The sequence below is a fragment of the Bombina bombina genome, chromosome 2, assembly GCF_027579735.1.
Source record: "Bombina bombina isolate aBomBom1 chromosome 2, aBomBom1.pri, whole genome shotgun sequence".
Taxonomy (NCBI): Eukaryota; Metazoa; Chordata; class Amphibia; order Anura; family Bombinatoridae; genus Bombina; species Bombina bombina.
Window position 1 is genome coordinate 1,183,789,730 of NC_069500.1, and position 288,358 is coordinate 1,184,078,087.

Here is a 288,358-nt window from a genome sequence, read left to right on the forward strand (position 1 = left end):
CTTCCTCCAAGCGGCAGCAAAGTCTTCTTCCTTCCGGCAGCATCTTCCATGAATCGGATTGAACTTGAATCTGATTGGCTGATTCAATCAGCCAATCAGATTTTTCTAACTTAATTCCGATTGGCTGATAGAATCCTATCAGCCAATCGGAATTCGGCGGACGCCATCTTGGATGACGTCATTTAAAGGTACCTCATTCGTCGTTCAGTCGTCGGCCGGGATGGATGCTCCGCGGTGGCGGAGCGAAGAAAGAAGATTGAAGATGCCGCTTCATGGAAGATGCTGCCGGAAGGAAGAAGACTTTGCTGCCGCTTGGAGGAAGACGTCGCCGGAGGAAGAATTCTTCTTTGCCGCTTGGAGGAAGTCGTCGCCGGAGGAAGAATTCTTCTTTGCCGCTTGGAGGAAGACATCGCTCGAATCGGATGAGGAGTTCGGCCCGGTGTGGTGAAGACAAGGTAGGGAGATCTTCAGGGGGGTAGTGTTAGGCTTTTTTAAGGGGGGTTTGGGTGGGTTTAGAATAGGGGTATGTGGGTGGTGGGTTGTAATGGGGGGGGGGGTATTGTATATGTTTTTAAATGCAAAAGAGCTGAATTCTTTGGGGCATGCCCCACAAAAGGCCCTTTTAAGGGCTGGTAAGGTAAAGAGCTTTGAACTTTTTTTAATTTAGAATAGGGCAGGGAATTTTTTTATTTTGGGGGGCTTTATTATTTTATTAGGGGGCTTAGAATAGGTGTAATTAGCTTAAACATCTTGTAATCTTTTTTTTATTTTTTGTAATTTAGTGTTTGTTTGTTTTTGTAATTTAGTTTAGTTTATTTAATTGTATTTTTAGATAGATATTTGTAGTTTATTTAATTTATTGATAGTGTAGGTGTATTTGTAACTTAGGTTAGGATTTATTTTACAGGTAATTGGGTAATTATTATAACTAGGTAGATATTAAATAGGTAATAACTATTTAATAGCTATTAGACCTAGTTAAAATAATTAACAATTTACCTGTAAAATAAATATAAACCCTAACATAGCTATAATGTAATTATTAATTATATTGTAGCTATCTTAGGGTTTATTTTATAGGCAAGTATTTAGATTTAAATAGGAATATTTTAATTAATAATATTAATATTAGATTTATTTTAATAAGAGTTTAGTTAGGATGTTAGAGTTAGATAGGGTTATTATACTTAATATATATATAATATAATAACGATATTAACTATATGAACCCTAATATAATTAGGGTTAATATAGTTAATATATATAATATAATAACTATATTAACTATATTAACCCTAATATAATTATGGTTAATATAGTTAATATAGCTGGCGGCGGTGTAGGGGGATTAGATTAGGGGTTAATACATTTATTATAGGTGGCCGCGGTGTAGGGGGATGTAGATTGTAGGCAAAAGAGCAGTTTACTTTGTGACAAAGCCCCGCCAAAAGCCCTTTTAAGGGCTGGCAAAAGAGCTGTTACTTTGGGGCATGCCCCGCAAAAAGCCCTTTTAAGGGCTGGCAAAAGAGCTGTTACTTTGGGGCAATGCCACGCAAAAAGCCCTTTTCAGGGCTATTTGTAGGGTTAGACTTAGGTTTAGTGGTAGGGATAGTTTAGTATTTTAGGGGTTGAATAATTTAATATAGATGGCGGCGGGGTAGGGGGATTAGATTAGGGGTTAATAATTTTAAAATAGATAGCGGCGGGGTAGGGGCTCACTTTAGGGGGTAGGTAAGGTAGATGGCGGCGGTGTTAGGGGCTCACTTTAGGGGGTTATAGATTTAATATAGCTGGCGCCGGTTTAGGGGTTAATAACTTTATTAGGTAGCGGCGGTTAAGGGGTTAATACATTTTTTATTGTTAGGCTAGTGAGGGGGGATAGCGGATAGAGGGTTAGACGTGTCGGGCTATGTTAGGGAGGCGTGTTAGACGTGTCGGGCTATGTTAGGGAGGCGTGTTAGACAGTGCGGGTGATTTAGACTTTAGTCAGGTTTTGTAGGCGCCGGCAGTTTCTAACGTGCCGCAAGTCACTGGCGACGCCAGAAATTTGTACTTGCGCAGATTTCTGGACATCGCTAGTTTGTCAGACTTACGGCACGTTAGCATCTGACGGCGACATATATGGGATAGCTCGAGTTGCGAGCTGAAACTGCGGGCGACGCTGGTTCCCTCGCTTGCGCCGCAAACTGCGATCTATATCGGATCGCGCCCATGATGTATAGAACTAGTAAAGACAAGTCCTCTGTCATTAAGATTGAGATGCTCCACAAAATGGTTAGCGGAAATTTACACATGTAAATGTAACAGGTTTGCCATATTTTTTTATTTTATATGTTACTTTTGGACAGAATGATCCTTACTGTGCTCTCTGATAATCTGTTTTTCAATAAAGTCTTCGTTGTTCATACATTGTACTTTAATAATCATTGCAACTATCAAAATATGTTGTTTAATATTTTAAAAAAAGTTTTAGAACATCCTAAACCATTTCTAGCTTGGCTAGTTTGTTTAAAATGTAAAAACTTGAAAATATATGCAATGGACATTTATACATTTGTTAAACCAAATATTTTCAATGTTTAAAATGTTTCCTCATTTTCCTGAACAAACATGTTAATGACGAATGTCAAAGGTGTGTGTGTATAAAAAGAGAGGGAAGAGAAAGCAAAAGAGAGGGGGGAGAGCAAAAGAGAGGGGGGAGAGAGAGCAAAAGAGAGGGGGTAGAGAGAGCGAAAGAGAAGGGTAGAGAGAGCAACAAAGAGGGGGGAGAGATAGCAAAAGAGAGGGGAGAGAGAGCAAAGAAGAGGGGGGAGAGAGAGCAAAAGAGAGGGGGAGAGAGAGAGCAAGGGGTGGGACCGCTGTACACGGGCTTTATGACTAGTATATACAGTATATATATATATATATATATATATATATATATATATATATATATATATATTGGAAGTATACTTTGCAAACAAATAGCAAGTGCAAATAATTATAAATACACATGCAGAATGGCTAAGAAAACTATCCGCATATTACTATGTATATAATAAAAAAGCCATAGTCTGGTTCCGATCCATCCTGGGTTAAAGAGTAAGTGTCCATGTTAAAGAAAAATTTCTCAACTTTCACCTTTCCTCTTATCAATAGTACTCTGTAATTTTGTGTTGATATTATAGAAATGTTTCTCAGCTCTCAAGATGGTTTCTGATTGCAGTAAAAGAGCAGGAAGACTGGAAATTCCATACTGTAATAAGAGAGAAAGAAAAAAAATCAAACTTAGCCACATGAAAATACTGGTCAGTCTATTTTACTGAGAGGTGCACATGATTTTAAAGGGACAGTCTACTCCAGAAATGTTATTGTTTAAAAAGATAGATAATCCCTTTATTACCCGTTCCCTAGTTTTGCATAACCAACATGGTTATATTAATATACTTTTTACCTTTGTGATTACCTTATATCTAAGCCTCTGCAGACTGCCCCTTATTTCAGTTCTTTTGACAGACTTGCATTTTAGCCAATCAGTGCTGACTCCTAGGTACTTCTACGTGCATGAGCAAGTTATCTATATGGCACACATGAACTAGCGCTGTCTAGCTGTGAAAAACTGTCAAAATGCACTAGGATAAGAGGCGGCCTTCAAGGGTTTAGAAATTAGCATATGAGCCTACCTAGGTTTGGCTTTCAACAAAGAATACCAAGAGAACAAAGTAAATTTGATGATAAAAAAAATTGCATGCCCTATCTGAATCATGGAAGTTTAATTTTTACTAGACTGTCATTTTAATCAGTTTTTATTATGCATATAGAATAAGTTCTGTAAATTAGTAAGAATGACATAAGAATCAACCTGTGTATTTTTACTACAGACTGACATACTGTGCATGTATTCTAATATTTTCCAGTTCTCATCAATGATAATTTGGACATACTATTTGCAATGAATAAAAATGTAAATGCTAGACCACAATGAGGCTAAATAGACATTAGCAGTGAGGCAATGGTGCAAACACGTACTGTTTCTTTTGACTCAGGGTTTTCAAGCTTGTGCTTCAAATAACTTCCTTGTAGCTGCTGAAGGTTGGTTAGGAACTCTCTTGCTTTCTGTAAAGAGGACTTTTTTTCCAGAAGCTCTGAATATTCTTTCTGAAGCTGTTTAAGTTTTGGTTCATTCCTGGAAAGGATGTAGAAATGGGTTTTCTTAATGATCATCGTTCTATAAAAATACACTTTTTGTGTCAAGACTTCCGTTTAATATGCTGCTTAATCATTTTTCAAGGGATATGGAGATATGGTTTTAATAGCAATACTGTTAACTTTCACTGAAACATTTTTAACATTTAAAATGATTCATAAAAACTGTGGTTAAGCCAAAAAACAAAACAAAAAGGGCAATCTGTTTCCGAGGTTTACTTACATTTGTTCTGAATGCAACGCGTTCTATCTTACCCACTGAGTGATGTCTGCAATCAACTGGTGTTTATTAAAAAGAGCAATTATATATAGGAAGTGCTTGGTATAATGAATCTGAAAAATCTGTAGGAACTTAGGTATTTCAAGTTTTGAAAAATATATGTTATAATATTGTCACTTAGAAATAATGACAACGAGAGCAATGTTCACAGAAAAAGCTGCCAGCCGGGTGGGGGAAGTGTAATATTATATAATTTTCTGCTGTGCAAAGCATAAATTAATTGCATGATTTAACAAATGTATTTAATAATAATTTGTGCAATAAAAATTAAACATTTTTAATATTAGCAATGTTAAGCTTAGTACTGGCTAAAATTTTAGCTGGGTGGTCAGTAAAATCCCGGTGAACCCGCTAAAAATGTGCTGTGGAGAACACTGGTGAGTAATAAGCAGTTTAAATAAATTTTTATTGAAGAGTTTCAGTATTACAGAAATAAAAAATGTACGTCCCAGTAACGGGTTCAACATTACTACAATTCAGTAATATAAGTTTTTGATAGTACAATCTTTACAGAGTTGATACATAACTTTTCAAATAATCCTTACCAAACGTGTCATATGGACACATAAAAGAAAGGTTGTTGCCTATCCCGCTCCCACAAGCTTTCCTCCTACAGTTCCAAAACCTTCTTGAGGAATATATATGGCAGGGAACTAGACCGAGGATTAATAGGCAGACTATGTATAAACCCAGAGAGGGGGGCGGACTAGCCCTCCCAGACATAAAGCTTTACAGAAAAGCCGTGATTCTACAGAGAGTGGTTGAGTGGTGCCAGGGAAACCCACAAAAAGACTGGATTTCTATGGACAGAGCGATCCTTCAGGTCAGTGACCTGAGGCCTTTGTTGTGGATCAATGGTAAATACAGACCCTCGCAGATAGAGGGGTTCCCCCTCTTGGAGGAGCTATTCACCACATGGGATACCACATTGCGCACTGACTCCCACATTTCCACCCCAGTCTCACCTCTTACGCCCATTTTTGGCAACCCAGACCTACCTCTGCAGTTCAGGGCGCCAGCGGAACGGAGCACCCCCTTTATTAATCGGGTGTCTAGCCTAGTCCATGGGGGGCGACTAAAATCAAACAACAATATAATGCTGGACTCCCCGGACCTCCCCCTGACATAGTTCTCTTACTTACAGATAGGCCACTTTATCAACACCCACAAACACAAACAGCAGTTGTTGAGGGACCCCTCCCCTTTTGAGTCTTTATGTATTCAAGGTAATGTGGCTGGGCATCTGGTCTCCCTCATCTATACTCTACTCCTACAGCCGAAAGATAGCCCACTTCCAAACTACACAAGAGCATGGCACAAGGAGCTGGGCTCCGAGCTTTCTAATGAGGATTGGCAACGGATTTTCCGAGCCGTAAAATCATTGTCGGTCTCTGCCCGTATGCAGGAGTCACATTATAAATTCTTGAGCCGGTGGTACCTTACGCCGACTAGGCTTAAGACAATTTATCCAAGAGTCTCTGAGAAGTGCTGGAGGGGGTGCGGTGGCACGGGCTCGGTACTACACATTTGGTGGGACTGCCTGCTCCTACTGGACTTTTGGTCTTCTGTTTGGCAGGAGATTCAGAAGTTGTTGGATATTGACATTCTGAAACTCCCAGAGACTCTGCTTTTCCATTTCCCCACCAAGGTGGAGAATAAGGCGAAAAAGAACCTTCTAATGCTGATGTTGTCGGGGGCTAAGAACCTGATACCTCAGCGTTGGAAATCCCCCCAAATACCTACCATTGCGGACTGGAGACAAAATGTGCAGAGTATCCTTCTTCTGGAGAAATATCACTATGTTAAGACTGCGACAATGGGAGCATACACAGAAATGCTATTGCTGTGGGAAGGTGTCGGGACAGAGAGAGGTTAGCAGGTCCTGTGGCTTATAATAGTAGACCGTCCTGGAGTGTTGTACGCCCTATGCCTTTAAATGTATTTATTTATTTAAATTTTTTTTTTTTTTTCTTCTCCTGATTTCGCACTCCCTTCCCTCTTTTCTCCGGATATCCTTCTCTTTCCCTCTTTTCTCTTGCTTGCCCCCTTTTTACCCATCTATACCCTACTCTCCCTGGCCTCCCTGAATGTGTATATGCTGAGAGGTTAGGGAAACTGGAACACAGGCACTGAGCGGCAAGCCGGGTAATATTTAATATTTAATATGTCTGTATATCTTAGACTTGTATTGTCTATGTCTGTTTTAGTCATCTAAGCATCATGTCTTTGCTGTAAAAGACATGTCATTAGTTGTTGGAAAATTTTTGAAAAATGTAAGTGAAGAGCTAATCATTACTCCTGATCTTAAAGGACATTCAATTGCTGGTGGATTGCTGTATTCATCTACCCCCAGCTTGGGGACCCCGAGTTATTGTAGTCTCGCAGACTGTTAAGCATATCTACTGTCAGAATTGTACTTATTGATTTTCTGTAAATTTCTTTTTCTCAATAAAGCTCTTTTGAAAAAAAAAAAAAGAAAGGTTGTATCAACCATATCTGTTCCATCGCATATGAATTCAAACCTTTAAGAGATAGGTCTCATATTTTAGTAAAATAGATGAATATATATATACACACGCATTTTTAAAATATAGCTTCCCACTGTGAAAAAGAGATGTTTCACTTTAACCAATTATAATGTGGCAGGAAGGAAATAGAGTTTGAATCAAGTTATATTATATATTGGAAACATATATGTACAAATATTATAAAAGAAGCGGTATGTTTCGAGGGAAACCATGCAGAGAGTCTCTGGTCATAATCAGAAAATACCAGAGTACGCTATCAGAGGAGGGAAGGAGACTATCCATTTAATAAAGCTAAAGTGCTCTTATAAGACCTGTTAGCAGAGAAGGGTTACTAGTGTGTTTATTATGGTTAGAATCCATATTCTATGGATTTGTTGTTATATGGAGCATGTGAGTCCAACAGCATATGTAAGGAGTATATAGTCATGAAGTACAGTTTTATAATGTAATCTATGCAGTGATCTGCTATTGGATCAAATAAAATGTTAAAAAGAGTGTGGTTTTTCTCTATCTCATGTGATTAAACCCTGCTGACCGGGTATGGGCCCTATACCCATCAGCAGGTGGATCGCATCAAAAATTAGTTATCTGTTTTTAAGAGAGAGAGAGTAAAAAAAATAACTGCAAAATTAAGAAAAAGGTTGAGTGTGCAAGTTCGTATCTTACATATGATACACATTTTCTTAGAGCGTACAGATAGATAGCCACCATCTAAATAATGATAAGTTAGAGCTATATACATGAAAATGGTAGGCATATTATACATTTTACTTGCCTATATTAGCATAATTAGTGATCAAATCATAGAAAAGTACCCTCATGACGATATTATTCAAAACCCAAAGGAGTCAGGACTCTTAAGTGGTAGATATTTTAGGACTAAAGCTAGCCTATATATCTAAGTCTCCAAATCTGAGAGTAGCTTCAGAGATCCGGTCGTTACTGGGTTGGCCACATATGTGCTTAATATAAAGTCAAGAGAGGCATGGAATCACCAGGGAATAGGACAATGAGTGATAAGTAACAGATTATAAACGTATGCTAATATTCTGGCGATGACCAAGTGGATGGTACACTCAGCATTCAAGCGTGCATATAGAGGTAATAGTATTTAACTTTCACATCAATTTCTACACTTGTGTAGATCCCTATTGTATCACCTATTCTAATGCACCGTCAATGTTTTTAATATAAAAATAACCATTGGGATAATCCACAACAAGGACACATGACTGAATGTCTAGGTAATGGAATATATAAACATATAGACTATCCAATGTTGTAGCCCCTTAAGTATGTTAGTATAGAGATACAGCACAATATGCAAAATTTCCATTGGATGTCACTTAGAGTCAAAATGTGAAAGGTATAAGATGTAAAATAAAAGCACATCCACAAAGATAACCTGACATCCTGCTATAACAGGGAGCTAATCAAGAGGTCTAGCTGTGTGATATAACATTAATATAAATTCCTAGGTATAATAAGAATTGAGTTGAGGCAATCAGATAATATATATGCCTATTGAAACCCTCTAAAAAGTTAAACAAGTAAATTATTAAGGCAGCAAGCAACAAAATGATATAATAACAATTATTAAAGTAAGAAAAGGTGAAAGGTCTACTCAAGATTCCACTTAAATATTTTACCAAGAGACTTCCGGTTGACGGCGTGTTAAGATGGCTCCAAGTATAATCTCTAATTTTTAGCACAATTGTGGCTACATCTTTTGCCATCCATCTCTCCATTGGCAGTTTAGGTGCCCAGGAACTTTTGTGGATCAGGACATTTCATCTTCTGGCCACCGAGGAGTCAGATAAGAATTTTAAAGCCGTTAGGCATTTACTCTGCAACGCATCATAAAGACAAGATGGCGAATATTACCAATGCCATTTCTGTGCTTCTCTTACCATTGTTTGATAATTTACTATTATCACTGGAAAGCATATTACAAGACTCTCAGACCAATAGAAGACCAGTATCTAGCTCAGAAGTTGTGGAGCTGACACAGAATCTACCAGTTCTATACAAAGCCGATTATTTCAAAGAGATCAGCGGTAAACATCAAGATCTCATATGTATGGGCATCTCTGCGATAGTTTCTTCTGAAGCTCCCCAAGCTGACAATCCGACCACAGCTAAATCAAAGAATGCCCCCCAGGATTATATGCAGGACCCCGGGCTGAGAATCGTAACCGCACAGTATTACCCTTCGCCAATGGGCAAAACTTTTAAGGGTGTTCTTGCAGGTAATGGAGTGAAGATTCTGGATGACTATTTCGTGGGAAGGAAGGGAGGTCCGTCTCCTATACTGATTAAGCCGGACTCAAGAAATATGGGGCCAAAACAGTGTTTAACTCCTCAAGAGTACACCGGGGACTGCACTATTAGCATCAATTTGCCTACTTCCCACAAAGCCATACTTCTTAATAGCGTCACTAAGACTATGGAAGTCAAACAGAATACGGCTCTGTGTATAGAACTCCTTCAGTTCATGGATCCTTGCTTATTGTTACTGAACTGTCATTGGCGAAACCTGTGTGTAACATCAGCTATGGACTTTGTCCTATTGCTTCCGAGACTGCACCCGACGTATTTATTCCTACACAAATTAATGTTACTGATATGTCTATACCCAGTTGGGCTTGCACTTCACACATTACTACTTAAAAAAATGCCAAGCTTTCCTGAGCTCTGCTTGCGCATAATCCGCATAGGGGTTGGTTAAGTTATGTGTGCAGTTCTTTCCTAACGTATTTGTACTTTAAGGCATGGTGAGTTGGATAATGTTTATATATTTTATAATAATAACTAATCATCATTGTAGTCCTGTGTGCTGCTTGATCACATTTAAATGTTACACAATATAAATAGATTGGTGCCATTTGTAGCACACATTCTCAGAAGGTGGATCACGTTGAGCTCATGCTTTCTCCTAATGCGACCAGATGCCTTTTTACTCTGGCTTACAAGCACTGCCTCTGACATTAGCTTACGGCTTGAAGTCAGCACACACCGACAGATTTTGCATAGTGTGGTAATATTTGGGACACAGTTAGTTTTAGGTCACCCCATTAGATTTACTTAAAAATAGGAGACATGAATGGGTCACATTTAAACATCCCACATCTTGCTATTTTGGTGGGTTTACACTGCTATTGACTTGATGTTCCTTTTAAATCTCCTCATTCTGCTGATACCCTCACATGTTCATCTTACACATATTAGTTGGTTATGCTCAGTGGTTCTGCCTCTCTTCACTCTATAATATGTGCTTTATAAGTGGGATAACATTTTGTCCTTTGATGGAAGAATATTCTAACTCAGCCCCATTTCTGCAAAACTGCTAACATCTTGTACGAGAATCACACTTTGAACAGGTTTTTGTTGTTCTGTTTGTTTTGTGTTATTTTGTTTGTTTGCTGTTTTATGTTATAAAAATGAGACACAATGGCTCTTCCCCCATGGCTTAGAAACGACTTATTATATCCATTCCTAATGTTGTATACATAGACAGAATTTATCTATATGGATTCAGGCTTAATTTTAGAAGAATCATACAGAGGACATCTGGTATTGGTATATTCTCACAGGTGTAATGTGTGTATCCTTATGCCATCTAATTTTTCTTATGTTGCTCCTGTGATCTGCGAATCACATCAGTGTATTGTAGATCTTTATGGGGGAATTAAGTGTATAACTGTATATTGCATTTATCTCATGTCTCTCAATAAAAAGAAATTTAAAAAAAAAAATATTTTACCAAGTTATTATAAAGTAGTATCATCACACAAGTCTCAGGTTAGTTGAACCACCATTTTTCAAGCCTTAGGGCTATCATGTTAAAACAGGACAAAAGTCTTGTGTGAGGAGCAGAAGATGAGGTCATCAACCCACACCAAATCTTGGAAACGTCTCACCAGAAGCCACCATCTGATGCGTACTCGAGATTAGCATAGCCACAAAGATTTCACAGCAGTGAGCTGTAGAGGAGAAATAGGTGGTCCTTAATTGTCCCTGAGGTTGATCCACTAAACTACATCCAGCAGTGACAGCAAAAGATGCAGTCTCAGGGTCAGGACATATCTTATAGGTAAGCAGGTAATCGTAATGCTGAGTCCCTCCAGGCAAGTCCATAGGGGAGTTAACAATCATTTCTGGTCCCGTCGTTAGTGCCCTTGCTGCTGCGGTAGTAGCAGCTGTAAGATCATCCTTCCGATCATATAAATAGCATAGGTCCTGCTCCTGGGGTTTAGTCGCATTCTCCACAGCACTGGCACTGCGAAGCAGAGGGAGAACTTTCAAGACATGGCAGATATCTGTGGTTGTTATGCGCGCTGTGTCCAAAGTTAGGTTTGGTAGTGAGCTATGATCTCTCATGGGACATGTTGGCTCGTTAGGCAACCTTAATACAGGGTTCATAGCAGGACTAACCTTTACTTCTTTTTCTATAGGTTTGCATGTATCGCAGATTAGCCTCTCTCTACAGTGATAGATAGTAGCGTCCACTTGTTGGAGGGAGCTAAAATGGTGGAACAAAGTCCAGGAAGCTGGTGTATCGATGTAGTTGCCCTGGTAAATGGTAGTGTCAGTATTTTTCAGATTAAAAAGCGATATACCGATTAGCCGCTCGTGCAGGCTTGTCATCTCTTGCCGCCGTTTCCTCACAACACTCACATAGTGCCAGCGCTAGGTTGGAGAAGTGATTGTGAAGGAGCTGCACCACAGCCAACCCCCAGTCATCAAAGGCCTCCATCATGGCTATACTTCTGACACACAGATCCAGGAATGTCCACTCGAGAGCTCCCAAGGTCTCCAGTATTTCTATGTATTATAAGGATCCCCTTGTAATGTTTATAGGTTTTTTCTAAATACAAATAAACATTTTTGTATCATGTTAGAGCCAGGAGCTCTTCACACGCACGTCTGATTCCTTTGGCAGTTGGCTCCGCCTCCAAATAAGCAGTTTTTATTCACCTCTCTGTCCCCTTTTAGGTTTACTCAATTTAAACAATGTTTTTTTATGAAAATCATGATAGGCTAAACAAAATCTATACATATTTATTCAGTTGTGTGTTTGTTACCATGACAGTATTTCTCAGACTTTTTTGGATCAATACCACTACTAGGTAATAAAATATAACCATATCCACAGATTATGTTTTATTTTATTATCACACTTCCTATGCTTGTGAAATATCCTATTTCTAGACTGTGGCACACATAGCATGATATTAGCCACATGACATCATAAGTCATAATGCTGAATAGCTTTAATATGGAACACAGCAGTAAAGTGCAATTCTACTACACAAATCCATGTACTGTGCCCATGTGCAAAATGTGAAATATTAAAGGGACATGAAACCCAAATTTTTTCTTTTCTGATTTAAAAAGAGTATGCCATTTTAAACAACTTTCTAATTTACTTCTATTATCTCATTTGCTTAATTCTCTTGACATACTTTGCTGAAAATATCTAGATAGGCTCAGTAGCTGCTGATTGGTTGCTGCACATAGATGCCTTGTGTGATTGGCTCCCCCATGTGCATTGCTATTTCTTCAATAAAGGATATCTAAAGAATGAAGCAAATTATATAATAGAAGTAAATTGGAATGTTGTTTAAAATTGTATTCTCTACTTGAATCATGAAATAAAATATTTGGGTTTAGTGTCCCTTTAAGCACAAGAAACATTTAAAGAGACATGATACACAAATGACATGCTACATGCTCTAATTTGCTAGAACATGTAACTGCTGCATTACAGACCCACCAAAGGGGTTAAACAAATAGTCAAAGTTCTCCTCAGTAGTCACACACATTGCAGCTCCCAAGCCGTAAACCACCAGTGAGCCAATTAGAAGCAGCAGCCACACACACCAGCCAGGGACCAGCAGTTTCCATCTCAGAAGTAGCAATGCTGGGGGGGTGACCACATATCTAGAATTAGTAATACAAACACGCTCTACTGAATTACAGCATGTCATTTTTCCCATCAGAATGTCATTTTAAAATAACATCTTTCTGTATAATCTACATTAGCACAAGTATAACACCACACAGAACATAAACACAAACGTACTCTATTATTTCATCTCTCACTTCAATCAAATGTTTTCTCTTCTTTCCAATTTCCAGCTGCATCTGTAAATAGAATGTCAAAAAATACATAACACAGTTATAACAAACACTATTCACATCCCTTTGCCTTTACTAATTCCCCCCTCACACAACCCTCGCTGATAGATCTCTGTGCCACTGTTATCACTAGTTACCAAAGCACTTTTAAAGACACAAAAGGTTGACATCTTTAATGGCAACACTGAAAAGGGGTAATGGGCTGAGAATGAGGTTTCTGTTGGTTAACTCTTTAAATCTAACAGACACACCCGACATTGATAAAACATAATTTATGCTTACCTGATAAATTCCTTTCTTCTGTAGTGTGATCAGTCCACGGGTCATCATTACTTCTGGGATATTACTCCTTCCCAACAGGAAGTGCAAGAGGATTCACCCAGCAGAGCTGCATATAGCTCCTCCCCTCTACGTCACCCCCAGTCATTCGACCAAGGACCAACGAGAAAGGAGAAACCAAGGGTGTAGTGGTGACTGGAGTATAATTTAAAAAATAACTGCCTGCCTTAAAAACAGGGCGGGCCGTGGACTGATCACACTACAGAAGAAAGGAATTTATCAGGTAAGCATAAATTATGTTTTCTTCTGTTAAGTGTGATCAGTCCACGGGTCATCATTACTTCTGGGATACCAATACCAAAGCAAAAGTACACGGATGACGGGAGGGATAGGCAGGCTCTTTATACAGAAGGAACCACTGCCTGAAGAACCTTTCTCCCAAAAATAGCCTCAGAGGAAGCAAAAGTGTCAAATTTGTAAAATTTGGAAAAAGTATGAAGCGAAGACCAAGTTGCAGCCTTGCAAATCTGTTCAACAGAGGCCTCATTCTTGAAGGCCCAAGTGGAAGCCACAGCTCTAGTAGAATGAGCTGTAATCCTTTCAGGAGGCTGCTGTCCAGCAGTCTCATAAGCTAAACGTATTATACTACGAAGCCAAAAGGAAAGAGAGGTAGCAGAAGCCTTTTGACCTCTCCTCTGACCAGAGTACACGACAAACAGAGAAGATGTTTGTCGAAATTCCTTAGTTGCCTGTAAGTAAAATTTTAGGGCACGAACTACGTCCAGATTGTGTAGTAGACGTTCCTTCTTCGAAGAAGGATTTGGACACAAAGAAAGAACAACAATCTCTTGATTGATATTCCTGTTAGTGACTACTTTAGGTAAGAACCCAGGTTTAGTACGCAGAACTACCTTATCTGAATGAAAAATCAAATAAGGAGAATCACAATGTAAGGCTGATAACTCAGAGACTCTTCGAGCCGAGGAAATAGCCATTAAAAATAGAACTTTCCAAGATAACAACTTTATATCAATGGAATGGAGGGGTTCAAACGGAACGCCCTGTAAAACGTTAAGAACAAGGTTTAAACTCCATGGCGGAGCAACAGTTTTAAACACAGGCTTAATCCTGGCCAAAGCCTGACAAAAAGCCTGAACGTCTGGCACTTCTGACAGACGTTTGTGTAACAGAATAGACAGAGCTGAGATCTGTCCCTTTAATGAACTAGCGGATAAACCCTTTTCTAAACCTTCTTGTAGAAAGGACAATATCCTAGGAATCCTAACCTTACTCCAAGAGTAACCTTTGGATTCACACCAATATAGGTATTTACGCCATATCTTATGGTAAATCTTTCTGGTAACAGGCTTCCTAGCCTGTATTAAGGTGTCAATAACTGACTCAGAAAACCCACGTCTTGATAAAATCAAACGTTCAATTTCCAAGCAGTCAGCTTCAGAGAAGTTAGATTTTGATGTTTGAAAGGACCCTGTATCAGGAGATCCTGTTTCAGAGGTAGAGACCAAGGTGGACAGGATGACATGTCCACCAGGTCTGCATACCAAGTCCTGCGTGGCCATGCAGGTGCTATTAGAATCACTGATGCTCTCTCCTGTTTGATTCTGGCAATCAATCGAGGAAGCATCGGGAAGGGTGGAAACACATAAGCCATCCTGAAGTCCCAAGGTGCTGTCAGGGCATCTATTAGGACTGCTCCTGGATCCCTGGATCTGGACCCGTAACGAGGAAGCTTGGCGTTCTGTCGAGACGCCATGAGATCTATCTCTGGTTTGCCCCAACGTCGAAGTATTTGGGCAAAGACCTCCGGATGAAGTTCCCACTCCCCCGGATGAAAAGTCTGACGACTTAAGAAATCCGCCTCCCAGTTCTCCACTCCCGGGATGTGGATTGCTGACAGGTGGCAAGAGTGAGACTCTGCCCAGCGAATTATCTTTGATACTTCCATCATTGCTAGGGAGCTCCTTGTCCCTCCCTGATGGTTGATGTAAGCTACAGTCGTGATGTTGTCCGACTGAAACCTGATGAACCCCCGAGTTGTCAACTGGGGCCAAGCCAGGAGGGCATTGAGAACTGCTCTCAATTCCAGAATGTTTATTGGCAGGAGACTCTCCTCCTGACTCCATTGTCCCTGAGCCTTCAGAGAATTCCAGACGGCACCCCAACCTAGAAGGCTGGCGTCTGTTGTTACAATTGTCCAGTCTGGTCTGCTGAATGGCATCCCCCTGGACAGATGTGGCCGAGAAAGCCACCATAGAAGAGAATTTCTGGTCTCTTGATCCAGATTCAGAGAAGGGGACAAGTCTGAGTAATCCCCATTCCACTGACTTAGCATGCATAGTTGCAGTGGTCTGAGGTGTAAGCGAGCAAATGGCACTATGTCCATTGCCGCTACCATTAAGCCGATTACCTCCATGCATTGAGCCACTGACGGGTGTTGAATGGAATGAAGGGTGCGGCAAGCACTTTGAAGTTTTGTTAACCTGTCCTCTGTCAGGTAAATCTTCATTTCTACAGAATCTATAAGAGTCCCCAGGAAGGGAACTCTTGTGAGTGGAACGAGTGAACTTTTCTTTTCGTTCACCTTCCATCCATGTGACCTTAGAAAAGCCAGTACTAACTCTGTATGAGACTTGGCAGTTTGAAAGCTTGAAGCTTGTATCAGAATGTCGTCTAGGTACGGAGCTACCGAAATTCCCCGCGGTCTTAGTACCGCCAGAAGAGCACCTAGAACCTTTGTGAAGATTCTTGGAGCTGTAGCCAATCCGAATGGAAGAGCTACAAACTGGTAATGCCTGTCTAGAAAGGCAAACCTTAGATACCGGTAATGATCTTTGTGAATCGGTATGTGAAGGTAAGCATCCTTTAAATCCACTGTGGTCATGTACTGACCTTCTTGGATCATGGGTAAAATTGTCCGAATAGTCTCCATTTTGAATGATGGAACTCTTAGGAATTTGTTTAGGATCTTTAAATCCAGGATTGGTCTGAAAGTTCCCTCTCTTTTGGGAACCACAAACAGATTTGAGTAAAACCCCTGTCCCTGTTCCGACCGTGGAACTGGATGGATTACTCCCATTAACAATAGTTCTTGTATGCAGCGTAGAAACGCTTCTTTCTTTGTTTGGTTTGTTGACTACCTTGACAGATGAAATCTCTCTCTTGGAGGAGAGTATTTGAAGTCCAGAAGGTATCCCTGAGATATTATCTCTAGCGCCCAGGGATCCTGGACATCTCTTGCCCAAGCCTGGGCGAAGAGAGAAAGTCTGCCCCCCACTAGATCCGATCCCGGATCGGGGGCCCTCAATTCATGCTGTTTTAGGGGCAGCAGCAGGTTTCCTGGCCTGCTTGCCCTTGTTCCAGGACTGGTTAGGTCTCCAGCCTTGTCTGTAGCGAGTACCAGATCCTTCTTGTTTTGGAGCAGTGGAAGTTGATGCTGCTCCTGCTTTGAAATTCCGAAAGAAACGAAAATTAGACTGTCTAGCCTTAGGTTTGGCTTTGTCTTGAGGCAGGGCGTGGCCCTTACCTCCTGTAATGTCAGCGATAATTTCTTTCAAACCGGGCCCAAATAAGGTCTGTCCCTTGAAAGGTATATTAAGTAATTTGGACTTAGAAGTTACATCAGCTGACCAGGATTTTAGCCACAGTGCTCTACGCGCCTGAATGGCGAATCCGGAATTCTTAGCCGTAAGTTTAGTTAAATGTACTACGGCTTCCGAAATGAATGAATTAGCTAGCTTAAGTATTCTAAGCCTGTCCGAAATGTCGTCCAGCGTAGCTGAACTAAGGTTCTCTTCTAGAGACTCAATCCAGAATGCCGCTGCAGCCGTGACCGGCGCAATGCATGCAAGGGGTTGCAATATAAAACCTTGTTGAACAAACATTTTCTTAAGGTAACCCTCTAACTTTTTATCCATTGGATCTGAAAAGGCACAGCTATCCTCTACCGGGATAGTGGTACGCTTAGCTAAAGTAGAAACTGCTCCCTCCACCTTAGGGACCGTTTGCCATAAGTCCCGTGTGGCGGTGTCTATTGGAAACATCTTTCTAAATATCGGAGGGGGTGAGAACGGCACACCGGGTCTATCCCACTCCTTAGTAATAATTTCAGTTAGTCTCTTAGGTATAGGAAAAACGTCAGTACTTGTTGGTACAGCAAAATATTTATCCAACCTACACATTTTCTCTGGTATTGCAACTGTGTTACAATCATTCAGGGCCGCTAACACCTCCCCTAGTAATACACGGAGGTTTTCCAGCTTAAATTTAAAATTTGAAATATCTGAATCCAATCTGTTTGGATCAGAACCGTCAGCCGCAGAATGAAGCTCTCCGTCCTCATGTTCTGCAAGTTGTGACGCAGTATCTGACATGGCCCTAGCATTATCAGCGCACTCTGTTCTCACCCCAGAGTGATCACGCTTGCCTCTTAGTTCTGGTAATTTAGCCAAAACCTCAGTCATAACAGTAGCCATATCTTGTAATGTTATTTGTAATGGCCGCCCAGATGTACTGGGCGCCACCATATCGCGCACCTCCCGAGCGGGAGATGCAGGTACTGTCACGTGAGGCGAGTTAGTCGGCATAACTCTCCCCTCGTTGTTTGGTGAAATTTGTTCAATTTGTACAGATTGACTTTTATTTAAAGTAGCATCAATACAGTTAGTACATAAATTTCTATTGGGCTCCACTTTGGCGTTGGCACAAATAGTACAGGTCTCATCCTCTGAATCAGACATGTTTAACACACTAGCAAATAAACTTGCAACTTGGAAATATTATTCAAGTAAAACACAATGAAAAAACGTACTGTGCTTTAAGAAGCACTGAAAGATATATAACAGTTGAAATCAATAAACTTTGAAAAACAAAACACAATTTAGCAAAGGTTTGTTCCCATTAGCAAAGAAAAACTAACCCTGATGGCATAAAAAAGTTAAAGAATAAACGTTTTTTATCACAGTCAACTATAATCTCACAGCTCTGTTAGATTACTTCCCTCAAACAAGCTTTGAAGACCCCTGAGTTCTGTAGAGATAAACCGGAACATGCAGGAAAAAACAATGAGCTTCTGACTGAAATTTTTGATGCGTAGCAAAAGCGCCAAAAAAAAAGGTCCCTCCCCCTCACACACAACAGTGAGAGAGATCAGTAAACTGTCATAATTAGATCAAGCAACTGCCAAGTGGAAAAATAGTGCCCAAACATTTTATTCACCCAGTACCTCAGAAAATGAAAACGATTTTACATTCCAGCAAAAACGTTAAACATAAATTAAGAGTTATTAAAAAACCTGTTGCTTTGCAATTAGGCTAAAGTCTTATATACACAGTGTAATTCCAGTGAAGTACCATTCCCCAGAATACTCAAATGTTAAATATACATACATGATATTATGTCGGTATGGCAGGATTTTCTCATCAATTCCATTGTCAGAAAATAAAAACTGCTACATACCTCTTTGCAGATTAAACTGCCCGCTGTCCCCTGATCTGAAGTTTACCTCTCCTCAGATGGCCGAGAAACAGCAATATGATCTTAACAACTCCGGCTAAAATCATAATAAAAACTCTGGTAGATTCTTCTTCAAACTCCACCAGAGAAGGAATAACACACTCCGGTGCTATTAAAAAAAAAAAAAACTTTTGATTGAAGAAATAAAACTAAATAAAATCACCATAGTCCTCTCACACATCCTATCTAGTCGTTGGGTGCAAGAGAATGACTGGGGGTGACGTAGAGGGGAGGAGCTATATGCAGCTCTGCTGGGTGAATCCTCTTGCACTTCCTGTTGGGAAGGAGTAATATCCCAGAAGTAATGATGACCCGTGGACTGATCACACTTAACAGAAGAAATATGTGACTGGCCTATTGAGTTATTTAGAAGTATTGTTTTTTATTCCCCTTTATTGAGAAATTAAAGAACAATATTATGACAAGCAAAAATAAATAATGTATCTTAATAATATATCAATTAAAAGCACATAACAGTAATATGTTGTACTCAGATCACTCAATAGATCACACTCGTAATTCAGAAGTCTATTAGTCTTATAGACTTGTATATTTGTCTTCATTTCAATAATATAGACAAAGGATGACTAATTTGGTGAAACAAAACGAAGTACGTGTATGATTTCTATTTCTTATTTGATGAAGGCTGGGTGTTGCTAAACGGCTTCTTTACAGGAAGCACAAAGTGTAGAAATACATAGGAGGTGGACAAATCTCTCTGAAGAGGGGAATGAAAGACTACAGAGCAGCACAAATGAAATACTAGATGAATAAGAAGACAGGCACCATTCAATGAGAATGTCTTGCCCAGGGCCCTGCAAATGCTAATGATGCCCCTGCTGATGAATCCAGTACTTGTGCATTTATAACAGAGGTGGTGTAGACCTTGTAAAACAACTATAGGTGCATATAATGGTGCACCACAAAATGACGTATGATGCTGGTATAAAAAATGTGTCTCAGCACTGACAAGCAAACTGGTGAACAAAAACTGGAGTGGCGCCTAAGCATAAATTGTCATGAAAAAACTGGTGGAGAACATCAGTGCATGACAAATGTGCTAACAACAATACTGCATATGGAAGCATAAGTATACACATGGCATTAGCACAAGCAGAGAACAAACGTCCCAGGAGTCAGTGCATAATATAAACTGATTGCTTGATCACCAAACTATCTAACTTTCTGCCCTGTCCAGAGAACAGAACAAAACAAAGGAGGAAAGAGTTTATGGATTTCTACTCCCCCCTTAAAGGCCAACAACTCTATGTTGGGGAGGGATATAATCTAACAGTGATAACACTAGAAATATGAAACATTATATATACATTCCCAGTGCATCAATACCATGTTTTTCTTAAATAACAGTTTTCATGACAATGGACATTGTGCCTTAAAAGGACCAGTCTATGTTGCTGGATTTCAACATATCTTTGTAGATTAAACTATAAAAAGCATTTTTATACTTAGATTTTTAAAATCCGCTGCATATTCTGGTAGAACAAGCTTTTTAAAATTTCTAAAGCTTTCCTTGTCCTCCATGATTCTGTGGGTGGCCAAGAAAACTGCATATACGTATATGCGGTTTTCTTGGAAAACTCATGCGCATTAAGTGCCGCTGACGTCACCGGCAACCTGAGACCGTGCTTTGTGTGTAAAGCTTTACACACAAAAAAAGCGTGCACGGCTCCTCGAAGCAGAACAGCACCTGTGAAAGACTATCAACAGTCAGTACTACTAATACTAGTGTCCAATTAGCATAATGTGATAATGCTATTGTTCTTTCTCACACACTGTGATAGGGCCACAACTTTTATTATTAATATTATTTTCTTGCCAATGGCATGGAGAGTCCACAAGTCCATTCTAATTACTAGTGGGAATTCAACTCCTGGCCACCAGGAGGAGGCAAAGAACACCCCAGCAAAGCTTTAAGTATCACTCCCACTTTCCATAAACCCCCAGTCATTCTTTGCCTTGTACATCAGGAGGATGTGCGAAGATGGTGTCTAAAGATATTTAATCCTTTTATGGGTAGTTTCCCTGCAAGCAAGGATTGGGGCTATGTTGTGTCCATGTAATCCTCTTTAGTAAGCGTTATGGTTGCTGTTTAGCAGTTGAAAGATGGCGGGGTAGTCCTTGCTTCCCTTCCAATGGTTATCCTACCCCTATATAGAAAACCAGGGTTGGTTACTCTGCTTTTCTTTTTGTACAGGTCCCTGTCAGAGGTCAGCTGAGTCTGTCATACCTGAGAGAAGCTGTTCCTGCCCCACAGCTAGATCCACAGGTAAGTGCTTTTGCCTTCTAAGTGAGGAGTCAGCACTTTTGGATCTAATGGGGACCTAATTATCTTTTTTTATTTGGGGATAAAAGTAATTTAGGCAGCACTGACAGGGCACTTACAGCAATGGAACCTAAGGTCATGAACGGGTTAAAAATGTTCTCCTTTTAGTCTGAGGCTGGCTTTAGAGAGAGGGATGTTGGTCAATAATTGGGCTGAGACCTTTATTTGCCCTTAGCAGCCTGCTATTTGAAGCTTATTTGCAATCTCTCATTTTGGTTTAAAATAAGGAGTGGTTTTCATTTACAAGTTAAGTTCAAAGGTTCAAACCCAATAATACATGCCTGCACATTTCGCCATGCCACTCAACATACATAACTACGAGATAGTAGATTTTTATTGAATTACTGTATATGAAAGGTTATTCATATTCTACTGGCAAATATTTTATGTGGGTTTATCTTTTATATATTTTTCTTCTGTTCAATATTGTGTTAATGTTAATAGTCTTGTCCTCCTACAGATCTAATGTTGTAATAATTGATTGAGGCCCGTAAGGGTCCTCTTAAGATTGAGGAGGGCAATTTCATCTCCCCAAGAAAATATAGAAAATGTGAGGTTTAGTTTTAGCCTGTTTAACAAAATCGTGATGTAACGGATATGATTATACTTTTTGGACTGATGTGTTCCTTTCTTTGTACTTATGTATGACACCTGTCTGTTATATTGCATATTTAACCTCAATAAAAATTATATAAAAAAAATAAATAAGGAGTGGTTTAAGGGATTCTTTTTTTAAATATATAGATCTTATAAATTATTGCTCCTGGGAACCAATATTTAAACATTATAGACTCTGATAAGAATTTAGCTATGTCCTTTGACAAATGTTTGTATGGTTTTGAGGCTCAGATTATTCCTCCTGTGCAGTTTTGTTCCATATGTGTGAATGAAATGTAACTCTCATCTGTCTCTCAGGATATTGTTGTCCATGACATAACTCAACTTTCTCCTCAGACGTCCCCTATCTGTGGCAATTTCACAAGCAGTGCCCTGTGGTTCCTTTCAGTCAGTTCCTAGGGGTGTATATTTACCTGGTGATTTTGCTGTGCAACTGACTTCTGCCGTCTTTGCAGCCCCGAGTGCCTTACACCTATTGCTAGTAAGAGAGAAAGAAAATCTGAGAACACTTCTAAATCAAGTAGTTCTGATTCTGCCAAGGCTGCTTTAGTCAGTCTATCTCTGTTATCTGAGGAGGATCATTCCTCCGTGGCTTCTGAGGGCGAGATCTCTGATTCTGAATCTGCTGTTGCCAGTACAGCAGACTCAGAGGAGGTAAATTTTAGATTTAAGCTTGAACACCTCCGTTTACTTTTGAAAGAGGTTCTAGCTACTTTGGAGGGCTCTGAAACTACAGTTGCAAAGACTCCTAAAAAGGCTAATAAACTCAACAGAGTCTTTGATGTCAAACCCAAATCTGTGGAAGTATTTCCTGTTTCAGATCGCATGTCTAACATTATATATCAGGAATGAAAGAAGCCGGGTGTTCCTTTTTCCCCCATCTCCTGTTTTTAAAAAGATGTTTCCGGACAGATAGCTTAGCATGCTAAGGCAATGTGGCTCTGTAGCAACCCAAGGGTTGCAGGTTCGATCCCCGGCAAGGTCCACTCAGCCTTTCATCCTTCCAAGGTCGATAAAATGAGCAGCGCCTTGAAACCCTTACGGGTGATTAGCCGCGCTTTACAAGTACCCAATACATTACATACATTACATTACATAAAAAGGTGTTTCCTGTTGCTGACTCTATGCGAGATCTTTGGCGCACTGTTTCTAAAGTAGAGGGCGCTATACCCACTTTTGCCAAGGGATCCACTATTCCTCTAGAGGATAGTACCTCCTTTACAGTGATGGTAAACTCGATGGGTATGGCACATATCCATGTAAATAGTATTATAATTAAAACCCCACTTTCATTCATGATTTTTTTTTATATTTTAAAATAAAAGTTTTATTACAGATAATCGATCTTATTTTCACATACCCCTTCTCCTCCCGGAGCCGATATACTCATTTTTCTTTGAGTGACGTTCCTCATCTGCCCAATTAATTTCCTGGCCTTTAGGAGGCCAACTCCCCACACAAAACACCCCTTTGATCCATCGCGCATGCTCTTAATTTTTCTTCTGATACCTCGCTCTGTGACAGAGCATATAGAAGGGAATTGGGCATGCGCACCACTGGTAATCTCAGGAGGGACCTTGGATGCCTACGAAGAGAGCTCTCTACATCACAGAACTTGGAAATGGAAAGGGGTGGAGGAAGGAGAGGTAAGGAGCTACAACTAATATACCAAATTTAAATATTTAGGAATAGATTAAAAATTAAATAAACTTAGCGATTTTATTATATATATTGTATTTAAGCTAACTACCTATAACACACAGCCCAACTTTACCATCACTTTAAGGACCCTATGGATAGGAAACTGGAAGGTTACTTAAGAAAAATGTTTCTACACCAGGGTCTTCAATGGCAACCTGTTGCTAGTATTGCGACAGTTTCTGGTGCGGCCTCATATTGGTACGACTCCTTGTTCGATCTGATTTCGGAGGAGACTACAATAGAGGAGATCCAGGACAGGATCAAGGCTTTAAATACCTAATACCTTTATCTGTGATGTCAGCATGCAAGTAGTTTGTTTGGGGGCAAAGATTTCTAGCTTTTCCGTTCTATCTCGCAGAGCTCTGTGGCTAAATTATTGGTCTACTGACGTGGTATTCAAGTCTAAACTTCTGTCTCTGCCCTTTAAAGGCAAGACTTTATTTGGTCCTGGTCTGGCTGAAATCATTTCCATGGTCATTGGTGGAAAGGGAGCTTTTCTACCACAGGACAAGAACGGTAGACCCAAGGGTCGCCAAAATTCTAATTTTTGTTCCTTTCGCAACTTCAAGGGACAGAAATCCTCCTCTTCTTCCAAATCTGAGCAAGCCAAGACTTCATGGAGGTCTAACCAGCCTTGGAATAAGGGTAAGCAATCCAAAAAGCCTTCCTTTGAGAATAAATCAGCATGAAGGGTCCGCCCTTGATCCAGTCAAGTAGGGGGCAGGCTTTCCTTCTTTCAGCAGGCTTGGATTTGCAATGTCCCCGATCCTTTGGCAGTGACTGTAGTCTCCCAAGGATACAGGATAGAATTCAAATCTTGCCCCCACAGAAGCAGATTTCTCCTGTCAAGATTATCTGCAGTCCAGATAAAGAGAGAGGCTTTCTTAAACTGTGTCAAGGATCTTGCTTCTCTAGGAGTGATTGTCCCAGTTCCTATGGCGGAACAGGGTTAAGGATTCTATTCCAACCCATTCGTGGATCCCAAGAAAGAGGGAACTTTTCGACCCATTTTAGACCTCAAGTGTCTAAACAAATTTCTCAAAGTTCAGTCCTTCAAAATGGGGACTATCCGGTCTATTCTCCATTTGGTTCAGGACGGTCAGTACATGACTACCTCAAGGACGCATATCTTCATGTTCCTATCCACAAGGATTATTTCTAATTCCTGCGGTTTGCCTTTCTGGACAAACACTTCTAATTTGTAGCCCTGCCTTTCGGCCTAGCCACTGCCCCACAAATCTTTACAAAGGTTCTAGGGGCTCTTCTGGCAGTGGCCAGATCTCAAGGAATTGCGGTGGCACCGTACCTGGATGATATCTTGGTTCAGGCACCATCTTTTCATTTAGCAAGATCCCATACGGATTTCCTATTGTCGATTCTCCGCTCTCACGGGTGGAAGGTGAATCTGGAAAAGAGTTCATTGATGCCAAATACCAGGGTATGTTACTTGGGGACGATCATAGACTTGCTCTTCATAAAGATTTTCTTGATGGAGGTCAGAAAATCCAAGCTTCTTGCTGCCTGTCTTTCTCTTCAGTCCTTTCCATCAGTGGCACTGTGTATGGAAGTCATTGGTCTAATGGTGGCTTCCATGGACATTATTCCTTTTGCTCATTTCCATCTCAGACCTCTACAGTTACACATGCTCAGACAATGGAAAGGAGACCACTCAGACCTCTCTCAGAGGATAGTCTTAGACGTCCAGACGAGGGAATCTCTGTCTTGGTGGCTCTCTCAAGACCATCTGTCCCAGGGCACATGCTTCCTGAGACCATCTTGGGAGATTGTGACCACGAATGCCAGCCTTTCAGGCTGGGGTGCAGGTTGGAGTTATTATTATTATTATCAGGTATTTGTAGAGCGCCAACAGATTCCGCAGCGCTGTAAACATAGTCGGTGTACAGGATAGCTTTTGTAGGGGTCAAGTGGGTAGAGGGCCCTGCCGAGAGTTTCACTGTTGTAGTCAGCTCTTATGAAGTGATCTGTAAACAGCTGGGCCCATAGGCTTACATTCTAAGGGGTTCAAGGGGAAAGCAATGGCATTAGGGAAGGTTAGTGTTGGTTGTATGCATCCCTGAATAGTAGAGTTTTTAGGGAGTGCTTGAAGCTGTTAAAACTAGGGGAGAGTCTTATGGAGCGAGGCAGGGAATTCCACAAGATGGGGGCCAGTCTGGAGAAGTCCTGTAAACATGAATGTGAGGAAGTAACAAGAGAGGAGGAGATCCTGAGCTGATCGAAGGGGACGGGAGGGAGAGTATCTAGAGACAAGTTCTGAGATGTAGGGGGGAGCAGTGCAGTTGAGAGCTTTATATGTCAGGGTGAGGATTTTATGTTTAATCCTAGAGGCAAGTGGAAGCCAGTGAAGGGATTGGCATAGAGGTGCAGCAGATAAAGAGCGACGAGTAAGCAAGATGAGCCTGGCAGAGGCATTCATAATGGATTGCAAAGGAGCTATGCGGCAGCTAGGTAGACCAGAGAGAGGACGGAATTGCAGTAGTCAAGGCAGGAAAGCATAAGAGAGTAGATTAAAATCTTGGTTGTATCTTGTGTAAGGAAATGTCTAATTTTAGCAATGTTTTTAAGGTGGAAGCGGCAGGCTTTAGCCAAGGACTGAATGTGAGGAGTGAAGGAAAGATCTGAGTCAAGTGTGACCCCAAGACATCGGGCGTGCGGGGTAGGGGTAATGATGGAATTATCAACAGTTATAGAAATTTTGGGGGTGGAGACATTGGAAGAAGGGGGAAAGATAAGGAGTTCAGTTTTGGAGAGATTTAGCTTAAGGTAGTGAGAGGACATCCAAGATGAGATGTGAGAAAGACAGTTAGTGACACGGGTTAGTAAGGAAGGAGGTAGGTCTGGTGCAGAGAGTTAGATTTGGGTGTCATCGGCATACAAATGGTATTGAAAGCCATGGGACTTTATTAAGGAACCTAGTGACGACGTGTAGATTGAAAAGAGAAGGGGACCAAGGACAGAGCTTTGAGGTACCCCAACAGAAAGTTGTAACGGGGCAGAGGATGCTCCGGAGAAGGCTACACTAAATGTACGGTTAGTCAGATAGGAAGAGAACCACAAGAGAGCTGTGTCACAGATGCCGAAGTTGGAGGGTTTGGAGCAGAAGAGGGTGGTCAACAGTGTCGAAGGCTGCAGACAGGTCAAGGAGGATAAGCAGAGAGAAGTGGCCTTTGGATTTTGCTGTAAGTAGGTCATTGGTAACCTTGACAATTGCCGTCTCTGTAGAGTGATGGGAACGAAATCCAGATTGCAGTGGATCAAGAAGAGAGTTTAATGTAAGGAAATGGGATAGACGTGCGTAAACTAGCTTTTCGAGGAGCTTTGAGGCAAGAGGGAGTAGGGAAATAGGGCGGTAATTGGAAGGGGAGGTTGGATCAAGGGAAGGTTTTTTGAGGATAGGTGTGACCAGTGCATATTTTAGCGATGAGGGAAATATACAAGTGCAGAGGGAGAGGTTGAAAATGTGTGTGAGTATGGGGGTGAGGGGACAGTATAAGGGCAGAAACTTCATCCTCATTAACAGGGGCAAAAGAGCTGCATTTTTGGATATTTGGGTTTTGGGTGATCGTGAGCTTTTGATGGGGTGGGAGATTGGAAGTATGTTGAGAGCTGATTTCACTTCTGATGGAGTCAATTTTGTTGTTGAAGTGGTTTGCAAAATCTTGAGCTGAGAGAGAGGTTGTGTTAGGAGGTGGCGGTGGGCGGAGAAGAGTGTTGAACATGGAGAACAGACGTTTAGGGTTAGAGGAAAGAGTAGAGATGAGATTAGAAAAATATTGTTGCTTATAAAGATTAAAGGGCAGAATAGTCGGAGTTCAGGAAGAACCTGTAGTGAAGAAAGTCAGCTGAACTCCAAGATTTCCTCCAATGTCGCTCAGCAGTACGGGAGCATCTGCGTAGGTATCGTGTCAGAGGAGTATGCCAGGGCTGAGGATGAGAGTGTGGTTTCTGAGCTAAGGTTGAAGGGGCCAGAGTGTCAATGACCGATGTAAGGGTGGAATTATACTGGCAGATAGATTGGTCAGGGCAGGAAAAGGAGGTGATGGATGAGAGGAGAGGTTTGAGAGAGCTAGCGAGCTGATGCAGATCTAGTGACTTAGTGCTTCTGTGAAGTTTGGTATGAGGGGTAGAGGGAGGGGGAGTTGTAGGTAGGGAAGTGATGTTGCAAGTTAGGAGATGATGGTCAGAGAGAGGAAAAGGGAGTTTGTTAAATTTGAAAGAGTGCATTGATAGGTGAAAATCAGATCAAGGGAATGACCATCTTTGTGAGTGGGAAAGTCAGTCCATTGTGACAGGCCGAAAGAGGAAGCCAGTTGAAGAAGTTGTTTTGCAGAGGAGGCAGTGGGATTGTCAAGAGGGATGTTTTTTTTTTTTTAATATTTATTTAACACAAAATAAGTGTACACATAACAGAAATCCACCTCTTTCTGCCACGCAGGGCTGGATATAACATATTATAAAACAAAACAAAACAGTTAACAAAACAAAGCTGATTCATTTTGGCAAATTACCAGCCCCCTTGTAAGAAATATAGTACACTTATCTGCATTCCCACTTCAATACTTTTCCTTTTTTCTAATGCTTTCCTCTTTTTAACTCGATTCTTGAAAAACACCTTTTGTACAACAACCTAGCTATATATGCAATCTAACAAAAGCAACAAATACCCCTAAAAAGAAAGTCACATAAAATAAATATATTACACAAAAAAATAAAAAAAAATAAAAATAAAAAAAAATAATTTGTTTGATGGCTATGTCTCTTTTGGGACCACTGGGGAGAATACATTTAACCTACAAACTAGATCCAGCTTGTTCTGGTAAGACCCTACATTACTCTGATTCTGACACAATTTAATTTCCAAACAGGAAATTGCAGCAGCTGCTGCATTTCTGGACCCAAAAAAAAAAAAAAAAAAAAAGGGTTCGCTCCCCTGCCGGGCCCTATCTCCCCCCACTATAATCAGTCCCTTTCCAACTCTCCCGTATTATACCATATTCGGGGGAAATGACCAGCCAATACCTGTAGTTGCATGTATGCGGTCTCCCTAAAAGGTTTAACCAACCTAACTTGCACTTCAACTGGAAGAGATAAAATAAATGGTCCCCATTGATTAAAGAACTTGGCTAACCTTCCTTCCGAAACATTTTGTAAGTTCCACTGTTCTTGTGTAAAGTGGATCATCAACGCATTTTTAAGCTCATTTAATTTAGGTGCTGCTTTTGCCTTCCAAGCTCTCAGTATTATATTACGACCAATAAATATAATCTGATTAATTAATTTAAGGTTTCTAGGGGCGATTTGTGGCTGCACTAAAAAAAAATCTGCATTGATTGAAAGTGAAAATCTATCTTGAGAGAGGCCTGTATCCAGTATTCTACCCTGCGCCAAAATTGAATAATCATAGGACAACTCCAAAAGCAATGTAGTAAATCAGCAGTATGAGAGGAACATTTGAGACACGCCGTCTGTATCCTATACCAATTAGTCAACCTAATTGGGGTCAAATATGTCATAAAGGATAGTTTAATTTGAGTCTCTCTCCACGTCGTCAGTACCCAGCTTTTCCCAATTATTTTAAAGGTGTTCTCGATGGCCTGACTATTCACCGCCGGGAAGAACCTATTCCATTTTGCAGCTATGAACTCTCTTTGAAGAACTGAAGGCCCCTGATTCAGAAGGCTGTAAAATGGAGATGTAGAATATAGGCCTCCTTGAAAGTTATTAATTTTAGGTTGGAGTACCGAAAGAGCCCACTCTATACCATAATTTTGCTTTAACTCAAAGAAAAAATGTCTTAACTGCAGATAGGCGTAGAAATCTTTGTTCTCAAGCCCAAATACATGTTTTAGTTCAAAAAAGGTTAAAGGCACGAGATTCGCATCTAACATTTGGGCGACAAATACCAATCCTTTAGAAGACCATACCCTGAAAACTTTATCTGACAATCCTGGTGCAAAATTAGGGTTCCCCGTAATGGATAGATATTTGGAGACATAGGGTGAACAGCCCACAAGGGAGCAACATTTTTGCCATGCTAGAATGACATACCTATAAGTACTGAGCGCAAAAAGTGAGGATGGAAGTGCATTCATAGGGCAATGTAGGATAGCATCCAACCGAAAAGGGGCCACCAGAGCTGTCTCCCAGAGTACTGGCGAAACCTGATCACATTGAGTTAACCAATCAACCGCTACCTTTAACTGTGCGGCCAAACTATAGAAATGTAAATTAGGAAGAGATAAACCTGCCGCTTCTTTATTACACATGAGACGTACGGCAGAGATACGCACTCTGGCACCCTTCCAGATTAAGTTAGAGCATGCCCTATTATAGTTTTTTATATCCCTATTGTGAATAGGGATTGGAAGATTTTGTATGAGATAGAATAATTTGGGGAACAGAATGGTTTTTATAAGTGTAACCCTAGCTGTTAAAGAAATAATCAAGAGGGATGTTAAAGTCGCCAAGAATGAGGGCAGGGGTGTCTGAGGAAAGGAAATAAGGAAGCCAGGCAGCAAAGTGATCTAAAAATTGAGTTGGGGAGCCAGGGGGGCGGTATATGACTGCAACACGTATAGAGAGGGGAGAGAATAACCGAATCATGTGTGCTTCAAATGAAGAAAATGTGAGTGAAGAGAAGGGCTGTATTTGTTGGAAGAGGAAAGTAAAATACCGACACCACCTCCTTGTCTATTGCCAGACCTAGGAGTGTGGCTGAAATGGAGACCCCCATGTGACAGTGCAGCAGTGGATGCTGTGTCTGAAGCAGAGAGCCAGGTTTCTGTAAGAGCCAGGAGGTTAAGAGAGTGGGAGCTAAAGAGATCATGGATAGAAGTGAGCTTGTTGCAAACAGAGCGAGAGTTCCAGAGTGCACAAGTGAAGGGGGAGGGGTTTTTAGATGTAAGAGGAATATGATTAAGGTTACCAGAGTTTAGTTTATGAAGTCTATTGAAAGGCACACAAGGATGTGAAAGGCTAGGAGGTTCCTTAAGAGCTCAGGGAATTTGGACTCAGGAGCAGTCTGCCCTCCCAATAAATATCCTGGAGTTGTGAAAGGATGTGAAAGGCTAGGAGGTTCCTTAAGAGCTCAGGGAATTTGGACTCAGGAGGAGTCTGCCCTCCCAATAAATATCCTGGAGTTGAAAGCAATCGTCATTGCTCTGATAGCTTGTCCTCAACTGAGTTTGGTCCAGTTTATTAGGGAGGAAAACTGAGTTCCTTAGCTATGAAGGAGGTAACTCGCGTTATTTAGTGGGTGGAGTCTCACAATTGTCTCATTTCTGCCATCCACATCCCAGGGGTGGACAACTGGGAAGCATCTGAGCAGGCAGACTGTTCATCCAGGGGAGTGGGCCCTAAATCCGGAAGTATTCTCAATGATAACTCTCAAGTGGGGAGTTCCGGAGTTGGATCTGATGGCTTCTCATCTAAACACCAAACTTTCAAAATATGGATCAAGATCAAGGGATCCACAAGCAGCTCTGGTCGACGCTCTGGCGGTTCCTTGGGACTCCGGTCTAATTTACATGTTTCCTCCGTTTGCCCTCCTTCCTCGGTTGATCGCCCATATAAAACAGCAGCAGGCTTCGGTGATTCTAATCGCTCCAGCTTGGCCTCGCAGAATTTGGTTTGCGGACCTGGTTAAGATGTAGTCTTTTCCCCCCGTGGAAATTGCCTCTGAGGAAGGGCCTTCTACTTCATGGTCCTTTCCTACATCCAAACCTCTAAAGCCGACTGCTTGGAGATTGAATGCCTAGTCTTGTCTAGACGAGGTTTTTCAGAAAGGGTGATTGATACCATGATTCAGGCTCATAAGCCAGCAAGATTTAGCAAAAGGTGTGGCGTATTTACCTTTACTGGTGTGAATCTAGGGGTTTCACTTGGAGTCAATGCACTCTGTTGATATTTAAGTTATTGTCTTGGAAGGTTTTGTTTCTTCTGCTCGTAGAGTCTCAGAGCTTTCGGCTCTGCAGTGTGATCCCCCTTACTTTATTTTTCATGCGGATAAGGCGGTCCGTACCAAATTGGGATTTCTTCCTAAGGTGGTTTCGGACTGCAATATCAATCAGAAAATTGTTGTTCCTTCATTCTGTCCTAATTCTTGTTCTCATAAGGAACATCTGTTGCATAACCTGGATGTTGTGCGTGCTTTGAAGTCCTATCTGCAGGTAAATAGAGATTTTTCTCAAACTACTGCCCTTTTTATTGTATTTTCTGGTAAAGGTAAGGGCCAGAAGGCCACTTCTTCTACTCTTTCCTTTTGGTTGAGAAGTGTTATTCGGTTGGCTTATGAGACAGCTGGACAACAGCCTTTTGAGAGGATTACAGCTCATTCAACTATGGCTGTCTCTTCTTCCTGGGCCTTTAAAAATGAGGCTTCTGTGGAACAAATCTGCAAGGCGGCCACTTGGTCCTTGTTGCATACTTTTTTCCAAATACTTAAAATTCAATGTTTTTGCCTCAGCTGAGGCTTCTTTTGGGAGGAAAGTTCTTCAAGCGGTGGTGCCTTCTGTTTAGGTCCGCCTGTCTTGTTCTCCATCCCTACTATTCTGTGTCCTCTAGCTTGGGTATTGGTTCCCACTAGTAATTAGAATAGATTTGTGGACTCTCCATGCCATTGGAAAGAAAACAAAATTTATGCTTACCTGATAAAATCTTTTCTTTCCTAGCATGGAGGGTCCACGACCCGCCCTTATCTAAATTTTGAGACGGCTTTTTGTCTTTTTCTAAACTTCAGGCACCTCTATACCCTTTGTGTCTCTTCTCTTTCCATATTCCCTCGTCTGAATGACTGGGGGTTTATGGGAAGTGGAAATGATACTTACAGCTTTGCTGGGGTGTTCTTTGCCTCCTCCTGCTGGCCAGGATTTGAATTCCCACTTGTAATTAGAATAGATGTGTGGACTCTCCATGCCAAGAAAGACAATAATTTATCAGGTAATCGCAAATTTTGTTTTACAAGCTGAGGGTGGGGGGGGGGGGATATTGTTTTAAATTGTACATGTTTTAACCTTTATTTAAAGGTATTGGAAAATCAACATTAAACTTGTATGATTCAGAAAGAGCATGTCATTTTGAGACACTTTTAAATTCACTTCTATTTTCAAATGTGCTTTGTTCTCTTGGTATGCCTTGTTGAAAGAGAATACAAACATATCTACACTAGTGGGAGCTAGCTGCTGGTTGGTGCCTGCACATATTTGATTAGTGACATTTGCTGCCTATAGTGCAATGCTGCTCCTTCAGCAAATAATAACAAAATAATGAAGAAAATGTGATAATAGAAGTAAATTGGAAAGTTGTTTAATCCTTTAAGGGTACGTAGGTGGTCTTTCTATGAGGATTACATTATTGATAGGGCGGTCTGCTATTTCCAGTGGCCATCAAGAGGGAGGGAGGATATAATGGCATGGTCCCTCCCCTTGCGGCGCAACCTGCGCTATTATAACCAAGAAAACGTCATGACCATTAAGGGGTTAAAATGATATGTTCTATCCTAATCATGAAAGAAAATTTGGGGATTTACTGTCTCTTTAAGAATATACTTTTGAGTCCATCATGAATTATTTCTAACAACTTCTGCACCCCTCAGAGTATGCAATCATGCCGATTACTGTGGTGCTCATAATGAGCATTGTGCAGCTTGTGGACTTTGTGTCATTACCAAAAAGCAACCAAAGGTCTGTGGCAAAGAAACTGCAAAGGTCTGTGGCAAAAACATATTTTACACCCCTTCAATGTTACATTTATTTTTCTGAATAACAGTTAAGTTACTGAGTATAGAAGCTCCAGGCAAAGCATAAAGGATATAGCTCTACTAGCTTCAAAGCCCCTTTCAAATATTATGCATAGGTGCTGGCTGTGTTGATAGAAGACAAAGCTTGTCAAGGGACTTCATAAAATTTAAAAAAACAAAGCAAGATAATTAACATTTTATTAGACACGTATCTTTATTTATTATAATCTGCTATAATTTATGATGTTAGATGCACGCTGATGAAAAGCAATTTACTGGTCCTTTTAACTTTACCTTAGTATTTTTCCTTTTAAGATTCTTCAGCTTCTGACTCATTTCTATCTGTGTTGCAAGAAAAAATATGTTGAGAATTTTTCTTAGATAGAGTACCCCACAATGCTCCTCAAAAAGACGGTAATTCTCCCAAAAAACAAAAATTGTGTTAAAAATGTGTGTAAAGGTTTAAGGAGCACTAAAAAGCTATGGGATTGATTTATTTTTTTCTTATTATCCCTACGTGGTTTGAACATCCCTGCGTAGTTTGGATTGTTCTGTGTCTATTCCACTTTACCATTTAGTATACTGTGATTAATATCACTACTATAATCCGCTTATATCCTTATACTATATAAATATACCATATATCTATTTCAGATGTTCTAGTACAAAATATTTTTATCGTACAAAATAAATATCACATGAAAATTAAAATCACATCAATATCACATAAAGGTATGGCATAAAAATAAAAAATATAAATGTTCGTGTTCTAAGTTGTGGCCACAACTCTGTTTTTTCGACTTAGACTTGTTTAATCCTGTTAAAAAGTTTGTTCCTTTATATCCAATATGTGGTTAAAAACACTTTTTCCTTTCTGACGTGTTTTCCATATATAATGATACAATTGTAACACTTGTGTATATATTCGGTGAATATAGATACTATCAGCTAGATTACGAGTTGTGCGTTAGGCTTAAAAAGCAGCGTTAGCCGGTCCTAACGCTGCTTTTTAACGCCCCCTGGTATTACGAGTCTTTAAGGTACAGGCTCACCGCTCACTTTTTTGGCCAGACTTGGAAATACCGCAAATCCACTTACATAAATTGTGTATCCTCTTTTTTCAATGGGCTTGCATAGCGTCGGTATTAAGATTCTGCCAAAAAGTGAGCGGTACACCCTCTCCTGTCAAGACTGGTACCGCATTTTAAAGTCAGTAGTTAAGAGTTTTACACTACAAACGCCGTAGCATAAAACTCTTAACTAAAGTGCTAAAAAGTACACTAACACCCATAAACTACCTATTAACCCCTAAACCGAGGCCCTCCCGCATCGCAAACACTAAAAACATAATTTATGTAAGAACTTACCTGATAAATTCATTTCTTTCATATTAGCAAGAGTCCATGAGCTAGTGACGTATGGGATATACATTCCTACCAGGAGGGGCAAAGTTTCCCAAACCTCAAAATGCCTATAAATACACCCCTCACCACACCCACAATTCAGTTTAACGAATAGCCAAGAAGTGGGGTGATAAAAAAGTGCGAAAGCATATAAAATAAGGAATTGGAATAATTGTGCTTTATACAAAATCATAACCACCACAAAAAAAAAAAGGGCGGGCCTCATGGACTCTTGCTAATATGAAAGAAATGAATTTATCAGGTAAGTTCTTACATAAATTATGTTTTCTTTCATGTAATTAGCAAGAGTCCATGAGCTAGTGACGTATGGGATAATGACTACCCAAGATGTGGATCTTTCCACACAAGAGTCACTAGAGAGGGAGGGATAAAATAAAGACAGCCAATTCCTGCTGAAAATAATCCACACCCAAAATAAAGTTTAACGAAAAACATAAGCAGAAGATTCAAACTGAAACCGCTGCCTGAAGTACTTTTCTACCAAAAACTGCTTCAAAAGAAGAAAATACATCAAAATGGTAGAATTTAGTAAAAGTATGCAAAGAGGACCAAGTTGCTGCTTTGCAGATCTGGTCAACCGAAGCTTCATTCCTAAACGCCCAGGAAGTAGAAACTGACCTAGTAGAATGAGCTGTAATTCTCTGAGGCGGAGTTTTACCCGACTCAACATAGGCAAGATGAATTAAAGATTTCAACCAAGATGCCAAAGAAATGGCAGAAGCTTTCTGGCCTTTTCTAGAACCGGAAAAGATAACAAATAGACTAGAAGTCTTACGAAAAGATTTCGTAGCTTCAACATAATATTTCAAAGCTCTGACAACATCCAAAGAATGCAACGATTTCTCCTTAGAATTCTTAGGATTAGGACATAATGAAGGAACCACAATTTCTCTACTAATGTTGTTGGAATTCACAACTTTAGGTAAAAATTCAAAAGAAGTTCGCAACACCGCCTTATCCTGATGGAAAATCAGAAAAGGAGACACAAGAAAGAGCAGATAATTCAGAAACTCTTCTGGCAGAAGAGATGGCCAAAAGGAACAAAACTTTCCAAGAAAGTAATTTAATGTCCAATGAATGCATAGGTTCAAACGGAGGAGCTTGAAGAGCTCCCAGAACCAAATTCAAACTCCAAGGAGGAGAAATTGACTTAATGACAGGTTTTATACAAACCAAAGCTTGTACAAAACAATGAATATCAGGAAGAATAGCAATCTTTCTGTGAAAAAGAACAGAAAGAGCAGAGATTTGTCCTTTCAAAGAACTTGCGGACAAACCCTTATCTAAACCATCCTGAAGAAACTGTAAAATTCTCGGTATTCTAAAAGAATGCCAGGAAAAATGATGAGAAAGACACCAAGAAATATAAGTCTTCCAGACTCTATAATATATCTCTCGAGATACAGATTTACGAGCCTGTAACATAGTATTAATCACAGAGTCAGAGAAACCTCTTTGACCAAGAATCAAGCGTTCAATCTCCATACCTTTAAATTTAAGGATTTCAGATCCTGATGGAAAAAAGGACCTTGTGACAGAAGGTCTGGTCTTAACGGAAGAGTCCACGGTTGGCAAGAGGCCATCCGGACAAGATCCGCATACCAAAACCTGTGAGGCCATGCCGGAGCTACCAGCAGAACAAACGAGCATTCCTTCAGAATCTTGGAGATTACTCTTGGAAGAAGAACTAGAGGCGGAAAGATATAGGCAGGATGATACTTCCAAGGAAGTGATAATGCATCCACTGCCTCCGCCTGAGGATCCCGGGATCTGGACAGATACCTGGGAAGTTTCTTGTTTAGATGGGACGCCATCAGATCTATTTCTGGAAATTCCCACATTTGAACAATCTGAAGAAATACCTCTGGGTGAAGAGACCATTCGCCCGGATGCAACGTTTGGCGACTGAGATAATCCGCTTCCCAATTGTCTACACCTGGGATATGAACCGCAGAGATTAGACAGGAGCTGGATTCCGCCCAAACCAAAATTCGAGATACTTCTTTCATAGCCAGAGGACTGTGAGTCCCTCCTTGATGATTGATGTATGCCACAGTTGTGACATTGTCTGTCTGAAAACAAATGAACGATTCTCTCTTCAGAAGAGGCCAAAACTGAAGAGCTCTGAAAATTGCACGGAGTTCCAAAATATTGATCGGTAATCTCACCTCCTGAGATTCCCAAACTCCTTGTGCCGTCAGAGATCCCCACACAGCTCCCCAACCTGTGAGACTTGCATCTGTTGAAATTACAGTCCAGGTCGGAAGCACAAAAGAAGCCCCCTGAATTAAACGATGGTGATCTGTCCACCATGTAAGAGAGTGTCGAACAATCGGTTTTAAAGATATTAATTGAGATATCTTCGTGTAATCCTTGCACCATTGCTTCAGCATACAGAGCTGAAGAGGTCGCATGTGAAAACGAGCAAAGGAATGATTGTGACTGAAGGTTTCGACAAGCTGCAATCAACTTTAGACGTCTCTTGTCTGTTAAAGACAGAGTCATGGACACTGAATCCATCTGGAAACCCAGAAAGGTTACCCTTGTCTGAGGAATCAAATAACTTTTTGGTAAATTGATCCTCCAACCATGATCTTGAAGAAACAACACAAGTCGATTCGTATGAGATTCTGCTAAATGTAAAGACTGAGCAAGTACCAAGATATCGTCCAAATAAGGAAATACCACAATACCCTGTTCTCTGATTACAGACAGCAGGGCACCGAGAACCTTTGTAAAAATTCTTGGAGCTGTAGCTAGGCCAAACGGCAGAGCCACAAATTGGTAATGCTTGTCCAGAAACGAGAATCTCAGGAACTGATAATGATCTGGATGAATCGGAATATGCAGATATGCATCCTGTAAATCTATTGTGGACATATAATTCCCTTGCTGAACAAAAGGTAAGATAGTCCTTACAGTTACCATCTTGAACGTTGGTATCCTTACATAACGATTCAATATTTTTAGATCCAGAACTGGTCTGAAAGAATTCTCCTTCTTTGGTACAATGAAGAGATTTGAATAAAACCCCATCCCCTGTTCCGGAACTGGAACTGGCATAATTACTCCAGTCAACTCTAGATCTGAAACACATTTCAGAAATGCTTGAGCTTTTACTGGATTTACTGGGACACGGGAAAGAAAAAATCTCTTTGCAGGAGGTCTCAACTTGAAACCAATTCTGTACCCTTCTGAAACAATGCTCTGAATCCAAAGATTGTGAACAGAATTGATCCAAATTTCCTTGAAAAAACGTAACCTGCCCCCTACCAGCTGAGCTGGAATGAGGGCCGCACCTTCATGTGGACTTAGAAGCAGGCTTTGCCTTTCTGGCTGGCTTGGATTTATTCCAGACTGGAGATGGTCTCCAAACTGAAACTGCTCCTGAGGATGAAGGATCAGGCTTTTGTTCTTTGTTGAAACGAAAGGAACGAAAACGATTATTAGCCCTGTTTTTACCTTTAGATTTTTTATCCTGTGGTAAAAAAGTTCCTTTCCCACCAGTAACAGTTGAAATAATGGAATCCAACTGAGAACCAAATAATTTGTTACCCTGGAAAGAAATGGAAAGTAAAGTTGATTTAGAAGCCATATCAGCATTCCAAGTTTTAAGCCATAAAGCTCTTCTAGCTAAAATAGCTAGAGACATAAACCTGACATCAACTCTGATAATATCAAAAATGGCATCACAGATAAAATTATTAGCATGCTGAAGAAGAATAATAATATCATGAGAATCACGATGTGTTACTTGTTGCGCTAGAGTTTCCAACCAAAAAGTTGAAGCTGCAGCAACATCAGCCAAAGATATAGCAGGTCTAAGAAGATTACCTGAACACAGATAAGCTTTTCTTAGAAAGGATTCAATTTTCCTATCTAGAGGATCCTTAAACGAAGTACCATCTGACGTAGGAATAGTAGTACGTTTAGCAAGGGTAGAAATAGCCCCATCAACTTTAGGGATCTTGTCCCAAAATTCTAATCTGTCAGACGGCACAGGATATAATTGCTTAAAACGTTTAGAAGGAGTAAATGAATTACCCAAATTATCCCATTCTTTGGAAATTACTGCAGAAATAGCATTAGGAACAGGAAAAAACTTCTGGAATAACCACAGGAGCTTTAAATACCTTATCTAAACGTTTAGAATTAGTATCAAGAGGACCAGAATCCTCTATTTCTAAAGCAATTAGTACTTCTTTAAGTAAAGAACGAATAAATTCCATTTTAAATAAATATGAAGATTTATCAGCATCAACCTCTGAGACAGAATCCTCTCAACCAGAGGAATCATCAGAATCAGAATGATGATGTTCATTTAAAAATTCATCTGTAGGGAGAGAAGTTTTAAAAGATTTTTTACGTTTACTAGAAGGAGAAATAACAGACATAGCCTTCTTTATGGATTCAGAAACAAAATCTCTTATATTATCAGGAACATTCTGCACCTTAGATGTTGAAGGAACTGCAACAGGCAATGGTACTTTACTAAAGGAAATATTATCTGCTTTAACAAGTTTGTCATGACAATCAATACAAACAACAGCTGGAGGAATAGCTACCAAAAGTTTACAGCAGATACACTTAGCTTTGGTAGATTCAGCACTTGACAGCGATTTTCCTGTAGTATCTTCTGACTCAGATGCAACGTGAGACATCTTGCAATATGTAAGAGAAAAAACAACATATATATAAAGCAAAATTGATCAAATTCCTTAAATGACAGTTTCAGGAATGGGAAAAAAATGCCAAAGAACAAGCTTCTAGCAACCAGAAGCAATAAAAAATGAGACTTAAATAATGTGGAGACAAAAGCGACGCCCATATTTTTTCTCGCCAAATAAGACGCCCACATTATATGGCGCCTAAATGCTTTCTGGCGCCAAAAATGACGCCACGTCCGGAACGCCGACATTTTTGGCGCAAAATAACGTCAAAAAATGACGCAACTTCCGGCGACACGTATGACGCCGGAAACGGAAATAGAATTTTTGCGCCAAAAAAGTCCGCGCCAAGAATGACGCAATAAAATGAAGCATTTTCAGCCCCCGCGAGCCTAACAGCCCACAGGGAAAAAGTCAAATTTTAAGGTAAGAAAAATGTTAAATTAAAATGCATTATCCCAAATATGAAACTGACTGTCTGAAAATAAGGAAAGTTGAACATTCTGAGTCAAGGCAAATAAATGTTTGAATACATATATTTAGAACTTTATAAACAAAGTGCCCAACCATAGCTAGGAGTGTCACAGAAAATAAGACTTACTTACCCCAGGACACTCATCTACATATAGCAGATAGCCAAACCAGTACTGAAACGAGAATCAGCAGAGGTAATGGTATATATAAGAGTATATCGTCGATCTGAAAAGGGAGGTAAGAGATGAATCTCTACGACCGATAACAGAGAACCTATGAAATAGACCCCGTAGAAGGAGATCACTGCATTCAAATAGGCAATACTCTCCTCACATCCCTCTGACATTCACTGCACGCTGAGAGGAAAACCGGGCTCCAACTTGCTGCGGAGCGCATATCAACGTAGAATCTAGCACAAACTTACTTCACCACCTCCATCGGAGGCAAAGTTTGTAAAAACTGAATTGTGGGTGTGGTGAGGGGTGTATTTATAGGCATTTTGAGGTTTGGGAAACTTTGCCCCTCCTGGTAGGAATGTATATCCCATACGTCACTAGCTCATGGACTCTTGCTAATTACATGAAAGAAATAATAATGTTAACCCCTAATCTGCTGAACCGGATATCGCCGTCACTATAATAAACATATTAACCCCTAAACCCCCGCACTCCCGCCTTGCAAATATTAGTTAAATATTATTAACCCCTAATCTGCCGTCCCTAACATCGCTGAGACCTACCTACATTTATTAACCCCTAATCTGCCGCTCCCAACGTCGCCGCCACTATACTAAAGTTATTAACCCCTAAATCTAAGTCTAACCCTAACACCCCCTAACTTAAATATAATTAAAATAAATCTAAATAAATATTCCTATCATTAACTAAATAATTCCTATTTAAAACTAAATACCTATAAAATAAACCCTAAGCTAGCTACAATATAACTAATAGTTACATTGTATCTATCTTAGGGTTTATTTTTATTTTACAGGCAAGTTTGTATTTATTTTATAATAGTAGAATAGTTACTAAATAGTTATTAACTATTTAATAACTACCTAGCTAAAATAAATACAAAGTTATCTGTAAAATAAAACCTAACCTAAGTTACAATTACATCTAACACTACACTATAATTAAATTAATTCCCTAAATTAAATAAAATTAAATACAATTAAATAAAATTATCTAAAGTACAAAAAAAACAACACTAAATTACAGAAAATAATAAACAAATTACAAGATTTTTAAACTACTTACACCTAATCTAATCCCCTAACAAAATAAAAAAAGCCCCCCAAAATAAAAAAAGCCCTACCCTACACTAAATTACAAATAACCCTTAAAAGGGCCTTTTGCTGGGCATTGCCCCAAAGTAATCAGCTCTTTTACCTGTAAAAAAAATTACAAATCCCCCCCAACATTAAAACCCACCACCCACACAAGCAACCCTACTCTAAAATCCACCCAATACCCCCTTAAAAAAAACAACACTAACCCCTTGAATATCACCTTACCGCGAGAAGTCTTCATCCAACCGGGCCGAAGTCCTCAACGAAGCCGGGAGAAGTCTTCATCCAAGCCAGGCGAAGTGGTCCTCCAGACGGCAGAAGTCTACATCCAGACTGCATCTTCTATCTTCATCAATCCGGCGCGGAGCGGGTCCATCTTCAAGACATCCGACGCGGAGCATCCTCTTCATCCGACTGAATGAAGGTTCCTTTAAATGACGTCATCCAAGATGGCGATAGAATTCTATCAGCCAATCAGACTTAAGGTAGAAAAAAATCCTATTGGCTGATGCAATCAGCCAATAGGATTGAGCTTGCATTCTATTGGCTGATTGGAAGACTTCTCCCGGCTTCGTTGAGGACTTCGGCCCGGTTGGATGAAGACTTCTCCTGGTAAGGTGATCTTCAAGGGGTTAGTGTTAAGTTTTTTTAAGGGGGCATTGGGTGGATTTTAGAGTAGGGTTGGTTGTGTGGGTGGTGGGTTTTAATGTTGGGGGGGGATTTGTAATTTTTTTTTTTTTTTTACAGGTAAAAGAGCTGATTACTTTGGGGCAATGCCCTGCAAAAGGCCCTTTTAAGGGCTATTTGTAATTTAGTGTAGGGTAGGGCTTTTTTTATTTTGGGGGGCTTTTTTATTTTGTTAGGGGGATTAGATTAGGTTTAAAAATCTTGTAATTTGTTTATTATTTTCTGTAATTTAGGATTTTGTTTTTTTGTACTTTGGATAATTTTATTTAATTGTATTTAATTTAGGGAAATAATTGAATTATAGTGTAGTGTTAGGTGTAATTGTAACTTAGGTTAGGTTTTATTTTACAGGTAAATTTGTATTTATTTTAGCTAGGTAGTTATTAAATAGTTAATAACTATTTAGTAACTATTCTACCTAGTTAAAATAAATACAAACTTGCCTGTAAAATAAAAATAAACCCTAAGATAGATACAATGTAACTATTAGTTATATTGTAGCTAGCTTAGGGTTTATTTTATAGGTAAGTATTTAGTTTTAAATAGGAATTATTTAGTTAATGATAGGAATTTTTATTTAGATTTCTTTTAATTATATTTAAGTTAGGGGGTGTTAGGGTTAGACTTAGGTTTAGGGGTTAATACATTTAGTATAGTGGCAGTGACGTTGGGGCGGCAGATTAGGGGTTAATAAATGTAGGTAGGTGGCGGCGATGTTAGGGCCGGCAGATTAGGGGTTAATAATATTTAACTGTTTGCGAGGCAGGAGTGCGGCGGTTTAGGGGTTAATATGTTTATTAAAGTGGTGGTGACGTTGGGGGCAGGAGATTAGGGGTTAATAAGTGTAGGTAGGTGGCAGCGACATTGGGGGCGGCATAGTAGGGGTTAATAAATATAATGTAGGGTTCGGCGATGTTGGGGGCAGCAGATTAGGGGTTCATAAGTATAATGTAGGTGGCGGCGGTGTCCGGAGCAGCAGATTAGGGGTTAACAATTATAATGTATGTGTCGGCGATATCGGGGGGTGGCAAATTAGGGGTTAAGTGTAAGATTAGGGGTGTTTAGACTCAGGGTTCATGTTAGGGTGTTAGGTGTAGACATAAAATGTATTTCCCCATAGGAATCAATGTGGCTGCGTTAAGGAGTTTTACGCTGCTTTTTTGCAGGTGTTAGACTTTTTTTCAGCCGGCTCTCCCCGTGGTTTCCTATGGGGAAATCGTGCACGAGCACATTACACCAGCCCACCGCTAACGTAAGCTGGTATTGGAGTGCGGTAATGAGCATGTATGTTTGTTTCTTTAGTGTTGTACACTTTGGTTCCTCCGTAAGTGTTATACACTACGTATTTGTTTGTTTGAGTCCCTTATATTGTATGTGTACCCCCTTACCGGACCTTCGATGGCCTTGATCTCCTCTCTTCTGGGTTATGGAAGGGTTGTCTCAACTGTCGATGTTTGTTCGCCTTGAGAGTGTATTCTGTCCCACTTTCTTTCAGCGTCTTTGATTTCACCCAGCGACTTCCTTCTACCCAATGACTTCCTTCTGCCTGGTCACATGTCACGCTGATCCCATGTGACAGCAGAGGGCCAACCCGGGAAACCAGAAATAAGGGGAAGGTTCTTCTCTCTTGTTGGTGTTGCAAAATAGTATCTATTTGATCAGATCAATGTTCTTGGAGCCAGTGATATTCTAATAGTCTGTCTACGCGTTTCAGCGCTACCTTGCGCCTTTATCAAGACTTGTGATTCACTGGATCTCTGGCTCTCTTCTTATGCGTATCTTTCAGGAAAACTCCTCCCTCTTATCTCTTTTATTATTTAAAGAGCTATACTTCTTAATTATTGTTGTTATTTTGTATCGTTTTAGAACTCAAATTTCTTTTGTATTAATACCTATTTATGTTGGACTTGAAAAGTTTCACACAGAGGGTATAATTGGATCTCAGGTAAAATGTAAATTGTTGTTTAAAAATTCAGATGAATGAGGGATCCCCCTTTGTCAACAATCCCTGCCTTGTCTGCAGTAGAGGTTATTGTCACAGCTTCATGTGGAACTGGTGCATACTATATAATCTCCAGCTTGTGAAGCAGATCCTCTTCTATTAATAATAGATGAAGAGCACACACCATTAAAAAAAAAGTGCTCAAAACCACGCAGGGATATTCAAACCACGCAGGGATAATTAGAAAAAAAGAAATCCATCCCATAGCTTTTAAGCGCTCCTTAAACCTTTACAATCATTTCTATCTGTGGAAATAAACATGATTAACCACCAACACTTTACATACATTAAACATTATTCTATCTGTGAAAACCACAATATGACATGGTATATTTCAGATTAAATTTTTTAGATAATTACAAATAAGGGAACGTGCACACAGAATTGAGTCATAAATAGACTATGTTTAATAGGTTGTAAATTTGTGAATACTTTTCTTTTGAATAAGTGGCTTACAGAATTTTATTACTGTACGTTTGTTTGCCTATACCTCAAAGGGGTTTAACACACAGAAGTCAGTTTTGGACCAGCAATCGCAACAGGTCTGAAACTGAACAAAACCAATGAGGCAAAGAGCTTTGGGAATAATTGGGTGTTTGGATCAGCAATTTCATTTTGATCTATCAAATAACTGAAGGACACAGTAATATTTCAGTAGTAAAATGAGGTTTATTGGATTAACAGAAAATGTGTAATATGCATCAAAACTAAATTAGACAGGTGCATAAATTTGGGCACCCCAACAGAAATATTGCATCAGTATTTACTAGAGCTTCCTTTAGAAGAAATAACAGCCTCTGGACACTTCCTATAGCCTGTAATGAGTGTCTGAATTCTGGATGAAGGTATTTTGGACCATTCCTCCTTGCAAAACATCTCCAGTTCAGTTAGGTTTGATGGTTGCCGAGCATGGACAGCCCACTTCAAATCACCCCACAGATTTTCAATGATATTCAGGTCTGGGGACTGGGATGGCCATTCCAGAACATTGTACTTGTTCCTCTGTATAAATGCCAGAGTAGATTTTGAGCAGGGTTTTGGGTAGTTGTCTTGTTGAAATATCCAGCCCCGGCGTAACTTCAACTTTGTGGCTGATTCCTCAACATTATTCTCAAGTATCTGCTGATATCTTAGTGGAATCCATGCGACCCTCAACTTTAACAAGATTCCCAGTACCGGCACTAGCCACACAGCCCCACAGCATGATGGAACATCCACCAAATTTTACTGTGGGTAGCAAGTGTTTGTCTTGGAACACTGTGTACTTTTGCCGCCATGCATAACGCCCCTTGTTATGACCGAATAACTCAATCTTTGTTTTATCAGTCCACAGCACCTTCTTCCAAAATGAAGCTGGCTTGTCCAAATGTGTGTTTGCATACCTCAAGCGACTCTGTGGCGTGTGTGCAGAAAAGGCTTCTTCCGCATCACTCTCCCATACAGCTTCTCCTTGTGCAAAGTGCGCTGAATTGTTGAACGATGCACAGTGACACCATCTGCAGCAAGATGATGTTGTAGGTCTTTGGAGGTCTGTGGGCTGTCTTTGACCGTTCTCACCATCCTTTGCCTCTCTGATATTTTACTTGGCCTGCCACTTCTGGCCTTAAAGGGACACTGAACCCAAATTTTTTCATTTAGAGCATGCAATTTTAAGCAACGTTCTAATTTACTCCTATTATCAAATTGCCTTCATTCTCTTGTTATCTTTATTTGAAATGCAAGAATGTAAGTTTAGACGGCAGCACAATTTTGGTGAACAACCTGGGTTGTTCTTGCTGATTGGTGGATAAATTCTGAACCAAAAAAATAGCTTAGCTGCCTTCTTTTTCAAATAAAGAAAGCAAAAGAACGAAGAAAAATTGATAATAGGAGTAAATTAGAAAGTTGCTTAAAATTGCATGCTCTATCTGAATAACAAAAGAGAAAATTTGGGTTCAGTGTCTCTTTAACAAAAACTGTGTCTGTGGTCTTCAATTTCCTCACTATGTTCCTCACAGTGGACACTGACAGCTTACATCTCTGCAATAGCTTTTTGTAGCCTTCCCCTAAACCATAAATGTTGAACAATCTTTGTTTTCAGGTTATTTGAGAGTTGTTTTGAGGCCCCCATTTTGCCACTCTTCAGAGGAGTGTCAAAGAGAACAACAACTTGCAATTGGCCACCTTAAATGCCTTTTCTCATGATTGGATGAATCTGTCTCGGAAGTTTAAGGCTTAATGGGCTCACCAAACCAATTGTGTGTTCCAAATTCAATTAATCAGTGCTTGGTAGTTACAGGTATTCAAATCAACAAAATGACAAGGGTGCCCAAATTTATGCACCTGTCTAATTTTGTTTTGATGCATAGTGCACATTTACTGTTAATCCAATAAACCTCACTACTGAAATATTACTGTGTCCTTCAGTTATTTGATAGATCAAAATGAAATTGCTGATCCAAACACCCAAATATTTATAAATGAAAATCATGGAAATTGTCAGGGGTGCCTAAACTTTTGCATATAACTGTATGTCAGTAGGGGGGTATGTATGTCGGTAGGGGGGTATGTATGTTGGTAGGGGGGTATATATGTCGGTAGGGGGTATATATTTTGGTAGGGGGGTATGTATGTTGTGTCGGTAGAGGGGGTATGTATGTCAGTAGGGGGTTATGTATGCCGGTAGGGAGGTATATATGTCGGTAGGGGGGTATGTATGTCGGTAGGGCGGGTATGTATGTCGGTAGGGCGGGTATGTATGTCGGTAGGGGGGTATGTATGTCGGTAGGGCGGGTATGTATGTCGGTAGGGGGGGTATGTATGTCGGTAGCGGGGCGGTATGTATGTTGTGTCGGTAGAGGGGGTATGTATGTCAGTAGGGGGTTATGTATGTCAGTAGGGGGTATATATATGTCGGTAGGGGGTATATATATGTCGGTGGGGGGTATGTATGTTGGTAGGGGGGTATGTATGTATGTCGGTAGGGGGGGTATGTATGGTTGTAAGGGCACAAAGACTGATAAACACTACAATAGGGCAAAATAAAATAAACATTGTATTAGAGCATCTCCTTCCTGTAGCTTCATGCCCCTCACTAATAATCATTTATGTAAAGCCTTGCATGGAGTATATTAACACAGTTAAAGGGAACCTAAACACCATCTTTTTTTCTGTGATTAACTTTTTTTTTAAACGTTTTTGTATGGTTTTAAACGTTGTTGCTTACTTTGTTTATTTACCTAGCCTCTGCTCAATTATTTTTTCAGTCTCAATATTACCCCTAAACCACTGCCTACTGAATGCGGTGCTAGCCGCCATGTTGTAACGTGCGTTGTCTATATAGACTGGATGCGCCACTCCCCTTGCAAAATCCAAACCGGAAGCCTGCTTAGTGCTGTGAGCGTGCACACATATAGACATTGCGCTCACAGCATAACTAAAAAACTACTGCTGCTATAAAGTTTGCAGCTATTACCTGCTTCACTGCTAAAGCATATCTTTTGAACAGGTGTTGTGCCGTGAATGGATTCCTCATCGACAATGGTTTCCCCGGCACTCGGCAATCTATGGCGCTCCGCCCCCGCTACATCTACTCTACTATCCTTGCCCCACTCATTACAATACTATTTTCTAACGCCTCCACATTCTTTGCGCTCCGCCCCCGCTGCATCTGATCCCCGCCCTTGCCCTATTCATTCATTGTATATTTTTCATTATACCGTGCGCGTGCACGCACCATGTTTCCCCTATCAACAAATATAATATAACATTAAAATAATGTTCCTGAAAAAAGCTATCAGCAGCATAAATTAGAATATAATCATACTTATATTTATATATATATATATATATATATATATATATAAAGTATGATTATATTCTAATTTATGCTGCTGATAGCTTTTTCAGGAACATTATTTTAATGTTTATATTATATTTGTTGATAGGGGAAACATGGTGCGTGCACGCGCACGGTATAATGAAAAATATACAATGAATGAATAGGGCAAGGGCAGGGATCAGATGCAGCGGGGCGGAGCACAAAGAATGTGGAAGGCGTTAGAAAATAGTATTGTAATGAGTGGGGCAAGGATAGTAGGTAGTAGATGTAGCGGGGGGCGGAGCGCCATAGATTGCCGAGTGCCGGGGAAACCATTGTCGATGAGGAATCCATTCACGGCACAACACCGGTTCAAAAGATATGCTTTAGCATGTGAAGCAGGTAATAGCTGCAAACTTTATAGCAGCAGTAGTTTTTTAGTTATGCTGTGAGCGCATTGTCTATATGTGTGCACGCTCACAGCACTAAGCAGGCTTCCGGTTTTGGCAACATCACTTTCACCCATATCTGCAGAGAGCGGTCAGAAAGTCACATAAATGTAAAAAAAAAACTAAAAAAATAGAACACCTATAATAAAAAAAAAGGGATTTGCATTTTAAAAACTGAAAAAAACATTATGAATAAAAAAAACACAAACCCTAATGACAAGTGTTTAAGGTCCCTTTAAAACCCTCCAGTGAGGATGACATCACTATTCACTAGTCTGTAACTAGCAAAAATAAGAATTCAGCAGACCAATTAAGAAATGAGGTGTCCTCTCTCTCACTAACTTTTCTTTACATACTGGAAACCATTTTGCGGCCTACTCATATAGCTATATATATTTTTTTAGACACTGCTAGCAGTTTCCATTCATATAGTAAATGCTGCTAATTTCATTGGTTATAGCTTACCAAGTACAGAAGCATATAGAAATAGAATAAAAACTGTACTGTATTTATAGACAGGGTTAATAACAGTAAATTAATGTATCTCACATTTGTTTCTAGTAATTGCAATTCAATATACAAATAAGTAAATTACACTGTTTGCTACAGTTAGTAATTCACATTAAGACACTTACAGCAGTAGTAATTTCTTCTTTCAGACTCATGAAGAATGTTTCTATTGCTTTGCTGCCTACAGTAGAATCAACAGATTCCCTAAAAGAGGTCAGGGGTTGTTAACAAAATATCAAACTTAAGAGAACTTGTTTTTCTTAGAAGTTACTAGATAGAAATAATGTTTGCATATAGATATATAAAACGGCCTCTGATTTACTGAGCTCTGATAGGATTATGTTAAATAAAAGTGCAACATTATGGTAACTCTTTTGTCAAATAAATATAAAACCATTAATTCATTCTGACACTGGTTTTGATTTTAAGTGGATTACAAAACTATTCACTTACGCACTACGAATATTTGCATCTTATGGTATGGAGGATGCCGTTTTAAGAGACTTTTCAATTTACATCTATCAACTTTAATTCATTCTCTTACAGGGATTAAACACAAAGGGCTAGATAACAAGTGGCACACTAACATTAGCGCTAACTTGCACTTATATTACAAGTTGGAAGTAAACACGACTGTACAAGCACAAAATAATTTTACACTAGTCTGGTTAGTGTGACTTGAAGTCCTCGCATAAAGGGTTAGGGCTAAATTAAAGGTTGCACCAAACACAACATAAATACATTAAAGCGACAGTCTACACCTTAGTCATCTTAAAGTCTTACCTTAGATTAAGTTCCAAATAGCCTCCTGCACCTTTTCTATACTATGCAGCAGGAATGGTAAAAACAAAATTTCTACTTACCAGATAAATTCCTTTCTTTCCTGGCAGGGAGAGTCCACAACTTCATTCCTTACTGTTGGCATATACAACAACTGGCCACCAGGAAGAGGCAAAGACACACCCCAGCCAAAGGCTTAAATATCCCTCCAACTTCAACTATCCTCCTAGGCATTCGACCGAGGGAACAAGGATAAAAAAAAATTTCTTTCCATAAGGCAGGGAGAGTCCACGACTTCATTCCTTACTGTTGGAAAAACCATAACCATGCTCCAGAGGACACTGATGGAATAACAGGAGGGAACAAAAACGAGACAGACCCTAATCTGAGGGCACCACAGTCTACAAAACCTTTCTCCCAAAAGCTGCTTCAGCCGAAGCAAACACATCAAACTTGTAAAATTTAGAAAAAGTATGTAAGGAGGACCAGGTAGCCGCCTTACAAATCTGCTCCATAGAGGCCTCATTCTTAAAAGCCCAGGTAGAAGCTACTGCTCTTAGTAGAATGAGCCGTAACTCTCTCAGGAGCCTGTTGTCCCGCGGTCTCATAAGCTAGGCGGATGACACTCCTCAACCAGGAAGACGTAGTAGCCTTCTGACCCCTACGTTTACCTGCATAGGTGACAAAGATGAAGATTGTCTGAAATCCTTAGTAGCCTGAAGGTAAAATTTCAAGGCACGAACCACATCTAGATTGTAAGCAAACGTTCCTTCACCGAGGAAGGATTGGGACACAAGGAAGGAACAACCATCTCTTGATTAATGTTCCGATCTGACACCACCTTAGGAAGGAAACCTAACTTAGTATGTAAAACTGGCATAAAAAACAAGATAAGGGGGATCACACGACAAAGCAGAAATCTCAGAGACCCTGCGAGCAGAGGCAATAGCTAACAGAAACAGAACCTTCCAGGATAACAGTTTAATGGCAACAGTATGCATTGGCTCAAATGGAGCCTGCTGCAACACACGAAGAACAAGGATGAGACTCCAAGGAGGAGCCACCTTTCTAAACACAGGCCTGATCCTAGTCAGGGCCTTAACAAAGGACTGCACATCCGGAAGCTCAGCTAATCTCTTGTGCAGCAACCCCAACAGGGCCGATAGCTGTCCCTTCAAGGAACTAGCAGATAGACCCTTCTCCAGTCCATCCTGGAGAAAGAATAACATTCTGGCAACCTTAACCTTATGCCAAGAAAAAACACGCTCTTCACAACAGTACAGATAAGTCCACCACACCTTATGGTAGATGCATCGAGGTACCCGGGTTACGAGCGTGAATCAAAGTGTCAATAACACTCTCAGAGAAACCTCTCTTGGCTAAGACTAAGCGTTCAATCTTCACGCAGTCAGCCTCAGAGAATCTAGATTTTGATGTAGGAAGGGATCCTGTGAAAGGGTAACCCCCATGGAGGAGATGAGGACATCCCCACCAGATCCACAAACCAAGTCCTTTGCGGCTAGGATGGAGCAATTAGAATCACCGGTGCTTGCTCCTGTTTGATCCGAGCCACCACACAGGGGAGAAGAGGTAATGGAGGAAATAGATATAGGAGTCAGAACCTCCAGGGAACCGCTAGAGCATCTATTAGTTCTGCTTGAGGATCTCTCAATCTCAACCCGTACCTTGGTAGTTTGGCATTTAGACAGGAGGCCATGAGGTCTATCTCTGGCATTCCCCATCTGGAGTATATCTCTGCAAATACCTCGGGGTGGAGAGACCATTCCCAAGGTGAAAAGATTGCCTGCTGAGGATGTCTGCTTCCCAGTTGTCCACACCCCAACTGTGAATCGCTGACAGCATACAGCAACCTCTCTCATTACTAAGTAACTCCTTGTTCCTCTCTGATGGTTGATGTAGGCTACCGAAGTAATATTGTCCGATTGGAATCTGATAAACTGGGATGAACCCAGAAGGGGCTAAGCCTTCAGGGCATTGAATATTGCCCGAAGTTCCAAGATATTGATCGGCAACTTAGACTCCTCCTAAGTCCACAGACCCTGTGCCTTCCTGGCACCCCAAACAGCTCAGTCGGATAGACTTGCGTCCATACTCACAATCTCCCAGGACGGTGTCAAGAAGTACGTGCCTTGGGACAGGTGATCTTGACAAATCCACTAAGAGAGCGAATCTCTTGACAGGCTGTCCAGTATTATCTGTTGGGACAGGTCTGAATGGTCGCCATTCCATTGTCTCAGCATGCATAGTTGTAAGGGTCTGAGATGGAATCTGGATGGATCCCCACAATTCTATTTGGGAGTCAGGGACCGAAAATAATTTCTTAAAAGTTGCTGAGGGAGAAAAGGAAGTTCAGATTCTTTCTCATTCGTTACTAATAATGTTCGCAATACGAACTGGTACAGGAAGTCTGTGGGACCTTCCTGTCTTCGTATATGCTGTCTAACTTAGGGATCTTAGGTTCCTCAGGTAGCTTAGCCTCTGGAACCTCTAGCATAGACAGGACCTCCTTTTAGTGAAAAACGCAAATGTTCCATTTTGAATCTAAAGGAGGGTTCCTCCGCCGGAGGAGACTTAGTAACAGACGTCTCCGACTCAGAAAGTTCACCCTTTCACGCTACAGAGGTTAACTCATCCTCGGATAGCTGAGACATACAGGCTAGATGCGATAGGAATTTAGATGACTCCAAGTCGGCAGCACTATGTTTAACCTCTCTCTTACGTTTCCCAGAGATAGGTAGGGCACTCAGGGCCGCAGACACCGCCGATTGTAGCTGCACGGTAAAGTCTGCAGGAAAAAGGCCTCCTCCAGATGGAGAATTAGCTGAGCCGCGGGGGAACTGCAAGTTAAACGGTTTGAGTAGACAGGGCAGAAATCTCTCGGGTCATAGAATCCTGAGAGGTTTATGGCTCAGAGGGACTAATTGTGCTATGGGTATTGGCAGACTTAGCTCCCTTCTTAGACTTTAAAACAGTGCTTAGGCAATTGGAACAAAATTGAGCAGGCAGGCAAACCACAACCTCCTCACAATATAAACAGGTATTATTATTCACTATAGAAGGAGTGGAACCCTCTAACGTAGTTTCTGAGTCCTCCATAGCTTTGGTATGTAATTCCACAGATGGATTGAAAAACGTTACAAAAAACAAGCGTTTTTAATATAAACAGGCACCTTTACAATCCCAATGGCTGGGGCACTCACCACCTCCTAGACCCAGACAAATGATCAGTGAAACACTCTTCTCAAGAGTGCTGTCAGCAGCAGGATCGCAAGGAAGTAAATGAGGCCACACTCTGTCACGTGGTGCGCAAGACAGGACTTGCAAAAGAGTGTTAAGCTAATATGAGCTGCGCAACACTCAAAAACAAAAGTGAAACCTGTCTGTTCCCAAGCCAAAAGCACACAGTCTTATGAGCCCAAACCTAATGCAGAACATAAAAATCCACATAACGGTTCCCAATAATCCCCCTAAACGATATTAACCCTTGATCCTATTAAAGTATAGAGGAGTCACACTTTGACCCTATACAGGAGTCCCTGCTATAACAATAAAGTGGACTTACCTTCTAGGATCCATGCTGTGGAACAGAATAAGACTCTCAAGTGTGACAGCCTTGTAGTGATGCTCTGACAGGGACCTGAGTGATTAAAAGCAAGCAGTGAAACTTGTCAACACTGATTGCTCAGGAGTGGTTAGCTAACAGCCTGGATGGTTTCGCAGAAAAACTTTCCCTGCATCTCCAGACTCTAACTTTCATCAATACTCTCACTGAGAGGTTGACATGATTACTTAAAACTCCAGTCCTCTCTTGAAGGGAACATACCCATTACAGGACTATCCGAATCATCTGACACTACTCTGCCACCTCCTCTAGTGACGAAAAGCAAAGAATGACTGGGAGGATAGGTGAAGTAGGATGGATATTTAATCCTTTGGCTGGGGTGTCTTTGCCTCCTCCTGGTGGCCAGGTGTTGTATTTCCCAACAGTAAGGAATGAAGTCGTGGACTATCCCTGCCTTATGGAAAGAAAAAGTTATTTTAAAATGAATATTGTTTCTGACCACTTTGAAATGGCTGCCAAGCACCGCCCACTGATGACATCACAGTCTGGGCTGCACATGGCATCCAATCACAAAAGGCTCACTAGTAGGATTCAACAGACTGTCAATGCTATTCAGTAGAGTTCCTAGATGCAGCCCAGATTGTGAAAGTGATTTCTTATTTTTTGGATTTGAGTTTTTATGAATGTTTTTATAAAGTTATTCAAGTTTTTATTTTCATAAGCAACTTTGCTTTTAAACCAAACAGAAATGATGCCAATGTTGTCTTGTTATGTTCATAATATGAAGTAACTTACTTGTATTCAGAAATAATTTTCTCAAACTCAGAAAGTACTATATCTAGCTCATTCAGGTCTCTGGAACTTCTAGGCAGATTTTCTGTACTCCAAATTGTTAAGGGTATTGCCTCACTACTACCTGGATATAAGAAAAAGTAATACATACAATAAAAAGGATTTAAATATGTAAAATAGAAGGAATATCAATGATTATGCTAAATAGAGAAAAACTGAGTTTTTGTAACCAAAAACTTGAATAAAATAGCACTTAGCTAAATATCCTTACCAACCTGAAACCCTTAAAGGGACAGTCTAGTCCAAAAAAAACATAATTTATGCTTACCTGATAAATTCCTTTCTCCTGTAGTGTAGTCAGTCCACGGGTCATCCATTACTTATGGGATTATATCTCCTCCCTAACAGGAAGTGCAAGAGGATCACCCAAGCAGAGCTGCTATATAGCTCCTCCCCTCTACGTCATACCCAGTCATTCGACCGAACCAAACGAGAAAGGAGAAACTATAGGGTGCAGTGGTGACTGGAGTTCAATTTAAAATTTAGACCTGCCGTAAAAAACAGGGCGGGCCGTGGACTGACTACACTACAGGAGAAAGGAATTTATCAGGTAAGCATAAATTATGTTTTCTCCTGTTAAGTGTAGTCAGTCCACGGGTCATCCATTACTTATGGGATACCAATGCCAAAGCTAGAAGTACACGGATGACGGGAGGGACAGGCAGGATCTTTACACGGAAGGAACCACTGCCTGTAGAACCTTTCTCCCAAAAACAGCCTCCGAAGAAGCAAAAGTGTCAAATTTGTAAAATTTTGAAAAAGTGTGAAGTGAAGACCAAGTTGCAGCCTTGCAAATCTGTTCAACAGAGGCCTCATTCTTAAAGGCCCAAGTGGAAGCCACAGCTCTAGTAGAATGAGCTGTAATCGTTTCAGGAGGCTGCTGTCCAGCAGTCTCATAGGCTAAACGTATTATGCTACGAAGCCAAAAAGAGAGAGAGGTAGCCGAAGCTTTTTGACCTCTCCTCTGTCCAGAATAAACGACAAACAGAGAAGAAGTTTGTCTAAAATCCTTAGTTGCCTGCAAATAAAATTTCAGGGCACGGACGACGTCCAGATTGTGCAGAAGTCGTTCCTTCTTTGAAGAAGGGTTAGGGCACAATGATGGAACAACAATCTCTTGATTGATATTCTTGTTAGTGACTACCTTAGGTAAGAACCCAGGTTTAGTACGCAGAACTACCTTGTCTGAATGAAAAATCAGATAAGGAGAATCACAATGTAAGGCCGATAACTCAGAGACTCTTCGAGACGAGGAAATAGCCATTAAAAACAGAACTTTCCAAGATAACAGCTTGATATCAATGGAATGAAGGGGTTCAAACGGAACACCTTGCAGAACGTTAAGAACTAAGTTTAAGCTCCACGGCGGAGCAACAGTCTTAAACACAGGCTTAATCCTAGCCAAAGCCTGACAAAAAGCCTGAACGTCTGGAACTTCTGACAGACGTTTGTGTAAAAGGATAGACAGAGCTGAGATCTGTCCCTTTAATGAACTAGCAGATAAGCCCTTTTCTAAACCTTCTTGTAGAAAAGACAATATCCTAGGAATCCTAACCTTACTCCATGAGTAACTCTTGGATTCACACCAATATAAGTATTTACGCCATATTTTATGGTAAATTTTCCTGGTAACAGGTTTCCTAGCCTGTATTAAGGTATCAATCACTGACTCCGAGAATCCCCGCTTTGATAGAATCAAGCGTTCAATCTCCATGCAGTCAGCCTCAGAGAAATTAGATTTGGATGTTTGAAAGGACCCTGAATCAGAAGGTCCTGTCTCAGAGGCAGAGACCATGGTGGACAGGACAACATGTCCACTAGATCTGCATACCAGGTCCTGCGTGGCCACACAGGCGCTATTAGAATCATTGATGCTCTCTCCTGTTTGATCCTGGCAATCAATCGAGGAAGCATCGGGAAGGGTGGAAACACATAAGCCATGTTGAAAACCCAAGGTGCTGTCAGAGCATCTATCAGTACCGCTCCCGGGTCCCTGGACCTGGATCCGTAACAAGGAAGCTTGGCGTTCTGGCGAGACGCCATTAGATCCAGATCTGGTTTGCCCCAATGATGAAGCAGTTGGGCAAACACCTCCGGATGAAGTTCCCACTCCCCCGGATGAAAAGTCTGGCGACTTAGGAAATCCGCCTCCCAGTTCTCCACGCCTGGGATGTGGATCGCTGACAGGTGGCAAGAGTGAGACTCTGCCCAGCGAATTATCTTTGAGACTTCCATCATCGCTAGGGAACTCCTTGTCCCTCCCTGATGGTTGATGTAAGCCACAGTCGTGATGTTGTCCGACTGAAACCTGATGAACCTCAGAGTTTCTAACTGAGGCCAAGCCAGAAGAGCATTTAAAACTGCTCTTAATTCCAGAATGTTTATTGGAAGGAGTCTCTCCTCCTGAGTCCATGATCCCGGAGCCTTCAGGGAATTCCAGACAGCGCCCCAACCTAGCAGGCTGGCGTCTGTTGTTACAATCGTCCAATCTGGCCTGCTGAAGGGCATCCCCCTGGACAGATGTGGCCGAGAAAGCCACCATAGAAGAGAATCTCTGGTCTCTTGATCCAGATTTAGCATAGGGGACAAATCTGAGTAATCCCCATTCCACTGACTTAGCATGCACAATTGCAGCGGTCTGAGATGCAGGCGTGCAAAAGATTCTATGTCCATTGCCGCTACCATTAAGCCGATTATCTCCATGCATTGAGCCACTGACGGGTGTTGAATGGAATGAAGGACACGGCAAGCATTTAGAAGCTTTGATAACCTGTCCTCTGTCAGGTAAATTTTCATTTCTACAGAATCTATAAGAGTCCCTAAGAAGGGAACTCTTGTGAGTGGCAATAGAGAACTCTTTTCTACGTTCACCTTCCACCCATGCGACCTTAGAAATGCCAGAACTAACTCTGTATGAGACTTGGCAGTTTGGAAACTTGACGCTTGTATCAGAATGTCGTCTAGGTACGGAGCTACCGCTATTCCTCGCGGTCTTAGTACCGCCAGAAGAGAGCCCAGAACCTTTGTAAAGATTCTTGGAGCTGTAGCTAACCCGAAGGGAAGAGCTACAAACTGGTAATGCCTGTTTAGGAAGGCAAACCTTAGATACCGGTAATGATCCTTGTGAATCGGTATGTGAAGGTAGGCATCCTTTAAAATCCACTGTGGTCATGTACTGACCCTCTTGGATCATAGGTAAGATGGTCCGAATAGTTTCCATTTTGAACGATGGAACTCTTAGGAATTTGTTTAGGATCTTTAAGTCCAAGATTGGTCTGAAGGTTCCCTCTTTTTTGGGAACCACAAACAGATTTGAGTAAAACCCTTGTCCGTGTTCCGACCGCGGAACTGGGTGGATCACTCCCATTAGTAAAAGGTCTTGTACACAGCGTAGAAACGCCTCTTTCTTTATCTGGTTTGCTGACAACCTTGAAAGATGAAATCTCCCTTTTGGAGGAGAAGCTTTGAAGTCCAGAAGATATCCCTGAGATATGATCTCTAACGCCCAGGGATCCTGGACATCTCTTGCCCAAGCCTGGGCGAAGAGAGAAAGTCTGCCCCCCCACTAGATCAGTTTCCGGATCGGGGGCCCTCACTTCATGCTGTCTTAGGGGCAGCAGCAGGTTTTCTGGCCTGCTTGCCCTTGTTTCAGGACTGGTTAGGTTTCCAGCCCTGTCTGTAGCGAGCAACAGTTCCTTCCTGTCTTGGAGCGGAGGAAGTTGATGCTGCTCCTGCCTTGAAGTTACGAAAGGCACGAAAAATTAGACTGTTTAGCCCTTGGTTTGGCCCTGTCTTGAGGCAGGGGCATGGCCCTTACCTCCAGTAATGTCAGCGATAATTTCTTTCAAACCGGGCCCGAATAATGTCTGCCCTTTGAAAGGAATGTTAAGCAATTTAGATTTAGAAGTCACATCGGCTGACCAGGATTTAAGCCACAGCGCCCTACGCGCTTGAATGGCGAATCCGGAGTTCTTAGCCGTGAGTTTAGTTAAATGTACTACGGCATCAGAAATAAATGAATTAGCTAGCTTAAGGACTTTAAGCTTGTCTATAATCTCATCCAATGGAGCTGTGCTAAGGGTCTCTTCCAGAGACTCAAACCAGAATGCTGCCGCAGCCGTGACAGGCGCAATGCATGCAAGGGGTTGTAATATGAAACCTTGCTGAACAAACATTTTCTTAAGGTAACCCTCTAACTTTTTATCCATTGGATCTGAAAAAGCACAGCTATCCTCCACCGGGATAGTGGTGCGCTTGGCCAGAGTAGAAACTGCTCCCTCCACCTTAGGGACCGTCTGCCATAAGTCCCGTGTGGTGGCGTCTATTGGAAACATTTTTCTAAATATAGGAGGGGGAGAAAAAGGCACACCGGGTCTATCCCACTCCTTGTTAACAATTTCTGTAAGCCTTTTAGGTATAGGAAAAACGTCAGTACACGCCGGGTACCCGCAAAATATTTATCCAGCCTACATATTTTCTCTGGAATTGCAACCGTGTTACAATCATTCAGAGCCGCTAATACCTCCCCTAGTAATACACGGAGGTTCTCAAGCTTAAATTTAAAATTTGAAATGTCTGAGTCCAGTTTACTTGGATCAGATCCGTCACCCACAGAATGAAGCTCTCCGTCCTCATGTTCTGCAAATTGTGACGCAGTATCAGACATGGCTCTATTATTATCAGCGCACTCTGTTCTTACCCCAGAGTGATCGCGTTTACCCCTAAATTCTGGCAATTTAGATAGTACTTCAGTCATAACATTAGCCATGTCTTGCAAAGTGATTTGTATGGGTCGCCCTGATGTACTTGGCGCCACAATATCACGCACCTCCTGAGCGGGAGGCGAAGGTACTGACACGTGAGGAGAGTTAGTCGGCATAACTTCCCCCTCGTTGTCTGGTGAAATTTTCTTTACATGTACAGATTGGCTTTTATTTAAAGTAGCATCAATGCAATTAGTACACAAATTTCTATTGGGCTCCACATTGGCTTTTAAACATAGTGAACAAAGAGATTCATCTGTGTCAGACATGTTTAAACAGACTAGCAATGAGACTAGCAAGCTTGGAAAATACTTTTCAAATAAATTTACAAGCAATATAAAAAACGCTACTGTGCCTTTAAGAAGCACAAAAAAACTGTCACAGTTGAAATAACAATGAACCAAATTAGTTATAGCAACCAAATTTTCACAGTAAATGTATTAAGTTAGCAAAGGATTGCACCCACCAGTAAATGGATGATTAACCCCTTAATACCCAAAAACGGATAACAATTTAATATTAACGTTTTTATCACAGTCAAAACACACTCTCACAGGTCTGCTGTGAGTGATTACCTCCCTCAAAACTAGTTTTGGAGACCCCTGAGCTCTGTAGAGACGTCCTGGATCATGGAGGAAGAATAGGGAGACTGTGACTAAATTTTTACTGCGCAATAAAGCGCTAAAATAGGCCCCTCCCACTCATATTACAACAGTGGGGAAGCTCAGTAAACTGATTTTATTCAGAAACAAACGACAGCCATGTGGTAAAAGTCATGCCCATAAAGTTTTATCACCAAGTACCTCAGAAAAAAACGATTAACATGCCAGTAAACGTTTTTAAAAAAGAAATTATGAAATGTTATTAATAAGCCTGCTGCTAGTCGCTTTCACTGCAGTGTAGGCTCAAATATTACTTAAATATAGACAGTATTTTCTTAGTGAAATTCCATTCCCCAGAAATACCTCAGAGTATACATACATACATATCAGCCTGATACCAGTCGCTACTACTGCATTTAAGGCTGCACTTACATTACATCGGTATTAGCAGTATTTTCTCAGTCAATTCCATTCCTTAGAAAATAATATACTGCAACATACCTCCTTGCAGGTGAGCCCTGCCTGCTATCCCCTGTTCTGAAGTTACCTCACTCCTCAGAATGGCCGAGAACAGCAAGTGGATCTTAGTTACGACCGCTAAGATCATACACAAACTCAGGTAGATTCTTCTTCTAATGCTGCCTGAGAAGAAAAACACACTCCGGTGCCGTTTAAAATAACAAACTTTTGATTAAAGAAATAAAAACTAAGTTTAACAACCACAGTCCTCTCACACGTCCTATCTATTAGTTAGGTGCAAGAGAATGACTGGGTATGACGTAGAGGGGAGGAGCTATATAGCAGCTCTGCTTGGGTGATCCTCTTGCACTTCCTGTTAGGGAGGAGATATAATCCCATAAGTAATGGATGACCCGTGGACTGACTACACTTAACAGGAGAAAAAAAAACTTTCATGAATCAGATAGGGAATGTAATTTTTTTAATTTTTTTTTTAATTTTTTTCCAATTTACTTTTATCACCAATTTTTCTTTGTTCTCTTGGTATTCTTAGTTGAAAGCTTAACCTAGGAGGTTCATATGCTAATTTCTTAGACCTTGAAGGCCGCCTCTTAAGAATGCATTTTAACAGGTTTTTCACCACTAGAGAGTGTTAGTTCATGTTTTTCATATAGATAACACTGTGCTCATGCATATGAAGTTACCTGGGAGCCATCACTGACTGGCTAAACTGCAAGTCTGTCAAAAGAACTGAAATAAAGGGGCAGTTTGCAGAGGCTTATATACAAGATAATCACAGAGGTAAAAAATATATCAATATAACTGTGTTGGTTATGCAAAACTAGGGAATGGGTAAAAAATTGATTATTTATCTTTTAAAACAATAACAATTCTGGTGTAGACTGTCCCTTTAAAGGACTGTTAAATACAAAAGAATTACATAAATTAACAAAAGCATAGTAAAAAGATAATGCAATAGCACTTGTTCTAAATTTCAAATCAGCAGATTTTTTTGTTAATGAGAAATTTGACATTTCTTCAATTTACCCACTGCCAGTGACAGCCATCAGCAAATCAGATGCATATATACACTGTGAATTCTTGCACTTGCTCAGTAGGGGCTGATACCTCAGAAAGTGTGTATATATAAAAATAATCACAGTTTGATAATAAGTACATTGCAAAGTTGATTAAAATTGTGTCCATATAAAAATATCACCTGAGAATGTTTCTTTTGAAATGATCTAAGATCCTTAATTTTCCTACGTAACATTCTCATATAAAAAGCAGCTAAACAAAAATGCAGGGGTAGTTGGTAAGTTTTCCTTAGGAAAATAAGTGAAGAGTTGAAGATTTAGGTAAATAATTTATTTCTATTTACCTTGGCCTACTCTAGTCCCCCGGGCCAATGAAGAACTACTAAAGAAATAACTTCAAGGGTGAGAAGAAAAAGAAAGCCCACAGAAACCAAGCAAAATCATTCTGAAAAATAAACACATTTTGTAGCCAAAACAGAATGCAGAACATTTCAGCCAAATTTATCAGCATCTGCAGAAACATTGTCAGGTAATTACTGTGGTTTCAGAAATGTAAACACACAAAACAGATAACATCTTCAACTGGTTGAGGTGATGCACTACAAGATTTACCAGGAAATTGTACTTTTCCGTGGTAAACGGTGTAAGATATCCATATGGAATGACAAGAAGCTTGTGAGTCTGCATCCAGTCTTAGCCCTGGCTAGTTAGATTAAAACAAATTGGACCATATTTAAAGCGTAATGTTGCTTCCCCATTTATATGCTTCTTGCAGTATCAAAATGCCTTGAGGTACACAAGACTCTGATAGTGCATTCAACAAATCAAGCACTGGCCAGAAAACTGCTTTGTCCTGATGAAAAAAATCCAAATGGGAGTATGAGAGGAAACCCATGGGGCTCAGTAACATATTTAGTTTAAGCAAGAGAGAAACCATCTTCTGCATGAGGTATAAAAAAACCTATCAATCCACTTGCTTAAAACTTCAAAGTACTAGTAGTAAAAACCACTCAGGAATTAATTTATCTCTCATCAGAAGTGGGAAGAAGGTACATTTAGGCTGATATTGCAATATTTCCACTTCCCTTGCCCAATATGGCATCATACCCCTGATAAATGCATTGATGTGAAAGTAGCCACACATAGGGACCAATTATCTAAAGTTCTCCACTCTGGCAAGATTATCTAAGAGGTATTTGTGAGTACTTCAATATCCCTCATGGAATTGTATAAAAGTAAATGTTAGCATAAGAGCTGTTTATCTCACTATACAGGTTCCGGATGTGAAGCTCAAAAAAGCCCCCAAAGATTTTGAGTGATTTCTCTCCATGTCAGCAAGTTTATAATAATCAGGCCCATAATTACCTCTAAAAAATGTGGGAAGCAACATCAGAGCTGCATTGGTGCCAACAATGGAACAGGGCACCTGAGAACAAAATGAAGAGAAAAAAAAAAAAAAAATGGTGTTGCTGGGACCCTACTGGACAGACAATCCTGAGTTATGTATCCTGTAAATAGAGAATATTTTACTGCAAACTCACCACATATGGTAGTTTTCTTCTAGTATATATATATATATATATATATTTATTTTTTAAATCTGATTTAAAATGAATATGGCCTTTTCCCTTCTTGGTGACACATGATGCTAATCTGTTCCTGATTCAGGAGATCAGAAACTAACCCCACTAATTATCATACTAATTATTAGATAAATCAAATTATAGCTCAGGAATTTCCATCTTGATTCAGTGGTTTTCCAGTTAATCAGGTCAACTAACAATGCAGAAAAGGTTCTCCTTGATTCAACCTATGCAGCTAACATTTTATTCATTATTTTAAAGGGACATGAAACCCAAACATGGTCTTTCTTGATTCAGATAAAGCATGAGATTTTAAACAACGTTCCAATTTACGTCTATTTTTAATTTTGCTTCATTCTTTTGATTTCCTTTGAAGGTGCAGAAATGCACTACTGGGAACTAGCTAAACACATTAATAAACCAATGACAAGAGGCATATATGTGCAACAACCAATCAGCCACTAGCTCCCAGCTCTTAGGCCTACTTAGGTATAATTTTCACAATGGATACCAATAAAACAAAGCATATTAGATACTAGAAGTAAATTAGAAAGTTGCTTAAATTTGTATGCTGTATCTGACTCATGAAAGAAAACGTTAGGGTTTCTTGTGCCTTTAAGTTTGGATTCATCCACAAATAAAAGCCTACATACCTGATGCCTTAAATTCCATGTTGTGAGATTTATGTCTTTTTCTTGGATTGTTGGGAGTCTTTCTTTGTGAGCTTGGCTAAAAAGTACATACGGAAATTAGTCTCCAAATCATACAACTTACAGTTCTTACAGGAACACTGTACTATATAAGTTGTTTTGCCTTAATGTGCTCCAAATTACTTGTTATACCTACTGCAGAGTATTCAATCTATGGGAAAGTGTTTCTTTGTGTTTATTTTTGTATTTGAAATAACTGTTTTGGTCATTAAAACCATTCCCATGTCCATAAAAATGCAAGTAAGGCAGACTAGCTAATAATATCTAAGTTAGGTATTGAAATGCTAATAATTATGACTGGCGCGAGTTGTATGAGCACAACCGCCCATTTCATATACAAAAAAACCCTAACTACCACAGGGAGATTAATAAGTGCTATTGACTTCTCTTTACACAGCTTTTCTACAGGGAAAATGTTTGTTACTCAGTTTAGATGGAAATACATCAGGCAAAAATAGATTTTTCATATAATAGAACAAAGGTGTTTTAAAACCATTACATACATTCCAGAAGGTGAAATGTAGCACTAGAAACACATTAAAAGGGAAGTACTTTCAGTCCAACCTTAGGCATACATAGTTACCAAGGTTGAGTTAACTATATTTATGCTGGATGTTTTTATATGGTTGCAAAAGAATCTCCAATAAACTTCAAGAATGTATGATGTATGTAAAGAACGATGGAAGAGTTTACTTTAAGGTTCTGGGTTAATATAAATTAAACTATAAAGTATACATGTTATATGTCTGTTGTTTTCCAAATGTTCATATTTATTGGAAGAATTTAGAGCTTTACCGGTGTTAAGTTATAAAAACACATTACATATCCCTACTCCCCGTGCAGACTTTTTAACAAAACTAACTCAGTGTAGCATGAAACGCACATAGCCAAACATTTACCTCACTTTTGGATGCTTTTCTTTTACTTTTATTAGCATTTTCAGTAGCCAGAGATGATTGTGCTTCTTCTTGGAATAAAGTGCGACTTCTAGAGCCTCGACCAGATATCGCTTTTGAATCAATCTTTTTTGCAGAAGCAGCTAAGACAGACGAGCGCTTAGATTCAGTTTCCTGAGATCCCACCTTCTGGGGTGTCTGGAAGTAAAGAACACTGTAAATGCCTTTACTATTATATATATATATATAAATAAAACTCACTTGAAACCGATGCAGGATATCTGTAAAAAGCCGACTAGAAAATGTCACATGAACAGCTCTATGTAAAAAAGGAAATTATTTTATCTCAAACTTTCCTTTAAAAACTTTTACTTCTTTTATAGTTTTTGGGTTTTATGAAACCCAAAAAATTTTCTTTGGTGATTTAGACGGAACATTCAATTTTAAAAAAGCCTCAAATTTTCTTCTATCATTAAATTTGCTTTGTTCCCATTGTATTCTTTGTTGAAGAGATACCAGTTGGTAGGTGTCTGGATCACTACATGGCAGGAAATTGGGCCGATATTTAGTGCTCCTGCAAATAGATTACATTTTTGCAAAACTGCTGCAATATATTGCTACAGGCATGTGCACATTCCTGAACTCTTCAACAAAAAATACTGAGAACAAAGAAAATTAGAAATGGAAATAAATGTGAAAGTTGTTTAAAATTGCATGCTCTATCTGAACCATGAAAGAAAAATCAGGGTGCTTTTCCCGGGACTTTCAAGGAAGTGTGCATCTGGCATGTGTCACTATTTCCCTCCTCAGTTTTAGTTCACTATGAAAACTTATGGTGAAATTCCACGAGATTACAGTAAAGTATGAACTTGGCCCTGATTATGCTGAATAGCTGGGCTTTTTTTCACCATGCATACAACAGTAAAAAGAGCTGAAAAATAACTTTTATCAAGCACTTACACTGGTGAGCTGAAGAAATTCTGAGGTAAAATGTCTTCTTTTTTTACATAGAGATGTTAATGTGATATTTTCTAGTCAGCTTTTAACAAATACGCTGCATCACTTTCAAGTGATTTAATATAGGATTAACTTCCCTTTAAATGAAAAGCTGCATATTAAGAAGACACAACATATCCAACAGCTAGAAACATAACATGTAACAAGTTCTAAAAATGACCATCTTGCCAAAACTGTAAATTCAAATGCTACCTCAAACTAAAATTGTACAAGGGTCAAATGTCACAAAAATAAATGATACAATCTTTACTTACCTGCTTTGGGGTCTCTAGGGCAGTGTTTTTTTGGGTTGTGCTGTTAGTTGATGATTCATTGTTTTTGTTTTTAGAGATAGAACTCTGAGGAATGCTAAAATATTAAAAGCAGAAGTGTTGAATAAATATTTCAGGACATGAAATGGAACCTAACAGCAATAAAGATTGTAACTGTTATGCAACATACAGTGTCAATAATTAGTTCTCTAAGTTCCACAAGATAAGCCCAGTGCACCTGTAAAAGTGCTTCCAGCCTTGTCATCAAGTGTCACTGAAAGGCTAGGATCTGTGGCTGTACCAGGTATAGCAGAAGTAATAAAATTGAGGTGTCCAATTAATTGTTTACACTACCCTAAGGTAGTGGATATTATCACATTCTGGTCCCCTGGTACATTTTCATGATTCAGATACAGGTAAATTGTAAAGTTTGCTTTCCTTAGTATCCTTTGCAGAAAATGTGTTTCATTCCATTAGAGCATATCTAGATATACTCGGCTGTGTGAATGTATCTAAAGCACCGTTTGTCTAAAGCATTTTGTAGCAACAATGTTTTATACATATTGTGCTCATGAACTTTGTGCAGCAATTTGAAGGACCAAAATGAAGGGTTAAACACCTTTTTGGGGGATCTTTCCATTTTCTTAGCCTTCATATTTTTATATCTTTATCCTAGTATGTGTACTCTAGACTTTAGCAAATAATATCAGCAGGTACCTTTTACATTGCAAGGACCTGCAAGTATTTTTTCTGATGGGCGATAGTTCTTATTGGCACCTCTTAAACCTGCTTTCTGTCTTTCCTAACTTTTTCTGGCTCTCTCCTTTGCTCAGCTATACGTAAACTGAGTGGGGAGAGGAGGTGAGAGGGATTAAAGCTCTTGTGAGTGTTCTTGACCTCCTCCTAGTGGTAGTAACATGTAGGATATATTTCCCGACACCTATGAACTCTCCTCATCCCAAAATAAATAAATTTATCAGTAAGTATAAATTCTGTTTTGCACATTGTAATTATAGCTACTTTCCAAAAAACTACTATATTAAACCTATGCAAATACGAAGACAACTAGATAAATGGATATAAAGCACAATGTCTTTTCAGAATAGATCACCTTGTGCCTGGGAACTTCCTAGCAGATGGAATACGTGGAAGTTGCTGAGGTGACTTTTCTTTACATGCCTCTTTCTCCAGAGCGTCGTCACCTTCAGCATAAACAGCGGTGCTGTGCAAAGGAGGGTCTAGAGAAGAAAGAACACAATAAAAAAACATAAAATGCTTACCAGATCATTTCCTTTTCTTCTGTACAGGGAGAGTACAAAGCAGCATTCCTTACTTGTGAGAAATACTGAACCTGGCCACCAGGAGGAGACAAAGACACCCCAGCCAAAGGCTTAAATACCTCCCCCACTTCCCTCATCCCCCAGTCATTCTGCCGAGAGAACAAGGAACAGTAGGAGAAACATCAGGGTGAAAAGGTGCCAGAGGAACAATTTAAATTTTAGGACCACCCATCGGAGAACACGGGTGGGAGCTGTGGACTCTCCCTGTACAGAAGGAGAGGAAATTATCTGGTAAGCATAATTTATGTTTTCCTTCTTAATACAGGGAGAGTCCACAGCTGCATTCCTTACTTGTGGGAAACTATACCCAAGCTCCAGAGGACACTGAATGCTAACGGGAGGGCAGAAAGGAGAGGCGGCCCCCATCTGAAGGCACCACAGCCTGCAAAACCCTTTCTCCCGAAGGCTGCTTCAACAGCCAAAATTTGATAAAAAATTTGGAAAAAGAATGAAATGAGGACCAAGAAGCCGCCCAACAATTCAGATCCATAGAGGCCTCATTTCTGAGACCCAAGAGGACGTCACTGCTCTCGAACTGAGCCGTAAACCTCTGTGGAGGCTTATGTCTTGCTGTCTCAAATGCCAAGCGGATGACACTCCTCAACTAAAAAATAAGGAAGACGAAAATGCCTTCTGAGCCTTACGCTTCCCAAAGAGACAATAAACAGATAAATCTGTCTATTCCTATGTAGACTGAAGATAGAACCTCAAGGCACGACACCATATTAAGTAGTAAACTTTTCCTTTGACAAGAAGGAATAGGACATACTAAATGAACCACAATTTTTCAATTTAAATTGTGATTGACACACCCTTAGGAGAAAAACCTAACTAGGTTCATAGAACAACCTGATAATCGAGAAAAACCCAGATAAGGAGGGAACGCATAGCAAGGCTTCAATCTCGTAGACTACTGCACGCAGAAGTAATCCTTAGATGGAAAGGATCATCTAAGATAAAAACTTATGCATAGGTACAAAGGTAGCCCAATGCAAAACCCTAAGAACAAGATCAAAGCTCCAAGAAGGAACATCAGATTGACAAACCGGCCTGATTGCAGTCAGAGCCCTAGCAAAAACTGTACGTCCGGAAGTTCAATGAACCTCTTGTGCAAAAAAAACCAGACAGGGCCAAAACTGTCCTAACAAGGAAACTAAACTAGCTAAGAAGGCCCTTCTCCAGACCATCCTGGAGGAAGGAAAGAATCCTGGCAGGCAAGAGTAGTGTGCCAGGACGAACTACACTCTTCACAGCAGAAGGGGTCCTCCACACCTATGATAGATGACGAATGACCAGCTTGCGCACTTGAAGGAGAGGACCATAACCTCTCAGAAAAACTTCTCTAGGCTAAGACTAAACGTCGTCATCTCGCAGTCCGCCTAGAGGAATAAGATTTGATGAAGTAAAGGGGCCCTGTTCCAACAGATCCCTGAGACAAGGTAAACTTCATGGAGGTGAAAGCCACTACACCGCAAACTACGATTACGCGGGTGCAACAGAGCAATCAGTATCACTGATGCCTGCTCCTGCTAGGTTCGAGCCATCACTCGAGGAAAGGGTGAAATGGCAGAAAAAGAAAAAATTGTATTGAACCTCCAAAGCACTGATAATGTATCCATTAGCTCCACTTGAGGATCCCTGAACTACGACCCATTTCCTGTTTCTCATTCGGCGCCCCCTTCCAGATACAAATATCTGAAAACCCCTTGGATGGAGAACTTATCCCCAAGTAAAGGGAATGTCTGAAGAGAACATTCGTCCCGGAAGACCACATTCGGTGAGTGAATCGCTGACAGCTATCAGTAGTAAGCCTCCGCCCACTACCCAACCCGAGATACCACCCTTATCACTAGGGTATCTCTCGTTCTCAGAAGTAGATCCAAGCCACTGAGTGTAAAAGGCTGGCTAGATCCCTATACTGGGACAAACCCATATACCAAACCTTCAGAGCCAAAAGATTGCCTGAAGATCCAAAAGAAAAATGGGAGAGGAAAGATTCCTGTCCCCCTTAGGCAAGTCCTCACCAACCTGACGGACCTGGGACCGAAGTCAAAACCGCCCCGGGTGATTTAAGGAAGATGTCCCACAGGGCAGGAAGAACTTGATATGAACAATGGAGAGCTATTCTACCAACCAGTAGCCCAGGTTAATCTTCAGACAGATTCGCTTCAGCATAATCCGTATCTCGGTTGGCGTGAGACCTGGTAAAGGTAATGAAGTCCATATGAACCCCATGACAAGTCATCACCCCCCAGCACCGAACTAGTGATGTGAAGGCGGTCTGGAGAACACTCTAAAGGAACGTCTACCTGGCTATAAGGCTAATTTGGCATCCAGGGAACTACCAGAGCATATACCAGAGAACTTTGGTCTAGATCCATCTCTGAGGATCGAGGAAGACAGATGAAATCCCTAAAAGTCTTCTATCAGACAAGACGATGGTAAGTAAACCAGAATCGTCAAGACAAGGGGAGCCACCGATAAATCTATATCTGGTCCCTGCCAAAATGAACCCCAGATCCTAAAAAAAAATTCTAGGATCAGAAGCGAGGTTAAAAACAAAATACTGGAAGAGCCGGTCCTTAAGAAGCAGAATTTCCCAAAAGAGGAATGAAAAGGAAATATATCCTTCCTCGATAGTGATCCTGCACTGTTCCTCTCGAACAAAAGGTAGAGAGAACCTTATATTCTCCCCCTAAAAGAAGGAGACATGATAAGCTTTGCTTAAGTTCCTGTAAGGCTCTCACCTTCACAATAATTAAATATATAGTTCTGAATTTATGGTTTTGTAGCTAGCTAAACAATCCCAGATAAAATGTAAATAAATCTGGGTGATACTTATATAGCAGAATACTAAATTGTAGTATGTTAAATTATAATGAAACATATCAGTTAAATATGTCCAATATAAAATGTAACAACTCTGAAGGCAGAGAAAATGTGCTACCAATTGTAAAAGTTTGACTGTAAATCAAGATTAGTACATTTAGTATGGATAGGATGAACTGCAATGAGCTTATGGTTAAGTTAAAAAATAAGATGAGACAAACACGCTTAGATATGTAGAAATTGTTATGTGAATGATCAGGTGTAAAGGAAACAATTGACATACGGCAGCTGGTATATTCACTCAGAGCTGGTTAATATGGTAAGTAATGTCCAAATGTTATAAGCAAAAGATACTTGCGGTTGCAGTGATACAAACACTATAAAGTTTACGATGTGTTGATGGATTCAAAGCAATTGGGAATGTATTCACATATGATGAAAGTACTCCATAGAAGCAGCGTTCAGGTCAGAGCAGCGGAAGCATCCGGAAAGCTTCAGGAGTGAGAAGCAACTGATTCGATGTGAACAATGGTCATAGGTCACTTAGTGGAGAGCAGCTGAGCACACAGGTGCGGTAGATCCAATAAAGAGATACTGAAGAGTAGTTCCGTAGAAAGCAATACAATAACACAGCATACAAAATACAAAGTTAATAAGTGATAAAGAGAATAAGATAAATTCTCATAGAGACAAAAGTTAGGCTTGAGTTGAAAATGAAAGGTAACACCAAACAGACTTCAATAATCAGGCAACATTGTAGTGTTGCTATTGGCTTTAAACAGGGTGTACCCGATAATGGAAGGAGTGAGATTTAAAGAGACATGACAGTTTCATAGAACCCAAAAGGACGGGAGATCCCTCCCTCTATTGGATCCCGAAACAGCAGTTTGAAAATATTCCAAACCTCACACTGCGATAGGTACCAGGACAATGACTCCAAAGGAGAACTAAAGCCCTCATCCACCTGAAAGGCTTCCCTCTCTCTGTCAGAAAGACATGATCAAGAGAAGGAAAACTGCCCTGGAAGGCTGGATGTGAAGTCGACCTCTAGGATCACTGGATCCTATATAAGGGACGCCTATCCAAGATAAGACCTAAAAACAGGTCCCTCCTTTTATCTAGGATAGATGGACCTGCTCTGCCTGGACCTATTCCAGGACTGAGTCAGCCCCAAACACCACCTTAATAACTCAGGTCAACATAGTAAAACCGCAAAATGAACTCCTCTCAAGCAGAAAGAAAGAGTAGACTAAATAGACATATCTGTCAGAGCAACTCAAGGACTAAACCTGAAGTTCCAGCCTATGGATTTAGAAGTCTGTGAATAATCCAGACAAAGAAGTATAAGCTGCAATGGCTTAATTCTGTCTCAAAAATATTGAGGGAACCATCACCTCGAACTGAGACTGAGATGCTTCCAAAGGAAGCCTCCAGAAAATGTGACAACCTAAGTCGTCATAATCTAAATATCCCATATGATGAAACGTCTTCCTAAAATGAGTTCCCTCAATAACCAAGAGCTCTACGAAAAAACTATCCTTAAACGGAATAGAAAGGTAATAGGTAGGCGCACAAAAAAGTGATAGCCAAAAAGGAATGTGCACGATACAAACCCCCCTATAGAGCTCGGAACTGGGATTCTAAAAGAAAACAAAAAAGAAATAGACGAGAAAGGATAGGATCTCCATCCTTCTCCACCCATCTAATCAAGATCGCTATCTGATTTAGAGGTGAGAGATTCGACTGGCAGATCAATACTAGGAATCTCTAACATAGCCAAAACTTCTTCCAGAAGCCAGCGCAGGCATGCCACTCTAAATCTAAATCCACTTCAGTAGGAGGAATCAAATCAGCAGACTCCGACCCTGGAGGTCCTACCTTTGAAGCCTCAGAGGGAACCGCATCCTCATATGACTGATCAGATACAATCGTCAATTAGCACGACGGTCCCCGGGCAGGAGTGCATGGATTAACCCTTCGCTTGCACATAGCAGGAAGAGGCAAAATCTCTAAGGCCGTAGACATGGCCTTGCGGAACTGCGCAGTAACATCTGGTGGAAAAAAGCCCCCTTCAGGCAAAGGATCAGCGGTACCTGGGGAAATTGCATGTTTAGGAACAGAAGATTCTAGGGAACACACCTCACAGGACGAGAAATCCTTAGAGGCAGACGGCTCAGTGGTCTCCAACATCTCAACATTGGTGGATGAGAACACCCTGTTGCGGCATACAGAACATAATTCAGAGGGCTGGACTCATAACAATATACACAGGTATCAAATTCTGTATTAGAGGGATCCCCCTCTAAAATATCAGAATCCTCCATAACTCGTCTAATTTAAATTATAGAAAAAACAACTGGCACCTTATACCCCTAATGGCTGGGGAACTCACCACCTCCTATGACCCAGACAGATAGATAAACTCACTCCTCTCTGCAGACACTCGGTCAGGAATAGGAAAACGTGACCACTCACGGTCACACGGTGCATCATGCAGGACCGCCCCTGCTAAGGAAAAGCACGCCAGTTTAATAAAACTGCGCAGCTCTCAAATATTAATAAAAAATAACCTGTATGTTCCGTATCAGCCTATGAGCTCAAATGTCTCCCACACATAAAGCAGCCGAAATCACATAACAAATATGATTAAAACCCCACTGTTCAATAATCCCCCTCAGAAGACAGGGTCACAGTGGGACTCCTTTTATCTTTATGGAATCAAGGGTTAATATCTCCTATCATTAACATATGTATAAAAAATGAAACTATCTTACCAGAATCTATGCCATGGAACACAAACACGGTCCTTCAAGTTTGACAGACTGTAGCATCGCTTCTGACATAGACTTTAGTGAAGAAAAGCAGGCAGCGAAACTTGTCAACGCTGATTGCTTAGAAGCTGTTTACATAAGTCTGGATGGATTCTCAGAAAGACTCTCCCTGCATCTCCAGACTCTAACTTTCATCAATTCTCTCACTGAAAGGCTGACAAGACTACTTAAAACTCTAGTCCCATATCGAAGAGTAGAGACCCTTCCTAAGGAACTGCTCCAAAATCTTCTGACACTTCTCTGCCAACCTCCTGTAACGAAAGGCAAAGAATGACTGGGGGAGGTATTTAAGCCTTTGGCTGGGGTGTCTTTGCCTCCTCCTGGTGGCCAGGTTCTGAATTCCCAAAAGTAATGAATGCAGCTGTGGGCTCTTTCCATTTATGAAGAAAATAAGGTAAAATGTACAATATACTTTAATATAAAAATATCTGTTACAATAATAAAAAGTTAGTCCATAATAGTGGCCAGGTTCAGTATTTAACGTTGACAGAAAAAGAGCGCCCTAGACAATAAAGGACTCAGCTAACACTAAAATATCCCCTCCAGGATAAATAAATGAACAGATGTAATAAAAAAGAGAGAAGTGTCAGTGCTAATCAGCTAGGGTAAAATGTGAATAAAGACTATATATAAACTGAAGACTTTGTAATAGGTGTAACAATTGAGTGTTGTGTATTCAATATAGCAACTAAAACTATGTATCTAATTTAAAAAAGGTGTATACAAAAAATAAATATGTATATTTAACAGAAAATTTAAGAACACTAGTAAGATGGGGTTAAGTGAATAATCAATATTAAATAATAATACAGGACAAAATGGGGGGGGGGGGGCGGAGCTAGCCATCAAGCAGGAGAGACGTTTCCCTGTGGAGCTGGCAATTTAGAGCTACCTTCATCATAAAGGTGTACCCTTGGATGTGCTTTACATAGGCACTAACACGCCGCCATTGCGGAATCACGCTCCAGCAGGAAGACCCCGACTACAATACCTACCTAGCCACAGAGCGCTCACAGGGCCCCACTCCGGTGCAGCAGCTCCACACCTCAGAGACAACCGGTGTAACGAAGCCTACCTGAACTGTCGGCAGTAAAGCACCTCCTCACCTCGGGTCCCTGAGTCGCAGCTGAAAGGCGGACGATCCCGGAGCCGAACCTGACTGTGGTTTGGCCCTCACCGGGTCTTGAGGAGCTTGAGGGCGATCCCTGCGGGCTGTGCGGCACCATCTGTGCTTTGGCGCGAACAGTCGCCATTTTGAGGCCTAAGTCTGTGAGGCGCTGCCGGGCCGTACATGAAGTGCCAGCTCCAGAACCCTTCAGAGATCACCGGAAGGAGAGGTAAGAGGGTTTAAAAACACCTAATAATTACATCTGCCCTCTCACACTGCGATAAAACCCCAGGGACCGGGACAATTATTTCCCAGTAATTAACGGAGTACCTCCAATATACTCTTACAAGCGGCTCTGGCCCCTAAACTGCATGTGCTGTCTGTCATCCTAACCGGACTATACCTTGAGCCATTAGCATATTAAGCACTGCTCATTTGCTATACTAAGGCAGCCAGGCTATTCTGCATTTCATGGTTGCTTAGTGTGGGGGACAGAACATTCACATACTGGGCAGCCCACGGACATTTATCTCCTTAATCTGACCAAGCAAACATCCCTACTCTGAGGACTCTCCTGAAGCAAGGGCTATTTGTTAATCACATTGGGAACATTTGCAAGCAGTGAAATCAATAAAAAGCCCCCACAGGAAAATAATTTTACCAACAACCACCTCTTGGGCATCCTCTGCTGCCTGTATCCAAATTTAAAACCTGAGGGACTGCAGCCACAGTAATCTTACTCTTGCAGCCTTTTCTAAGAGTGTATCTAGTGAGCCTGTCTGAACACAATAGCCTGTTCCATTAATTGGTGTAATCACTGCTGCTGCGCCAGCCTATGTGCCTTTGGGCTCTAAGCTCAAAGTGGAGTGTTATTACTTATGACTATCTTACTAATGCTTACTTTTATTTACAGGTTCTATCTACAGTACTAGTTTTTGTAGATGCTTTCTGTATACTGTGCATACGTCTGCTTGATTTCTCTCTGCAGCTCTCATGCTTCATTTCCCTAATTTTCTCAGTGCAGTGGATATGTGTTGTGCTATTGAACATACTTAAACCAGCTTGACAATTGGTATACTCTTACGCCCCTGGCCCACCCAAGTGGCGAGCTGGTCACTTTCACCTACCCACCCCCTCCCTTTATGTAGTATCCCCTTCTCCCTCTAAATTAAGTGATAACCCATTGGCTGTGGCCTTTGACTGCTTAAGCTCCAATACTCAGGCCATATTATTTCCCATCATTTTGCCTTAATTACTTGCAGGGCCTTTGCTACCTAGTATTGTTCTAAATATTGATGTATGCTACTACTTGTCCTTATTACACTGAGTTTTCTGTGGTATTCCTGTAAGTCTCGCTACACGGGACTGGCTGCATTGGTCCCCCTCGCGCCTCCTCCTTTCCGGCCCAGCTTGTCTGGGTTGGTCACTTCCACTCCCCTTTTCCCCTTCCTCTTGGTCGTATCCCCCCTCCCTGAGGTGCGTGGGGGCTCTTTGGAGCCGTCACAATTACCGTCACACGGTCCACCTACGGGACCTTCTCTATCATAAATATACGGTTCTCATATCATGTGCAAGGTGTAATATAGGCCGAGGGCTGTGCTGGTCCCGCTCTTACAGGGTAACATTTACCGTCAATGCTCTTACTAGGTGTTGAAGTTTAACTTATGTGATAACCTACATACCTCTCTCCGTCTATGTGATTCATCCAGTGGTTCAACGATCCATGTGTGTATAAGTGGTCAGGGTGGTCCTTCATTGTAACTAACGATTCATCATCTGGTCCTCCTATTTAGCCAAATATGTTGCACTCTGCTAGAAAAAATACCAAGTCCCAAGCAGCCTCAAAAAAGACTGTGCTCGACCATTTCTCTCAACCACGCAAGGAGTCTACCCATGTGAACAAGGACGTCAGCGATCCTGAGTCGCAGGATGAGGGTTCCCAATCGAGCTCTCAGTCTGTCGCCCACCTCAATCATTACATTACCGAAAGTACCCTGCAGAAACTTTTAACAGCCCAGACCAAATCTATCACCACTGAGATTCAGAGAAGCTCAGCTGAACTTAAAAAAGAAATAATGGAAATTGGTGATCGAGTAGACTCACTTGAACGACAACAAGACGACCTAGCTACTGATCACTCGAACCTGCTAGCCTATGCGGAAAACCTAGCCGAGCAAATCTCCCAACTTGAGCTAAAACTAGCAGATATCGAGGATAGAGCTAGGAGGAACAACGTCAGGTTCAGGGGCATCCCAGAAACGGTTACCACGGGTAGCTTACAGGAGTACCTCATCTCTCTGTTCACTGCACTCTTGGGCCCGCTGGAGGGCAACATGCATTCTATGGAAAGGGCCCACAGGGCTCTCAGGCCACGTTCAGTTTCATCAGACAAGCCGAGGGATGTGGTGGTCTGCTTTCACCACTTTACCTTTAAAGACCGGTTGATGCAAGTGGCATACCGCAAACCCACCCTACCTGATGATTTCAAGGACATTCAACTCCTACCCGACCTCTCATGACATACATTGCAACAGCGAAAACTTTATGCCCCAACCAAACTGCCCCTGACAACCAGCAAGAGGTCCGCTCCAGATTGCGGGTCACAGCTCCGGAGTGGTCCATTAAAGAACAGAGGCCGAAGCGACCAAAACCTAACCCCCCTGACCACATTCTGAGGCCTCAAGCCTCTCCTACTTAAGGGTGTTGAACCACACTTAACTATCATTGCCATGTTTACATACTGTTATTCATTTATCTGTTTAATGTTATTGTATCTTGCTCTAGTTAGAGCCCGAGTATTTATATGTTTACTTAGTAACTTTGTTTCTTTCTTGCAGAAGTGCGGGACTACTAGCACTAGTCCCTCTACCTCTTAGGCAAGGTTAGCCCCCCCCCCCCCAATTTCTGGTGCCCATCCCAGGGCCCCACATAAGTGAACTACTTCCACTTGCTTCCACTTGCTTCCCTTCACACACACACCCCGACCTAATCTTTGACCCCTATTCTTCCCTCCACCTTCGTAAAAGATCTCTCAATGACCTCCCTTAGGTTCCTTACCCATAATGTTAGAGGCCTTAATACTGTGGGAAAGAGATGCCTCCTGTCCCGATCCTTGTGCCATCACAGGGCAGATGTAGCTTTTCTCCAAGAGACGCACTTGTTAGCGGACTCCCCTCCTCTCCATACATCTAGAGAATACCCAGTTTTTGAGGCATCCTCCTACGCCAAAAAAGCCAGAGGAGTAGCCATTCTAATACACAAAAGAGTGGCCTATGAACCCCTCTTCATATTTAGAGACCCTCAAGCCAGCTACCTCATTCTTATTTGCAATCTAGACCACGTCACATATACTCTGGTTTCAGTCTATCTACCGAACTCGCTCCAGCCTAGGTACCTCAAGAAAGTTCTCCTACATGTTGATAAGGTCAACCAGGGTAGAGTAATTCTTGCAGGTGATCTGAATATGGTGTGGGATGGGATGATTGATAGGAAAACCGGCCCCTCTAAAAGACTTTCCTACAGCTGCGACCCCACCAGTCGCAGATTTAGGGAACTTATGTGCCAGTTTACCTACTTCGAATTTTTGGAGGTCCTTACACCCTCTAGACAGGGACTTCACCCACTTCTCCCACCCTCACGCTACATACTCTAGGTTAGACTATTTCTTTTGTCACCCCTTGGATCTGGATCTGGTCCGCTCCGCGAGTACACATCCCTGCCCGTGGTCGGATCATAACCTTGTCACCCTAGATATAGTCTCCAGCCACACTACTAGGGCCAGAGCCCCTTGGAGGCTGCCGCACCATCTCCTTTCGGATGTCCCATTCAGAGAGGAGATCAGGAAGGAGATCCGCTTCACCCTCCAGACTAATGATACCCCAGATGTTAGCGAGAACACAATTTGGGGAGCCTTTAAGGCTACCCTTCGTGGCCTCTTCATCCGCAAGCAGGCTTACCTTAGGAAGCAGGCAGGCCTCTCCCTCTCCCAGGCACACTGTAGACTGAGGGTTCTTGAGACCCAACGACGGATCTCAGATCCCATAGCACACAAATCTGAGGTGGAAGATATTAGACGGCACATCTGCCAGCTAGAATTCCACAGGACGCAATCTTACCTCCTCCGTTTAAAACACCTCCTGTACTCCAAAGGCAATAAAGCAGATTCTCTACTTGCCAATAAAATTAGGCAACGCACGGGTGCCGCCCGCATCCACGAAATCAAGCAGGGCACACAATCCTTTAGACTCCCCTCTCAAATCGGCCAACAGTTTAATAAGTTTTACTCTGAACTCTATAATATAGGCGACGAGACGACACTTGGGAAAACCCCTTCGGAAAATATAAGCTCATTCCTCCAATCCCTAAAACTCCCCACCCTGGACAAAACTCATAAAGAAAGTATTGACACCCCGATCACTGGCCAAGAGGTCAAGAAGGTCATCAAAAAGTTGAAGTCCCTTAAAGCCCCTGGGCCAGACGGCTTTACGGCTATTTTCTACAAGACATACCTGGAAGAACTCGTCCCTATGCTCACCAGATTCTTTAACAAGGCAATGTCCACAGGGGAATTTGACAGTGAATTTTTAGAGGCCTCTATCATTACTATCCCTAAACCCAATAAAGACTTAACCATATGCGCTAATTACCGACCCATTTCACTCATCAACACTGACGTTAAGATCTACGCCAAAATTCTCGCTAGTCGATTAGCAAAATTGCTCCCAACACTTATTGACCCAGACCAAGTTGGTTTTATTCCAGGGAGAGAGGGCCCGGACAACACCAGGAGGCTCCTTGACATCCTCCTAGAAAACAAGAGACTAGATAGGCCACTCGTGGTGCTTTCTCTTGATGCTGAGAAGGCCTTTGACCGCGTCAGATGGGAATACCTCTGGCGGGTCTTAGAGAACTTTCAGTTCCCCTTGCAAATCATACGCGCAGTTAAGGCCTTATACTCCTCTCCAATAGCCTCAGTAAGAGGATTGGGATTCGATCCCACCCCCTTTTCTATCTCCAATGGCACCCGACAGGGTTGCCCCCTGTCTCCGATCCTGTTTGCGCTAGCCATGGAACCTTTGGCCGCGGAAATTAGGGCGGATAAAGAGATAACGGGAATTACCCTGCACGGTACGGTCCATAAAGTGGCCCTATTTGCCGATGACACTACCCTGTTCCTCTCCAGACCCCTGAGAGAGGTCCCGAGACTCCTCTCCCTCCTTGAGGCGTTTGGTACCATGTCGTACTATAAGTTAAACCACTCAAAATCTGAATTATTTACATCTGGATTCCCTGAAGAGATCTCCAGAAGCTTATGCGAAAAATACAAGTTTATCCCTAGCAATCGGTTTGTCTCCCACCTCGGAGTTAAATTGTCCGACTCTCTCCCCCAAATTATCGATGATAACTTCAAACCCCTATTAGCCGAGCTTCGGTCCCTGCCTATGAGGTGGAATTTCAGGTGTGTCTCCTGGTTGGGCCGCATAGCGGCCCTAAAGATGAGCTACCTTCCTAAATTTACATATGCCCTTCGCTGTCTCCCCATTAGGGTTCCCAGAACCCTTCTTATACAGTTCCAGAGCGCCTGTACCAGGTACATTTGGCAGGGCAAGCCTCCTAGAGTTGCCCATAACATTCTGCAATACCCTAGAATGCACGGCGGTGTGGCTTCCCCCTCCATTTTCAGGTATACGGATGCCGCCATGCTCACCCACATCTCCCAATGGGGAGTTAAGGGGTCAGATTGTAAATGGAGAACAATTGAACAAGCCTCCCTACCACACAATCTTGCCCTGAGGGATCTAATATGGTCGTCACCCCACTGTAGAAGGAACCTAGGCGCCACAAGCCCGATTATTCGGGAATGTCTGTCCGCCTGGGACCGCCTACGACATAACCCTAAGGTAGCTCCCCACCCGTCTCCAATTACTTCCATGGCCGGCCTCTTGTCGGGTCTACCAGACTCACACCCGATTGCTTGGGCTAAGATGAGTGTCACAAGAGTGTCGGACCTTTGGTCTACTTCTCTTCAAGTAACCTTCACCCCCTTTAACCAACTTAATGTATCACCGTCCACCCCGCCATATATGAAGTTTGAACACTCTAGGGTCATTAGCCTCCTGTCCAGATGGGGTTTCAAACCCCCTTTGCCTCGGCAACTCACCATCTGGGAAGCTAGATGGCAACAGGGGCTCAGGCTGGGCAAACCACTATCCTTACACTACACCCTCATAGAAGGTGCTGCCCCAGCTGATAAAGCTCAACACATTTTAAAATGGGAACGGAGGTTAGACTTCACGAAACCACCTGAGGAGTGGCAACGCACGCTCCTATTGACAAAGAAAACCCTTCATTGCATTACCATTCTAGAAACCTACATAAAAGTACTCACGCATTGGTACTATGTCCCAGCCCGACTCGCGACTGTTCACATATAGGTGACATGATCCACATTTGGTGGAGTTGCCCCAGACTCAAGCCCATCTGGCATAAATGCTTTTCTACTCTAACTAGCTTAGGTATTAACCTACCTAGAACACCCGAGACGGCCCTTTTCCACCTAGGCACATGTAAACTTCCCAAACATCAGGGCTCCCTTAGCATCTATCTCCTGTCAGCAGTTAAACTCAACATAGCGCGAACTTGGAAACGATCCCTTCCCATGGCCTGGTCGGATATAGTATCTACTATGGCCTATATATACTCCATGGAGAAGAGCATTTATTACGCCTCTGGTAGGTCTGATTTCTTCAAACTGACTTGGTCTGATTGGAAAGGCAGGTTTGACACTCTCTGGCTCCCTAGCTTTGACACCTAGGCTATGGTACACCCGCAATCATTCTAACAGAACCCCCGGCCATATATCTGTAAATCCGATTTGGCTCCTCACATGACCCTCTCCCTCCCCTTATAGGCCTCCCAACATACCCCTCTCTCTTAACCCCCCTCCCCTACCCCATCACCCCCCCCCCTTGACATTACCTTATGCCCCATTGGAATTCCGGTATTCCCTTTTAATTTGGTGATAACGTCATTAATGTATTGCCTACTCTTTTTGTTCTGATGTATTTACACTTGTTGTACGTCTGACTTGTACAATTGTTGTATCTCTTACCCTTTTTGTTATAAAAACTCAATAAAAAAACATAATTTATGCTTACCTGATAAATTTATTTCTCTTGTAGTGTATCCAGTCCACGGATCATCCATTACTTGTGGGATATTCTCCTTCCCAACAGGAAGTTGCAAGAGGATCACCCACAGCAGAGCTGCTATATAGCTCCTCCCCTCACTGCCATATCCAGTCATTCGACCGAAACAAGACGAGAAAGGAGAAACCATAGGGTGCAGTGGTGACTGTAGTTTAAATAAAATTTAGACCTGCCTTAAAAAGACAGGGCGGGCCGTGGACTGGATACACTACAAGAGAAATAAATTTATCAGGTAAGCATAAATTATGTTTTCTCTTTTTAAGTGTATCCAGTCCACGGATCATCCATTACTTATGGGATACCAATACCAAAGCTAAAGTACACGGATGATGGGAGGGACAAGGCAGGATTAAACAGAAGGAACCACTGCCTGAAGAACCTTTCTCCCAAAAACAGCCTCCGAAGAAGCAAAAGTATCAAATTTGTAAAATTTTGAAAAGGTGTGAAGCGAAGACCAAGTCGCAGCCTTGCAAATCTGTTCAACAGAGGCCTCATTTTTAAAGGCCCAGGTGGAAGCCACAGCTCTACTAGAATGAGCTGTAATCTTTTCAGGGGGCTGCTGTCCAGCAGTCTCATAGGCTAAGCAAATTATGCTCCAAAGCCAAAAGGAAAGAGAGGTTGCCGAAGCTTTTTGACCTCTCCTCTGTCCAGAGTAAACGACAAACAGGGAAGATGTTTGGCGAAAATCTTTAGTAGCTTGTAAGTAAATCTTCAAGGCACGGACTACGTCCAGATTATGTAAAAGACGTTCCTTCTTTGGAACAACAATCTCTTGATTGATATTTTTGTCAGAAACCACCTTAGGTAAAAACCCAGGTTTGGTACGCAGAACTACCTTATCTGCATGAAAAATCAGATAAGGAGAATCACATTGTAAGGCAGATAGCTCAGAGACTCTTCGAGCCGAGGAAATAGCCATCAAAAACAGAACTTTCCAAGATAAAAGTTTAATATCAATGGAATGAAGGGGTTCAAACGGAACTCCCTGAAGAACTTTAAGAACCAAGTTTAAGCTCCACGGGGGAGCAACAGTTTTAAACACAGGCTTAATTCTAACCAAAGCCTGACAAAATGCCTGGACATCTGCAAAAGAATAGACAGAGCAGAAATCTGTCCTTTTAAAGAACTAGCTGATAATCCTTTGTCCAAACCCTCTTGGAGAAAGGACAATATCCTAGGAATCCTAACCTTACTCCATGAGTAATTCTTGGATTCACACCAATAAAGATATTTATGCCATATCTTATGGTAGATTTTCCTGGTGACAGGCTTTCGTGCCTGTATTAAGGTATCAATGACTGACTCGGAGAAGCCACGCTTTGATAAAATCAAGCTTTCAATCTCCAGGCAGTCAGTCTCAGAGAAATTAGATTTGGATGATTGAAAGGACCTTGTATTAGAAGGTCCTGCCTCAGAGGCAGAGTCCATGGTGGAAAGGATGACATGTCCACTAGGTCTGCATACCAGGTCCTGCGTGGCCACGCAGGCGCTATCAGAATCACCGATGCTCTCTCCTGCTTGATTTTGGCAATCAGTCGAGGGAGCAGAGGAAACGTTTGAAACACATAAGCCAGGTTGAAGAACCAAGGAGCTGCTAAAGCATCTATCAGCGTCGCTTCGGGTCCCTGGATCTGGATCTGTAACAAGGAAGCTTGGCGTTCTGGCGAGACGCCATGAGATCCAGTTCTGGTTTGCCGCAACGATGAGATCAGTTGAGCAAACACCTCCGGATGGAGTTACCACTCCCCCGGATGAAAAGTCTGACGACTTAGAAAATCCGCCTCCCAGTTCTCTACGCCTGGGATGTGGATCGCTGACAGGTGGCAAGAGTGAGACTGTGCCCAGCGAATTATCTTTGAGACTTCTAACATCGCTAGGGAACTCCTGGTTCCCCCCTGATGGTTGATGTAAGCCACAGTCGTGATGTTGTCCGACTGAAATCTGATGAACCTCAGGGTTGCTAACTGAGGCCAAGCTAGAAGAGCATTGTATATTGCTCTTAACTCCAGAATATTTATTGGGAGGAGTTTCTCCTCCTGAGTCCACGATCCCTGAGCCTTCAGGGAGTTCCAGACTGCTCCCCAACCTAGAAGGCTGGCATCTGTTGTTACAATCGTCCAATCTGGCCTGCGAAAGGTCATACCCTTGGACAGATGGACCCGAGATAGCCACCAGAGAAGAGAATCTCTGGTCTCTTGATCCAGATTTAGTAGAGGGGACAAATCTGAGTAATCCCCATTTCACTGACCTAGCATGCATAATTGCAGCGGTTTGAGATGCAGGCGCGCAAATGGCACTATATCCATTGCCGCTACCATTAAGCCGATTACTTCCATGCAACGAGCCACTGACGGACGTGGAATGGAATGAAGGACACGGCAAGCATTTAGAAGTTTTGATAACCTGGACTCCGTCAGGTAAATTTTCATCTCTACAGAATCTATAAGAGTCCCTAGGAAGGTGACTCTTGTGAGTGGGGATAGAGAACTCTTTTCTACGTTCACTTTCCACCCATGCAACCTCAGAAATGCCAGAACTATCTCTGTATGAGACTTGGCAATTTGAAAGCTTGACGCCTGTATTAGGATGTCGTCTAGATACGGAGCCACCGCTATGCCTCGCGGTCTTAGAACCGCCAGAAGTGAGCCCAGAACCTTTGTAAAAATTCTCGGGGCTGTAGCCAATCCGAAGGGAAGAGCTACAAATTGGTAATGCCTGTCTAGAAAGGCAAACCTTAGGAACCGATGATGATCTTTGTGAATTGGTATGTGAAGGTAGGCATCCTTTAAGTCCACTGTGGTCATGTACTGACCCTCTTGGATCATGGGTAGGATGGTCCGAATAGTTTCCATTTTGAATGATGGAACTCTGAGGAATTTGTTTAAGATCTTTAGATCCAAGATTGGTCTGAAGGTTCCCTCTTTCTTGGGAACCACAAACAGATTTGAATAAAACCCTTGTCCCTGTTCCGTCCGCGGAACTGGATGGATCACTCCCATTACTAGGAGGTCTTGCACACAGCTTAGGAATGCCTCTTTCTTTATCTGGTTTGCTGATAACCTTGAAAGATGAAATCTCCCTTGTGGAGGAGAAGCTTTGAAGTCCAGAAGATATCCCTGAGATATGATCTCCAACGCCCAGGGATCCTGAACATCTCTTGCCCACGCCTGGGCGAAGAGAGAAAGTCTGCCCCCCACTAGATCCATTTCCGGATAGGGGGCCGTTCCTTCATGCTGTCTTGGGGGCAGCAGCAGGTTTTCTGGCCTGCTTGCCCTTGTTCCAGGACTGGTTAGGTTTCCAGGCCTGTCTGGAATGAGCAACAGTTCCCTCTTGTTTTGAAGCAGAGGAAGTTGATGCTGCTCCTGCCTTGAAATTTCGAAAGGCACGAAAATTAGACTGTTTGGCCTTTGATTTGGCCCTGTCCTGAGGAAGGGTATGACCCTTGCCTCCAGTAATGTCAGCAATAATTTCCAGGCCCGAATAAGGTCTGCCCCTTGAAAGGAAAGTTGAGTAACTTAGACTTTGAAGTCACATCAGCTGACCAGGATTTAAGCCATATAGCCCTACGCGCCTGGATGGCGAATCCGGAATTCTTAGCCGTTAGTTTAGTTAAATGAACAATGGCATCAGAAACAAATGAGTTAGCTAGCTTAAGCGTTCTAAGCTTGTCCATAATTTCCTCCAATGGAGCTGTATGGATGGCCTCTTCCAGGGCCTCAAACCAGAATGCCGCCGCAGCAGTGACAGGCGCAATGCATGCAAGGGGCTGCAAAATAAAACCTTGTTGAATAAACATTTTCTTAAGGTAACCCTCCAATTTTTTATCCATTGGATCTGAAAAAGCACAACTGTCCTGAACCGGGATAGTGGTACGCTTTGCTAAAGTAGAAACTGCTCCCTCCACCTTAGGGACTGTCTGCCATAAGTCCCGTGTAGTGGCGTCTATTGGAAACATTTTTCTAAATATAGGAGGTGGGGAAAAGGGCACACCCACTCCTTGCTAATAATTTCTGTAAGCCTTTTAGGTATAGGAAAAACGTCAGTACACACCGGCACCGCATAGTATCTATCCAGCCTACACAATTTCTCTGGAATTGCAACTGTGTTACAGTCATTCAGAGCAGCTAATACCTCCCCAAGCAATACACGGAGGTTCTCAAGCTTACATTTAAAATTAGAAATCTCTGAATCAGGTTTCCCCGAGTCAGAGATGTCACCCACAGAATGAAGCTCTCCGTCCTCATGTTCTGCATACTGTGACGCAGTATCAGACATGGCTCTAACAGCATTTGCGCGCTCTGTATCTCTCCTAACCCCAGAGCTATCGCGCTTGCCTCTTAATTCAGGCAATCTAGATAATACCTCTGACAGGGTATTATTCATGATTGCAGCCATGTCCTGCAAGGTAATCGCTATGGGAGTCCCTGATGTAGTTGGCGCCATATCAGCGTGCGTCCCCTGAGCGGGAGGCGAAGGGTCTGACACGCGGGGAGAGTTAGTCGGCATAACTTCCCCCTCGACAGAACCCTCTGGTGATAATTCTTTTATAGATAAAGACTGATCTTTACTTTTTAAGGTGAAATCAATACATTTAGTACACATTCTCCTATGGGGCTCCACCATGGCTTTCAAACATAATGAACAAGTAGGTTCCTCTGTATCAGACATGTTTAAACAGACTAGCAATAAGACTAGCAAGCTTGGAAATTACTTAAACAAGTTTACAAGCAATATAAAAAACGTTACTGCGCCTTTAAGAAACACAAATTTGGTCCTAAATTTGAAATAACAGTGAAAAAAGGCAGTTACACTAACAAATTTTTTACAGTGTATGTAACAAGTTAGCAGAGCATTGCAACCACTTGCAAATGGATGATTAACCCCTTAATACCAAAACAGGAATAACAAAAGACAAAAACGTTTTTTAAACAGTCACAACAACTGCCACAGCTCTACTGTGGCTTTTTACCTCCCTCAATACGACTTTTGAAGCCTTTTGAGCCCTTCAGAGAAGTCCTGGATCATGCAGGAAGAAGCTGGATGTCTGTGTCTGTAATTTTTGCTGCGCAAAAAAGCGCTAAAATAGGCCCCTCCCACTCATATTACAACAGTGGGAAGCCTCAGGGAACTGTTTCTAGGCAAAATTCAAGCCAGCCATGTGGAGAAAACTAGGCCCCAATAAGTTTTATCACCAAACATATATAAAAAACGATTAAACATGCCAGCAAACGTTTTAAAATACACTTTTATAAGAGTATGTATCTCTATTAATAAGCCTGATACCAGTCGCTATCACTGCATTTAAGGCTTTACTTACATTACTTCGGTATCAGCAGCATTTTCTAGCAAATTCCATCCCTAGAAAAATATTAACTGCACATACCTTATTGCAGGAAAACCTGCACGCCATTCCCCCTCTGAAGTAACTTCACTCCTCAGAATATGTGAGAACATCAAAGGATCTTAGTTACTCCTGCTAAGATCATAGAAAACGCAGGCAGATTCTTCTTCTAAATACTGCCTGAGATAAACAGTACACTCCGGCACCATTTAAAAATAACAAACATTTGATTGAAGAATAAACTAAGTATAAAACACCACACTCCTCTTACGACCTCCATGTTTGTTGAGACTTGCAAGAGAATGACTGGATATGGCAGTGAGGGGAGGAGCTATATAGCAGCTCTGCTGTGGGTGATCCTCTTGCAACTTCCTGTTGGGAAGGAGAATATCCCACAAGTAATGGATGATCCGTGGACTGGATACACTTAACAAGAGAAATTACATGTTTAAAAAAAAAAAATAATAATAATAATACAGAAATAGCCAAACGGTAAAAATCTGTAAGACACACCTATATAATAATAAACATAATTTATTAAAACAAATATAAAAAGGGGGACGTCTCCCCAGATAAGCTAAATAAGCTAACTAGTATAAAGACTTGAGGAAATGTTCAGATGATAAAACATGCCTCAATAGGAGGAAATAAGTTAAAAGTACCTTGTAGAGATAGGAGAATTGTAAAAACAACACTCCTAAATGTCCCTCTGTACATTCAAGGACAAAACTTGCGATGCAGATTTAAGATGCTGTCCATTTGGGGGATATCACGGTGTACAAATGTGACTGTATATACGGTCGGGTCAGTTGCGTGATGTTATTAGCAATGTTGCTCGTGGTACGACTTAATACATAATATATAAGTCTTGATAAAGCCTCCAGCGTGGGCGAAACACGTTGACCAGGACCACTACCTGCTTTTGCTGCTTTGACATTTTGTCCCCAAATACACCTAGCCCAAGAAATTCGAAAATTGAACGGAGGGAGGTGTATACGGACACAAAATGACATTATTTCATACTCTGTTTCTGGACATTAGGCTTGCATTTATAAGCCAATTATAGCCACTACAAGTGGTAATCATCTTTACTCTTAACTTCATACAGAGGTATTTGCTACCATTCTCACTTGAAATTTTTTTTTGGTGCCCTTTTGACTCTAAACAACTCAACAGCAGATCTACAGAGACACTAGTCAGATTCAGCTGGGAAAAATAGCTGTCAGCTACCCCAGTCGATCTCTGCTAAAGTATAACTGAATCCACTTGGAAGGTTGTATAAAGCCGCACCACGAACAACAAACAATATTGCTAATTACATCACGCTACTGACCCGACCGTATATACAGTCACATTTGTACACCGTGATATCCCCCATAGGGACAGCATCTTAAATCTGCATCGCAAGTTTTGTCCTTGAATATACCGAGGGACATTTAGGAGTGTTGTTTTTACAATTCTCCTATCTCTACAAGGTACTTTTAATGTGTTTCCTCCTATTGAGGTATATTTTATCATCTGAACATTTCCTCGAGTCTTTATACTAGTTAGCCAATTGGCCTATATTATTTAGCTTATCTGGGGAAACGTCCCCCCTTTTATATTTGTTTTAATAAATTGTGTTTATTATTATATAGCTGTGTCTTACAGATTTTTAACACAAATCACATAACAATAGTCCTTGCACTCGGCTTCTGGACAAGCATGTCACTCAATTTAATCAGACCGTAACTGTTGCAAATGCAGCCCTCCACAGACAACCCATACAAATTCAGCTCAGAGACACAAAGTTTATAAGTATATGAAATGCGGACTTACTCGAGATGAAACTCCTACCATGGAAAGTAACTCTCTGCTTCACCGCCGCGGTCTCACTGATGCTGAGTTTGTCCTTCCAGGTTCAGGATCCGGGTATCGGTCAGAGTGTTCCCGCTGTGAGCTTACTTGGAGAGCCCTATGGAAGGGTCAAATCACAGCCAATAGAAAAAAGAAAAGATTCCCAGACCGGCTCCTCCTCGAACTCTTTATTCCATATTAAAAGGTATAACAGCACAAAAATGTATGACAATGTCATAGAAGCACCTACAGGTATGTAGTAAAAAACAAGATATGACAAGTACCCGCTCACATCTAAGATCTGGCTCTTACAGATTTTTACCATTTAGCTATTTCTGTATTATTATTTAATATTGATTATTCACTTAACCCCATCTTACTAGTGTTCTTAAATTTTCTGTTAAATATACAGTTCTTTTTTGTATACACATTTTTTAAATTAGATGAATATTTTCAGTTGCTATATTGAATACACAGCACTCAATTGTTACACCTATTACAAAGTCTTCAGTTTATATATAGCCATTATTCAAATTTTACCCTAGCTGATTAGCGCTGACATTTCTCTCTTTTTTATTGCACCGGTTCAGTATTTCCCACAAGTAAGGAATGCAGCTGTGGACTCTCCCTGTATTAAGAAGAAAACAACAACAACACCACCACCACCACACAAGTAATTTGAAACCATTTCTCCACTTAGACAACATACAATTCCAGGGATGGTATAAATAATGTATTTATAATCTGTTAGGTACATCATTTACTCAAACTAAATTAAGTACCCACCTCCCCCAAGGCAGAACAAACAGTTATCTGAGATGTCATCATAGAAAATGCAGCAAGTCTGCAGAAAGATCAGAACACATGCAGGAACAGTTAGTGCTTTAAATTTGTTGTGCTGCTCCACATTAGACAGTTCTCTTGAAAGGGCAGTGCTCTGGCTGCACTATGTAAGTTTTTCTTAACAAAGTGCATCCAGAGCAAAGTGCTGTTTGAAGTGAACCGTCAAATATGCATTAACGCTGCAAAGCAGCCAAACACTAATTGTTGACTGTCTCTCAGAGATTTTTTTCAAACCCGCCCCTTAGCCTTTCCCAGTCTGCAAAGCTGTTTACTCTGAATGTAAGACATTAGTGTAAGCATTGCATCTTTTTATTACTACATTTCTATGTTAGACCAAGAGAAAAGGAAACAAATTTATGCAAGAGAAATAAAAAAAAAACAAAAAAAATAAAAAACACATTTGTATGCAGCTAATTTGCAATGCAATTGTCAACTACTGCACTACATTATAAAACATAAAAACAGAATTTATGCTTACCTGATAAATTACTTTCTCCAACGGTGTGTCCGGTCCACGGCGTCATCCTTACTTGTGGGATATTCTCTTCCCCAACAGGAAATGGCAAAGAGTCCCAGCAAAGCTGGTCACATGATCCCTCCTAGGCTCCGCCCACCCCAGTCATTCGACCGACGGACAGGAGGAAATATATATAGGAGAAACCATATGATACCGTGGTGACTGTAGTTAGAGAAAATAATTCATCAGACCTGATTAAAAAACCAGGGCGGGCTGTGGACCGGACACACCGTTGGAGAAAGTAATTTATCAGGTAAGCATAAATTCTGTTTTCTCCAACATTGGTGTGTCCGGTCCACGGCGTCATCCTTCCTTGTGGGAACCAATACCAAAGCTTTAGGACACGGATGAAGGGAGGGAGCAAATCAGGTCACCTAAACGGAAGGCACCACAGCTTGCAAAACCTTTCTCCCAAAAATAGCCTCCGAAGAAGCAAAAGTATCAAATTTGTAAAATTTGGCAAAAGTGTGCAGTGAAGACCAAGTCGCTGCCTTACATATCTGGTCAACAGAAGCCTCGTTCTTGAAGGCCCATGTGGAAGCCACAGCCCTAGTGGAGTGAGCTGTGATTCTTTCAGGAGGCTGCCGTCCGGCAGTCTCATAAGCCAAACGGATAATGCTTTTAAGCCAAAAGGAAAGAGAGGTAGAAGTCGCTTTTTGACCTCTCCTTTTACCAGAATAAACAACAAACAAGGAAGATGTTTGTCCGAAATCTTTAGTAGCCTCTAAATAGAACTTTAAGAAAACCAGGCTTAGTACGCAAAACCACCTTATCTGCATGGACCACCAGATAAGGAGGAGAACACTGCAGAGCAGATAACTCTGAAACTCTTCTAGCAGAAGAAATTGCAACCAAAAACAAAACTTTCCAAGATAGTAACTTAATATCTATGGAATGTAAGGGTTCAAACGGAACCCCTTGAAGAACTGAAAGAACTAGATTTAGACTCCAGGGAGGAGTCAAAGGTCTGTAAACAGGCTTGATCCTAACCAGAGCCTGAACAAATGCTTGAACATCTGGCACAGCTGCCAGTCTTTTGTGTAGTAAGACAGATAAAGCAGAGGTCTGTCCCTTTAGAGAACTTGCAGATAATCCTTTCTCCAAACCTTCTTGAAGAAAGGAGAGAATCTTAGGAATTTTTATCTTATTCCATGGGAATCCTTTGGATTCACACCAACAGATATATTTTTTCCATATTTTATGGTAAATTTTATGGTAAATTTTTCTAGTTACAGGTTTTCTGGCCTGAACCAGAGTATCTATCACCGAATCTGAAAACCCACGCTTTGATAGAATCAAGCGTTCAATCTCCAAGCCGTCAGTTGGAGGGAGACCAGATTTGGGTGTTCGAATGGACCTTGAACAAGAAGGTCCTGTCTCAAAGGTAGCTTCCATGGTGGAGCCGATGACATATTCACCAGGTCTGCATACCAAGTCCTGCGTGGCCACGCAGGAGCTATCAAGATCACCAAGGCCCTCTCCTGATTGATCCTGGCTACCAGCCTGGGAATGAGAGGAAACGGTGGGAATACGTAAGCTAGGTTGAAAGTCCAAGGTGCTACTAGTGCATCTACTAGAGTCGCCTTGGGATCCCTGGATCTGGACCCGTAGCAAGGAACCTTGAAGTTCTGACGAGACGCCATCAGATCCATGTCTGGAATGCCCCATAATTGAATTATTTGGGCAAAGATTTCCGGATGGAGTTCCCACTCCCCCGGATGAAATGTCTGACGACTCAGAAAATCCGCTTCCCAATTTTCCACTCCTGGGATGTGGATCGCAGACAAGTGGCAGGAGTGATCCTCCGCCCATTGAATTATTTTGGTCACTTCTTTCATCGCCAGGGAACTCTTTGTTCCCCCTTGATGATTGATATATGCAACAGTCGTCATGTTGTCTGATTGGAACCTTATGAATTTTGCCTTTGCTAGTTGAGGCCAAGCTCTGAGAGCATTGAATATCGCTCTCAGTTCCAGAATGTTTATCGGGAGAAGAGACTCTTCCCGAGACCATAGACCCTGAGCTTTCAGGGATTCCCAGACCGCACCCCAGCCCACTAGACTGGCGTCGGTCGTGACAATGACCCACTCTGGCCTGCGGAAGCTCATTCCCTGGGACAGATGGTCCAGGGTCAGCCACCAACGGAGTGAATCTCTGGTCTTTTGATCTACTTGAATCATTGGAGACAAGTCTGTATAATCCCCATTCCACTGTTTGAGCATGCACAGTTGTAATGGTCTTAGATGAATTTGTGCAAAAGGAACTATGTCCATTGTTGCAACCATCAATCCTATTACTTCCATGCACTGCGCTATGGAAGGACGAGGAACAGAATGAAGCACTTGACAAGAGCTTAGAAGTTTTGATTTTCTGACCTCTGTCAGAAAAATCCTCATTTCTAAGGAATCTATTATTGTTCCCAAGAAGGGAACTCTTGTTGACGGGGACAGAGAACTCTTTTCTTTGTTCACCTTCCATCCGTGAGATGTGAGAAAGGCTAGAACGATGTCCGTATGAGCCTTTGCCTTTGACAGGGACGACGCTTGTATTAGAATGTCGTCCAAGTAAGGTACTACTGCAATGCCCCTTGGTCTTAGAACCGCTAGAAGGGACCCTAGCACCTTTGTGAAAATCCTTGGAGCAGTGGCTAATCCGAATAGAAGAGCCACAAACTGGTAATGTTTGTCCAGAAAAGCGAACCTTAGGAACTGATGATGTTCCTTGTGGATAGGGATATGTAGGTACGCATCCTTTAGATCCACGGTAGTCATAAATTGACTTTCCTGGATGGTGGGTAGAATCGTTCGAATAGTTTCCATTTTGAACGATGGTACCCTGATAAATTTGTTTAGGATCTTCAAATCCAAAATTGGTCTGAACGTTCCCTCTTTTTTGGGAACTACGAACGGATTGGAATAAAATCCCATTCCTTGTTCCTTTATTGGAACTGGGTGTATCACTCCCATCTTTAACAGGTCTTCTACACAATGTAAGAATGCCTGTCTCTTTATTTGGTTTGAGGATAAGTGAGACTTGTGGAACCTTCCCCTTGGGGGTAGTTCCTTGAATTCCAGGAGATAACCTTGAGAAACTATTTCTAGCGCCCAAAGATCCTGAACATCTCTTGCCCAAGCCTGAGCAAAGAGAGAGAGTCTGCCCCCCACCAGATCCGGTCCCGGATCGGGGGCTACTCCTTCATGCTGTCTTGTTAGCAGTGGCAGGCTTCTTGGCCTGCTTACCCTTGCATTGGTTTCCAAGCTGGTTTGGGTTGTGAGGCATTACCCTCTTGCTTAGAGGATGCAGAATTAGAGGCTGGTCCATTTCTGCGAAAAGGACGAAAATTAGGCTTATTTTTAGCCTTAAAAGACCTATCCTGTGGAAGGGCGTGGCCCTTTCCCCCAGTGATGTCTGAAATAATCTCTTTCAAATCAGGTCCAAATAAAGTTTTACCTTTGAAAGGAATGTTAAGTAATTTTGTCTTGGATGACACATCCGCTGACCAAGACTTTAGCCAAAGCGCTCTGCGCGCCACAATAGCAAACCCTGAATTTTTCGCCGCTAATTTTGCTAATTGCAAAGCGGCATCTAAAATAAAAGAGTTAGCCAATTTAAGTGCGTGAACTCTGTCCATAACCTCCTCATATGGAGTTTCTCTACTGAGCGACTTTTCTAGTTCCTCGAACCAGAACCACGCTGCCGTAGTGACAGGAACAATGCATGAAATTGGTTGTAGAAGGTAGCCTTGCTGTACAAAAATCTTTTTAAGCAAACCTTCCAATTTTTTATCCATAGGATCTTTAAAAGCACAACTATCTTCGATAGGAATAGTAGTGCGTTTGTTTAGAGTAGAAACTGCCCCCTCGACCTTGGGGACTGTCTGCCATAAGTCCTTTCTGGGGTCGACCATAGGAAATAATTTCTTAAATATAGGGGGAGGAACAAAAGGTATGCCGGGCTTTTCCCACTCTTTATTTACTATGTCCGCCACCCGCTTGGGTATAGGAAAAGCGTCAGGGGGCACCGGAACCTCTAGGAACCTGTCCATCTTGCATAATTTCTCTGGAATGACCAAATTGTCACAATCATCCAGAGTAGATAATACCTCCTTAAGCAGTGCGCGGAGATGTTCTAATTTAAATTTAAATGTCACAACATCAGGTTCAGCTTGATGAGAAATTTTTCCTGAATCTGAAATTTCTCCCTCAGACAAAACCTCCCTCATGGCCCCTTCAGATTGGTGTGAGGGTATGACAGAACAATTATCATCAGCGTCCTCTTGCTCTTCAGTGTTTAAAACAGAGCAATCGCGCTTTCTCTGATAAGTAGGCATTTTGGATAAAAGATTTGCTATGGAGTTATCCATTACAGCCGTTAATTGTTGCATGGTAATAAGTATTGGCGCACTAGATGTACTAGGGGCCTCCTGCATGGGCAAAACTGGTGTAGACACAGTAGGAGATGTAGTATCATGTTTACTCCCCTCATTTGAGGAATCAGCTTGGGCAATATCATTATTTGTGGCAGTACTGTCCTTACTTTGTTTGGACGCTATGGCACAATTATCACATAAATTTAAATGGGGAGACACATTGGCTTTCATACATATAGAACATAGCTTATCTGAAGGTACAGACATGTTAAACAGGCTTAAACTTGTCAACAATGCACAAAAAACGTTTTAAAATAAAACCGTTACTGTCACTTTAAATTTCAAACAGAAAACACTTTATTACTGAATATGTGAAAAAGTATGAAGGAATTGTTCAAAAATTACTAATTTTCACCACAGTGTCTTACAGCCTTAAAAGTATTGCACACCAAATTTCAGAGCTTTAACCCTTAAAATAACGGAACCGGAGCCGTTTTTCAATTTAACCCCTATACAGTCCCAGATACAGTCTTTGCTAAGACCCAACCAAGCCCTGAGGGGAATACGATACCAAATGAAGCCTTCTAAAAGCTTTTTCAGAGATTCTTAGATCCTCACACATGCATCTGCATGCCCTGCTCTCAAAAAACAACTGCGCATTAATGGCGCGAAAATGAGGCTCAGTCTATGACTAGAAAGGCCCCCTGACTGAAAAAGGTGTCCAATACAGTGCCTGCCGTTTTATAAACGTTCCCCAAGATTATAAATGTCAATAGTTAGTCTAGATTTGAATAATATGCACAAATAAAGCAATCGATTTAGCCCATAAAAATGTCTACCAGTTTTTTAGCCCATAATAAGCCCTTTATTCTGTTTGTTTTTGACTAAGAAAATGGCTTACCGGTCCCCATGAGGGGAAATGACAGCCTTCCAGCATTACACAGTCTTGTTAGAAATATGGCTAGTCATACCTTAAGCAGAAAAGTCTGCTAACTGTTTCCCCCAACTGAAGTTACTTCATCTCAACAGTCCTATGTGGAAACAGCAATCGATTTTAGTTACTGTCTGCTAAAATCATCTTCCTCTTACAAACAGAAATCTTCATCCTTTTCTGTTTCAGAGTAAATAGTACATACCAGCACTATTTTAAAATAACAAACACTTGATAGAAGAATAAAAACTACATTTAAACACCAAAAAACTCTTAACCATCTCCGTGGAGATGTTGCCTGTGCAACGGCAAAGAGAATGACTGGGGTGGGCGGAGCCTAGGAGGGATCATGTGACCAGCTTTGCTGGAACTCTTTGCCATTTCCTGTTGGGGAAGAGAATATCCCACAAGTAAAGATGACGCCGTGGACCGGACACACCAATGTTGGAGAAAAATTGTTTTATTCTTCAGTTAACCAACACATTGCAATGTAACTGGTGCTTTAGTGTAACTGTCTAATTTAAAATTGAATTTTATTGAAAAATGACCTGCAGAAAAAAATCTCACTAAATTTATGTAAGAACTTACCTGATAAATTTATTTCTTTCATATTGGCAAGAGTCCATGAGCTAGTGACGTATGGGATATACAATCCTACCAGGAGGGGCAAAGTTTCCCAAACCTCAAAATGCCTATAAATACACCCCTCACCACACCCACAATTCAGTTTAACGAATAGCCAAGCAGTGGGGTGATAAAGAAAGGAGTAGAAAGCATCAACAAAAGAAATTTGGAAATAATTGTGCTTTATACAAAAAAATCATAACCACCATAAAAAAGGGTGGGCCTCATGGACTCTTGCCAATATGAAAGAAATGAATTTATCAGGTAACTTCTTTCATAAATTATGTTTTCTTTCATGTAATTGGCAAGAGTCCATGAGCTAGTAACGTATGGGATAGCAATACTCAAGATGTGGAACTCCACGCAAGACTCACTAGAGAGGGAGGGATAAAACAAAAACAGCAATTATTTGCTGAAAAAAAATAATCCACAACCCAAAATATAAGTTTATTCTCATAAATGAAAAGAAAAACTTAAAACATAAGCAGAAAAATCAAACTGAAACAGCTGCCTGAAGAACTTTTCTACCAAAAACTGCTTCCGAAGAAGCAAATACATCAAAACGGTAGAATTTAGTAAATGTATGCAAAGAAGACCAAGTTGCTGCTTTGCAAATCTGATCAACTGAAGCTTCATTCTTAAAAGCCCACGAAGTGGAGACTGATCTAGTAGAATGAGCTGTAATTCTCTGAGGCGGGGATTAACCAGACTCCAAATAAGCTTGATGAATCAAAAGCTTTAACCACGAAGCCAAGGAAACAGCAGAAGCCTTCTGACCTTTCTTAGAACCAGAAAATATAACAAATAGACTAGAAGACTTCCTGAAATCTTTAGTAGCTTCAACATAATATTTCAAAGCTCTTACCACATCCAAAGAATGTAAGGATCTCTCCAAAGAATTCTTAGGATTAGGACACAAGGAAGGGACAACAATTTCTCTATTAATGTTTGAATTCACAACCTTAGGAAAGAATTTAAATGAAGTCCGCAAAACCGCCTTATCCTGATGAAAAGGAGATTCACAAGAGAGAGCGGATAATTCAGAAACTCTTCTAGCAGAAGAGATGGCCAAAAGAAACAAGAAACAACACTTTCCAAGAAAGAAGTTTAATGTCCAAAGAATGCATAGGCTCAAATGGAGGAGCCTGTAAAGCCTTCAGAAGCAAATTAAGACTCCAAGGAGGAGAAATTGATTTAATGATGGGCTTAATACGAACTAAAGCCTGTACAAAACAGTGAATATCAGGAAGTATAGCAATCTTTCTGTGAAATAAAACAGAAAGAGCAGAGATTTGTCCCTTCAAGGAACTTGCAGACAAACCCTTATCCAAAAAATCCTGAAGAAACTGTAAAATTCTAGGAATTCTAAAAGAATGCCAGGAGAATTTATGAGAAGAACCATGAAATGTAACTCTTCCAAACTCTATAATAAATCTTTCTAGAGACAGATTCACAAGCTTGTAACATAGTATTAATCATTGAGTCAGAGAAACCTCTATGACTTAGTACTAAGCGTTCAATTTCCATACCTTCAAATTTAATGATTTGAGATCCTGATGGAAAAACGGACCTTGAGACAGTAGGTCTGGCCTTAACGGAAGTGGCCAAGGCGGGTAACTGGACATCCGAACCAGATCCGCATACCAAAACCTGTGTGGCCATGCTGGAGCCACCAGCAACACAAATGATTGTTCCATGATGATTTTGGAGATCACTCTTGGAAGGAGAACTAGAGGCAGGAAAATGTAAGCAGGATAATAACACCAAGGAAGTATCAGCGCATCCACTGCTTCCGCCTGAACATCCCTGGACCTGGACAGGTATCTGGGAAGTTTCTTGTTTAGATGAGAGGCCATGAGATCTATCTCTGGAAGACCCCACATCTGAACAAACTGAGAAAACACACCTGGATGGAGAGACCACTCCCCTAGATGTAAAGTCTGAGATAATCCGCCTCCCAATTGTCTACACCTGGGATATGCACCGCAGAGATTAGACAGGAGCTGGATACCGCCCAAGCAAGTATCCAAGATACTTCTTTCATAGCTTGGGGACTGTGAGTCCCACCCTGATGATTGACATATGCCACTGTTGTGATATTGTCTGTCTGAAAACAAATGAACGGTACACTCTTTAACAGAGGCCAAAACTGAAAAGCTCTGAGAATTGCACGGAGTTCTAAAATATTTATTGGTAATCTCGCCTCTTGAGATTTCCAAACCCCTTGTGCTGTCAGAGATCCCCAAACAGCTCCCCAACCTGAAAGACTCGCATCTGTTTTGATCACAGTCCAGGTTGGCCGAGCAAAAGAAGCCCCTTGAACTAAACGATGGTGATCTATCCACCACGTCAGAGAGTGTCGTACATTGGGATTTAAGGATATTAATTGTGATATCTTTGTATAATCCCTGCACCATTGGTTCAGCATACAAAGCTGTAGAGGCCTAAAACTTCCATGCACATAGCCACTGAAGGGAATGACTGAGACTGAAGGTGCCGGCAGGCTGCAACCAATTTTAAATGTCTCTTGTCTGTTAGAGACAGAGTCATGGACACTGAATCTATCTGGAAGCCTAAAAAGGTGACCCTTGTCTGAGGAATCAAGAAACTTTTTGGTAAATTGATCCTCCAACCATGTTTCCAAAGAAACAACACTAGTTGATTCGTGTGAGATTCTGCAGAACGTAAAGACTGAGCTAGTACCAAGATATCGTCCAAATAAGGAAACACCACAATACCCTGTTCTCTGATTAAAGAGAGTAGGGCACCTAGAACCTTTGAAAAGATTATTGGAGCTGTGACTAGGCCAAATGGAAGAGCAACAAATTGGTAATGCTTGTCTAGAAAAGAGAATCTCAGAAACTGATAATGTTCTGGATGAATTGTAATATGAAATTATGCATCCTGCAAGTCTATTGTGGACATATAATGTCCTCGCTGAACAAAAGGCAGAATAGTCCTTATAGTCACCATCTTGAAAGTTGGTACTCTTACATAACGATTCAAAATTTTCAGATCTAGAACTGGTCTGAATAGATTTTCCTTCTTTGGGACAATGAATAGATTTGAATAAAACCCCAAACCTTGTTCCTGAAAAGAAACTGGCATGATTACCCCTGAAGACTCCAGATCTGAAACACACTTCAGGAAAGCCTGAGCTTTTACTGGATTTGCTGGGATACGTGAGAGAAAAAATCTTCTCACAGGAGGTCTTACTCTGAATCCTATTCGATACCCTTGAGAGACAATGCTCTGAATCCATTGAATTTTGGACAGAATTTATCCAAAAATCCTTGAAAAACCTTAATCTGCCCCCTACCAGCTGAGCTGGAATGAGGGCCGCACCTTCATGCAGACTTAGGGGCTGACTTTGATTTCTTAAATGGCTTGGATTTATTCCAATTTGAGGAAGGCTTCCAATTGGAAACAGATTCCTTAGGGGAAGGATTACGTTTTTGTTCCTTTTTTTGACGAAAGGAACGAAAACGGTTAGAAGCCTTAGATTTACCCTTAGGTTTTTTTATCCTGAGGCAGAAAAACTCCCTTTCCCCCAGTGACAGTTGAAATAATAGAATCCAACTGAGAACCAAATAAATTATTACCTTGGAAAGAAAGAGATAGTAATCTAGATTTAGATGTCATATCAGCATTCCAAGATTTAAGCCACAAAGCTCTTCTAGCTAAAATAGCTAAAGACATGGATCTAACATCAATTTTGATAATATAAAAAATGGCATCACAAATAAAATGATTAGCATATTGCAGTAAGCGAGTAATGCTAGATATGTCAGAATTCAATTCTTATTGCGCTAAATTCTCCAACCAGAAAGTTGATGCAGCCGCAACATCAGCCAAAGAAATTGCAGGTCTGAGAAGATGACCTGAATATAAATAGGCCTTCCTTAGATAAGATTCAAGCTTCTAAAGGATCTAAAGGATCCTTAAAAGGAAGTACTATCTTCCATAGGAATAGTGGTACGTTTAGCAAGAGTAGAAATAGCCCCATCAACTTTGGGGATTTTTTCCCAAAACTCTATAGAATTTGCTGGTAAAGGATACAATTTTTTAAACCTTGAAGAAGGAATAAAAGAAGTAACTGGCTTATTCCATTCCTTAGAAATCATATCAGAAATAGCCTCAGGAATAGGAAAACCACAGGAGGTTTAAAAACAGAATTTATGCTTACCTGATAAATTACTTTCTCTTGCGGTGTATCCAGTCCACGGATTCATCCTTTACTTGTGGGATATTCTCATTCCCTACAGGAAGTGGCAAAGAGAGCACACAGCAGAGCTGTCCATATAGCTCCCCCTCTAGCTCCACCCCCCAGTCATTCGACCAAAGCTTAGGAAGAAAAAGGAGAAACCATAGGGTGCAGTGGTGACTGTAGTTTAAACAAAACATTTTACCTGACTTAATTGCCAGGGCAGGCCGTGGACTGGATACACCGCAAGAGAAAGTAATTTATCAGGTAAGCATAAATTCTGTTTTCTCTTGCAAGGTGTATCTAGTCCACGGATTCATCCTTTACTTGTGGGATACCAATACCAAAGCTTTAGGACACGGATGAAGGGAGGGAACAAGGCAGGTACCTTAAACGGAAGGCACCACTGCTTGCAAAACCTTTCTCCCAAAAATAGCCTCCGAAGAAGCAAAAGAATTGAATTTGTAAAATTTTGAAAAAGTATGCAGTGAAGACCAAGTCGCTGCCTTACAAATCTGTTCAACAGAAGCCTCGTTTTTAAAAACCCATTTGGAAGCCACTGCTCTGGTAGAATGAGCAGTAATAGTTTCAGGAGGCTGCTGGCCAGCAGTCTCATAAGCCAAACGGATGATGCTTTTCAGCCAAAAGGAAAGAGAGGTAGCAGTCGCTTTCTGACCTGTCCTCTTACCAGAATAGATAACAAACAAGGAAGATGTTTGTCTGAAATCCTTAGTTGCTTGCAAATAGAACTTTAGAGCACAAACTATATCAAGATTGTGCAACAGACGTTCCTTCTTCGAAGAAGGATTAGGACACAGAGAAAGAACAACTATTTCCTGGTTAATATTCTTATTAGAAACCACTTTAGGAAGGAAACCAGATTTGGTACGCAAAACTACCTTATTTGCGTGGAACACCAGGTAAGGTGAATCGCACTGTAAGGCAGATAATTCTGAGACTCTTCAAGCAGAAGAGATAGCTACCAAAAACAAAACTTTCCAAGATAAAAGCTTAATATCTATGGAATGTAAAGGTTCAAACGGACTATGTCCATTGCCGCTACCATTAATCCGATTGCCTCCATGCACTGAGCTACAGATGGCCGAGGAATGGAATGAATAACTCGGCAAGTAGTTAAAAGTTTCAACTTTCTGACCTCCGTCAGAAATATTTTAATTTCTACCGAATCTATTAGTGTTCCTAGGAAGGGAACCCTTGTGAGTGGGGATAGAGAACTCTTTTTGATGTTCACCTTCCACCCGTGAGACCTCAGAAAGGCCAATACAATCTCTGTGTGAGCCTTGGCTCTGTGAAAGGACGGCGCCTGAATTAAGATGTCGTCCAAATAAGACGCCACTGCTATGCCCCGCGGTCTTAGAACCGCCAGAAGGGACCCTAGCACCTTTGTGAAAATTCTGGGAGCAGTGGCTAAACCGAATGGAAGAGCCACGAACTGGTAATGCTTGTCTAGAAAAGCGAACCTGAGGAACTGATGATGATGATGATCTTTGTGGATAGGATCCTTTAAATCCACGGTAGTCATATATTGACCTTCCTGGATCATAGGTAAGATTGTCCGAATGGTCTCCATCTTGAATGATGGGACTCTGAGGAATCTTTTTAGAATTTTTAGATCCACGATTGGTCTGAAAGTTCCTTCTTTTTTGGGAACCACAAACAGGTTTGAGTAAAAACCCAGTCCTTGTTCTGCAATTGGAACTGGGTATATCACTCCCATCGTATGTAGATCTTCTACACAGCGTAAGGACGCCTCTTTCTTTGTCTGGTCTGTAGACAGACGAGAAATGTGGAACCTTCCCCTTGGAGGGGAGTACTTGAATTCTAGAAGATATCCCTGGGAAACAATCTCTAATGCCCAGGGATCGTGAACATCTCTTGCCCAGGCCTGAGCGAAGAGAAAGTCTGAGAAAGTCTGCCCCCTACTAGATCCGGTCCCGGATCAGGGGCTACCCCTTCATGCTGTCTTGGTAGTAGCTGCAGGCTTTTTGGCCTGTTTACCCTTGTTCCAGCCCTGGTAAGGCTTCCAGGTTGCCTTGGGCTGTGAAGCGTTACCCTCTTGCTTTGCAGCTGTAGAGGCTAAAGTGGGACCGCTCCTGAAATTACGAAAGGAACGAAAATTAGCTTTGTTTTTAGTCTTAAAGGGCTTGTCCTGAGGGAGAGCATGGCCCTTTCCCCCGGTGATTTCTGAAATAATCTCTTTCAATTCTGGCCCGAAAAGGGTCTTTCCTTTGAAAGGGATATTTAACGACACATCAGCCAACCATGACTTGAGCCAAACTTGAGCTTTAAAAGCACAACTGTCTTCAATTGGTATGGTTGTGCGTTTAGCAAGCGAAGAAACAGCCCCCTCTACCTTAGGGACCGTCTGCCACGAGTCCCGCCTGGGGTCAGTAATGGGGAACATTTTCTTAAAAATAGGGGAGGGGGGGAACAAAAGGGACACCTGGTCTATCCAACTCCCTAGTAACAATATCCGCAACCCTCTCAGGGATCGGAAACGCATCAGTGTATACAGGGACCTCTAGGTACTTTTCCATTTTACACAATTTCTCTGGGACCACCATAGGGTCACAATCATCCAGAGTAGCTAATACCTCCCTGAGCAATATGCGGAGGTGTTCCAATTTAAATTTAAACGCTAATGAATCTGACTCTGCCTGATGAGAAACCTTTCCTAAATCGGAAATTTCTCCCTCAGACATCAAGTCCCTCACTCCCACTTCAGAGCGTTGTGAGGGTACATCAGATAAGGCTACCAAAGCTTCAGATTGCTCATAATCTGTTCGTAAAACAGAGCTATCACGCTTTGCAGGAAAAACTGGCAGTTTAGATAGGAAGGCCGCAAGGGAGTTATCCATGACTGCCGCTAGTTGTTGCAATGTAATAGGGGCAGACGCACTAGAGGTACTAGGCATCGCTTGAGCGGGCGTAACTGGTTGTGACACATGGGGAGTGGTAGACGGACTATCCTCATTACCTTCAGTCCGAAAATCATCTAGGGCCACATTTTTAAGTGCAACAATATGATCTTTAAAGTGCATAGACACATTAGTGCAATTGGGTCACATTCTGAGAGGGGGTTCCACCATGGCTTCTAAACACATTGAACAAGGACTTTCCTTGGTTTTCAGACATGTTTAACAGACTAGCAATATGTACAAACAGGCTTAGAAATCACTTTAAACAAATAAAATACACAATTTGAAAAAACGTTACTGTGCCTTTAAGAGATAAAAAGAGCACACAATTTTACAAAACAGTGAAAAATGCAGCAATCCTTTTTGAAATTTTCACAGTATGTACCTAAAGCCTTTATAAGATTGCACCACAAGTTGCAAAACGATTAACCCCTTAATGCCCAAACCGGAGCAGCCTAAAGCCAATAACCGGTTAAATTGCTACAGCACCTTGCCACAGCTTACTGCTGTGGCCCTACCTGCCCTTAGGGATCAGTTTTGGGGGAATGTAGCTTCTTTTAGGCCCTCAAACAGCAGCAGGACCCTCCATGTGAAGCAGCATGAACTTGTCTTTCAATTCTAACTGCGCACCTGAGGCGCGAAATTAGGCCCCTCCCACTCCACAGCTATGAGGTAGCCCTCAGTTTACGCCGGGGTTAGGTTCCAGAAGGAATGGTTGTAAATCGGAACCGTTGCAAATTGAAACCCAGTTTATAATGTAAGTCAATAATGTAAGTCAATGGGAAGTGAGGGAGATAGGTTCCAGACCCCTCTCAAAATTGTCATAAGTAACACTTAATACATTATTTTTAAAGCTTTGAAATGAAGACTTTAAATGCTAGACAACATTATAAACCTAATAAAATAATCACACAACACAAAATATATAATTAAACTAAGTTAAATTAACAAAAAACATTTGCTAAACAGAATTATAAACCTAATAAAATAATCACACAACACAGACTTCACTTGCATTTTTCTGCAAACAGTTCTTTCTATGCATTCCAATCTGGACTGAGTTATAGACAGGAAGATCTTGCTCCTTTGAAATCTGCTCGATAGCTCAGGTCTGGTTAAAATTATTAATTTCAGCTTGCTTGGCTTTGCTGCAACACAAGCAGACAGCTCCACCTACCTGCTATTTTAATAAATGCACTGCTTCTCAATGCTTTTCAATAGCAGTCACATGACTGGAAAAAAAGGTTGTTATTCTGAAACGGTGTAAATTGAACCGTTGTAAAACGAGGGCCACCTGTACTCTATTTTAAATAAATACGTAGATTTGTCAGTGTCAATGTCTGAGGAAGGATCTTCTGTATCAGATAGATCCTCATCAGAAGAGGATAAATTATTATGTTGTTGGTCATTTGAAATTTCATCAACTGAGTGAGAAGTTTTAAAAGACCTTTTACGTTTATTAGAAGGTGGAAATGCAGACAAAGCCTTCTGGATAGAATCAGAAACAAATTCTTTAAAATTCATAGGTATATCATGTATATTAGAAGTTGAAGGAACTGCAACTGGCAATGTACTATTACTGATGGACACACTATCTGCATGTAAAAGTTTATCATGACAACTATTACAAATGACATTCGGCAAAATAATTTCCACAATCTTACAACAAATGCACTTAGCTTTGGTAGAACCGATGTCAGGCAGCAATGTTCCAGCAGAAACTTCTGAGGCAGGATCAGATTGAGACATCTTGCAAAATGTAAAAGAAAAAACAACATATAAAGCAAAATTATCAATTTCCTTATATGACAGTTTCAGGAATGGGGAAAAATGCAAATAGCATAGCCCTCTGATAGAGAAAAAGGCAAGAGGCAAACATCAATGGGGTATTGAAATAATGAAAAAAAGTTTGGCGCCAACTATGACGCACAACGTAACTGAAAACTTTTTTTGGCGCCAATAATAACCGGAAATTACACACTCTCGTCACTAATGACGCAACCGTGTGTAAGGCTTCGGCGTCAACTATGACGCCGGAAATGACGAAGTTGCATCATAGACGTATTTTTCGCGCCAAAAAATTCTCGCGCCAAGAATGACGCAATAAAGTTTAGCATTTGACGCACCCGCGGGCCTAATACCGTCCGCAATTTGCAAGAAGTAGTCAATTGAAAAAAAGACTAAACCCCAGGTAAGAAAAAAATTTCTTTAAAAAAATGTTTATATTCCCCAAATATGAAACGGACAGTCTGCAGAAGGAAATACATGAACCTGACTCATGGCAAATATAAGTACAATACATATATTTAGAACTTTATATAAATGCATAAAGTGCCAAACCATAGCTGAGGTGTCTTAAGTAATAAAAAACATACTTACCAAAAGACACCCATCCGCATATAGCAGATAGCCAAACCAGTACTGAAACAGTAATCAGTAGAGGTAATGGTAAATTGAGAGTATATCATCGATCTGAAAAGGGAGGTAGGAGATGAATCTCTACGACCGATAACAGAGAACCTATTAAATAGATCCTCGTGAAGAAAACCATTGCATTAAATAGGTGATATACTCCCTTCACATCCCTCTGACATTCACTGTACTCTGAGAGGAAACAGGCTTCAAAATGCTGAGAAGCGCATATCAACATAGAAATGTTAGCACAAACTTACTTCACCACCTCCATAGGAGGCAAAGTTTGTAAAACTGAATTGTGTGTGTGGTGAGGGGTGTATTTATAGGCATTTTGAGGTTTGGGGAACTTTGCCCCTCCTGGTAGGATTGTATATCCCATACGTCACTAGCTCATGGACTCTTGCCAATTACATGAAAGAAAAATCTCATCGCAGAAAATGAAGAAAAGTTCTGCCTCTGGGCCCACTTCTCATCTTAGCATAATGTCTAGAACCTTATTTGGGATAACAAGGGTCTAGATTATATTGCAAGGGTCATATTTTCTTCTTTCTGCAGATTAGCAAACGCAGGTTACATTGCTTTGTGCCTTGTGCTGAATTTGTATTTATTTATACTGAGACAGGCTTAAATAAACCAAAAGACATATAACACTATACAGTCTCCTTTTATCTTGTGCTTCAAATATTTTACTTCATGAACCGAACTGTGTAAATAAAACAAACAATCTGTAAGGAACAACCAGCAGTAGAGAGAGAAACTATATTGTATATGTCCCATGACTAAATGGCCTTTGTACACTGTACATGTGGACAGGTTTTTCCTGCTATACCATTTTAGCTCCGCAATAAAGCATTTACATATTTGCTTTCTTCTGTAAGGGCTGTATTTGTTTGCATTAGAGCTATTTTCTTTGAACAACATACAATGTATTTTTCATAACATTAAGTAAAACACTAGTATTTAGATCTCCTTATTCTTGTCTAATATGACAAATCATAACGGTGCAGGTGAGGGCCAGTGACTTTCTTTATATTTCTACACAATGTAAATGGGCGTACATAATTATAAACACAAGAACAATAAATCAGTTGGCTTCAGATTTGACTGTGAAGTTACTTATTAATTGCATTAGGTTATGTTTGTTAAGCTCAGACATGCATCGAATTTCTTTGTTTTATCATTTCTTAGAGGTACAAGATACAGCATAAAGTAAAAACTTTCCAATTTACTTCCATTATCAAATGTACTTAGTTCTATTGGTATCCTTTGTTTAAAAGCATGTAGGAAGGCTCAGGAGTGTGCACATGTCTGGATCGCTATATGGCAGCAGTTTTGTGAGAATGATTTTTACGATGTTAAACAATTTTGAGCACTAGATGGCAGAAGGGTTTGTACAATGTATAACTTAAAATCATTCTTGTAAAAATGTTGCCATTTAGTGCCACATACAAACTATAACCAGTATTCAGCAGTATTTGATATAAGGTGACACAAGCTGCTATCACTATGTCACTTGCTCATATACCTTATGAAAAAAAAATGTTACCAACCAAAAGGCTCTTCCGGTTCATCATCCTGTTCCTGATCGTCAAGCTCCTTTAAAATACTGGAAAGATCGGGAAGCATCAGCATTTTTTCTGACAATGGAGAATTCCTCTTTCTGTCCTTCGATCCTGATATAATGATGTCATCAGGCTGCTCTACCGCAGGCTACCAAAAATCAAACAAAATGTCTACCATTATGGTCTAAACTGTATACTTCTCTAGCTACACTATTTATCAAACACTTAGAACCCAATTCCCTAAAGCTCATTAGTCTGGCAAGATTATCTTAGACATCTCATCAGTATTGCAAGGTCCCTCAAGCTAAAATTTGCCTTATTAAATGTCTTTGAGAAGTAAAATACAAATAACCCATGATAGATAAGTGAATTTAAAGGGACAGTAAACCTTAAAAATAATGTTATATAATTCTGCACATAGTGCAGAATTATATAACATTATTTAAGTGCTATAGTTGTAAACGGCTTTTTTCTCTTCAAGGAGCGAGCTGCACTTAGTGCTATGGCGCGGTCGGGCCGGGCTGTGACTATACAGCTGGCCCGATGCGCTGACTGAATATTACAGACCCACTCAGCAGAGAGCGGGTCTGTAAAAGCGCCGTAATTTTTACTTATTTGAAGAGAAAAAAGCCGTTTAGAACTATAGCACTTAAATAATGTTATATAATTCTGCACTATGTGCAGAATTATATAACATTATTTTTAAGGTTTACTGTCCCTTTAAGAATGTTGTAGAACACAAGGAGAATATTAAATAAAACTCAACATTTATTGGTCTAAAAAGACAGCAAGAAAAACGGAAATCTGCCCCACAAATATTAAAAAACACATCTCTGCCTGAAATGATATAAATAGTATATATGCGTAAAGTTATTAGTGTGTGCTGCGAGATATCAATGGTTATAAGGGATAGCAGGAGGTTAGTACAGGGGCACCTATTATCCATGAACTGTAACCCTTGAGTAGATTAATATTTAGAAAGGTTTGCTCTCCATGTTAAAGCAGGGTTCTTCAAACCCCAGGTCCCAAACCCATTACTGGGTCGCAACAGGGTCACGCGCACACCTTTTTTTAATATATATATATATATATATATTTTTTTTTTTATGGCTTAATGAATATTTAGTACTGGAACTCAGGAGGCAGGTAGCGTACAACTGAAAAGTAGAAGGTGTAGAACAGTGTGAAGTAATGCGCGTTATGAAAGGTTGTCATCCTGCCCAGTAGTGCATATAAATAGGTTTAAGGAGGTTATTTCAGTAAGCGGACTTTGTCAAGGGGGTAATTACGTATTAATGGTTAAACAAGTGAAAAAGGTTGCTTGTGTTGGGGGTGGGGATCATAATATGAAACAGGGTCAGCCACACAATTTATTTTCGTTTGGTTGGGTCTTGTTGGGTTCGGTACAGTAGCAGTAAAAGTTTGTCAACAGAAAGATTTCATTGAAGTGGTAGAAGGTAATCAAGATTACACAAAATAATGTATTAAAAAAAAAATGCAGTATACATCCTTTGCATTCAGCATAATATGTAGTTTAGAAGCAGAGCAAAAACTAATTATTTTTTGGAAAACCTATAATAAAATTTGTGTGTGCTTAGCTTTATGAAAATGTGTGTGGTATGTGTGTTTGTTTTATGAGAGGGAGCATGTGTTATATGAGAGCGTGCAGCGGTTGTATGAGAGGGTGTGTGGTGGGTGTGTTTGTTATATGAGAGTATGGTGCGTGTGTGTGTGTGTGTTGTATGAGAATGTGTATGGTGTGTGTGTTATATGACAGGGTGTGTGTGTTGTATGAGAGTGTGTGTGGGTTGTATAAGAATGTGTGTGGTGTGTGTTTGTTATATGAGAGGGTGTGTGTGTTATTACCTTTTACAACACTTTCAAGTTTGACTAGGAGGAATAGCGTATGCACACATTTTAGTCACTTTGCCAAAAATCGAGGCTATCTTGTTGCATATTACTTCATAAATTTTCAGACAAACCGTGAAAACATAATTTATGCTTACTTGATAACTGTATTTATTTCATGGTGGTGAGAGTCAACGATCCATTACTCCTGGGAATTACTTTTCCCTACCACTAAGAGGAGGCAAATATTCCCAAACCCCAGGAGCTCTATAAAACCTATTCCACCTCACTGGCAACTCAGCCTGATGTATATCCAAGCTAAAGAGGTAGGAAAAGAATCAAGAGCAAATAGGAGCAGGGGAAAAAAATGTGCGAAAGAAGAAAAAAACACCAGAAAAACAAAGGGTGGGGTCTTGTGGACTTTCACCACCATAAAAGAAATTAATTTACCAGGTAAGCATAAAACAAAATTTATGCTTACCTGATAAATTTCTTTCTTTCCGGGCATGGAGAGTCCACAACGTCATTCCAATTACTAGTGGGATATTCAACTCCTGGCCAGCAGGAGGAGGCAAAGAACACCCCAGCAAAGCTGTTAAGTGTAACTTCCCTTACCTATAACCCCCAGTCATTCAGCCGCCGGAAAATGGAAAAAGAAGAAACACAAAAGTTATAGAGGTGCCTGAGGTTCACTCAAAAAAAAACTGCCAAATTATAATATATTATATGAGTAGAGAAAGAAAGAGGTACTATGTTAAAGAGAGTGTATGATAGATTGGCCATAATGGCCCCATTATAGAATAGAGATATTGTTATCAGTACACCCTACAGGAAAGGTACCTTATCACTTCTACCCACACGCTATGAGTTTATAAGAGAACTCAACCTCCAGAGGGCAGGCATGTGTATTTGTATGCTCTTTTAAAATGTCTATTATTTTTCAATTGTTATTAATAAAAGTTCAATTTTATTTCAATAAACCTCCCACTTTTTCCATTCCCTTGACCTAATTGAAATCAGTAAATTTCACAATAATATACTGAACCTCAGTGCCACATAGTACCTCTTTCTTTCTCTACTCATATAAAATATTAAAAACCAATGGTACTAGGCACTGCCCTCTACAGACACCTAGGTTTGTGTATTCTAGGATTTTTGTGAATTTACATCACTCTCCGCACCCTGTTTGAAAATATCTTTTCAGAAACCTTATCATATCAAATTATAATATAAAAAGGAGGGTGGGGTCGTGGACTCTCTATGCCCGGAAAGAAAGAAATTTATCAGGTAAGCATAAATTTTGTTTTCTTTCCTATGCCATGGAGAGTCTGCAATGTAATTCCAATTACTAGTGGGAACCAATACCCAAGCTACAGTACACGGAATGAAAAGGGAGGGAGAGCAAGGCAGGAGGACCTAAACAGAAGGCACCACCGTTTGAAGAACCTGTCTCCCAAAAGAGGCCTCAGCCGAGGCAAAAGTATCAAATTTGCAAGATTTGGAAAAAGTATACAAAGAGGACCATGTTGCCGCCTTGCAAAAGTGGTCAACAGCAGCTTCATTTTTTAAAGCCCAAGAAGAGGAGACAGCCCTAGTGGAATGAGCCATAATTCTCTCAGGAGGCTGCTGTCCAGCTGTCTCATAAGAAAAATGAATCATACCTCTTAACCAGAGGGAAAGAGTAGTAGAAGTGGCCTTCTGACCCTTACGCTTTCCAAAGAAAACAATAAACAGAGCAGAAGATGGCCTAAAAAAAACATAATTTATGCTTACCTGATAAATTTATTTCTCTTGTAGTGTATCCAGTCCACGGATCATCCATTACTTATGGAATATATTCTCCTTCCCAACAGGAAGTTGCAAGAGTCCACCCACAGCAAAGCTGCTATATAGCTCCTCCCCTAACTGCCATATTCAGTCATTCGACCGAAAACATGTAGAGAAAGGAAAAAACCATAGGGTGCAGTGGTGACTGTAGTTCAAATGAAAAAAATTACCTGCCTTAAAGTGACAGGGCGGGCCGTGGACTGGATACACTACAAGAGAAATACATTTATCAGGTAAGCATAAATTATGTTTTCTCTTGTTAAGTGTATCCAGTCCACGGATCATCCATTACTTATGGAATACCAATACCAAAGCTAAAGTACACGGATGATGGGAGGGACAAGGCAGGTACTTAAACAGAAGTTACCACTGCCTGTAAGAAACCCTTTCTCCCAAAAATAGCCTCCGAAGAAGCAAGGTATCAAATTTGTTAAATTTGAAAAAGTATGAAGCGCAGACCAAGACTCCGTCTTGTAAATCTGTTCCACAGAAGCCACATTTAAAAAAGGCCCAAGTGAAAACCACAGCTCTAGTAGAATGAGCTGTAATCCCTTCAGGAGGCTGCTGTCCAGCAGTCTCATAAGCTAAATGAATTATGCCTTTGTAACCAAAAAGACAGAGAGGCTGCCAAAGTCTTTTGACCTCTCCTCTGTCCAGAATAGACAACAAACAAGGTGAACGTTTGATGAAAACTGTAGTAGCTTGTAAGTAAAACTTTAAAGCACAAACCACGTCCAATATTGTGTAATAGACGTTCCTTCTTTGAGGAAGGATTAGGATACACGCATGGAACAACTATCTCTTGAGTGATGTTCTTGTTAGATACCACCTTAGGAAAAAACCCAGGTTGGTACGCAGGACTACCTTATCTGTACGAAGGACCAGATAAGGAGAATCACATTGTAACACAGATAACTTGGAGACTCTACGAGTCGAGGAAATAGCTACCCAAAAGGAACTTTCCAAGATAAAGATTGATATCTATGGAACAAAAAAGGTTCAAACGGAACTTCTTGAAGAACCTTAAGAACCAGGTTTAAGCTCCTTGGTGGAGCAACAGTTTTAAACACAGGCTTGGATCTAACCAAAGCCTGACCAAATGCCTGAACGTCTAGAATACCTGCCAGACGCTTGTGCAAAAAAATAGACAGAGTAAAAATCTGTCCCTTTTAAGGAATTAGCTGACAACCCTTTTCTCCAAAACATCTTGGAGAAAAGATAATATCCTGGGAATCCAGACTTTACTCCATGAATAACCCTTGGATTCATAACAATCAGATATTTACACCATATCTATGTTCAATTTTCCTAGAGACAGGCTTTCATGTCTGTATTAAGGTATCAATGGCTGACTCGGAGAAGCCATGCTTTGATAACATCAAGCGTTCAGTCTCCAGGCAGTCCATCTCAGATTGATTCTATTTAGAAGGTTGAAAGGACCCTGAGGTAGAGGGACCTGTCTCAGAAGCAGAGACCGTGATGGAAAGGATGACATGTCCACCAGATCTGCATACCAGGTCCTGCGTGGCTACGCAGGCGCTGTCAAAAACACCAAAGCCCTCTCCTGCTTGGTCTTGACCTCCGGAGGAAATCCCACTCCCCCGGAAGAAAAGTCTGACGACTTAGAAAATCCACCTCCCAGTTCTCAACACCTGGGATATGGATAGCTGATAGACAAGAGTGAGTCTCTGTCCAGTGAATTATTGTAAGACTTCTAACATCGCTAGGGAACTTCTGTTCCCCATTGATGGCTGATGTAAGCCACAGTCGTGTATATTGTCCGACTGAGTATGATGTACCTCAGAGTTGCTAACTGAGGCCAAGTCTGAAGAGCATGGAATATCACTCCCAGTTCCAGAATATTTATTAGAAGGAGGGTCTCCTCCTAAGTCCACTATCCCTGAGCCTTCAGGGAGTTCCAGACTGCATCCCAACCTAAAAGGCTGGCATCTATTGTAACAATTGTCCTATCTGACCTGCGTAAGGTCATACCCTTGGACAGATGGACCTGATATAGTCACCAGAGAAGAGAATCTCTGGTCTCTTGGTCCAGGTTAAACAGGGGAACAAATCTGTGTAATCCCCGTTCCTCTGACTGAGCATGCATAGTTGCAGTGGTCTGAAATGTAGAAGTGCAAACGGTACTATGTCCCTTGCCGCTACCATTAAGCCGATTTCATTCATGTACTGAGCCACCGAAGGGCGCGGATGGGATGAAAAACACGGCAGAAATTTAGAAACTTTGACAACCTGGACTCCGTCAGGTAAATTTTCATTTCTACAGAATCTATCAGAGTCCCTAGGAGGGAAAACCTTGAGATTGGGGATAGAGAACTCTATCCTTGTTCACTTTCCACCCATGTGATCTCAGAAATGCCAGTACTACGTCCGTATGAGACTTGGCAATTTGGATGTTTGACGCCTGTATCAGGATGTCGTCTAAATAAGGGGCCACTTCTATGCCCCGCGGCCTAAGGACCGCCAAAGCGACCCCAGAACCTCCATAAAGATTCTTGGGGCTGTAGATATCCCAAAGGAAAGAGCTACAAACTGGTAATGCCTGTCTAGAAAGGCAAACCTGAAAAAACGAAGGTGATCTTTATGCATCCCAATGTGAGGATAAGCATCCTTCAAATCCATTGTAGTCCTCTATTGACTCTCCTGGATCATAGTTAAGATGGTACGAATAGTTTCCATCTGAAATGACGGAATTCTGAGGAATTTGTTTAAGATCTTTAGATCCAAAATAGGTCTGAAGGTTCCCTCACCTTGGGAACCACAAACAGATATGAGTAAAAACTCTGTCCCTGTTCCTCTCTTGGAACTGGATGGATCTCGTACACAATGTAAGAATGCCTCCTTCTTTATCTGGTTTGCAGATAATTGTGAAAGGCGAAATCTCCCCTTTTTTTGGGGGGGAATCTTTGAAATCCAGAAGATATCTCTGGGATATAAATTCCAATGCCTAGGGATCCTGGGCATCTCTTGCCCACGCCTGGGCGAAGAATGAAAGTCTGCCCCCTATAGGATCCGTTACCGGATAGGGGTACGTTCCTTCATGCTGCCTTAGAGGTAGCAGCAGGCTCCTTGGCCTGCTTATCTTTGTTCCAGGTCCGATTGTCTCCAGACCGCCTTGGACTGAGCAAAAATTAGACCTTTTTTGGCCCTTGATTTGGACCTATCCTGAGGAAGGGCATGACCTTTTCCTCCAGTGATATAAGCAATAATCTCCTTCAAACCAGGCCCGATAGGGTCTGCCCCTTGAAGGGAAGTTAAATAGTTTATTTATTAAAGTCACGACAGCTGACCATGATATAAGTCATAGCGCTCTGCGCGCCAGTATAGTAAAAAACAGAATTCTTAGCCGTTAGTCTAGTCAAATGAACAAAGGCATCAGAAAACAAAGGAATTGGCTAGCATAAGCTTGTCAAATATATTCATCCAATGGAGTCGCTAACTGTAAAGCCTCATCAAGAGACTCAACCCAGAACGCCGCAGCAGCAGTGACAGAAGCAATGTATGCAAGGGGCTGCAGGATAAAAACCCTGTTGAATAAACATTTTTTATCCATTGGATCTAAAAAGCACAACTGTCCTCGCCAGAGGTAGTGGTACGCTTAGCTAGAGTAGAAACTCTTCTCTCCACCTTAGGAACTGTCTGCCAGAAGTCCCGTGTGGCGGTAACTATTAGAAAACATTCTTCTAAAAAATAGGAGGGGAAGAGAACGGCACACCTGGTCTATCCCATTCCTTATTAAAACATTTTTAGTAAACCTCTTTAGGTATTGGAAAAACATCAGTACACACCGGCACTGCATATTATTTATCCAGTCTACACAATTTCTCTGGCCCTGCGATTGTACACATTCATTCAGAGCAGCCAAAGCCTCCCTGAGCGACAAGTGGAGGTTCTCAAGCATAAATTTTAAATGTAGAAATATCAGAATCAGGTTAAATCATCTTCCCTGAGTCAAAAAAAAATCACCCACAGACTAAGCATATTGTGAGGTAGTATCATACATGGTTCTTAAAGCGTCTGTATGCTCTGTATCTACCCCCAGAGCTATCTGCTTTCCTTTAATTTCAGGTAGTCTGACTAATACTGCTGCCAGAGTATTATTCACCACCTTTGCCATGTCTTGTAAAATAAACGCTATGGGCGCCCTTGATGTACTTGGCGCCATTTGAGCGTGAGTCCCTGAAGCGGGAGTCGAAGGGTCTGACACGTGGGGAGAGTTAGTTGGCATAACTTTCCCCTTGACAGAATCCCCTGGTAAAATAAACGCTATGGGTGCCCTTGATGTACTTGGCGCCATTTGAGCGTGAGTCCCTAAAGCGGGAGTCAAAAGGTCTGACACGTGGGGAGAGTTAGTCGGCATAACTACCCCCACGACAGAATCCACTGGTGATAATGTTTTTAAAAACAAAAAATGATCTTTATTGTTTAACATGAAATCAGTACATCTGGTACACATTCTAAGATGGGGTTCCACCATGGCTTTAAAACATAATGAACACAGAGCTTCCTCTATGTCAGACATGTTAAAACAGACTAATAATGAGACTAGTAAGCTTGGAAAACACTTTAAATCAAGTTAACAAGCAAATATATAAAACGTTACTGTGCCTTTAAGAGAAACAAATTTTGTCAAAATTTGAAAAACAGTGAAAAAAGACAGTAAAACAAACAAAATTTTTACAGTACATGTAATAAGGTAACAGAGCATTGCACCCACTTGCCAATGGATGATTAACCCCTTAATGCAAAAAACAGATAAAAAAAACGACATAGACGTTTTTAAAAACAGACACAACAAAACTGCCACAGCAGAGCTGTGGATTACCTTCCCTATAAACGATTTTGGAAGTCTTTTTTAGCCCTTTAGAAAAGTCCTGTAGTATTCATGGGACTGCTGAGGGAATCTGGATGATTCATTTTGTAATTTTAACTGCGCAAAAAAGCGCTAAATTAGGCCCCTCCCACTCATATTACAACAGTGGGAAGCTTCAGTTAACTGTTTCTATGCAAAATTTAAGCCAGCCAATAAGTTTTATCACCAAACATATGTTAAAAAAACGATTAAACATGCCAGCAAATGTTTTAAAACACATTTTTACAAGAGTATGTATCTCTATTAATAAGCCTGATACCAGTCGCTTTTACTGCATTTAAGGCTATACCAACATTACAGTGTTATCACCAATGTACGTTAAAAAACGATTAAACATGCCAGCAAACGTTTTAAAACACATTTTTATAAGAGTATGTATCTCTATTAATAAGCCTGATACCAGTCGCTATCGCTGCATTTAAGGCTTTACTTACATTACTTCGGTATCAGCAGTATTTTCTTAGTCAATTCCATTCCTAGAAAAATATTTTACTGCACATACCTTTTCTGCAGGAAAACCTGCACGCCATTCCCCCTCTGAAGTACCTCACTCCTCAGAATGTGTGAGAACAGCAAATGGATCTTAGTTACGTCTGCTAAGATCATAGAAAAACGCAGGCAGATTCTTCTTCCAAATACTGCCTGAGAAAAACAGCAAACTCCGGTGCCATTTAAAAATAACAAACTTTTGATTGAAGAATAAACTAAGTATAAATCACCACAGACTCTCACAACCTCCTATCTATGTTGAGGCTTGCAAGAGAATGACTGAATATGGCAGTTAGGGGAGGAGCTATATAGCAGCTTTGCTGTGGGTGGACTCTTGCAACTTCCTGTTGGGAAGGAGAATATATTCCATAAGTAATGGATGATCCGTGGACTGGATACACTTAACAAGAGAAATCAGTAATTTGAAGGAAAAACCTTAGAGTACGCACAACATCCAGATTATGCAAAAAACGTACCTTATGTGAAGGATTGGAACCATAAGAAGGAACAACAATTTTCTGACTAATATTTCAATCTGAGACTACCTAGGGGAGAAAACCCAGGTTGGTACGAAGGACCGCCTTATCCCCATGAAAAATAAGGAAAGGGGAATCACACAGCAGAACCGCAAGCTCAGAAAACTCTGCAAAACAGAGGAAACAGGAAAACAGTTTCATATCAACAGAATGCAACGGCTCCAAAGGAGCCTGCTGGAAAAACTTGAAGAACAAGATTAGAACTCCAAGAAGGAGCAACGGGTCTAAACAGAGTCCTGATTCTGACCAGGGACTGAACAAAGATTGAAAATCTGTGGTAGGTCAGCCAGGCATATAAGCAAAGGAATCGAAATAAAAACCTATCTTATCCTTCAAAAAACTGATTGTCACGCCTTTCTCTATGTCCTCAGAGAGAAAAGAAGGAAAGAGAGGAAGTGAGGAAAACTCACCCTACTCCAAAAAGGAGACCCTAGATACGAACCAATAAAGGAATATACAGCTCACCTTATGGAACCCTATTTGGAAAACCACGCCTAGACAATACTAGGTGGTCAAACTCCAAGCAGAGAGCTTCATACAAAGTTGGTTTGAAAAAGAAAGGGACCTTGAATAAAAAGGTCCTTCCTTAGCGGCAATTTAAAGGAACCAGAAGAGCAAACCGCAGAAAATAGAATGACCCGTAAGATACACACGTCCTTCAGAACTATTGAAGTCCTGAATTGACCCTCCTAAAACAAAGGAGAATAAAAGGAAGTCTCTAGTTTGAAAGACAATGAAAAAATGAGACCCTCTAGGTCTAAAAAAAAGGTGAAAAAAAATCCCTCTTTCTTGGGAACCGCAAACAGGATGAAAAAGATCCTAGACCTTGATCAGCTAGAAGAACTGGACAACTTCTAAAGAGGCGAGAACTTTTAATAAAGCCTCTCCTGATCCAACCTGAAAATATTCTTAACAGGAGAAATCAGCCTCAGAGAGGACACAAGAAGAATAACATCCGAAAAACCTGAGATACTACTTCCACTGGCCAAAGGAATCTAGACAAGGCAAACCCAAGCCTGCTGAAAGAAGGAAAACCTACCCCTTACTTGATCCATGCTTGGACCGGGGGCGGACCCTTTAATAAAATATAAACTCAAAGGAAGGCTACTAAACTCTGGGGAGAGGATTGCTGCCCCTATACCAAGCCATAGTAGACCGGCATGAGGTCAAAACCTGCTCATAAATAAAATAATAAGAGAAAAAAATACATCCAGCGCCAGCAGCTGGATATAAACCAACAACCTATGTGTTGCAAGCAACAAGGCTAATCACTAGGATCCATAAGCCTGTTCCCAGTATAGGCAGCAAACCGGAAAATCTCATATACGAAGCTGCGACTGAACCACTGAGCTATTTGACCAGTACCCCAGCGACCCTATGGACTACATTTGAGGTCTTGAAGAAGAAGGACTCCATTTACACCAAGAAAAATAGACCAATAAACCAGGACCAAATCTTAGATCTAGATAAAAAAAAAAAGTCAGCTGTAGCCACTGGGCCCTGCGATAGAAATAAAATATATCATAAACTGGAAACCACGCAGTTTGCAGAATGTGTAATTGTCATCACATATAAGGGGAAAAACACCTTAGTAGTGCTATAAATGATAACATAGAAAACTATAGATTAGTGTCCCAAGTAACACTAAGAGATTGAGTATGATAGCAGAAACCATACATCACACACAATAGAAAAATTAGTGTCAATAAAGACACTAAAAGTATGATATCTGGACCATACAAGTTGAAATAGGATCCTTACATAAAAAAGGATAATAGACAATCAATGGAAAACAAGAAGCCTGAATGCAAACTGCACATCGAGGACACCGCTGGTGACTCTGTTGCGGAGCTCTGTCTGGGATTGAACCCGGAACTCCAGATTCAGAATCCAGTATGCTCTGTCTGTAGCACTGGTAAGCCTACCGCACCTGGTGTTCCCAGGCGGACTCCCATCCAGGTACAGACCAGGTGTGATATACCTTTAAGGTATATCCCCTCCCATTTTGCTACCATCCTATTTAAAGGAGTCCTTTACACTTTAACCCTGCCTGAAAATTGTAGCACCTTGTGTTACTAGCTAAAGTTCTGCTTATTTAGCTGTTATTTCTTCAGGTCTAACATTAGACTATCTGGGACAGAATTGTCTTATATTTTGAGTTCCTGTTTATAGAAATGCTAACCTTCGTATTTGCTTATTCTCCTTTTTGTCCTCTTGGAGCTATTTGTGTTAAGCTTTGACCGGCTTCTCCTTGGATCACTCCTCCAGCTGTTACCCAAGACGGAACTACTTTCCCCGGCGTCCTGGATGTTAGCCACACTCACACCGGACTTCTCTGTGAATGGAGCAGTACGTATATGAGGAATTTGTTGGTTTAAGGTATCGTTCTCACTATTAACTTGCTGGATTTACTTGTAACCCCTCCTCAGCTACCTTGGGTCATAACTACTTATTCTCAGCAGTATTACCGTAACTCTGATCATACTTATGCTCGCTTGACTCTGCATTTGTATCACACTTGTTGCATTTGCCAGTAACCTTTATGCTTGTTCTCCCTTACGCAAAATTCATCAGATATCATATATATGTTGTGGTACTTTGGCAGCATTTAAGGAAACCACTTTGCTTGCATAAGTATGTATGAGAGAGTGTCTGGACTTTGTACATATTTTAGTGTGAACGGTTGTGTGAGTGTGTGAAGACAGTTCTAATCCAGACTACGGATTTCTCATCTCATCTAAAAGCTGGGCTTATACTATCTGAAAACCTTTGGCAAGAGGTTTTGCACTGATTCTCTTTAACCCTTTCTTATCTGGAATCTGGGTTAATATTACTTGATTGAACTCTAAAGGACATATACCAACTTGTTCTCTTAAGGATATTAACTGCTTGATCACTAAGCATCTTTTCTCTATACAATCCAGTTGAGGATTTATTTTATATTAACCCTCACCTATTTGAATTCTTCCTCATTAAAGTGTCTCACTGTATATCCCCCAGATAACATAGCCATTGATACCTGGTGGGTACTAATTAAGAGCTACACTACCTGATAGGTAGACTTTGTATAAGGTAAACTCAGGTTGAGTTATTATATATTTCACTCATATACCACATAATTTTCAGGCCACAAAATAGATTGGTATCAGATATTTTATACATACCAATCAACATGAATCCTGAGGAAATAAAAAATGAGTTTACTAATATACATCAGAAACTTGATCACTTAACCCGCGGCCTCACTGAGGTGCAGGCAGAACATATTGTTTTAAAAAGTATTAATAAAGATTGCATGCCATCAAAAGAAATTGAAATTCCTGAACCACATATCCAACATCCTACACCATTTTCTGGTAAACAAAGTGACTTCAGAGATTTTAAAAATGCATGCAATCTATTATTCTCGTTAAAACCACAAACCTATCACTCAGACAGGATTAAAGTGTGTACTGTAATCTCTTATGTACAAGGTGAACCTCGGTCTTGGGCGAACCGATTCTATGAAACTAATAAACTGTAATGGAATAGGATTTCTGTTCGAAGCTCAACTGCAGATATACTGACTGAAAATTATATTATACACAGTGTTTGACTTGTATCACTTCAGTATGTGATTGCACAGAGATGTTGAAGTACAATCAGGATTGTGGGAGTGAATTTATTCTGAGAAACCAATTATGTAAAAGACAGTATGCTACTGAGAGAATGTCTCTTTAAAGGTATCAGTGTCTGAGAAGATTCACTTGTATGATATTATTAGTAATTGCAAAGTTTAGCTGAGAGGTAAAGCTAATTCAAATTCCTTGTAAGCAGGAATTAACACACAGCAGGGTTTTATACAAGCTGAGGTGACTGAGGTCAGAGCACAAATATGTTAACTAAGAAATTCAGGACAGAACGAGTGATGTTACTTTTACCCTGAATGCTTCTGTGCTCTTTTCACTGCTGCAGAGAAAAAAAATGACAGGCAGCTGAAAGTGAAAGGAATTTCAGGGAGGAGTTCTCCAGATGGCTGAATCGGCTTCTACAGGTCTGAGATAACCTTCCAAAGGTCAAATAACATTGCGGTGCAAATATATACAGTGAGATTGTGAAGCAGGAGGTAACGGTTGATTGCAGAGAAAGAGGTTAGAAAGTCACAGTTCAATCAGCTGTCTCCTGGTAGTAGCTGAAATAGCTCAGCGTGGTTGAAACAAACTGAATCCCTTCAATGGAAACAATGTTGCAAAGTTTTCCAAAACCAGACTTAGTTAGAAAGTTCACACGTTGTAGATTTAGGCAATAAATCAAGTAGAGGTTTAGTAATAAAGCTCAGTGGTGCTGCTGCTATACTGTTTAGCTCAGTGTTTTTCAACCATTGTGCCGTGGCACACTAGTGTGCCGTGAGAGATCCTCAGGTGTGCCACGGCAGACTGACAACAGTGTGACATATTTTTTAAACTTTGCTTGTTTTTTACTCCCAGTGCAGGGGTAGTTTGTAGGAGGCATGGCATAACAGCACAATACATACAGTATGTGTGTGTTTGTGTGTATGTGTATATATATATATATATATGCTGTATTAGGCTACAATGTGTGATTTTTTTAAAATTTTGGGATGGTGGTGTGCCACAGGATTTTTTTATGTAAAAAAGTGTGCCACGGCAAAAAAAAGGTTAAAAATCACTGGTTTAGCTAACAAAATACTAAGCACTGATCGTTGTACACACAGCTGATTTATCACCTTGGTAGGCAGGGCTTGATGACTCATGGCAGATAATTAAAAGGTACAGAGCAAGCAAGCCAAATCCCTGACATTAACCTATTTTAGATTCACTACAAGACTTCTTCACGGCTATGTACGAGGATGTTAACACTCAGTTACATGCAGAGACACGCCTCCGTCAATTAAAACAAGGTAAACGCACAGTGGAAGAATACACTACAGACTTCCAGATGTGGGCCACTGATTCTCAGTGGAATGAGATCAGTCTAAAAAACCAGTTCCGCATGGATCTCTCAGAAACTGTAAAAATATAATTTATGCTTACCTGATAAATTCATTTCTCCTGTAGTGTAGTCAGTCCACGGGTCATCCATTACTTATGGGATTATAACTCCTCCCTAACAGGAAGTGCAAGAGGATCACCCAAGCAGAGCTGCTATATAGCTCCTCCCCTCTACGTCATATCCAGTCATTCGACCGAAACCATACGAGAAAGGAGAAACTATAGGGTGCAGTGGTGACTGGAGTTTAATTAAAATTTAGACCTGCCGTAAAAACAGGGCGGGCCGTGGACTAACTACACTACAGGAGAAATGAATTTATCAGGTAAGCATAAATTATATTTTCTCCTGTTAAGTGTAGTCAGTCCACGGGTCATCCATTACTTATGGGATACCAATAACATAATTTATGCTTACCTGATAAATTTATTTCTCTTGTAGTGTAGTCAGTCCACGGGTCATCCATTACTTATGGAATATATCTCTTCCTAACAGGAAGCTGCAAGAGGATCACCCAGCAGAGCTTGCTACATAGCTCCTCCCCTCACATGTCATATTCAGTCATTCGACCAAAGCAGACGAGAAAGGAGAAACCATAGGGTGCAGTGGTGACTGGAGTTTAATTAAAATTTAGGTCTGCCTTAAAGACAGGGCGGGCCGTGGACTGACTACACTACAAGAGAAATAAATTTATCAGGTAAGCATAAATTATGTTTTCTCTTGTCAAGTGTAGTCAGTCCACGGGTCATCCATTACTTATGGAATACCAATACCAAAGCTAAAGTACACGGATGAAGGGAGGGACAAGGCAGGAACATTAAACAGAAGGAACCACTGCCTGAAGTACCTTTCTCCCAAAAATAGCCTCCGAAGAAGCAAAAGTGTCAAATTTGTAAAATTTTGAAAAGGTGTGAAGCGAAGACCAAGTCGCAGCCTTGCAAATCTGTTCAACAGAGGCCTCATTTTTAAAGGCCCAGGTGGAAGCCACAGCTCTAGTAGAATGAGCTGTAATCCTTTCAGGAGGCTGCTGTCCAGCAGTCTCATAGGCTAAACGTATTATGCTACGAAGCCAAAAAGAGAGAGAGGTAGCCGAAGCCTTTTGACCTCTTCTCTGTCCAGAGTAAACGACAAACAGGGAAGAAGTTTGACGAAAATCTTTAGTTGCCTGCAAATAGAACTTCAGGACACGGACTATGTCCAAATTATGCAAAAGTCGTTCCTTCTTTGAAGAAGGGTTAGGACACAGTGATGGAACAACAATCTCTTGATTGATATTCCTGTTAGTAACTACCTTAGGTAAGAACCCAGGTTTAGTACGCAGAACTACCTTGTCTGAATGAAAAATCAGATAAGGAGAATCACAATGTAAGGCAGATAACTCAGAGACTCTTCGAGCCGAGGAAATAGCCATCAAAAACAAAACCTTCCAGGATAACAGCATGATATCAATGGAATGAAGGGGTTCAAATGGAACGCCTTGAAGAACATTAAGAACTAAGTTTAAGCTCCACGGCGGAGCAACAGTCTTAAACACAGGCTTAATCCTAGTTAAAGCCTGACAAAAAACCTGAACGTCTGGAACTTCAGCCAGACGTTTGTGTAGAAGAATAGACAGAGCAGAAATCTGTCCCTTTAACGAACTAGCAGATAAGCCCTTTTCTAAACCCTCTTGTAGAAAGGACAATATCCTAGGAATCCTAACCTTACTCCATGAGTAACTCTTGGATTCGCACCAATATAAATATTTACGCCATATCTTATGGTAAATTTTTCTGGTAACAGGCTTCCTAGCCTGTATTAAGGTATCAATAACCGACTCCGAGAAGCCACGCTTTGATATAATCAAGCGTTCAATCTCCATGCAGTCAGCCTCAGAGAAATTAGATTTGGATGTTTGAAAGGACCCTGAATTAGAAGGTCCTGTCTCAGAGGTAGAGACCACGGTGGACAGGACGACATGTCCACTAGGTCTGCATACCAGGTCCTGCGTGGCCACGCAGGCGCTATCAGAATCACCGAAGCTCTCTCCTGTTTGATCTTGGCAATCAAACGAGGAAGCATCGGGAATGGTGGAAACACATAAGCCATGTTGAAGACCCAAGGGGCTGTCAGAGCATCTATCAGCACCGCTCCCGGGTCCCTGGACCTGGATCCGTAACAAGGAAGCTTGGCGTTCTGGCGAGACGCCATGAGATCCAGATCTGGTTTGCCCCAACGAAGAATCAGTTGAGCAAAGACCTCCGGATGAAGTTCCCACTTCCCCGGATGAAAAGTCTGGCGACTTAGAAAATCCGCCTCCCAGTTCTCTACGCCTGGGATGTAAATCGCTGACAGGTGGCAAGAGTGAGACTCTGCCCAGCGAATTATCTTTGAGACTTCCAACATCGCTAGGGAACTTCTGGTTCCCCCTTGATGGTTGATGTAAGCCACAGTCGTGATGTTGCCCGACTGAAATCTGATGAACCTCAGAGTTGCTAACTGAGGCCAAGCTATGAGAGCATTGAATATTGCTCTTAATTCCAGAATATTTATTGGGAGGAGTTTCTCCTCCTGAGTCCATAATCCCTGAGCTTTCAGCGAGTTCCAGACTGCGCCCCAGCCTAGAAGGCTGGCGTCTGTTGTTACAATCGTCCAATCTGGCCTGTGAAAGGTCATCCCCTTGGACAGATGTGGCCGAGAGAGCCACCATAGAAGAGAATCTCTGGTCTCTTGATCCAGACTTAGTAGGGGGGACAAATCTGAGTAATCCCCGTTCCACTGATTTAGCATGCACAATTGCAGCGGTCTGAGATGCAGGCGCGCAAATGGTACTATGTCCATTGCCGCTACCATTAAGCCGATTACTTCCATGCACTGAGCTACTGACGGGTGTGGAATGGAATGAAGGACACGGCAAGCATTTAGAAGTTTTAATAACCTGGCCTCTGTCAGGTAAATTTTCATCTCTACAGAATCTATAAGAGTCCCTAGAAAGGGAACTCTTGTAAGTGGTAATAGAGAACTCTTTTCCACGTTCACCTTCCACCCATGCGACCTCAGAAATGCCAGAACTATCTCTGTATGAGACTTGGCAGTTTGAAAACTTGACGCTTGTATCAGAATGTCGTCTAGGTGCGGAGTCACCGCTATGCCTCGCGGTCTTAGTACCGCCAGAAGTGAGCCCAGAACTTTTATAAAGATTCTTGGAGCCGTAGCTAATCCGAAGGGAAGAGCTACAAACTGGTAATGCCTGTCTAGGAAAGCAAATCTTAGGTACCGATAATGATCCTTGTGAATCGGTATGTGAAGGTAGGCATCCTTTAAATCCACTGTGGTCATGTACTGACCCTCTTGGATCATGGGAAGGATGGTTCGAATAGTTTCCATTTTGAATGATGGAACTCTTAGAAATTTGTTTAGGATTTTTAAGTCCAAGATTGGTCTGAAGGTTCCCTCTTTCTTGGGAACCACAAATAGATTTGAATAGAATCCCTGCCCGTGTTCCGTCCGCGGAACTGGGTGGATCACCCCCATTAGTAAAAGGTCTTGTACACAGCGTAGAAACGCCTCTTTCTTTATTTGGTTTGCTGATAACCTTGAAAGATGAAATCTCCCTCGTGGAGGAGAAGTTTTGAAGTCCAGGAGATATCCCTGAGATATGATCTCCAACGCCCAGGGATCCTGGGCATCTCTTGCCCAAGCCTGGGCGAAGAGAGAAAGTCTGCCCCCCACTAGATCCGTTTCCGGATAGGGGGCCCTCTCTTCATGCTGTCTTGGGGGCAGCAGCAGGTTTCTTGGCCTGCTTGCCCTTGTTCCAGGACTGGTTAACTTTCCAGCCCTGCCTGTAACGAGCAACAGCTCCTTCCTGTTTTGGAGCGGAGGAAGTTGATGCTGCTCCAGCCTTGAAGTTACGAAAGGCACGAAAATTAGACTGTTTGGCCTTTGATTTGGCCCTGTCCTGAGGTAGAGCATGGCCCTTACCTCCCGTAATGTCAGCTATAATTTCTTTCAAGCCGGGCCCGAATAAGGTCTGCCCTTTGAAAGGAATATTAAGCAATTTAGATTTAGAAGTCACGTCAGCTGACCAGGATTTAAGCCATAGCGCTCTGCGCGCTTGGATGGCGAATCCGGAATTCTTAGCCGTAAGTTTGGTTAAATGTACGACGGCATCAGAAACAAATGCTTTAAGCTTGTTCATAATTTCATCCAATGGAGCTGTGCGAATGGCCTCTTCCAGAGACTCAAACCAGAATGCCGCCGCAGCAGTGACAGGCGCAATGCATGCAAGGGGCTGTAAGATAAAACCTTGTTGAACAAACATTTTCTTAAGGTAACCCTCTAATTTCTTATCCATTGGATCTGACGGGAGGGACAGGCAGGATCTTTACACGGAAGGAACCACTGCCTGTAGAACCTTTCTCCCAAAAACAGCCTCCGAAGAAGCAAAAGTGTCAAATTTGTACAATTTTGAAAAAGTGTGAAGTGAAGACCAAGTTGCAGCCTTGCAAATCTGTTCAACAGAGGCCTCATTCTTAAAGGCCCAAGTGGAAGCCACAGCTCTAGTAGAATGAGCTGTAATCCTTTCAGGAGGCTGCTGTCCAGCAGTCTCATAGGCTAAACGTATTATGCTACGAAGCCAAAAAGAGAGAGAGGTAGCCGAAGCTTTTTGACCTCTCCTCTGTCCAGAATAAACGACAAACAGGGAAGAAGTTTGACGAAAATCTTTAGTTGCCTGCAAATAAAATTTCAGGGCACGGACGACGTCCAGATTGTGCAAAAGTCATTCCTTCTTTGAAGAAGGATTAGGGCACAATGATGGAACAACAATCTCTTGATTGATATTCTTGTTAGTGACTACCTTAGGTAAGAACCCAGGTTTAGTACGCAGAACTACCTTGTCTGAATGAAAAATCAGATAAGGAGAATCACAATGTAAGGCCGATAACTCAGAGACTCTTCGAGCCGAGGAAATAGCCATTAAAAACAGAACTTTCCAAGATAACAGCTTGATATCGATGGAATGAAGGGGTTCAAGCGGAACACCTTGCAGAACGTTAAGAACCAAGTTTAAGCTCCACGGCGGAGCAACAGTCTTAAACACAGGCTTAATCCTAGCCAAAGCCTGACAAAAAGCCTGAACGTCTGGAACTTCTGCCAGATGTTTGTGTAAAAGGATAGACAGAGCTGAAATCTGTCCCTTTAACGAACTAGCAGATAAACCCTTTTCTAAACCCTCTTGTAGAAAAGACAATATCCTAGGAATCCTAACCTTACTCCATGAGTAACTCTTGGATTCGCACCAATATAAGTATTTACGCCATATTTTATGGTAAATTTTCCTGGTAACAGGTTTCCTAGCCTGTATTAAGGTATCAATCACTGACTCCGAGAATCCACGCTTTGATAGAATCAAGCGTTCAATCTCCATGCAGTCAGCCTCAGAGAAATTAGATTTGGATGTTTGAAAGGACCCTGAATCAGAAGGTCCTGTCTCAGAGGCAGAGACCATGGTGGACAGGACGACATGTCCACTAGATCTGCATACCAGGTCCTGCGTGGCAACGCAGGCGCTATTAGAATCACCGATGCTCTCTCCTGTTTGATCCTGGCAATCAATCGAGGAAGCATCGGGAAAGGTGGAAACACATAAGCCATGTTGAAGACCCAAGGTGCTGTCAGAGCATCTATCAGCACCGCTCCCGGGTCCCTGGACCTGGATCCGTAACAAGGAAGCTTGGCGTTCTGGCGAGACGCCATGAGATCCAGATCTGGTTTGCCCCAATGATGAAGCAGTTGGGCAAACACCTCCGGATGAAGTTCCCACTCCCCCGGATGAAAGGTCTGGCGACTTAGAAAATCCGCCTCCCAGTTCTCCACGCCTGGGATGTGGATCGCTGACAGGTGGCAAGAGTGAGACTCTGCCCAGCGAATTATCTTTGAGACTTCCATCATCGCTAGAGAACTCCTTGTTCCTCCTTGATGGTTGATGTAAGCCACAGTCGTGATGTTGTCCGACTGAAACCTGATGAACCTCAGAGCTGCTAACTGAGGCCAAGCCAGAAGAGCATTGAAAATTGCTCTTAATTCCAGAATGTTTATTGGAAGGAGTCTCTCCTCCTGAGTCCATGATCCCTGAGCCTTCAGGGAATTCCAGACTGCACCCCAACCTAGAAGGCTGGCATCTGTTGTTACAATCGTCCAATCTGGCCTGCGGAAGGGCATCCCCTTGGACAGATGTGGCCGAGAAAGCCACCATAGAAGAGAATCTCTGGTCTCTTGATCCAGATTTAGCAGAGGGGACAAATCTGAGTAATCCCCATTCCACTGACTTAGCATGCACAATTGCAGTGGTCTGAGATGCAGGCGCGCAAATGGTACTATGTCCATTGCCGCTACCATTAAGCCGATTACCTCCATGCACTGAGCCACTGACGGGTGTTGACTGGAATGAAAGACACGGCAAGCATTTAGAAGTTTTGATAACCTGTCCTCCGTCAGGTAAATTTTCATTTCTACAGAATCTATAAGAGTCCCTAGAAAGGGAACTCTTGTGAGTGGCAATAGAGAACTCTTTTCTACGTTCACCTTCCACCCATGCGACCTTAGAAATGACAGAACTAACTCTGTATGAGACTTGGCAGTTTGGAAACTTGACGCTTGTATCAGAATGTCGTCTAGGTACGGAGCTACCGCTATGCCTCGCGGTCTTAGTACCGCCAGAAGAGAGCCCAGAACCTTTGTAAAGATTCTTGGAGCCATAGCTAACCAGATGGGAAGAGCTGCAAACTAGGAATGACTGTTTAGGAAGGCAAATCTTAGATACCGGTAATGATCCTTGTGAATCGGTATGTGAAGGTAGGCATCCTTTAAATCCACTGTGGTCATGTACTGACCCTCTTGGATCATGGGTAAGATGGTTCGAATAGTTTCCATTTTGAACGATGGAACTCTTAGGAATTTGTTTAGGATCTTTAAGTCCAAGATTGGTCTGAAGGTTCCCTCTTTTTTGGGAACCACAAACAGATTTGAATAGAATCCTTGCCCGTGTTCCGACCGTGGAACTGGGTGGATCCCTCCCATTAGTAAGAGGTCTTGTACACAGCGTAGAAACGCCTCTTTCTTTATCTGGTTTGCTGATAACCTTGAAAGATGAAATCTCCCTTGTGGAGGAGAAGCTTTGAAGTCCAGAAGATATCCCTGAGATATGATTTCCAACACCCAGGGATCCTGGACATCTCTTGCCCAAGCCTGGGCAAAGAGAGAAAGTCTGCCCCCCACTATATCCGTTTCCGGATCGGGGGCCCTCACTTCATGCTGTCTTAGGGGCAGCAGCAGGTTTTCTGGCCTGCTTGCCCTTGTTCCAGGACTGGTTAGGTTTCCAGCCCTGTCTGTAGCGAGCAACAGTTCCTTCCTGTCTTGGAGCGGAGGAAGTTGATGCTGCTCCTGTCTTGAAATTACGAAAGGCACGAAAATTAGACTGTTTAGCCTTTGGTTTGGCCCTGTCTTGAGGCAGGGCATGGCCCTTACCTCCAGTAATGTCAGCGATAATTTCTTTCAAGCCGGGCCCGAATAATGTCTGCCCTTTGAAAGGAATATTAAGCAATTTAGATTTAGAAGTCACATCAGCTGACCAGGATTTAAGCCACAGTGCTCTGCGCGCTTGAATGGCGAATCCGGAGTTCTTAGCCGTAAGTTTGGTTAAGTGTACTACGGCATCAGAAATAAATGAATTAGCTAGCTTAAGGGCTTTAAGCTTGTTCATAATCTCATCCAATGGAGCTGTGCTAAGGGTCTCTTCCAGAGACTCAAACCAGAATGCCGCCGCAGCAGTGACAGGCGCGATGCATGCAAGGGGTTGTAATATAAAACCTTGCTGAACAAACATTTTCTTAAGGTAACCCTCTAACTTTTTATCCATTGGATCTGAAAAAGCACAGCTATCCTCCACCGGGATAGTGGTGCGCTTAGCCAGAGTGGAAACTGCTCCCTCCACCTTAGGGACCGTCTGCCATAGGTCCCGTGTGGTGGCGTCTATTGGAAACATTTTTCTAAATATAGGAGGGGGTGAAAAGGGCACACCGGGTCTATCCCTCTCCTTGTTAACAATTTCTGTAAGCCTTTTAGGTATAGGAAAAACGTCAGTACCACAAAATATTTATCCAGCCTACATACTTTCTCTGGAATTGCAACCGTGTTACAATCATTCAGAGCCGCTAATACCTCCCCTAGTAATACACAGAGGTTCTCAAGCTTAAATTTAAAATTTGAAATCTCTGAATCCAGTTTACTTGGATCAGATCCGTCACCCACAGAATGAAACTCTCCGTCCTCATGTTCGGCAAATTGTGACGCAGTATCAGACATGGCTCTACTATTATCAGCGCACTCTGTTCTTACCCCAGAGTGATAGCGTTTACCTCTTAATTCTGGCAATTTAGATAGTACTTCAGTCATAACATTAGCCATGTCTTGCAAAGTGATTTGTATGGGCCGCCCTGATGTACTTGGCGCCACAATATCACGCACCTCCTGAGCGGGAGGCGAAGGTACTGACACGTGAGGAGAGTTAGTCGGCATAACTTTCCCCTCGTTGTCTGGTGATATTTTTTTAACATATAAAGTTTTACTTTTATTCAAAGTAACATCTATACATTGAGTGCACAAATTTCTATTGGGCTCCACATTGGCCTTTAAACATAGTGAACAAACAGATTCATCTGTGTCAGACATGTTTAAACAGACTAGCAATAACACTAGCAAGCTTGGAAAAAAACTTTTTTTAAATAAATTTACAAGCTATATAAAAAACGCTACTGCGCCTTTAAGAAACATAAAAATGTGACACAGTTGAATTAACAATGAACCAAATATGTTAAAACAACCAAATTTTAACAGAAAATGTATAAAGTTAGCAGAGGATTGCACCCACCAGCAAAAGGATGATTAACCCCTTAATACCCAAAACGGATAACAGTTGAAATAATAAACGTTTTTATCACAGTCAAACACACTGTCACAGGTCTGCTGTGACTGATTACCTCCCTCAAAACTAGTTTTGGAGACCCCTGGGCTCTGTAGAGACGTCCTGGATCATGGAGGAAGAAATAGGAAGACTGTGACTAAATTTTTACTGCGCAATAAAGCGCTAAAATAGGCCCCTCCCACTCATATTACAACAGTAGGGAAGCTCAGTAAACTGTTTTTATGCAGAAAAAAAAAACGACAGCCATGTGGTAAAAATCATGCCCATAAAGTTTTATCACCAAGTACCTCAGAAAAAACGATTAACATGCCAGTAAACGTTTTAAAATTGAAAATTATGAAGTGTTATTAATAAGCCTGCTGCTAGTCGCTTTCACTGCAGTGCAGGCTCAAATATTACTTTAATATTGACAGTATTTTCTTAGTGAAATTCCATTCCCCAGAAATACCTCAGAGTATACATACATACATATCAGCCTGATACCAGTCGCTACTACTGAATTTAAGGCTGCACTTACATTACATCGGTATTAGCAGTATTTTCTCAGTCAATTCCATTCCTTAGAAAATAATTTACTGCACATACCTCCTTGAAGGTGGGCCCTGCATGCTATCCCCTGTTCTGGTTACCTCACTCCTCAGAATGGCCGAGAACAGCAAGTGGATCTTAGTTACGACCGCTAAGATCATAGAAAACTCAGGCAGATTCTTCTTCTAAAGCTGTCTGAGAACAAACAACACACTCCGGTGCCGTTTAAAATAACAAACTTTTGATTGAAGAAATAAAAACTAAGTTTAACACACCACAGTCCTCTCACACGTCCTATCTTTAGTTAGGTGCAAGAGAATGACTGGATATGACGTAGAGGGGAGGAGCTATATAGCAGCTCTGCTTGGGTGATCCTCTTGCACTTCCTGTTAGGGAGGAGTTATAATCCCATAAGTAATGGATGACCCGTGGACTGACTACACTTAACAGGAGAAAGATGAACTTTCTAGAGTAGAGATCCCAGAAACTTTAAACTCACTTATAAAGTTAAGTACAACTCTGGACCGTAGACTACGGGAAAGGAGAGCTGAGAGAGCAACCTCTGAGACAACTATAAGACGTCCCTTTGCTTCCAGCTCAGAAAAAACATCCACCCCCATGGAAATAGGCACCATCAAAGGACCACTAGACCAGGAGAAGACTAGGAAATCTCTGTCTATATTGTGCCCACAAAGAGCATTCCGTTTCAACATGTCCATTGTTAGCTAAACAAAAGAAGGGTAAGCCTTACAAAGCAAATCCCATTCACAGTTTAGTAAACTTAACACACATGGTAATTCCTCTCTCTTTACAGTGGGACCAGACAAATATTCAGGTTAAAGGACTGATTGACTCAGGAGCATCTGAGAACTACATTGATGCAACTTATGTTGAAAACAATAAAATTCTGATAGTGTGTAAGCATAACCCAGTGTTTGTGAAATTAATTGACGGAAGACTGATACAGAAAGGACCTATAACACACCATACCATACCCATACTGATAACCACAGTTTCAGGTCACTTAGAATATCTCAGCTTTGATGTTCTACCCAACTCTATACATCCTATTATATTGGGATATACATGGTTAGTCAGACACAACGAAGTAATTTTCCAGCCTCCGGTAAAATTTAAAAGACCTTTATTGTCTCCTTGCAGGGTCCATCATACAAACAACGTTTCAAACCACAACCTGGTTCTTAATAATGATTAAGAACCAGGTTGTGGTTTAAAACGTTGTTTGTATGATGGACCCTGCAAGGAGACAATAAAGGTCTTTTAAATTTTACTGGAGGCTGGAAAATTACTTCTTTGGACTCTACATTGGGGTTTGGCTAACCCATTCCTGTGCCCCAGTACATCAGTAAAGGTGCTGTCTTCCACTACTATATTTAGTCAGACACAACCCCAGAATTGACTGGGTACAACATATAGCAACATTTGACTCACCATACTGCCAAAAAAATTGTTACCCACATTGCACTCTCTCTTTAGCTACTGCTAGTATACCTAGGTCTTATCGGGATTTGGCTGAAGTGTTCAATATGAAAGAGGCTGAAAGCTTACCTCCACATAGAACATTCGATTGCCCTATAGATATCATACCGGGATCTCAGATCCCCCATGGGAAAATATATCCATTATCCCAAACTGAATTAACATATCTAAGATCATACTTAGACGAGAATCTAAAGAAGAGATTTATCTCTCATTCTACTTCACCAGCAGCTGCTGGCATGTTCCTAGTAAAAAACAAAGATGGAACACTTCACCCAATTATCGATTACAGAGCACTAAACGCCATCACGATAAAAAAAACAGGTACCCATTGCCCTTAATCCCTGAACTTCTAGAACATCTCAATGGAGCTACTATTTACACCAAACTGGATTTGAAAGGGGCTTATAATCTTATTAGAATTAGAAAGGGGGATGAATGGAAGACAGCATTCCGAACACGTTAAGGTCTCTTCCAATACAATGTTATGCCATTTGGTCTTACAAATGCCCGCGCAACATTTCAATTCTTTATCAATGAAATATTTCATGATCTGATAGATGTTTGTGTCATAATTTATCTTGATGATATTCTAATTTATTCCAAAGATCAAGCCCAACATGAGAAACATGTACGTTGGGTATTAACGAGATTAAAAGAACACAAGCTGTTTGCTAAACAGGAAAAATGTAGTTTTCATGTTAACCACATAAAGTTCCTTGGGTATATCATAACACCAAATAAGATATAAATGGATCCAGAGAAAATTACAGCAATCCTAGACTGGCCAATACCTACTACTGTAAAGACCGTACAACACTTTATTGGATTTGCAAATTTCTACAGGAAAATTATAAAGAATTTTTCTTCAATAGTTAAACCCTTAACTCAGCTAACAAGTAAAGAACATAAATTCAAATGGACCAAAGAAGCTCAAGAAGCTTTCACTTTTCTAAAAACAGAATTTATGCTTACCTGATAAATTACTTTCTCCAACGGTGTGTCCGGTCCACGGCGTCATCCTTACTTGTGGGAATATCTCTTCCCCAACAGGAAATGGCAAAGAGTCCCAGCAAAGCTGGCCATATAGTCCCTCCTAGGCTCCGCCCACCCCAGTCATTCGACCGACGGACAGGAGGAAAAATATAGGAGAAACCATATGGTACCGTGGTGACTGTAGTTAGAGAAAATAATTCCTCAGACCTGATTAAAAAACCAGGGCGGGCCGTGGACCGGACACACCGTTGGAGAAAGTAATTTATCAGGTAAGCATAAATTCTGTTTTCTCCAACATTGGTGTGTCCGGTCCACGGCGTCATCCTTACTTGTGGGAACCAAAACCAAAGCTTTAGGACACGGATGAAGGGAGGGAGCAAATCAGGTTACCTAAACGGAAGGCACCACGGCTTGCAAAACCTTTCTCCCAAAAATAGCCTCCGAAGAAGCAAAAGTATCAAATTTGTAAAATTTGGCAAAAGTGTGCAGTGAAGACCAAGTCGCTGCCTAACATATCTGGTCAACAGAAGCCTCGTTCTTGAAGGCCCATGTGGAAGCCACAGCCCTAGTGGAGTGAGCTGTGATTCGTTCAGGAGGCTGCCGTCCGGCAGTCTCATAAGCCAATCGGATGATGCTTTTAAGCCAAAAGGAAAGAGAGGTAGAAGTCGCTTTTTGACCTCTCCTTTTACCAGAATAGACAACAAACAAGGAAGATGTTTGTCTGAAATCTTTTGTAGCTTCTAAATAGAATTTTAGAGCACGGACTACGTCCAAATTGCGTAACAAACGTTCCTTCTTTGAAACTGGATTCGGACATAAAGAAGGTACAACTATCTCCTGGTTAATATTCTTGTTAGAAACAACCTTTGGAAGAAAACCAGGCTTAGTACGCAAAACCACCTTATCTGCATGGAACACCAGATAGGGCGGAGAACACTGCAGAGCAGATAACGCTGAAACTCTTCTAGCAGAAGAAATAGCAACCAAAAACAAAACTTTCCAAGATAGTAACTTAATATCTATGGAATGTAAAGGTTCAAACGGAACCCCTTGAAGAACTGAAAGAACTAGATTTAGACTCCAGGGAGGAGTCAAAGGTCTGTAAATAGGCTTGATCCTAACCAGAGCCTGAACAAATGCTTGAACATCTGGCACAGCTGCCAGTCTTTTGTGTAGTAAGACAGATAAAGCAGAGATCTGTCCCTTTAGAGAACTTGCAGATAATCCTTTCTCCAAACCTTCTTGTAGAAAGGAGAGAATCTTAGGAATTTTTATCTTATTCCATGGGATTCCTTTGGATTCACACCAACAGATATATCTTTTCCATATTTTATGGTAAATCTTTCTAGTTACCGGTTTTCTGGCCTGAACCAGAGTATCTATCACAGAATCTGAAAACCCACGCTTTGATAGAATCAAGCGTTCAATCTCCATGCCGTCAGCTGGAGGGAGACCAGATTTGGATGTTCGAACGGACCCTGAACAAGAAGGTCCTGTCTCAAAGGTAGCTTCCATGGTGGAACCGATGACATATTCACCAGGTCTGCATACCAAGTCCTGCGTGGCCACGCATGAGCTATCAAGATCACCGAGGCCCTCTCCTGTTTGATCCTGGCTACCAGCCTGGGAATGAGAGGAAACGGTGGAAATACATAAGCTAGGTTGAAGGTCCAAGGTGCTACTAGTGCATCTACTAGAGTCGCCTTGGGATCCCTGGATCTGGACCCGTAGCAAGGAACCTTGAAGTTCTGACGAGACTCCATCAGATCCATGTCTGGAATGCCCCATAATTGAGTTAGTTGGGCAAAGATCTCCGGGTGGAGTTACCACTCCCCCGGATGGAATGTCTGACGACTCAGATAATCCGCTTCCCAGTTTTCCACACCTGGGATGTGGATCGCAGATAGGTGGCAGGAGTGATCCTCCGCCCATTGAATTATTTTGGTCACTTCCTTCATCGCCAGGGAACTCCTTGTTCCCCCCTGATGATTGATATACGCAATGGTCGTCATGTTGTCTGATTGGAATCTTATGAATCTGGCCTTTGCTAGCTGAGGCCAAGCCCTGAGAGCATTGAAGATCGCTCTTAGTTCCCGAATGTTTATCGGGAGAAGAGACTCTTCCCGAGACCATAGTCCCTGAGCTTTCAGGGATTCCCAGACCGCGCCCCAGCCCACTAGACTGGCGTCGGTCGTGACAATGACCCACTCTGGTCTGCGGAAGATCATTCCCTGGGATAGATGGTCCAGGGTCAGCCACCAACGGAGTGAATCTCTGTTCTTCTGATCTACTTGAATCATTGGAGACAAGTCTGTATAGTCCCCATTCCACTGTTTGAGCATGCACAGTTGTAATGGTCTTAGATGAATTTGTGCAAAAGGAACTATGTCCATTGCTGCAACCATCAACCCTACTACTTCCATGCACTGCGCTATGGAAGTACGTGGAACAGAATGAATAACTTGACAAGTGCTTAGAAGTTTTGACTTTCTGACCTCTGTCAGAAAAATCCTCATTTCTAAGGAATCTATTATTGTTCCCAAGAAGGGAACTCTTGTTGACGGAGACAGAGAACTTTTTTCTATGTTCACCTTCCATCCGTGTGATCTGAGAAAGGCCAGAACGATGTCTGTATGAGCCTTTGCTTTTGACAGGGACGACGCTTGTATTAGAATGTCGTCCAAGTAAGGTACTACTGCAATACCCCTCGGTCTTAGAACCGCTAGAAGGGACCCTAGTACCTTTGTGAAAATCCTTGGAGCAGTGGCTAACCCGAATGGGAGGGCCACAAACTGGTAATGTTTGTCCAGAAAGGCGAACCTTAGGAACTGATGATGTTCTTTGTGGATAGGAATATGTAGGTACGCATCCTTTAGATCCACGGTAGTCATAAATTGACCTTCCTGGATAGTGAGTAGAATCGTTCGAATGGTTTCCATCTTGAACGATGGTACCCTGAGAAATTTGTTTAGGATCTTCAAATCCAAAATTGGTCTGAAAGTTCCCTCTTTTTTGGGAACTACGAACAGATTTGAATAAAATCCCATTCCTTGTTCCTTTATTGGAACTGGGTGTATCACTCCCATCTTTAACAGGTCTTCTACACAATGTAAGAACGCCTGTCTCTTTATTTGGTTTAAGGATAAGTGAGACATGTGGAACCTTCCCCTTGGGGGTAGTTCCCTGAATTCCAGAAGATAACCCTGAGAAACTATTTCTAGTGCCAGGGATCCTGAACATCTCTTGCCCAAGCCTGAGCAAAGAGAGAGAGTCTGCCCCCTACTAGATCCGGTCCCGGATCGGGGGCTACTCCTTCATGCTGTTTTGTTAGCAGCAGCAGGCTTCTTGGCCTGCTTACCCTTGTTCCAGCCTAGCATCGGTTTCCAGGCTGGTTTGGGTTGTGAGGCATTACCCTCTTGCTTAGAGGATGCAGAATTAGAGGCCGGTCCGTTCCTGAAATTGCGAAAGGAACGAAAATTAGACTTATTCTTGGCCTTGAAAGGCCTATCTTGTGGAAGGGCGTGGCCCTTTCTCCCAGTCATGTCTGAGATAATCTCTTTCAATTCTGGTCCAAATAGAGTTTTACCTTTGAAAGGGATGTTAAGCAATTTTGTCTTGGATGACACATCCGCTGACCAAGACTTTAGCCAAAGCGCTCTGCGCGCCACGATTGCAAACCCTGAATTTTTCGCCGCTAATCTAGCTAATTGCAAAGCGGCATCTAAAATAAAAGAGTTAGCCAACTTAAGTGCGTGAACTCTGTCCATAACCTCCTCATATGGAGTCTCTCTACTGAGCGACTTTTCTAGTTCCTCGAACCAGAACCACGCTGCTGTAGTGACAGGAACAATGCACGAAATGGGTTGTAGAAGGTAACCTTGCTGTACAAAAATCTTTTTACGCAAACCCTCCAATTTTTTATCCATAGGATCTTTGAAAGCACAACTATCCTCGATAGGAATAGTAGTGCGCTTGTTTAGAGTAGAAACTGCCCCCTCGACCTTAGGGACTGTCTGCCATAAGTCCTTTCTGGGGTCGACCATAGGAAATAATTTCTTAAATATAGGGGGGGAACAAAAGGTATGCCAGGCTTTTCCCACTCCTTATTCACTATGTCCGCCACCCGCTTGGGTATAGGAAAAGCGTCGGGGTGCACCGGAACCTCTAGGAACATGTCCATCTTGCATAATTTCTCTGGAATGACCAAGTTGTCACAATCATCCAGAGTAGATAACACCTCCTTAAGCAGTGCGCGGAGATGTTCTAATTTAAATTTAAATGTCACAACATCAGGTTCAGCTTGTTGAGAAATTTTTCCTGAATCTGAAATTTCCCCATCTGACAAAACCTCCCTCATGGCCACTTCAGATTGGTGTGAGGGTATGACAGAACAATTATCATCAGAGCCATCCTGCTCTTCAGTGTTTAAAACAGAGCAATCGCGCTTTCTCTGATATGTAGGCATTTTGGATAAAATATTTGCTATGGAGTTATCCATTACAGCCGTCAATTGTTGCATGGTAATAAGCATTGGCGCGCTAGATGTACTAGGGGCCTCCTGCGTGGGCAAAACTGTTGTAGACACAGTAGGAGATGATGTAGTATCATGTTTACTCCCCTCATCTGAGGAATCATCTTGGGCAATTTCATTATCTGTGGCAGTACTGTCCTTACTTTGTTTGGACGCTATGGCACAATTATCACACAAATTTAAATGGGGAGACACATTGGCTTTCATACATATAGAACATAGCTTATCCGAAGGCACAGACATGTTAAACAGGCTTAAACTTGTCAATAAAGCACAAAAAACGTTTTAAAACAAAACCGTTACTGTCTCTTTAAATTTTAAACAGAAAACACTTTATTACTGAATATGTGAAAAAGTATGAAGGAATTGTTCAAAAATTACCAAAATTTCACCACAGTGTCTTAAAGCATTAAGAGTATTGCACACCAATTTTCAGAGCTTTAACCCTTAAAATAACGGAACCGGAGCCGTTTACAAATTTAACCCCTATACAGTCCCAGCTATAGCTTTTGCTGTGACCTAACCAAGCCCAGAGGGGAATACGATACCAAGTGACGCCTTCTAGAAACTTTTCCAGCTACTTTCAGATCCTCACACATGCATCTGCATGTCTTGCTCTCAAAAACAACTGCGCAGTAATGGCGCGAAAATGAGGCTCAGCCTACAACTGGGAAGGCCCTCCCTGACTGGAAAAGGTGTCTAACATAGTGCCTGCCGTTAAAAAACGTTCCCCAAGTTTATAAATGTGAATTATCAGCATACACATGTATAAAATGACCAAATAAAGCAATCGATTTAGCCCATAAAAGTGTCTACCAGTTTTATAGCCCATATTAAGCCCTTTATTCTGTTTGCTTGACTAAGAAAATGGCTTACCGGTCCCCATGAGGGGAAGTGACAGCCTTCCAGCATTACATGGTCTTGTTAGAAATATGGCTAGTCATACCTTAAGCAGAAAAGTCTGCTAACTGTTTCCCCCAACTGAAGTTACTTCATCTCAACAGTCCTATGTGGAAACAGCAATCGATTTTAGTTACTGTCTGCTAAAATCATCTTCCTCTCACAAACAGAAATCTTCATCCTTTTCTGTTTCAGAGTAAATAGTACATACCAGCACTATTTTAAAATAACAAACACTTGATAGAAGAATAAAAAACTACATTTAATCACCAAAAAACTCTTAACCATCTCCATGGAGATGTTGCCTGTGCAACGGCAAAGAGAATGACTGGGGTGGGCGGAGCCTAGGAGGGACTATATGGCCAGCTTTGCTGGGACTCTTTGCCATTTCCTGTTGGGGAAGAGATATTCCCACAAGTAAGGATGACGCTGTGGACCGGACACACCAATGTTGGAGAAACAATGTTTTACTACAGCACCTGTATTAAGTATGCCTGATTATAACTTAAAAATTCATTTTGGAAGTAGATGCCTCAAACACTAGAATCGGTGCAGTACTATCCCAAATTGATAGTAAAACCGCTGACTCCCATCCAATAGAATTTTATTCCAGGGCATTAACAGCAGCAGAAAATAACTATTGTGTCGGCGACAAAGAGTTACTGGCAATAAAATGTTCACTTGAACATTGGAGGCACCTCCTTGAAGGCTCTAAGGAAGCCTTCATAATTTACACAGATCACAAGAATTTAGAGTACATCAAAAGAAACAAAACCTTAACAGCCCGCCAGGTAAGATGGTCCTTATTCCTAGACCGTTTTAATTTTTTCATAACTTACAGACCTGGACACCAAAATACTAAAGCTGACGCTTTATCCCATCAATTTGACTCCACTCCTGAACAGGAGATCATAGTACCCACTATTCCTCCTGAGAAAATTTTGGGAAACCTTACCACATTAGAGGAAGAAGTACTAGAGGCGTTAAAAAACGAGAGTAATCCACCTAACTCCTGTAACAAAGACACAACCACAGGTTTATTGTATCATGAAAACAAATTATACATACCTGAAACATTAAGGAAAGTTGTTCTAGGTCATACCCATGATAGTACCATGTCTGGACACTTAGGCACACAAAAAACTATAGATTTAACTAAAAGGAATTTCTGGTGGCCTCACTTAGAACAATATATATATATAACTACATCACCACCTGTGATATTTGTGCTCGTAACAAACTGGAACACAAAAAACCTGTAGGTTTACTCATGCCTCTGCCGATCCCTGATAAGTCTTGGTCCACTATATCTATGGACTTCATAGTAGATTTACCCATGTCACAACATTTCAACACCATACTTGTTATAGTAGATCATTTAACAAGGTTGGCACATTTTGTACCACTTAAAGGACTTCCGACTGCTAAAGTTACCGCAAAAGTATTTATAGATTCTGTTGTTCGCTTACATGGGTTACCCACTAATATCATCACTGACAGAGGTACTCAATTTACCTCCTCCTTTTGGGGATCTTTATGGCAGTTATTACGTATCAATTCTAGATACTCCACAGCATTTCACCCTCAAACAAAAGGTCTAACAAAAAGGTTAAAACAGTCCATAGAACAGTATTTGAGGTGTTATATCACATATCTCCAAGACAATTGGGAGTCATACCTCCCCATGGTGGAGTTTTCGTATAACAACTCAAAATTAACTTCTATAAAAATGTCACCATTTTTCGCCACATACGGGTATCATTCAAACATCATATCATTATCTAATACCGAGGTTAACTCCCCTAGTGCATCAGATTACTCATTGAATTTGCAGAAAATAATGGAACTACTTAAATCCCATCTGACTGAAGCTAAATAACACCAAAAACACAGACCAAGACCTAACTTTAAAGTAGGTGACCAGGTATTACTATCCACTAAACACCTCAAACTACACCTACCAAGCAAAAAATTGGCTAACCAATTCATAGGTCCCTTTGTTGTCAATAAAATTGCCAATCCTAACGCAATTGGATTACATCTACCTAAGGATTACAAGATACACACAACTTTTCATGTATCATTGTTGAAACCCTATGGGTCGGATGACCAAAGACTTAATTTAAATACACCCCCACCAATACTTGTCAACGATCAGGAACAGTTTGAAGTCCAAAACATTCTAGACTCTAGAATCAACCGAAACAAATTGGAGTATTTAATTAGGTGGAAAGGTTATGGACCGGAAGAGGATTCTTGGCAATCACATACTGACATACATGCCCCTCATTTACTCAAGAAGTTCCACCTTCGATATCCTCTCAAACCCCGAGTGGAATCCCCAGGGGTGATTCCTTAAGGAGGGGGATATGCGATATACCTTTAAAGGTATATCCCCTCCCATTTTGCTACCATCCAATTTAAGGGAGTCCTTTACACTTTAACCCTGCCTGAAAATTGTAGCACCTTGTGTTACTAGCTAAAGTTCTGCTTATTTAGTTGTTATTTCTTCAGGTCTAACTTTAGACTATCTGGGACAGAATTGTCTTATATTTTGAGTTCCTGTTTATAGAAATGCTAACCTTCGTATTTGCTTAATCTCCTTTTTGTCCTCTTGGAGCTATTTGTGTTAAGCTTTGACCGGCTTCTCCTTGGATCACTCCTCCAGCTGTTACCCAAGACGGAACTACTTTCCCCGGCGTTCCGGATGTTAGCCACACTAACACCGGACTTCTCTGTGAACGGAGCAGTACGTATATGAGGAATTTGTTGGTTTAAGGTATCGTTCTCACTATTAACTTGCTGGATTTACTTGTAACCCCTCCTCAGCTACCTTGGGTCATAACTACTCAGCCGTATTACCGTAACTCTGATCATACTTATGCTCGCTTGACTCTGCATTTGTATCACACTTGTTGCATTTGCCAGTAACCTTTATGCTTGTTCTCCCTTACGCAAAATTCATCAGATATCATATATATGTTGTGGTACTTTGGCAGCATTTAAGGAAACCACTTTGCTTGCATAAGTATGTATGAGAGAGTGTCTGGACTTTGTACATATTTTAGTGTGAACGGTTGTGTGAGTGTGTGAAGACAGTTCTAATCCAGACTACGGATTTCTCATCTCATCTAAAAGCTGGGCTTATACTATCTGAAAACCTTTGGCAAGAGGTTTTGCACTGATTCTGTTTAACCCTTTCTTATCTGGAATCTGGGTTAATATTACTTGATTGAATTCTAAAGGACATATACCAACTTGTTATCTTAAGGATATTAACTGCTTGATCACTAAGCATCTTTTCTCTATACAATCCAGTTGAAGATTTATTTTATATTAACCCTCACCTATTTGAATTCTTCATCATTAAAGTGTCTCACTCTATATCCCCCAGATATCATAGCCATTGATACCTGGTGGGTACTAATTAAGAGCTACACTACCTTATAGGTAGACTCTGTATAAGGTAAACTCAGGTTGAGTTATTATATAATTTCACTCATATACCACACCAGGCCTCGCCCTGCTTAACTTCCGAGATCAGACAGGATCGGGTGCATTCAGGGCAGAGTGGAGGTGGACAGGTTGATCCACAGACAGTTCTTATCATAAGAGAGAAAAAAGAAATACTGATTTTCACAAGAAAAACAGGATAACTAAATATATGGCATATAATATATATGCTATGTATAATAAAAATTAGATCATATCAGTGACTTAAGGCACTTAAATAACTAATTGTCTTACATGCTACCAACTGAACAGTAATCTCTTGCTATGAAAGAAATTGAAAGCATGCAACATACAGTACACATTATAAATATCTTAAATAATATATTAACTTTGCTGACATTGAACTTCCAGCAAAAGGCGGTCATACCAGTAAAACAAAATGTGTATGAGAAAAAAAACCGATATCAAATCAGACAAAATAGATGTCACAGAAAGACATCCAGCCCCATCAAATGAAAAAAACAACTCAGGAGATGTAGGGCACCTCAAAATAATAAGGATTTTAATTTGTAGTCCTATAAATAAAATAAGATTAATATACTTGTGTGCTAACAACACTAGGAATAATACAGTCACAGAAATATAATACATCTCACCTAAATATGGGAGACAAAAACAGATTTCTAAAATAAAACATAGAAATAAATATATTAGTGTCCGAAAAACACTAATAAATAGAGCAAGTAACATGAAAAACATGTCACGGTATAAAAATCACTTCAATATGATAAAACTTACTTGATAGTATTTCTAAAAATATAGAAATAACTATAATTTTAGTATTTAGCGCTGCAGAATCTGAAGGTGTTCCACAAATACCTGATAATAAAAATAATCATAGTGTCCTAAAACACTAATAAGTGAAGTATGACACATTGAAACTATACAAGTCACTGAAATAAAACATCTTTTATAAAGATGTAACTATAACAGAGCAGCAATCTCCTAAGAAAGAGATTGATAAAGCCCGCAAACTGAATAGATAAAAGAAGGTTCCTCAGGGAGACATGGCTAAAAACAAATGAGCCTGCCTTAACCTTTAGTAGCCACTAGAGTGCGGTAAAAACTAGGTACAGTACTGACAGGAGAAAAAAACATCCTGAAAAGAAATACAAGCTTCTGATTGTAAATAAAAACAAATCTCCAACATCCCTTTTATTCCTCATTCTCACTGTGACAATAGTCATACATGTACACAACACTAGAGAGAACCATACATTCTATAGAGAGACACTATATAAAAAAGCATCTTTAGACATAGGGCCCAGGAAGGTGGGGACCTTGTTGTGGTCCTGGGCTTGATCCTTCTGCGCCAAATGTAACTGACTTCCCCCAGTTTTGCTTTTAAACATTATGGTGAATCTGCTGGCAAATGATAGATATATATATATATATATATATATATATATATATATATATATATCCAATAACAGAAAGCACTCCAGAAGTCTTGTTAATATATCACCTTTAATCGTGAACGTTTTCGGGCTACAAACAGCCCGTCCTCAAACTTACAAGGACGGGCTGTTTGTAGCCCGAAAACGTTCACGATTAAAGGTGATATATTAACAAGACTTCTGGAGTGCTTTCTGTTATTGGATATATCGTGTTTTTGTTAGCACCCGAAGCTGCTGTACTAGGAGGATCTGGAGTGCACTTTGTTTGTACACATATATATATATATATATATATATATATATATATATATATATATATATATATATATATATATATATATATATATATATATATATATATATATATATACATACATACATAAACACACACACGTATATAGACACAGAAACTGATAAACTGGCTATTAAGACCCAATACACAAAAACTGAGAATGCTGAATGAATTACTAACGAGTTACAATAGACAGTAAAACTGCTTTACAATGGCTCTTTTGAATTACAAACCAATTGCTGAAACTGGATATCAAGGCACCAAGAAACTTAAATAATGCATAGTTGTATTGTTAAAATTATAAATCATGTTTGAAATAATATATATTATTATTATTTTTTTATTGCTATGTAGCTATTTTATATAAATATTAATATGCTTGCTTATATGTATAGTATATAATATGAAATATAATTAATATAAAAAAAAAATTTATGTTTTGTAGCCATTTTATATAAAAATATATTAATATGCTTGCTTATATTAATAATATGTAAGATGAAATATAGTAAATATAAAATTATTTCTAGGGCTTGCAGATCGCAATACTCTGTCCAAAAGCAAAAATACATTTTAATATTCACCGACTAAAAAAACATCACAAAAAACAGCTTGGACTGAAAACAGGAGAATATAATGGCCAGTAAGGTTTCATGAAAGCTACATTTGTTGCAATTGTTACTAGTAATCACACTAGGTTCACTGGTTAGTGTTGTATATTAACCTATTATGATGCTGAAATGTTAATTTCTACAAAGGAGAGGGGTCTAGATGTATATACATTAATAAAAGCAAAACTTACACTTTCAGGTTGGACTGCAACATTCTGTGCTTTCTTGGATACTTTCTTCCTGTTAATTAAATAAAAGTGTTATGCAAACCCAGACAAATAAATATTCTACAGTGTAACTATTTTGCTTACAGTGGGGCATACAGCAGGTAATCATATAGACATCTTAGGAAGCCAGTCATTACCTAACACTCTCAATTAACCCCTAATGACCACAGCACTTTTCCATTTTTTGTCCGTTAATGACCAGGGCTATTTTTACATTTTTGCGGTGTTTGTGTTTAGCTGTAATTTTCCTCTTACTCATTTACTGATCCCACACATATTATATAACGTTTTTCTCGCCATTAAATGGACTTTCTAAAGATACCATTATTTTCATCATATCTGATCATTTTTATAAAATATGAGGAAAAAATAAGAAAAAAAAAAAAACACACCTTTTCTAACTTTGACCCCCAAAATCTGTTACACATCTACAACCACCAAAAAACACCTATGCTAAATAGTTTCTACATTTTGTCCTGAGTTTAGAAATACCCAATGTTTACATGGCATTTACTTTTTTTTGCAAGTTATAGGGCAATAAATACAAGTAGCACTTTGCTATTTCCAAACCACTTTTTTTTCAAAATTAGCGCTAGTTACATTGGGACACTGATATCTTTCAGGAATCCCTGAATATCCCTTGACATGTATATATTTTTTTTTTTTAGAAGACATCCCAAAGTATTGATCTAGGCCCATTTTGGTATATTTCATGCCACCATTTCACTGCCAAATGAGATTAAATAAAAACAATTGTTCACTTTTTCACAAACTTTAGGTTTCTCACTGAAATTATTTACAAACAACTTGTGCAATTATGGCATAAATGGTTGTAAACGCTTCTCTGGGATCCCCTTTGTTCAGAAATAGCAGACATATATGGCTTTGGCGTTGCTTTTTGGTAATTAGAAGGCAATTTTAAGCAACTTCCTAATTTACTCCTATAATCAAATTTTCTTTGATCTCTTGGTATCTTTATTTGAAAAAGCAGGAATGTAAGCTTAGCAGCCGGCCCATTTTTTGTTCAGAACACTGGATAGCACTTGCTGATTGGTGGCTACATTTAGCCACCAATCAGCAAGCACAACCCAGGTTCTTAAAGTGAATGTCAACTTTCAAGAATGAGTGCCCGGTTTTTAAAAATACTATTAAAAACAGGGGCACTTTCATACATGAAAGTTTACATTTCACAGGTTTTGTTAAAATACTTACCTTTTCTTCTTCAAGCCGGAGAAGCGATTCCCCCTCCTCCCACTCGTCTCTTCTTACATCAGCAATGACAAATACGGCATCCTCTAATCACGGTAATTTTATTACTTAACTATCCTGCATCCCACAGAGTGTAATCTCTTCTGCTGGCTGTGTATACTTAGGCTATTTAATAGCCTATACTCCAGTATTAATTTGTTCAGTGTAGGTGGCGATACCACAGGCTAAATCAGCTATTTCAAATGCTGAAATAGGAGTAAAGGAGCTACTTGTAACCAATTTAATACACTCTAGCAGGTTAAAAGGATCATTGGGAATAATTTAAAGGGGAACTTTTTTGGGTGAACTGTCCCTTTAACTGAGCTTTTCTGTCCAGGACTAGTAGTGCTCTGTGGCTCCCAAACATTACTTTAACTATGTATTTAACTTCGTTGTAGGGCTAGAATACAAGTGGTGATCTAACGTTAGTGTGTGTACAGTTATTATTATTATCTGTTATTTGTATAGCGCCAACAGATTCCACAGCTCTATAAACAAAGGGGGAGTACAACAAAACAAATATAGGGATCAAATGGGTAGAGGGCCCTGCCAAGCGTTGCACTGTTGTAGTCAGCTCTTAAGGTGATCTACAAACAGCTGGACTCTTAGGCTTACATGCTAAGGGTGTTGAGGGGATAGCAGTGGAGGAGAGGAACTGGTATAAAGTAAGGTTAGCATAGGTTGTATGCATCCCTGAACAGTAGAGTCTTTAGGGAGTGCTTGAAGCTTTCAAAACTAGGGGAGAGTCTTGTGGAGCGAGGCAGAGAGTTCCACAAGATGGGAGCCAGTCTGGAGAAGTCCTGTAAATGGGAGTGCAATGAGGTAACCAGAGAGGAGGAGAGGAGGAGGTCATGAGCAGAGCGAAGGGGACGGGAGGGAGAGTATCTGGAGACAAGGTATGAGATATAGGGGGGGGAGCAGTGCATTTGAGGGCTTTGTATGTCAGAGTGAGAATTTTGTGGGGCATGCAGGGTAGGGGTAATGATGGAGTTATCGACAGTTATAGAGAGATTGGGGGTGGAGATTTTGGAAAAAGCGGGGAAAATGAGGAGCTCAGTTTTGGAGAGATTTAGCTTGAGGTAGTGAGAGGACATCTAGGAAGAGATGTGAGAAAGACAGTTAGTGACATGGGTTAGCAAGGAAGGAGATAGGTCTGGTGCAGAGAAGTAGATTTGGGTGTCGTCGGCATATAAATGATATTGGAAACCGTGGGACTTTATTAGGGAACCTAGTGATGACGTGTAAATTGAGAAGAGAAGGGGACCGAGGACAGAGCCTTGCGGTACTCCGACAGAAAGTGGTGACGGGCAGAGGAGGCACCAGAGAAGGCTACATTAAAGGTATGGTTTGACAGGTAGGAAGAGAGCCACGAAAGGACTGTGTCACAGATGCCGAAGGATTGGAAGGTTTGGAGCAAGAGAGGGTGGTCAACAGTGTCAAAGGCTGCGGACAGATCAAGGAGGATAAGCAGAGAGAAGTGGCCTTTTAATTTGCTGTAAGTAGGTCGTTGGTAACCTTAACATTAGCTGTCGCTGTGGAGTGATGGGGACAAAATCCAGATTGCAATGGGTCAAGAAGGGAGTTTAACGTAAGGAAATGGGAGAGGCGTGCATATACTAGTTTTTCGAGAAGCTTTGAGGCAAGAGGGAGGAGAGAAATAGGGTGGTAGTTGCATGGGGAGGTAGGATCAAGGGAAGGTTTTTTGAGGATAGGTGTGACCAGTGCATGTTTCAGCGATGAGGGAAATATACCGGTGCTGAGGGAGAGGTTGAAAATGTTGAAATATCCCACCTGCGCTAACTTGCACTAATATTGCAGGTTGAAAGTCAACACGACTGCACAATTGCAAACTAGGGTTTCAGCGAGAGCAAAAAGTGTTACTTTTTCTTTTTCAGTTTGCTCGCTCCATTGAAGTCTATAGGGAGAAGACATTAACGCAGCTGCCATATTCATAGTCCTGATCTTAGCGTGCGTTGGCTTTCGCTCACGCGCAAAAAAATTACGTTCAACTAATACAAATTTAAAGTTAACTTCTGCCGGTGTTTGCTTGCGAGCAAAAGAGCTAAATAGTGCACCACTAGTAATCTGGCCCATAGTATTAAAGAATCTTTAATTTTTAAATAATATATTCTAAAAAATTATAATAAGACTATAATGGACCTTTAAGTGTATGAAAACTGCCCATAACGGTAAAAGTCCTTATAGTGTTTTGTTTTTTTAATTAAAAATATTTACTAATCATTGAAAATATGAATAGGTTATATTACAGATTTCTCCCATGTAAACACAACAGGATAACCATGAAGTCAACTTTGCTTCAGAAACATATTGAATAATTTTGTGGCTTCCTTGCACTTACCTTGCATTATTTTTTGAAGGCTTCTTCTTTTGGGGCATCTTCTTTCTTCCTGCAAAAAGAAGATAGAGCTACGATCATGCAAAATAAATAAAATAGTGATGAATAATGCCCCTAAATAATTCTACTGGTGTTATCTGCAAAATGTGGGTTGGAACACTACTTTCTCAAAAGCAAAAGACTAAGAAAGGAACAATTCAATGCTTATAAAATTAAAAGGACCATTGAAAACAGTACAATTGCATCATCAAGAAGTGGATAATAAGGAGACAATGTAATAACGCTTACTCTGAAGTTTAAATGAACAGTAGAAGTTCAAAAAGTATTTCAATTAGCCTTCCCCTCTTTGTCATGTGACAGTCATCGGCCAATCACTGCCTCGTATATGTATAAACTGTGAACTAATGCCTCAGAAACTGTGTATAGAAAAATCTAAGGCCCCAGCATTATGATTAAACAATTTGACACTACTCCTTGCTATTCCAATTTGCCCCTCCACTTCTCTGCAACAGCCTCATTCAATCTTGTAAAATATTTTCTTAAGGAAAATCTGTTCCTATGGATATAATAGCCCTAAGCCTGAGGGACAAATTGTAACTCAACTAACCTAACATTCAGACTGCCCAACAAAACAATCTCACGTCAAGCTCATGGTTTAGTAAAAAACACAATCTCACTGTGTAAAAAAATGCATCTCACGGAATAGAAGAAAAAAAAGGATTCAAGAATAACTGTTTGTGTGAAAAATGTTGGACAATATCATATACAAAAGCAATAAAAGTATATATTAAATTATGATTTTGCCCTTAAAATACTGCTTTAAAAAAAATACACATTAATGTTCATGTCTTTTGCCAAAAGCGGTGCATTAATTTGTATACCACGAAATCAACTTAGACATAGTTAGAATTGTTTTAAAGGGACATGGAAGTCAACATTAAACTTTCACAATTCCAAAAGAGCATACAATTTTAAAAAATATTTTCAATTTATTTCTGTAATCAAATGTATACAAGGGCCAGCTGGTGTTATTTACTACCTCATTAGTGGGAGCTTTAGAGTGCAGTAGCTTCAACCCCAGGTAGTGCTGTATAGCAAGAAGCACTGTCAAATGTTTGAGTTTATACACAATTTGAGAGTGGCTATATTTTGGATAACAGGCATCCAAACAGTCTGTGTGTGAATAGTAGTAAGTGAAGGCAGAGTGTTGTGCGTTTCACCAAGCATGCCTGCTGCAGCCTCCTTCTACAGGTTGCTTTCACAGATTTTCACATATTTCACAGGGTAGCATCTAGTATAAAAGGGGTTGGTGTAATGACCGATCCAAATTACTAACAAATGGCTTGAGATGCAGTCAGAAAACGTGTTTTGTGAGTCCCATAGAAAGTTAAAGTGAATGTAAACTTTGAGGAATGAGTGCCCGGTTTTTAATAATCCTATTAAAAACAGGGACACTTTCATTAATCAAACTTTAAATTACACTGCTTTTGTTAAAATACTTACGTTTTCTTTCTGCAAGCTGCTCCAGCGCTTCTCCAGCCTGTAGCAAGCCTCTTCTTATGTCAAGAATGACGATTCCGGCATCCTCCAATCACGGCTTCCCCCCCCCCCAGGGGAATCATTGCCTAAAGCAACACAGTGATTGGTGGAAGGCCGGAATCTCATCATTTCTGACGTCGGCAGAGGCTTGCGACCGGCGGAGGAAATGCTGGAGCTGCTTGCAGAAAGAAAAGGTAAGTATTTTAAAAAAAAGCTGTGAAATTAAAATTTTGATGAATGAAAGTGCCCATGTTTATAATAGGATTATTAAAAACCAGGCACTGATTCATCAAAATTTACATTCAGTTTAAGGAATTTGCTATGTAAACATTATGCTCAGTAAGAGGGTGTGAAAAAAGAAAAGGGGTTTTAGCAACAGGATTTTGTCTGAGCCATTTTTCAATTTCTTTCCCTTAAGGACCAGGGCTATTTTTACATTTCTGCTGTGTTTGTGTTTAGCTGTAATTTTCCTCTTACTCATTTACTGTACCCATACATATTATATACCGTTTTTCTCGCCATTAAATGGACTTTCTAAAGATACCATTATTTTCATCATATCTTATAATTTACTATAAAAAAATTATAAAATATGAGGAAAAGATGGAAAAAAAAACACTTTTTCTAACTTTGACCCCCAAAATCTGTTACACATCTACAACCACCAAAAAACAACCATGCTAAATAGTTTCTAAATTTTGTCCTGAGTTTAGAAATACCCAATGTTTACATGTTCTTTGCAAGTTATAGGGCAATAAATACAAGTAGCACTTTGCTATTTCCAAACCACTTTTTTTCAAAGTTAGTGCTAGTTACATTGGGACACTGATATCTGTCAGGAATACCTGAATATCCCTTGACATGTATATATTTTTTTAGCAGACATCCCAAAGCATTGATCTAGGCCCATTTGGGTATATTTCATGCCACCATTTCACCGCCAAATGAGATCAAACAAAAAAAATTGTTCACTTTTTCACAAACTTTAGGTTTCTCACTGAAATTATTTACAAACAGCTTGTGCAATTATGGCATAAATGGTTGTAAACACTTCTCTGGGATCCCCTTTGTTCAGAAATAGCAGACATATATGGCTTTGGCGTTGCTTTTTGGTAATTAGAAGGCCGCTAAATACCGCTGCGCACCACACGTGTATTATGTCCAGCAGTGAAGGGGTTAATTAGGGAGCATGTAGGGAGCTTCTAGGGTTAATTTTAGCTTTAGTGAAGTAGACAAACCCAAGTATTGATCTAGGCCCATCTTGGTATATTTCATGCCACCATTTCACCGCCAAATGAGATCAAATGAAAAAAAAACGTAAAATTTTTCACAATTTTAGGTTTCTCACTGAAATTATTTACAAACAGCTTGTGCAATTATGGCACAAATGGTTGTAAAAGCTTCTCTGTGACCCCCTTTGTTCAGAAATAGCAGACATATATGGCTTTGGCGTTGCTTCTTGGTAATTAGAAGGCCGCTAAATGCAGCTGCGCACCACACGTGTATTATGCCCAGCAGTGAAGGGGTTAAGTAGGGAGCTTGTAGGGAGCTTGCAGGGTTAATTTTAGCTTTACTGTAGAGATCAGCCTCCCACCTGACATATCACACCCCCTGATCCCTCCCAAATAGCTCTCTTCCCTCCCCCACCCCACAATTGTCTCCGCCATCTTAAGTACTGACAGAAAGTCTGCCAGTACTAAAATAAAAGGTATTTAAAAAAAAATTTTTTTTTGCATATTTACATATGCTAATGTTTAGGATCCCCCCTTAGCCCCCAACCTCCCTGATCCCCCCTCAAACAGCTCTCTAGCCCTCCCCCTCTAATGTATTGTTAGCCATCTTGGTTACTGGCAGCTGTCTGCCAGTACCCAGTTTACAATAAAATATATTTTTTTATTATTTTTTTTTATAATTTTTCTGTAGTGTAGCTTGCCCCCCACCTCCCTCCCTCCGAGATCCCTTAGATCATTTTTATTATTTTTTTTTTCCCCCACTTTCTGTTCACATTTTTTCTGCAGTGTAGCGGTTCCCACCCGCTCCCTACCCGTTCCAGGCTCCCGTGCGCATGCCCCATGCACGTGCACGCTCCCGTGCGTGCGCCCCGGCGATCCCGCCCACGATCCCGCCCCCTCCACATCACATGGCCCATCGATGGCCGACCACCCACCTCCCAGACTGGCTCCCACCCACCAACGATACCAGCCATCGATGTCCGGTGCAGAGAGGGCCACAGAGAGGCTCTCTCTGCATCAAATGGCCAAAGAGAGTTATTGCAGGATGCCTCGATGTCGAGGCATCACTGCAATAACCGGAAAGCAGCTGGAAGCAATCAGGATCACTTCCAGCCGCTTTAAACCCTAATGTCGTACAGGGTACGTCGCTGGTCTTTAAAGACCAGGTTGTGTGCGACGTACCCTGTATGACATGCGTCGTTAAGGGGTTAAAGTCAGGGCAGCTAAGACTATAAACTAATGTTATAAGCTTACTAACCCAACCTAATACTGTTATCTTCATAAACACGCTGCATAATGTCATGCTCCATACTGTAACTGTGAGATAATTATATTATTAAATGGATATGAAACCCCAATGTTTCCTTTCATGATTCAGATAGTGTGCAAGTTTAAAGGGACAATCTACATATTATTCCTCTTAAAGTCTTACCTTAGATTAAGATGCAAATAGCCTCCTGCACACCTTTCTATATCATGCAGCCGGAACAGTAAAAAAGTTATTTTAAAATGAATATTGTTTCTGGCCTCTTACATCACGATCTGGGCTGCATTTTTGCAATCTGCTGAATATCATTGACAGTCTGTTGAATCAAACTAGTGAGCCTTTTGTGACTGGATGCCATATGCAGCCCAGATCATGATGTCATCAGTGGGAAGAATTTGGCTGCCATTTCAATATGGCCAGAAACAATATCCATTTTAAAATAACTTTTTTACCATTCCTGCTGCATGATATAGAAAAGGTGCAGGAAGTCTTTAAGATGACCAATGTGTAGACTGTCCCTTTACAAAAAACATTCTAATTTACTATTATTATACATTTTTCTTTGTTCTCTTGGTATTTTTATTTGAAAAGCAGGAATGTAAGTTTAGGAGCCGGACCATTTTTGGTTCAGAACCTGGGTAGCACTTGCTGATTGGTGGCTAAATGTATCCCTTTAACTTAATCCCAGCTAAAATATCTGCAAGTCAGGGCACCTGCTATTTTTTGCCATTGTTCTTTTTTAAGTTGTTAAACATCTTTAATAAATTAAGATAGATAGATAGATAGATAGATAGATAGATAGATAGATAGATAGATAGATAGATAGATAGATTAACGGTTGTATAATTATTCAGACATCTATCACGTTTACTCAAAACAGCAACAACAAAAAATTCCACTCATCATCCCTTTTTTGTAACATTCTTTCAACAGTTTAAAAGTATTATACCCTCTCCAAGAGCTGGCAGTGTGCATAATAACCTCAAGTACATTCATTTATGACTGAACTTTACATAATAATTCATTGCCTACCACTTCTTTCTCTATAACAAACCTACCCTCTAGTGGACACCTATGGGATTACAAGATCCATATAAAAGTAGTTTTAGGGAACCACATAAAAATGAAAATGTCTGCTAAAATGTAATAAGCCAAAGTCTCGTCCTCGCCCTGTCAAATAAGAGCTCAGTAACACTATAAGAACCAACACAATCATAGGAATGCAGAACAACTAAAGAAAAAACTCCAGCCACGTTTAACCTAGACACAGAGGTAAGTAGAATTTTTATATGCATACTTACAATCAGTTCCGCAGCTTCCGCTAACTTTAAAGCAAACCCGGTATCACTTTTTTTAACCCCCGGATAATTTAATAATTTTCAACCGCCTATTAATGAGCGCATGCGTGACACAATGACATATTGCGCGTTCATTGGGTCAACTCAACTTCAGTCTACACTGAGCGTGCGCCTAAGAAGAAGACGGGCATGCGCGTTACATGGTCTGCGTCTGTGAGAAAAGTGTTTTTCGGTTTGGTTTATTTTGGGGAAGTAGTCGATAAAAGAAAACCGCATAAGTGGCGACAAAAAAGTGTAGCAATGTGAAGGGAAGTTTTGTAACACAGGAGAGTACAATCTGTTTACGTTTGCGGAGAAACAAATACATTTTGTCAGAGCTAGTGTGTGCTATTTGCTATGTGAATTGTTTGGCAGTTAAAGAGACAGGGCACTATATTTTTTTTCTCTCATCTTTAAAGTGTTCCCAGTGATCAATTTTACCTGCTGGAGTGAATTAAATTGTTATAGCTCCAATACCTTTATTTGTCATTTGAAATTAGCTGCTTTTGTCTGATGTATCCGCACCTATACTGAACAATTCACTGCTAAGCCTTTTTTACGGGATGTACTAAAAGGAATGACAAGGGTGAATGACAAAATGGAATGCCCATAGACTTTAATGGGATGTAAAATTAAAAGTGTTGAAGCAACAAAACTATGATACATATCAAATCGATATTTACCAGATATGTTCCCCAGGTACAGTAGTATATTCTGAAAGTGAGATTACTTCAGATTATAGCTGCTTTCTATGGAATGACAAGGGTGAATGACATAATGGAATGCCCATAGACTATAATGGGATTAAATTTAAAAGTGCTATAGAAACTAAACTATGATACATATCAACTAGATATTTACCTACCAGATATGTTCCCCATGTACAGTAGCATATTCTGAAAGTGAGATTACATCAGATTATAGCTGCTTTCTATGGAATGACAAGGGTGAATGACAAAATGGAATGCCCATAGACTATAATGGGATTACATTTAAAAGTGCTATAGAAACTAAACTATGATACATATCAACTAGATATTTACCAGATATGTTCCCCAGGTACAGTAGCATATTCTGAAAGTGAGATTACATTAGATTATAGCTGCTTTCTATGGAATGACAAGGGTGAATGACAAAATGGAATGCCCATAGACTATAATGGGATTAAATTTAAAAGTTCTATAGAAACTAAACTATGATACATATCAACTAGATATTTACCAGATATGTTCCCCAGGTACAGTAGCATATTCTCAAAGTGAGATTACTTCAGATTATAGCTGCTTTCTATGGAATGACAAGGGTGAATGACAAAATGGAATGCCCATAGACTATAATGGGATTACATTTAAAAGTGCTATAGAAACTAAACTATGATACATATCAACTAGATATTTACCAGATATGCTCCCCAGGTACAATAGCATATTCTGAAAGTGAGATTACTTCAGATTATAGCTGCTTTCTATGGAATGACAAGGGTGAATGACAAAATGGAATGCCCATAGACTATAATGGGATTACATTTAAAAGTGCTATAGAAACTAAACTATGATACATATCAAATAGATATTTACCAGATATGTTCCCCAGGTACAGTAGCATATTCTGAAAGTGAAATTACTTCAGATTATAGCTGTTTTCTATGGAATGACAAGGGTGAATGACAAAATGGAATGCCCATAGACTTTAATGGGATGTAAAATTAAAAGTGTTGAAGCAACAAAACTATGATACATATCAACTAGATATTTACCAGATATGTTCCCCATGTACAGTAGCATATTCTGAAATGAGATTACATCAGATTATAGCTGCTTTCTATGGAATGACAAGGGTGAATGACAAAATGGAATGCCCATAGACTATAATGGGATTACATTTAAAAGTGCTATAGAAACTAAACTCTGATACATATCAACTAGATATTTACCAGATATGTTCCCCAGGTACAGTAGCATATTCTGAAAGTGAGATTACTTCAGATTATAGCTGCTTTCTATGGAATGACAAGGGTGAATGACAAGATAGAATGCCCATAGACTATAATGGGATTAAATTTAAAAGTGCTATAGAAACTAAACTATGATACATATCAAATAGATATTTACCAGTTATGTTCCCCAGGTACAGTAGCATATTCTGAAAGTGAGATTACTTCAGATTATAGCTGCTTTCTATGGAATGACAAGGGTGAATGACAAAATGGAATGCCCATAGACTTTAATGGGATGTAAAATTAAAAGTGTTGAAGCAACAAAACTATGATACATATCAACTAGATATTTACCAGATATGTTCCCCATGTACAGTAGCATATTCTGAAATGAGATTACATCAGATTATAGCTGCTTTCTATGGAATGACAAGGGTGAATGACAAAATGGAATGCCCATAGACTATAATGGGATTACATTTAAAAGTGCTATAGAAACTAAACTATGATACATATCAACTAGATATTTACCAGATATGTTCCCCAGGTACAGTAGCATATTCTGAAAGTGAGATTACTTCAGATTATAGCTGCTTTCTATGGAATGACAAGGGTGAATGACAAAATGGAATGTAAAATTAAAAGTGTTGAAGCAACAAAACTATGATACATATCAACTAGATATTTACCAGATATGTTCCCCAGGTACAGTAGCATATTCTGAAAGTGAGATTACTTCAGATTATAGCTGCTTTCTATGGAATGACAAGGGTGAATGACAAAATGGAATGCCCATAGACTATAATGGGATTACATTTAAAAGTGCTATAGAAACTAAACTGATACATATCAACTAAGTGTTTCTCAACAGCCGGGCCGCGGCCCACTACCGGGCCACGATGGCCCTGCTGGTGGGCCGCGACCCGACATTGCCTTATAGTGGGTTAATTTTATAATTCATTGGTGTCAGTAGGATATTAATATGGATCCCACTGACACCAATTAATTATTACATAATTAAACCACTGTAAAAGAGGGAGGGGAGAGAGAGAGAGAGAGAGAGAGAGAAAAAGAGAGGGAGGAGAGAGAGAGAAAGAGATGGAGGAGATGGAGAGAGGGGGGAGGAGATAGATAGAGAGAGAGAGAGAGGGGGGGGGGAGGAGAGAGAAAGAGACAGGGGAGGAGAGAAAGAAAAAGAGAGAGAGGGGAGGAGAGAGAGAGAGAAAGAGAGAGGGGAGGAGAGAGAGAAAAAGAGAGAGAGGGGAGGAGAGAGAGAGAGAGAAAGAGAGGGGAGGAGAGAGAGAAAAAGAGAGAGAGGGGAGGAGAGAGAGGGGAGGAGAGAGAGAAAGAGAGAGGGGAGGAAAGAGAAAGAGAGAGGGGAGGAGAGAGAAAGAGAGAGGGGAGGAGAGAGAAAGAGAGAGGGGAGAGAGGGGAGGAGAGAGAGAGAGAAAGAGAGAGGGGAGGAGAGAAAGAGACTGTGTATATATATATATATATATATTTCTTCCAAACCTACTGCAACCCACTCCCGATGCTTACCGGGCCCTGGACCGGTCTGGCTAGAACTTACCGGGCCTTGAGGTCACTTAGGTTGAGAACCACTGAACTAGATATTTACTAGATATGTTCCCCAGGTACAGTAGCATATTCTGAAAGTGAGATTACATCAGATTATAGCTGCTTTCTATGGAATGACAAGGGTGAATGACAAAATGGAATGCCCATAGACTATAATGGGATTACATTTAAAAGTGCTATAGAAACTAAACTCTGATACATATCAACTAGATATTTACCAGATATGTTCCCCAGGTACAGTAGCATATTCTGAAAGTGAGATTACTTCAGATTATAGCTGCTTTCTATGGAATGACAAGGGTGAATGACATAATGGAATGCCCATAGACTATAATGGGATTACATTTAAAAGTGCTATAGAAACTAAACTGATACATATCAACTAGATATTTACTAGATATGTTCCCCAGGTACAGTAGCATATTCTGAAAGTGAGATTACATCAGATTATAGCTGCTTTCTATGGAATGACAAGGGTGAATGACAAAATGGAATGCCCATAGACTATAATGGGATTACATTTAAAAGTGCTATAGAAACTAAACTATGATACATATCAAATCGATATTTACCAGATATGTTCCCCAGGTACAGTAGTATATTCTGAAAGTGAGATTACTTCAGATTATAGCTGCTTTCTATGGAATGACAAGGGTGAATGACAAAATGGAATGCCCATAGACTTTAATGGGATGTAAAATTAAAAGTGTTGAAGCAACAAAACTATGATACATATCAACTAGATATTTACCAGATATGTTCCCCATGTACAGTAGCATATTCTGAAATGAGATTACATCAGATTATAGCTGCTTTCTATGGAATGACAAGGGTGAATGACAAAATGGAATGCCCATAGACTATAATGGGATTACATTTAAAAGTGCTATAGAAACTAAACTATGATACATATCAACTAGATATTTACCAGATATGTTCCCCAGGTACAGTAGCATATTCTGAAAGTGAGATTACTTCAGATTATAGCTGCTTTCTATGGAATGACAAGGGTGAATGACAAAATGGAATGTAAAATTAAAAGTGTTGAAGCAACAAAACTATGATACATATCAACTAGATATTTACCAGATATGTTCCCCAGGTACAGTAGCATATTCTGAAAGTGAGATTACTTCAGATTATAGCTGCTTTCTATGGAATGACAAGGGTGAATGACAAAATGGAATGCCCATAGACTATAATGGGATTACATTTAAAAGTGCTATAGAAACTAAACTGATACATATCAACTAAGTGTTTCTCAACAGCCGGGCCGCGGCCCACTACCGGGCCACGATGGCCCTGCTGGTGGGCCGCGACCCGACATTGCCTTATAGTGGGTTAATTTTATAATTCATTGGTGTCAGTAGGATATTAATATGGATCCCACTGACACCAATTAATTATTACATAATTAAACCACTGTAAAAGAGGGAGGGGAGAGAGAGAGAGAGAGAGAGAGAGAAAAAGAGAGGGAGGAGAGAGAGAGAAAGAGATGGAGGAGATGGAGAGAGGGGGGAGGAGATAGATAGAGAGAGAGAGAGAGGGGGGGGGGGAGGAGAGAGAAAGAGAGAGGGGAGGAGAGAAAGAAAAAGAGAGAGAGGGGAGGAGAGAGAGAGAGAAAGAGAGAGGGGAGGAGAGAGAGAAAAAGAGAGAGAGGGGAGGAGAGAGAGAGAGAGAAAGAGAGGGGAGGAGAGAGAGAAAAAGAGAGAGAGGGGAGGAGAGAGAGGGGAGGAGAGAGAGAAAGAGAGAGGGGAGGAAAGAGAAAGAGAGAGGGGAGGAGAGAGAAAGAGAGAGGGGAGGAGAGAGAAAAAGAGAGGGGAGAGAGGGGAGGCGAGAGAGAGAGAAAGAGAGAGGGGAGGAGAGAAAGAGACTGTGTATATATATATATATATATTTCTTCCAAACCTACTGCAACCCACTCCCGATGCTTACCGGGCCCTGGACCGGTCTGGCTAGAACTTACCGGGCCTTGAGGTCACTTAGGTTGAGAACCACTGAACTAGATATTTACTAGATATGTTCCCCAGGTACAGTAGCATATTCTGAAAGTGAGATTACATCAGATTATAGCTGCTTTCTATGGAATGACAAGGGTGAATGACAAAATGGAATGCCCATAGACTATAATGGGATTACATTTAAAAGTGCTATAGAAACTAAACTCTGATACATATCAACTAGATATTTACCAGATATGTTCCCCAGGTACAGTAGCATATTCTGAAAGTGAGATTACTTCAGATTATAGCTGCTTTCTATGGAATGACAAGGGTGAATGACATAATGGAATGCCCATAGACTATAATGGGATTACATTTAAAAGTGCTATAGAAACTAAACTGATACATATCAACTAGATATTTACTAGATATGTTCCCCAGGTACAGTAGCATATTCTGAAAGTGAGATTACATCAGATTATAGCTGCTTTCTATGGAATGACAAGGGTGAATGACAAAATGGAATGCCCATAGACTATAATGGGATTACATTTAAAAGTGCTATAGAAACTAAACTATGATACATATCAAATCGATATTTACCAGATATGTTCCCCAGGTACAGTAGTATATTCTGAAAGTGAGATTACTTCAGATTATAGCTGCTTTCTATGGAATGACAAGGGTGAATGACATAATGGAATGCCCATAGACTATAATGGGATTAAATTTAAAAGTGCTATAGAAACTAAACTATGATACATATCAACTAGATATTTACCTACCAGATATGTTCCCCATGTACAGTAGCATATTCTGAAAGTGAGATTACATCAGATTATAGCTGCTTTCTATGGAATGACAAGGGTGAATGACAAAATGGAATGCCCAATAGACTATAATGGGATTACATTTAAAAGTGTTATAGAAACTAAACTATGATACATATCAACTAGATATTTACCAGATATGTTCCCCATGTACAGTAGCATATTCTGAAAGTGAGATTACTTCAGATTATAGCTGCTTTCTATGGAATGACAAGGGTGAATGACAAAATGGAATGCCCATAGACTATAATGGGATTAAATTTAAAAGTGCTATAGAAACTAAACTATGATACATATCAAATAGATATTTACCAGATATGTTCCCCAGGTACAGTAGCATATTCTGTAAGTGAGATTACTTCAGATTATAGCTGCTTTCTATGGAATGACAAGGGTGAATGACAAGATAGAATTCCCATAGACTATAATGGGATTACATTTAAAAGTGCAATAGAAACTAAAATATGAGACATATCAAATAGATATTTACCAGATATGTTCCCCAGGTAGAGTAACATATTCTGAAAGTGAGATTACTTCAGATTATATCTGTTTTCTATGGAATGACAAGGGTGAATGACAAAATGGAATGCCCATAGACTTTAATAGGATTACATTTAAAAGTGCTATAACATCAAAACTATGAGATATATCAAGTACATATATAAGAGATATGTTCCCCAGGTACAGTAGCATATTCTGAAAGTGAGATTACACAAGGTAATAGCTGCTTTCTATGGAATGACAAGGGTTAATGACAAAATGGAATGCCCATATACTTTAATGGGATTAAATGTAAAAGTGCTATAGCAACAAAAGTATGAGACATATCTATAAAATATTTACCAGATATGTTCCCCAGGTACAGTAGCATATTCTGAAAGTGAGAATATGTGAGATTATAGCTGCTTTATATGGAATGACGAGGGTTAATGAGAAAATGGAATGCCTATATACTTTAATGGGATGTAAAGTTCAAAGTGATATAGCAACAAATCTATGAGACATATCAAATAGATATTTACCAGATATGTTCCCCAGATACAGTAGCATATTCTGAAAGTGAGATAACGTGAGATTATTGCGGCTTTCTATGAAATGGCAAGTGTGAATGACTACATGGAATGCCCCTAGTTTTTAATAGGATGTAATGTTTCAAGTGCTATAGCAGCAAAACTATGACACATATTACATAGATTACATATTATTATTTATTATTATTATTATCGGTTATTTGTAGAGGGCCAACAGATTCCGCAGCGCTATTAACAAAGACGGAGTACAACAAAACAATTATAGGGATCAAATGGGTAGAGGGCCCTGCCAAGAGTTTCACTGTTGTAGTCATCTCTTGAGAAGGTGATCAACAAACAGCTGGACTCTTATGCTTACATGCTAAGGGAGTTAAGGGGATAGCAATGGAGGAGAGGAACTGGTATAAAGAAAGGTTAGCGTAGGTCATATGCATCCCTGAACAGTAGAGTCTTTAGGAAGCACTTGAAGCTCTTAAAACTAGAAGAGAGTCTTGTGGAGCGAGACAGAGAGTTCCACAAGATGGGAGCCAGCCTGGAGAAGTCCTGTAAACGGGAGTGTGATGAGGTGACAAGAGAGGAGGAGAGTAGGAGGTCGTGAGCAGAGCGAAGGGGATGGAGGAAGAGTATTTGGAGACAAGGTCTGAGATATAGGGGGGAGCAGTGCAGTTGATAGCTTTGTATGTTAGAGTGAGAATTTTGTGTTTAATCCTGGAGGCAAGAGGAAGTCAGTGATGGGATTGGCAGAGAGGTGAAGTAGATGAAGAGCGATGTGTAAGGAAGATAAGCCTGGCTGAGGCATTCATTATGGATTTCAAAAAGAGTTAGGCGGCAGCTAGGGAGACCAGAGAGGACAGAATTGCAGTAGCCGAGGCGGGAAAGGATGAGAGAGTGGATTAAAATCTTAGTTGTGTCTTGTGTAAGGAAATGTCTAATTTTAGAGATGTTTTTAAGGTTGGGGCGGCAGGATTTAGCCAATGACTGAATGTGAGTAGTGAAAGAAAGATCGGAGTCAAGTGCGACCACAAGACAGCAGGCATGCAGGGTAGGTGTCTTATCGTATTGTTTCTCCACTGTACTGTTATCCTTGTACCCATGGGCAGCACTGCGGAATCTGTCAGCGCTTTATAAATAAAGAAGAAGAATAATAATAGGGGTAATGATGGAGCTGTCAACAGTTAGAGAGATTAGGGGTGGAGATTTTGGAAGAAGGGGTGAAAATAAGGACCCCAGTTTTGGAGGGATTTAGTTTGAGGTAGTGAGAGGACTTCGGGTTAGCAAGGAAAGAGATAGGTCTGGTGCAGAGAAGTAGATTTGGGTGTCATCGGCATACAAATGATGTTGGAACCCGTGGGACTTGGGGAACCTAATGATGACGTGTAGATTGAGAAGAGAAGGGGACCGAGGATGGAGCCTTGCAGTACACCAACAGAAAGTGGGCAGAGGAAGCCCCAGAGAAGGCGACAATAAAGTTACGGTTAGACAGGTAGGAAGAGAACTACGAGAGGGCTGTGTCACAAATGCTGAAGGATTGGAAGGTTTGGAGCAAAAGAGGGTGGACAAAAGCTACGGACAAATCAAGGAGGATAAGCAAAGAGAAGTGGCCTTTTGATTTTGCAGTAAATAGGTTGATGGTAACCTTAACGATTGCTGTAACAATTGTTTGATTGCTCTGTGGAGTGATGGGGACGAAATCCAGATTGCAGTGGGTCAAGGAGGGAGTTTAATGTAAAGAAATGGGATAGGTGTGCATATACTAGCTTTTCGAGAAGCTTTGAGACAAGATGGAGTAGGGAAATAGGGCATTAGTTGGATGGGGAGGTTGGATCGAGAGAAGGTTTTCTGAGGAGAGGTGTGATCAGTGCATGTTTCAGAGATGAGGTAAATATACAGAGTGAGAGGTTGAAAATGTGTTTTAATATAGGGGTAAGGGTAGAAGAGAGGGAGCGGAGTAGCTGTGAGGGGATAGGGTCAAGGGGACAGGTAGTGAGGTGAGAGCACAGTTTAAGTGCAGAGACTTCTTCCTCAGTTACAGGGGAGAAAGAGCTACATTTATGGCTATGTAGGTTGTGGTTGATTGCAAGCATTTGAGGAGGTGAGAGAATGGAAGTATTTTGAGAGCTGATTTAGTTTCTAATGGAGTTGATTTGCTATTGAAGTAGCTGGTAAATTCTTGAGCTGACAGAGAAGTTGTGTTAGGAGGTGGGGGTGGGCGGAGAAGAGTATTGAATGTGGAGAACAGACATTTTGGGTTTGAAGAAAGTAAAGATAAGAGTAGAGAAGTAATGTTGCTTATAGTGATTAATGGCAGAATAGTAGGAGTTCAAGATGAACTTGTAGTGAGCTGAACTCTGAGATTTTCTCCAGTGCCACTTAGCAGTATGGGAACATCTGCATAGGTACCGTGTCAAAGGAGTATGTCAGGGCTGAGGATGAGTGTGTGATTTCCAGCTATGGTAAGAGAGATTGTCAAGGACCGATGTAAGGGTGGAATTATAGTGGCAGATAGATTGATCAGGGCAGGAAAAGGAGGAGATGGATGAGAAGAGAGGTTTGAGGGAATTAACAGGCTGTTGCTGATCTAAGACATAATGCTTCTGTGAAGTTTGGTGTGAGGAGTAGACGGAGGGAGAGTTGTAGGGAGGGAGGTGATGTTGCAAGTGAGGAGATGGTGGTCAGTCAAGGGAGTGACCACCTTTATGAGTGGGAGAGTCAGTCCATTGTGACAAAAAAGAATGAGGGCAGGGGTGTCTGAGGAAATAAGGTAACCAGGCAGCCAAGTGATCTAGAAATTGAGTTGAGTAGCCAGAGGGTCGGTATATGACTGCAACACGTATAGAGAGAATAAGAAAATAATGTGGTTTTCGAATGAGGAAAATGTGAGGGAAGAGATTGGTTGAATTTGTTGAAAGGTGCAACGAGGGGAAAGTAAAATACCTACACTACCTCCTTGTCTATTACCAGACCTAGAAGTGTGGCTGAAGTGGAGACACCCATGTTACAGAGCAGCAGTGGATGCTGTGTCTAAGGGAGAGAGCCAGGTTTCTGTTAAAGCCAGAAGGTTGAGGGAGTGGGAGATAAAGAGGTCATGGATAGAAGTGAGCTTGTTGCAAACAGAGCAAGAGTTCCAGAGTGCAAAAGTGAAGGGGTTAGTGGCTTTAGATACAAGAAAAATGTGAGTAAGGTTACCAGAGTTTTGTTTTCTGAGTCTATGGAAGGGTACACATGGATGTGCACGGCTAGGAAGTTGCTGGGGACCAGGATTAGGGGAGATTTTACCAGCAGCTAGTATAAGATAGTATAAGTTATAATAGTTAGGTTATTTTGTATAATTTCTTAGTGAGGTAGATTGCATGATGTAGATGTAGGCGTTCTGTGGGAGTTAACTGGGCATTCCAGTTGAGTTTAGGGAAGACATGCAGTAGGTGTAGGTGGTCTGCGGGAGTTAGCCGGGCAATCCAGGGGAGTATAGCGAAGTCATGCCGTAGGTGTAGACGGTATTAGGGAGTTAGCTGGGCATTCAAGGGGAGTATAGTGAAGACATGACGTATCTATAAGCCCTTAATGACAGCAAAAATACCTAATTTGGAAGCATATGTCTCTCATTTCAGCGGGAACACAATGCAATTTCTGCGTGCCTCAGGCAATGCAGCCACCATCAGTCACTTATGTTGGGCATCCTATTTTGTCATTCACTCTTATGAATCCATACAAAGCAGCAACAATACCACATAATCTTACTTTTAGATTATTCTACTTTACCTAGTAAAGATATTTGGTAAAAGTCTACTTGATGTGTTTCATAGTTTTGTTGCTATAACACTTTTAAGTTTAAAACCCTTTAAAGTCTATGGGCATTCCATTTTGTCATTCACCCTTGTCATTCCATACAAAGCAGCTATAATCTGACGTAATCTCACTTTCAGAATATGCTACTGTACCTGGGGAACATATCTGGTAAATATCTATTTGATATGTCTCATATTTTAGTTTCTATAGCACTTTGAAATGTAACCCCATTATAGTCTACGGTCATTCCATTTTGTCATTCACCCTTGTCATTCCATAGAAATCAGTTACTGTACCTGGGGAACATATATGGTAAATATCTATTTGATATGTCTCATATTTTAGTTTATATAGCACTTTTAAATGTAATCCCATCATATTCAATGAGCATTCTATTTTGTCATTCACCCTTGTCATTCCATAGAAAGCAGCTATAATCTGAAGTAATCTGAGTTTCAGATTATGCTACTGTACCTGTGGAACATATCTGGTAAATATCTATTTGATCTGTCTGATATTTTTGTTGCTATAGCACTTTTAAATGTAATCCCATTATAGTCTATGGGCATTCCATTTTGTCATTCACCCTTGTCATTCCATAGAAAGCAGCTATAATCTCAAATAATCTAATTTTCAGAATATGCTACTGTACCTGGGGAACATAATTGGTAAATATCTATTTGATATGTATCATAGTTTAGTTTCTATAGCACTTTGAAATGTAACCCCATTATAGTCTATGGGCATTCCATTATGTAATTCACCCTTGTCATTCCATAAAAAGCAGCTATAATCTGATGTAATCTCACTTTCAGAATATGCTACTGTACATGGGGAACATATCTGGTAAATATCTATTTGATCTGTCTGATATTTTTGTTGCTATAGCACTTTTAAATGTAATCCCATCATATTCAATGAGCATTCTATTTTGTCATTCACCCTTGTCATTCCATAGAAAGCAGCTATAATCTGAAGTAATCTAATTTTCAGAATATGCTACTGTACCTGGGGAACATAATTGGTAAATATCTATTTGATATGTATCATAGTTTAGTTTCTATAGCACTTTGAAATGTAACCCCATTATAGTCTATGGGCATTCCATTTTGTCATTCACCCTTGTCATTCCATAGAAAGCAGCTATAATCTCAAATAATCTAATTTTCAGAATATGCTACTGTACCTGGGGAACATATCTGGTAAATATCTATTTGATATATATCATAGTTTAGTTTCTATAGCACTTTGAAATGTAACCCCATTATAGTCTATGGGCATTCCATTATGTAATTCACCCTTGTCATTCCATAGAAAGCAGCTATAATCTGATGTAATCTCACTTTCAGTATATGCTACTGTACCTGGGGAACATATCTGGTAAATATCTAGTTGATATGTATCATAGTTTAGTTTCTATAGCACTTTTAAATTTAATCCAATTATAGTCTATGGGCATTCCATTATGTCATTCACCCTTGTCATTCCATAGAAAGCAGCTATAATCTGATGTAATCTCACTTTCAGAATATGCTACTCTACATGGGGAACATATCTGGTAAATATCTAGTTGATATGTATCATAGTTTAGTTTCTATAGCACTTTTAAATTTAATCCCATTATAGTCTATGGGCATTCCATTATGTCATTCACCCTTGTCATTCCATAGAAAGCAGCTATAATCTGATGTAATCTCACTTTCAGAATATGCTACTGTACATGGGGAACATATCTGGTAAATATCTAGTTGATATGTATCATAGTTTTGTTGCTTCAACACTTTTAATTTTACATCCCATTATAGTCTATGGGCATTCCATTATGTCATTCACCCTTGTCATTCCATAGAAAGCAGCTATAATCTCAAATAATCTAATTTTCAGAATATGCTACTGTACCTGGGGAACATATCTGGTAAATATCTAGTTAATATGTATCATAGTTTAGTTTCTATAGCACTTTTAAATGTAATCCCATTATAGTCTATGGGCATTCCATTATGTCATTCACCCTTGTCATTCCATAGAAAGCAGCTATAATCTGAAGTAATCTCACTTTCAGAATATGCTACTGTACCTGGGGAACATATCTGGTAAATATCTAGTTGATATGTATCATAGTTTAGTTTCTATAGCACTTTTAAATGTAATCCCATTATAGTCTATGGGCATTCCATTTTGTCATTCACCCTTGTCATTACATAGAAAGCAGCTATAATCTGAAGTAATCTCACTTTGAGAATATGCTACTGTACCTGGGGAACATATCTGGTAAATATCTAGTTGATATGTATCATAGTTTAGTTTCTATAGGACTTTTAAATTTAATCCCATTATAGTCTATGGGCATTCCATTATGTCATTCACCCTTGTCATTCCATAGAAAGCAGCTATAATCTGAAGTAATCTCACTTTGAGAATATGCTACTGTACATGGGGAACATATCTGATAAATATCTAGTTGATATGTATCATAGTTTTGTTGCTTCAACACTTTTAATTTTACATCCCATTAAAGTCTATGGGCATTCCATTTTGTCATTCACCCTTGTCATTCCACAGAAAGCAGCTATAATCTGAAGTAATCTCACTTTCAGAATATGCTTCTGTACCTGGGGAACATATCTGGTAAATATCTATTTGATATGTCTCATATTTTAGTTTCTATAGCACTTTGAAATGTAACCCCATTATAGTCTACGGTCATTCCATTTTGTCATTCACCCTTGTCATTCCATAGAAATCAGTTACTGTACCTGGGGAACATATATGGTAAATATCTATTTGATATGTCTCATATTTTAGTTTATATAGCACTTTTAAATGTAATCCCATCATATTCAATGAGCATTCTATTTTGTCATTCACCCTTGTCATTCCATAGAAAGCAGCTATAATCTGAAGTAATCTGAGTTTCAGATTATGCTACTGTACCTGTGGAACATATCTGGTAAATATCTATTTGATCTGTCTGATATTTTTGTTGCTATAGCACTTTTAAATGTAATCCCATTATAGTCTATGGGCATTCCATTTTGTCATTCACCCTTGTCATTCCATAGAAAGCAGCTATAATCTCAAATAATCTAATTTTCAGAATATGCTACTGTACCTGGGGAACATAATTGGTAAATATCTATTTGATATGTATCATAGTTTAGTTTCTATAGCACTTTGAAATGTAACCCCATTATAGTCTATGGGCATTCCATTATGTAATTCACCCTTGTCATTCCATAAAAAGCAGCTATAATCTGATGTAATCTCACTTTCAGAATATGCTACTGTACATGGGGAACATATCTGGTAAATATCTATTTGATCTGTCTGATATTTTTGTTGCTATAGCACTTTTAAATGTAATCCCATCATATTCAATGAGCATTCTATTTTGTCATTCACCCTTGTCATTCCATAGAAAGCAGCTATAATCTGAAGTAATCTAATTTTCAGAATATGCTACTGTACCTGGGGAACATAATTGGTAAATATCTATTTGATATGTATCATAGTTTAGTTTCTATAGCACTTTGAAATGTAACCCCATTATAGTCTATGGGCATTCCATTTTGTCATTCACCCTTGTCATTCCATAGAAAGCAGCTATAATCTCAAATAATCTAATTTTCAGAATATGCTACTGTACCTGGGGAACATATCTGGTAAATATCTATTTGATATATATCATAGTTTAGTTTCTATAGCACTTTGAAATGTAACCCCATTATAGTCTATGGGCATTCCATTATGTCATTCACCCTTGTCATTCCATAGAAAGCAGCTATAATCTGATGTAATCTCACTTTCAGAATATGCTACTGTACATGGGGAACATATCTGGTAAATATCTAGTTGATATGTATCATAGTTTAGTTTCTATAGCACTTTTAAATTTAATCCCATTATAGTCTATGGGCATTCCATTATGTCATTCACCCTTGTCATTCCATAGAAAGCAGCTATAATCTGATGTAATCTCACTTTCAGAATATGCTACTGTACATGGGGAACATATCTGGTAAATATCTAGTTGATATGTATCATAGTTTTGTTGCTTCAACACTTTTAATTTTACATCCCATTATAGTCTATGGGCATTCCATTATGTCATTCACCCTTGTCATTCCATAGAAAGCAGCTATAATCTCAAATAATCTAATTTTCAGAATATGCTACTGTACCTGGGGAACATATCTGGTAAATATCTAGTTAATATGTATCATAGTTTAGTTTCTATAGCACTTTTAAATGTAATCCCATTATAGTCTATGGGCATTCCATTATGTCATTCACCCTTGTCATTCCATAGAAAGCAGCTATAATCTGAAGTAATCTCACTTTCAGAATATGCTACTGTACCTGGGGAACATATCTGGTAAATATCTAGTTGATATGTATCATAGTTTAGTTTCTATAGGACTTTTAAATTTAATCCCATTATAGTCTATGGGCATTCCATTATGTCATTCACCCTTGTCATTCCATAGAAAGCAGCTATAATCTGAAGAAATCTCACTTTCAGAATATGCTTCTTTACCTGGGGAACATATCTGGTAAATATCTAGTTGATATGTATCATAGTTTAGTTTCTATAGGAATTTTAAATTTAATCCCATTATAGTCTATGGGCATTCCATTATGTCATTCACCCTTGTCATTCCATAGAAAGCAGCTATAATCTGAAGTAATCTCACTTTGAGAATATGCTACTGTACATGGGGAACATATCTGATAAATATCTAGTTGATATGTATCATAGTTTTGTTGCTTCAACACTTTTAATTTTACATCCCATTAAAGTCTATGGGCATTCCATTTTGTCATTCACCCTTGTCATTCCACAGAAAGCAGCTATAATCTGAAGTAATCTCACTTTCAGAATATGCTTCTGTACCTGGGGAACATATCTGGTAAATATCTATTTGATATGTATCATAGTTTAGTTTCTATAGCACTTTGAAATGTAATCCCATTATAGTCTATGGACATTCCATTTTGTCATTCACCCTTGTCATTCCATAGAAAGCAGCTATAATCTGATGTAATCTCACTTTCAGAATATGCAACTGTACATGGGGAACATATCTGGTAAATATCTAGTTGATATGTATCATAGTTTAGTTTCTATAGCACTTTTAAATTTTATCCCATTATAGTCTATGGGCATTCCATTATGTCATTCACCCTTGTCATTCCATAGAAAGCAGCTATAATCTGAAGTAATCTCACTTTCAGAATATGCTAGTGTACCTGGGGAACATATCTGGTAAATATCTATTTGATATGTATCATAGTTTAGTTTCTATAGCACTTTTAAATGTAATCCCAATATAGTCTATGGGCATTCCATTTTGTCATTCACCCTTGTCATTCCATAGAAAGCAGCTATAATCTGAAGTAATCTCACTTTCAGAATATGCTACTGTACCTGGGGAACATATCTGGTAAATATCTATTTGATATGTATCATAGTTTAGTTTCTATAGCACTTTTAAATGTAATCCCATTATAGTCTATGGGCATTCCATTATGTCATTCACCCTTGTCGTCATTCCATAGAAAGCAGCTGTAATCTGATGTAATCTCACTTTCAGAATATGCTACTGTACCTGGGGAACATATCTGGTAAATATCTAGTTGATATGTATCATAGTTTTGTTGCTTCAACACTTTTAATTTTACATCCCATTAAAGTCTATGGGCATTCCATTTTGTCATTCACCCTTGACATTCCTTTTAGTACATCCCCTTTTTTACACCACAGTGCTTTGCCAATTTGTAACTTTTTTTGCTACCTACATTAAAACCCTAAAATTTCAATGGGTGACCCACACAAATTATATATTGGGAGGGGGGGGTCAGCAGGCCCAGCGGATTCATAATATACCATTGTTATATTTATCATTCATGGCATGTGTGATAGCTGATGCAAAAACGGTTAAAAAAAATATATATATATTTTTGCTTAGATTTTAGTAAATAATATTGAAAATGGCCAAGTAACCACTCACCACTGCTGTTTCTGTGATCTCCTGACTTAAAGGGGCAGTAAACTTACAAACTAATGTTATATAATTCTGCACATAGTGCAGAATTATATAACATTAGCTTACCGGCAGATGTATACATTAAAGTATTGCAGATATTTTTTATGTAAAAGTTCATTTTACCAGAACGCCGCTACTTGCTCTACTGAGTGGGTCTGGTTTTTACACAGCGAATCGAGGCAACACTGTCTAGTCACAGTCTGCCCGGTTGTGCCATTAAAATGAATGTAGCTCGCTCCCTCTCTGGTCTAGTAACGGGAGCGAGCTACATTCATTTTAATGGCACGACCGGGCACACTGTGACTAGACAGTGTTGCCTCAATGCTCTGTGTAAAAATCAGACTCGCTCAGTAGAGCAAGTAGCGGGGTTCTGATAAAATGAACTTTTACATAAAAAATATCTGCAATACTTTAATTTATACATCTGCCGGTAAGCTAATGTTATATAATTCTGCACTATGTGCAGAATTATATAACATTAGTTTGTAAGTTTACTGCCCCTTTAATTGTCATCAAGGGTAGCCACATGTGAAATAGGGGCCCATACGGGCTTTTAGGGTATGTAGATTAGAGAGGCTCAATACTGTAGTATAGAAATAAAAGCACTGAATAATACGTTTTTGGTGTTGGCAACAAATGTTCATGTTTGGGGAAGTGTGGGTAGATTTTGGAGCTTTATTGGGGTGGCTTGTAGGCCGTAATGAAACTGGGAGCCCGCTGGAAGCCCTGTGAGGTTAACCCTTTAATGCCTGATCTTTGCCTGTTGTCATAGTATTGCAAGTAGCTTTGCTTGTGACAAGAGGTAAATATTTGAACATTGAGTTTTTGGGTGGTGTAGGTAGGAGTTGATGGTTAATTTGGGTGTATCGTAGACCATAAAGGAAAACAGTATTTGGGACCCTGTGTTATTAACCTTTTAATGCCTGCACTCTCCCTACTGTCACAAATAGTCCAATAGTCCTGTGTGTGACAATTGGAAGGAGGGGCTGGTGTGTAGCCCTGCCTGGAATGAATGGTCTGTTAAATTTAGTTAACCCTGTGTTCTACACTAGTGATACTGGTTATAGTGTTATTGTTTTGGGAATTAAGAGTACAATTTTTATATCTAGGGGATAGTGGATTAGGGCAAGAAGTAAAGCTTGACATACAAAAGGAGATGATTTTTTATTTTCAAAGGAAAAAAAACAAAGAGTCCCCCTCACTAATCCGATTGGTTACTTGCTTCAATTGTAATTGGGATTCGTTAAGAGGTATTCTTAAAAAACATTGGGGAATACTTAATAATTAAAATATTGCTTGTGAGGTGAGTTTACCCTTGTCACTGCTAGAAGGGCCCCCAATTTACGTGAAAAATTAGTGCGTAGTAGATATGTAATTAGGCCCCTTGAGAGTAATTGGCTTCTTGACCACAAAATAGTTGGCAACTATCTATGTGGGAAATGTGTAGCATGGAAATTTATGGTAGGAACAAAAGAATTCTCAGTAAAGTATGATAAGGTATATAAGATCAGGCAATTTTTTTTATTGCAATAAGGAGGGCCTAGTATATCTTCACTACTGTTCATGCCCCAACTTTTATGTTGGGAAAACTAAGCGAGCCTTTAAAAATAGGACTACAGAGCATTGTGATGATATTACATATAAAGCTGTCTCGAGCAGTATGGCAAAACACTTTATCTTGCCAGTAATCTCGATACTTTGAGATTAATTGACATAGATATAATCTCTTATGCATGGTAGAGGTGGAGACCAGGATAGAACCTACTTCAGAAGGAGTTTAGGTGGATATATAGATTATCTACTCTGACCCCTAATGGTCTCAATGAAAAATAGGATATGACATGCTTCTTAGGATGATTTATATTAGTTCTGGTCACGGGAACAGTGTTTCTAATGTATTAGCCTATTTTGTGGGGGGGAAAATGTTTATCAGTAAAAACTTTCTAACATAAATATGAGGTAAAGCATATATCAGTGCCTTATTAATTATGTTGTTGATGTTATTTATCTACTTATGATAACTATATTTATGATTGCATTTTCATGTACAATTGTAACACTGTATTACTTTGTTTACTGCAACTTTAAGGTATATATTTCACCTATACATGGGGTGGATTAAGTGTGTGTATATAAATCAATGATTTGCATGGACTAAACCAGCCCTACGGAAGTCCCGCCTAGCCTGATGAAGAGGGAGTGAAACGTGTGTCGGCATTGGCTGACGGATTCATGTGACTTTTCTTGCACATATGGAGCATCACGTTGGCAGATTAAATCATCCTTGCAGAGAGGATAATCTTTGCTACAGATGAAGCAGCTGCTATTCTCCTTTTCCGAGATGCATGTGAGAGGAGGATGCCAGTCCTTTTCAGCTGGTATTGGGACTCTGGCAAACCGCTATTTACCACTCCACCACTTATTGCACTATGTTAGGTAACTTCCTGCCGCTGTGGATTCTAAAGCGGCCCTAAAAGGAGATTCACTTAACAAATGTTTACAAGGCTTGCACAGAATGCTGTGGTTACTTACTTTTGCTACAGCATGAAACATTGATATATTTAACTCACCTTTTAGTGGGGTTATTTAAGTTTAACTGAAGCTTTTTGTAAGTATTTTAGATTTGTATAGGTTGAACTCAATGGACTTCAGTTTTTTTCAACCTTATCTACTATGTTACATAGTCTACAAACATTCATCCATGTGATTCTGTAATTTATCCAGCATCCTCCCGTGTGGAGGGCCTTATTGTTATAGATGTGATGATATACTGGTCTTTATAATTTACATCTAATACAGTGTTTTTCAACCAGTGTGCCGTGGCACACTAGTGTGCCGTGAGAGATCCTCAGGTGTGCCATGGCAGACTGACAACAGTGTGACATATTTTTTAAACTTTGCTTGTTTTTTACTCCCAGTGCAGGGGTAGTTTGTAGGAGGCATGGCATAACAGCACAATACATACAGTATGTGTGTTTGTGTGTATGTGTATATATATATATATATATATATATATATGCTGTATTAGGCTACAATGTGTGATTTTTTTTTTAATTTTGGGATGGTGGTGTGCCACAGGATTTTTTAACGTAAAAAAGTGTGCCACGGCAAAAAAAAGGTTAAAAATCACTGATCTAATACATCCTATATTGCTTGATAGAGGCGCATGGTTCCGGAAAACTTAGATCCCCGTTATTATATCCTGCCCAGGCTATAACTCCCTGGTCATCTTGTTGGTCTTGTGCTATTTGTCCTCTGCACATGTTAATAACATAATTTATGTAAGAACTTACCAGCTAAATTCATTTCTTTCATAGTGGCAAGAGTCCATAAGGCCCACCCTTTTTATGGTGGTTATGTCATGAGCTAGTGACGTATGGTATATACATTCCTACCTGGAGGGGGCAAAGTTTCCCAAACCTCAAAATGCTTATAAATACACCTCCCACCTCACTCATACTTCAGTTTAACGTATAGCCAAGAAGTGAGGTGTAAAAAAGGAGTAAAAAGCATACAAAAAAGAGGAACTGGAAAAATATTATGTGCTTTATACAAAAAAATCATACCCACAAAAAAGGGTGGGTCTCATGGACTCTTGCCACTATGAAAGAAATTAATTTATCAGGTAAGTTCTTACATAAATTATGTTTTCTTTCATCTAAGTGGCAAGAGTCCATGAGCTAGGGACGTATGGGATATAATACCCAAGATGTGGAAGTCCATAAATCACTAGAGAGGGAGGGATAAAATAAAATTGGCTAATTCCGCTGAGAAATGAAATCCAAAAAAATAATTAAGTTTTCTTAAAAATGTCAGAAAAACTCAAAACAAAGGCATTAGAATCAAACTGAGACAACTGCCTGAAGAACCTTTCTACCAAAGGCTGCATCCGAAGAAGCAAACACATCAAAATGGTAAAAGTATTCAAAGAAGACCAAGTTGCTGATTTGTAAATTTGATCAACTAAAGCTTCATTCTTAAAAGCCCAAGAAGTGGCAACTGATCTAGTAGAATGAACTGTAATTCTCTGATGCGGAGACTGCCCCGCCTCCAAATAAGCTTTGTGAATCAAAAGTTTCAACCAAGATGCCATAGAAATGAGCCAGAAAAAATTAGCAAATAGACTTAGAAGTCTTTCTGAAATCTTTAGTAGCCTCAACATAATATTTCAAAGCTCTTACCACATCCAAAGAATGTAAATACCTTTCAAGAGTATTCTTAGGATTAGGACATAAAGAAGGAACAACAATTTCCCTATTGATGTTGTTAGAATTCACAACTTTAGGCAAAAATTTAAATGAAGTCTGTAAAACAGCTTTATCTTGATGGAAAATCATATAAGGAGACTCACAAGAGAGAGCAGACAACTCAGAAACTCTTCTAGCAGAAGAGATAGCCAAAAGAAATAACACTTTCCAAGAAAGTAATTTAATATCAAAAGAATGCATAGGTTTAAAAGGAGGAGCCTGCAAATTTTGTTGAGACTCCAAGGAGGAGAAATAGATTTAATAACAGGTTTAATTCGAATCAAAGCCTGAACAAAACAGTGAATTTAAGGAAGTTTAGCAATCTTTCTATGAAATAAGACAGAAAGAGCAGACATTTGTTCTTTCAAAGTATTTGCAGACAAACCCTTATCCACACCATCCTGAAGAAACTGTAAAATCCTAGGGATTTTGAAAGAATGCCAAGAATAATTCCGATTATCCTAGCCTTAATGAAGGAATAAGCTAGATTTTATTAAAGAGACAGAGACGAGTATTTTGCATAAGCCTTTTCCTTTACTGCTCAACAGCCATTCAAAGTAACCATACACACATTAAATATTTAACATAGAAAGCATAGAAATTAATATGGTAACCAATGAGCAACAGCCCTGAATGGTGTCATCTAAAGCAGACCAATCAGAAAAGTTAATTTTGCTATAAACTGTCCAAATAGTATCCCAACTGCCTCTGAACTTTTGTGCTTGAGAAGACATTGTAGTAATCTTCAGAAATAAATCCATAGGATAAGACAAAAAACATGAACAAAAACCAGAAGAAATAAAGAAAAACATTCTCGTATAATCCGTCAGGAAGGACCAAAAGCTCAGGTTGAAATCCTGTAGAAGATGAAGAAAATTCTCTACTTGAATCTTGAACACAAAGTTCATCCTTTAATTCACATTACTTAAGAATCAAGAAAATATATATAAATGCTAAAGGGTAGGGGAAAGGAGGGAAAATACTTGTCTCTTATTATTAGTAGAAAAGTTGTGTGAATGCTCATGAACAGCACGGGGATAAATGTGAATAGTTTATTTGAGCAAAAATAGGTTAGTTTAGTGTGTTTCTTCTAAATAGGATATATTAATTTTAACTATAGTGATCAATGTTGACTGAGCTTATTTGGTGTAAATGCTATATAGCTTAATTATAAGATGCTATAGAATAAAAATCAAAAAACAAGAATTCAGATTAGCATTGCTGTTAGCAAAACTTGTATGGATAATTGGACCTAAAAAGTCCTACGTACTATTTGATCCAAGTTAAAGCTGGATCTTAACTAGTGATACGTTTGTATCAAAAAAGTATCCTGCACTATGTATTTATAGGCTGGATTGAATGCGGTATAGCTGTATCAATAAATTGCACTATATTGTACTTTCTAGATTGAAATATATACCATAAAATAATACAGAGTGAAAAATAATGCAGTGTAGCTGTATCGATAGATTTGCACTATATTGTACTTTCTAAATTATATACCATAAAATAATACAGAATGAAAAATAAACACCAATCTTAGGCAAATATATTAATACAATTTATTGCACATATACTTTGAAAACATATAAATAAAACCCTGTGGTGACCGGTCACTGAGTAAAAAACGTATGGTTAAAAAATCGATAAAAGTCTTGGAATGATTTTGAATAAGATTCCCTCTTGAACCTATATGTTTGTTTCTTATAAAAGTTCCAAATGAGAGAAGTTTAAGAAAGTAAAATTTCGTTTCTGTTGTTGAAAAATATCGTAGAGTTTTAGTGAGGCTTTTATCTTTCTATATATGCCCAGTTCTTTCAAAATCGTGTTGTACGTTAGATTTCTTGAAATAAATAAAAGTCTACTTTTCAGACCATGTTAGTCTAACCACACTGCCGGGCTGATACACTCTGAAGTGCTTACCTGTTCTGCGGTCGTACCTTACTGCGGTAGCACTAGTGTCTCTACAGCTTGCGGCTAGTTGGTGACATCACACGCTACGTCTGAGGTTAGGTGAAGTAGATCCGTCCGGTATCCTTGCTCCTTGCTTCTTAACTCTGCGCAGAGTGCTCGGCTTGTGGAAGTAGTCCCACTTGTATCCTTCGCAATCCTCCGTACCCGTAGGTAGTAAAAACTTGCAATGTTGGTTATTCTTTCTTTGATAAAGCCACCAAGAGTGGCGAAACGCGTTGATGGTGATACTAAAGAAAGAATAACCAACATTGCAAGTTTTTACTACCTACGGGTACGGAGGTTTGCGAAGGATACAAGTGGGACTACTTCCACAAGCCGAGCACTCTGCGCAGAGTTAAGGAGCAAGGATACCGGACGGATCTACTTCACCTAACCTCAGACGTAGCGTGTGATGTCACCAACTAGCCGCAAGCTGTAGAGACACTAGTGCTACCGCAGTAAGGTACGACCGCAGAACAGGTAAGCACTTCAGAGTGTATCAGCCCGGCAGTGTGGTTAGACTAACATGGTCTGAAAAGTAGACTTTTATTTATTTCAAGAAATCTAACGTACAACACGATTTTGAAAGAACTGGGCATATATAGAAAGATAAAAGCCTCACTAAAACTCTACGATATTTTTCAACAACAGAAACGAAATTTTACTTTCTTAAACTTCTCTCATTTGGAACTTTTATAAGAAACAAACATATAGGTTCAAGAGGGAATCTTATTCAAAATCATTCCAAGACTTTTATCGATTTTTTAACCATACGTTTTTTACTCAGTGACCGGTCACCACAGGGTTTTATTTATATGTTTTCAAAGTATATGTGCAATAAATTGTATTAATATATTTGCCTAAGATTGGTGTTTATTTTTCATTCTGTATTATTTTATGGTATATAATTTAGAAAGTACAATATAGTGCAAATCTATCGATACAGCTACACCGCATTATTTTTCACTCTGTATTATTTTATGGTATATATTTCAATCTAGAAAGTACAATATAGTGCAATTTATTGATACAGCTATACCGCATTCAATCCAGCCTATAAATACATAGTGCAGGATACTTTTTTGATACAAACGTATCACTAGTTAAGATCCAGCTTTAACTTGGATCAAATAGTACGTAGGACTTTTTAGGTCCAATTATCCATACAAGTTTTGCTAACAGCAATGCTAATCTGAATTCTTGTTTTTTGATTTTTATTCTATAGCATCTTATAATTAAGCTATATAGCATTTACACCAAATAAGCTCAGTCAACATTGATCACTATAGTTAAAATTAATATATCCTATTTAGAAGAAACACACTAAACTAACCTATTTTTGCTCAAATAAACTATTCACATTTTTCCCCGTGCTGTTCTTGCGCATTCACACAACTTTTCTACTAATAATATCTTCTTACACTGTACTTTTTTGGGAACAGGGTAGTGTTTATGCAGGGGTAAGATTTGCGCACCAATAACCTTTCCAAAATTAAATCAAAATACTCGTCTCTGTCTCTTTATTAAAATCTAGATTATTCCTTCACTAAGGCTAGGATAATCGGAATTTTATTACAAGAACAGAGACTCCTATTTTGCAAGTTTAAAGCTAAACCTCAATCCAACTTAATCCAGAAGGCACTGAGGCAAAGAATTAATAGGTTTAAAATAAAACTGTCTGAAGACTGAATTGGATGACCAATCTGCAGCATTTAGAATTTCTTGAAGGGAAGCTGATTTACAAAATGCTTTAGAAGCAGCTGTTCCCCTTACTGAATGTGAAGAAAAAGATTTATCAATACCCGCTTCACTCATAACCCACTTAATCCATCTACTAATGGAAGTAGTAGAAACAGGAGAATGAAGAGGAGAAAAAAAGATTAAGAGCTGATTAGAAGAAGAATTTCTAAAAGGTAAAATATGATTCTCGTATTCTTTAAGACAAAGTACAACGCACAATGAAGGGCAATCCAAAAAATAAGGATAAAAAATAGAAGAGGACATGGATTTAGTTCTTCTAGAAATGTTAAATATGACTCCCTGAGGAGAAAACATTTTAGAAGAGAAATCAATAGCTTTAAAGTCAGAAACTCTTCTGCAAGACAGAAGACAGAGAAGAGTAGCTAATTTGCAAGAAAGCTGTTTAAGAGAAATTGATTTATTATCAGACCATGATTGAAAAAGGGAAAAAATTAAATTAACATCACAAAAGGAAGAATATTTGGAATAAGGAGGTCTTTTAAGCTTAATGGATTTCATACGTCTAGAAATAGTAATATGTTGACCTATAGGTGAATTATTGATCAACTCATGACCAGCTGAAATAGCTGATCTATAGACATTAATAGATCTACAGTATATGCTAAACCGGCATGAAATAAAGAAGTTAGAAAATTCAGAATCTCATTCAAAGGAGCTGAAAAGGGATTCAGATGTCTTTGATCGCACCAGCTAGACCATTTGGACCAAGAGGATAAATAAAAAATGTTGTTACCTGGGGCCCAAGCGTCTTGTAATAAAGATTTAGCTGATGAAGAAAGTCCTTCGGAAGTCCAGGATCCCCTGAAATTGTCCATGCAATAAGTTGGAGAGAACCTTGAAGAACAAGGTCGTGAAAACCTCCGCTTGGATCTAGCAAAAGATGGGGAACGAGAGGAAGAAGAACCGGGGAGAGGACATCTCCAGAAGAGACGGGTACCAGGATTGGGTCAGCCAAAATGGGGATATCAGCACCAGAGGAATATTGTTCCTCCTGACAACATTCAAAATTCGAGGAATCATCGAAAAAGGAGGAAAAGCATAGGCTCCCTGAAGGGGCCATGTCTGAAGGAATGCATCCACTGCTAAGGCTTCTGCATCTGGACGCCAACTGAAAAAAGGAAGAATCTGATAATTCAGACAGGATGCAAATAAATCTATCGAGAAAGGACCTCTGATAAATTGTAAACTGTAAAAAATATCTGAATGCACTCTCCAATCACTTGAGTCTGATATATATCGAGAACCCCAATCTGCAGCTGTGTTGGAGAGACCCGGGATATACTCCGCTCGAATAGAAATATTGTTCTGAAGGCACTGATGAACAAAATTTTTTTGTTATATCTGATAATTGTTTGGATTGAGTTCCACCCAAACAATTCAGATAACGAACTGCAGAAATATTGTCAATTCGCAAAATAATCGAAATAGGAGACTTCTGTTTGATAAAGCTCTTTATTACAAAAGAACATGCAATCAGTTCCAGACAATTTATATGCAGTTTGCGTTGCATCCGATTTTATTATAACATCTGGAGCTTTGTCATTCCATGCTTCTATATTGGAAAGCCACCAGATCAATTCGATCCGAGCTTCTTCTGACAAAGTAATCCTGTGAGAATAGGAGAAACCCTTCTTTAAATAGAAAATGGTTAATACATAAAAAGAGAGAAGCGCTCAACCTGGGAGCGAACAATAGCATAATAGCTTGTTCTATGGCTCGTTACCACCCAAGAAGCAGCCTCTTTTTGCGCAACATGTGCCTTTCACAGAGAAGAACTTTCCTGAAGCATATCAGTCTGATCCTGACTTCACAGTACAGTCCAACCCCGAAATACCAGGCAATCCCTCTCTGAACAAGAGAAACGGCAAAACCCCAGATGTACATTTCGGCCTATTGTGGGCCTCGTCAGTAAGGTGCAGCCATATCCCTCTAGGCACACTGAGTAATGGGTCCACGTCTGGGTTCCCGCATCACACTTAGGGAGACTTCCCTAAGTGTCATAATTTGCATACATAAAAAGAGAGAAGTGCTCAACCTGGGAACGAACAATAGCATAATAGCTTGTTCTATGGCTCGTTTCCACCCAAGAAGCAGCCTCTTTTTGCTCAACATGTGCCTTTTTACAGAGAAGAACTTTCCTGAAGCATATCAGTCTGATCCTGACTTCACATTACAGTCCAGACCCAAAATACCAGGCAATCCCTCTCTGAACAAGAGAAACAGCAAAACCCCAGATGTAAGTTTTGGCCTATTGTGGGCCTCGTCAGTGAGGTGCAGCCATATCCCTCTAGGCACACTGAGCAACGGGTCCACGTCTGGGTTCCTGAAAATGTTTAATCTCTGAAGAGCTTTGTAGTGTAATGGAGCTGGAAAAATTGCTTGAATTGAGGCAGAAAGAAGACCCACAATTTGTGCAAGAGATCTGATTAGGAAGAACTTTTTCTTTAGTAAATGAGAAATTTCTAATTTGATTTTGGTTACTTTCTCCAAGTGAAGACTCGACATAGAAAGAGACGTATCTATTAAGAAACCTAGAAATGTCCGCTTCCGAGATGGAAGGAGAACAGATTTCTTGTAATTGATAAGGAAACCTAGGTTCCTCAAAATATCCATAGTTAGTTCTAGATGTGAAAGAAGAAGAGAGTGATCCTGATTTATTAGAAGTATATCGTCCAAATAAATGATTAGACGAATACCTCTCAATCTCAACCAAACCACTACAGGTTTTAAAATGTTTGTGAAAACCCAAGGAGCTGAGGATAGACCAAAAAGGGAGGCAGGTAAACTGCAAAATCTGATTTTCCATACAAATCTGAGAAAATTGCGATGGGAGGAAAGTATAGGGATTGTGTTTTTTCTTAGCTTTAATTTTTTTAGGAGAATATGCATTCTCAATGACAGGGTCAGAAACTGTCTGAGTTTTTTTTTCTCTGTAATCCTTAATGGAATTATCAAGCTTATCAGTAAAAGACTCTTCAGAAAAAGAGTCTGATTCTCCAGCAAACATTTTTAAAATAACTAAAAAGTGTAGTAAATTAAATTGAAACAAGCCAACAGGACTTGTAGATAAATATAAAGAATTAAAAACAATTATTTCACAATATATATATTAATATTTGAGAACTAACTTAAACTAAACTAAGGAGTAAATTTCTAATTAAGTTAAGCAGTTGTCAGGAAAAGAAATAGTCAGTGTAGGTAGGGAAAAAACTGTAACAATAGTGTGCAGTCAGCGGATAATGGCAATATATGTAGCGAAGTTGTCTCTGAGGTAAACAAACTGACAGAAGGAGAGGGCGGGAAGGAAACTACGTCATAGTGGAGAGCAAGATGGAGGCGTCACCCCCGGGGGCGTGGCTAAAACGGAAGAGAGAAAATGGATTCCGGAGAAAGACAGATACGGAACCACAAAAGCAGAGGATGGGGTAAATAAAATACAAGGGAAGCAACAAATAACAAAAGCTTATAAGAGAAGCTTACATAACTAAACGTCGGAGACAAAAAGGGTATAATAACGGAATAGAATAAACAAAATATAAATAATAGTAAACAAATGATAATAATAAGGATTAAAACTGAGAATAATACAGAACAACAAACTGAAATAACTAGAAAAGAAAATTCTTTATTCAAATGAATAAAACAAAACAAAAGATAATATAGCAAAAGATATAATACTTATATCTTTGAGAGCAGCAAAGTGAAAAGAGGCAGTTGGGATACTATTTGGACAGTTTATAGCAGAATGAACTTTTCTGATTGGTCTGCTTTAGATCACACCATTCAGGGCTGTTTCTCATTGGTTACCATATTAATTTCTATGTTAAATATTTAATTGTGTGTATTGTTACTTTGAATGGCTGTTGAGCAGTAAAGGAAAAGGCTTATGCAAAATAGGAGTCTCTGTTCTTGTAATAAAATTATGAGAGGAACACCAAGAAATATAGGTTTTCCAAACCCGATGATAAATTTTCCTGGAAACAGACTTACGCGCCTGTATCATAGTGCTAATCACTGAGTCAGAAAAACCTCTATGACTAAGCGTTCAATTTCCATGCCATCAAATTTAGAGATTTGAAATCCTGATGGAAAAAACGGGCCTTGAGATAGAAGGTCTGGCCTTAAAGGAAGTGGCCAAGGTTGGCTACTGGACATCTTGACAAGGTCTGCATACCAAAACCTGAGAGGCCAAGCTGGAGCTATCAGAAACACATAAGATTGTTCCATTATGATCTTGGAGATCACCTTTGGAAGAAGAACCAGAGGCGGAAAAATGTAAGCAGGTTGGTAAAACCAAGGAACTGCTAGAGCATCTACCATCTCCGCCTGAGGATCCTTGGACCTGTAAAGATATCTTGGAAGCTTCTTGTTCAGACGCGAGGCCATTAGATCTATTTCTGGGAGACCCCACATCTGTACCAATTGAGAAAAACACATCTGGATGGAGAGACCACTCTCCCGGTTGTAAAGTCTGACGACTGAGATAATCCGCTTCCCAATTGTCTACTCCTGGGAAATGAATCGCAGAAATTTGTCAAAAATTGGATTCCGCGCAAGAAAGTATCAGAGATTCTTCGTTTATTGCTAAATGACTGCGAGTCCCCCCTTGATGATTGACATATGCCACTGTAGTGATATTGTCTGCCTGGAATTGAATATAAAGTTCTCTCTTCAATAGAGGTCAAGCCTGAAGAGCTCTTAATATAGCACAGAGTTCTAAAATATTGATTTGGTAACCTCGCCTCCTGAGGTTCCCAAACCACTGTTAGAGACCCCCAGACAGCTCCCCAACCTGTAAGACTTGCATCTGTTGTGATCACAGTCCACGAAGGACAAACAAAGGAGGCCCCTTGATAAATAAGGTGATGGTTTAACCACCAAGACAGAGATTGTTGAATGTTGGGATTTAAGTGTATCAACTGTGATATCTGAGTATAATCCTTGCACCATTGGTGCAACATGCAAAGCTGAAGAGGTCTCATATGAAAATGAGCAAAAGGGGATTGCGTCCGATGCTGCAGTCATGAGACCTAAAACTTCCATGCACATAGCCACTGAAGGTTTAGACAAGCTAACACTAACTTCATTCGTCTCTTTTCTGTCAAAGAAAGAGTCATGGACACTGAATCTATCTGGAAACCTAAAAAGGTGACCCTTCTCTGAGGAATTAAGAAACTCTTTTGTGAATTGATCCTCCAACCATGTCTTTGAAGAAATTACACAAGTTGTTTCGTGTGAGAGTCTGCTAAATGAAAAGATTTAGCTAGTACCAAAATATTGTCCAAATAAGGAAACACTGCAATGCCCTGCTTTCTGATTACAGATAGAAGGGCACTGAGAACTTTTGAAATGATTCTCGGAGCTGCTGCTAGACCAAATGGAAGAGTGACAAATTGGTAATACTTGTCTAGAAAATAGAATCTCAGAAACCGATAGTGGTCTGGGTGAATTGGAATATGAAGATAAGCGTCCTGTAAGTCTATTGTGGACATGAAATGACCTTGCTGAACAAAAGGCAGAATAGTCCTTATAGTCACCATCTTGAAAGAGATCCAGAATTGGTCTGAATGAATCCTTCTTTGGTAAAATTAACATGTTCATGTAGAAGAACTGGAACAATCACCCCTGAAAGCTCTAGGTCTGAAACACACTTCAGAAAAGCCTCAGCCTTCACAGGGTTTGTTGGAACATGAGAACGAAAGAATCTTCCCATGGGAGGTCTTATTCTGAAACTTATTCGATACCCCTGAAACAATATCCTGAATCCACTGATTTTGGACAGAATCCACCCAAATGTCTTGAAATAATTTTAGTCTGCCCCCCACCAGTTGAACTGGATTGAGGGCCGCACCTTCATGCAGTCTTAGGGGGGCTGTATTTGGTTTCTTATAAGGCTTGGACTTATTCCAATTTGTGGATGGTCTCCAATTGGAACCAGAGGCCATGGGGGAAGGAGTGTTTTTTTTGTTCCTTAGACTGACGAAAAGAACAAAAAAGTTTGGGAGCATTAAATTTACCCTTAGATTTCTTATCTTGGGGCAGAAAAACTCCCTTACCCCCAGTGATAGTGGAGATAATAGAATCCAATGAGAACCAAATAAATTATTACCTTGAAAATATGATAGTAATCTAGATTTAGATACCATATCTGCATTCCATGATTTAAGCCATAAAGCTCTTCTAGATAGAATAGCTAAAGACATAGATTTAATATCAATCTTAATAATATCAAATATAGCATCACAAATGAAATGGTTAGCATGTTGAAGTAAAACAACAATGTTAGACAAATCAGGAGCCAATAGCTGCTCTGCTAAATTGTCCAAACAAAAAGTTGAAGCAGCAACATCCGCTTTAGAAATAGCAGGTCTAAGAATATAGCCAGTATGTAAATATGCCTTCCTAAGATAAGAGTCAATCTTCCTATCTAAGGGATCTTTAAAAGAAGTTCTATCTTCCATAGGAATAGTAGTACGCTTGGCAAGAGTAGAAATAGCGCAATCAACTTTAGGGACTTTCTCCCAAAGCTCTAAATTAGACACAGGTAAAGGATACCATTTTTTAAACCTAGAAGAAGGATTAAAAGAAGTACCAGGCTTAGACCATTCCTTAGTAATCATATTAGAGATAGCATCTGGAATAGGAAAAACTTCAGGAGTAACCTCAGAAGTTTTAAAAACAGAATTCAAATGTTTGCTATTCTTGTTATCAAGAGAAATAAGCAATATATAGAGGCGCCAATAGTGCAGATCAATAGTAACTGGTGAGTGTTTATATCCAATTATATACACAGTGTACTCGCATGTATATAAGGCAATCTGTTATGCATATAGGGACATGCTGGATTTCAACAGCAATCCAGCTGGCTGATCCATACGATGAAAGAAAGGCAGTGATTGGTGTATATGATACACACCCTAAAAGTAGCGTAGCAAAAAAACATACATAGCACTATGAGTGAATAAAAAGTAAAAACATATTTATTTAAAAATATAAAAATTTGTTTACACTCATTTGAGTGCCAGCACAAGTATGGCAAATAGAGAAACAGTGCGACGCGTTTCTCAGATGAACTGTTTCCTCAGGCATGTCATCATATACATCATTGGTGTATCATATACACCAATCACTGCCTTTCTTTCATCGTATGGATCAGCCAGCTGGATTGCTGTTGAAATCCAGCCTGTCCCTATAAGCATAACAGATTGCCTTATATACATGTGAGTACCCTGTGTATATAATTGGATATAAACACTCACCAGTTACTATTGATCTGCACTATTGGCGCCTCTATATATTGCTTATTTCTCCAGACTGTCTCCTATTGGAAGTTGGTAGAGAGCTGCCTCGAGGATCAGCTAGCTGGACTGCTGATAAAATCCAGCCTGCTTCTACTGGCATAATTGATTGCCACTTACACATGTGAGTACCCTGTGTTAGCTACATTATAGTTCCACATTGTACCATCATTGATCTGCACCATTGGCGCCTCTTCCTTGTTATCAAGAGGACTAGATTCCTCAATACCCAAAGTAAACAATGCTTCTTTTAACAAAGAACGGATATATTCCATCTTAAAAAGAAAGGTTTATCAATTTCAGAGTCTGAAGTAGGATCCTCTGAGCCAGAGAAGTTCTCATCAGCAGACAATACTTCAGTATGCTGTTGGTCAATACAAACTTCATCAGAATTATGAGAAGTAGGAAGAGACCTTTTACGTTTATTTGAAGGCGGAATAGCAGTCATAACCTTCTCTATGGCTGCAGCAATATAATCTTTTATATCTACAGGAATATCATGTACATTAGACTGTGAAGGTTTAACAGTAGATGTATTTGTACTTATAGAAACTTTCTCAGCATGAAACAATTGCTCATAACAAGTGCCACATACTTGAGCTGAAGATGGAAGATCAGCCAATTTACAACATACACACTTAGCTTTGGTAGATTTATTTTCAGGCAACTTGGTTCCTACAGTAACATCAGAGGTAGGATCAGTTTGAGACATCTTGAAAAATGTAACAAAAAAGAAAAAATAATATTTAAAAAAATATATCAAATTTCCTCAAAATAGCAGTTTCAGGAATGGGAAAAAATGCTTATATGAAAAACAAAAGCAAATATCATAGCCCTCTGTAACAATTAAAAGAATAGAGCAAAAGAAGGAGAGACTTAATATACCAAAATATTTGGCACTAAAAATGACACCAACAAAGATGACGCAAATGCTGAGAAAAAACCTTTTCGGTGCCAAGGTTAACAGGAAATTACACAATTCGCGTCATAACAGGCGCGACTTTGCACAAAAAAAATTTGCATAAAAAAAGACGCAAGAAATGACGTGACTCGTGTCACAACAAACGCAACCTTTGCGCCAAAAATTACGCAGTAAATAGAATTATTTTGCCCCATCGCGAGCCTAATTTGCCCGTGAAAATTTGAAAAAACAGACCAAAGTTACAACTAACTGAAGCCTCAGGTAAGTAAAAATATATATTAAATTTCTCCCAAACATAATTTTCCATGCTGAAACTGTTAGACTGCAAAGGGAAATAAACATAGACCTGATTCATGGCAAATATATGCAATATAAATTTAAAACTTTAAAATGCATGACTGCATCTGACAAATATACCTGGCTTTTTATTATATAGGATTAGGAAACTCTTCTTAATGAGATACACAGTTCCCAAGGTTAAAAATGCCTTTAAAGCATTCCCTAAGGGACTTTTATAACAAGGCTTTTTATAGAATCTCACCAGACCAGAAAGCTTTAGAGAATCAGGCCCTAAGATTTAAAATCCTGTTAATGAGAATCTCGCGATCTGTTCCCCTCTTGGTTAGGGCTAGGTTCATTTCTGAGTATTGCGTAGATTAAGCTAAGATATTGTCACTTCTTGAAAATTCTTCCCTGCTCTTACTAGGTTATAAATGTCCTGGTTTCTGAAGTTAAACCAGGAACTGTCAACATGTACCCTGGCCTGTACTATACCTGCCCATGGAACACTGACATCTTTGTCCAAAGGTGTCCCTGATTCAGCCTAAGCCTCCTGTACTGGTGGAATCCAGGAAATCTTGGGAGCTATGATCACCATTTGAGCAAGAGACACTCAAATCTATCAGTAGCAGCATACTACTACTTAATTGTAAAAAGCTGAATCTTAGATATTGTCCAATATTTCATATTTCAATATTTGAAATTTATAACATTGTAATATGCTTGTTAGACACTTGTATTATACATTTGTTTTAAGAATAAAACACTACTGATATAAACTTAGAACCTTCTAAATAATATAAACTTAATCTCTTACATTTGTTCTTCAAACAGGCCTGATGCAATGACACTGGCAGAGCCTGGACGTATTTCCAATGGCAGCAAGCTGGGCACACAGGTTGAATGGCTGCAGAGAGTGACTGGATGTGAAGTTCAAATGGCAGCAGGCAGACCCTAAAAACTCAATGCAAATGGATATTTCAAATGACTGGTAGCAAATACTTGACAAAGTTCAAATAGCTGCAGACAGATGCTGGGCATACACTTCAAATGTCAGCAGGAAAACCCTAGACACAGTTTAAATGGCTGCCGACAGAGGTTTGAAACACACATTAGCTGGTATCTGGTAGTGGCTGGGTACACAGTTCAAATGACTGAAGGCAGGGGCTACAAACATAATTCAAATGGCAGCAGGCAGGGGCTACACACACAATTCAAATGGCAGCAGGCAGGGTCATTTTATTTGTCTTGCATGTTGCTAATTGAGCACTGAGTGTTATTTGTGCTTCCAATGCCTGCATAAAGTTTAAATGTGCTTTAGAGATATGAAATTAAGATTTTATTAAAAAACATACCTTTATAACCTGTTACCACTCAAGATGGATCACAGAATGAAAAAAGCAAACAAATGGAACAGTATACCAAGAAAGGGCCAGATTACGAGCTGAGAGAAAAATATTGCTTACGGTAATGTGCGCTAGTATTACGAGTTAGTTGCAATGCTAACGCAACCTTGCATTCTCATTGCACAGAAGCACTCACAAGAGCACGCTTCCATAGGCTCCAATGGGAGCCTTGTTCTCATGTCGTCATACAAGAGCAGCTAAGTGGGTAAGCAGCTCAGTGATGGGAAGTAGTTTTAAATATATCTGAATATAAATATATATATATATATTTACAGGGAACACACAGTTCCTATAGACTGCAATGTAAAAGCACTTTTTAGTGTTGTTTTTTTTTCTAACACCCCACACCCGCCAACTTATAATCCCTTTAAAACTGCCTAGTGCAGTAAAAAGACCCTCTATTTTGGGGGTATTTGAAACACTTTTAGAAAATTAACCAGAGATTTCATCAAACTTGCAAACTTGTGGTAACAATAACCAGCCGCTTGTAATGGCTGGTTAATTATCGCACGCCCGCAAAGTTTGCCCGTGTGGGGGTGTGCAATTAATTGTCGCTCTACTTGTAAATTGGCCCATAATTAGTGTAATCATTTAAATAATCTTGCCATTTTTGAAGAAACCTCCTGTTGCAGAATTTTATATTTGTGTTGGATAGTCTATATTTTTAGCTACATTATGTCTAGAAATATTTGATTTTTCTATTGCCTGTTGTTGTAGTAGGGTTTTCTTGGACAATTGTCTGCAATGATAAACTGTTAAATTGTTTTGCTGACTGGTATATGCAAAATGTTTTTGGATGAGGTACCTGGAATCAGTAGCTGTTTTGCCAAAGCTTTGGAAACAGAGCCTTGATCTACTCTGGGCTTTACAAACTTGTGAGTTGCTCTGTTATCTGTTTTCTACACTGACTAAACAAAGAAACAGTGGAGACAGCACATTTATTCATGGACGTAATAAAACATGAAATAGAGCAGCAAGTTAATAATATGAAAATTATGTCCATACAACTGTAGAACACATTCCCCCGGAATCTGAATATATTTTAATAATTACAGTACCTCTAGAAGATCCTCTCAACAACATGTAAGGCAAATTCCCTGTGTCAGGATGTCATGGGATATTCGTGGATAATCTACTTGTGACGGTGCTTGATGCAGTTTTTCAAGGAAGGAGTGATTTGTAGTGCAAAAAAGTTTGCAACAAGAAATAAACAGAGCAGCACAACTCTGATTCACATTAAATGTATAACCATTTAATAAAATCAAATTTACCGACAGGTACTTACAAGATAAAAAAGGAAATAATGCAGCAAAACCACAGTGACAGGTAAGTACTATGTCAGAAAATAACTGTATAAAGAATGATTTGTTGTTGCCTGTTAAAGAAATGGGATGCTTTTACCATCTCCCTAAAATCCATAAGAACCCGGTTGATCCTCCTGGTAGACAGGATTTATCAAAGCTTTTCCTAAAATTGAGCCTATAAATCTGCATACGACTGAATCCTCTATATTATTAATGCCAAGTGCGCCTAAAATTGGGCAAGTCCGACTATACATTGCTCTCACTTCACCAAAGGCGCACCAGTGCGCTTATAAAAGGGTTAGAGTCCACCTTAGCATTACGCCCAGTTACCAATTTATCACTTTTATGCACCTTTGGAGAACGCAAAGTTCTACAAATACGTGCATTATAATTCTCCATAGGTACTGTGGAGAACAGCATTAGAAATCATTATGTCTTTGAGCTTGTGTCTGATGGAGAATTTTCTGATTCTACTAGGTCTATCTGGCTAGATATATATGCCAAATATAGAATGCACTTTCATTCATCAAACTTTACATTTCATTGATTTTGTTAAAATACTTACTTTTTCTTCTTGAAAGCCGCTCCAGCACTTCTCCAGCTCGTCGCAAGCCTCTTCATATGTCAACAATGACTATTCCGACATCCTCCAATCACAGCTTCCCCCCCCCCCCGCGGGAATCATTGCCTAAAGCAACGCCGTGACTGGAAGAAGGCCGGCATTGTAATTTCTGACGCAGGAAGAGGCTTGCAACGCACGGGGGAAGCCCTTGTAGCGGCTTTCACAAAAAAAGGTAAGTATTTTAACAAAACCAGTGAAATGTAAAGTTTGATGAATGAAAGTGCCCCTGTTTTTAATAGGATTATTAAAAAACGTGCACTGGTTCATCAAAATGTACATTCACTTTAAAGGGATGGTAACTTTTATTATTAATGAAATTTGACAAATGTTTTATTTCATGTTTTATAAACAATTTGCATATTTTTTTTTATTTTTTTTTACTTTATTATATATTCATTATTTTTGTATTCTATAATTCCTGTCAATCACTTCATTGGCTCTGCCCATCAATGTAGCTTCTCAGCACTTTATAAACATGTACAGCCGCCCCACCTGCTGTGAACATCACTAGTAGAGCATTTCCCATAATTGTATTAACTCTATTTCTCTTGAAACTTTTGTGCCTCAAAAAGTAAAGTGATGTTTACAGTTGTCCCGCCTGCTATTCACATCACTATCATCATACCTGCGCTTTCGGTATTTTTTATTTCCCCTTTCCCTCTTGACATTTTTGTGCCTCAAATAGTAAAGTGATAGTTACCGCAGTCCCGCCTGCTATACACATCACTGTCATCATACCTGTGCTTTCTTTACACACGAACGCTTTCTCCGTTCTACCTTTTTTACCTTGAGTAGATTGACGTGTTACAGCAGTCCCACCCACTGTACATGTCACTAGGATCGGAGCCGCGCTTTTAGAACACAAGAACGCTTCCTCCCTTCTATTTTTTTTTTTACTATCAGATTGACGTGTACAGCAGTCCCGCCCACTGTACATGTCACTAGGATCGGAGCCGCGCTTTCAGAACACAAGAACGCTTCCTCCCTTCTTTTTTTTTTACTATCAGCAGATTGACGTGTACAGCTGTCCCTCCCGCTGTACACGTCACTAGGAAGAAAACTTTCACAGTAAATGGGCGTTTTCAAATTTTGGTTGCTTTTAGCCATCTCCCCTCCAATCGTATTGTTTTTTTAAGAAGATTGACATGTACAGCGGGCGGGACTGCTGTACACATCAATCTACTCAAGGGGAAAAAGATGGAAGAACGGAGGAAGCGTTCCTGTGTAAAGAAAGCACAGGTATGATGATAGTGATGTGTATAGCAGGCGAGACTGCTGTACACATTACTTTACTATTTGAGACGCAAAAATGTCAAGAGGGAAAGGGGAAATAAAAAAATACTGAAAACGGCTCTGATCCTAGAGATGTGTATAGCAGACGGGACTGCTGTACACATTTCTAGAATCATCAGTAATAAAATTTGTAAGTAAAATGAAAAAAAAGCATTTACAAAGATTAGAAATTTTGTTGAACATCAATAAGTTGTGGTAAATTATAAATCCTCTATTTTGTGCCACTCATGCAGAAAAGTAACAAGCACTGGCAGACTGTGGTTACTATGCTTGTAATGAAATACATATGTTCAATGGTCCAGGTGGCTAAGCTTTTGATTGGGCAGAAAAAAGGGAAGAAAAAAAAAAGAGGAGGGAGGCTGACAGGGGAGCATTATCTATAAGATATTAGATGAATAAAAAAATGTATTTAAAAGTAATAAAAAAAAGAGGTTTTTATAAAAAATATGGCATGAACTTTATTTTTTTTAAAAGTTATATTTAAGAGTTTACCATCCCTTTAACAATTAAAATATCATTATTATTACAAAGTTAAATTAAAAATGTATTGTGGTTTCCCACCGAAATGAATGCACAAATCCAGCACCCACCAAATTAAGACCTACTAAAGATATATCAGATAGAAAATGGTGGGGTACATCTCCAGGTTTATACAAATTGTAGTATGTTCCCTTATATCAGACAAAATATAGACCCTTCTAGCAATTGTAATTCCACTTAACTACTGTATCAGCTGAAATGTAAATGTTATTTAATTTACAACGGTAGGACAAGAGAAAAATAAAGTATAGATTTTGTGAACACTTGAAAAATATAAGTTATTCCTTTGGCCAACATAGTTTATCTGAACACTTCAAACTAGTACATGGTAGCAATCCAGAAGGTTTGGAAAGCACTCAACATTATCAGATGATTAAAGTGTTTATATCAGAAAAAAATATCCTTTGCTGTATGATAGTTTGTCAGTAGGTAGTTGTTTAACCTTAAACATCTTCTTTGGTGATTGACAGTTATTTAAGCAAAATATCTGCTTGGATAAATATGTAATGAATATACAAACTGGCCTTAAAAAGTACTTAAAAAATACAACAGTAGTTATGATAGGTTTAGGAATTGTATCCTAGGGGATAAAGTCACATGATACAATCATAATAAAGTATATACTTGTATTGTTTCTGAATGTATTAAATGCATACAACATATTTTCAGTTGTGTTTTAAGTCACATAGTTGTATAGATTCAGCAATAAATACGTATTCTTTGCATGTATGACAGATAGACAAACAGTAAATGTACAAGTATTTAGTGACTAATTTGTTTAAGTATTTTAATGCCTAATGAAGATGTATTGAAGGGAGAAAGGCATATGCTGTTTCAGTTAGAGCTTGCCTGCAGGCTGGGATTGAGCAGATTGGCCTTTATTAATTAATATTTAAATTCTTTGTATTTGGCGCGCTGCTTACACGTGGAACATGATGCATAGTTTTTCTGCTGTGCCAGGCTGCCCTCAGAGAGACTCCCGCCGCCGCGTCACCATTCACCCTAAGTTCTACTTCTTACCTAACCTACCTCACTGTCTCTCAACTCATCTGCGGTGTGCGTGTGGGGTCTCGCTATCTCCCCTTTCGCTGGGTGGGCATCATCACTCTCCTCTCCCACCTAATATGGCGTAGCTGATTTTCACAGTGGTCACGGTGTAGTGCACACTGCACTGTGTAGTCTGTGTGAGTCTCAATCACACAGTGGAGCCAGGAAGAATACCGCATTCCATCTCAGTCCAGACCAGGCTGCGCAAGTGAGCTCCGCCTCCACTGTCACCACGTCATGCACACCCACATACAATCCCATAGGATAGCAATAGCCGGGCCAGCCATTTAAGTCATTTGTAATTGGTTAATTTAGCCATCCGGCCCTGAGTTCAGTAGAGTGGCCCTAGGGACTCAAAATTCTGCCGTCCTAGGCACCGGCGTCTTTGGCCTATGCCTTAATCGGCCCCTGGGTACTATACAATCCCACCAAATATGTCTGATTGTCCCAATTACACCGCATTCTCTCCAACAATGATCTGATGTAGAAGGGTATATAGACTTTAATCGTGTTGGTGTTAGGTACCATCTTAAGAGCAATTTATAGTTTGTTTCAAGTATAGATGCTGAAAATGAGGATTATTTTTGTAGATAAAAATATTTTGTGCCATTGCTGAGAGGTTATGTCAATATCAAGCTCACTATTCCAAGAGATTGTGTAAGTGGGGAGAGACCTAGATGTGATCTTGGATAAAATGTTGTATGAGAATCCTAGTGTGTTTTTTAAAGGATATGTGTGGAACATAAGGTTTCAAATGGCGTCAAGGGCCTGACAAAAGAGTCTTTGTTCGGATGAGTAGATCGGTAGGTGTGAATCTGAAAATAGGTATGCCAGTTCTTGAAAAGTCTTGGGAATTCTGATTTCAGAGCAGTCCCTGTTTTTAATGAGTGGTCCTCAAATAGTTTATAGGCAGGGAGATAGGAAATTATGTCTTCTATTTGTATACCAGCGGTTAGCTGTGGAAAAAAAACTATAACCTCTTTCCTAGCAAGGGTGTTAAGGGAGACGGAATCGTTGAAAGTTCGGGATATTTGAAAGTTTGGGATTCACTGATTAGCAAAGTGCCAGAGATCAAGGGGTTAGAAGTTATATTTGGGTCTCTATCTTTTGTAGCTAGCCAACCTTGATCTCCTAGATTCTTGATTTTTAACATGTCTCTTTCTATTGTTATCCATAATTTATCTATTGGGTGGTTATTCCATTGTATTTTAGGGGATAAGTGAGTGGCATAGTAGTAGTGTAGGATATTTGGAGCCCCTAGGCCACCCTTGTCTTTGGGTCTATATAAGATGGGGGTTTTTTAATCCTGGGGGCTTATTTCCCCATATGAATTGGTTTAACTGCGTTTGTAGAGATAGTATATATGACTTTGGTAGGGATATTGGGGCTGTTTGGAATTAGGGCTGCAAAAACTAATCTGTAAGACTGATCATAAAAATAGTTGTCAAAGAATCTCATTATCAATTAGGTGGTCAGCGATTTGTTGGTTAATTGCACAGCACCAGCTGCTTCAATCCGATGAACTCTTTCACATGGTATTGTGCAAACATTTTTATTTTTTTATTTTTTTTCTGTCCGATTAATCGGATAGAAAAAAGATCAAAAGAATAAATATATTAAAACATTTTTGTACAATCTTAGTTGCAGTAGATCATCAAATTAAAGCAGCTGGTGCTGTGCAACTGACTAACTAATCGCTGAGCACCTAATTGATAATGAGATTTGTTGACAACTATTTTTATGATCAAACTTACCGATTAGTTGTTGAAGCCCTATTTGGAATATATAAAGAATTTTTGGTAGAATAGTCATTTTGGTGGCAGGGATTCTACCTAACCACAACAAGCTGAGATGTGAGATCCAGGAGGAGAGGGTTGTACGGTTCATTAGTGATAAGGGTAAATAGTTTAGATTGAAGATGTCAGGGATATTGTCTGCTAGTGTAATTCCTAGGTATTTAATTGTTTTTGTGTTTCTATTAAAGAGTGTTAATCTGTTTATTTCACTTAATACCTGTGGAGTAGCTGAGATGTTCAGAATGTCTGATTTGTTATAATTGATAGAGAAGTTAGACCATCTGCTATAAGCAACAAATTCGGACATGAGTGGTTGGATGGAAGCGATAGGAAAAGTCAGTGTCAACAAGATATCGTCTGCGAACAGTGATATTTCTTTCATGTAATTAGCAAGAGTCCATGAGCTAGTGACGTATGGGATATACATTCCTACCAGGAGGGGCAAAGTTTCCCAAACCTCAAAATGCCTATAAATACACCCCTCACCACACCCACAAATCAGTTTTACAAACTTTGCCTCCTATGGAGGTGGTGAAGTAAGTTTGTGCTAGATTCTACGTTGATATGCGCTCCGCAGCAGGTTGGAGCCCGGTTTTCCTCTCAGCGTGCAGTGAATGTCAGAGGGATGTGAGGAGAGTATTGCCTGTTTGAATTCAATGATCTCCTTCTACGGGGTCTATTTCATAGGTTCTCTGTTATCGGTTGTAGAGATTCATCTCTTACCTCCCTTTTCAGATCGACGATATACTCTTATATATATACCATTTCCTCTGCTGATTTTCGTTTCAGTACTGGTTTGGCTTTCTACAAACATGTAGATGAGTGTCCTGGGGTAAGTAAGTCTTATTTTCTGTGACACTCTAAGCTATGGTTGGGCACTTTGTTTATAAAGTTCTAAATATATGTATTCAAACATTTATTTGCCTTGACTCAGGATGTTCAACATTCCTTATTTTCAGACAGTCAGTTTCATATTTGGGATAATGCATTTGAATCAATCATTTTTCTTACCTTAAAAATTTGACTTTTTTTCCCTGTGGGCTGTTAGGCTCGCGGGGGCTGAAAATGCTTCATTTTATTGCGTCATTTTTGGCGCTGACTTTTTTGGCGCAAAAAATCTTTTCTGTTTCCGGCGTCATACGTGTCGCCGGAAGTTGCGTCATTTTTTACGTTCTTTTGCGCCAAAAATGTCGGCGTTCCGGACGTGGCGTCATTTTTGGCGCCAAAAGCATTTAGGCGCCAAATAATGTGGGCGTCTTATTTGGCGCTAAAAAAATATGGGCGTCGCTTTTGTCTCCACATTATTTAAGTCTCATTTTTCTTTGCTTCTGGTTGCTAGAAGCTTGTTTCTTGGCATTTTTTTCCCATTCCTGAAACTGTCATTTAAGGAATTTGATCAATTTTGCTTTATATGTTGTTTTTTCTCTTACATATTGCAAGATGTCTCACGTTGCATCTGAGTCAGAAGATACTTCAGGAAAATCGCTGTCTGGTGCTGGAACTACCTAAGCTAAGTGTATCTGCTGTAAACTTTTGGTAGCTGTTCCTCCAGCTGTTGTTTGTATTAATTGTCATGACAAACTTGTTAATGCAGATAATATTTCCTTTAGTAATGTACCATTACCTGTTGCAGTTCCATCAACATCTAATGTTCAGAGTGTTCCTGATAACATAAGAGATTTTGTTTCTGAATCCATCAAGAAGGCTATGTCTGTTATTCCTCCTTCTAGTAAACATAAAAAATCTTTTAAAACTTCTCGTTATACTGATGAATTTTTAAATGAACATCATCATTCTGATTCTAATGACTCTTCTGGTTCAGAGGATTCTGTCTCAGAGGTTGATGCTGATAAATCTTCATATTTATTTAAAATGGAATTTATTCGTTCTTTACTTAAAGAAGTACTAATTGCTTTAGAAATTGAGGATTCTGGTCCTCTTGATACTAAATCTAAACGTTTAGATAAGGTCTTTAAATCTCCTGTGGTTATTCCAGAAGTTTTTCCTGTTCCTGGTGCTATTTCTGAAGTAATTTCCAGAGAATGGAATAATTTGGGTAATTCATTTACTCCTTCTAAACGTTTTAAGCAATTATATCCTGTGCCGTCTGACAGATTAGAATTTTGGGACAAAATCCCTAAAGTTGATGGGGCTATTTCTACCCTTGCTAAACGTACTACTATTCCTACGTCAGATGGTACTTCGTTTAAGGATCCTTTAGATAGGAAAATTGAATCCTTTCTAAGAAAAGCTTATCTGTCTTCAGGTAATCTTCTTAGACCTGCTATATCATTGGCTGATGTTGCTGCAGCTTCAACTTTTTGGTTGGAAACTTTAGCGCAACAAGTAACAGATCATGATTCTCATAATATTATTATTCTTCTTCAACATGCTAATAATTTTATCTGTGATGCCATTTTTGATATTATCAGGGTTGATGTCAGGTTTATGTCTCTAGCTATTTTAGCTAGAAGAGCTTTATGGCTTAAAACTTGGAATGCTGATATGTCTTCTAAATCGACTCTACTTTCCATTTCTTTCCAGGGTAACAAATTATTTGGTTCTCAGTTGGATTCTATTATCTCAACTGTTACTGGTGGGAAAGGAACTTTTTTTACCACAGGATAAAAAATCTAAGGGTAAAAACAGGGCTAATAATCGTTTTCGTTCCTTTCGTTTCAACAAAGAACAAAAGCCTGATCCTTCATCCTCAGGAGCAGTTTCAGTTTGGAAACCATCTCCAGTCTGGAATAAATCCAAGCCTTCTAGAAAAGCAAAGCCAGCTTCTAAGTCCACATGAAGGTGCGGCCCTCATTCCAGCTCAGCTGGTAGGGGGCAGGTTACGTTTTTTCAAAGAAATTTGGATCAATTCTGTTCACAATCTTTGGATTCAGAACATTGTTTCAGAAGGGTACAGAATTGGTTTCAAGATAAGACCTCCTGCAAAGAGATTTTTTCTTTCCCGTGTCCCAGTAAATCCAGTGAAAGCTCAAGCATTTCTGAAATGTGTTTCAGATCTAGAGTTGGCTGGAGTAATTATGCCAGTTCCAGTTCTGAAACAGGGGGCTGGGGTTTTATTCGAATCTCTTCATTGTACCAAAGAAGGATTATATGTCCACGATAGATTTACAGGATGCATATCTGCATATTCCGATTCATCCAGATCATTATCAGTTCCTGAGATTCTCTTTCCTGGACAAGCATTACCAGTTTGTGGCTCTGCCGTTTGGCCTAGCTACAGCTCCAAGAATTTTTACAAAGGTTCTCGGTGCCCTTCTATCTGTAATCAGAGAACAGGGTATTGTGGTATTTCCTTATTTGGACGATATCTTGGTACTTGCTCAGTCTTCACATTTAGCAGAATCTCATACGAATCGACTTGTGTTGTTTCTTCAAGATCATGGTTGGAGGATCAATTCACTAAAAAGTTCATTGATTCCTCAGACAAGGGTAACCTTTCTGGGTTTCCAGATAGATTCAGTGTCCATGACTCTGTCTTTGACAGACAATAGACGTCTAAAATTGATTTCAGCTTGTCGAAACCTTCAGTCACAATCATTCCCTTCGGTAGCCTTATGCATGGAAATTCTAGGTCTTATGACTGCTGCATCGGACGCGATCCCCTTTGCTCGTTTTCACATGCGACCTCTTCAGCTCTGTATGCTGAATCAATGGTGCAGGGATTACACAAAGATATCTCAATTAATATCTTTAAAACCGATTGTACGACACTCTCTGACGTGGTGGACAGATCACCATCGTTTAATTCAGGGGGCTTCTTTTGTTCTTCCGACCTGGACTGTAATTTCAACAGATGCAAGTCTTACAGGTTGGGGAGCTGTGTGGGGATCTCTGACGGCACAAGGAGTTTGGGAATCTCAGGAGGTGAGATTACCGATCAATATTTTGGAACTCCGTGCAATTTTCAGAGTTCTTAAGTCTTGGCCTCTTCTGAAGAGAGAATCGTTCATTTGTTTTCAGACAGACAATGTCACAACTGTGGCATACATCAATCATCAAGGAGGGACTCACAGTCCTCTGGCTATGAAAGAAGTATCTCGAATTCTGGTTTGGGCGGAATCCAGCTCCTGTCTAATCTCTGCGGTTCATATCCCAGGTATAGACAATTGGGAAGCGGATTATCTCAGTCGCCAAACGTTGCATCCGGGCGAATGGTCTCTTCACCCAGAGGTATTTCTTCAGATTGTTCAAATGTGGGGACTTCCAGAAATAGATCTGATGGCGTCTCATCTAAACAAGAAACTTCCCAGGTATCTGTCCAGATCCCGGGATCCTCAGGCGGAGGCAGTGGATGCATTATCACTTCCTTGGAAGTATCACCCTGCCTATATCTTTCCGCCTCTAGTTCTTCTTCCATCTAAACAAGAAACTTCCCAGGTATCTGTCCAGATCCCGGGATCCTCAGGCGGAGGCAGTGGATGCATTATCACTTCCTTGGAAGTATCACCCTGCCTATATCTTTCCGCCTCTAGTTCTTCTTCCAAGAGTAATCTCCAAGATTCTGAAGGAATGCTCGTTTGTTCTGCTGGTAGCTCCGGCATGGCCTCACAGGTTTTGGTATGCGGATCTTGTCCGGATGGCCTCTTGCCATCCGTGGACTCTTCCGTTAAGACCAGACCTTCTGTCGCAAGGTCCTTTTTTTCCATCAGGATCTCAAATCCTTAAATTTAAAGGTATGGAGATTGAACGCTTGATTCTTGGTCAAAGAGGTTTCTCTGACTCTGTGATTAATACTATGTTACAGGCTCGTAAATCTGTATCTAGAGAGATATATTATAGAGTCTGGAAGACTTATATTTCTTAGTGTCTTTCTCATCATTTTTCTTGGCATTCTTTTAGAATTCCGAGAATTTTACAGTTTCTTCAGGATGGTTTAGATAAAGGTTTGTCCGCAAGTTCTTTGAAAGGACAAATCTCTGCTCTTTCTGTTCTTTTTCACAGAAAGATTGCTAATCTTCCTGATATTCATTGTTTTGTTCAAGCTTTGGTTCGTATAAAACCTGTCATTAAGTCAATTTCTCCTCCTTGAAGTTTGAATTTGGTTCTGGGGGCTCTTCAAGCTCCTCCTTTTGAACCCATGTATTCATTGGACATTAAATTACTTTCTTGGAAAGTTTTGTTCCTTTTGGCGATCTCTTCTGCCAGAAGAGTCTCTGAATTATCTGCTCTTTCTTGTGAGTCTCCTTTTCTGATTTTTCATCAGGATAAGGCGGTGTTGCGAACTTGTTGTTGTTGTTAGAGCTTTTGAAATATTATGTTGAAGCTACTAAGTCTTTCCGAAAGACTTCTAGTCTATTTGTTATCTTTTCCGGTTCTAGAAAAGGCCAGAAAGCTTCTGCCATTTCTTTGGCATCTTGGTTGAAATCTTTAATTCATCTTGCCTATGTCGAGTCGGGTAAAACTCCGCCTCAAAGGCTTACAGCTCATTCTACTAGGTCAGTTTCTACTTCCTGGGCATTTAGGAATGAAGCTTCGGTTGATCAGATTTGCAAAGCAGCAACTTGGTCCTCTTTGCATACTTTTACTAAATTCTACCATTTTGATGTATTTTCTTCTTCTGAAGCAGTTTTTGGTAGAAAAGTACTTCAGGCAGCGGTTTCAGTTTGAATCTTCTGTTTATGTTTCCATTAAACTTTATTTTGGGTGTGGATTATTTTCAGCAGGAATTGGCTGTCTTTATTTTATCCCTCCCTCTCTAGTGACTCTTGCGTGGAAAGATCCACATCTTGGGTAGTCATTGTCCCATACGTCACTAGCTCATGGACTCTTGCTAATTACATGAAAGAAAACATAATTTATGTAAGAACTTACCTGATAAATTCATTTCTTTCATATTAGCAAGAGTCCATAAGGCCCACCCTTTTTTGTGGTGGTTATGATTTTTTTGTATAAAGCACAATTATTCCAATTCCTTATTTTATATGCTTTCGCACTTTTTTCTTATCACCCCACTTCTTGGCTATTCGTTAAACAGATTTGTGGGTGTGGTGAGGGGTGTATTTATAGGCATTTTGAGGTTTGGGAAACTTTGCCCCTCCTGGTAGGAATGTATATCCCATACGTCACTAGCTCATGGACTCTTGCTAATATGAAAGAAATTAATTTATCAGGTAAGTTCTTACATAAATTATGTTTTTGTATTCTGTGTGGTCTACCATAAGGCCTTGGATAAGTGTATTATCTCTGATAAGATAGGCTAGGGGTTCAATGGAGAAGGCGAATAATAGGGGGGATAAAGGGCAGCCCTGTCGGGTTCCATTTAAAACTGGAAAGGTGGAAGAGATTATGCCATTGATTCTGACTTTGGCCGTGGGATGAGAATATAATGCAAAGATTGTATTTATAAAGGGTTGGAAAAAGAAAAAGTGAGACAGGGTGGCAGACATGAATGCCCAGTCCACCCTGTCAAAAGCCTTCTCTGCATCAATAGAGACAAAGATCGTTTGTGCAGAGGAGGATTTTGCCATATGTAATAGTTGTATGGCTCTGGTAGTATTGTCTTTGGATTCATGTCCCAGGACGAAATCAGTTTGGTCAGGATGGATGAGGTTTGGTAATATTTTATTCAACCTGTTTGCTAGAATTTTCGCATAAATTTTGACAACCATGTTGATTAATGATATCGGTCTGTAATTTTGGAGGTGAAGTGGTAATTTACCTTTTTAGGGATAACAGTTACATAGAAACATAGAATTTGATGGTAGATAAGAACCAAAAAGGCCCATCAAGTCTACCCATATTACATGTTACTTTTTCCTTAGGATAGCCTTATGCATGTCCCAGGCATTTTTAAATTCATTTACAGTCTTTGTGTTTATTCCATGAATCCACCACCCTTTCTGTAAAAAAATGCTTCCTCAAATTTCTCCTGAATCTACTACCCTCTAACTTTAGATTGTGACCCCTTGTTTTGGCATTTATTTTTTTGTGAAAAATGCTTTCAGCTTCTATTTTATTAAGTCCCTTCATATATTTGAAGGTTTCTATCATGTTACCTCTTTCCCTTCTATCTTCTAAACTATACATATTTAGATCATAGAGTCTTTCTTTGTATGTTTTATATTTTAGACCATGTACCATTTTAGTAGCCCTCCTTTGGACAGCTTCTAGTTTATTTATATCTTTCTGAAGATATGGTCTCCAGAACTGTACACAGTATTCCATATTTGGTCTAACTAATGATCTGTAAAGTGGCATAAGAACCTTGCTATTTCTGCTACTAAAACCTCTTCCAATGCAGCCAAGCATTTGACTGGCCTTGCTGGCTGCACTGCGGCATTGTGTACCAAATTTTAAATCATCTGAAATATCATCTGAAATAATAATTCCCAAATCCCTTTCTTCTTTAATTACAGTCAGTAATGTACCATTGAGACTATAATTGGCCTTTGGGTTTTTGGATCCTATATACATAATTTTGCTCTTGGTAATATTTAATTTCAGATCCTATTTATTTGACCAGCCCTCTAGTTTATTAATATCACAGTTCATTTGATCAACTCCTCCTGGAACATCTACTCTGTTACAAATTTTTGTATCATCAGCAAACACCAATAGTAACTGATGCCTCATTTGAATGTACTCCATTAATTGAAACCCTCTGTCGTCTTATCTTTTTATGTTATGTGGGCTTCTAACATTTCCTTTGGAAAGGGGTGGTGCCGATCAATTTTATTAAACATATCAGTAAGTGGGCCAGCTAATATGTCTTTAAATCGGGTATAGTAGTGGGGGTAAAGCAGTCTGGGCCTGGTGAGTTGCTGGCAGGACGATTTTTAATGACGGATAAATCTTCTGATAAGGTAATGGGATAGTCTAAATTGTCCTTGTCGGTTAATGATAATTTTGGAGTGTTTGCTTGCTGTAGATAATCTAACAGACCTGATGAAGGGGTTGTTAAAGTTTGAGAGGAAGGGCTAGTGGAATTCAATTTAACATAGTACTGTTGAAAGGATTCAGCTATATTGTCATTTGTGGTGGAGGTTTTATTGTTTACTGTCAAAGAATGTACGTAAGTTTTGAATCTTTTTTTCTTTAGGTATCTGGCAAGGAGTTTACCATATTTATTACTATCTAGATTAAATTTGGAGTGAATTCCTAATTGTCTATGTGTGTAAATATGATAATAAGTCAGTTCTTGCTTCCTGTACTCTTTTTGTGTTTAAGTTACAAGTGCAAAAATGGTAGATGCCAGTGCATTTAGAAATGCAGAGGGGTCTAAAAAAAAAGTTAAGAGAATGGGGAGAAAAAACATTGAGAAGGGAAACTGAGAGAATAAAAAAAAAAGTAGGGAGGGTATCCAGGTTGAGGAACAAAACTCCTCAGCTACATAATGGGGGAGGGCAGGTATGGGGATGTGTAAGTTGAGGGGAGAGAAGGGGGTCTCGGGGAGAGGGGAATAGGTTGGGGGATTTCTGGGAGTAATAAATAATAAAAAAAGAAAAAGGAGATCATATACTCAGGTTACAACACTTTTTGAGTGGGAGAGTTCCACGTTTTGTCTTGTTCTGGATCTTGTTTTTGCAACTTCGTTCCACATTGCTCTCCTTTGTTAAGGAGCATCACCAGCTGCATATTGCGTTGAAGTGCTATGTTCCGTTGGTGAGGGTGAGTCTTTATGGGTCACAGAAGTAGACGTTTGTTGGGGATCAGGTAGAGAGAGTCCTAATGAAGTACAGATGGTCGGTATTTATTTGGTGGATTTGCAGGACAATCGTTTTCCCATATGGATTATGGATAGTGCAAATTGAAAGTTCCAACGATACAGGATTTTCTTTTCCCTCAATATGGTGGTTAATGGAGAGAGTTATTTTCAGCGATGGAGTGTGTAGGTTGAGATATATGAGAAGGCTTGTATCTGGTTATTCTGAAATTGAAAGTTTGAGTGCTTTCTTGTAGCAGATAAGATAAGTTCTTTGTCTGTGTAGCTTAGAAAGTATGCTATGACATCACAAGGTGGTTGGTCTGGCTTAGGTTTAGCCCTAAGGGCCCTGTGGATTCTTTCTATGCAAATGTTGTCTATTTCAGAGGAATCTTCATCTTTAAGAGCTTTAAGCAGGTCTATGACATATAACTGGAGTGAGTCTGAAGGGATGATTTCAGGGATCCCACGGAATCTCAAGTTGTTTCTTCGGCCTCGGTTTTCGAGGTCATCGATTTTATCTTTTAGTTCTGTAATCTGTTGGTCTTGTTGTGCTACTAGTAGGACGGTGGAGTCGATATCCTTAGCAAATAGGTCTCTTTCATCCTCTAGAGCCTCCACTCGAAAGCCAAGTTCCTTTAATTCTTGTTTAAGATTGGAAAATTCCTCTTTAAGGCTAGTGACAACTCCAGTAATCATCTCATCCATATCTGCTTTTGTAGGTAGCGACCTTAAGTCCGCTTTAGTTAGCATTACAGAAGTGTCCAGTGCTGGTGAAGTTCCCATTTCTGCCTCCATTATAGGGGCTGTATCTGTGTAAGTTATAGGAGATTCTGAGGATGTAGATGACTTGAAATATGTAGTCATGCTGGATTTTTGTGCGAATGACTGTAACATATACCTGCCTGATATCACTGTCTCTTTAAGACTGCTTTCCCTGCTACTGACAATCCTGCTGGTTTGGGCAGTATCTGCATTCAACTTATCTGCCTAATTAATCATTCATGCACCTGATTCCCTCAGCCTCTTTTTAAACCATCTCAGGCCTAATGTGCATTGCATTAGCTTTAAGGTTTTGTTCCAGAACAACAGACGTCTGTGACTGTTCATGCATGGATTTTACTAGCACATTCAAGCTACAGCCTTTCCTTTTAGCTATGCTTAAAATCATCTAATTGCAAGTATCCATATAATTCCATTTTGTTTCCTGGACACTGCTACTTAACAAACTCTGAACTTTATTCTAAATTACAAGTATGCGTTTGGTTATAATCACTCTCTAATTACTAGAACAGCATCTTACTCATAACTTTATAACTATTCTACAAGTTGTCATAGCTGAAATATCCTCCTCCAAATATGTTAATATATTCAGAACTCTGCATCTATCTGTTAAGTTAAAAGCTTTCATGTGATGCTCCATTATATGCACAAACAGTATTTAATGCCTTAAACTTGCAACTTGTCTATCACCTGTGCTGCTCTGCTTATTACTGACATACAGCTCTATATAATATTATGTACTGTGAACCTGCAACAAACCTTATTTTGCATCTATGAGTCAATCTTCTACCAGTTTACTCTGAAGCTTGAACATCATACATTGCTATAATTTCCTCTCATGAATTCTGCAGCTACTCCTATTAACTAACTATAAATCACAGTGAAGCCAGAATATATTGTATACATATGTTGCACTCTCCATGAATTCTACAATAACTTCTTGCTACTATGAATCACAGAATATCATCTATCCACGTCCAGTATACGCTTCCCCAGGTCAGGGGTCGGTGTCTCCACTTCCCTACCACTGCCCCGAGGGTCTGTGTCCTGAGCGCATATACACCGAAACATGACAATGACTGACGTGTCTGATTTAACCAGGTTTTTGGACGCCATAGTGTAGTAACTTAAAGATAGGCAGGCCCAGAGGATGCAAAGGTGAACTTAGTCAGCAGTCCTGCAGTCAGTGACCCCAAAAATGGTAGTAGGTATAAAGATATATTGCTGTTTAACAGATAAACAGGAAATTTCATGTTTTCCTAGCAGTGATAGTACAGGAATAACCTCTTACATGGAGATTTGGCAGTCTCTACTAGTAGTATGTGGCAGTACTCAGCTTTATGGTATTGGTAGTCTCCAGCAGCAGGCTTTATTTATATGCATAAATGCAGCTTTTATAGCAAAATGTCCAGTATAAATGACAGAAAACAAGTACTGCAATGTTCAATGAGACATAGAAAGCTAAATATTCAGTGAAACAGGTGCTTGAGCTCTTTATACATTGTGCTCTGTCAACACATGGGATCTGTTATATTGTGCTGTGGGCTATAGGTGAAAAAACAAGCACAGTCTTCTGATTCATTTGTTCCAATTTGAGCATATATATACATAACACCCTTGTTTAGCTTGTCCAGATGAATGCGTGTGGTGTCTATTTAGGGGATTATTGGCAGTGTGCAGTAGTTAGGAGACTTACCGGATTAATTTTGCTGCGCCATGTGATGCTGGTGGTCTCAGACGGGCCGCACGAGGAGCGGGTCTTTGTGTCTATTGGTGTTACGGAGCTTCACCGCTACTATTGTGATGGTTAGGGAGGGTAGTTGGCAGTGTAGAAGCATGTCGGTCCTGCTCCTGGCATCGGAGCTCCGTGTTAAGCGGCCATCTGCAATATACTTTTATAACATATTTTGTTCCCTTTTCCTGTAATTCCATTCTGAATTTGTGAGCTTCTCCGTTCCTGATAGAAATGAAAGTGCTGAACACTGTTCGATTCCACACATTCATTGGCTGCACACTCTAGTGACCTATTTATAACTGACTCTAATTGGCCACAGCAGAGAAAGTAACCAAAGTTACAACATGGCAGCTCCCATTTTTTTATAGACACTAAAACTTTATGCTTATTTTGTCAATATTTAAACAGCTAATGAAACCTTAAAAAATACATCTAGATGTTATTCTCAGACTAATCTTTTAATTGAATGCATCAGTCTATCTAGCATTTACTATAGTGTTTAATGTCCCTCCAAGAGACAACGTAAAACTTTTTTGGATGAACAGCAGAAGAGTTTACAGCCTAGATGTCTGAACACAGACATTGATATTCATTTTTTTTTTTAATTTAGCTTGAATTGCAAAATATTTTTATGTATCTTTTTCAAACATTTTTGTCCAGCGTGTGGGGCACGCACAATTGGAGGAAGCTGGATTCGTCATCGATATACAAAATACAGTCTGAGATGCGGGTGGAGGATCGGCGGTCTGTTTACCGTAACGAAAAGGTAAGTTTTGGGTTTTTTAAAAAGCGTGTTTGTATTTTTAGATACTGGGCTTTAATTCCATAAAAAATCACTTGAATGTTGTACGGGTTGCACTTGCAACATAATATTCTTTTAATATGTGTTACATTTTATAGAATGTTTATCTTTAATGTATTATAACTCTTCCATTTGGCACTTGGTTATGGAGATACCTCCATGTAACTATTGCACTACCCTATGGTGTTATTTTCATTTTAATAGAAATATATTGGATAGAGTTGATTGGATGGCGGAGCAGTCTGTGAGTATATAATAGGGATATCTCAGTATAAACATTATCGGCTAGATTTAGAGTTCTGCGGCCAAAGGGTTGCATTAGCTACGCATGCTTTTTTTTCCCCGCACCTTTTAAATACCGCTGGTATTTAGAGTTCACAGAAGGGCTGCGTTAGGCTCCAAAAAAGGGAGCGTAGAGCATATTTACCGCCACTGCAACTCTCGATACCAGCGGTGCTTACGGACGCGGCCAGCTTAAAAAACGTGCTTGTGCACGATTCCCCCATAGGAAACAATGGGGCTGTTTGAGCTGAAAAAAAAATCTAACACCTGCAAAAAAGCAGCGTTAAGCTCCTAACGCAGCCCCATTGTTTCCTATGGGGAAACATTTCCTAAGTCTGCACCTAACACCCTAACATGTACCTCGAGTCTAAACACTCCTAACCTTACACTTATTAACCCCTAATCTGCCGCCCCCGCTATCGCTGACCCCTGCATATTATTAACCCCTAATCTGCCGCTCCGTACACCGCCGCAACCTACATTATACCTATGTACCCCTAATCTGCTGCCCCTAACACCGCCGACCCCTATATTATATTTATTAACCCCTAATCTGCCACCCCCGCTATCGCTGACCCCTGCATATTATTATTAACCCCTAATCTGCCGCTCCGTACACCGCCGCAACCTATGTTATCCCTATGTACCCCTAATCTGCTGCCCCTAATCTGCCGCCCCCAATCTGCCGCCCCCAAGTCGCCTCCACCTACCTACACTTATTAACCCCTAATCTGCCGACCGGATCTCGCCGCTACTATAATAAATGTATTAACCCCTAAAGCTAAGTCTAACCCTAACACCCCCCTAAGTTAAATATACTTTAAATCTAACAAAATAAATTAACTCTTATTTAATAAATTATTCCTATTTAAAGCTAAATACTTACCTGTAAAATAAATCCTAATATAGCTACAATATAAATTATAATTATATTGTAGCTATTTTAGGATTAATATTTATTTTACAGGCAACTTTGTATTTATTTTAACCAGGTACAATAGCTATTAAATAGTTAATAACTATTTAATAGTTACCTAGTTAAAATAATTACAAAATTACCTGTAAAATAAATCCTAACCTAAGTTACAATTAAACCTAACACTACACTATCAATAAATAAATTAAATAAACTACCTACAATTATCTACAATTAAACCTAACACTACACTATCAATAAATTAATTAAATACAATACCTACAAATAAATACAGTTAAATAAACTAACTAAAGTACAAAAAATAAAAAAGAGCTTTTCTATTTTAATTTTAGAATAGGGTAGGGCATTTTTTTATTTTGGGGGTCTTTGTTATTTTATTAGGGGGCTTAGAGTAGGTGTAATTAGTTTAAAATTGTTGTAATATTTTTCTAATGTTTGTAAATATTTTTTTTATTTTTTGTACTTTAGTTAGTTTATTTAATTGTATTTATTTGTAGGTATTGTATTTAATTAATTTATTGATAGTGTAGTGTTAGGTTTAATTGTAACTAAGGTTAGGATTTATTTTACAGGTAATTTTGTAATTATTTTAACTAGGTAACTGTTAAATAGTTATTAACTATTTAATAGCTATTGTACCTGGTTAAAATAATTACAAAGTTGCCTGTAAAATAAATATTAATCCTAAAATATCTACAATATAATTATAATTTATATTGTAGCTATATTAGGGTTTATTTTACAGGTAAGTATTTAGTTTTAAATATAATTTATTTAATAAGAGTTAATTTATTTAGTTAGATTTAAAATATATTTAACTTAGGGGGGTGTTAGTGTTAGGGTTAGACTTGGCTTTAGGGGTTAATACATTTATTAGAGTAGCGGTGAGGTACGGTCGGCAGATTAGGGGTTAATGCTTGAAGTTAGGTGGCGGCGATGTTAGGGAGGGCAGATTAGGGGTTAATACTATTTATTATAAAACAGGGTTTTTTTAGTAAAGCTCACCTAAAATAATAGTAATAAACGCTATAGTGCAACCTAGAAAAACATATTTAGAAAAAGCAAAAAGAAAGAAGATTCCACAAAATAAGTGCAATCTCAAAGTCTAGGATACAAAGCACATATAGACACAGGACCAGAAGATTCAATGCAAAAACAATAATTCTTTATATGTGAATATGTATATAAAGTGCATAAAAGAACACACATGTATGTACAATTCAAAGCATACAATACATCAACCATACAAATACATTCATACTCATAACAGTAAAAAGGGGTACCCCAATTGAGCAGCAAGAAATGTTCAACTTATTATTAATAAGGTGCACCATATGAGTCCAGAGACTGTAATTTCCAATTTTAACAAAATATTGGAGCAAACTTTAGGATGCTTTTGAGTACATGCAGTTAATTGCATAAGCCAACCATCATAGATCAGAAATTGCACAGGAAATAACTTTGAAATCATGCAGTTAGTTGAATAAGCCAGATGTCATGAAGCAAGAGTCATAGCGTTATTGCAAAAGATCGTCAGTGCAATATAGATTAATATGTTAGGCTCATAAAGCTCAGTCCTGTCCAAACATCCAGATGTTCTGTGTAACTGTTAGCAGTCAAGCAGTAAAGCAAAGTTCATTCCTTATCAGTATTGCAACAATAACAAAGCGCAGTCTCTGTAGCAAAAGCTCAGTTGCAGTAAAAAGGATATAAGTACTATACACATTTCATAGGTGCATTTTCACTTATTGAACAGAAAGCCATAAAGTCACTTTATATAAGTATATATGCTTCATAAGCACATCGCCACTTATCATAGACAGGTAATCACATACCAGCCGCATCGAGCGGCATGCTTGTATTTAGAGCAACGTGATCCTCATCCGTCTGTGAGTATATTGTCAAAAGCGGCACAGTGTCCCAATACAAAGATTCTTGATACTTGCTTTCAAAAGGGGTAACTCTCCCCTTGAGTGGGGTTTAGGTGTTAGATAGCGACCTGCCCAATATTTTGTTAAAATTGGAAATTACAGTCTCTGGACTCATATGGTGCACCTTATTAATAATAAGTTGAACATTTCTTGCTGCTCAATTGGGGTACCCCTTTTTACTGTTATGAGTATTTGTATGGTTGATGTATTGTATGCTTTGAATTGTACATACATGTGTGTTCTTTTATGCACTTTATATACATATTCACATATAAAGAATTATTGTTTTTGCATTGAATCTTCTGGTCCTGTGTCTATATGTGCTTTGTATCCTAGACTTTGAGATTGCACTTATTTTGTGGAATCTTCTTTCTTTTTGCTTTTTCTTAATACTATTTATTATAGGGTTATTGAGGTGGGAGTGAGGCGGATTAGGGGTTAATAACTTTATTATAGTAGCGGTGAAGTCCGGTCGGCAGATTAGGGGTTAATAAGTGTAGAGGGGTGGAGCTGACGTTGGGAGCGGCAGATTAGGGGTTAATAAATATTATGTAGGTGTCGGCGGTATTAGGGGCAGCAGATTAGGGGTACATAGGGATAACGTAAGTGGCGGCCGTGTGCGGTCAGCAGGTTAAAAAGTGTAGGTAGGTAGCGGCGACGTTGGGGGGGGGCAGATTAGGTGGTTATAAATATTATGTAGGTGTCGGCGATGTTAGGGGCAGCAGATTAGGGGTACATAGGGATAATGTAGGTTGCGGCGGTGTGCGGTCGGCAGATTAGCACTTAAAAAATTTTAATAGAGTGGCGGCGATGTGGGGGGCCTCAGTTTAGGGGTACATAAGTAGTTTATGGGTTTTAGTGTACTTTAGAGCACAGTAGTTAAGAGCTTTATGAACCGGTGTTAGCCCAGAAAGCTCTTAACTACTGACTTTTTTTCTGCGGCTGGAGTTTTGTCGTTAGATTTCTAACGCTCACTTCAGCCAAGACTCTAAATACCGACGTTAGAAAGATCCCATTGAAAAGATAGGATACGCAAATGGCGGCTGCAAAGTGAGCTTTAGACCCTTTCCTGACTGACTCCAAATACCAGCGGTAGCCCAAAACCAGCGTTAGGAGCCTCTAACGCTGGTTTTGACGGCTACCGCCAAACTCTAAATCTAGCCGTAAGACTCTTGAGAAAGTTCCATTGATACAAAACAACACACGTATTTTGACCCTATACAGCTTTCTTAGTGTTCAATATGTAGATAATGGAAAACGGCACTTTTGATTTGTTGAGTGAAGGCAGCTCACTTACCCTAGACCTAGAGAGTATCACTATAGATAATAGGACTGCTGAGTGGCAAGCCCTGGACGTAGCATCAGAGCAGATTGGAGAGGGGTATTTTCTGACACAGGACTTACCTGACACTGTGTCTTTAATGCATTATTTTCTTTTTTATTTTGTAAGTATCTATCTGAGAGCTAGATTTTAGTAAATGGTTATACATTCTACACTGAGTATCTTTCTCTTCTACGTGGCCTGTTGAGCTGGCTCCCAATGTTTCCTTTCTTCAAAAAAAAATCTACACGGCAGCATCAGCTTTTGCCAATATAGACTTAAAGGGACAGTCTAGTCAAAATTAAACTTTCATGATTCAGATAGGGCATGTCATTTTAAACAACTTTCCAATTGACTTTTATCATTACATTTACTTTGTTCCCTTGGTGGTATTTTTGAAAAGTTAAACCTAAGTAGGCTCAAACTGATTTCTAAGCCTTTGAAAACCGCCTCTTAGCTCAGAGCATTTTGAAAGTTTTTCACATAGACAGTACTAGTTCATGTGTGTCATATAGACAACATTGTGCTAACTCCCTTGGAGTTATTTAGGAGTCTGCACTGATAGGCTAAATTGCATGTCTGTCAAAAGCACTGAGATACGGGGGTAGTCTGCAGATATAAGATATAAGGCAATTACAAAGGTAAAACATAGATTAATATAGCAGTGTTGGTTATTCAAAACTGGGGAATGGATAATAAAGGGATTATCTATCTTTTTAAACAATAAAAGTTATGGTGTCGACTGTCCCTTTAAGTTTTTGTACCCAAAAGGCATGAATTGTGAATTAGAATGGAATATTTTTAAATAATAATTTTTTGTTTTATTAAACGTTTACCTACATATTTTAATTACTAGTAACTTTGAAAGCTGGGATTGCAGTAACAAACTCAACCTCTAACTCCCAGCAGCATTAATAGCTACTTTTTGCAACAGTAACTGTCAGTATATAGCAGGATTATAATATAATGTATTTAATAATTATTCTTTAAAATAACCTCCAATTAAAATGCATATACTAAACAATTAAAATCAATAATTTATTCCTAAATTCTTTAGATTAGTTAAAATTTATAAACACATTGAATTATATGATGCACACTTAAGCGGTTACAATATTCTATACAGAGATCATAAAAAATATACATTTACCTTATTCACAATGAATCACATTAAAATATCACAATAAAATATCAGAATATGGACCGCTAACTTTAACAGTGCCTAGTTAAACAATATAACAAGATACTTTAACAGCCAATTTATCTGAGCTGAAATAAATCTTATTTAGCTACAATAAGGCAAATTATAAAATATATATATATATATATATATATATAGTTGCAAATATAAATTACTTAGCACTAAATATGACTAGTTAAACTACACAGGACTATGAACATGAGCTTAAAATACAAATTGTGCCCTTTTAAAATTACTAACTGCAATCTAGTTATAGTTACCAAATACCTTCAATTAAAATATTAAAAATATAGAACAGTCATACATCACCACCTCAACCAATTAAGTATTTCAGCTTTCTCCAAATAAGTCCAATTCCACCTCATAAATTAAAAGAGGTATTTTTGCAAAATGGAGGAAAGTTAGGCCCAGATTTGCTTTATAGAGACTGAAATCCAAGGCAACAGTTTGTCAATCAAAATTCAGCAGCACCTTTTTTTTTCTCTTGCATGAGGCAATATCACGTGATATAACCCCACCCCTTTTTATTCTAATCATTGGTGAAATTGGAAATGCTCCACGGAAGCTTGTCTCTGATAGGCCCCTTGAGCTGAACATCTCTTAGTTATTTGGGAGACGCCTCCCTGAGTTGCCATTTATCTTTTGACTGCGATACAATCTCTAATCTATAGGTAGCAGCAGATACCCAGAAATGCAGTTTTACCATCAAATATTGCTGCAGTTTAACTATCTAAAAGAAAATGTTTATCAAATACACTATTTCTTTATATTAATAAACCTGTCTGGTCATGCATTCATAGACACCAGACATGAGTGTATTTCTAGTATCATATTAGTATTATCTTAAAATGCATTTAAAGTTGCATTTGATTATTTTCCCACAGCATATTTCATATTCAATACTTTGTACTTGATGAAACGGCCAGGAGCTTGTGGCAGAGAAACGCGTCTAAAGCTCAAACAATAAATATTTTTAAAATATTTTTATACCACAGCCTGACTTGTTGTGGCTTTTTCATTCACATGCCAAGCCATTCTGTCATGGACAGATTTATTTTTATTGTGAATTGTTCATTTTTAAACACCGACCCGGGTGCCGAGTGTTTCACATGCAGGGGAGAGTTGCTTGTCTTCTCCCACACAGCACGGCTCCATAGAATTCTGCCTCAGATTGCGGAGGAAAGTCCACGGCTGCATCGGTGGTGACCTGTTTGTCCATTATACAGCGTACTGACTGCTGAATAAACGTCAGCCTGCACATTTGCACCCTCTTCTTTAAGGGTGCCAATGCTCTTGTGAGTATATCTACAATTGACGTTCTCTGATGTGATTGCACACCCCTTCTTCTTTTGAAATTTATTTGCACTATGAGGCGCTGTCTTCTCTTGTTCCATCTTTAGATTTGTTCTGATCAGACACCATCCAAGACCAGCTGCCTGCTGCACATTGAACACCTACATTGTGACAAGAACTCTCTACTCTATTTACAGAGACTTTGACGGTTCAAGTCATTTTCTTCTGCATTACCGAATTGGGACTCAATTAAACGATAAGCACTTTTTTCTTTTATTTTTCATTATCATTGTTGCTTTCATATATATTTTTTTCACCAATTTGTCGATATATTGCTTTATCATTTGCAGATATATTGCTTTATTATTTGCAGCTATATTGTCATATCGCTTTATCATACGTATCTATTGTTAATGACATTTATGTGACACTTTCACTGTTACACCAAAAATTGGTATTTCACAGATTTATTCATTTTTTTATATATATCATACACTAGTAGCTTACAATCGCCATTTCTAAGGTATTTGCTTCACACCTGGTTACACCTCACTTACATTGATTCGTTTGCCCACCTACGAGCACATTCCTCTAACGCTCATCTCAGACACAGTCTTTTTAAGTGTTTATTTTTTCTTGTAGATATATTTGGCGCACTCTATTACCATTCTTTGGTATTTTCTTCCCATATTTCATATTCAGTACACCTCTTGCTGAGTGCACAAAAACATATGACACAATTTATAGGGCAACCACACATGTGCTTGTCAGATGCCTAAAAAAATAAAAGAATAGGTTATTAATTTTGAATTAAATTTGATATTTTAAATTGACTGTATAGCTACTTATTAAATTCAGCAAATATTTATCCAACATGCTACTGCTATGCACTGCTTCTTAGGTCTAAAAATGCACATTTTTATACAATATTGAAAATTATACAAGTTGTAATTTAAACATAGTTGTACTTTAAAAAATTGAATTTCCAAGTTACAATGCAACATGTGTTTCTGCTAGTTAGTACAGATTTTTATCTGAGGTTTAGGGGCAATTAACAGGTGTGAGCTAATTACTGTATTCTCAGAATTTCTGTTTGCTTATCTGACTTTATGTACAGAATGTCGTCTCCAAACATCCCATGATGTATGCTAGCTTGGTTAATTATCAGGTCCCTATTTGCTATCCCCTGCGGAGCTGTGAGCTTCAAAGCTAAATCAGTGATTGAACAATTGTATAATTTAGCATATTGAGTGGGGAGGGGAAGAGAGGGTTAAGTTGAATCCTGATATGTAATTAGCAAGGCCTCTCGTGTTTGAACCTCAGATTTGCAATACACAGAATGTATCCAGCAAATGGTATTAAGCATGCTCAAACTTAATATTTGATAGATCGCATACTTACTTTATCTTTTTATATAGATATGTATTATCCACTGACATTTACAGATACCCTGACATAATTCCCCCTTCCAATTTTAAATAGATGTGAGACACATGTATTTGAATTGGCTTACAGTCAGTGGTATTTGGTGGGTGTCTTGACAGTATGCATCATAGACAGTCTTCTATGAAGAGAGTCCGTTATTTTTGAGACCTAATGATCTTTAGCTAGGCATCTTTAAACTACAATACTTCTTTTAGTGTATTTGGGGATATGACACTTCATTCTCCCTCTATGACTTGTAGTTGAGATCTAGGATGGCACACTCGCAACTGATTAATATGGACCCATTTATCCATAAAAGTATCATTTTTAGGTATCCTAATTTTATAGGCCACCGGAGATATTTTGTCAGTAATGACAAAAGGACCCTTCCATGATGGAAGAAATTTCTTCTCCTAAACCTGATCTCTTCCAAAGTTATAAAGATAAACTTTATCATTTATTTCATATTCCTTTTTGGACGTTTTGACATCATAATAGGTTTTACTGGCAGTTGCGGGCTTTTCTATGTTCCTTTGAGCAAATGCAAAGGCATATTGCAGATGCTTCCTTAGGTTCTCCACATATTGATGCGTATTGGTAGCATTTATCAAGTTCTGGTCTGATGTACGGTACAGTAGATGCTGAAGTAGAACCTTTCTTCTACCAGTCAACAACTCTAAAGGTGACATCTTAGTAGCACTACTTGGAGTTGCTCTTAATGCCATCAGGACTAGAGGTAATTTTACATCCCAGTCTTTACCCGTTTCACTCACAAACTTTTTGAGGATTTTCACAATGGACTGGTTGTAACGCTCTACACCACCACTTGAGGCAGCTCTATATGCAATATGGAGCTTTCTTTTAACCCCTAGTATTTTCCACATTTGGGTCATCACTTTGCTAGTCAAGTGGGTCCCCCAATCGGATTTGATTCTCTAGGGTAAACCAAATCTGGAAAACACGTAGTTGATGAGAAATGCTGCACATGTTTCAGCACTATTGTTAGGTGCACTGATGCACTCTACCCATTTAGTGAATAGGCATATTACTGTCAACATGTATTTGTTACCTCTTGATGACCTTGTTACTGGACCAATAAAATCAATTTGTATATCTGACCATGGCATTACCATCCCCCTCTTCTGCAATGGCGCTCTATGCGTTGGTGCAGTGGGTTGGAACTGTGGACAGATTAAACAACCTTGACAGTAGGTCTGAACATCCTTCAACATACAGTTTGGCGCCACGATGACCAGATGTGGGAGCATCATGGGCATGTTGAAGCATGAGACCTCTGAACTGGGTAGGTACCACCCATTGTTGGATGCCAGTTTTGGAGGTTCTAATTAACAAACCATCCTGTAACTTGAATTGTGATTTTGGACTTCATTTCGATTCTAAGATCTTCCTTGCCAATACAATCATCTTTTGAGATGGGGTTGCTTCCAGGATCTTCTATGTGTATAGAAGATGCCTACAATGGGCTCTTCTTTCTAGTGATCAGGTCCTCACTAGGAGAATCCTGACTCTATTGTACCAGGTTAGGCTCACTTTGTTGTTTAGCCTGGTTTCTGGTAATGGCTTCTACCTGAATTGCACCCATAAAGTTGGTTGATATTAAGTAGTTCTCCAGTTATGGCTCCTAGTGTGGCTAATTAATCCGCAAGATCATTGCCTTCCTTATCAGGACCTAGAACCCTGGAATGATCCTTGGTATTTTTCCAGTGTATGGTTAAATCATTGGACACCACTAGATTATCAATCTCGCAGAACAACTTGCCATGTTTGACTAGTTTGTTGTTAGTTTTCTGCATGCCATTTCTTTTCCAAGTTGGCAGGTATTCAACAAAACTGTCACGCATGTAATTTGAGTCAGTAATGATCACAAATTCATGAATACCGTGTCCAATAGCTATCTCAATGGTTTTTAGAACAGCAGTTAGTTCTGCAACGACTGGATCTTGGTCCAATGTTGAAACCTACAGAAATGTTTGTGAATCCATTTGCCCAAGTTATACCAATGCCGGTGATTAATCTGTGCTTATTTTCAATAGTGGCATGGTAAGAACAACCATCAACATATACCCAAGGTAATGTTTGACACTGCTCCTCGTATATTTTATACGGGAAAAGCATTTGTTTCTCCAGGAAATCATCTTTTAATAACTCTTAGCAGTACAGTCGTGGAGCTCCGCAAGCCCCTGTGCAACTAGATTCTTTTTTGTTTTGCTTATAGCGAATTTCTAAAGGCCAGCCTTGTAAGGAAAGAGTCCAAGCGGTTATGCGGCTATTAGACAAATTCCCATCTCTTATTCTCTCACTTTGCAGATATAGCAAAGGCTGATGGGCCGTTTCTACAATAATTTCCTCGCTTTGTATATAGCTGCAGAAATTTTGTAGAGCCCATACAGTAGATAAGAGGGCTTTTTCGCAATCGCTAAATTTTATTTCTACTGGGGATAGAGTTTTGCTCACATAAGCAATAACTTTGCTTATATTATCATGCTTTGGTATAAAACAGCACTCATTCTTATATCTGTGTAACCTGTTTCTAAGTAGAAAGGTTTATCACTTTCAGGGTACGCTAAGCAAGGTGCTTGAGTGAGTTTTCTATTCAGCTCCTTGAGGGCTGTCTCTTGAGTCTCACTCCAGTGCCATTTCACATCCTTCTTTAGAAGAAGTAGCAGTGGTTTAGCTAATTCTGCATAATTATCAATACATTGGCGAGAATAATTCATCATACCCAGGAATAATCTCAATTCCTTTAAGTTAGTTGGGTTTTTAGAATATATTATAGCTTCCACCTTTTTCTTCTGAGGATTTAGCCCTTCAGAAGTAACTTCATGTCCCAAGAAGTTTACACGAGAGCGGCACCATTGAGCTTTTTGTAGGGATAATTTGGCACCTGCCCTTTTAAGTTGGCTGAGGACGTGTTTAAGCTCTGTGATTTGTTTTTCAAAGTCTGTGCTTTTGATTCAAACATCATCAACATAAGGTAAGGTCCCCCTTTCCAGTCCATCAGGCATAACCTTATGCATGAATACAGCAAATTCATGTTCTGAATTTATGTATCCAAATGCATACTAGACCTTTTGGAATGAGAATGCAAGCTTATACTGGTCCTCTTCATGTACCTTTATGGTCCAATATCCCTGTGCACAATCAATGGCAGTGAATATTTTAGATCCCTGCATCTATGCTAGGCACTGGTCAATGTATGGCACAGGCCAGCCAGACATGTACACTCGTTTGTTTAGCTGTCTTAAGTCAGCACACAAACGCCATTGTCCATTGGGCTTAAGACCACCTAGAATAGGATTGTTATAAGAGCTATGCACCTATCTGATAATACCTCTTTATTCCAAGTTCCTTATGATTTCTGCATGAGAATCATATGAGGCTAAATGTAGTCTGTATTGTTTAACAAAGACAGGTGGTGCATTGGGATCTGTTTGGATTCTTGCAATGTGCAAGTCTGTAGTCCCACAGTCATAAGAATCCCTAGCAAAAATATCCTTGTACTCCATCAGGAGTTCTTGTAGCTGTCGGCGTTCGACTATTTGCTGAAATCCTGGAAAGATTTCAGGCTGTCCTATTTCATAGGCTTCTTCAGTATCCTTCAGGTATTGGCCCAATTACATTATTCTGGAATCCAAAAGTGTAATAACTTAATTCCAGCGCATATCCTATGGTAGTTCCCTCGGATAAGGTTATATCCTGTGGGGTCATGTTATGCACAATAACATGTATTGGAATAGTTCCAATATTTACCAGAGGAGTATGGGTCATTGTTATACCTAGATTTTGCATTCTATGGGAGAGGCAAATTAGTGTTTCAGAAGTTTTTAATTTCTGACCTCTCTTTACCTGTAAGGATAAGAGGAATTTATCAGCCCCAGCAGGGATTACAACATCGTTAGACACCTGCATATTTACAGCATATGGCAATAGCTGGTTTGATTTTAGGGCAGCATTTTCATCCTGAAATACTTCAGGGTCCCCCTTTAACCTGCTCTAGAGGCGAAGGTTAATCAAGTCTATTTGTATGGCATATCTATGTAAGCGATCATTGCCAATGTATATTTGATTATGGGGAGTATTTAAAATTAAAAACAGGTGCTTTGCTGATTTATTACCTATAGGATAGATAATAAACATTTAGTTATGACATTATAGCTTTCAGACCTGTCATTCAGGCCATGGACACAGTGGTCTTGGGGAGATAAGCGATCTGCGCTAATAAGCCTTCGCTTAAATAGCTAGCTTCCTGTTTTAAGTCAATTTGGCATACTTGGTTTTTCCTAGGTCATGCACTTGCATAGGGATAAATTCTCAATTGCTACAAGGTATTGAGTGTGGCCTCCCCCTTTAGGGATTTTATGATCCCCCTTGTGGAGAGATATGGTTAATACATCGCCATCTAAGGAAATATTTGCTATCTTTCCAGGCGAACTTTTAAAAATATTAGCATCAAAGCCACTTAAAGGAGTCTGATCATCTATTTGTAGGATAGTGATTTTAATTATAGAGTCATTCCTGAAATGAATCTCCACAGCATCTGGCTTCTCTTCCACCATGTGACAGTTATGTCAGGTGTGAGATATACCGGACCTCTCATAATTAATAGGCCTTTTTACTTTTGACCAAATTACATTATTTATGCAATCAATTATGGTGCTTAACCGTTTCAGGAGATCACTACCAATTATTAAACAATCAGTTGGCAGATCCACTATAATGGCAGGGTGTCTTATTACCCTGTTCCCCAGCCTTAGTTTTAACCATGCCGTACTGTAGACTTTAAGAGAGTCACCCCCAACACCGATTAGTGAACCATCAAATTCTTTTATTTTAGGTTTTTGGGGTGTTAGCTCATTTAGCTGTGTGTAGTACTTGTGGGATCAAATAGTTGCCTAAAATCCAGTATAAATTAATCCCATGATAGAGTTAGCAACTGAATCCTGGAGTTCAGCACATATATAATATCTTCCTGCAGTTTCGACCATTTCACACATAAAATTAGCATGATTACATATCTGTGGGCTTCGCCGCGTTACCTGTATTTGCCATGTTACCTGATGCAAAAGAATTCTCATTATTACCGGTCCTCTCCTCTACAATAGGACTGACAGGGTTCCTGTTTACTGCATCTGGGGAAATAAGGTTAAGAGAATACTGCAAAGGAAGAGATTTGTTCAAGCTTTTAGGCTGAGGTTGCTCGTCATCGCAGCTAAATCGTCTGTTTCCGGTCTGTAGGGAGAGAACATGATTAGTACCATTATTGACATTTATCATTTTATTTGGTATATCTCTCCCCTCTCTCTCAGGTAATACTGCAGTATTTATGACTGTGCCCGTGGCCCACGGCCCACGGCTGGCCATTGGCTGTACACCTAAAAAAGGATTATTAGGGTTCTGAGCCATCAAAGCTTGACTCATATTAGTAAATAGTGTACATAATTGACTTATTTGCGTACTGAGTTGGCCCACTTAAACGAACAAGCCATTTTTACCCATGGACCGATTTCTTTCATGTTATTGGCAAGAGTCCATGAGCTAGTGACGTATGGGATATACAATCCTACCAGGAGGAGCTAAGTTTCCCAAACCTCAAAATGCCTATAAATACACCCCTCACCACTCCCACAATTCAGTTTTTACAAACTTTGCCTCCTATGGAGGTAGTGAAGTAAGTTTGTGCTTGATTTTCTTCGTTGATATGCGCTTCTCAGCATTTTGAAGCCCGATTCCTCTCAGAGTACAGCGTTTGTCAGATGTGAATGGAGTATCACCTATTGATTCTATGGTTTTCCTCATGGGAAATCTTTTCAAAGGTTCTCTGTTATCATCTCCTACCTCCCTTTTTCAGATCGACGATATACTCTCATATTCCATTACCTCTACTGATACTGTTTCAGTACTGGTTTGGCTATCTGCTATATGTGGATGGGTGTCTTTCGGTAAGTATGTTTTCATTACTTTTTGTATTATTATAAAGTTTTAAATATATGTATTGTACTTATATTTGCCATGAGTCAGGTTTATGTATATTTCCTTTTGCCGACAATCAGTTTCAAAATTGGGAAGCATATTTAGGAAGTTTATTTTTTATTACCTGGGGTGTAGTCTTTTCTTCAAAATTAGGCTCGCAAGGTCGCAAAATGCTGATATTCTTGGCTCAATTTTTTTGGCGCGAAGGTACGTTAGGTGACGCAAATTCATAATTTTCGGCATCTTAGTTGATGCCAGGTTTCCTTACACAAGCTTGCGTCTGCAATGACGCAAGTTGCGTAATTTCCGGATGTTATTAGCGCCAAAAAATTTCATTTTGCGTTGTGTGTCATACTTGGCACCAAATTATTTATTTATTTAAACCCCACTTCCTATTATGCTCAGAGGGCTATGCTGTTAGCATTTTTTTCCCATTCCTGAAACTGCCATATAAGGAAATTGATCATTTTCCTTTATATGTTTTTTTTTTCTTTTACATTTGCAAGATGTCTCAATCTGATCCTGTCTCAGAAACCACTGTTGGAATCCTGCTGTCTGATACCAGTTCTACCAAAGATAAGTGTATCTGTTGTAAGTTTGAGAAGATTATATCTCCAGCTGTAGTATGCAACAGTTGTCATGACAAGCTTTTGCATACAGAGAATGTATCCTTCAGTACTAGTACAATGCCTGTTGTTCTTTCAACATCTGATGTACATAATATCCCTGTGAATATAAAAGATTTTTATTGCTGATGAGATACAGAAGGCTTTGTCTGCTATTCCGCCTTCTAATAAACATAAAACGTCTTTTAAAACTTCTCATAAAGTTGATGAAATTTCAAATGACCGACAACATACTGAATTATCCTCCTCTGATGAGGATCTATCTGGTTCAGAAGATCCTTCCTCAGATATTGACACTGACAAATCTACTTATCTCTTTAAGATGGAGTATGATCGTAAAGTAGTGTTGGTTACTTTGGATATAGAGGATTCTAGTCCTCTTGTTACTAAAATTATTAAACGTTTAAATACTGTTTACAAACCTCCTGTGGTTACTCCAGAGGTTTTTCCAGTTCCTGATGCTATTTCTGATATGATTTCTAAGGAATGGAATAGGCCTAGTACTTCTTCTATTCCTTCTTTTAGTTTTAAGAAGTTGTATCCTTTGCCACCAGCTAGAGAAAAAAATCCCCCAAAGTTGATGGGGCTATTTCTACTCTTGCCAAACGTACTACTATTCCTATGAGATAGTACTTATTTTAAGGTTCCTTTAGATAGGAAACTTGAATCTTATCTAAGGAAAGCTTTTTTATTTTCTGGCTATATCCATGGCTGATGTTGCAGCTGCATCAACTTTTTGGTTGGAAAGCTTAGCGCAACCGGAAACAGATTTTGATTTGTCTAGCATTGTTTGCTTGCTTCAACATGCTAATCATTTTATCTGTGATGCTATTCTTGATATCATCAAAATTGATGTTAAATCTATGTCTTTAGCTATTTTAGCTGGAAGACATTAAACCCAATTTTTTTTCATGATTCAGATAGAAGATACACTTTTTAAAAAGTTTCCAATTTACTTCTATTATCAAATTTATTTCATTCTTATTTTATCCTTTGTTGAAGAGACACCTAGGTAGCATGCACATGCCTGAAGCACTACATCACAGGAAATAGTGCTGCGATCTAGTGCTCCTGCTAATGTATGACATTGTTGCAAAACTGCTGCTATATAGTGCTGCAGACACGTGCACACTCTTGAGCTTACATTTTTCAAATAAGGATAACAAGAAAACAAAGAAAAATTGTTTAAAATGTTATGTTCTATCTAAATCATGAAAGAAAATGTTGGGGTTTTATGTCATTTTTTTTTATTATTATTATTTTTATTGAGGTCAAAGTTTTGGCATACAAATATGAATATGGCATGACATGTTAGTGTTCCAAAAAGCACTTCACAGAAATAACATATTAAAAGAAAGAAAAAATAACATATGCTATTAACAATGTCCGCCGTATCAGAGTGCATGAGATAGATTACAAAAGAAAAGGACATACAGCCAAGTACATCACATAGATTACATAGTAAATAGGTATATATAAGTAATGTCTGCTATATTCAAAGGCATAATAAAAATTTCAGAGTAACAGTTTACAGGAAGCGAATAATGTCTATTTGTGTAATATAAAACTCTGACAAGGAACAGTTACTGTAGAACAAGAAGAAAAACTATATATATAAAAAAGCACATGCCAATACCTATCTAAGCCTTCTATGCTAATCAAGAGGCCACTCTTGGACCTCCACCTTCATAGGGTGATGACATTGACAGAAGACTAATTGGAAAAGAGGAGACCACTTGTGGATCCCATTATTTGGACCTCAAAGTTTTATTTATTTATTTATACTATGGGTATAGGTTTAGTTTTGCTAGGGCGTAGGGCAAAGTCTGAGGTTCTAATAAAATGCTCTGTATACAAACAAAGTAGACACTGCGCCGCCCCAGCTGCTGGCAGCGAGGCCTGTTCACAGAACTCACCCATAGCACTAAAGGTATAAATAAAGCTAAAAGACTAACATATGTTCTTGGGGCATAAATGTGAGGGCGGCTGTACAAGTTTGTTATTACAAATGTTAGAAGAATATAAAAGTTGAGTGGCACTAAATGCAGGGACACACCCCAGGAGCCACCAATAAAGTATTAAAGATTCCTGACAGAGGAGGTGTCCTCATGGAGTAGACATTAAAAGTGAGTCATGGGTTTCTTAAGTAATTATACATATATTGTATACCAGAACTTGGCTAAATTGAGACTACAGCAATTACATCCCCATGTTGACCAGTAGTAAATCTAGGATGCTGTCAATTTCATGCACCTATCAAGAGTAGAAACTAGAGGAGTGATGTTCACATAAAAAATATTCAGCTGTAAGAGTTAACTAGGGAGTATACAACCTATTGTTGCACATTAAACACAATACAGTGAAACTAGAGGTTGCATGTAGTTAGCAAAATCTAGCTATAATCTGTAGCATAGCAGTCTAGAGAAGACAATATTCATAGTGATGACCAAATAAAGTAGCCTGTAATATTATCAAAACTCAGCTTGTACTACAGAGAAAACATACCCAAATCAATACTTAAAGTAAGAAAAAATTGAAAATAAAAAAGAATGCTTAAAATATTCAGCTGTAAGAGTTAACTAGGTAGGTAAGTATACAACCTATTGTTGCACATTAAAATTAGTTGGGGACAGTCTAAGCATAGTTCCAGTGACAGCTAAGGGGATTCGTGGGTGATATTGTCCAGCTATCCCACTCCCGTGGGCAACAATGAAGAAAAGTTTCCCAGTGCCTTACATGCGCATCCTGGGTCCCAGTGAAATTGCGGTAGAAATAGAGAATCTCCTGAGGGCCAGATCGTTGCGAACGTAACCACTTTTGACTGCGACTCTCCAAAGCTCCAAGTAAGATCTTCAGCAAGAGATCTCCCACATGGTTTCTCATCTGCCTGACAAGATGCGAAGCCATGCTGAGGCACATTGGCGTTATTTTCAGTGATCCGCATGTAGATAGTGCCAAGTTCAATGTCGCCTGTAAGCGCATCTACCGCCTCACGGTCATTCTGTTCAGGTAGTATGTTGATGGGATCCGTTTCTCCCTTACAGCAGCTCCGGATGATTGAATTGCTCTGGAGCTCCGTAGCGCCGCCGCCCTTGCGATCTGCGACAGTGGGCTCAAGTTGTAGAGCTAATTGAGAAGGATAGATAAACTTGGGGTGGAATGCCATATACAGGGTTTGTTCAAGTGCAGCATGGTGATACGTTAATATATGGCTCAGTTCCTTCAAAATGGCAATAGGACAGTCCATGCTGGTCTCTGTTCTGTAACTGCAGACGGGCCCACTTGATGTAATAGAGAAAGAATCAGCACTGAGTGCTGCCTAACGACAAGGCCAGGAGATGCCTTGCCGGGGGTTTAAGAAAGGCCTAAACCTCACGTATTGCTCCGGGCACTGATACCTGCAGCTATTTCTGGAAAATTAGGTTAATCAGAAGCAGGTTCTGTAGTAAATCATAGATCCAGTTAAATAACGCAAGGATGCGTTGGCTAAAACAGGATATCATAAAGAAAGGGTAGAAATGCTGGAGCAGTATGCAGTTGTGCGATTAGACATGGCCGCTGCCCGGGAGTTCCTGGGGTTTTATGTCATTTTAAATATTGGAATGCTGACATGGTATCTAAGTCTAGATTACTATCTCTTTCTTTCCAAGGTAATAATTTATTTGGTTCTCAGTTGGATGAAAATTATCTCAACTATCACTGGGGGAAGGGAGTTTTTTTGCCTCAGGATATTATCCTAAGGGTAAATCTGAAACCTTCTAATCGTTTTCGTTCTTTTCGACAGAATAAGGAACAGAAAGACAATCCTTCCCCCAAAGAATCTGGTTCCAATTGGAAACCTTCAAGTTGGAATAGATCCAAAACCTTTAAGAAACCAAAGCTAGCCCCCAAGTCTGCATGAAGGTGCAGCCCTCATTTCAGCTCAGCTGGTGGGGGGCAGATTGAAATTTTTTCCAAAACATTTGGACAGATTCTGTCCAAAATCAGTGGATTCAGAGTATTGTCTCTCAAGGGTATCGAATAGGATTCAGAGTAAGACCTCCTGTGAGAAGATTTTTTCTCTCACACGTCCCAGTAAATCCATTGAAGGCTCAGGCTTTTCTGAAGTGTGTTTCAGATCTGGAGCTTTCAGGGGTAATCATACCAGTTCCGTTTCACGAACAGGGTCTGGGGTTTTATTCAAATCTATTCATTGTCCCAAAGAAAGAAAATTTATTTAGGCCAGTTCTGGATATGAAATTTTGAATCGTTTTGTAAGAGTGCCATCTTTCAAATGGTAACTATAAGGACTATTCTGCCTTTTGTTCAGCAAGGTCATTATATGTCCACGATAGGCTTACAGGATGCATATCTTCATATTCCGATTCATCCAGACCACTATTGGTTTCTGAGACTCTCTTTTCTAGACAAGCATTACCAATTTGTTGCTTTTGCATTTGGCCTAGCGACAGCTCCAATTTTTTTCTCAAAAGTTCTTGGTGTCCTATTCTCTGTATTTAGAGAACAGGGTATTGCGTTGTTCCTTATTTGGATGATATCTTGGTACTAGCTTAGTCTTTACATTCTGATGAATCTCACACAAATCAACCAGTATTGTTTCTTCACAGACATGGTTGGAGGATCAATTTACCGGAAAGTTCCTTGATTCCTCAGTCAATGGTCACCTTTTTAGGTTTCCAGATAGATTCAGTGTCCATGACTCTGTCTCAAACAGGCAAGAGACGAATGACCAATTAATATTTTAGAACTCCGTGCTATTTTCAGGGCTCTTAAGGTTTGGCATCTGCTAAAGAGTGAATCATTTATTTGTTTTCAGACAGACAATATCACAACTGTGGCATATGTCAATCATCAGGGTGGGACTCACAGTCCCCTAGCTATGAAAGAAGTATATTGCATACTTTCTTGGTACATATCCCAGGTATAGTCAATTGGGAAGCGGATTATCTCAGCCGTCAGACTTTATATATGGGGGAGTGGCTTTCCATCTAAACAAGAAACTTCCCAGGTACTTGTTCCTCAGGCGGAGTCGATGGATGCATTAGCAGTTCTTTGGTTTTACCAACCTGCTTATATTTTCCCGCTTCTAGTTCTTCTTCCAAGAGTGATCTCTAAGATAATCATGAAACAATTGTTTGTGTTTCTGGTAGTACCAGCATGGTCTCACAGATTTTGGTATGCAGATCTTGTTCGGATGTCCAGTTGCCAACTTTGGCCACTTCCTTTAAGATCAGACCTTTTGTCTCAAGGTCTGTTTTTCCATCATGATCCCAAATCTTTAAATTTAAAGGTATAGAAATTGAAGGCTTAGTGCTTAGTCATAGAGGTTTCTCTGACTCAGTGATTAATACTATGTTACAGGCTCGTAAGTCTGTTTCTAGGAAGATTTATTATAGAGTTTGGAAGACTTATTTTATTTTGCAGTTTCTTCAGGATGGTTTGGATAAAGATTTGTCTGCTAGTTCATTGAAGGGACAAATCTCTGCTCTTTCAGTTTTATTTCACAGAAAGATTGCTAAGCTTCCTGATATTTATACAGGCTTTGGTCCGTATCAAGCCTGTCATTAAATCAATCTCTCCTCCTTGGAGTCTTAATTTGGTTTTGAAGGATTTACAGGCTTCTCCTTTTGAGCCTATGCATTATTTGAATATTAAACTACTTTCTTGGAAAGTGTTGTTCCTTTTGGCTATCTCTTCTGCTAGAATCTGCTCTTTCTTGTGAGTCTCCTTATCTGATTTTCCATCAGTATAAGGCGGTTTTGCGGACTTCATTTGAACTTCTTCCTAAAGTTGTGAATTCTAATTACATTAATAGGGAAATTGTTGTTCCCTCTTTGTGTCCTAATCCTAAGAATTTTTTGGAGAGATCCTTACATTCTTTGGATTTTGTTAGAGCCTTGAAATATTATGTTGAAGCTACTAAAAAATTCAGGAAGAATTCCGGTCTATTTGTTGTCTTTTCTGGTTCTAGGAAAGGTCAGAAAGCTTCTGCCATTTCCTTGACATCTTAGTTAAAGCTTTTGATTCATCAGGCTTATTTGGAGTTGGGTCAGGCCCCGCATTAGAGAATCATAGCTTATTCTACTAGATTAGTCTCCACTTCGTGATCTTTTAAGAATGAAGCTTCGCTTCAGTTGATCAGATTTGCAAAGCAGCAACTTGGTCTTCTTTGCATACATTTACTAATTTCTACCATTTTGATGTGTTCGCCTCTTCTGAAGCAGATTCTGGTAGAAAAGTTTTTTTAGGCAGCTGTTTCAGTTTGATTCCTCTGCTTATGTTTTAAGTTTTTTCTTTTCAACTATGAGAAAAACATATTTTCTGGATGTGGATTTAATTTTTTCAGTGGAAAATGGCTGTTTTTATTTTATCCCTCCCTCTCTAGTGACTCTTCTGTGGAATACCACATCTTGGGTATTAATATCCCATACATCACTAGCTCATGGACTCTTGCCAATTACATGAAAGAAAAACATAATTTATGTAAGAACTTACCTGATAAATTCATTTCTTTCATATTGGCAAGAGTCCATGAGCTAGTGACATATGGGATATACAATCCTACCAGGAGGGGCAAAGTTTCCCAAACCTCAAAATTCCTATAAATACACCCCTCACCACACCCACAATTCATTTTAACGAATAGCCAAGCAGTGGGGTGATAAAGAAAGGAGTAGAAAGCATCAACAAAGGAAATTTGGAAATAATTGTGCTTTATACAAAAAATCATAACCACCATAAAAAGGGTGGGCCTCATGGACTCTTGCCAATATGAAAGAAATTAATTTATCAGGTAAGTTCTTACATAAATTATGTTTTCTTTCATGTAATTGGCAAGAGTCCATGAGCTAGTGACATATGGGATATCAATACCCAAGATGTGGAGTCTTCCACTCAAGAGTCACTAGAGAGGGAGGGAATAAAACAAAAACAGCCATATTCCACTGAGAAAATAATCCACAACCCAAAAATAAGTTTATTTTCACTTTGAAAGAAAAAAACTTAAATCAAAAAGCAGAAGAATCAAACTGAAACAGCTGCCTGAAGAACTTTTCTACCAAAAACTGCTTCCGAAGAAGCAAATACATCAAAATGGTAGAATTTAGTAAATGTATGCAAAGAGGACCAAGTTGCTGCTTTGCAAATCTGATCGACTGAAGCTTCATTCTTAAAAGCCCATGAAGTAGAGACTGATCTAGTAGAATGAGCTGTAATTCTCTGAGGCGGGGTTTGACCAGACTCCAAATAAGCTTGATGAATCAAAAGTTTTAACCAAGAAGCCAAGGAAACAGCAGAAGCTTTCTGACCTTTCCTAGGACCAGAAAATAAAACAAATAGACTAGAAGTCTTCCTGAAATTTTTAGTAGTTTCCACATAATATTTCAAAGCTCTTACCACATCCAAAGAATGTAAGGATCTCTCCAAAGAATTCTTAGGATTAGGACATAAAGAAGGGACAACAATTTCTCTACTAATGTTGTTAGAATTCACAACCTTAGGTAAAACTTGAAAAGAAGTCCGCAAAAACATAATTTATGTAAGAACTTACCTGATAAATTCATTTCTTTCATATTAGCAAGAGTCCATGAGCTAGTGACGTATGGGATATACATTCCTACCAGGAGGGGCAAAGTTTCCCAAACCTCAAAATGCCTATAAATACACCCCTCACCACACCCACAAATCAGTTTAACGAATAGCCAAGAAGTGGGGTGATAAGAAAAAAGTGTGAAAGCATAAAAAATAAGGAATTGGAATAATTGTGCTTTATACAAAAAACTCATAACCACCACAAAAAGGGCGGGCCTCATGGACTCTTGCTAATATGAAAGAAATGAATTTATCAGGTAAGTTCTTATATAAATTATGTTTTCTTTCATGTAATTAGCAAGAGTCCATGAGCTAGTGACGTATGGGATAATGAATACCCCAGATGTGGATCTTCCATGCAAGAGTCACTAGAGAGGGAGGGATAAAATAAAGACAGCCAATTCCGCTGAAAAATAATCCACACCCAAAACAAAGTTTAAATCTTATAATGAAAAAAACTGAAATTATAAGCAGAAGAATCAAACTGAAACAGCTGCCTGAAGTACTTTTCTACCAAAAACTGCTTCAGAAGAAGAAAACACATCAAAATGGTAGAATTTAGTAAAAGTATGCAAAGAAGACCAAGTTGCTGCTTTGCAAATCTGATCAACCGAAGCTTCATTCTTAAATGCCTAGGAAGTAGAGACTGACCTAGTCGAATGAGCTGTAATCCTTTGAGGCGGAGTTCTACCCGACTCAACATAAGCATGATGAATCAAAGACTTTAACCAAGATGCCAAAGAAAAAGCCTTCTGACCTTTCCTAGAACCAGAAAAGATAACAAATAGACTAGAAGTCTTTCGGAAATCTTTAGTAGCTTCAACATAATATTTCAAAGCTCTAACTACATCCAAAGAATGCAACGATCTTTCCTTAGAGTTGCAGGAGTTCTTAGGATTAGGACACAATGAAGGAACCACAATTTCTCTACTTGTTAGAATTCACAACCTTAGGTAAAAATTTAAATGAAGTTCGCAACACCGCCTTATCCTGATGAAAAATCAGAAAAGGAGACTCACAAGAAAGAGCAGATAATTCAGAAACTCTTCTAGCAGAAGAGATGGCCAAAAGAAACAAAACTTTCCAAGAAAGTAATTTAATATCCAGCGAATGCATAAGTTCAAATGGAGGAGCTTGAATAGCCCCCAGAACCAAATTCAAACTCCAAGGAGGAGAAATTGACTTAATAACAGGTTTTATACGAACCAAAGCCTGTACAAAACAATAAATATCAGGAAGACTAGCAATCTTTCTGTGAAAAAGAACAGAAAGAGCAGAGATTTGTCCTTTCAAGGAACTTGCAGACAAACCTTTATCCAAACCATCCTGAAGAAACTGTAAAATTCTAGGAATTCTAAAAGAATGCCAAGAAAAATGATGAGAAGAACACCAAGAAATGTAATTCTTCCAGACTCGATAATATATCTTCCTAGATACAGATTTACGAGCCTGTAACATAGTATTAATTACGGAGTCAGAGAAACCTCTATGACTGAGACTCAAGCGTTCAATCTCCATACCTTCAAATTTAAGGATTTGAGATCCTGATGGAAAAAAGGACCTTGCGATAGAAGGTCTGGTCTTAACGGAAGAGTCCACGGTTGGCAAGTAGCCATCCGGACAAGATCCGCATACCAAAACCTGTGAGGCCATGCTGGAGCCACCAGCAGAACAAACAAACGCTCCTTTAGAATCTTGGAAATCACTCTTGGAAGAAGAACTAGAGGCGGAAAGATATAAGCAGGATGATACTTCCAAGGAAGTGACAATGCATCCACTGCTTCCGCCTGAGGATCCCTGGATCTGGACAGATGCCTGGGAAGCTTCTTGTTTAGATGAGAAGCCATCAGATCTATTTCTGGAAGTCCCCACATTTGAACAATCTGAAGAAATACCTCTGGGTGAAGAGACCATTTGCGCGGATGTAGCGTTTGGCGACTGAGATAATCCGCTTCCCAATTGTCTATACCTGGGATATGAACCGCAGAAATTAGACAGGAGCTGGATTCCGCCCATACAAGTATTCGAGATACTTCTTTCATAGCCAGAGGACTGTGAGTCCCTCCTTGATGATTGACATATGCCACGGTTGTGACATTGTCCATCTGGAAACAAATGAATGACTCTCTCTTTAGAAGAGGCCACGACTGAAGAGCTCTGAAAATTGCACAGAGTTCCAAAATGTTGATTGGTAATCTCGCCTCCTGAGATTCCCAAACCCCTTGTGCTGTCAGAGACCCCCATACAGCTCCCCAACCTGTCAGACTTGCATCTGTTGAGATCACAGTCCAGGTCGGAAGAACAAAAGAAGCCCCCTGAACTAAACGATGGTGGTCTGTCCACCACGTCAGAGAGTGTCGAACAATCGGTTTTAAAGATATTAATTGAGATATCTTTGTATAATCCCTGCACCACTGGTTCAGCATACAGAGCTGAAGAGGTCGCATGTGAAAACGAGCAAAGGGGATCGCGTCCGATGCAGCAGTCATAAGACCTAGAATTTCCATGCATAAGGCTACCGAAGGGAATAATTGAGACTGAAGGTTTCGACAAGCTGAAACCAATTTCAGACGTCTTTTGTCCGTCAGAGACAGAGTCATGGACACTGAATCTATATGGAAACCTAAAAAGGTTACCCTTGTCTGAGGAATCAACGAACTCTTTGGTAAATTGATCCTCCAACCATGTTCTCGAAGAAACGATACAAGTCGATTCGTATGAGATTCTGCTAAATGTGAAGACTGAGCAAGTACCAAGATATCGTCCAAATAAGGAAATACCACAATACCCTGTTCTCTGATTACAGATAGAAGGGCACCGAGAACCTTTGTAAAAATCCTTGGAGCTGTTGCTAGGCCAAACGGCAGAGCCACAAACTGATAATGCTTGTCTAGGAAAGAGAATCTCAGAAACTGATAGTGATCTGGATGAATCGGAATATGCAGATATGCATCTTGTAAATCTATTGTGGACATATAATGCCCTTGCTGAACAAAAGGCAGAATAGTCCTTATAGTTACCATTTTGAATGTTGGTATCCTTACATAACGATTCAATATTTTTAAATCCAGAACTGGTCTGAAGGAATTCTCCTTCTTTGGTACGATGAAGAGATTTGAGTAAAACCCCAGCCAATGTTCCAGAACTGGAACTGGCATAATTACTCCAGCCAACTCTAGATCTGAAACACATTTCAGAAATGCTTGAGCCTTCAATGGATTTATTGGGACACGGGAAAGAAAAAATCTTCTTGCAGGAGGCCTTATCTTGAAGCCTATTCTGTACCCTTGTGAAACAATGTTCTGAATCCAAAGATTGTGAATCGAATTGATCCAAATTTCTTTGAAAAATCGTAATCTGCCCCCTACCAGCAGGGCTGGAATGAGGGCCGCACCTTCATGTGGACTTGGGAGCTGGCTTTGGCTTTCTAAAAGGCTTGGATTTATTCCAGACTGGTGATGGTTTCCAAACTGATACCGCTTGTTACGGTACCAACAGTGTACCAAGGGTTAATACCAGATGAACAATGTCCTGCATAGGGAATCAGCAATTCACAACCCAGCCAGTTTCAGGTTTAAAACAGAATGTCATTTATTAAAGGCTAGATGCCTAGTATTTATACAGGTTTGACCCCAGATGGGGGGGTTGAAAGACTCTTGTACATTTAGATAAAAAGGGGAAGACGCCCTTTTATGAAACAGTAGAATTACATTACTTAAATACTTTACTTAGGCAGATAACAACTTAAACACATTTGGCTTGTCTTATCACCTAACGTCTGCTCTCTGAGGGTGATTAAACAATGGCCTGTTTATTACTTAAATGTAATTATAGCACACAATAGCTGAGGCCAGAAAACCTGTCTTTAGAAATTAGATTCTTAGCTAAACACAATTAACTCCTTCAGTCCTGACAGAAGGGTCTGTCACATATCTCCCCCCTTGTGGAACACTCCGGCAGACCCGGCTTGACCCTTTGGCGGGTCAACCTGGGGATGACCGGACTAGGAGGTGGTAGGCATGTCAGTTTGCCAGGACAATCCATCTGTATTCCCGTTATGAGAGAGAATTTCTGTCCATACAAAGAAGGGTTCAACTTCCTCAGTGCCCAGACTAGGGCTAAACAGTCCTTCAAAATCCCATCAGCTTCTTTACGAGTTTTCTGTACCTGCTCTTTATAGGTATCCACAATCCCTTCATACTGACATAGGGTGCCCTTGAGTTGCTGCACCTCACTATGAGCCAGCGTCAGCTTCTCCTCAAGTGTCGCTAAGTTTGTCTTTAATGTTTCATGTCCCACTCTCAAGCTGGTGTTTTCTGCAGTCTGTCGGTGCAGCTTGTCTAGCAGAGATTCACGTTCTAAACGTGCTTTTTCCTCTGCGCTCCTCTTCTCCTTCATCAGCGCATTGTAACGGGACTTCCACGTATCCATAGCGGATAGAGATTTACCGAGCTCAGCGTCCTGGGGCTTAGCAGCAGGGGGGTCAGTCTCTGCTGCACGGATCTGGGCACGGGTAGTCACAGAGTTAACATCAGCGGGACCCATAGGAGCGTAGGCAGAAACAAGGGGGGCCAAGTCATTTCCAAGAAGAACATCAGCAGGTAAGTCCTTCTTGACCCCCACATTCACAGGTCTAGCGCCCACTCCCCAATCCAAATGTACCCTGGCAACAGGTAGGCTGAACACATCGCCCCCTGCTACCCTCACAGCCACAGTGTCTCCAGTGTACTGTTTCTCAGACACCAAGTTCTTTTGAAGCAAGGTCATGGTAGCACCAGTATCCCGTAGACCACTGACCTTCTTCCCATTCACTTTAACCAGTTGCCGGTTATTCCGGTGGGCAGCTTGCACAAGGTCTGCCTCATGTAGGATGCTCCAGCATTCTTGCGCCTCTACGTAGCGGGCCGCAGGCTGAGAGTTACGTGGGATTCCGCTGGCGGGTCTTCTCCAGGACTGTGCTTGGTTCGCTGCATTTAGGGGACACTCTGGTCTTTTGTGCCCTAGTTGCTTACATCCAAAGCACCAAATAGGCTGTGAGTAGCCCCGTGAATTGAACCGGGCTCTCTGAGGGTAGTTCGTGGCCGGAGGCCGTGTGGTATAGCGGTGCGCCGGGGGTTGGTAACTGGCAGTTGCTGGGGTGACTGGGGGTCTGTACTCCACTCTAGCAGGGGGCTTAGTGGTAGCAGTGTCCAGTTTGCGGGCATCCATATACTCATCTGCCAGGCGAGCAGCTTCATGCAGGGTGGAGGGTTTACGGTCCTGAACCCACTCTCTAACTCCTGCTGATAACTTGTCAAAGCAATGTTCCAACAGGAATAGCTGCAGCACCTCTTCCCCAGATACGGCTTGGCACCCCGCTATCCAGTGAGCTGCTGTGCGGTGCACCTTACATGCCCACTCAACGTAGGAATCACCAGCTAATTTAACAGTGTCTCTGAACCGCCTCCGGTATGCCTCCGGTGTAACCGCATACCTGGAGAGCAGAGCCTCTTTCACAGTATTATAATCCCCAACCTCCTCATCTGGAATGGCCCGAAAAGCCTCACTGGCCCGGCCGGATAATTTTCCGGATAATATCGTGACCCAGTCCTCTGCGGGTACCTTGTGTAGTGCACATTGCCTCTCAAAATCCGCAAGGAACCCATCAATCTCTCCTTCTGTTTCCAGGAAGTTTTTAAAAGCTGCAAAATTTACTTTTCTCTTTTCCACTTGGGCTGCTGCAGCGCTGCTTTGGCGAAGTAGGTTGGCTTCCACAGCTGCTATGACCCGGTCGATAATTTCCGCAGATGGGTTGGGGCCATAATATGCCAGTCTTATTTTAACCGCCCGATCAAAGCTTGCTTCTTCAGGGGTTCTGTCTGATATGCTGGGCCCATTGGTTCCTTCTGTCCCTGGTACTCTTTCCATCTTAGTCAGTATTGTAATAATCCCCCTCTTCCTGAGGTTACTGGCTTGTGTAGTTGCTCTTCTGGGCGATAAGGTTCATTCCGTCGCTTGCCACCAATTGTTACGGTACCAACAGTGTACCAAGGGTTAATACCAGATGAACAATGTCCTGCATAGGGAATCAGCAATTCACAACCCAGCCAGTTTCAGGTTTAAAACAGAATGTCATTTATTAAAGGCTAGATGCCTAGTATTTATACAGGTTTGACCCCAGATGGGGGGGTTGAAAGACTCTTGTACATTTAGATAAAAAGGGGAAGACGCCCTTTTATGAAACAGTAGAATTACATTACTTAAATACTTTACTTAGGCAGATAACAACTTAAACACATTTGGCTTGTCTTATCACCTAACGTCTGCTCTCTGAGGGTGATTAAACAATGGCCTGTTTATTACTTAAATGTAATTATAGCACACAATAGCTGAGGCCAGAAAACCTGTCTTTAGAAATTAGATTCTTAGCTAAACACAATTAACTCCTTCAGTCCTGACAGAAGGGTCTGTCACACCGCTCCTGTAGGGGAAGGATCAGGCTTTTGTTCCTTATTGTGATGAAAGGAACGAAAACGATTAGCAGACCTAAATTTACCTTTAGATTTTTTATCCTGTGGTAAAAAAGTTCCTTTCCCCCCAGTAACAGTTGAAATAATAGAATCCAACTGTGAACCAAACAATTTATTACCCTGGAAAGAAAGGGAAAGCAAAGTTGACTTAGAAGACATATCAGCATTCCAAGTTTTAAGCCATAAAGCTCTTCTAGCTAAAATAGCTAAAGACATATACCTGACATCAACCCTAATGATATCAAAGATGGCATCACAAATAAAATTATTAGCATGTTGAAGAAGATTAACAATGCTATGAGTATTATGATCTGTTACTTGTTGTGCTAAAGCTTCCAACCAGAAAGTTGAAGCTGCAGCAACATCCGCCAACGAAATAGCAGGTCTAAGAAGATTACCTGAACATAAGTAAGCTTTTCTTAGAAAGGATTCAATTTTCCTATCTAAAGGATCCTTAAAGGAAGTACTATCTGCCGTAGGAATAGTAGTACGTTTAGCAAGAGTAGAGATAGCCCCATCAACCTTAGGGATTTTGTCCCAAAACTCTTAATCTGTCAGATGGCACAGGATATAATTGCTTAAACCGTTTAGAAGGAGTAAATGAATTACCCAAATTATTCCATTCCCTGGAAATTACTTCAGAAATAGCATCAGGGACGGGAAAAACCTCTGGAATAACTACAGGAGGTTTAAAAACCGTATTCAAACGTTTAGATTTAGTATCAAGAGGACCAGATTCCTCTATTTCTAATGCAATTAAGACTTCTTTAAGCAAAGAACGAATAAATTCCATTTTAAATAAATATGAAGATTTATCAGTATCAACCTCTGAAACAGAATCCTCTGAACCAGAAGAATCATTATCAGAATGATGATGTTCATTTAAAAATTCATCTGAAAAATTAGAAGTTTTAAAAGACCTTTTACGTTTACTAGAAGGAGGAATAACAGACATAGCCTTCTTAATAGATTTAGATACAAAATCTCTTATGTTAACAGGAACACCCTGAATATTAGATGTTGATTGAACAGCAACAGGTAATGGAACATTACTAAAGGAAATATTATCTGCATTAACAAGTTTGTCATGACATTCATTACAAACAACAGCCGGAGGAACAGTTACCACAAGTTTACAAAAAATACACTTAACGTTGGTAGATCCAGCATCAGGCAGCAATTTTCCAGAAGTATCTTCTGATTCAGGGTCAATCTGAGACATCTTGCAATATGTAATAGAAAAAAACAACATATAAAGCAAAATTGATCAAATTCCTTAAAAGACAGTTTCAGGAATGGGAAAAAATGCCAATGAACAAGCTTCTAGCAACCAGAAGCAAATAAACAATGAGACTTAAATAATGTGGAGACAATAATGACGCCCATATTTTTTAGCGCCAAAAAAGACGCCCACATTATTTGGCGCCTAAATGCTTTAAGCGCCAAAAATGACGCCACATCCGGTGACGCCGACATTTTTGGCGCAAAAACGTCAAAAAAATGACGCAACTTCCGGCGACAAGTATGACGCCGGAAATGACAAGAAAATTTTTGCGCCAAAAAAGTCTGCGCCAAGAATGACGCAATAAAATGAAGCATTTTCAGCCCCCGCGAGCCTAACAGCCCACAGGAAAAAAAGTCAAATTTTAAGGTAAGAAAAATTGATTATTCAAATGCATTATCCCAAATAATGAAACTGACTGTCTGAAATAAGGAATGTTGCACATCCTGAATCAAGGCAAATAAATGTTTAAACACATATATTTATAACTTTATATAAAAGTGCCCAACCATAGCTTAGAGTGTCATAAAAATAAGACTTACTTACCCCAGGACACTTATCTACATGTAGTAGAAAGCCAAACCAGTACTGAAATGAGAATCAGTAGAGGTAATGGTATATATAAGAGTATATCGTCGATCTGAAAAGGGAGGTAAGAGATGAATCTCTACGACCGATAACAGAGAACCTATGAAATAGACCCCGTAGAAGGAGATCATTGAATTCAAAATAGGCAATACTCTCTTCACATCCCTCTGACATTCACTGCACACTGAGAGGAAAACCGGGCTCCAGCCTGCTGCGAAGCGCATATCAACGAAGAATCTAGCACAAACTTACTTCACCACCTCCATGGGAGGCAAAGTTTGTAAAACTGATTTGTGGGTGTGGTGAGGGGTGTATTTATAGGCATTTTGAGGTTTGGGAAACTTTGCCCCTCCTGGTAGGAATGTATATCCCATACGTCACTAGCTCATGGACTCTTGCTAATTACATGAAAGAAACTGCCTTATCCTGATGAAAAATCAGAAAAGGAGACTCACAAGAAAGAGAAGATAGCTCAGAAACTCTTCTAGCAGAAGAGATAGCCAAAAGGAACAGCACTTTCAAAGAAAGTAGTTTAATGTCCAAAGAATCCATAGGTTCAAATGGAGGAGCCTGTAAAGCCCTCAGAACCAAATTAAGACTCCAAGGAGGAGAAATTGACTTAATGACAGGTTTAATACGAACTAAAGCCTGTACAAAACAGTGTATATCAGGAAGTATAGCAATTTTTCTGTGAAATAAAACAGAAAGAGCAGAGATTTGTCCTTTCAAGGAACTTGCAGACAAACCCTTATCCAGACCATCCTGAAGAAACTGCAAAATTCTAGGAATTCTAAAAGAATGCCAGGAGAATTTATGAGAAGAACACCATGAAATGTAAGTCTTCCAAACTCTATAATAAATCTTCCTAGAGACAGATTTACGAGCTTGTAACATAGTATTAATCACTGAATCAGAGAAACCTCTATGACTTAGAACTAAGCGTTCAATTTCCATACCTTCAAATTTAATGATTTGAGATCCTGATGGAAAAACGGACCTTGAGATAGTAGGTCCGGCCGTAACGGAAGTGGCCAAGGCGGGCAACTGGACATCCGAACCAGATCCGCATACCAAAACCTGTGTGGCCATGCTGGAGCCACCAGCAACACAAAAGACTGTTCCATGATGATTTTGGAAATCACTCTTGGAAGGAGAACTAGAGGCGGGAAGATGTAAGCAGGTTGATAACACCAAGGAAGTGTCAGCGCATCCACTGCTTCCGCCTGAACATCCCTGGACCTGGACAGGTATCTGGGAACTTTCTTGTTTAGATGAGAGGCCATGAAATCTATCTCTGGAAGCCCCCACATCTGAACAATCTGAGAAAACACATCTGGATGGAGAGACCACTCCCCTGGATGTAAAGTCTGGTGGCTGAGAAAATCCGCCTCCCAATTGTCTACACCTGGGATATGCACCACAGAGATTAGACAGGAGCTGGATTCCGCCCAAGCAAGTATCCGAGATACTTCTTTCATAGCTTGGAGACTGTGAGTCCCACCCTGATGATTGACATAAGCCACAGTTGTGATATTGTCTGTCTGAAAACAAATGAACGGTTCTCTCTTTAGTAGAGGCCAGAACTGAAGAGCCCTGAGAATTGCACAGAGTTCTAAAATATTTATTGGTAATCTCGCCTCTTGAGATTTCCAAACCCCTTGTGCTGTCAGAGACCCCCAAACAGCTCCCCAACCTGAAAGACTCGCATCTGTTGTGATCACAGTCCAGGTTGGGCGAACAAAAGAAGCCCCTTGAACCAAACGATGGTGATCTATCCACCATGTCAGAGAGTGTCGTGCATTGGGATTCAAGGATATTAATTGTGATATCTTTGTATAATCCCTGCACCATTGATTCAGCATACAAAGCTGTAGAGGTCTCATGTGAAAACGAGCAAAGGGGATTGTGTCTGATTCTGCAGTCATGAGACCTAAAACTTCCATGCACATAGCCACTGAAGGGAATGACTGAGACTGAAGGTGCCGGCATGCTGCGACCAATTTTAAACGTCTCTTGTCTGTTAGAGACAGAGTCATGGACACTGAATCTATCTGGAAGCCTAAAAAGGTGACCCTTGTCTGAGGAATCAAGAAACTTTTTGGTAAATTGATCCTCCAACCATGTTTCCGAAGAAACAACACTAGTTGATTTGTGTGAGATTCTGCAGTATGTAAAGACTGAGCTAGTACCAAGATATCGTCCAAATAAGGAAACACCGCAATACCCTGTTCTCTGATTACAGATAGTAGGGCACCCAGAACGTTTGAAAAGATTCTTGGAGCTGTTGCTAGGCCAAATGGAAGAGCAACAAATTGGTAATGCTTGTCTAGAAAAGAGAATCTCAGAAACTGATAGTGTTCTGGATGAATCGGAATATGAAGGTATGCATCCTGCAAGTCTATTGTGGACATATAATATCCTTGCTGAACAAAAGGCAGAATAGTCCTTATAGTCACCATCTTGAAAGTTGGTACTCTTACATAACGATTCAAAATTTTCAGATCCAGAACTGGTCCGAACAAATTTTCTTTCTTTGGTACAATGAATAGGTTTGAATAAAACCCCAAACCTTGTTCCTGAAGAGGAACTGGCATGATTACCCCTGAAGACTCCAGGTCTGAAACACACTTCAGAAAAACCTGAGCTTTTACTGGATTTACAGGAATGTGTGAGAGAAAAAATCTTCTCACAGGAGGTCTTACTTTGAATCCTATTCGATACCCTTGAGAGACAATGCTCTGAATCCAATGATTTTGGACAGATTTTATCCAAAAATCCTTGAAAAACCTTAATCTGCCCCCTACCAGCTGAGCTGGAATGAGGGCCGCACCTTCATGCGGACTTAGGGGCAGACTTTGGTTTTCTAAATGGCTTGGATTTATTCCAATTTGAGGAAGGCTTCCAACTGGAAGCAGATTCCTTGGGAGGAGGATTGAGTTTTTGTTCCTTATTCTGACGAAAAGAACGAAAACGGTTAGAAGCCTTAGATTTACCCTTGGGTTTTTTATCCTGTGGCAAAAAAGCTCCTTTTCTTCCAGTGATAGTTGAAATAATAGAATCCAACTGAGAACCAAATAAATTATTACCTTGGAAAGAAAGAGATAGTAATCTAGATTTAGATGTCATATCAGCATTCCAAGATTTAAGCCACAAAGCTCTTCTAGCTAATACAGCTAAAGACATGGATCTAACATCAATTTTGATAATATCAAAAATGGCATCACAAATAAAATGATTAGCATGTTGCAGTAAGCGAACAATGCTAGATATGTCAGAATCCAATTCATGTTGCGCTAAATTTTCCAACCAGAAAGTTGATGCAGCCGCAACATTACCCAAAGAAATAGCAGGTCTGTGAAGATGACCTGAATATAAATAGGCCTTCCTTAGATAAAATTCAAGCTTCCTATCTAAAGGATCCTTAAAGGAAGTGCTATCTTCCATAGGAATAGTGGTACGTTTAGCAAGAGTAGAAATAGCCCAATCAACTTTGGGGATCTTTTCCCAAAACTCTATAGATTTTGCTAGTAAAGGATACAATCTCTTAAACCTTGAAGAAGGAATAAAGGAAGTACCTGGCTTATTCCATTCCCTAGAAATCATATCAGAAATAGCCTCAGGAATGGGAAAAACACCTGGGGAAACCACAGGAGGTTTAAAAACAGCATTTAAACGTTTATTAGACTGAACGTCAACAGGACTGGTTACCTCAATATCCAAAGTAATTAACACTTCTTTTAATAAAGAATGCATATACTCTATTTTAAATAAATAAGTAGATTTGTCAGTGTCAATATCTGAGGAAGGATCTTCTGTTTCAGATAGATCCTCAGCAGAAGAGGATGAATTAATATGTTGTTGGTCATTTGAAATTTCATCAGCTAAATGAGAAGTTTTAAAAGACCTTTTACGTTTATTAGAAGGTGGAAATGCAGACAAAGCCTTCATAATAGATTCAGAAACAAATTCTTTAAAATTTACAGGTATATCATGCACATTAGAAGCTGAAGGAACTGCAACTGGCAATGTACTATTACTGATAGAAACACTATCTGCATGTAAAAGTTTATCATGACAACTATTACAAATGACATTCAGTGGAATAATTTCTACAATTTTGCAAGAAATGCACTTAGCTTTGGTAGAACCAATGTCAGGCAGCAATGTTCCAGCAGAAACTTTAGAGACAGGACCAGATTGGGACATCTTGCTCAATGAAAAAGAAAAAACAACATATAAAGCAAAATGATCTATTTCCTTAAATGACAGTTTCAGGAATGGGAAAAAATGCAAAAGCATAGGCCTCTTGATAGAGAAGAAAGCAGAAGGCAAACATGAATGGAGTATTGAAATAATGAAAAAAATTTGGCGCCAAGTATGACGCACAACGTAACGTAAACTTTTTTGGCGCCAAAAATGACCGGAAATGACACACTTGCGTCACTAATGACACCGCCGTGTGAAAGGTCTCGGCGTCACGTATGATGCCGGAAATGACGAAGTTGCGTCATAAACGTATTTTTTTTCGCGCCAAAAAAGTCTAGCATTTGACGCACCCGCGGGCCTAACACCCGCAATTGCAAAAAATAGTCAAATTGAAAAAAAGACTAAACCCCATGTAAGAAATAAATTTCTAAAAAATTTTTACATTCCCAAATATGAAACTGACAGTCTGCAGAAGGAAATACATGAACCTGACTCATGGCAAATATAAGTACAATAAATATATTTAGAACTTTATATAAATGCATAAAGTGCCAAACCATAGCTGAGAGTGTCTTAAGTAATAAAAACATACTTACCCAAAGACACCCATCCACACATAGCAGATAGCCAAACCAGTACTAAAACAGTTATTAGTAGAGGTAATGGTAAATTGAGAGTATATCGTCGATCTGAAAAGGGAGGTAGGAGATGAATCTCTACGACCGATAACAGAGAACCTATGAAATAGACCCCCGTTAGGGAAATCATTGTATTCAATAAGTGATACTCCCTTCATGTCCCTCTGACATTCGCTGTACTCTGAGAGGAATCGGGCTTCAACAATGCTGAGAAGTGCATATCAACGTAGAAATCTGAGCACAAACTTACTTCACCACCTCCATAGGAGGCAAAGTTTGTGAAACTGAATTGTGGGTGTGGTGAGGGGTGTATTTATAGGCATTTTGAGGTTTGGGAAACTTTGCCCCTCCTGGTAGGATTCTATATCCCATATGTCACTAGCTCATGGACTATTGCCAATTACATGAAAGAAACATAATTTATGTAAGAACTTACCTGATAAATTAATTTCTTTCATATTGGCAAGAGTCCATGAGACCCACCCTGTTTTTGGTGGTTATGATTTTTTGTATAAAGCACAATTATATTTTCAGTTCCTTATTTGATGCTTTCTACTCCTTTTTCTATCTCCCCACTACTTGGCTATTCGTTAAAGGGTCAGTAAACCTTAAAAATATTGTTATATAATTCTGCACATAGTGCAGAATTATATAACATTATATTAGCCAAACTTTGTAAATCATAATATTCCCTGTCTGACAGCAGGAGCGAGCTGCACTGTGTCTAATGGCGCGGTCGGGCTGGGCTGTGACAACAGACCCGCTCAGCAGAGTACAGAGAACGGGTCTGTAAAACAGTGGTATTTTTACAAAATAAAAAGGGAATATTATGATTTACAAAGTTTGACTAATATAATGTTATATAATTCTGCACTATGTGCAGAATTATATAACATTATTTTTAAGGTTTACTGTCCCTTTAAACTGAATTGTGGGTGTGGTGAGGGGTGTATTTATATGCATTTGAGTTTTGGGAAACCTTGCCCCTTCTGGTAGGATTGTATATCCCATACGTCATTTGCTCATGGACTCTTGCCAATATGAAAAAAAAAATTATCAGGTCTTACATAAATTATGTTTTTTTTATATCCCAGGGTATTGATTCCTGGATCCTTGGGATCCCTCAGAATCATAGATATTGTTCCTATTTTTACGTTGTTGTCTTTGGGGTTCAACTTGTTCAGCGTTAATGTCTTGGGGAGCACTATTTATTTGGGGTGTCTGGTTACTCTTATTTTCGCCATTTTTGGTATTTATTTTTACGAGGATACCGATAACCTTTTGGGTTTTCATCTTTTTGAGGATAACTGTTTGTTTGGGTATACCCCCCATTTTGAGTATATTCTTTCTGCACCTCAGCCCGTGATGGGGGAGGGGCAGAGTTAAAACTTTGTGGGGAAGGCCTGATTTCTTGTGCCACCTTTCGCATAGGTTTTCTTGTTAGACTCCAAATTGAGGGGGCTAGGTGACACCCTAGTTTCTGCCACAATTTTGAGGCTGGCACTTGGTTCCTTTTTAACCCCCTGTTCACCGGACTGCTGAATAGAGTATAGCTTTGTACTCTCTTTGAACAGCCAGTCCAATGAGCAGTGCTCATCAAAATCTCTAGCTAAATTAATTTTGATGTGCGTGGGCAATGCTTCGAAAAATAAATTTACAAATTCTGAGCTTTCAAATATGGGGTAATCTTCAGCCATACTGTACGCACTTTTCAGTACAGAAAGGAATTATATACGGCCTTGATTATTTTTGCTGCGGTTTTGGTGCAATATTTCCCAAATTCCTTTTTGCACTGATTTTTATTTGTGATATTTACCCTCAAATACCCAGGGCAGAAATTCAATTTTTGACTGCTCACTAGTAACATTCATGATGGATAAAGCATTTTCATAGTTCAGTGGTCAATTATAGAAGTGGTTCCGTTTTTGGAAAATTTAGGTACTGCATCCTTTAAGAAAGTAATTATTTTAGGGGTGTCATATACCTTATTAGACGTATCTTGGGCTTTCCTAGGGACCTTATTTTTGGGGCTGGAGCGCTCCCTATCTGCCCTATATTTACTATGGGGAGACCTCCTACGTACATTAGTACTACGTGGGCTATTTGGGTAGCTGGCTCCGCCCTCTGACTCACTGCTAGAACTTCCCTCCCCCTCCTCTAAGGTATAGCAGTTCCCTGAATTTATAACATGAGGTGACTGTCTATTTGGGAAGTGTATTTCTGACCCAATAGGGGTCCTTTGTTTAAATTCTTCCCTAAAGTTCTGCAGTTAATTTCTGATCAATTTTTTAAGGGATTTAGAATTATCTGCATTATCCTCATTGCTAATAGAGGGGTTTTCATTATGACAATACAGCCTTTTTAAACCACTTAACACTCTTTGGCTTTGTCGGAGTTTCTTATGCAAATCTTCTATCTGGGCTACTAAACTCTGGTTATATTTTTGTAAGGTGGCCATGTTTTGGGCAAACTCATCAATTTTATCCTGGACTCGTTCTGCCTCTTTCTCATTTAACCTTAGGGATAATTTTCACCCCTCAGTTGCTCCAATTGTGAATTTTGTACTTCAATTTTATCGTACATTTCATCGTTCACATCGAGGAGCAGGCCCCAAGTTTTGAAAATTATTTTGTCACGTTTCCTCTGCTTTTGAGGTTGGCCCAATTTTAACAGCCCTTGAAATATTTTGCTTTCGCCACACCATATATGATTTGCAATATTTTTGGCCTTGGTCTTCAGTATCTTAATGTAAGCACATAATTCCCCCTAATAATTAATCTAAGGTGAGTAATGGCTTCTGTTTTAAGCGTTTCTTCCTGACTAATGGGCGATTTTGGGGAACATTTTTCAATAACAGACATTATTATATTGGCTTAGTATTTGGTTAAATTAAAACTCTAAAACAATTTTGACCAATAAGGAAGAAGAAAAAAAAAATATTCAAAAATATTAATAAATAGAAATATTTTTTTAATTAATTTTTCAAAAAAACATAATTTATGTAAGAACTTACCTGATAAATTAATTTCTTTCATATTGGCAAGAGTCCATGAGCTAGTGACGTATGGGATATACAATCCTACCAGGAGGGGCAAAGTTTCCCAAACCTCAAAATGCCTATAAATACACCCCCTCACCACACCCACAATTCAGTTTAATGAATAGCCAAGTAGTGGGGTGATAAAGAAAGGAGTAAAAAGCATCAACAAATGAATTTGGAAATAATTGTGCTTTATACAAAAAATCATAACCACCATAAAAAGTGTGGGTCTCATGGATTCTTGCCAATATGAATTCAATGAATTTATCAGGAAAGTTCTTACATAAATTATGTTTTCTTTCATGTAATTGGCAAGAGTCCATGAGCTAGTGACGTATGGGATAGTAATACCCAAGATGTGGAACTCTACAGAAGAGTCACTAGAGAGGGAGGGATAAAAATAATAACAGGCATTTTTTACGCTGAAAAAAATAAATCCACAACCTAAAATATAAGTTTATTCTCATAATGGAAAGAAAAAACTCAAACATAAGCAGAGGAATCAAACTGAAACAGCTGCCTGAAAACTTTTTCTACCAAAAACTGCTTCAGAAGAAGCAAATACATAAAAACGGTAGAATTTAGTAAATGTATGCAAAGAAGACCAAGTTGCTGCTTTGCAAATCTGATCAACTGAAGCTTCATTCTTAAAAGCCCACAAAGTGGAGACTGATCTAGTAGAATTAGCTGTAATTCTCTAAGGCGGGGCCTGACTCGATTCCAAATAAGCCTGATAAATCAAAAGCTTTAACCAAGATGCCAAGGAAATGGCAGATGCCTTCTGACCTTTCCTAGAACCAGAAAAGATAACAAATAGACTAGAAGTCTTGCTGAAATATTTAGTAGTTTCAACATAATATTTCAAAGCTCTTACAACATTCAAAGAATGTAAGGATCTCTCCAAAGAATTCTTAGGATTAGGACACAAAGAAGGGACAACAATTTCTCTATTAATGTTGTTAGAATTCACAACCTTAGGTAGAAACTTAAATGAAGTCTACAAAACTACCTTATCCTGAAAATCAGAAAAGGAGATTCACAAGAAAAAGCAGATAATTCGGAAACTCTTCTAGCAGAAGAGATGGCCAAAAGGAACAACACTTTCCAAGAAAGTAGGATAATGTCCAAAGAATGCATAGGCTCAAATGGAGGAGCCTGTAAAGCCTTCAAAACCAAATTAAGACTCTAAGGAGGAGAGATTGATTTAATGACAGGCTTGATACGGAGCAAAGCCTATACAAAACAGTGAATATCAGGAAGCTTAGCAATCTTTCTGTGAAATAAAACAGAAAGAGCAGAGATTTGTCCCTTCAAGGAACTTGCAGACAAACCCTTATCCAAACCATCCTGAAGAAACTGTAAAATTCTAGGAATTCTAAATGCCAGGAGAATTTATGAGAAGAACATCATGAAATATAAGTCTTCCAAACTCGATAATAAATCTTCCTAGAAACAGATTTACGAGCCTGTAACATAGTATTAATCACTGAGTCAGAGAAACCTATATGACTAAGCACTAGGCGTTCAATTCCCATACCTTCAAATTTAATGATTTGAGATCCTGATAGAAAAACGGACCTTGAGACAGAAGGTCTGGCCTTAATGGAAGTGGCCAAGGTTGGCAACTGGACATTCGAACAAGATCCGTATACCAAAACCTGTGAGGCCATGCTGGAGCTACCAGCAACACAAACGATTGTTCCATGATAATTTTGGAGATCACTCTCGGAAGAAGAACTAGAGGCAGAAAAATATAAGCAGGTTGGTAACACCAAGGAACTGTTAACGCATCCACCGCTTCCGTCTGAGGATCCCTGGACCTGGACAGGTACCTGGGGAGTTTCTTGTTTAGATGGGAAGCCATCAGATCTATTTCTGGAAGACCCCACATCTGAACAATCTGAGAAAACACATCTGGATGGAGCGACCACTCCCCCATGATGTAAAGTCTGACCGCTGAGATAATACGCTTCCCAATTGTCTTTATCTGGGATATGAACCGCAGAAATTAGACAGGAGCTGGATTCCGCCCAAGCAAATATCCAAGATACTTTTTTCATATTGTGGGGACTGTGAGTCCCACCCTGATGATTGACATATGCCACAGTTGTGATATTGTCTGTCTGAAAACAAATGAACAGTTCTCTCTTCAACAGAGGCCAAACCTGAAGAGCCCTGAAAATAGCACAGAGTTCTAAAATATTGATTGGTAACCTCGCCTCTTGAGATTTCCAAACCCCTTGTGCTGTCAGAGATCCCCAGACAGCTCCCCAACCTGAAAGACTTGCATCTGTTGTTATCACAGTCCAGGTTGGACGAACAAAAGAGGCCCCTTGAACTATACGATGGTGATCTAACCACCAAGTCAGAAAGAGTCCAACATTGGGATTTAAGGATATTAATAGTGATATCTTTGTATAATCCCTGCACTATTGGTTGAGCATACAAAGCTGGAGAGGTCTCATATGAAAACGAGCAAAGGGGGTCGCGTCCGATGCTGCAGTCATGAGACCTAAAACTTCCATGCACATAGCTACTGAAGAGAATAATTGAGACTGAAGGTTCCGACAAGCTGAAACTAATTTTAATTGTCTCTTGTTTGTTAGAGACAGAGTCATGGACACTGAATCTATCTGGAAACCTAAAAAGGTGACTTGTCTGAGGAATCAAATAACTTTTTGGTAAATTAATCCTCCAACCATGTCTTTGAAGAAACAACACTAGTTGATTCATGTGAGATTCTGCAGAATGTAAAGACTGAGCTAGTACCAAGAAATTGTCCAAATGCGGAAACACTGCAATACCCCGTTCTCTGATTACAGAGAGTAGGGCACCTAGAACCTTTCAAAAGATTCTTGGAGCTGTAGCTAGTCCAAATAGAAGAGCGACAAATTGGTAATGCTTGTCTAGAAAAGAGAATCTCAGAAACTGATAGTGGTCTGGATGAATCGGAATATGAAGATATGCATCCTGTAAGTCTATTGTGGACATATAAAGCACTTGCTGAACAAAAGGCAGAATAGTCCTTATAGTCACCATTTTGAAAGTTGGCACTCTTACATAACGACTCAAAATTTTCAGATCCAGAACTGGCCTGAATGAATTTTTCTTTGGGACAATGAATAGATTTGAATAAAACCCCAGACCCTGTTCCTGAAACGGAACTGGTATGATTACCACTGAAAGCTCCAGGTCTGAAACACACTTCAGGAAAGCCTGAGCCTTTACTGGATTTGCTGGGATGCGTGAGAGAAAAAATCGTCTCACAGGAGGTCTTACTCTGAATCCTATTTGGTACCCTTGAGAGACAATACTCTGAATCCATTGATTTTGGACAGAATCTGCCCAAACGTTTTGGAAGAATCTTAATCTGCCCCCCTGAATAAAGTGCCAAACCATAGCTGAGAGTGTCTTAAGTAATGAAAACATACTTACCAAAAGACACTCATCCACATATAGTAGATGGCCACACCAGTACTGAAACAGTTATCAGTAGAGGTAATGGAATATGAGAGTATATCGTCGATCTGAAAAGGGAGGTAGGAGATATATCTCTATGACCGATAACAGAGAACCTATGAAATAGATCTCCCGTGAGGAAAACCTTTGCATTCAATAGGTGATACTCCCTTCACATCCCTCTGACATTCACTGTACTATGAGAGGAATCGGGCTTCAAAATGCTGAGAAGCACATATCAATGTAGAAATCTTAGCACAAACTTACTTCACCACCTCCATAGGAGGCAAAGTTTGTAAAACTGAATTGTGGTGTAGTGAGGGGTGTATTTATAGGCACTTTGCCCCCTCCTGGTAGGATTGTATATCCCATACGTCACTAGCTCATGGACTCTTGCCAATTACATAAAAGAAAAATAATTTTAATATATATATATTTTTAAAATAATCTCTATTTAATACAGATATATTATATCAATGTTATAAATTTAATAATATCTACTGCAGTGCCTCCAAATAATATGTCAGTATATAGCAGGATTATAATATAATTTATTTAAAAATTATTATTTAAAATAACCTCCAATTAAAATGCATATACTAAACAATTAAAATCAATAATTACTCCTAAATTCTTTAGATTAGTTAAAATGTATAAACACATTAAATTATATTTATAGAAACCAGATTATGAATCAAATGATGCACACTTAAGCTGTTACAATATTCTATACAGAGATCATAAAAAATATACCTTTACAATTTACCTTATTCACAATGAATCGCATTAAAATATCACAATAAAATATCAGAATATGGACCGCTAACTTTAACAGTACCTAGTTAAACAATATACTTTAACAGCCAATTTATCTGAGCGGAAATAAATCTTATTTAGCTACTATAAGGCAAATTCTAAAATATATATATATATAGTTGCAAATATAAATTAGTTATCACTAAATAGGACTAGTTAAACTACACAGGACTATGAGCATGAGCTTAAAATACAAATTGTGCCCTTATAAAATTACTAACTGCAATCTAGTTATAGTTACCAAATACCTTTGATTAAAATATTGAAAATATAGAACAGTCATACATCACCACATCAACCAATTGAGTATTTCAGCTTTCTCCAAATAAGTCAAATTTCACCTCATAAATTAAGAGGTATTTTTGCAAGATGGATGAAAGTTAGGCCAAGATTTGCATTATAGAGACTGGCTTCCAAGGCAACAGTTTGTCAGTCAAAATTCAGCAGCCAACACCTTTTTTTTCTTTTGCATGAGGCTATATCACGTGATATAACCCCACCCCTTTTTATTCTAGTCATTGGTGAAATTGAAACGCCCCACAGAAGCTTGTCTGTGATAGGCCCCTTGAGCTGAACATCTCTGAAAATTGAGTAGCCATTTATCTTTTAGCTGCGATACCATCTCTTATCTATAGGTAGCAGCAGTTACCCAGAAATGCAGTTTTACTATCAAATATTGCTGCAGTTTAACTATCTAAAAGAAAATGTTTATCAAATACACTATTTCTTTATATTAATAAACCTGTCTGGTCATATATCTGTCCCATCTAAGATAATCCAGTATGCATTCATAGACACCAGACATGAGTGTATTTCTAGTATCATACTAGTATTATTTTAAAATGCATTTAAAGTTGCATTTGATTATTTTCCCAGATTAACACAAACACAGCATATTTCATATTCAGTACACCTCTTGCTGAGTGCACAGAAACATATGACACAATTTATGGGGCAACAACACATGTGCTTGTCAGATGCCTGAAAAAAAAAGTAAAAGAATAGGTTATTAATTTTGAAATAGATTTGACATTTTAAATTGACTGTATAGCTACTTATTAAATTCAGCAAATATTTATCCAACATGCTACTACTATGCACTGCTTCTTAGGTCCACAAATACACATTTTTATACAATATTGAAAATTATACAAGTTGTAATTTAAACATAGTTGTACTAGTCCACGGTTTCATCCTTAATTGTGGGATATTATCCTTCCTAACAGGAAGTGGCAAAGAGAGCACCCACAGCAGAGCTGTCTATATAGCTCCCCGTTAACTCCACCCCCCAGTCATTCTCTTTGCCGGCTCTAAACGGGAAGGGTAAAGTGAAAGAGGTGTTAAACTGTTAGTTTTATGTTATCTCTAAAAGGACAGCTATCTGCTCTGTCCATTCTTTTGCACAAGCGTCTGGCAGATGTCCCAAACGTTCGGGCTTTTGGTCAGGCTTTAGCTAGAATTAAGCCTGTGTTTAAACCTGTTGCTCCGCCATGGAGTCTTAATTTAGTTCTTAAAGTTCTTCAGGGGGTTCCGTTTGAACCCATGCATTCCATAGATATTAAGCTTTTATCTTGGAAAGTTTTGTTCCTAGTTGCTATCTCTTCAGCTCGAAGAGTCTCTGAGCTATCTGCATTATAATGTGACTCGCCTTATCTTGTTTTTCATGCTGATAAGGTTGTTTTTTGCGTGCCAAGCCTGGGTTCCTACCTAAGGTTGTTACTAACAGGAATATCAATCAGGAAATTGTTGTTCCTTCTCTGTGTCCTAATCCTTCTTCTAAGAAGGAACGTCTGTTGCACAACTTGGACGTGGTTCGTGCTTTGAAATTTTATTTGCAGGCAACCAAAGATTTTCGTCAAACATCTTCTTTGTTTGTTGTCAATTCTGGAAAGCGTAGGGGTCAAAAGTCTACGGCTACTTCTCTTTCCTTTTGGCTGAAAAGCATCATCCGTTTGGCTTATGTTACTGCTGGACAGCAGCCTCCTGAAAGGATTACAGCTCATTCTACTAGAGTGTTAGCTTCCACACGGGCTTTTAAAAATGATGCTTCTGTTGAACAGATTTGTAAGGCTGCGACTTGGTCTTCGCTCCATACCTTTTCAAAATTTTACAAATTTGATACTTTTGCTTCTTCAGAGGCTATTTTTGGGAGAAAGGTTTTGCAAGCAGTGGTGCCTTCCGTTTAGGTTCCTGTCTTGTCCCTCCCTTCATCCGTGTCCTAAAGCTTTGGTATTGGTATCCCACAAGTAAGGATGAAACCGTGGACTCGGTACATCATGCAAAAGAATACAAAATTTATGCTTACCTGATAAATTTCTTTCTCTTGCGATGTACCGAGTCCACGGCCCACCCTGTCTATTCAAGACAGATGGTATTTTTAATTAAAAACTTCAGTCACCTCTGCACCTTATAGTTTCTCCTTTTTCTTCCTTGGCCTTTGGTCGAATGCTAATTACTGTATTCTCACAATTTCTGTTTGCTTATCTGACTTTATGTACAGAATGTCGTCTCCAAACATCCCATGATGTATGCTGGCTTGGTTATCAGGTCCCTATTTGCTATCCCCTGCGGAGCTGTGAGCTTCAAAGCTAAATAAGTGATTGAACAATTGTATAATTTAGCATATTGAGTGGGGAGGGGAAGAAAGGTTTAAGTTGAATCCTGATATGTAATTAGCAAGGCATCTCGTGTCTGAACCTCAGATTTGCAATATACAGAATGTATCCAGCAAATGGTGTTAAGCATGCTCAAACTTAATATTTGATAGATTGCCTACTTACTTTATCTTATTATATAGATATGTATTATCCACTGACATTTACAGATACCCTAACATAACACACTTCTTTTTTTAATTAAGAAGAGAATAATTGAAATTGAAATGCTCATAGGGAACACAAGTATTACAGTTAAAATGTGTTGTCTTATTTTGATGGGAACTTAAGAGTTTTTTTGCTACTTTTCAGAAGAATGAAGCATTGTGAATAGAAGTGGTTTTTATTAACAGATTTAGGAACATAATTATTTGATTGCATTTACTTTAAAGTGAATGTAATCTTGAGCATACTCGCTCAAGTCATAGGATAGAATTTAAAAAATGAATGAGACTTTCTTTCATCAAATTTGTAGTCTATACTGATCTTCTTAGATTTTTACCTTTTAATGATATGATAAGCGCCGTTCCTCCGCCCGCCATATTGATTGACGTTCAGCCCCTTTGCACAAACGTCATGGCCCGAAGGGGAAACAACGATTAGTGGATTGCAGATTAGTCATTTGTCAATCAATTGATCAATATGGCGGGCAGAGGAACGACGCTTATCGATATAGCATTAAAAGGTAAAAATCTAAGAAGATCAGTATAGACTAAAAATTTGATGAATGAAAGTCTCATTAATTTTTTTAAATTCTATCCTATGACTTGAGCGAGCATGCTCAAGTTTACATTCACTTTAAGCTGGAAGCATTATCTTAAAATTCAGAGCCACCTAGGTAAGAAAATTGCTTACACAATTTAGCTATTTTTCACATAGTGTACACACAGGAAAAATAAAATCATGGTACATTTATATTTAATTTCAAAATGAAAACTTTTTGGCTATAAGCAATAGTTTTTGATTAACAGGCCAGGGCCATTGCAGGGGAATATTGTCCAAACAATATTACTTGATCTTTTATTTGTTCTACTTATCATGGTGAAAGCCTGCAATACATAGAGAAAACATGAGTGCATAAATGATCCTATCTACACATTTATCTACAGAACTGCACTATTGTTTTCTCCTCTGTGTTCTATACAGTTCAGTGTTTGTTAGGATTTGACAACTGTATTTCCTGTTTACATTCATCACTAACTTTGAATTATAACCACCCTTTTAAGTCTTTACCGCAATAACTCCTGTTTCTAAAATTGAATAAAATAAATTGCCTTTATCTAAATGTGCAGGCTGGAAGGAATATACGTAGGTGTTTAAAAAACAACTTCCCTTATCGAAGTTCGCTGCCTGCCACGGTTACTCCTCTACCATAATCGCAGTCTTTTATCCAGGGCTGGTGACCTTATCACAAACTGGTTCATTTTATTGTATACGATTTTGGTGCCATCTTCAGTTCTTTTTTGTAAATAGTCTTTTTATCCAGGTTTGGTGGGGCTGTTACTTCTAGGGGATCAACACTGGAACGCTGGGAAAGTCTCCACTTCTCGCATCCATCTAAGTCACCTCTCTTCTAAAACACCTCAGAAAAACAGAGAGTGAAATATAGTGTAATACAGTAACATCCAAGGCAACACTAAATGGAATATACTCACAATGTTAAGATGAAAACAATGCTTTTATTAAACAATTAATCAATTTTATAAGGCTGTGTAATGCTTAAAATTGATTAAAAGATCTTAATTGTTTAAACAAAGCAGTTTTTTCATCTTGTGAGTATATTCCATTTAGTGTTGCCTTAGATATTGCAGCATTACACTATTTTTGGCTCCCTGTTCTTCTGAGGTGCTTTGGAAGAGAGGTGATTCAGTTGGATACGAGAAGTGGAGACTTTCCCAGCGTTCCAGTGTTGATTCCCGAGAAGTAACAGTGATGCCAACCCTAGATAAAAGACAAAAAAAGAACTGAAGATGGTGCCAAAATCTTATAATAAAATGGACCAGTGTATGATAATGCCACCAGTGTGGCAACTAACCCATAGCTTCCTGCAAAGCTGGCCGGTCCTAGTAACTTAAGCAAAAAGAAGGGGGGGCAACATATTTTGTAGGTGTACAAGGTCTATAACCTGACCACACACATGGGGGAAACTCAGAAAAACATTATGTACCTATACCTAAGAACTTGATACAGAAGGACATAGGGCATACATACAAAACCATCATCCATACAAATATAAAAGAAACACACACCTTTACAACCAAAGGTACATGTGTGGGAGTTCCTATAAAAGGCTACTCAGTGCTTCATTCTGCACTGAGTTATTGCCTTGGAAGGTGCTTTCCCAGTTCCTCCTCCACTGTTGAGATCAAAGACCTTTGCTTGTCATACTGATGTATGTTTCTGTTACTGCTGTGACCAAAGACATCTGCTGAAAATACTTGGGTATGCATATACTACTGCTGAGACCAAAGACCTCTGCTGAAAATACTTGGGTATGCATATACTACTGCTGAGACCAAAGATCTTTGCTGAAATACGTGGGTATGCATATACTACTGCTGAGACCAAAGACCTCTGCCTGCAATACTGATGTATGCTTCTGCTGAGACCAAAGACCTCTGCTGAAATACTTGGCTATGTATATACTACTGCTGAGACCAAAGACTTCTGCTGAAATACTTGGGTATGCATATACTACTGCTGAGACCAAAGACCTCTGCCTGTAATACTGATGTATGTTTATACTACTGCTGAGACCAAAGACCTCTGCTTGTAAAACCGACTTATGCTTCTGCTGAGACCAAAGACCTCTGCTGAAATACTTGGCTATGTATATACTACTGCTGAGACCAAAGACTTCTGCTGAAATACTTGGGTATGCATATACTACTGCTGAGACCAAAGACCTCTGCCTGTAATACTGATGTATGTTTATACTACTGCTGAGACCAAAGACCTCTGCTTGTAAAACCGACTTATGCTTCTGCTGAGACCAAAGACCTCTGCTTGTAAAACCGACTTATGCTTCTGCTGAGACCAAAGACCTCTTCTGAAATACTTGGGTATGCATATACTGCTGCTGAGATCAAAGACCTCTGCTTGTAATACTGATGTATATTTCTACTACTGCTAAAATCAAAGACAATTGGAGGAATTTGAAAAGAGACACGATTTTAAATTAGTTAATTGGAGATAGGCCCACTGTTGTGTTCAAAAGGGCGCCTAACCTTAAAAACATCTTATCACCCAGTAGAATTGTTGAACACAAAAATATTGCTGGGCCTCTCAATCTATCTAGGCCTAAAAACAATACTAAACTAACACACAAACATATGTCCAAGACTAAAAAGGGAGCCTCAAATGCGGCATTAGAAATTGTAAAATGTGTGACCACACTAGATATGGACAAAAAAATATTCTATCCCATACCAATAAGTAGAGACATATTAGCAAAAACTTATTGACTTGTGCTTCACGCTATGTGATTTATTTGTTATCCTGCGAATGCGTGATTCAATTTGTAGGCCGCACCATCAGGCGCCTCAGCCATAGATGGTCTGAACATTACCACAGTATTATTTTATTTTATTTTTTTTTAGAAATATAACCCTTGGGAATTAACTTTTATTTTTTTTATTGAGTTTTTTTTTCAAGGCAAACAATTGGTAATTGTCAATACACAATATAAAGAACAAGAGATTATTACAGGGTAGGCTGCAAACACAGATCAAATAAATAAACAATATAATTGAGTGACAAATTACACTTTCAAAATAAGCAGTAAGTGCCGTTCAAACTATACACCCATTATATGATTTAAGCGGCTACTTTTGGACCACATAGGGTTGCAATAAACAAAATATAAAGTAGGTAAACATTAATGTGAGAGGGCCACTCATGGACCCCGAGTGAAAAACCTCTTTTTTACTTTTTAATACTATAATATTATAGATAATTATGGGACAAACCCCTGCCAATTTTCCCTGCAAACAAAACATAAATAACAATATTATAAGTCATGCCATAGATGCTCTTATCATCAACTTGGGAAATCCCTTATATAATATGTAAAAAAAAAAAAAAAGTAGCCAATAGAGGGTAGGTTATCCAATGTGTCTACCTCAAGGGTACAGCTAAGACAGTACATATTTGCAATATATACTTTACACTAGGAGTTAGGAAACAAAGGATTTTGGTGGTAAAAGACTGGCCCTTATATAAAGTTGTAGATGAAACTGGATACATTAGATCAGATATTTGTAACTTAGCTGGGGAGTGGCAAACCACACCGCCAAATAGGCAGCAATAAGTAGGTAGCTTATACTAGAGCAATTGCAGTGTTGAGACGTGGGATGAGCTGTTTTAGGCGAGTGAGTAATATTAACTTTAATACACAAAATACTGTAATAACTATGGAGCATAGTGTTAACTAAAATGTTTAGCTGTTTTGGAGCTATACCTCTCTCACTTGTATATAGAGCAGCAGAAAACAAATCAAATACTAATGCAATCTAAATTTAAAAGTATACATTGAATTCTGTCTTATCTCTTAAGAAGATTACATATATAGCGATAATACATTTCTGGACGATGGCATTGATACAGGACCAGCCTTTGTAAAAAGCACAGTCTATGCATTAAAGAGGAAAAGAACAATACACTAGGACTTAGGATCTACAAGTTAAGAGTCCACATAAAGCAACAGGAATACATCCAATCTACCTCTAGGGGAACAGAGCAAGAGGAACCTAGTTTATGACCAGATACTACTAATATATGCCTAGTTATCTATATATGTATAGTTGAGAGTCACACCTAAGAGACCAAATACTTATCTCCTGCCCAGCGCCAAGTAAAGCTGGGTAATCTTTATATATTTTCTAGGTTCTGGCCATCAGTGACCAACTGTAGTGGTAACCAACATATGCAGCACTCAGTGATATTAATCTAGTAGATGGGCTGCCTTCTGATTATGGTAAACCATTGGTCCTCCAGGGTCCCACTGGGAGAGCTGTAGGATGTCGTGTAGGTAAGAGATGTTGTGGAGGCAGAAATTAGCTGCTGGCGAAGAGTGCACATTACCCCAGAGGAATATATGCAGCTGCGGTATAACCAGAGGGTGAACGGCACACACAACAAAGTTCCAATGGATGCAATCTTGCTTTATGTACAAAGTCCTCCGTGGGATATATTCCGTCCTCTTTCGGCTCGTTAACATGTCAGAGTTACATAGTTCATCCGTTGCATCGCGGGGCAGGGACAAACAGCCCGAACTCTCTGTAGCAATTGTTGAGGTTTTCACCATCGCTCCTTCAGGGCACAGTAACAGTTCCATATGACCAGTTTCCCCTCCTCTTACAGCTTGTCCAGAGATTGAAAGCAGGCGCCGGGGCCCCATAGCGCCATCTCCCCCTCCCTCGGGCAGGCTAGGCTCGGTTAGGATGTGCTGCTGTTCTGGGTGACGCTTGTCACTATAAAGTATTGTGTCCAGTGTATCCTCCAAGGCGACATGATGATCAACAAGTAGGCATCGTAGATCTTCCAAAAAGTACAAAGGGATCTCCATAGCAGATGGGAAGTAGAAAGGGCCAGACAGGGGTAAGATAAACAAATAAACCCAAAATAAGTTGCGCTAGCACTCTCCTGGTGCTTTGAATTCAGCACTATGTGCTGCCTAACGACAAGGCCCAAGTGCGCCTCGCCGGGGGGGGGTAAATGAAAGGCCTCAGCCTTAGAGTGTACTCCGGGTGCTCAAAGTCACGATCATTTCAGAGTTATTAGGCTCATCTAATGCGGGATCTGTAGTGCTTTAGAAATCAGGCTATGTGACAAATAGATAAGCCGTCTGGAATATTATTTTAAGCAAAAATGATGAAAAGGCTGGAGCAGAGTGGTAATGTGCGACCTATCATGGCCGCCTCCCGGAAGTTCCCCCTACCGCAGTATTATTAATAACAAAAAATCACATAGTGTCATCCGACATTGTCATAAGAAACATAGTGGTAATCCTGACTGTTATTACATCATTCCTATAGAAAATATACCTATGTCATATCTGTATAATAGATTTTTGAGACTTAGACAGAGGGAGACTTTTTGGATCCACAGGCTGAAGACACTACATCCTTTGGGACTTAATATGAATGTGGACCTGGCTGCTTTTTAAGACCATTCCCGGGTGTCTTCGGCTTGTGGAATCTTGAAGTCCTCTCTGACGGAATGACCTACTGTGGACTATGTTCCGGTTGGTCATGCCCCCTGATGGTTTTTCTGTCACTCTGTGGTGTACTTTTATTTATATATATATATATATATATATATATATATATATATATATAACTCTTAGCTGGTATTATGTGTATCTTTTGATGTTTGAATTTTTAATTAACTAATTTATTGTTTATATTTACAATATAATCAACATTTGGTCTGACATCTGCTGTTTTGTTATTTTCTATGTTGGATAACATCAAGTGATTGGGTCATGATGATCTTGCATTTTCTATTTTTTTTTTTTTTATTATTATTATAATGATTCCCCCCCCCCCCCCCCCAATTCATCTTCTCTCGTCATCTTTAACACGCATACGCCTAATTTAATACACATTTTATAATATTCTAGACGCCTAATTTAATACACATTTTTTTATAATTTTAGATAGTTATTTTATGTATCTCATTGTCTTTTCTTAGGAGGGACAACATGATAGATCAGTGGAGGTCATTACTATGTCTCCTATTATCATTTGTTTTTACTTTCACACATATCACTCACACACATTGCACATATCCCGCAATAAGACCAATGTATTACTTAAATGGAGCAAGGTATTCTTATTGCCAAACAGCCTGATGAAACGGCAAGCAGTGCCGAGAAATGCGTTGCAGTGCAAAGTCATGATTTTAAATTTGTTATAATAAATCTTTTATACCTTCATACCTGCTCCACTTTTTTTGCCATTCTTTTAGCTGTTTTTACAGTGAATTGTCTTACAAGCCTGCACAACGTAAACCTATTGTAGGTTCTACTTTCGACCGGCTGTGTTCCTTCTAGTATCTGATACGTCACCAGAGACGAGCCCCTCCGTGGCCCAGCCTGAGCTTGTGAGTCAGCCGAGTGGTTCTGAAGCCTCAGTCTGCCTATTATTGCACTGGATGTGCAATGTCTTTTGTGAGTACCCAGCTGCACTAATCACTTTCCTGCGTATTGCTTTTACATTATTGCACTATTAGGCACCTCTTTTCATTTTGTCTCTTAGGACATTGTTGTTGTAAATTCAAATACTTCTGTTGTGATACTTATGTATACTAAGTTCTGAGTTCATTGAGAGTCTTGGGCCTACTTGCATATGCTATCTTGTTGCTGGACATAAAATCCCTTTCCAACAGTTCTCGCTGAGTTCTGTGCTTGTAAAGAGACTTGTGCTTTATCTGTTTCTGCTTATCTTTTCTTCAGTAAAGATTACTTTAGAAAGACTTTTCTTGTTTTGAGTTGTTATTCCTGCATATTGAGTTCCAGACAACTCCCCCACCTTACACCATGAGAAATATTGGGCAGGACAAAAATGCACTGCAGCCTGGAGGACTTACCTACCAAACCATGATAAAGTGGGAGACCCCTCAGTACGGGTGAAAATACACCTCCCAAGTAAAGACAGGGACCCTGTCTTTACAGGGGAGGTATATTTTCACCACACTGAAGGGTCTCCAAAATTTTGGAGACTTTACTATACTTTGTGATTAAAGGGTCTGCAACAAAATAAATCACTAAATACACTTAATAGTGTTTTGACACTTTTACATTAGTGGATTCATTTCCTGCCAAAAGCCGCTTCAGAAGAAGCAAAAAAAAAAAAAGACTGGTAGAATTTAGAAAACGTTGTAAGGAGGACCATGCTGCTGCTGCCTTGCAAATTTGATCAATAGAAGCCTCATTTTTAAAAAGCCCAGGAAGTGGAAACTGACCTAGTAGAATGGGCTGTAAAGCATTTTGGGGGTAGACTTCCTCACCTCCAAGAAGCCTTGTGAAACAAGAGTTATAGCCTAGAAGCTAAAGAAATGGCTGTTTATTTCTGATCCTTATGTAGGCCTGAGAAATGAATAAATAAACTAGAGGATTATTTTTTGTAGTCTGTATGTAAATATATTCAAAGTTCTCACTAGACTTTCCCTTGAATTGTGAGGATTTGGACAAGGAGAGAGAACAATTACCCAAATTATGTTAAAAGGAGAGACTCACAAAACTCTTAGAACCAAATTAAAGTTTGAAGGAGGATAAATTGGACTAGTTACTAAACATATCCTGACTAAAACTAGACTAAAGCTCTGAATACCAGGGAACTAGCAATTTTCCTGTGAAATAATAATGCCTTTATTACCCATTCCCCAGTTTGCATAACCAACACTGTTATATTTACTTTTTACCTCTGTGATTAACTTGTATCTAAGCCTCTGCAGACAGCCCTCTTATTTTTGTTTTTTGACAGACTGGCATTTTAGCCAATCAGTGATGACTCATAGGTAATGCCACATGAGTAAGCACAATGTTATCTATATCTCACACATGAACTAGTGCTTTCTAGCTGTCAAAATGCACTAAAATAAGAGGCGGCCTTTAAGGGCTTAGAAATTAGCATATGAGCCTACCTAGTTTTAGCTTTCAACAAATAATATTAAGAGAACAAAGCAAATTTCATGATAAAAGTAAATTGGAAAGTTGTTTAAAATTGCATCCCCAATCTGAATTATGAAAGTTTAATTTTGACTTGGCTGTCCCTTTAAAGAGCTAGCAGATAAAACCTTACCAGCTAAATCCTTGTTTCCCACACCAGGAAAGAAAAACGTTCCAAAATCTTGTGATAAATCTTTCTCAAAAGAGGCTTTCAAACCTCAAATAAGGTTTCAACTACCGCATCAGAAAAACCTCTGATTTAATATTAGGAGTTCAACCTCAAAACCTTCAAGCTATGACTTGGGAAATTGATGAAAGAAGGGACCAAGATATAGCAGATTGTGTCATAGAGGAAGAAACAAACACAAGAGAACTTAAATTTCTGAACCAGATCCACAAACCAAGGTCTGCCTCTTGGTAGCAGAACAGTTGGAAGAAATATGCAAGCAAGTAGAAAAGATCAAGGAACTGCTAGAGCAACTCTGTTAGTGGATCTCTGGATCTTACATGATAAATGGGAAGTGTGTTGTTAAATAAGAAGCCATCAGGTCCATCTCTAGTAGACCCCATTGATCTACAAAGTGGTTGAAAACATCCAGATGTAGAGACCATCACCCTGGATGAAGGGGTCAGTGAATTAGAAAGTCTGTTTCCCATTTGTTCAAAACTTTGGAAGAATTACAGAAAACAAAATGCATTCTTACCTGATAAATTCTTTTATTCCTTATTCTTGGGATTATTTGCCTCCTACGTTCCTCTCTCTCCCAGTAGTACATATAGTCAAGTAAAGTGATTAAAAAAGGAATCAAAACAGAATAGTGGGTTAAAGAGGTGCAATATTATATTGCTGCCACTTACTAAACAATGGGGCAGGTTTGTGGACTCACTACCAAGAAAGAAAATAATTTATCAGATATATTTTGTTTTCTTTCTAATATTGGTGAGAATCCACAACCTTACTCTTGGGAACCAATACCAAAGTTGTGAAGTCCACCAAAAAAATTGGATGGGACAAAAGATAGCTATTTATCAGACACCACAGCCAGAAGGTCCTTCCTATCAAATGCAGCCTACACAGAGGCAAAAACTTAAAAACAGTAACATTTTGTGAACGTGTGTAAAGAAGACCAACTTGCAGCTCTACAAACATGTTCTACAGAGGTCTCATTCCTGAAATTCCAAAATGTGGAAACGGAACGAGGGGAATGAGCATTAATTCTGGCAGGTGGAAGAACAATTAGAGAATATATATATATATATATATATATATATATATACAAACTGATACTGCCAAGGAGCTTTCAAAGCATCTACCAGTTCTGCTAGAGATCCCTTGATCTCGAACCATACCTCGAAAGTCGCTAAAGGAAAAGATGTAGCTTGAACCAAGATATCATCCAGGTAGGGTGCCACCGCTACTCCTTGAGCCCAGATCACAGAAAGTGGGCTCCTAGAACCTTGGTAAATACGTGAGGAGCAGTAGCCAGAACAAATGGTAAGGCTACAAATTTGTAATGTTTGTTTAGAGAGGCAAAACAAAGAAACTGATGGTGATCTGCATAGATCGGTTCACATCCATCAGGTCTATGGCAGACATGAACTGTCCCTAAAGGACTAGAGGAAGGATTGATCTTATTATTTCCATTTTAAACACTCAAGAACTTGTTCAGAATCTGTAAGTCCAAGGTGGGTCTGAGCTTTCCCTCCTTCAAAACTATGAAGAGGGTGGAATAAAATACCTTCCCGTTGTCCGCCACTAGTACAGGGACAATCATCCAATATCCTCTAGAACAGTGATGGCTAACCTTGGCACCCCAGATGTTTTGTAACTACATTTCCCATTATGCTTAGGCACTCTCTAGTCTAGTTGAGCATCATGGGAAATATAGTTATAAAACATCAGGTGTGCCAAGGTTAGCAATCACTGCTCTAGATCCTTCACACACTGAAAGAAGGTCGTTCTCTTTTCTAGACGTCTGGAACTATGAGACAGGATAAACCCAGAGGAGGTTGAGATTTACAACCTATCCTGTATCCTGGAGACACTCTCTCTATAACCCAAGGATCCTGTATAGACTGCACCCAGACCTCTAGAAAAAAAAGGCTTAAAGGGATACTGAAGCCAATTTTTTTATTTCATGAGTCAGATAGATCATTTAAATTTAAGCAACTTTCTAATTAACTCCTATTATCAATTTTTCTTCTTTCTCTTAGTATCTTTATTTGAAAAAGCAGGAACATAAGCGTACGAGCCATCCCATTTTTGGTTCAGCACCCTGCATAGCACTTGCTGATTGGTGGGTACATTTAGACACCAATCAGCAAGCTGTACCCAGGTGCTGAACCAAAGATGGCCGGCTCATACGCTTACATTCCTGCTTTTTCAAATAAAGATACCAAGAGAACAAAGAAAAATTGATAACAGGAGCAAATCAGAAAGTTGTTAAAATTGCATGCTCTATCTGAATCATGAAAGAAAAAAAAATTGGGTTCAGTATCCCTTTAATCTGTTCCCTACTGGATAAGAATCCAGATCAGGGGACACACCTTCATGTCAACTTAGTTACTAGAGTCACACCAAAAAGCAGCATCTCCTGCCACTGCTGCAATACTAACTGCTGGTTGAACCAACAGTCCTCCCTGAAGAAAGGCTTTTCAAATGTTCCTGCTTTTTCAAATAAAGATACTAAGAGAATGAAGAAAAATTTATAATAGGAGTTAATTAGAAAGTTGCTTAAAACAATCCCCCCTGAAGAAAGGCTTTTCGTAGAAAACCCTCCAATTTTCTGTCCATATGGTCTTTAAAAGAGGTACTATCTTCCAAAGGAATATTCGTCCTCCTAGCCAAGGTAGATATAGCACGATCTACCTTAGGGATAGTTGACCACTATTCCAAATTGGCCTTAGTGACAGGAAACAGTTTATTAAAAGCAGGAGATAGGGTAAAGGGAACTCCAGATTTATCCCATTCCTTAGAGACAATTTCAGAAACCAAAGTCAGAACCAGATAAACTTCTGGAAACTTTAACTTGGGCATGAAAATCATATCAACCTCTGAATCCTGTACCCCTAAGAACTTTAAGATCCCTTTCAAAAAAGAATGTAGATGTTCCATTTAAGCCAAAAGGTAATATCTTCAGACTCCTTGTAAGATTCAGGACAAGAGTCCTCTTAGGAAACCTCTCCATCTGAAAAAGAGGAAGATCCTTCAGAGACCTGTGCAAGCTGAGCTGGGATAATACCCCTAGATGATGAGTCAGATGAGATATGGTTATGTTTATGAATGCGCTTACTGTCAGGCGCAATGGCACTCATAGCTTCAGACACCGCGAACTGTAAGGGGCTCTTAAAGCCAGACGCAAAATCTGTCACTCCACCCTGAGTAACATAAACATGTGAATGTTCCTCAGCAGTAGATGTTTTAGGAGCCTGAGAATGGGTCTGTAGAATAGAACAGAGGCAGGTGGGGCAGAGTTATGCAGGGGGACAAACTGACTAATTTGCACATTAAGCATTTATTAACAGAGATATTTCTGAGAGGCCACCCTCAGGAGTACTAATATCTGTAGTGGCAGTACTGCGTTGCTCCATATTATAAGTCCCTGCAAACACACTAACACTGCCTGTGATGTAAATCAAAGGAGCTAATGCCAGGGAATGTGATTAGAGCCCTAAAACACGAATCTCCAGCAAGCAAAGATGAGAAGCAGCCCGCACTACCCTAGACCTGTAGCTTCCCACAAGTATACACAGCCCCTAACAATTTTTCTATAAATCAATTAGACTAAAATCCCAAAAATGTTTCTAATATGCTTAGAATATCATAATAAGCCCCCCTTGCTCCGTTCTGAGGGTCTTAACCCCTCCTGAGCTCCAGGCAGGGTCCGTGCAGCAAGCGGTGAAGATTGCGTTGAAACGTCCAGCACGTAGCTAAAGCAACAATGAAGAGACCAGGATACATTTCCAAAATGCTTTCCTGTGGCGGGACACTACTTAACTCTTCCCTAACAACAGGAAAATGAAGAACCAAGCCTCTCTGCCTTTCCACAGCTAACCGCCAACGTGTTTCGGCCCACTGATAGGGCCTTTCTCAAGACTACAGAGAGAAAGGCCCTATCAGTGGGCCGAAACGCGTTGGAAATATATGGTGAGCTACATTCCTTTTATTTGTCAGGTATTTTAACAGTATTATGCTATGTTACTGTTTTTTGTCCACAGGTTTTGAGGACTTTCCAGCTTTATTTCTGCATCACACTATTTATTGATTGGATCTATAACTAAGGAACACTTATTATATTTATTTTATTTTTTGTATAATATAAACTTATTTTTTTTCACATTTTTTATGTGATCACCAACACCCCCTTGTTGATACTGCACTAGTTTGTGTACACACTAGTTGTTGTTTAATTTTCTTTTATCATTTTTTGGATTGTTTTTTATTCCCATTTTTTATACTTTTTTACATTTTTTCACTTTGTGTTTTTCACCTTCAATCTACACTAACACTATGGATAACAGATGAGGAGAACTGTAACAGCATCAGAACAACAATTCAAGTTGGACTAACGGCTTTTTTCATACATCTAATCATTTTTTGATCACTTTTTACACTGGCTATTTTATTGGAACTAACACTGCCAGTGTTAATACGCTTTTAATTTTACCTGTGAGGCTCATATATTTTGATACTTGTTTTAACCTGTAAGATACATATATTTCGTTATTTGTTTTAATCCATTTTTAACTGTAATCATGGATCCATGTGTATTTATGTAAAACGTATTAAATTTTATTTACTACTATTGGATTTTAAGAACTGTAATTTGCACTTATATCTTAATTGAATTTGTACACATTAATACATTGTCATATCCACATCTTTGGTTTAGTTTAACCTATATTTATCACTATAACGAACATTTCTATTAGACCTTGCCTTTTCTTTGGCGCTCTTCTCTAGCCCTCCTGCTTTTGGTGAAGTCAGAGTGCAGCCTTCCACGTATGCCACGTTTGCCATCTCTCAAGGACCATCATTGGACTTTCCTATACATTTGAGGACTGGTTCTATATATACTAATATTCTTTTTGTATTGCATTGTTTATTTATATGTTTATTATTTATTTTTTATCATCTACTGGATTAGTATAGCGCCTCCTATTGGAATTTTTGATTTAGGGGCCATTTAGTACCTCTACTTCATTCTTTCCTTGTTTTGTTTCTCCTCTATTCTTCAAGGAGACTATCAATCCAGACTCCAGTAAGTAACACGTACCTCCTGGCCAGTTACCCCGTTCAGAAGCTTGGGAACAAGTGAATGTAGGCTCCTAGGCCTCAGAGTAGGCCGCGGTGATATGTGAGCTGTCGACCCTCGGCACTAACAGGCCTCTGCAACAGGGGGGGAGAAGAAAAAAGGACTGCAGCTGTTTGCTTGACCTCCGGAGTGGAGCCCCGACCCTCCGAATTGTCATATATCTTTTTATTAGATCTCTTAGTAGTCCTCGTGGCTATCATAGCAAATAGCAGATGCCGTCAAATACATGTGCTGCCACCCAAATGCGCACTGGCTTGACCGGTCTTCTCTTACTCAGAGCTCCTTGATAGGAACTTTTGTAATGCAGCTGAGGCGAGTGAAATCTCTGGAGCGGAGCCCCGACCCTCTGGAGAACTGTGTGGGAGTTGAGAGAGTCCCTGCATGTCCGGATGAGTGCATAGGGTAGCAGCAGCTACCGGCTTCTGTTCCGCTTCAGGAGTGCACTTAAGCAAGAAGGGACCAATTCACATAGAAACATAGAATTTGACGGTAGATAAGAACCAAAAAGGCCCATCAAGTCTACCCATATTACATGTCACTTTTTCCTTAGGATAGCCTTATGCATATCCCAGGCATTTTTAAATTCCTTTACAGTCTTTGTGTTTACCACCTCAAATGGAAGTTTATTCCATGAATCCACCACCCTTTCTGTAAAAAAAAATGCTTCCTCAAATTTCTCCTGAATCTACTACCCTCTAACTTTAGATTGTGATCCCTTGTTTTGGCATTTATTTTTTTGTGAAAAATGCTTTCAGCTTCTATTTTATTAAGTCCCTTCATATATTTGAAGGTTTCTATCATGTCACCTCTTTCCCTTCTATCCTCTAAACTATACATATTTAGATCATAGAGTCTTTCTTTGTATGTTTTATATTTTAGACCATGTACCATTTTAGTAGCCGTCCTTTGCACAGCTTCTAGTTTATTTATATATTTCTGAAGATATGGTCTCCAGAACTGTACACAGTATTCCATATTTGGTCTAACTAATGATCTGTAAAGTGGCATAAGAACCTTGCTATTTCAACTACTAAAACCTCTTCCAATGCAACCAAGCATTTGACTGGCCTTGCTGGCTGCACTGCGGCATTGTGTACCAAATTTTAAATCATCTGAAATAATAATTCCCAAATCCCTTTCTTCTTTAATTACAGTCAGTAATGTACCATTGAGACTATAATTGGCCTTTGGGTTTTTGGATCCTATATGCATAATTTTGCTCTTGGTAATATTACATTTCAGATCCCATTTATTTGACCAGTCCTCTAGTTTATTAATATCACAGTTCATTTGATCAACTCCTCCTGGAACATCTACCCTGTTACAAACTTTTTGTATCATCAGCAAACAAGCAAACCTTCCCCTTAAGCCCACTTCCAATATCACTTATGAACATGTTAAACAAAACAGGCCCAAGAACTGACCCTTGGGGAACACCACTAGTAACTGATGCCTCATTTGAATGTACTCCATTAATTGAAACCCTCTGTCGTCTATCTTTAAGCCAGCATTCTACCCACTTAACAATCTTAGCATCTATTCCAAGGAAATACATTTTGTGAATAAGTTTGTTGTGTGGGACGGTGTCAAATGCTTTGCTAAAGTCTAGCTCCTCCCTGGTCTATTATTTTAGTTACATGGTCAAATAAACGAATTAGATTAGTCAGACATGATCTTCCAGCAGTGAAACCATGCTGTCCTTTGTCTTCTAAGTTGTTTGTCTGAATGAAAGATACAAGTCTTTCCTTTAAAAGAGTTTCCCTTAATTTCCCTTCAATTGAGGTCAAACTGACTGGCCTATAGTTAGCAGAATCTTCCCTACTACCCTTTTTATGAAGAGGGACTACATTGGCAATTTTCCAGTCTTTTGGAACAACTCCTGTTAGAAGTGACTGATTAAATAAATCAGCTAATGGAGTAGCTATTACGGATCGAAGTTCTCTTAGAACCCTTGGATGAATATTATCTGGACCCACAGACTTATTAACTTTTATTTTTGATAAAGCCCTTAAAACCTCTTCCTCTGTAAAAAGAAAAGTACTACTCACCTGACGATCTCTCACGGCACACTAGTGTGCCGCGGCACAGTGGTTGAAAATCACTGATCTAACAGATTAAACAATACTTACAACTATCAAATATTAGTTGACACAAATCTATTTATTAATAATCACAATTTACAATCAATACAAAACCTGAGATCCAATAAAAATAAAACCTAAGCTAGTTGCAATATTACTATTTACTAACTGCCTAGTTAAAATAAATACAAATTTACTTGTGAAATAAAAATAAAACCTAAGTTAAACGAAAAAAACCTAACATTACTTGTTTAAAAAAAAATAAAAAACCAAATACCCCCTAACATTACAAACCCCCACCCCCCCAAAATAAAAAAACCTAACTAAAAAAAAAAAAGGAATCTACCCTTTGCCCCGAAAAGGGCATTTTTATGGGCATTTCCCTTAAAAGGACATTCAACTCTTTTTCAGACATTACAAAAAAACCTAACTAACACTAACCCCAAAATCGGTACTTACGATTGATGAAGTCCGGACATCCATCTTCTTCCCAGCAGCGAAACATCTTCATCCATTGCAGGTCCAGCATCTTCTATCTTCATGGCGGAGGCAGAGCGGTCGGTGGATGCGCGGAGATGGTGGTCCTTTTCATGCGATCGTCCGCCGCACACTGAAGATTGAATGCAAGGTACCCCTTTTATATTTCAGCAGCTTTCATCCTATTGGCTGATTTGAAATTTTCAGGCAATAGGATGAGAGCTGCTCAAATCCTATTGGCTAATTTACTTTCATTTAGGTAGTTGCGATGTGGGGGGATGGCGGTTAAGAGGTCACTAATATTTAGCGTTTGCGATCTGGGGGAAGGCGGTTTAGGGGTTAATAGGTTTATTTAGTGTTGGCGATGTGGGGGAACTGCGGTTTACGGGTTAATAGGTTTATTTAGTGTTGGCAATGTGGGGAGAAGGCGGTTTAGGGGTTAATAGGTTTATTTAGTGTTGGCGATGTGGGGGGACAGCAGTTTAAAGGTTAATAGGTTTATTTAGTGTTGGCGATGTGGGGGGATGGCAGTTTAGGGGTTAACAAGTTTAGTTATTGTTGGCGATGTGGGGGATCCCAGTTTAGAGGTTAATAGGTTTAGTTAGTGTTGGCAACGTGAGGGGACAGAGGTTTAGGGGTTTAATAGGTTTATTTAGTGTTGGTGATGTGGGGGGGGGGGCGGTTTAGGGGTTAAAAGTATTTTATTGTTGGCGATGTGGGGGGGGGCGGTTTAGGATTTAATAGGTTTATTTAGTGTTGGTGATGTGGTGGGACAGCAGTTTAGTTAGTGTTGGCGATGTGGGGGGACAGTGGTTTATGGATTAACAGGTTTAGTTAGTGTTGGCAATTTGGGGGATGCCGGTTTAGAGGTTAATAGGTTTAGTTAGTGTTGGCGATGAAGGGGGCCGGCGGTTTAGGGGTTAATAGGTTTATTTTGTGTTGGTGATGTGGGGTGACAGCGGTTTGGGGGTTAAAATGTTTTTATTTATTGTTGGCGATGTGGAAGGAAGGCGGTTTAGAGGTTAATAGGTTTTTATATAATATTGGCGATGAGGGAGGACGGCAGTTTAGATCATTTGGTTTCAGCTTATGCCTTATGTTCTAAACTTGAGAATAGAATAATGAATATGAATAAAGAATGGATCCGAAATAACAAATGGATCCGAAAAACGATTTAACTTAACATAACTAAGTTGCTGAAAGTAAATTATTTAAATAATGAAAATGAAACAAATGTTTTCGCTGTGCGAATGTCTAGTCCGAATTGTTTCCATTTTGAAACCCTGAAAAACTTTTTTTTTTTTAGAGTTAACAAATCCAGAATAGAATGGAAAGTTCCCCTTTTTTGGGAAATGTAAAAAGAGGTTGGAATAAAAACCCTGGACTTGATCCGACATAAGGGCTGGAACTAACACACCCATGTGATCCAGATCCTGAACACATTGAAAAAGGCTTTTACAGGCTATTAAAGGGACAGTCTACACCAGAATTGTTATTGTTTAAAAAGCTAGATAATCCCTTTATTATCCATTCTCTAGTTTTGCATAACCAACACAGTTATATAAATACACTTTTTTCCTCTGTGATTACCTTGTATCTAAGCCTCTGCAAACTGCCCCCTTATTTCAGTTCTTTTGACAGACATCCATTTTAGCCAATCAGTGCTGACTCCCTGGAACTCCATGTGCGTGAGCACAGTGTTATCTATATGACACACATGAGCTAACACCCTCTAGTGGTGAAAAACTGTCAAAATGCCCTGAGAGAAGAGACGGCCTTCAAGGGATTAGAAATTAGCATATGAACATCCTAGGCTTAGCTTTCAACTAAGAATACCAAGTGAACAAAGTCAAATTGGTGATAAAAGAAAATTGGAAAGTTGTTTACAATTACATGCCCTATCTGAGTTATGAAAGTTTATTTTGGACTAGACTGTCCCTTTAAGGAAATGTGGGACTGAAGAAAAAGTCTTCTGGGAGGCTGTGATAGAAAGCCTATTCTGTATCCATGGGAAACAATGTTCAAAACCCATATGTCTTGAACAGATTGAGCTCAGGCCCTCTGAAAAAGGCATAAGCTAAACCCCTACCCAATGAAAATATGGATCAGAGGCCACACCTTCAGGCTGATTTTGTAAAAAAGGTAGGTGTTCTTTGACTGCGTGGCCTTGTTCCATTTGGAATTAGACTTCCAGAAAGGTTCTGGACAAATCCTACCTTTGTGCAGAGGAGGACTTTTGGTTACTGGCTAGATGAAAGGAACGAAAACAAATCATTGTTTTGTTCTTTCTGCTTGTCCTGAGATAGAAACGTTCCTTTACTTCCTGTAACAGAAAAAATGATGGCATCTAGACCAGGCCCAAACAAGATTTTTCCTAGAAAAGGAAGAGACTAAAATTGGAAAGCATGTCAGATGACCAGGAATTCAGCCACAATGCTCTTCTGGATAAGACTACTAACAACATATTCTTAGCATTAATATGGATTCCGGCAACAACTGCATCATAAAAGAAAGCATTAGCTCACTATAGAAGTTTTAAAAAATGTTGACAATATTTGTCAGCATAGATTTCAGATGATTCTTTAGACAGATTGTCATACCAAAGAGCAGATGCTGCAACACAGGCTATGCTAATAGCTGGTCTGAATAAGAGACCCACTTGTTGAAAGTCATTTCTTTGAAAAGACTAATTTACTGTCCATTGGGTCTTGAAAGAAGTGATATCCTCTAATAGGATATTAGAGCGCTTAGCTGAAGGTTTTAAAATCAAAACCAGTGGCTTAACAGATTTTTCCTCAAAAGGTCTAGAACAGGGGTCGCCAACCTTTCGGACATCAGAGACCACTAAACTCACAATTTTGAATCCCGTGGACCACTAACATGATTTTTTTTAGTTGAAATAATTTTTATTGTCATGGATCACATCAAATACAACATAATAAAACAGTGTGCTGGGTTACAATGTCCTAGTATTCTTAAAACAATTAAAGTTTTCAGCACCCTGTTTATATCATTTTCATCAATTTTTCTCCCTCCTTCCCTAACTCCCTCTCCACCCCCTCCCCCCTCTTATCCCATTTCCCTAAACCTAAACTTCATAAATGTATACAAAGAAAAACCTTTAACTTTAAACTTTTCCCGTCGAGCAGTGACAATGTTGTAGATTTCTTTAGAACGCTATATCTATATTTAAGAAAGTTCCTATTCTCTCCAATTTAATTGCCCTAAAAAAGCCTTATTGGTTACTTAGTGTTGATCTGTATGTACCTACATATTTCTGTTTATTTAAAATCCAGTGTATCCACATGTTTTGGAATCTCTCAGATGTCCCCTGTATCCATGCAGCTGATTCTAGCATATTATAAACATCTTCAATTTTGATCATTACCTCACCCCATTCTGGAGCCCCCACTTTCCATTTTCTAGCTATACATATTCTGGTTGCTGTACATATAATATTAACCCATCTATTAGTAATTGAGTTCATTGACTCCTGGGGGATATGTAGTAAGGCCTGTGAGGCTGATAATGTAAAGGAGTCGTCTAGAATCACCTTAAATAGTTGAGAAAGCTTGTCCCATGTAGGTTGTATCTTTGGACACTCCCACCACATGTGAAAATAGGTCCCTATCCCATTACATCCCCGATAACATAATCTACTACCCTGTGTGGTGTAATGTGAGGATTTCAGTGGTGTAAGGTACCATCTATATGAGGTTTTTATTGAGTTTTCGATAAGGTCTGCCCCTATTAAGCTTCTCCTCATTGAGGAGAAAATCTGGCTCCAATCTTCTCTATCATAGGTTATAGCTAAATCTTGTTCCCATTTGTCATAAATTACCAATTTTGCTGAACTATTTGCTTCTTGAATGGCTAAGTATAAGCGTGTAATCATTTTTTTATTTCTACCGGGTGTCATTATCATTTGTTCCAGAGCAGTTTTTGGGCAGGCTGGGATGCTGCCTAGTCTATATGTATTTATAGCATGGGAAATTTGGAGATATAAAAACCAGTGCAATGTATTTGGGTGTATTTTATCTCTTAATTGTGTAAATGTCAACAACTTCCCATTGTCTAGGAAATCAGCTACCCTATAGAGGCCTTTATTTCCCCACTTATCTATTTGTTTTTGAAATTCTTTTGGGAGTAGTGTACTTAGAGGTATTATAATAGTGTGTGGCGAGAGTAATTTCATTGTATGTGTTAGTGACCTCCACATAAGCTTAGAATCTTCTGTAGTTTTTAGTTTAATTATCCTCTGGTCTTTTGGATCTGAGGGTTTCCATAATATATCTCCCGGAGTGCTTAGTCTTCCAATATCTGCTTCAATACCTGGCCATGTCATCCCCTGGCAATCTTTACATAAAAGAGCATTTTGTGCCAGTCTGGCAGCATGATAATAATCTCTAAGATTAGGGACTCCTACACCTCCCAATAGCTTGTGTTGTTTTAAAATATGAGCAGCTATTCTAGCTGTTTTATGTCCTCTTATAAATTTAATAATTTCAGATTGTAGTTCTTCAAGCTCTTTTATTGGGATTTTAATAGGTAAAGCTCTAAATAGATATAACAGTCTTGGTAGGACATTCATTTTAATGGCCGATAATCTGCCATACCAAGAAAAGTTCCCTTTCTTCCATTTCAATATATCTCTTCTTATAGTTTTGTAAATTGGGATGTAGTTTGCTTTATACAATGTTTCTATGGTGTCTGTGATTTGTATGCCTAGATATTTTAGGGAATGATTAACCCATTTAAAATCAAAGTTCGCTTCTATCAACTTTTGTGTGTGTGTTGGTAATGATAGAGGGAGTGCTTCGCATTTATCCGAATTTATTTTGAAACCCGAAACATTGGAAAAATCTTCTAATAATTGGTACAACCTAGGGAGGGAAAGCATTGGTTTTGTAATTGTAAGCAAGATATCGTCTGCAAATAAAGTTAGTGTTTGTTCCCCTTTATTTAATTTAACCCCATGGATATCCTTAGAGTTGCGAATACAAGACGCCAAAGGTTCTATGCACAACGCAAATAAAAGTGGAGACAACGGACATCCCTGACGAGTTCCATTCAATATATTGATAGGTCGAGACTGATATCCCGCTGCCCTAATTGTTGCTACTGGATTTGTGTATATATTTTTGATTGCCCCCCTAAATTTACTACCGAATCCCATATATTCGAGAACTGCCATCATATATTGCCAATCTACTCTGTCAAACGCCTTCTCCGCATCCAGAGAAAGGAGCAGAGAAGGCGTTTCTGTTCCCTTCAGATATTCTATCAGCGTCACTATGCGTCTTACATTATCAGGGGCCTCCCTATCTTTAATAAACCCTACCTGATCAGGATGGATCAATGAAGGTAAGTATTGTTTAAGCCTGTTTGCTAGGATTTTGGTGAGAATCTTGAGATCTTGGTTAATTAAGGAAATTGGCCTATAATTTTGTACTATTTTGGGGTTTTTCCCTGGCTTAGGGATTACTACTATCTTGGCCTGTAAAAGTTCAGAGGGAACCGGCGTGCCTGACATGACATCTTTACAAAATTTATGTAGGTGGGAAGTCAAATTGGTTCTAAATAGCTTGTAGTAATCTCCTGAAAATCCATCGGGACCTGCTGCCTTTCCTATTTTAAGATCTTTAATAGCTGCAGACACCTCAGTAGCAGAGATCTCTGCATCCAGTGCCTCTGCGTCCGCTTTGTCTAATTTTGGCAGATTCGCTAACATTAGTAGTTTATTTCTTAGGGTCTCTATCTGGGGGGATTGACCCACCTTCTTCCCATCATACAGAGATTCATAATATTTGGCAAAACATTCTGTAATTTCTTGCGGATGAGATGTCATAGTACCATCTGGTTTTTGAATTTGTGCTATTGTGAAAGATTTTGTTCTTTCTCTTAGCTTATGGGCCAGATATCTATCTGGCTTGTTTGCATATAGGAAATAGTATGTTTTTAATTTATTAATGGACCTCACTGAATTATCAGATAAAATTTTAGCCAGTTCTTTTCTTTTATTTGTCAATGTGTCTAGTGATAGTTGGGATAGTGTATTTTGATGTGCCTTTTCCAAGAGTTCAATCTCTTGTTGCAAGGTAGCTACCGCAAACCTACTCTGTTTTATATATAAAGCTTTTTCCTTTATAAGTAACCCTCTAATATATGGCTTATGTGCAGCCCATATGATTACTGGGTTGATTGCAGGGTCTACGTTTAATTTCCAGTACTCTTCCAGACTCTTTAATATTTTAGTTTGTATACCTGGTTGCTTTAGTATTGTAGGGTCGTATGTCCAGGATCTTTGTCTTTCTACATTAATAAGACCTTTTAGTTGTATCTGTATTATGGAATGGTCTGACCATACTGAGGCGTGAATGGATGAAGAGATTAGGTTTGGTAATAGAATTTGGCTAATAAATATATAGTCGAGTTTGGTATATGTTTTATGTGCAGGTGAGTAGTATGTGTGGTCATTTGTTTGTCCATATAATGTCGTCCAAGTGTCATATATATTATGATTCTCTAAAGATCCCCTAATGGATTTGGTAATAGAGTTAAGTCTTAATTGTTTATTTGTAAGTTTAGATGTATTAGTATCCCTTAAAATCTTTAAGTTTACATTAAAATCCCCAGCCAATATTATCAAGGTTTGAGACCATTGGGTCAGTAAATGCGAAAGATTATCAAAAAATTTGTGTTGTTGCTCATTAGGTGCATATATGTTGCAGAGTGTGACTTGTTTGTCTTGCAAGGTCCCCCTCACTATAAGATATCTGCCTTCCTTATCCCTTATCACCTCTTCTTTTATAAATTGAATGGAATTATGAATAAGTATTGATACTCCTCTTTTCTTTTTATCGGTTGTGGAGTGAAAGTGTTGCGTGTATTGTTTGTCCCAATATTTAGGGATTTGATGGTGTGTAAAATGTGTCTCCTGTAGGAAAATGATTTTAGCCTTCATATTGTTATATTGGGTAAGTGCAGTTTTCCTTTTAATATTGGTATTCAAACCTCTTACATTATGGGAGATTATCTTCCATCTAGAATCCATAATTGAGCATTTTACCTCTCCCCTCCTCATACCTGAACATCAATGCCTCTATTTTCTGACTAACAACTGCTCTCTTAGTGTCCATCCTGTTATGGAGAAACTTTCCTGACCACTGCTCGACGGTACTTGAAACAAAAAAACAACAAAAACATAAAAAACATAGCTCAACATTAAACAACAACAAACTATTAAACAATCTGTAATCCTTCAAGTTATTCTTGTTTGTCTGCAACATCAAATCTATCTAAGTGGGTGTGCAGCTAAATATTACATAGTGTATCTTATATAATAATGAATTGAAAAAGTGGATCTTTTATTCCTAGAGGGAACATATAATAATAACTAATGTCATGGATAGTGTAATTTAGTCATATCTTATCAATCTCCAGTTCTTTATAATTTACTTAATGTTCTTTTTACTGACATAAATAAATATACTTTATGCTCGTGCCATTATTTACTACTAGGAGATTGATATTCAAGTCTTTTACCACAACATGAGCCGTGACAATAACTCCTCCACATGGAGTAAGGCAAAGAAAGATTATACTTGTTAAAGAACATCAGTCAGTTCTCTCAGTCTCTTTAATCCTTCAGGGCCTTTGTTTCCTTTTAGAGACCTTTGTCCAACGTTCACTTTGAGCTGTTCCTCTTAATGGCTGTGTGGGTCTTTTGGTATTGTCTTGAGAGTTATCTGGAATCTCTGGACAATCCAGCTTAAGCAGTTGGCAGAGACCTGGTATGTCTTGTTTCTCCTTGATAGTGATTGTTCTGCCCTCATGGTGTATGTGAAGTGCGAAAGGGAATCCCCATCTGTATAATATCTGATTTTTTCGCAGTAGTTGTGTCAGCGGACGGAGAGCAGAACGCTTCTGCAGTGTTTTGATACAAAGGTCCTGGTAAAATTGTATGACTGAGCCCTGAAATTTAAAGGTTGGATTTTTTCTAGCTGCAGTCATGATTTCTTCTTTTTCTTGGAAGCGTAATAGTTTAATTATGACGTCCCTTGGTGGTTCTGTGTCCTTTGGTTTTGCTCTTAGAGCTCTATGTGCCCTTTCCATTTGGAATTTTCCATCCTCAGCAGAGCTTGTGATAGCCTGGAATAGTTGTAGAAGATAATTGCTTAATTCTGTTGTAACTATAGTTTCAGGGATACCCTTTAGACGTATATTACACCTCCTGCTCCTATTTTCCAGGTCTTCCAGCTTGTCATTAATGTCTGCCAATTCCTGTTGTTGATCAGCCATTTGTTGAGTTATGGTTGTAATGTCTTCTTCCAGTGTTTCTTCTTTTTCTTCCAAGGATTCTAACCTGGATCCCAGTTCCGAAATATCCTGTTTGATTTCAGTGAGACTGTTTGTAACAGTGTTCTGGAGGGTGTCCAGCTTTTCCCACATTTTGTCAAATATTGTGGATATGTCTTGTTTGGAGACAAGGTTCCTTATGTCACTTCTGGTAATGGGTATATTATTACCTGCTGGCGAAGTTGGAACATGATTTTTTTTAAAAGGTACAAACCTCTAAAATGTGTGTTCATATGTATATATACACACATACTCTACATAACTAGTATAGCCATAGCTAAGTTTACATTATGTATATATTTACACATTTTTAAGAATTATTGTTTGGAATTCACTAACAATAACAGAACTGAGAAAATACTTCCAAATGACGGATGAAGGGGCGAGTGCCAACTTTTGAGCTGGAAACAGAGAGGCAGAATGTGGGAAAAAAAACTAATTATATTTAAAAGGACCACAAGACTTCCAAGTTACCTCCCCAGTTATGAATTATTCAAAACTACTTATGATCATGGACAGACATTGGAGTCATAAATTAAGTTTATATCAGAAAGCTAATATGGATGTGAGCTAATAACGACTGATGTTACTGTCAATTACTATAATACTGGTGGGATATGGCTGATCCACTGGATGGCAATTACTGGAATTCAGGTGGAATGGCTTTGTGTGTGGGAAAATTATTAGAATGAAAAATAATTAATATTTAATAAAAAAAGATGGGGGGGCGGAGCCAATGCCAGGAGAAGCTGGTCGCACTCATAGTGAGCTCCTGCTCTAATTTCCCTAATTCCCCCTTATATCCTAAAGTCTTTGCCCTTTTTTTTTTTTTTTTAACTTTTTTCTAGTCCTACTAGTCCCGCTATACCAACTTGCTGTGACTAAAAACGTAAGACAGCAGAGCAGCAGCTGTGTGACCTCAAACTTAGGAGCCCTTACATCAGAGGCTCTGAAGAGACTAACACACTCTAAAGCTCATTGAGGACACCGAAGCTTGTCTCCCCTATTTCACCGCAACTCTGGGCATACCCCTTAACCGACCGCTCAACTTGCCTGCAGACGAGATAGTTTACTGCTCCGAGACCGTAAGCCATCTGGAGGCGGCGCCATCTTGGTTCCTGATTGTAAGCCACGTGGAGTCTGCAGGGAGACATTTGCGGAGCGATAGCTCCCCACTTACCTCCTTCCCAGGCTGCCAATACATCTGTTCTCAACAGGGAGGTCCCCCTCAGAGTTCACGGAGCGAAGGGGTGAGATATTGTCTATAGCTGTGAGTACCACGGTACTGTATATATATATATATATATATATATATATATATATATATATATATATATATAAAACCCCATAACGTTGGGGCTCCAGCCTGCGCTGATACCACTATACTGAATCCCAAAACATAGTTATATTCTGCAGTGTGGGCCAACAAAATGTATACACTAGACCGTCACCTGGGGATTGTGCATCGGCCTAATACAAAGCACACAAATTATACACATCTGAACACAAAGGTATATTTGGGACTGCAGCTTTCGCCTGAAAGGCCTTAACCCAACTATATGCAACACCTAAACAGCAAGTTAGGTCATAGGTCAATTCTGCCTATTTCCCACCCGGACACCTCAGACCCTGAGTGCAAAATATAGCATAAGGTTCATACTCCAATACCTTATAAACATCTGGAGCAGGAGTACTGCCCTAACTTGAATTATCAGTACTTGTTGTCCCAACCTTGACAAGGTCTGGAGATAGGAAGGAGAAACCAAAAATATAATCAGCTAGAAGAAGGCAAATACAGTGGTTCTAAGAAAAACAACATTCTACTCTAGGAAAACTTTATTCAGCAAACCACTCAATCTGCACTTATAGTTACAGCTCTCAGCTAGGCTGCTGTCTATACCTTGTTTTATATTTCAGCACTAGCCTTAACTTTCTCATTATGGAATAAGATTTTACTATAAGGCCACAAAAAAGCCCACCCTACAACCAGCGTTTTACTCCCCTCAGAACAGTTAGACTTCCTAAGCTTTGGAGAGTTTCCTCTGTGAAAAGAACCCATTTATTGCAATTCAACTCTGGGACAAATACCACAAGCTGAGATTTACGTTAAACCATATCTACATCATTATGTCGCAGTCACAGAGGAGGAAAAATAAACAGCAATATCCCCCTAAAAAGACAGTGATGAATAATTTTAGTCCTCTTCCATCTGATCCCCATACTGCGTCTGAACCCCCTGACTTCCCTGGCTCTGACTCAGCCAAATTTCCTCTTTCTGCCTTGAAGAATATACAACATGGCCCTGGAGAAACAGTGACACCTACTTTTATACTGGATTCCTTAAAGAGTATGTTAGATGATCATCATTCATCGTTTGCTGCTAAATTATCTGCCTCCACAGCGGAACTTAAGAGGGACATTTCCTTCACCAATGAACGCATTGACGCGCTTGAGAGGCGCTGTGAAGATTTAGCTACAGAACAATCCAATTGTATAACATACACTCAACATCTATCGGAATATATGGACTCTGTTGAAGATAAGATTGCAGATCTCGAAGACAGATCCCGGCGCAACAGCCTAAGGATCCGGGGGGTGCCGGAGTCTATCTTCCAATGATCTCCAACCCTTCTTGAAGGACCTTTTCCAACAACTTGCCCCAGTATCTTCTAAATCAGAAAATTTAATAGACAGGGCCCATCACTCTCTAAGACCTAAAGGCCTATCCGAAGAACAACCACGTGATGTCATAGTTCGTCTGCATTATTTTACATACAAAGAAAGGGTTCAGAGAGCACACTTCCAGAAACCCTCATTACCAGAGAAGTTTTTGCAATCTGCAAATATTCCCAGACCTTTCTGCCAGAACTCTCCAACAAAGAAGAACATATACAGACGTTACTGCCATCCTGAGGAGGAAGAACATTCGATACAGATGGGGATGCCCGATTAAGTTGCTGGTATTTAAAGACAATGAAACATTCACTATCCACAATGTTAATCAGGGCTTTGCTCTGCTCAAATCTTGGAACTTAACCACTACTCCTGATGATGACTCTGACAACGCACCCCAACAAACCCGACAACTGAATGCCAAGGCACCTGAATGGGTGTTTTCTCTTCCTAGAAGGCCCATTACAACTAAATCTTTAAATCTGCTTGGATGGACTTCCACCTGGCATTTCCATAGACTTTCCTGCTCTTGATGGACTATTAACAGAGTATAGATGTTTTTTTCAGGTGGCACTTCCCTATAGGTTCTGCTGCCCTCTCTAAGACGGAACTTCGCTGAAGTACTGATAAGTATTTGTAGAGTTGTGGAATTTTCTTGACTGTTATATTGTATCATTTTCAACGTTCAGGTTTGTTTTGATTTATATAAGCCCACCTCAGATCCCTAGCTTCTGCCAACCTTCTATACACATATCGTTTATTTAAGCAACACTCACACCTCCTATAGGTATCACGTAGGTACAAACTTCTCTACCACATTAGATTATATACAACATGAAACCTTAGCACATACTGGTCACACCCTGTCGTCACACATACCAAAGGGAATACCTCACATTACTATAGACATATAGTCACCCTAAAATTTCACTTAACACTACTGAAAGAAGTTTTTATACCTATAAACACATTACACTCTGAAATGACAGAGGTGGGTTTATCTTGCTATTGTGTAATTTTGAATTGTTTTCTTGACTGTTATATTGAATTAATCAAACTGTTCAGGTCTGTTTTAATTTATTAAAATGCACCTTGGTTCCTTAGGCCCTGCTAATCCTTGTTATACATGTTATTCATTTAAGCAACAACCATACCTCCCATGGGTATTAAGGCAATCCTCACCTCTTTATCTCCCTAGATTACATATGACTTATAATTTTGACAAAGGGTGATCACACCCTATCATACACACCTATGAAGGACACTTTTTCCCCCCACCATAGGTGTATATTTACCCTAACAACCGATTCAACGCCATAGACGATAGATTTTATACCTATAAGCAAACAATATACTGAAGCGACACAGAAGATGGACATACCTTGCTATTGTGTAAACTTGTTCTACTTAATATACATTGCCCTTTCTAGAGATTTATGAGTCAAGAATTCTATAGAACTTATTGCTATCCTACTTCCTGATAGACTCGGACATTTTTATGCCTCTCCGAGTGCCTAAAACAGATTAACTTTGATCACTGGACCTATGTACAAAATATATGTTTCTAAGTTGCGCACTCAATCTCTATTTATGGGTAAGGTTGCTTTAGATTTACACAACCCTATTTATCCAAGTCCTAACTCAACCCCACAAACACTCATAGTCTTGACATTTAGACCTCCTTCTATATACAAAGATTTCCAACCTACTCTGTTTAAGTCCCTTATAGACCCATACCCAGCCTTTGAGGTTATCCTCTGTCTACTCTCCATTAAAATATGCAAAACAGAATGAGAAGCAGTCTGCCAGGAACGAACAGCAGCATCAACAGCTTGTTCTATGGCCCGGTTGCCACCTGGTAGTAGCTTTTCACAGTGGAAAACTTTCCTGTAGTATATCAGTCTGATCCCGCCAACATGGTCAGTCCAGCCACGAAATACCAGGCAATTCTCCTCTGAACAAGGAACATGACAACCCCAGACGATCGTTTCGGCCTCCTTTGGGCCTCGTCAGTCAGGTGCAGCCATATCCCTCTAAGCACATTGGGCAAGGAGTCCACGTCTGGTTTCCCCCATCACCCTTAGGGAGACTATCCCCAGGGTCATATTTACATATGCAAAACAGAATGAGAAGCAGTCTGCCAGGAACGAAGAGGCTGCTTCCGGGTGGTAAATCGCCATAGAACAAGCCACTGAGCTGTTGTTCGTTCCTGGTAGAGCGCTACTCTCTTCGTATGCAAATTATTATGACCCTGGGGAAGTCTCCCTATGGGTGATGGGGGAAACCAGACGTGGACTCCTTGCCCAGTGTGCTTAGAGGAATGTGGCTGCACCTCACTGACGAGGCCCATAGGAGGCCGAAACGATCGTCTGGGGTTGTCATGTTCCTTGTTCAGAGAAGAATTGCCTGGTATTTCGGGGCTGGACTGACCTTACTTGGCAGAATCAGACTGATATACTTAAGGAAAGTTTTCTTCTGTGAAAAGCACACTGGTCTAAAAGAGGCTGCTTCCGGGTGGTAAATCGCCATAGAACAAGCCACTGAGCTGTTGTTGGTTCCTGGTAGAGCGCTTCTCTCTTCGTATGCAAATTACTCTCCATTAAAAACACTGAACAATCTCACCAATGTGGTCTGTGGCCACACTATATGCTGATCATAGGTGGGTGATCCTTTGCGGCCGCTCACTCCTCTTTTCCTTTCCAATACTCAAACTTACTACATTAATTTCAATATTTTTCACTTGCGACCACTCTCCCGGAAGAATATACATGATAGGCATCTAGTGCCTCTCCCGAGTTCACACATATCCCCCCCATCCATAACGTGCTCCGCTTTTAGAGGAGACTACCCAAGCGGTTTATCTTTTCAATACTGCAACCCTATTAACCTAATTCAAGAACTGTCCCTCTGTTTGGATAGGCACCGAATATCTTATACCTTATCCCCCCTCCCCCTTTTTTTTCTCTTCTTTCCCTCCCCCCTCTCTCTCCTCTTTCCTCCTTACTCTCTTATTTCCCTCCTTTTCTACATACTCTCATAAACTATGGCACTATCATTCACTTCCCATAATGTTAGGGGCCTTAACACTCCTAGTAAACGAAGCAGACTCCTACGCTTCCTTAATCATACAAAATCCAAGGTGGCATTTTTACAGGAGACTCACTGGGTGGAGGGCACCCCAGTCCCCCTCAAATTCAAGCAGTACCCAGTGGTTGAGACTGAATCTTTCACAAGCAAATCCAGAGGGTAGTGATACTAATACATAAGAGCGTTCTCTTTGAAAAATTAAACGTCCATGCATACCCCCAAGGGCGATTCCTGATTGTAAATGGAAGAAGAGCCAAATAGACCCCTTGATCTTCAATCTCTCACTTCTCCCTCCTATCCCTATTTCCTCCCTCTATCCCCTCCCCCCCTTTTTTCCCCCCTATTAATTCTTGCTTTACTGTTATAGCCGGTGCACCTCCTCCAGATGTTGCATTATATGATATTCACAAGTTCTTACTATTAATAACCAGATACTCGAACGCACACTTAGCGCAATCATTGACCTGCATATTGTGCATACTACACCCACTAAACTCATTGTAATCCCATGAATGCATCAAGATGTTCTTCGCCTATTAGTAAACACTGGTTTTGCGTGTTCAATATTTGGTCACAATTTATACTTCTAAAAAAAATTTTTGTATGAGACAAAAAAAAAAAAAAAAAGAGGTTATAACTTATTTCATGATATACCATCTATGTTACTTTAATCTTATCTTGTTAAAAACCTTCACATTGTTATAGTTGATTTAATAATTTCTAAGGTATATGAGTCTTTTCATTGTTTGAATTGTAAACCTCAATAAAAAAATAATATAAAAAAATTTAAATAAAAAGATGGAGGGGCGGAAGACACACAGTGATGTAAGTCCATCTGAAGGAATTAGGAAAACTACTACAAAGAGACAGGTAAAGGGAAGAAAAGCAATGAAATAGAGAGATTTTTTTTTATTTAAGATTTTCATTTTTTTATATACTTTCATTCCACTATTTCAAGCCAAGACTATATCAACCTCTGCTGGCTTTAGAATGGAAGCATCTTCCTCTGAGCAGTGCACCGGGCAGGAGGAGTTAAAAATACAATCTAGCTACACAAGGTGCACAGTACTAAGCATCCTGCGCAGGGAGATTGTAATTTAACTCCTCCGTCAGCTTTTACTGATGTCTAGCCAGGCACTGTAGGGAGTTGCGGAGCAATGGGGGTCACACCATCAGAGGAGATTAATTCCTGCTTGATGGTGTCAAGGACCAACAGCATCTTCTCATGGACCACTGGTCTCTAGAATACCCAAAGTGCAAAGAACCTCCCTCAAATAGAGACGCGGTCTATAATGCGCAAGGAGAGCGCGCAACAGAGCTAAACTAATACTCACACCAAACCATTAAAATGACGCGCGGAAAAACAAGAGTACTAGAGCGCTAAACTGATGAAGCGCATGTGCTCATGCGCGAAACGCGTAAGATAGGAGCTCACCTGGCATTTTGAAGCCTGCTCTGCAATAAACTTGATTACTGACTTCAGGACTCAGCTTCCTTTCTTCCTCATTTCGCTAAACAAAAAAACAAGGAAGCGATTAACTGACAGCGCAGAGCAAAGAATATTGTGCTGCAGCGCTATACAAACAGACAGCGAACTCTGTTAACTGACAGCAAAGAAAACTAGAGCGTGCTACAGCACTAATGAATAAACTAACCTTTCAGAAAAAAAATAAAGAAATTAGTGTTAGTACACAAATTAAAAGCAATAATCTAGTCCAAAAATCTGTTTAATGAAACTACTAGAAAATAAATGAATAAAGTCTAGTGTGTACTGGTGGTATGTCTTTAAAATGTCACCTGGCTATGATGTACATTATGTAAGTTTACTGGCTATTCAATTGTGGACTATGTAAGTGCCAAGTACAGCTTCCTTATCAGCACCTACTCTACTGTGCAGCTTCAAGTAGAGAGCCCATCCAGTGCCTGTGTGCGTCACAGCAGAGGATCCAGGTAAGGAGTATACAGATGAACCAAGAGGATGAGGCTAAGGGACCGGTCCCTGCAACACCTGTGGTAGGCTTGTAACTACACTCTGAGTGATTCTTTTTTTTATATATATAATCTTTTTATTGAGTAACCATCAGGGATACAGAAAGAAAAAAGAAAATCATAATAAAAATACTTACATGGGGGTTATACATACATAATGAAAATTTGACAAAAAAAGATGATAAATCCATTCAATCAAAAATAAACACAGAAGTAATAATTGTTTACATTTCTATCCCCCAGCTCTTCCTTTTCTTTAAGGGACATATAACACTTAACTCCTCCCTGATTGGGTTCTCTTTCCATTTCAAAACAGGCTTGCAAGAAACAAAAACTGAGAGAAAGAAAAAGAAGAGAAAGAGAGAGAAAAACAAAACATTAAATTAAATTAGTCCTGTCCTCAACCACTCCCCACTCCAAGATCAATATACTTGGGGTAGTTAATTCCTTATTATGGCATTCATTACATAATCTGTAGATCTAAGTGGATAGATAATTCTTTTTTGCAGCTCATTTGGCTGTGAGTATATAAATATCTCCCATTTTTGGAAAAATCTTTCAATTTCCTTGTTTTTATCTTTTTCTATCATGCATTGTTCTATCGACATTTGTTTAAATAACTGATTGTTTACTTCAGCTATAGTAGGTAGCTTCCTTGAAATCTAGGTTTTCAACAATGAAAACCAGGCCACTCCAATAACCATTTCAATAAATTCTTTATTCTTAATCTTTTTTCTATCCATGGGGAATAAGAAGAATACCAGATCTCGATAAATTTTCATTTCTGATTTAAGAATCCTAGATAACCAGAAGCTCATTTTGTACCAGAATTGTCTAACTAGTGTACATTCCCAGAAATAGTGCACAATATCCGCCCCTCTGCTACCGCATTTAACACATTTATCTTGAGTTTTACTATTCCACCTTGCCATAGATGCGGGAGTAAGATATGTTTGATTTAGTATGTTAATATGAGCTTCTCTGAAATTCGTAGAGATAAAAATCTTATTGATTCTAGTAATACTATTTTGTATGTATTCTTCATTACATTCTGTTGACCCCTTTAGAGGCCATTTCTTAACAATCAATTGTAGATTTAACTTGCCCTCCTGTCTTAGGCCTAGATTTGGAGTTTTGCGTTAGCCGTGAAAACCAGCGATAGAGGCTCCTAACGCTGGTTTTAGGCTACCGCCGGTATTTGGAGTCAGTGATTAAAGGGTCTAACGCTCACTTTTCAGCCGCGACTTTTCCATACCGCAGATCCCCTTACGTCAATTGCGTATCCTATCTTTTCAATGGGATCTTCCTAACGCCGGTATTTAGAGTCGTTTCTGAAGTGAGCGTTAGAACTCTAACGACAAAACTCCAGCCGCCGAAAAAAAGCAGGAGTTAAGAGCTTTCTGGGCTAACGCCGGTTCATAAAGCTCTTAACTACTGTACCCTAAAGTACACTAACACCCATAAACTACCTATGTACCCCTAAACCGAGGTCCCCCCACATCGCCGCCACTCGATTAAATTTTTTTAACCCCTAATCTGCCGACCGCCACCTACGTTATACTTATGTACCCCTAATCTGCTGCCCCTAACACCGCCGACCCCTGTATTATATTTATTAACCCCTAACCTGCCCCCCACAACGTCACCGACACCTGCCTACACTTATTAACCCCTAATCTGCTGAGCGGACCTGAGCGCTACTATAATAAAGTTATTAACCCCTAATCCGCCTCACTAACCCTATCATAAATAGTATTAACCCCTAATCTGCCCTCCCTAACATCGCCGACACCTAACTTCAATTATTAACCCCTAATCTGACGAACGGAGCTCACCGCTATTCTAATAAATGTATTAACCCCTAAAGCTAAGTCTAACCCTAACACTAACACCCCCCTAAGTTAAATATAATTTTAATCTAACGAAATTAATTAACTCTTATTAAATAAATTATTCCTATTTAAAGCTAAATACTTACCTGTAAAAAAAAATCCTAATATAGCTACAATATAAATTATAATTACATTGTAGCTATTTTAGGATTAATATTTATTTTACAGGCAACTTGGTAATTATTTTAACTAGGTACAATAGCTATTAAATAGTTAAGAACTATTTAATAGTTACCTAGTTAAAATAATAACAAAATTACCTGTAAAATAAGTCCTAACCTAAATTATAATTAAACCTAACACTACCCTATCAATAAATTAATTAAATAAAATACCTACAATTACCTACAATAAAACCTAACACTACACTATCAATAAATAAATTAAATACAATTTCTACAAATAACTACAATTACATAAACTAACTAAAGTACAAAAAATAAAAAAGAACTAAGTTACAAAAAATAAAAAAATATTTACAAACATAAGAAAAATATTACAACAATTTTAAACTAATTACACCTACTCTAAGCCCCCTAATAAAATAACAAAGACCCCCAAAATAAAAAAATGCCCTACCCTATTCTAAATTAATAAATTTAAAAGCTCTTTTACCTTACCAGCCCTGAACAGGGCCCTTTGCGGGGCATGCCCCAAGAAAATCAGCTCTTTTGCCTGTAAAAAAAAAACATACAATACCCCCCCCCCAACATTACAACCCACCACCCACATACCCCTAATCTAACCCAAACCCCCCTTAAATAAACCTAACACTAAGCCCCTGAAGATCTTCCTACCTTGTCTTCACCTCACCGGGTATCACCGATCGGTCCTGGCTCCGATATCTTCATCCAACCCAAGCGGGGGCTAGACATCCACTGAAGAAGTCCAGAAGAGGGTCCAAAGTCTTCCTCCTATCCGGCAAGAAGAGGACATCCGGACCGGCAAACATCTTCATCCAAGCGGCATCTTCGATCTTCTTCCATCTGGTGCGGAGCGGGTCCATGTTGAAGCAGCCGACGCGGATCCATCCTCTTCTTCCGGCGTCTCCCGACGAATGACGGTTCCTTTAAGGGACGTCATCCAAGATGGCGTCCCTCGAATTCCGATTGGCTGATAGGATTCTATCAGCCAATCGGAATTAAGGTAGGAATATTCTGATTGGCTGATGGAATCAGCCAATCAGAATCAAGTTCAATCCGATTGGCTGATCCAATCAGCCAATCAGATTGAGCTCGCATTCTATTGGCTGATCTAGTAGAAGTGGGACATGTAAGTGTCCGAAGAGACGTCTATAGTGTGTAGCAA

At 39.6% G+C, this 288,358-nt stretch overlaps 1 protein-coding gene across 1 annotated transcript; it reads right to left on the reverse strand.

Annotated features, from left to right (window-relative positions):
- Positions 1–2,913: 2,913 nt before the first annotated feature.
- CENPU (centromere protein U) lies at positions 2,914–153,213 on the reverse strand. Its single transcript, XM_053703875.1, has 14 exons — positions 153,079–153,213; positions 147,743–147,791; positions 144,100–144,148; positions 106,087–106,246; positions 66,313–66,439; positions 65,205–65,298; positions 63,937–64,131; positions 62,981–63,056; positions 53,827–53,947; positions 48,794–48,872; positions 33,657–33,704; positions 13,079–13,140; positions 4,009–4,165; positions 2,914–3,235 (listed from the first exon to the last, which is right to left on the reverse strand). The coding sequence occupies exons 2-14, from the start codon at positions 147,778–147,780 to the stop codon at positions 3,110–3,112; spliced, it is 1,332 nt and encodes a 443-aa protein (XP_053559850.1). The 5' UTR covers positions 147,781–147,791; positions 153,079–153,213; the 3' UTR covers positions 2,914–3,109.
- Between the last annotated feature and the right edge of the window lie 135,145 nt (positions 153,214–288,358).

Bases quoted from the DNA above. Each gene is read 5' to 3' on its own strand.
- CENPU (XM_053703875.1), bottom strand. From the start codon at position 147,780: ATGCCCCAAAAGAAGAAGCCTTCAAAAAATAATGCAAG. The intron at 63,057-63,936 runs GTAAATGTTTGG...TGTACTTTTTAG, and splicing joins GAAAAGCATCCAAAAGTGAG to CCAAGCTCACAAAGAAAGAC. The intron at 3,236-4,008 runs GTACGTGTTTGC...CTCTTATTACAG, and splicing joins ACCCTGAGTCAAAAGAAACA to TATGGAATTTCCAGTCTTCC.